The 287,468-nt window shown below is 36.2% G+C and overlaps 25 protein-coding genes, 2 long non-coding RNA genes and 2 pseudogenes across 45 annotated transcripts in view; 13 read left to right on the forward strand and 16 right to left on the reverse strand.

Moving 5' to 3' along the window:
- Nucleotides 1-20, reverse strand: part of LOC121241353 (L-type lectin-domain containing receptor kinase S.4-like) — a 2,582-nt gene extending 2,562 nt beyond the window's left edge. The window contains exon 1 of the mRNA XM_041139089.1: nt 1-20. This exon is cut by the window's left edge and continues 2,562 nt beyond it. The gene's annotated coding sequence lies outside the window, so the exon portion shown is untranslated.
- A 14,524-nt stretch (nt 21-14,544) lies between these two features.
- Nucleotides 14,545-17,110, reverse strand: LOC121248403 (L-type lectin-domain containing receptor kinase S.4-like). The gene is made up of 2 exons (XM_041146858.1): nt 15,032-17,110; nt 14,545-14,914 (listed from the first exon to the last, which is right to left on the reverse strand). The coding sequence occupies exons 1-2, from the start codon at nt 17,108-17,110 to the stop codon at nt 14,846-14,848; spliced, it is 2,148 nt and encodes a 715-aa protein (XP_041002792.1). The 3' UTR covers nt 14,545-14,845.
- Nucleotides 17,111-24,429: 7,319 nt separating this feature from the next.
- On the reverse strand, nt 24,430-28,017 carry LOC121240174 (ribulose bisphosphate carboxylase/oxygenase activase, chloroplastic-like). The gene is made up of 7 exons (XM_041137935.1): nt 27,550-28,017; nt 26,252-26,565; nt 26,038-26,143; nt 25,856-25,941; nt 25,280-25,752; nt 24,886-25,167; nt 24,430-24,667 (listed from the first exon to the last, which is right to left on the reverse strand). Exons 1-7 carry the CDS (start codon nt 27,592-27,594, stop codon nt 24,552-24,554), a joined length of 1,422 nt encoding a protein of 473 aa, XP_040993869.1. The 5' UTR covers nt 27,595-28,017; the 3' UTR covers nt 24,430-24,551.
- A 2,736-nt stretch (nt 28,018-30,753) lies between these two features.
- On the forward strand, nt 30,754-31,661 carry LOC121248775 (LOB domain-containing protein 33-like). The gene is made up of 2 exons (XM_041147376.1): nt 30,754-31,032; nt 31,139-31,661. The coding sequence occupies exons 1-2, from the start codon at nt 30,754-30,756 to the stop codon at nt 31,523-31,525; spliced, it is 666 nt and encodes a 221-aa protein (XP_041003310.1). The 3' UTR covers nt 31,526-31,661.
- A 943-nt stretch (nt 31,662-32,604) lies between these two features.
- On the reverse strand, nt 32,605-37,852 carry LOC121259439 (probable phosphoribosylformylglycinamidine synthase, chloroplastic/mitochondrial). Of its 2 annotated transcripts, none has more exons than XM_041161398.1 (4): nt 37,696-37,852; nt 37,416-37,467; nt 32,948-37,145; nt 32,605-32,827 (listed from the first exon to the last, which is right to left on the reverse strand). In XM_041161398.1, the coding sequence occupies exons 2-3, from the start codon at nt 37,455-37,457 to the stop codon at nt 32,952-32,954; spliced, it is 4,236 nt and encodes a 1,411-aa protein (XP_041017332.1). In that variant the 5' UTR covers nt 37,458-37,467; nt 37,696-37,852; the 3' UTR covers nt 32,605-32,827; nt 32,948-32,951. The 2 variants fall into 2 exon arrangements, with proteins under 2 accessions (XP_041017332.1, XP_041017980.1); XM_041162046.1 differs by having other exon boundaries at nt 37,748-37,790.
- A 4,218-nt stretch (nt 37,853-42,070) lies between these two features.
- On the reverse strand, nt 42,071-44,551 carry LOC121247087 (AT-hook motif nuclear-localized protein 15-like). Its single transcript, XM_041145454.1, is given in 3 exon segments — nt 42,071-42,652; nt 42,655-42,780; nt 42,783-44,551. Coding segments are annotated over 3 exon segments (984 nt in total). The 5' UTR covers nt 43,276-44,551; the 3' UTR covers nt 42,071-42,287.
- Nucleotides 44,552-57,347: 12,796 nt separating this feature from the next.
- On the reverse strand, nt 57,348-63,560 carry LOC121258294 (ARF guanine-nucleotide exchange factor GNOM). 2 transcript variants are annotated; one of them, XR_005939431.1, is made up of 4 exons: nt 63,406-63,560; nt 61,665-62,470; nt 57,828-61,557; nt 57,348-57,718 (listed from the first exon to the last, which is right to left on the reverse strand). XR_005939431.1 is itself a non-coding variant. In XM_041160361.1 (3 exons), exons 2-3 carry the CDS (start codon nt 62,397-62,399, stop codon nt 57,889-57,891), a joined length of 4,404 nt encoding a protein of 1,467 aa, XP_041016295.1. In that variant the 5' UTR covers nt 62,400-62,470; nt 63,406-63,560; the 3' UTR covers nt 57,348-57,888. The 2 variants fall into 2 exon arrangements, 1 of the variants encoding a protein (XP_041016295.1); XM_041160361.1 differs by having other exon boundaries at nt 57,348-61,557.
- A 2,808-nt stretch (nt 63,561-66,368) lies between these two features.
- LOC121238508 lies at nt 66,369-69,839 on the reverse strand. The gene is made up of 3 exons (XM_041135801.1): nt 68,519-69,839; nt 66,835-67,380; nt 66,369-66,611 (listed from the first exon to the last, which is right to left on the reverse strand). Exons 1-3 carry the CDS (start codon nt 69,341-69,343, stop codon nt 66,522-66,524), a joined length of 1,461 nt encoding a protein of 486 aa, XP_040991735.1. The 5' UTR covers nt 69,344-69,839; the 3' UTR covers nt 66,369-66,521.
- A 6,343-nt stretch (nt 69,840-76,182) lies between these two features.
- Nucleotides 76,183-77,061, forward strand: LOC121248417 (zinc finger protein 10-like). Its single transcript, XM_041146870.1, has one exon. The coding sequence runs from the start codon at nt 76,183-76,185 to the stop codon at nt 77,059-77,061; it is 879 nt and encodes a 292-aa protein (XP_041002804.1).
- Nucleotides 77,062-91,172: 14,111 nt separating this feature from the next.
- Nucleotides 91,173-95,534, forward strand: LOC121248409 (tropinone reductase homolog At5g06060). Its single transcript, XM_041146900.1, has 5 exons — nt 91,173-91,344; nt 91,448-91,655; nt 93,841-94,057; nt 94,162-94,268; nt 95,087-95,534. Exons 1-5 carry the CDS (start codon nt 91,253-91,255, stop codon nt 95,279-95,281), a joined length of 819 nt encoding a protein of 272 aa, XP_041002834.1. The 5' UTR covers nt 91,173-91,252; the 3' UTR covers nt 95,282-95,534.
- Nucleotides 95,535-96,971: 1,437 nt separating this feature from the next.
- LOC121245796 (protein HESO1-like) lies at nt 96,972-106,243 on the forward strand. 4 transcript variants are annotated; one of them, XM_041143774.1, is made up of 9 exons: nt 96,975-97,312; nt 97,399-97,546; nt 100,687-100,851; nt 101,623-101,801; nt 101,888-101,983; nt 102,356-102,425; nt 103,611-103,741; nt 105,042-105,152; nt 105,470-106,243. In XM_041143774.1, the coding sequence occupies exons 2-9, from the start codon at nt 97,408-97,410 to the stop codon at nt 105,857-105,859; spliced, it is 1,281 nt and encodes a 426-aa protein (XP_040999708.1). In that variant the 5' UTR covers nt 96,975-97,312; nt 97,399-97,407; the 3' UTR covers nt 105,860-106,243. The 4 variants fall into 4 exon arrangements, with proteins under 4 accessions (XP_040999858.1, XP_040999708.1, XP_040999782.1 ...); XM_041143848.1 differs by having other exon boundaries at nt 96,975-97,136; XM_041143693.1 differs by having other exon boundaries at nt 96,976-97,300.
- A 799-nt stretch (nt 106,244-107,042) lies between these two features.
- LOC121262900 (probable methyltransferase PMT11) lies at nt 107,043-112,832 on the reverse strand. The gene is made up of 9 exons (XM_041165988.1): nt 111,823-112,832; nt 111,179-111,328; nt 110,819-111,089; nt 110,386-110,496; nt 109,705-109,864; nt 108,813-109,070; nt 108,602-108,724; nt 108,135-108,212; nt 107,043-107,701 (listed from the first exon to the last, which is right to left on the reverse strand). The coding sequence occupies exons 1-9, from the start codon at nt 112,462-112,464 to the stop codon at nt 107,494-107,496; spliced, it is 2,001 nt and encodes a 666-aa protein (XP_041021922.1). The 5' UTR covers nt 112,465-112,832; the 3' UTR covers nt 107,043-107,493.
- Nucleotides 112,833-119,762: 6,930 nt separating this feature from the next.
- Nucleotides 119,763-123,649, forward strand: LOC121246103 (BTB/POZ and MATH domain-containing protein 3). Of its 2 annotated transcripts, XR_005937065.1 has the most exons (5): nt 119,769-120,368; nt 121,459-121,807; nt 122,696-122,969; nt 123,082-123,206; nt 123,294-123,461. XR_005937065.1 is itself a non-coding variant. In XM_041144145.1 (4 exons), the coding sequence occupies exons 1-4, from the start codon at nt 119,983-119,985 to the stop codon at nt 123,509-123,511; spliced, it is 1,227 nt and encodes a 408-aa protein (XP_041000079.1). In that variant the 5' UTR covers nt 119,763-119,982; the 3' UTR covers nt 123,512-123,649. The 2 variants fall into 2 exon arrangements, 1 of the variants encoding a protein (XP_041000079.1); XM_041144145.1 differs by lacking the exon at nt 123,082-123,206 and having other exon boundaries at nt 119,763-120,368; nt 123,294-123,649.
- A 6,935-nt stretch (nt 123,650-130,584) lies between these two features.
- On the reverse strand, nt 130,585-131,241 carry LOC121250500. The gene is made up of 2 exons (XR_005937803.1): nt 131,150-131,241; nt 130,585-131,030 (listed from the first exon to the last, which is right to left on the reverse strand). It is a non-coding gene; the product is annotated as an uncharacterized LOC121250500 (long non-coding RNA).
- Nucleotides 131,242-137,382: 6,141 nt separating this feature from the next.
- On the forward strand, nt 137,383-160,706 carry LOC121268573 (ultraviolet-B receptor UVR8-like). 4 transcript variants are annotated; one of them, XM_041129700.1, is made up of 11 exons: nt 137,386-137,765; nt 138,519-138,592; nt 138,682-138,766; nt 139,084-139,215; nt 139,309-139,545; nt 139,709-139,954; nt 157,398-157,441; nt 158,614-158,796; nt 159,295-159,385; nt 160,067-160,110; nt 160,213-160,706. In XM_041129700.1, exons 1-11 carry the CDS (start codon nt 137,546-137,548, stop codon nt 160,333-160,335), a joined length of 1,479 nt encoding a protein of 492 aa, XP_040985634.1. In that variant the 5' UTR covers nt 137,386-137,545; the 3' UTR covers nt 160,336-160,706. The 4 variants fall into 4 exon arrangements, with proteins under 4 accessions (XP_040987093.1, XP_040985634.1, XP_040987744.1 ...); XM_041130419.1 differs by having other exon boundaries at nt 137,387-137,765; nt 139,715-139,954; XM_041131159.1 differs by lacking the exon at nt 159,295-159,385 and having other exon boundaries at nt 137,383-137,765; nt 160,213-160,493.
- A 402-nt stretch (nt 160,707-161,108) lies between these two features.
- Nucleotides 161,109-163,884, reverse strand: LOC121248418 (probable leucine-rich repeat receptor-like protein kinase At1g35710). Its single transcript, XM_041146883.1, has 2 exons — nt 162,132-163,884; nt 161,109-161,494 (listed from the first exon to the last, which is right to left on the reverse strand). Exons 1-2 carry the CDS (start codon nt 163,882-163,884, stop codon nt 161,109-161,111), a joined length of 2,139 nt encoding a protein of 712 aa, XP_041002817.1.
- A 1,664-nt stretch (nt 163,885-165,548) lies between these two features.
- On the forward strand, nt 165,549-171,419 carry LOC121248434 (annotated as a pseudogene).
- Nucleotides 171,420-178,674: 7,255 nt separating this feature from the next.
- LOC121248686 (uncharacterized protein At2g39795, mitochondrial-like) lies at nt 178,675-181,029 on the forward strand. Its single transcript, XM_041147259.1, has 3 exons — nt 178,675-179,041; nt 179,983-180,314; nt 180,436-181,029. Exons 1-3 carry the CDS (start codon nt 178,778-178,780, stop codon nt 180,593-180,595), a joined length of 756 nt encoding a protein of 251 aa, XP_041003193.1. The 5' UTR covers nt 178,675-178,777; the 3' UTR covers nt 180,596-181,029.
- Nucleotides 181,030-181,902: 873 nt separating this feature from the next.
- Nucleotides 181,903-186,257, reverse strand: LOC121248493 (protein YIPF1 homolog). Of its 3 annotated transcripts, none has more exons than XM_041147006.1 (6): nt 185,992-186,257; nt 185,327-185,366; nt 185,141-185,224; nt 184,700-184,865; nt 182,707-182,980; nt 181,903-182,438 (listed from the first exon to the last, which is right to left on the reverse strand). In XM_041147006.1, the coding sequence occupies exons 1-6, from the start codon at nt 186,043-186,045 to the stop codon at nt 182,247-182,249; spliced, it is 810 nt and encodes a 269-aa protein (XP_041002940.1). In that variant the 5' UTR covers nt 186,046-186,257; the 3' UTR covers nt 181,903-182,246. The 3 variants fall into 3 exon arrangements, with proteins under 3 accessions (XP_041002940.1, XP_041003084.1, XP_041003007.1); XM_041147150.1 differs by having other exon boundaries at nt 181,903-182,532; XM_041147073.1 differs by having other exon boundaries at nt 185,327-185,424; nt 185,992-186,256.
- A 4,407-nt stretch (nt 186,258-190,664) lies between these two features.
- LOC121246567 (probable glycosyltransferase At5g11130) lies at nt 190,665-192,224 on the forward strand. Its single transcript, XM_041144774.1, has 2 exons — nt 190,665-191,992; nt 192,179-192,224. Exon 1 carries the CDS (start codon nt 190,826-190,828, stop codon nt 191,873-191,875), a length of 1,050 nt encoding a protein of 349 aa, XP_041000708.1. The 5' UTR covers nt 190,665-190,825; the 3' UTR covers nt 191,876-191,992; nt 192,179-192,224.
- Nucleotides 192,225-192,984: 760 nt separating this feature from the next.
- Nucleotides 192,985-199,980, reverse strand: LOC121260746 (protein NEDD1). Its single transcript, XM_041163140.1, has 10 exons — nt 199,582-199,980; nt 199,300-199,412; nt 197,890-198,150; nt 197,685-197,789; nt 197,159-197,224; nt 196,791-197,012; nt 195,508-196,077; nt 194,248-194,862; nt 193,614-193,790; nt 192,985-193,537 (listed from the first exon to the last, which is right to left on the reverse strand). The coding sequence occupies exons 1-10, from the start codon at nt 199,736-199,738 to the stop codon at nt 193,430-193,432; spliced, it is 2,394 nt and encodes a 797-aa protein (XP_041019074.1). The 5' UTR covers nt 199,739-199,980; the 3' UTR covers nt 192,985-193,429.
- Nucleotides 199,981-201,116: 1,136 nt separating this feature from the next.
- Nucleotides 201,117-207,150, reverse strand: LOC121247511 (serine/threonine-protein phosphatase PP1 isozyme 4-like). 2 transcript variants are annotated; one of them, XM_041145964.1, is made up of 4 exons: nt 206,781-207,150; nt 203,641-203,798; nt 203,292-203,508; nt 201,117-201,460 (listed from the first exon to the last, which is right to left on the reverse strand). In XM_041145964.1, exons 1-3 carry the CDS (start codon nt 206,980-206,982, stop codon nt 203,332-203,334), a joined length of 537 nt encoding a protein of 178 aa, XP_041001898.1. In that variant the 5' UTR covers nt 206,983-207,150; the 3' UTR covers nt 201,117-201,460; nt 203,292-203,331. The 2 variants fall into 2 exon arrangements, with proteins under 2 accessions (XP_041001898.1, XP_041001821.1); XM_041145887.1 differs by having other exon boundaries at nt 203,641-204,200.
- Nucleotides 207,151-219,232: 12,082 nt separating this feature from the next.
- Nucleotides 219,233-224,667, forward strand: LOC121236004 (protein DA1-related 2-like). The gene is made up of 12 exons (XM_041132780.1): nt 219,233-219,762; nt 220,006-220,169; nt 220,818-220,905; nt 220,992-221,106; nt 221,827-221,947; nt 222,095-222,178; nt 222,549-222,668; nt 222,800-223,012; nt 223,092-223,154; nt 223,278-223,393; nt 224,034-224,092; nt 224,175-224,667. Exons 1-12 carry the CDS (start codon nt 219,717-219,719, stop codon nt 224,495-224,497), a joined length of 1,512 nt encoding a protein of 503 aa, XP_040988714.1. The 5' UTR covers nt 219,233-219,716; the 3' UTR covers nt 224,498-224,667.
- Nucleotides 224,668-225,141: 474 nt separating this feature from the next.
- LOC121246638 (mitochondrial substrate carrier family protein B-like) lies at nt 225,142-230,917 on the reverse strand. Of its 7 annotated transcripts, none has more exons than XR_005937197.1 (9): nt 230,760-230,917; nt 230,390-230,655; nt 229,784-229,960; nt 229,507-229,656; nt 228,989-229,090; nt 228,834-228,904; nt 228,648-228,715; nt 227,909-228,010; nt 225,492-225,630 (listed from the first exon to the last, which is right to left on the reverse strand). XR_005937197.1 is itself a non-coding variant. In XM_041145035.1 (9 exons), exons 2-8 carry the CDS (start codon nt 230,615-230,617, stop codon nt 227,917-227,919), a joined length of 897 nt encoding a protein of 298 aa, XP_041000969.1. In that variant the 5' UTR covers nt 230,618-230,655; nt 230,760-230,917; the 3' UTR covers nt 225,492-225,630; nt 227,909-227,916. The 7 variants fall into 7 exon arrangements, 5 of the variants coding, with proteins under 5 accessions (XP_041000822.1, XP_041000969.1, XP_041001149.1 ...); XR_005937178.1 differs by having other exon boundaries at nt 227,909-228,040; XM_041145035.1 differs by having other exon boundaries at nt 227,909-228,017.
- Nucleotides 230,918-231,849: 932 nt separating this feature from the next.
- LOC121267010 (protein NRT1/ PTR FAMILY 5.6-like) lies at nt 231,850-235,522 on the reverse strand. The gene is made up of 4 exons (XM_041171096.1): nt 235,185-235,522; nt 233,618-233,835; nt 232,940-233,484; nt 231,850-232,819 (listed from the first exon to the last, which is right to left on the reverse strand). Exons 1-4 carry the CDS (start codon nt 235,339-235,341, stop codon nt 231,985-231,987), a joined length of 1,755 nt encoding a protein of 584 aa, XP_041027030.1. The 5' UTR covers nt 235,342-235,522; the 3' UTR covers nt 231,850-231,984.
- A 13,415-nt stretch (nt 235,523-248,937) lies between these two features.
- Nucleotides 248,938-249,507, reverse strand: LOC121248444 (annotated as a pseudogene).
- Nucleotides 249,508-259,957: 10,450 nt separating this feature from the next.
- On the forward strand, nt 259,958-264,687 carry LOC121250348 (cucumisin-like). Its single transcript, XM_041149496.1, has 10 exons — nt 259,958-260,264; nt 260,430-260,521; nt 261,533-261,627; nt 261,718-261,961; nt 262,085-262,595; nt 262,748-262,848; nt 263,017-263,235; nt 263,386-263,497; nt 263,765-263,978; nt 264,067-264,687. The coding sequence occupies exons 1-10, from the start codon at nt 260,169-260,171 to the stop codon at nt 264,588-264,590; spliced, it is 2,208 nt and encodes a 735-aa protein (XP_041005430.1). The 5' UTR covers nt 259,958-260,168; the 3' UTR covers nt 264,591-264,687.
- Nucleotides 264,688-277,746: 13,059 nt separating this feature from the next.
- On the forward strand, nt 277,747-278,566 carry LOC121250560. Its single transcript, XR_005937811.1, has 2 exons — nt 277,747-278,085; nt 278,223-278,566. It is a non-coding gene; the product is annotated as an uncharacterized LOC121250560 (long non-coding RNA).
- A 2,912-nt stretch (nt 278,567-281,478) lies between these two features.
- Nucleotides 281,479-285,886, forward strand: LOC121249573. The gene is made up of 7 exons (XM_041148328.1): nt 281,479-281,838; nt 282,010-282,547; nt 283,140-283,197; nt 284,258-284,430; nt 284,709-284,793; nt 284,905-284,962; nt 285,604-285,886. Exons 2-6 carry the CDS (start codon nt 282,422-282,424, stop codon nt 284,919-284,921), a joined length of 459 nt encoding a protein of 152 aa, XP_041004262.1. The 5' UTR covers nt 281,479-281,838; nt 282,010-282,421; the 3' UTR covers nt 284,922-284,962; nt 285,604-285,886.
- Nucleotides 285,887-287,468: the final 1,582 nt, after the last annotated feature.

The following is a 287,468-nucleotide window of genomic DNA, read 5'->3' on the forward strand; positions in this document are numbered from 1 at the left end:
CTCGGTGTTGTGTTGCTATTCAAGCAGTAATTTTTTCCCGGACTCGCACGGGAAATTCAGCTTATGGTTAAAATTTAAGAGCACTTTTATCATAATTCTTACATCAATTACCATATTTATTTTTATTTTTTTTATATATTTTTCCAAATTAAAAGAATTTTTTTACTCATCATTCATACACTATATATTTAATAAGAAAAAAAATAAAAAAAATATGTATGATATATGAAATTAAAATAATAAGTAGAAATTTTTAATTTAAACAGGAAGCCACAACTGCAAAACAAACAAGGAAAACTTGTGTTTTTTACGAAGCTGAGTATATGCATAGCAACTGCTCGCTGGAATGTGCCTGCCCATACTTTTTCTTATCAGCGTGGAAAAACAAAAAAAACACTTGGTTGTTTAATCATGTCCTTTTACTCGCCGGTGTGAAAAAAAAAACCGTATTTGGGGGAAAAAATCGATGAACCACATATTAAAAGGTCCTAATAGACATGTCGTGATTCCATGGCATTATACTCTTTTAACACTTTTAACAAAAATCATATACATAAATCAGATTCAGATGATGGACAACAGCTTGCAGTTACATTCATGATTATGTTCTCCAACAACCGTACTCACCCACTCTTTTAATTTTTTCCTTAGCCAGAACTTACATTACTGTCCTACACGTTTTCCTTTACCGATGAGTAAGGACAGGACCCTTCATAAATAATTGTTTGCATATATTTATATATATATATAGAGAGAGAGAGAGAGTAATTATAGTCTGTATACTATCGATTTGACAGAACACATTTTTTTTCTTTTGCCAAAAAAAAAAAAGAGAGAACATTTTCCAACATAATTGAATAAAAGTTTCCATAAATAGCAGACACGTTTTCACCTTGTGTCCAATACTCCTGCCGCTGGGTAGCCGCTCTCACTGTTATCTTATTATTAAATTTTTATTTTATTTTTTTATTCACATTATTTAATATATTAAAATATTTTTAAAAAATAAAACAATATACTAATATATTTAAAATTATTTCTTTAATCATTAAATAAAAATATAAAATAATTTTTTCGAAACATTCAGATAGGGCAATAAGAATTAATAGACATGGCAGGTTTTTTTTTTTTTAAATGAAAAACCTCTCGTGACCTTAAGAAGTTGAAGCCTCCTTTTTTTAAAAAAATTTTATTTTATTTAATTATTATAATTTTTTAATTTTTAATATAAAATAAAATAAATAATTCAACTGTTTTAAATTTTAAAATAAAAATAATATTAAAATATATATTTTAATAATATTTTATTAAACTTTTTAACTTTAATCTTAATTTATTTTATATTATCTCATCTCTAAAAATAAATAAATCTTGAATGTCTCCTTCCCGAAAACGTGTAAACTCTCTATTCTAATTACTATTTTAATAATAAAGATACAGTACAGGAATCTCACCAAAACTTGGGTTATCCTGGCTAGCAATTAATTTGAGTTTCTAAAGTTTTGCTGCATTATTATTCAAATAAAAAGAAAATATTTAAAAAAAAAAAAACTCGCTCTATATTAGCGTGACAAGCTAGCGATGCTGGTTATAAATAAAACAAACTCAAGTAGTGTTAATCTATAAAAAATAAATAATAAGATCTATACATTTTTATTAGTTTAAATTTTTAGAACAAATGACGATTTTACATAATATTAAAGTAAAGATTTTGAATTTGAATCTTAACTTTACACTCTATTTCATTTAATTAAATAATTTAAGTATTAGACCATCCATTAATAAAGAGTCTAACCCAAACATGAGAATGAATATTTAAGATATAAAAAATAAATAATAAAATCTGTATTTTCTCATCAATTAAAGTTTTTGAGACAACTATCAAGATCATTTGGATCAATTAGCAACATTTTAATTTTTCACTAAGAGAACCAATGATTAAATCTCTCTCTTCATGTATAAAAAAAATAAAAATAAAAAGTTTTTGACAAGTGATAATTTAACAAGTAGATTCATATTATCTATCGAAGCATCTAAAGGTGTAACGAATATTGGGCAAGTTTGTGCTCATAATGATAAAAGATATGATGTTAATGGGCGGCTCATAAGTTGGCTAAGAAAGTTTTGAACTTAGTGGAGGATAAAATCATATAAAAGGACTTGCTTTTTGTATTTGAATTTTGCTTCAACCTGAGTCCTGTAACAGTCTGAATATTAATCGATGTTTATTGTGTTTGATCTCAAAACAAAATGAAATAAAAAGACTCACTCTGATATCTCTATTCTATTTATAAAATAATATTTGTAATTATAAAGGATTTATATAAAAATATTAATTTTTATTTATAATAAATTCATTTTTTTTAAATGTGTCATCGTTTGAACTAGAGGTGTCAAATTATGTTAACGGGTTGTCTTCGTGTCGTATCAAGGTATGTACATTACATTTAATGGGTCAACACGAACATGACCCGTTAAGGATTTCGTATCAAAATTTCAAACCCAAACACGACACGGTAAAATAACGGGTTGATACGACACGATCCGTTAATGAATAAGAAATAAACTGACACGACACAACACGATACGACTCATTCCGTTTCAACTCGTTTACGTTAATGGGTTGAACAAATACAATACGACACGACACAACCCGTTTGACTTGATTGATTTTATATAAATATTTAAATATAAATAATATTTATAAAAAATAAAAAACTAACTACAAGTCTAAAATTACAATCCAAATAAATATGATCCACACAATTTGTAATAATACTCATTATTAAAATTACATCCCAAATATAATAAACAAAACATACAATGTAAATATATTAATATTATAATCTCAAATATAATAAAAAATTAAAGCATAGATCTAAACATTTAGAAGTTGAAGAAGGAAGTTGAGCGTCCTCCTTGTCCTTTAGGTCTAAGGGTATAAAGGTTAATTTAATTTTTCTAACGGGTCATAACGAGTTGACCCATTAGTGACCTATTAAGCAATCATGTCTTAACGGGTCAACCTGTTTTGATCCGAATCCGTTAAGGCTAAATCTTAATTCACTTTTATCGTGTCGTGTTCGTATTGAATTAATGAATTGTATCACATATTGTTATCCCTAATTTAAACCTTGTGCAACTTATGAGATCCTTATCCTTTTATATTAATAAAAAAGGCAAGAAACGATTGACGTTGAGGATCCATGGCGACCAAATTCCATGAAACGAGTGCGATGCGTCCGATGACGTTTCTCACCTCATTTCCATCCATATTATGAAGCAATTTCAAATCGGTTGTTAGAATTTCTATTTCAAAAATATATTATTATAATTTTAAATTTTTTTAAATATATTTGTATAAATTTACATTAACCGTCTCTATTTGAAAACTGTTTATAAACTAACTCGTATAAGTATTCTGAAAATTACAAACTTCCCACTATTTTCATGAAAACTCGAGCATTGGCACAGTACGGCCTGTGAATAATTAATAACTCGAGCGAGCATGCATAATATTGTATCCGTTACGGTGCTTTCCAAACCACTAAAGGCAAAGTGAATACAAGAAAATAGAAATGGACAGTCTCTCGATCATAAGGTCAAATTAATTGGTTGGTACGTCAAAATCCAAACTTATAAATGTTTTCATACTACCATGATCAGTACTACGCGTATATAAAACAGGAGACAACCGAACTTGTTGTCTTCCCTCCCTTCAAGATGTACGTACGTTTGATGATCAATTGAGAAATAAATACGAAAAACATAAACCAAAATAAGAAAGCATGCATTTTGGGAAATATGTTCCTTTTTAAGTACCACTTGGAATTACTTTTAGCCCTCCAAAATTGACTAAGATTCGAAACTTATAATAAAGTAGAAGGATAATTAAGACTTCGACTATTCATGATCTCCTTCCTTATAAAATGGTGCTGGTCACAACTACTATACGGTCGGTGGAATTATATATAAAAGTTTAATTATTACTTAATCTTTAAGTATTTATAATTAGGTAATTTTTCTTCCGATGTCATATTATTAAAGTTGGTTACATAATCATTAATTTTGGGTTAGTTAGAAGCTGTGTCGTGTATCCGTCGATGATCGAAACAATATATATAATATCTATTCGATTGCACTAAATATTTAATGGAGGTACTTTTTTGCTGTCTGGTCCTTTATTAGTATTTTTTTTTTCTTTTTTTAACATTCTGAAGATTAGTTTTTCTTGCAAGGTTGGCCATGGACCTAACACACTATATATTTCCTTTTCATAAAAAAGGAGATACATTCTTGTTAAGGTTGTCTTATTCAGTTCTCGTGTTAAAGATGTCTTATTCATATAGAAACAATATGAAAGCTTGTGAGTTTTTGTTTTTAATACAGGGAATGGGGGATTCGAATCCTTTTTTTTGAAATAAACTTATGTAATCTTTACTAAAATCAACAAGATCACTCAGTACATGTTCTCTCTTTCTCAATGATGTTTCTAATACAATTTTGTACCTCTCCTATAAAAACAAATTATGTGTCTAACTGTAAAGCTTCATTTGCTAAAGTATGTGCTACCTCATTTGCATTTCTGTATACGAACTCAATACTCCAATCTTTCCATAAGGGCAACAATTTCTTGACAGCTTCCACAATGCTCCCATACACAAATCTATCTTCTTCTTGGCTATTAACTGCCTTGACCATCGATTGAGCATCTCCTTCAAAGATCACTCTTTCCATATTCATGTCCCTACATATTTCCATTGCCTTCCACAAGACATAGCTTTCAGCAACTGCTGGACGATCCACATTTCTCTGTTGACCCTCAGCTGCAACCAAAACCTCCCCCTCTTCATCTCTGATGATTACTCCTATCCCTATCTCCCTTCCTTTTAGATCCACAGTTGCATCCCAGTTGACCTTGGCATAATTCTTTCTTGGTCACTTCCATGCCTGGTTCCTTCTCTCTGTACTGCTGTCATGTCTTTCTTTGTTTTTTTGTTGTGCTAATTGAACTCATAGAACTCTTCCTTTGCTATCCTTAGCACTTGACTTGGGCTTTTAAAAGATCTTTTAAAAATGAATTCATTTCTTCTCAGCCATAAACACCTCATTACAGAAGTTATCTCTCCCATCTCAATCCTATACATCTTTCATAATAACTTCTCCCACAGAGATAACAAATCTTCTTCATTCTTACTCCACTTCTGTATTACATTGCTAAAACCTAACTAGGCATCACTTGCAGCAGGGCACTGCCATAAAACGTGCATAACAGTTTCCTCCTCCTCTTTGCAGATAGGGCATTTTGAATCTTCAGTAATTTTTCTGAGCAGCAAGTTCCTTCTAGTAGCTAGGATCTCTGTGGCGCCCCCAATCCCCCTTATATAAATACACAGGGATCGAGACGCGATGGTGACAACACGGTCACACATCCCAACGAAATGCCAGTGTGTGTACATGCAACAGTGTACAAATAAAATAACGCAGCGGATAGTCAACTAAGTACCAGAATTTATTTACAATCAAACATCAGTAAAGATTTAAATAACAGTTATACAGTAATCCATAAAATATATTACAATAGTTTCAGATAAACAAACGAGTGATCCCAGATCATTCCTCAGGCGGAGCCGTCTCCTCAGGCTCGCCGTCCTCCTCCTCATCTGCATCAAAATCTACGTTACCACAAAATGGTATCGCAGGTAAGTATAACCCAAAACAACAACGTAATATAAAATGCATTAAATGCAACTAACATGCATGCACATGAAAAATATGCATTTTTCCACAAAACATCATTTTTCCCGAAAATGATAATTTTCCAACGCACGCCAAAATCTCATTTTGGCCCAAAATATCCGTAAAATATTTTCCCAGAAAATGATTTACCCAAAAACCAACTCGCACTATTTTCCCAGAAAATAGTGCATTAATTCCAAATGCACCATGCATTATTTCCATATGTACCATGGCCTCCCCTATGGACCATCCGCACGTCCTGGCTTCGCAGCGGTGCTCAGTTCCGCGCCCAGCGCGTACATGGCCAAGCACCCGCACTACGCAACGAGCGATGCCCAGTTTCGCGCCCAGCGCGTATGTGGCCAGACATCCTCTAGTCCCTGCCAGCAGAAGGGCCACGGAGTCGGCACGAGACCATCTCGTCCGATCCCATTGTCGCCCGGCGACAATCCAGGGGACGTTACTCAGTATATTCCGTTCCCGAGTAACCAGAGGAGCTCCACCGAGTTAATGCCCCATCTCGGCTTGGGGTCGTGATCCACACGCACCAAAAATCCATTCTCACATGAAAATCCAGTTTTCATAAACACATGAACATGAATGCAATACACGAAAACCCAGTTTTCTTTTACAAACATGATCATGCATGAAATAATGAAATGCACATGTACCAACACAATATCCAAACCAACAATTACCAATCCAATCAAATCCAACCAAACAACTCCAATCACAAATCCATCCGACCCCCGAACTCCTCGGACTCAGTCCGGCATACCAAAAATACAGTGAAATGGGTTAGTGCAAAAATACATTTAAATTACGAAAGTTCTTTGGAGAAATACTTACAGTGCAATATAATAATTTTCCGAGGATCACGAAGTTGAAAAAGGCGACGTTTGAGCAACACCACAGTGTAAAATACACTGTGGCCGTGGGTCACAATACCAACTTTCAAACGGAGGCAAACGAAGACCCAAGATTGATAGGGTAGGGCCTAGGGAGGTCGGTGAAGCTAGTGGTGGTGAAGGTTGGCCGTGGGTGGCGGCATGGGCGGCGGTAGAAGACCAAAAAGCCCAAAACGGAAATGGAGTTGGATGTGCTTCACCAGTGACAGATCGGAGGTGGGGTTGGGTCCAATGGGTTGCCAAGAGGTCGAGGATGAAGTGGTAGGAAGATGGTGGCCGGAGGTGGCGCGACGGCGGCGCAGTGGCGGAAAGAGTGCCGCGGCTTCGTGGGCTTCGTGGGGGCTAACGGCGGCACGAACGGAGGTGATATTGGTGGGGTGAGGTCGCCGGCGGCTGGGGAAGCTAGCGGCTGGGCGGTGTTGACCACCGCCGATGCACGACGGCGCTGGTTGGTGGAGAAGGAACGGACGCGGGGAGAGAGAAAGAGAGAGAGGGTTGGGTCCGCGCGCACGGGGGAGGAGAGAAATAAGGAAGAAGAAAAAAAAAAGAAAAGAAAGAAAAGAAAAGAAAAGGAGAGGAAGAAAAATGGAGGGAAAATAAATGAGGTCCAATCCTCATAACTTGGGTCACAAAAATGATCCAACGGAGATGATTTTAAAACCACAAGTTAAATAAAATAATTTAAACGTAATGGTAAATTCAAATTGAAATAATTAAGTCCCACAGTAATTAATTAAATATGAAAAACAATTTAAATGCACAACAATAAATAAATATTAAGAAAGCACATAAAAATTAATTTTCACCAATTAAAATCATAGAAATAAACTCATTAAAAATCCAACCAATTTTAAAATACGAGAATAAAATTTAAATAAATAAAAATAATCTTTTAGTAAAAATACACTAAAATGCGGGGTGTTACAATCTCATTACCTGCTCTTCACATAAAAAGCTTGACCTTCCTTGATACCTTCAGTTCCCATATGCCTCTCCATCTTCTATCCACTTCTCTTCCTTTAAAGGCTTCACCTAATTTTGCTCTTTTTCTGTCAAACTCCAACATGTAAGCACTCTTCACAGAAAATTGCCATTTTTCATCATAACTCCATATAAGTTTATCTTCAACATTCATTCTGCCTAAAGGAATACTGCAAATTAGCTCACCTTCTTCCTTGTTAAAAATTCTTTCAATTAATTGCTCATTCCACTCTCCACAACTTTTCATAAGATCACAAACTTTTGCCTCTTTATCCAAGAGTGAAATCGGGGATTCGAATCCAGTTCTCTTAAATAAGAGACCAGACATTATGACATCTAGTCAAATGACCCAGACATTGTGAGGTTATAATCACTAAGATATTGGCATATTGCTTTCCTTGTCCCTAAGTGTATGGTTGTCCCTCCTGTAAGAACACGAGAACATGTCCCATGGACCATAGGGTATGTTGGGCCGTTAATGATGGCTAGGGTGTTAGAGTATTAGCTGGCATAACAACCACCAAAAGATTAGGAGAGGATTTCAAAGATTCTGCAGTAACTACCAGCCTGCAGAATCGCTAGTCTAGCTAGTTTGAATTTCAAATAACTTGTAATCTCCATTTTACTCTCCATCAGTCACTCAATTAGTTTTATGTAAATCTATGTAAAATCTCTATATATACTAGTGAATACAAAGTAAACGGCATCAAATCATTCCCTTCAAAAGAGTATCTGTAGAATTCTATTTACTCTGTTTTTATAGTCTGACATGGTATTAGCCACAAATAGGCAAACGCCTGATCCTTTCCAATAGCTTCTGCACACACATCTTCCTCATCCTTTCCATTTCTACTATGGCTTCCTCTGATTCCATAGATTTTTGCTCTCCATCTACTCAATGGATTCAATCCATTTCACAACCTGTCAGTCAAAAACTTGAAGGACACAATTACCTGACATTGAGTGTTCAGTTTCAAATTTTTCTTCGGAGTCTTGATCTGAATGGTATGATTGATGGTTTTGAAGAAGCACTAGCCAAGCTTCTTTCAGATGACTTCCCTAATCCAGCTTATGCAATTTGGTTCAAGAAAAATAATTATGTTTTGAGCTGGTTACTAGCCTTTATTTATGAGAAGCTAGTATCTACTATCTTTAGTCTGAAAACTTCCAAACAAGTTTGGGATTCTCTTCATACTAGATTTCTAGCTACCTCAAGGTCCTGTATTGCTCTTCTTAAGAGACAGCTTCAAACTATCGTTCAAGGCAATCGGTCATGCTCTACATTCCTTAAAGATGCTAAGCAATTGGTTGATCATCTTGCTACTGCAGGCCAACCTATGGATGATCAAGACTTCATCACCTTTTTAATTGGTGGTTTTTGTGCCACCTTTACTCCATTTATTACATCTTACAATTTTGCTTGCAGGGATAAGTAATTATCTCTTGATGATTTTCAATCTGAACTTTTAAGTTTTGAAACATTGGTTGAAGCGCCTACTCCGATGCAAAAACAGAATTTTGCATTTGTTGCAAAGAATTCTAATTATTGGAAAAGGAAGCCTGCAGGTACTGCTCCAAAATTTCAACAAGTTGCTGCATCAGCACAGCCTGTGGCCCTCTAAGATTTCACTCCAACAATGATTGCGCAACTCCACATGAAAGACCACAATGTCAGATTTGTGAAAAGCATGGTCACATTGCTTTGGATTGTTTCCAGCACTTTAATTTTTCTTTCCAAGGCAGGAGGCCACCTTCTAAATTGGTAGCAATGGTTGCTGAAGCTAACAACACCTTTGAACAGCAGACTTGGTATGCGGATAGTGGGGCTAATGCTCACATTACTGCCAATGCAGCAAATTTAACAACTCTTCAGCCCTATGATGGTCTTGAAATTGTCCAAGTAGGCAATGGTTCAAGTTTGGAAATCCAAAACACTGGCTTTTCATCTATAAATACAACTCATACTTCCTTTCGGTTGAATAAAGTTTTTCATTATCCTCAGGCTGCAACCAATCTTTTATCTATTAAACAATTTTAACTCGATAATGACTATTATTTCATTCTTACTGGAATTGATTTTTGTGTTAAGGAGAACAAGATCGTCCGACTGCTACTCCACGGGCTGGTTGAGGATGGACTTTATCCAATCAATAGGAACAAGAGCTACACCAATAAATTCCACTATTTAACTTCCAAGTTATGGACAAAGGCCACCAGGGATCAATGGCATGATCGCCTTGGTCATCTTTCCAAGCCCACTCTAGATTAGTTATCTTCTTTCGTGCAAATAAAAGAGTCAACCAGCAAGTTTAGTGTATGTTGTTCTTGCCAATTAGGAAAAGCTAAAAGATTACCTTTTAGTGACTCCCATAGACAGCCACAAGACCTTTAGCTTTGATCCACACTGATGTCTAGGTATCTCCAATCACTTCGGTTGGAGGTTGTCGCTATTATGTTTTATTTATTGATGATTTCAGTCGTTTTACATGGATGTATCCCATGCATTTCAAAAGTGATGTTCTTTCAATCTTTCAAAAATATAAAGCTCTTGTTGAAAATTTATTTTCTTGTTCAATTCAGCAATTGCAATCTGATAATGACAGAGAATATTTATCTAAAGATTTTCAAAGATTTTTAATAACAATGACATTTTTCATCGATTAACATGCCCTTATACATCTCCACAAAATGGTATAGTTAAATGCAAACATTGACATATCCAAGAGACGAGATTAACTCTTTTAGCAAAAGCTGGTCTTCCTAATTGTTATTGGGTAGATGCTTTCTTGACATCAATATACTTGATCAATCGCTTACCAACCAAGATTCTTAAGAATCTACCACCATACTTTGTCCTCTATAAAACGATGCTTAGTTATTCTGAACTTCGAACCTTTGGCTGCGCCTGTTACCCTTATCTCAGACTATATGAAGATCATAAATTAGCTTTCAGAAGTAAACAGTGTATTTTCATAGGATATTCAAATCAACAATAAGGGTATCGTTGCTTAGATTATAACACGGACAGAGTTTTTATTTCGAGACTTGTGGTTTTTTATGAAGACACGTTCCCTCACTTGGACAGATGTCAATCCTCTAACAACCACACGAGCAATCAGTTTTTCAGTATGTTTTATATACCTCTTCCATTTCCTTTACTTTCAAATGTTCAAAACTTAAGTTCTCTCCCAAGTGTTACACGCTCAGACCACATACATCAAACAATTGTCCTACCCGAGAGTCCGATCTTACCAACACCTGCTACACCAGGCTCCACGTCTCCTGCAACAAAAATTGAGTTACCTGCACCTTCCTCCCTGCCATCAAATACTATTCATACAAATAATCCTCCCAAAACTCATCCTGAGCCATCTCTTATTCCACCTAGAGAAATTGTTACCAGGTCTAAAACAGGTAAACTATAGCCTAAAGAATTCCCTAGTTTTAAAACATTCTTTGCTACATGCCGCCCTCTGTGTATTTTGTCCAGCATTATTATTGAATCTGAACCTACTTGTTTTACAAAGGTAATGACTAAACCAGAATGGCGAGCAGCAATGGGCTGTGAATTTGATGCATTGATGGCTAATGAGAAATTCTAATGCAAATATCAAACTTCTTTGTCCAAAACCATTGAACAAACGTGTCGTTCGAAACAAATGGGTTTATAAGATTAAAAGAAGTTCTGATGGAAATATCGAATGCTACAAAGCAAGGCTTGTAACTAAGGGGTTTGATCAACTTTTTGGTATTGATTACTATGACACTTTTTCTCCTGTAGTGAAGCCTGCTACTATACGATTAGTTTTGGCTCTTGTTGTCTCTTTAAAATTGAATATTAAGCAGTTGAATGTTTCCAATGCCTTTCTCCATGACATTTTGGATGAAGAGATGTATATGAAACAATCGAAGGGTTATGTAGATGACAACTTTCCAGATCATGTCTATCGCCTGCATAAGTCACTCTGTGGTCTTAAACAAGCTCCTAGAGCTTGTTTTCAGCGTCTCTCATAGCAGCTAATTGATTTTGGATTTTCAAAATCCGAGATAGATTATTCTTTATTTACATACATTTATAACACTTTACGCTTTTTTGTTTTAGTATAAGTTGATGATATAATTGTCATAGGTTCCAACAGTCAGGCAATCCATCACTTTATTGATAAACTAAAGAACGAGTTCCAGGTTAAAGATTTGGGTGAGTTGAGCTGTTTTCTTGGTGTTGAAGCACTAAGAAACCAAGATGGTTTACACCTGCGACAGGCTAAATATATTACTGATCTGCGACAACACACATATGCTTGGTGCGAAGCCTTTGAACTGTCCATCATCTTCTGGTTCGAAGCTCTCATCTATTACTGGTGACATGTTTGATGATCCAACTGAATATTGAAGAGTTGTGGGTGTTCTTCAATATTGCATGATCATAAGACTAGATATTGCGTATTCGGTAAACCAATTATGCCAATTTATGTACTTGCCTCGTGATATACACTAGATGGCTGTGAAACTTGTCTTAAGATATATAAAAGGCACTGTAGATTTTGGTCTTCATTATGTTCCAAGGGAAATAAAACTGAATGCCTATTGCGATTTAGATTGGGCAGACAACCCAGATGATAGACGTAGCACTACTAGCTATGGGGTATTTCTTGCCAATAATCTCATTTCCTGGAGTAGTAAAAAGCAAGGGGTTGTCTCTACGTCAAGCACTAAGGCTGAGTATAGAAGCATGGCTCATACAACTGCTAAGTTTTATTGGCTTTGTATGATTTTTCAAGATTTAAAGATCACATTGCCTACTGCCCCGAGTTTATGGTGTGACAAGATAGGTGCCATTGCATTAGCTTCTAATCTCGTTTTTCATGCATGTTTGAAGCACATAGAGATCAATTACCATTTCATTAGGGAGAAGGTGGTTAATCGTGATATCCAAGTTAAGCACATTTCAACACAAGACCAAATTGCAAATATTTTTACAAAAAGTCATACTACCACTCGGTTTACATTTCTTAGAAACAAACTGTGTACATTTCCTCTCCAACAGTTTCAGGGGGGTGTTAGAGTATTAGCTGGCATAACAACCACTGAAAGATCAGGAGAGGATTTCAAACATTCTGTAGCAACTACCAGACTGCAGAATCGCTAGACTAGCTAGTTTGAATTTCAAATAACTTGTAATCTCCATTTTATTCTCCTTCAGTATCTCAATTAGTTTTATGTAAATCTATATAAAATGTCTATATATACGAGTGAATACAAAGTAAACGGCATCAAGCCATTCTCTTCAATCGAGTATCTGTAGAATTCTATTTACTCTGCTTTTATAGTCTTACACAGGGCAGGCATTGGTCCTGAGATGGGCTTTGATTGATCATGTTTAATGAAAGTGTGCGTGTCTTAACTGCGGCCCGCGGGCGTTTATTCGACAAGTACCCGTTAATATCCTAACCATTTGGGTTGTTTGTTTTTCGTATTTTAAATTTACATTTTGGTTCACTAAAGTTGTTCCATCCGAGGTTTTTAAAGTGGGTAAAATTAATTACTTGGAAGGGAAGTGTGATTGATGGTTTCAAGGTACGTAATGGGGATTTGTGTATAAACTGGCAGAGACACGTATAAAAATCGGTTAATTGTAGGTACCATTTATTTACCCTCCTCCAGCTTATTTACTATTTTTTTAAAATTATATTTTATTTTTTCTTAATAATTAAAGAAATAAATATTAATGAATTTATATATTTTTTTAATTTTTTGTTAATGATTAAAAATGTTAAAAAATACTTAAAAATAATAAAAAATAAAAATTTCAAATACACCACTATAAATTAGTAAAAGGGTGATAAGAGGATAGCAAGACTATCATTATTCATTATATCCTTTATTGTTACACATTATTTCTGGGTATTGAAAACCATAGCCAACCTTCTTAGGGTATTGGAGATTAATATGCAATTAATTGCCAGTATTTTCCATCCCAAGTGATGGGTTTTCCAGACCACTTGTCACATGAAATAAGAAAAATTTAAACTTCGGTTGGCTCTCATTCATGTGGCCCTGGGGAATAATAAAATAGCTCTATTAATTCGAAATCCTGGAAGAAAGTTGTGCGCGCAGGTTATATGTGGGTCAACTTGGGTCTAAGATTTGTGTTCTGAGTGATGCATTTGTCATATGGGTGAATGCCTCAATTGGGTTCGAACTGAGGATGCTCTCATTTTACTGTAAATAACTGGAAAGCTGTGCAATGGATTCCAAAAGATGGGAAAGTTGTAATTAAAAAATACAATTAATTAATCATCATCGTTTCATTATCTTGTAACGGGATGACATTAAAAATAATGAAACGACCATGGTTTAAACCGGAAATCTTAAAAACAAAGCTGGATGTAAAGCTCGACAAAGATGATGAGATTGGTGCGCATACTTCCAAACGTTAAATAGCATAGTCCCGGCCAATTTGTTGAATCTCGATGTTGGATGCAATGTAAATAAACTAGATTCAAAAGTGTGGCATAAACCAGACCCTGGGATCTCATCTCGGTTCCATGACATCAGGAACTGTCCCTAAAGTCCACTTCTCCCACATCCACAACAGCAGCACAAGCTCCTTCGATCGCCTATGCGTTGGAATCCGTGGGTCTTCTCAAACAAATCATGAATAGAAGCAAATTAACGTATCCGAGCTGGTTCTAGGCTCGCCTAACCATGTGGCATGTGAGCTCAGGTCCCAAAATAACCCTGGGCGCCCTGGTGGTGCTAGGGTATGAGCTGAGCGTGCTCTTGTGGCGCCTTATAAGCAAGACCAAAATTGCTAAGCCTTTTACCAAACTCAGAACCCCCAACAAAACATTTCGTGGATTTATGTCTCTGTGATGCATATATAAGATACTCTTAAATATATAAGTACTGCATATTGATAATTTAAGATCTGAGTATATTGAATTAGATTAAAAATAGAAAATGATATTAGCCATGTCAGATATCAAAGCTACTTTTGCATTTTAAATGCCTATTTCCACTTACTTGGAGTCGTAATTGATTAGCACAAAAGACATTTACAAAAGACCATATGACATATATAATCGAAGTAAGTATTATTGATGATGTCATATCCCAGAGCAAGCGCTTGTACTTCCACCCATAATTACCTAGAATTAAAAGTCCATGGAACATAGCAGGCAACTCCATCATAATTTCCAGCTAGCTGTTGGGTCTTAGGTTCCTTCTAAATCAGCAAATCCTCCAGAGACAGGATCGAAGATTCTTCTTATATGCTGCTTTGCCTGCACAAAATTGTTAATATTGTAAACATATATGAACAAAAAATAAACAGAGAAAGAAAGTGTGGACAAAAAAAAAAAAAAGGACTAGAAGAGCTTCGAAATCTCATGCCTAACTACCGGTCTCTCCCTGCTCAAAACTGAAAATGGCGGGGTCAAACCAGTTTCAGCAGCACCACTCCCACCGTTACCGACGGAAGTCCACGTGCTGGCCATCTGAGAATACGACGACGTAGTCGGAAGGGATTGCAAGAAATTTTCAAACGAATCGGTAGCAGTAGCACCACGTACTTTTTTCCTATATGGCGCCGCCACCTCCTCCTGCAGCGCCAACTCGCCCTCCAGGTACCTCACCAACTGCCGCATCGTGGGGCGTGCCTCCGGTGCATCATTGGAACATATTAAGCCCAGTTTAAGCACCAAAACGGCCTCAGACTCATCAAATTCGCCCCCCAACTTTGGGTCCATAACACCAAGAATTGCTCCTACTCTCCACTTCTGCCATACCCAGTCCACCAGCATGAACTCCTCAGACGATGCATCGGAATTAATGGGTCTTCTACCACATGCGACTTCGAGCAACAGAGCACCAAAGGCAAAAACATCCGAACTGGTTGTGGCCTTACCTGTGCGCGTGAGCTCAGGTGCCAAATAACCCAGCGTGCCCACCACCCTGGTGGTCCTTGGTTTGGACCCGTGCTCGTACAGCTTGGCAAGGCCAAAATCACTCAGCCTTGGGTTAAACTCAGAATCCAATAAAACATTTCCTGCCTTGATGTCTCTGTGAACTACAGTTTGCTCCCACTCCTCATGTAAGTAGAGAAGCCCTGAAGCCACTCCTTTGATGATCTTGAACCTTTGCTCCCAGCTCAGGGTTGCTTTAGGCTCATCAAAGAGATACCTGTCCAAGCTTCCGTTAGGCATGAAATCATAAACAAGAAGTAGATCAGCTTCCCGACGACACCAACCCAGCAATTGAACCAAGCTTCTATGGCGAAGACGACCAATAATAGCAACCTCTGACACGAACTCTTGCAGACCCTGTTTTGAGTCATGGGAGATTCGCTTAACAGCAACTTGGGTATCTGAATTTGGCAGGACTCCTTTATAAACTCGACCGAATCCACCAGACCCAATTAGCTCTTTGTCTCTGAAACCCCTCGTCGCTTGGTTCAGCTCCCGGTAAGGAAATCTATGAGGACCAATATCGTGCTCCCAGGCTTCAATCACATCAGCCGTCTTGATTCTCCAGATGATATAAAAAGCCGAAGCAGTCACCAAAATCACAGCCAAAACACATGAAACTGAGACGCCAACAATTAGGCCTGTGTGATTCTTTTTGGTGTTTGTAGGAATCTTCGGGAGTTGACCTAGATTGATAGTTCTGGCATCTCCGTTCCTGTTGAAGCTCCAACCGAGTATATAATGCGAGCTTGTGGATGCGCCAGTTGCAGCAGAAAACCCGACGTACATGGATTCTTGAAGATATTGTGAGAGGTTTACTTTATAGGACAAAATTGAAGACCTGGGTTTGGTAGAATCCGTCGCAATCCTCACGTCTAATTGATTTATTGGAGAATTATAGTCGATCCATGCCTGAATTACCAGATTACTTTTCAAATTAAGGTCAACCTTGTTCGTGTCACTACTACCCTGAAATTGCTGGACCGGAACAGATTTGTTCGATACTATGCTGTTGATGTCGATGCCAACATGGTTTCCATTGTCTTCATTGAACTCATTGTTCTTGAAAGTGTCGAATTCGACCGCGATTATGTAGTTCGAGCGATGCCCATCATTGCTGGCGTTGAATAGGCCAAGATAAGAGCCCGGCCCACCCCCAAGAAGCTCTTTTGAGGCAGAGATCGTGAACGCGAGGCCATCCCCGCCTTGTTCCGCAGGCTTGGTGACTATAGCAAAAGCGAAGGAAGTAGAGAAGGACATGGCGTTGCCGCTGGAGTTCTTGAGTTGAATTGGGCGGAAATAAAACGCGTGGCCTTTTTCCATGAGCGTGTCGTTTGTAAGGCGAAGTAGGCCATTGTTCTCAATGGATGCAATGCCGTTTAAGCTCATGTTGTTGCTAGCAGCGCCGAACCCTCCGCTGAACCCGTTCAACAGGGTATCGGCATCGTCCACATCGGGGCTTACTGGGTACAGGAGCAGAAGGAGAACCCAGAGAGAGACAAAGCTTGTTGCCATGTGAGAGATCAGAAAGTTGAAAGTTGATCAGCTCTGTGAAGTTGTTGAGTGTATTATTGTATGAAATGGGAGGGCAAATGCGGAAAAATATTGGATTGTTCTATGCATTTTTTTGTCGTTTGGCTTTCTTTGGCGAACGAGAGAACAGGAAGATTGACGGGAGTGGCGCATTTTATAAATACAACCCGAGTTCCCATGTGTAATGAAGAACCACTCTTCCTAGTTGCAGGCCACTTGCAGCTGTTTCGTTTGAAATAAATAAAGGCCTAAAAGGCTAAAGTAAACAATTCAATCTCGCATAATCGCAACGACCATTCTTATAAGAGAAAATCGTCCAATTATGAATTCAAAAATTCTACTCGCACCCGCAGTTGGGGAATCCGGCGTACACCTCTATCTACGTGTAAAAATGAAACGCATCGTTTCGTTGAAAATGATTTATACATTAAAGCCCATTGGTTTTTTAAGAAGGATAACGATAGATTTATTATTATTATTATTACTTCTTATTTTTTTTTAAATAATTATTAATAAAATTATATATTTTTTTAATTTTTTTAATGATTAAAAATGTTAAAAAAATACTTAAAAAATAAAAATTTTAAATACACTATAAAATAAAAATAAAAAATGATAGAATGACGGTAAATTTATCCTTATCCTTTCTAGAATACCACGAAAAAAATCATGCACAAGACAAATTCAGATTAACACGTGGTACCCACAACTGACTTGCATCAGCATGGCCCGTATACATTGAAATTATATTTTTAACAATTTAATTTTAAAACTTAGAAAACCTGATATTTCAAAATGATAATCGACCTCAAAATGCAAGAATCAAGATATACTATTTAAATAGAGTACATTTCTTAATTATGTAATTTACACAAATGAATGACGATATTAATTTATTTAAAAAAAGTAATATTTCTTTGACAATCATAAATTGAATTCCATAAATTGTAATGTTTGGATAAATAACTACTAATGACTCAAATTTATCTTATTATTATTCATAAACTATCTTAATTCTATTCATAAAATTTTCATATCATCTTATTTTCAAGCATTCCCTAAATTCAAAACCCTAAAATCCTACTATATATCTTTAATCCTCAAAAATCATTTTTTCTGACCAGTATCGTCCATTAATATTTCAATTTTTCCGGCCGTTCTACGGTACAATATTTCACCTAATACTTGGATAGACTTTTGGATCCATTTCTTGAAAAAAAAAAAAAAAGGAGGATGAATTAAAGGTAATTGGTCAACCACATTAAAGTTTAAAAACGAAAAAGGCTGATAAAGTTATGTGGCGTGGGCTCCGATTTACTGGCAGTGACGTTGGCAAAAATAATTTTGCTTGGAGTCTCCAATAAATTTTTTTAATTAGTGATTAAAGAAGTATTTTTTAATAATATTATAAATTTTTTATTTTTTAAAAAAATATTTATAATGATTAAAAAAATACATAAAAATAAAAAAATAAAATATATTATTCTAGAGATATCTTTAGGCCACTTTTTCGGTTACTTTTGCAGCTAATGAAAATGATTTCACTGGTTATTGATATTATTCTTTAATCTGATCAAAATTATAGATATGTCTACGGTCAATTCTCGCAAGTAATACAAATGGGATTTGTGAAATTATTATCAATTGTTTAATCATGACATCGGCCATCAGGTAACAATGATACTGAAAAGTAATTAATATAATATATATAGTTAGACTTAAATTAAATTAAAATTAAGTCATGTATCTAAATCATATATTGCACTTTTAATTTATGAAGACGTCCGTGTGTTTATCTAGCCTGTCATTAATTTGAATAAAGATAAAGAAAAAGGTCACTCGATTTTAAAGGAATGTTACATAACTTACTTTAGATTTTGAGCGGGTCCCAAAGAAATTAAAAGGTAACATGTTTTTTGAGATTTGATAGATAGAATGGTGTTACGAGGTAAGTAATAGGCTATGGTTTTATTCATAATTTAATTATTTTAGTTTATGATTTCTGGTTTTAGTTAATTATACTTGAGTTTTATTTATTTTATAACTCTCAAGTTTTTTTAATTGTTTTCACGGTATTTCTTTATAATAAATGAACGTATCAATAAAATTATAATTCCATCTCCTTAAAATTTGTGGTTGAAATTGGGATCGCATTCTCAATGACTGCATTAGCTAATTTGTGGTTGAAATCTAGTTTTTAGCTCTTCAATTACAAAGCCATCCTTGACCATTATGGTTGCATAGATCCACAAATATATTTGTTTAAATATTTCAAAATATTCCAGAATCATCACGAAACATCCAGCATGACCTTCTCATTTCTAAAGCTAGCAACGACAGCGATAGTTGCAATATTCTATTTCCACACATGCACCCATCTTACTTTCATTCCAGCCAACAAGTATTAATCATAAATATCTTCACAAGAATTGCATAAAAAATATTGTTAATTGTCTCATTCTTTTTCACTTTTCCTAATAAAAGATAAGCATGCATCCGGAAAAATCGATAGGACCGAATACTTTGATTTGGATCGGACCAAACCGAAATGGTCGGTTTCGATTCACAATTTTGTGGGACCGAAGGGGTATGGTCCGGTCCCAGAACCCGTAAGTTTTTTATTAGACCGGACCAAACCGAAACCGACCGATTGAAATATATATATTTTTAATTAGCTTTCAATAATATAATATTTTATTTTTATATAGTAATTATATACGTTAATTATATAATTTACATCTAATCTATTATTATTGACCATATAAAATGTTAAATAATATATATTATCAATTAATAATATATCATATGATATATATGTAGATACGTAATATATTCATACATACTCTACTATTTACACTTAATTAAAATAATCAGGTAAATTGTTTTTAAATACTTAAGTTGCAAGCTAGAATGAATAATTTTTGTACAATGAAATTATTTGATATTCATTAACTATATATAAAATGTAAGATATTATTAATAATTATGAGTAAAGTCTAAGTTAGTAAATAGTAACTATCAACATCATAAAGATAATTATAGTTAAATATTTTTTTTAATGAGATAGTTACTTAATCCATATTAACAATTCATTTAATTTTAATAATTTCTTTATTAATTTATTTGAAAAAAAGGTCCGATCCAGTCCACTAGGGGTGGTCGGTCCAGTTGGGAAAATGATGGACCGAAAGTCCATCATCCCTCGAACTAGACTGGACTGAAAGGGTTTTTCGCTGATTGCTATATTAAAGAGGAGAATATAGAGTTTTGCTTCTCATCATCTTCACACATCACACACCATATTTATTTTTATTTATTTTTTATTTTTTCTATTTTTTAGTCTTATTTTTCATAAACTAATCAAATTCTTTTACTCATCATCCATACACTATACATTTGATAAGAAAAAAAATTAAAAAAATATGTGTAGTGTGAGAATGATGAATAAAATTTTTTAAAAATATAATATCTTTACTACTGTTATTTAATGCTTTGTCGTTGGGGGTGGTTGTGTTATCTAAGAGCACTCACAATGAGTTTTGTAAAACTCATTTTTATCTAAAATTTGAAAAAAATTAGCTTGAAACTACCTCCAACGGATCTTTTATTTTCAAATGTAAAATACATTTTACTAGAGTGCAGCTAAATGTAGAGTGAACTGTTCACAAATGTAAAAATATTTTATTTATTTATTGTCTTTTTATGTACTTTATCTCTCACAATAATTTCTCTCTCTTTGTATTTTTTTCCAACAAACTCTTAAATAATATAATATAAAGAAAAAATAGATAAACTGATGTATAGTATATTGTAAAAATTAGTATGTAAAATAGAAAAAATAAATTTTGATGATATATTTTGAAGAATAAGATACATAAACCATTGGAGTTCTCTAACATTCTTCCGGTTTTGGGGACAAAGGAAGGGCCGTCCTCCCCGAACCTCCCTTGCCTCCGCCACGTGAGTCAACGACAATTGAGGAATGACAATTAATATTGGCAATTTATTAAATATTGGCGTTTTATTTTGTTTTTTTTTTTTATATAATTATAATAGTTCATAATAACATAAACGCTCCCGTCCTCTTCTCCAAACTCATCATTTATAAACTTAATATCAAATCACTCAAACCCAAGTTTTTTGGAACATAAAAATAAACATACGAAAGTTACTTTTAATAATACTATCTATTTTAGACGTGTTTTACCTTCACTACTTCACAGTCACTTGCAACCAAATAGTAGATAGCTTAGGATTTGATAGAACACTTTCAACGCCTAAGTCAGTCACTGAAAGTAATAATGTAACTCTAAAAAATCAAATCATTTTCACGTACCTAGATTTTCTCCTTATATAGAGTTTTTTGAACCGTCTTGATTATTTTAACGGTAATGGTTATCTATTATTCAAATTTAAATATGGATATGAAGGTTCATCCCTTGGTAAATTCAAATAATAATCGTTTTTATCTTCTATTACCGCAGGGTGGTTACCCAATTGGTATTGCGTCTATTGACAGTGGGTTGGACCCTCTCAATATTAATTAGGCTTTTTGGTAATGGGACAAACTCATGCATAAGGCTTAAGCAAAGGCCCAGGCCCATGTGGCCCTGATCGGTTGGGATGTCCTCTATGTTATTTTATATAAAAATATATATATAATTTAAAAAAATTATAATGAAGAGTTAAAATGAATTTAAGAAGCAAACGAAATCAAATAAGAACAAAAAAGTCCTATACATAGGAATCTTTTACGTTAAGCACCCACTCGGAGTTATTATTAATTATTATTTCTCGCAAATCGATTTTAGTTGGGACCTTAGGACGCAAACTTCGACTTTATCTTCTCCGGTAATGCAAAATGGAGGGAGGATGCGGTTCGCCATTCCATAAGTCACAAAGTCCAATCACCATCAATTGCTAGACTTGCAAAAGTCGGTCCAAATGGGCCACCAAATTACCAATCGCCAAGTCTCTGATTATTATTTTAATATATGTATATGGTATAAGTCCTTGCCCTTGCTTGGTGATTTAAATTAGGGTAAGTCATAGATTGATATTTTAATTTAGGATAAGTCTTTGATTGTGATTCTAAATGTGGTTCGACAAAAACCTTTACTAAATAATGAGACATGTTGTTGGGGGAGGATCCCTTTAGTCAGAACGAAAAATGATCTGAATATGATTGATTGTTCATTTAGTTTATAATTAGGATTAATATCGGAACACTACTTTATTGAACATATGGTCCCACGTATGTGAGAATATAAGAAACAGTACTCTCCAGTTTATCGCCTTTTTATATGGACAAATAAAACTACCTTTGAGAAGATTAGCTTTTTTTTTTTTTTTTTTTTTTTTTTTTTTTTTTTAATAATTGTTGATAATACTATAACGCGGTGAGAGTATTTGAGATTAGTTTTTTTAATCGAGTGAGATTTCTTTTTTGTATCTTTTTAGCTTATAAATTTTATAAGTTAATTTATATTATAAAAAAAATTATATTCATTTTTATTTATTTAAGAAAAATTATATTTGCAGTCATAAAATGTGCAGGCACTGCACAATACTCATTTTGAAAAAAATAAATAAATATAAGGTTCACATAAAAAAACTAACTTTTTAATAATAAACTCTATTCTTTTTAAAAAAGACTACGTAATGTTTGTATAACCAATAACTGTATCTAAAATTAATTTTTATTTCATATTTAACATTTCTGTCTTAGCCTATATTTTAATCAAAGATCAGAAGAAAAAAGTGATTATATTGGCTGAAAGTATTAGGCACTTTGCCTACGTACTCCAGTACTTGAACTCGATCGAATGCAAAACGAGCAAATCCATGTATATGCTTTTTAATATTAATGGCTGATCTTCGTTTCCAGAATCATCCATGACATGAATTAATGTTTGCGGCTGATATTCGTTTCCAGAATCATCCTTGACATGAATTAATGTTTGCAACTCTTGTGGGGGAATGCAATATTCCACAAAATCAATCATGCATACTAGTCCACAAAGTATTCCAATATCTTCAGTACTCGAGTCTCGTCAAATTATTCTCCTTGCATCGATTACTCTAATTAGGTTTTTCCCAGATATATATCAACATCCGCCCATGCGAATTTACTACTCACATGGATCGGAATCAAGGCCACAGTACAAAAGGAATGGACGATGCTCTGCTATAAACTAAAAAAATAAAAATAAAAAATCTCATAGTTAGATCAGAAGCTAGGTAGGTCTTGGATTAGGTGGTTCATGGCGGCTGGACAAAGACTCTTTAACTTCTGCCTGCGTCGACAATGGTATCTTAATCAGATCAAATCGATATGAAAGCGTTTTTTAGTTTATGATTAGAATAAAGCTGCCTTACCTAAGACACTCGAGTTTCTCAATCATGCATACGGTCCTGCAGTGACAACACGAGGAAGTGTTCCTCGTTTCCTGCCTTCTCTACGAATGCATGGCCTTCCGTATGCTTCCCGTTACAAAACGGAGTTCTCAAGTTAATTTATTGAAGAAGAAAACACAGATGTCCACTTGGGCTTGAACAGTACGTATCTGTTGTTAACTGAGGTCCTTTTGGTGCTAGTCATAATTCTAAAACGAACTTCAGTCTAGCCCATTGACCCCAAAACTGAGTTGTCGGTTGTAAAAAAGCATGGGCTCAGCTCAAAAACGTTTTGTGTAGTTAAAAAAAGGTTGCTCATCTGCGTCGGCCCTCATGCCTTGAACTTTACGGCAACTTCACAGTTTTTAAAAAAAATACGGTCGTTTTATTTGTAACTTGGCATAGAATACAAAATTTATATTGCTGCATGCACAGAGTTAAGAGTTAGTCTATAAATAATTTTTTCATTTTAATTTTTATTTTTTTGGATCTGGATTTTAAAAAACGTGTATGGCAGCAACTTTTAAGGTTTGTGTGGATGTTGAAGTGAGTTGAGTTGAGTTGTGATGATAAAATATTGTTAGAATATTATTTTTTAATATTATTATTATTTTGAAATTTGAAAAAATTGAATTGTTTATTATATTTTGTATTGAGATTTGAAAAAGTTGTAATGATGAGTTGAGATGAATTTGATAACCAAACGCACCCTTAAGATTGTCCAAACAAAGGTAAAGTTGGTGAAAAAAAGAAAAGATAAAGCTGTGAAACAATACTTAGGCATAAAATTAGTAGGTCGAGTGTGTTGATCGGTGCCGGATATGCAATTGGGATTTGTGAATGTGTATAAAAAAAATACTTGATCATGGAAAAACAAGGAACAAAGAACCTAATAAGATTGGAAAATGTAAACAGTAGAACACAAAATTAGAGGATAACAATCCAATCTAACCGGGTAACAACATTTATTGTTTATCGAACACCGTTCTAAATTGTTTCTCCTTTCCACGCAATACCTACGAATGGCCTAGAATGTGTACAGACAGCTCCCATCATCACTCCTGGCAGTTGGGTCAAAGTTCTCTGCAGTTGGATCGGTACAACCTTCAGGGACAGGAATATTTACCTGTTGTGCTGCTTTACCTGCGCCAGAAAAAATACAAAAGCTTAGGAGAAATGTTGTTCAAACATTATGGTTTTTTTTTTTTTTTTCCATTCTAGAAGTAAGAACTGGGCCTGTGGGAGAGTTAAGGAAAAGTGGAAGATTTTGAGCTAGAAACCACAGCCTCATGCGTAAATATGTCGTGTTAAAAAGAAGGATTCAAACCTCCCATCAAGGCCTCTAGGATCAAGGAGCTAACCGTAGAAAGTTCCTCTATTAATAGAATCTTCATTGGCTTCTCCAAGAGCAGCCTCGCTCAAGTACTTGTCGGCAAGTTGGACCCTCTTCACATTCTCTTGCTCTTGGACAAGCATGTTCCCGTACTCCAGCAGCTTCTCGAGTGTCATCTGGGGCTGCTCGAAAGTTGGGGGTCCTTCCTTTGAGTTCACAAGTCTCTTCCCAATGCCGTCGACCCCAATACCAGAAATCCACTTTCTCACTTCATCATCATAAACTCTAGCCCTTAGGGCACCGAAGAAATCTGCAAAATCAGGCATAGAACAAAATCATATATGAATAACCAATATTGTGCTATTTTCAATCGAATCAGGCTGAAGGGAAAGAAAGAGATATGCTTTCTAGGTTGTAATTACCGATTGATTGGCCTGGGAAGGTGTCAACAAGCTTAACAATGTCATCACTAGCAACTTTGTCCAAACGGAAGATTCCCTTGCAGACACCAACCCGGTCATCCCTGGTAGGAGCCCAGTAGAACTTCTCCATACGACCATCACGGATGAGAGGAGCATACAAAGTCGAGAAGTCATTACCGGTGACGATGATGGGGACACGGGGATTCTCCTCCTTGTTGTACATACCGGGAAGCTGCACATTTGTTGGGTTATCAGCTATGTTCATGAGGGTGGCATTCACCATTTGGTTGTTGACAGTGTATTGAGTGGTTCCACCCATCCGTCCAGCTCCTGCATCCAGATCGTTGATGAAGAGGCAGCACATTTTCCCCTTCCTTATTATATCAGCTGCCTCACGGTATCTTTGCCTGATCAATTTTGCCGGCTCTCCTGCGTTCCCGCTTTCCAGTTCTCCAGCACTCATCATGATGGGGCTGGTCGGAATTTGAAATTTCATTGTTTGTAAATTAAGATCAAATGTGCAAGCAACAGAAGCACTTCCTGTGAAAATTGATTTTAAAAGAAAAATGGACTAACCTGATTCCCATCTTTGCAAAGACAAGCTCACACTGGAAAGATTTCCCCTGACCTTTACCTCCCCAAATACCCAGGATGAGAGGAATCTGTAATAAAGTTTAAAAGTTGGTTGTTCCACTTTTGTGGTAATTTACAGCCTATAAATAACGTAACTTAGAAATCCAACAGTTTTGAATATACACCTTGATGTTAGGCAGGGACATGAAGTTCTTGGTGATGTGAACAACAAGCTTGTCCATGAAGGCAGGTGCAATGTAAAAACCATCCATGTTGTTGTCCAGGTTGTACCTAAGTTAAGCATCATCACAAGTTCATGATAAAATGTTACAGGCAAAATAGACTTATAACCAATCACTCTCTGAATCAAGAGCTTGAATAATGATTAAGTTCTCTTACTGGCGAAGTCCAGTACTGATGTAGTCGTAAGAACTCATGACGGCATAGTGAGTTCCAGCTCCCGTGGGAGCCTGGAAGAGCGAGTCAACCATACCCTTTCCTCTGGTGATGTCTTGCTGGTCATCGGAAGAATCGAAAGCAAGGCCTCTCCATTTGTCCTTGTCGGTCTGCTTATCCTCCTCGATAGCCTCTGCGACGACCTTGAAGCTCCCAGTGGAAACCTTGGTGAATCTTGGGGTCAACTTCTTCAAACTGCTGCCTAAGAAGGCTGAGCTTGGAACTGAAGCTCCAACACCAGAGCTATTTAAGCTCAGCTACATCAACATAAACCATGCACGCAGCACTTCAATGGAAGGTGAAAAACTCAACTCTTTTCATACGTAATCCTTACCCAAACTATATATGTGTCCATTTTTTTATCTTTGAAATACGAAATTAATCCTGAAAATTCTCAAAAATGACAAAATAATGGAGTGTTGTATTATAAGTTTTTAGTAGTTTGAGAAGGTGATACTCAAAATATGATAGTTTGGGGTGATTGCAAATAGTTAGGTTGATGTTAAGATATAAAATAAATAACAAAAATTTATCTTTTTCTATCAGCTTAATTTTTTGGGATAAGTGGTGATTTAACATGATATCAGAGTAGAGGTCCTAAGTTCGAACCTTGACTCTACACTCTATCTCATTTAATTAAATATTCTACGGCCACCCATTGAGGGAGAGTCTGGCTTACACGTGAGGGGAGTGTTAAGATATAAAATAAATAATAAAAATCTACATCTTCCTTTCAGTTTAAACTTTTAGAACAAGTGTGTTTCACAGTTAAGAAGAATTTGTGTAATTTCCATTTCAGATAAGTCGGCTTGAGGGCTTCCAGTTGTGTTTGATTGCCATTGAAACATGCACAAAGATCTTTGCCTCGTTCTTTATCAAATGAAAACTAGGAAGAAAAATAAAGAAAAGCACCCTTCTTTTTCGCTTTTCTTTCCCAAAAGGCAGCATGCATACATGTAAGTACGCATAAACTGATTTGGCCTTACGCATACACAGATGGCCGGCATGTTTATTAGTACATACTCGCACAAATAACAAGACTAGATATCATGACAATGAAGCCAGATGTATGTGTGTATTTTTGAGAAACCATATATATGTATGTATAAATCTCGAAATGAATTCTAGCAATAACTGATCAGAAACCAAAACAAAAGTACCCTGTGCACGTATTGATAGAATTATATATAAATGTGAGTGAAACCTTCAAGGGCGGGAAAAAAAAAAAGACACCACCATACCGGTGCCCGGTTGACAGCTCCAATGGTGGAGACGGCTGCAGCCATGATCGTACGGCTGTGATCTGGTGAGGGGGAGTTGCAGAGAGTGAAGAGAGCCGGGAGTAGGCTGCAAGTTGATGCAGAGAGTTGGTGGTGGAGGAGATGATCAGTTGTGGGTAATGATGAGGACTTATAGCAGTTCCTTTGAGTGTACAGAAATTGATATCTTGAGGATTGGTTTTTGAACTCTTTAACGGCCACACAATCAAGATTGCCCTGGAGTACACGTGGCAAGCGTTAGGGTACTTGGAACATAAGTCTACCCTTCAAGCTTCTTTCTTCTCCACTTAAAATCTGGCTTCCTTCATTACCACAAGGATATAGAAACAGAGTGGTATTTTCGAAAGAAAAAATAAATGAATAAATAAAAGATATAGATTGGGTGAAGAATATGTTTGTGATTTTCACGATTCTGGTTTCAATTATTTAGCAAAATGTGAGGTGAGTTTCATGGTGAGAGGGCTATTTTGGGTCCCATTTAGACGACGACCCCCCGGCTTGGAAGCTACATAGCTTGGAAAATGAAAAGAAAATCTTAGCTCTTCAGGGATGGTGGTATAGATCCTGAATAAAACCATCTCGTGTGTTTTTACGAATGAGATGAGTTGAAATAAATTGAGATTAAAGTTAAAAGTTAAATTAAATATTTTTAAAATATATTTTTTAATATTATTTTTATTTTAAAATTTAAAAAAATTGAATTGTTTATTTTATTTTGTTTAAAAATTTAAAAAAATTATAATTATTAAATGAAATAAATTGAAAGGAATTGTGAAAATAAATAAAGCAGTTTCCATTATCTGTTTTATTAAAAATACATGCTTTGCTGGTAAGAAAATGAAAATAAATTTAGTTTGGAATTTGAAATTCTGGTCAATAACTTCTTTTTTTTCCCCCAAAAAAAAGGGTAGATAGTATGCTATTAAGATATAATAGGTTAATATATATAAATATGAAGGTATCGTTAGACAATCTCTTATATAAATTCGATTAATTATATGCATACATGTTATCCCTAATTCCATGTAGATACAAATTTAGTACAACTCATTCTGGCCCTTAACTCAGAATTTGCACAGCTTTTCTCTCTGAAAGTGAGGCCTTGAATCTCCGGCGGCGGGGCCGGGCCCAGCCCACGCTGAGTGCTTGGCTCTTAATCCTTATGGCTCTTGATGTTTTATCGGCAGGCCAATCAAAACCCACAAATTCGTCGGTGCATGTCTTGAAAAATAGTTCTTTCTTCTGGCTACGCAAACCTCCATATAATTTGGAACAAGTAAGAGGGAAACAACTATGACAGTGCAAGCAAGTCAAAATACACCGAAGAAAATTCTTAAAAAGTAAAAAAAAAAACCCTCTGCGTCTAACAGGAAAATGCACTAATGAAGTGCCGAGAAGATGAAACAAAGGGAGGTACACAATAGTACGTAGAAACTTCTGAAACTGCAATAGGGCAACACCACACAGCATGTTGGTTCAGATATGGCACGTTTATTATCATTGGATAATATTTTATTTGATGATTCTTTATTATCTAATGGTAATATACCACATCTTAGATAATGAAATGGAAGTGTGGTGTACCGTGTATAAGATTAATCGGTTTAAAATAGTAAAAAGAAACTCAAGTCCTAAGAGGATAAGAATCCATCTTGTATGGCTATATGAAATTTTAGTTGATGACAGCAAATTTTGGAAGCACGTAATAGCAAAGGGGTTGTAGTCCAAGCCATCACCTATTGGCCATCGAGTTTTTTCTGCTTAAACTATGGTATTTAGGTTCATGGGAATGCACAAACAAACAACATTAATGTTAGAGTCGGCAAACCTAAAATTCAAGATGGAACAAAGTGATAATTGATCCATGATAAAGAAAGGCACTTTCATCGTTAAACTCAAAAGCCGAAAAGCTCCCCTCCACCATCCCTCGAAAGTCTCTTGCTCATGCATATATTTCGGTCCAAAACAAAACACTTCACAGTTCCGAAATGACAGAAAGCGAAGCTCATATTACTGCAAATGGCATGTTGCCCCAACCATCTCTCTCTCTCTCTCTCAGACACACACAAACAGACACTAGCCCAACTCTGCTTTACATCTAGAGCCATGAAGCATGCAGAAAAATAGAAGTTCGTGCACTTAGAAATTGTTGTTGACAGGTACGTGAGCCTCTCTCTTGGACTCGAGAGCATTACAAGTAATGCTGTTGGAGGCATTTAGTTCTATTAGGAAGACAAGGAGGGGGTCCGTCCTTCACCACCGACCCAATGCATAAATTAAGTGGCCAACAGCCAAACCTGATCTAGTGTTACCATTAAAATATGCCAATAAAGAATAATTAACGCCAGCGAGGATTTAAATAATGCATAATTATGGAGAATTAGTAACATCAAGACAAATAGCCGCCATGCGTCAGTGCACACAATATCCAATCCCCATTCGCACATATAACATTTAGCTCATTGGAGTAGAGACCCTATTTTGAGCCGTGATTTACCAACCCTATCCTTCCTTTTGACTGAAAGCATGAAAATTATGCTACAATTTGTTCCCCCCCCCTCATGATTTCTACACGCAATTACTGCCACGTGGATTTGTGGCTGCTGTGGAGGCACATTGAAAGGACCCAATAATCAGAAACCGAATAAACCTTTCATGGAGTTAACAAGGCTATTGACAACTAAATGTTAGCTTGCTCATTTAAAAGCTTCGGTAAGATGAGTAAAATCCCCTTCATCTTTTCCTAATCATCCTTCTCTCAGCGATGACGAACTTTCATCATAGTTGCCAAAAGGGAGAAATAGCCATTGTATTTGCCTACAAAGAATGATTTCAATCATAACACTCGTTTCAAAAACTATTTTTTTCTTTCATAGCCCAACTTATGGTCATAATGATTAGGTATTCCATCACATAGTCTAGCCTTTAAGGGCACGAATGGTAAAGGTTACCCAATTTAAGAATGACGATGTAGGCCATCAAGGAGACCCAAAAGAAACATACTTTTAACCAAAAGTAAGAATGTCCTTTGGAGGCAACAAAACAAACTTCCAACTCTTGTAAATCATCGCTATAAAGAATAAATCTCGGCTACTCAAACAACCCAGTCCAATAGTTGGTACTACTGAAAATCCAACTGACAGGGGTAAGGAAAAGCTTAGGACAATGACAGGGATTGGCTCTTCATGTGGAGCGTGCAAGTTCCTCAGGAGAAAGTGCACCAGTGAATGTGTGTTTGCTCCTTACTTTTGTTATGACCAAGCTGCATCCCACTTTGCAGCAGTGCACAAGGTGTTTGGTGCAAGTAACGTTTCAAAGCTATTACTACACCTACCAGTACACAACCGAAGTGTCGCGGCAACCACCATTGCTTATGAGGCACTGGCTAGGGTGCGGGATCCCATTTATGGTTGCGTTGCCGATATCTTTGCACTCCAACAACAGGTTTCCTGGCTGCTACTTCAACTTCTCCCCCAAAACCTGCAAAATTCACACTGAAGCTTGAATAATTAACTAACCATAGCATACACTGTTTACCTGGCTTTTGCAGGTTGCCAACTTACAAGAGGAGATAGAGATCCTTGGGAACCAAATGGCTAATGTTGCAGTTCGTGCCAGCAGTTGTGGAAGCTCTCAAGCAAATACCAGCCCATATGATGGGTTACAATTCTCTTCGCAACATGATGACATGTATACACAATATTATCAAAACCAACAAGGTGGTCTACTTTCCTATACTGGAAATTCGACTGCCAACCATGCCTCCTTTGATAGCCAGATGGATATACAGCTCCCTCCTTTATATGGATGGGAAAACCAAAACTTATTTGATGACTCTGTTCCAACTATCTTAGAGAGCCTCATTGAGGAAATTAGCGAAGAGACTCCATGGTTGTACAAGAATATGAATGTCAAAACCTGCGCGGGTCCAATCTAAAAATACCACGAATAGCTTTCGTGTAAACAGAAGGCTTTGTGTTATATAAGGACTCCTTTCGGCTTCCTATGGTAACAGATTTTGTACTAGGCCTGATTTTGCAATTTAAGTATGCGTATGACCTGGTTTTTGAGTTCTAGGCATAGTTGATTCTAGTTTAAGCCATACATAAACATCCTTCTCTTCTCTATGCTCGACCTCATACCTTCACTTCACAATCAATAGTAGTTGTCTGGAAATTATACTACAAATACCTTATGTGGGTCGTGAGAGACATGCAGATCACAGGTACAATAATTTTAGAAAAAGTGCTTGCATTCATCCCCGGCATGAGTAATAAGAAACATTTAGGGCTCGTTTGTTTTCAGAGATGAGATGAAATGAGATTAAAGTTAAAAAGTTGAATAAAATATTATTAGAATATATTTTTTAATATTATTTTTATTTTGGGATTTAAAAAAGTTGAATTGTTTATTTTATTTTGTTTAGAGATTTGGAAAAGTTGTAATGATGAAATGAGATGAGATGAGATGAGATGTTTTCTAAAAACAAACGAGGCCTTAAATGAATAGAAACTGATTCAAGGCAGTGATTTAATCCCAGAAACAAGCCAAAGATCACAATAAACTTAATAAAACCCTACAATATTAACGGGAACCAAAGAGTACACGATTCGTAAGCAACAAAGACCAACAAACAATTAAAAACTGCATAACTAAATGAAACCAGCCACTTCAGGGGCTAAACAGAAAGATAACAGAATGCCAGACTAATAGTGGAAATACGCACACATACACCCATATTAAAGTTAGTACACATGCTTTAATGTATACATGTAAATCCAGAAAATCTTGCAACAAGTTAAATACACTGCCAATCATATTTTCGTCCATTCAAGGTCAGTACTCTGGCTCTTGCCTATTCTAATTATCAATTAAAAAATATATATTTTTTAATCCCTTCCAGATTGTCCGTATGAAATTAAAATAGGAAAAAGCTTGTCAATATATCATAATTAAAATTGACGCCATTGAAATTTCTCCACAGGTCACCTATATTGTATTTTGTTACAGAGAGAGAGAGAGAGAGAGAGAGAGAGAGAGAGAGAGAGAGAAAACTATAATTCAGAGAGACACCATGCAATGACGGTAACTTCAATGCCCATTTCTGCAAGACCTTGTGTAGTCCCAAACAAAAACTAAAAGAAATTTGGCATCTCCAACATTTCTAGAAATCCCAATAAGACAAGAATCTGAATCATCCTGGTGACCTTTAAAACTCCATGCCTGCTGCCATTGAACGCTGTTGTTGATTAACAACAGAGAAGCACACTATTAGTAAGCATTTAAAAAAGGAAGCTATCTTTAAAATTTCCTTTCTTCTGATAAGTGCTATCTTTGAAACTAACAGTAAAAAACTAACCATCTCAAGAGCACCACTCTCTAGCATTCTGGAACATCCGCAACCAAGGACTAGGGCCTTTCTTGTCCACATTCCATTTCTTTGGATACCAGGGAAACTGCCACATCAAGAAGCAACGTTCTGGATGAGGCATCATGGCAAGATGCCTTCCATCTGGAGAGCAAATAGCTGCAACCCCTAAAGGAGAGCCATTCAAATTGAAAGGGTAAGATTCTGTCACATTCCCATCATCATCACAATATCTAAGTGGAGCCAAGTCTGAGTGAAGCACATCATTCAATACGCCCTCATCAGGGAAAAATGCTCTTCCCTCACCATGAGCAGCCCATACACCCAAAGTACTACCTTCCATTCCTTTGAACATCATAGCAGGTGAGTCCTTTATTGACACACTTGTAAAGCGACATTCAAACCTTCCTGATTCGTTGTGAATAAACCTCGGCTGAGATGGATCCCCACCAGCACCAAGCACCCCGCCAACTTGGGGGCCTGGGACCCACCCCAACAAAGCCATGAGCTGACACCCATTGCAAACACCGAGACTGAAAGTATCTGGCCGCTTGTAGAACTCCTGAAATTGATTTAAAAGGGGTTGATTGAATCGTATTGAAGCAGACCAACCTTTTGCAGAATCAAGCACATCAGCATAGCTAAAACCTCCAACAAACACAATCCCACGGAACTCATGCAGTGAAATGGTTCCTTTAAGCAAGTCAGACATTGTAACATCCCAAGGTTCAAAACCAGCAGCATAGAATGCTGCAGACATTTCTCTGTCTCCATTGCTGCCTTCTTCTCGGATCACAGCTACTCTTGGTTTTGAAGTTGCATTCATATATTTCTCGCTTGTGAAGGTAGGAGTAAAGAGCAATTCCCATGAAGGTTCATGCCTAAATTTCAAACCTTCTTTCTCTAAATCTACACAAGTAGGCAATCTTTGGAGCTTTTCCAGATGAAAACTGGTATCCTCCCACATGTCCCTAAGCAGTGAAGTTTTCTCATTCAAATGAGTTACCCCATCAAACTTTAACTCTATCAAGGGATTTGCAGTAACTTGTCCAATGATCTCAGAAGAAACACCTAAACTGCTAAGCTTTCCTATTATAGTGTCCAAGCTGTTCTTGCTTACCTCAAGAATTAGACCAAGTTCTTCTGCGAAAAGTGTCTGCAAGAGGCTCTTCCCATTTGAAGTCAAGTCCAAAACAATGCCACAATTTCCAGCAAATGCCATCTCCAAGGCACAAACCAAAAGCCCCCCATCACTGATGTCATGACCGGCAGAGATTAATTCATCTCCGATAAGGTCCTGAATTCCTTCAAAAACCCTTTTGAAGTATTGAACATCCTCGAGATCAGGACATTCAATCCCAACTTGGTCAAAAACCTGAGCAAGAGCAGATCCACCTAAACGCCGCTTTCCCTTTGCCAAATCAATGTGTAGCAGAACGCCATCATCTCCAAGCTTCAAATCTGGGGTTACTGTCTTTGTTATGTCAGGACAAGTGGCATAGACACTGATTACAAGATTACCAGGAGCCTTCACAACTTCATCTGCAGCATGAGCGGCCATGGAAAGACTGTCCTTTCCTCCATCAATAGCAATACCAAGTTTAATCATAGCTTCTGAAAGGGCCATAGCAGCATCATACATGGCTGCTCCTTCCCCATCAAGCTTTGCAGCATACATCCAATTACCGCTCGCTTTAACATCAGAAAGAGAAGTGACCTTCGCCCAAACAAGATTTGTGAGTGCTTCCCCGACAGCCAACCTTGCCATAGCTTCTGGATCCAGCAGACCTTTAATTGGCTGCTCCCCAATGGCACATGCACCTCCAGTCAAATCAGTGTAAGTCTGAGCAATGACTGCAACATCAGAAAGAGTAATTTGCAAGGGACCGACAGTTTGCTGCTGCGCCACAAGACCAGTTACACATCTATCCACTTTTGTTGTCAAGAAACGTTTTGAACCAACTGATGGAAGTCTCAGTACCCTCTTCAAAGAATCCATTACCGTGACCCCAGGAGCAATATCAAGGGGCTCTCGCACATGAACCATCCGGAAAAACTCGAAGGACTTCTGAGGCATGTCACCAAGTACTTTCTCAAGCTCAAGATCCACAGCAGGAGGAGGGGGAGGGAGTCCACTCGAATGACATTTCTCAATAGCCAAGCTATCAACTAAAACAACACATCCCTTGCCATTTATTGCTCCAATAACAGCCATAGAAACCCTTTCTCTATCACAGATTGATTGTAACAGGTTGTGGCTTTCGGGCTTCACCAAGATCGCATCTTGCTCCTGATATTCTGCACCCCAAATCTCTAATATAGACATCGTGTGGTCACCAACTACAACTTTTCTGATATCAATCTCAGCACCTTTGGGGTATATAATTTCCTTCACTACATTACAGTTCCCACCAGCCCCCTGATCATGAATGCTGATAATTGGGTTATGCTCCCCCATTTCAATGCAGGCACGAACAACGCGATACAACTTCTGTGCCATCTCAGCATCTCCACGCTGCACAGCATTAAAATCAAGCTCTGCATCATTTTGGCCACTAACCATGCTTGATGCTGCTCCTCCACCCATTCCAATACGATACGCAGGCCCCCCAATCTTTACGACCAACATCCCAATGTCAGGCTCTCCTTTAACTATATGGGTGTGATCAATCTGCCCTATACCTCCACTAAACATTATTGGCTTCAACCATTCCCGTCTCTCCCCACTAGGGAGTCTCATTCCAAAAGTTCTAGTGTAGCCCTGAATTAAGGGTTCTCCAAATTTGTTCCCATAGTCTGATGCACCGTTACTAGCATCTATAAGGATTTGCAAAGGTGAAGCCAAGTTTGATGGGTATGTGAAGGACGGATCTTCCCATGGAGCATAAGACCCCTCCATGTTGAGATTCCCAACACAATAACCAGCTGTAGATGCAACCACAAAAGACCCCTTTCCTGTCGCATGAGTATCCCTGATGCGACCTCCTGCACCTGTCTCTGCACCAGGGTATGGTGCCACTGCACATGGAAAATTATGGGTCTCAGCTGTGAATAAAATATCAAGTTCACGTGCAGCTGTCTCTAATGGGCATGTTGAACCAGGATGAATGGGTCGCAATTGCTTCACATAGAACCCTTTGATAGCACTCGAGTTATCCTTAAACCCAATGACAGAATTATTTGGGTTAGCCAGCAAGGTGCTCTTCACGATCTGCATGAGAGTTCTACTCATGACCTGTCCATCAATAATCATCCTACCAGTAAAAAACCAGTGCCTGCTGTGCTCACTATTTGATTGTGCTATGTCAAATAATTCCACATTTGTTGGATTCCGCTTGATTTCCTCCCGAAAGAGCCGGGTGTAATACTTTAAATCTTGCTCATCAAACGCCAAGCCCATTTCCTGATTAATTTCTTCCAATGCTTTCCGGCCCTTCTCCATGATGGGTATATAGCGGACATCCTCTGGAACCACATTGGTCTCAAATGATGCAAGCTTCTGGATATAAACACACTCAGTCATCCGATCATGAACCATTGCAGCAAACTCATTAATCTGATGGTCTTGCAGGGCACCCTGGCTATGCAACAAGTATCTCCTTGACCGTTCCATGCGGGCCACCTCTGTCAATCCACATGCTCGACAAATCGATACAGCATTTGAAGACCAAGCTGTTGTAAAAGACAGCCGAGGCCCAACCTCAACTATAACTGTATTCAACCCCTCCTGCCTCTTCTTCTCAAGAAAGCTCTCTGTCCCCAAATTCTCGGGCTCATAAGTTTCCTGAAGAAGCCACTTGAGAACAGAAAGCTTTTCACTTGAAAGCCCAGAATCAAGCCCTATATTGAAGCACTGTTCAGTTCTCAAACCAACAATCTGATTTGAGACTTTGGATTGAACAGACTTCAAAAGTTCAGCGGTTGCACCTTCCTGAAGCAGCGGGATCCGATAAAAATGGATAACTTCCTTGGTATGCTTCTCGACCAAGCTTGATTGCTCATCTATGTTACTGCTTACAACCCCAGAAACAATAGCCTCGGGCTTTGCTTGAGCACGACACCTCAATGAAACACTTCCTCTGTTAGATATACCAAGTCTTCGACCTTGTCTATGCAGTGTACCCCATAACAAATGGCTTTTCTGGCTACGGAAATTTCTATGTAGAAAAACATTTAGCCTACTGGTACCCTGTAATAAAAACGAAGAAAACGCCAAAAAATCAGATTTGCTAGTTTAGGCCAGAACCCAGAGAAAGAATCGATATTTAAAATTATTAGAAGATACGGGCTTGCTTGATTGACTATAAGCCATGTCAGAAATGCACAAATATGGTATGACAAAATTCAACTTTTAGTACCCCCAACAAACTAGAATTCATTTTCCACTAAGAAATTCCCAATCTTCATTCATCATCCTATGATTCCTCGGCAACTGGACACAGGAATAATGACAACATACCCGCAAAAACTCGGCTGCTGTAATTTCCCGAGCACTGGCCATTACCTCGGACCTGAAAGGAAAACATTACAGGTAGAGGACTGTAAGCAAAATCATTGTGTTACTTTCCAAAGAAGAAATTCCCCGGAAAAAAACAACCGATAAAGCCCCCCGTTGAACCCAAAAAAATTTATAAATCAACCATTGCAGCATTTGATTATCGAGAAGAAGCTAAACTAAATTATCAGAAACGAATAAGAATACAATACAGAGAGAGAAAGAGAGAGACAGAGAGAGCTACCGGCAAGAGAGACGGTCGAACTAGGGTTTTAGTCTGAAATAAACCTTAGTACCTTGCTGCAGGGCGTAGCAGTGAGTCGGCTCTTCTTTTTTTCTTGACCCAGACCAAAAGCCTCGATGATACGAACTATATAAGGCTTTATTTTGACCTTTTTAGCCGTTTGCGTACTGCAAGTCTGCACGTGGACTTAAAAATCTTCTGCCAAGAGTGCCATATGATTCCATTTTTTAAATGAAAATTTTGGATTTCAAACCTCCACTCCTTTTATTCAAAAAAATATATATTACTTCATTGTCTTGGACTAAAAAAACTAAAAAAATAAAAGATTTTGATACTTATGATCACCACACATCACACTTATTTAATTTTTTTTAATTTTTTAATTTTATTCTTTTTAAACTAATTGAATTCTTATAATCATCATTCATACATCACACATTTATTAAAAGAAAAAAATTAAAAATTAAAAAATTATGTGCGGTATGTGAACTAGATGATGAGTAAAATTTTTCAAAAACAAAAACACACATTTGAAGTTTAGATTCATTGATTACGATTTCTTATAATTTTTTAATTTAAAACAGGCCATTAATGCGGAAAATACCAAAAAATCTTTGTCATGAAAGTATAGAGATTCTAGAGTAATTACCAACCATATCCGACCAAAATTTTGCAGGGGTTTGAACAACATTTTTAAGTCGTACTTTAAAATGACAAATGTTATTGGATTGTGTTTATAAGATTTGTATCTTTGTAATAATTTTATGACTTCGGACAACATCAAGCATATATATAATATCTTGCATACAAAGCCTTAAATGGATGTAGAATCGTGCAAGTAAGGTAAGTTGCTCACGTTTTGGGAACTGAATTGAACGGTTCTCTACCACATGATGTTTGTTTCCTTTCTTCTTTCTACCCATAATTCTTTATTTATTGTCCCGTGTTTTGCAAAATTAATCCACACAGAGTCTTTGTTTAAAGGAAGCTGCCACTCGAGATTACAGCGCCTGATTGAAAACTTTGCTTAATCCAATCTAATCTATCTCCGTGCGATTCAAATCCTAACCTTTATTGCAAGCTCACTGCATGCACATTTGAGCCATATTGCCCGCAAATGATTTACAAATTGAATGAGGAAGAAGAGAGAGAGAGAGGGTATAATGGTGGTCTTATAGTAATAATTAAGAACATGAACAAACATCAAATAATATTTACAATCGTGAAATGCACAAGTATGAAAAAGTAAGTAAATATAATATTCACATCATTTTAAAAAAAAAACTTAATATTTTAATAATAAAAATCACTCTTTCTTAAAAAGATTGAGTGCCTAGCTATGTTTTGAAACTACATGCATGAATATGACAGCTTCTTGAGAGTCCATTATGTCCAAAGAGATTTACTACAAATCAGTTACTGTTCACATCACACCTTATAGACGATGTAAATTTTTTTTTTATAGGATGTAGGAGTATTTAAGATATGGGGTGGTAAATAGTAACTGATAAAGAAAAAATTTTTACGTCGAAACAATTATCCCTTCCCAAAACACTATTTTGCTCACCAAAAAGAAAAAGGAGTTGAATAAAAAGTAATGCTGATCTTCAAAGTAAACAAAGCCAAGTAACCTTTTTCTTCGCTCCAAAAAAAGAAAAAGATATTCGGTTTCTTGTTAATTGTGGCTAGAGGGGATGTCCAGACATCTAACATGCCGACTTTCAAAAACCCAGCAAATAATGACCCATGAGATCGATCTCCTTTTGACCCCACAACCTGAAAGGATATATATAGAAGATTACTCGAGAAGGCGTATTTCACAGCCTTCGATTCATCTATTTCAAACTTATCCCTACCTACGTACGTACCTGCCCCTGGAATCACAAGGAACAACACTATCTCGACAAATTAATTATCCAGCATTAATGCAAACCTCCAGTACTTGACATGGATCGTATTTCAGCATGATCACCTGAAATGATGAGGAGGCTCGATCTAGAAGCTTATTGAGAATGCACTTAACTTTTTCTTTCTAGCTAATTAAGCTGAACATATATCCTCAATGTTATCGATCGAAAAAAACCAATCTAACTTGTTTATTAAGCATCAAAGAAAAAAAGAAACATGAATTGGTAGTGTGATGTGAGTGCATGCATACCGAAAAATCATGATTAATTTGCGAATATGATCAAGAGAGTCACAATAATTCTGGAGAAGGAAAATAAGGAGAACTCAGAGAATTAGGAAGCACGCATACACACACACACACACACACACACACACACATATATATATATATACACCACATTTCATCCGATCTAGTTGGCTATACAGGAAGGAGTTCATGCCAATTCCGGCCCATACTCTCAACATATTCATATATCACGTACACACGCAAATCCGTGTGTTAGATTTGTTAGATATAGGACTTTTCCATCCAAACAATACCATGCAGCACACAAGTATTTACTATTTATTATCTAAAACCTATAGATAATAACTACTTTTTGACAGTCGTGCATATTTTTTTCAACAACTTCCACCACCTTGATCATGGAAACTTGCCATTGACCAACTTCATCAACCACCTTTTACCAAATTAAAGAGGAGGTAGATGGGGATTTGTAGAAATTATTACAATAGTTAGCAATTTATACATACATTGAATAATGGGTAATGTAATGATATTGAATTTTAGAGAGTTCTTGAGCACGACTCAGAATCATTGAAAACGGTGGGATGCCATAATCATGTTCTGCATGGGAGGTAAGTCTGAAATATTTCACATAAATTTATCTTCTTTTCACAAAGTTCTTTTATTTTTTTTCCTGATACTTGCTTTGCCATCTAATTTTTATATCTGCATGGTTAGATAGAGAAATGAATATACTACTTAAAATTAAAATAAATAGCTGTCGTAGAAGGATAAATTTTTGTATTAATGACCTATATACATATTGCCATGCATGCCATCTAGCACTAGCTCTTCACCTCTAATTAATCAACATATATAACAATGTATAAGATGCATGTTAGCACACGGCCATGTATACCTTACCAGACCTCTGAGAATCACTGATTTTAATTGCTCTACTTCAAATTTCTATAATTTTTGGGTGTCCCGTATTGAAAGTTACCAAGAGTTTGTGAAAGCAAGAGTTGCCGGAAAAATTCCCCAAACTGCACCAAAAACTACTTGATCTGAGAACAACAATGAACCAAATCAAATATACTGCAATAATTTCGAATTTTGTTTAACAAACGATCTGATGTTCAATGAAAAGGAAAGTTTCCAGAGAAGTGAAATCATATCACCGTTGCGCCAAATCCCTCCTAACATGATCAACTACAAGAATGCTGTATGCATCTGTAATAAATACTTATATATTCAAAACAGAAACAACTTAATAGCCACACTCACAACCACACACTTAAAAAATTGGCATATGAATGTTGTCTAGAATCCTAGATCAATACTATTTATAATGTAGTTAAACATCAAAAGAAACCTTAGGTCAATTCCCTCATAACATGATCAACTACAATATTGCCATATACATCTGCAAAAATGGCTTAATATTTTAACAGAAACAACTTGATATGAGCCATACGCAATCACACGTTTAACAAATTGGCATATGAATGTTGTTTGGCATCCTAGATCAATACCATAATTATGAGGTTAAACATGAAAAGAAACCAAACTTTCAAGACCTTATTCCACCGTATATAGATTTTCCTTATCCACCAGGTTCTTCTATATATTCGCTGCACAAGTCCTTAATTACCTACAACATCAAGCACTAACTTAAGGTAATTGTGACATCTAGCGTAAGCATATATACCGACCGATTGAATCAAAGAAAGACTCCGTCATTGATAAATCTGCACAAAGACAGCTAGCTCTCTATCAAAGAGCCACTTGCTCTTTGCTTTATGTAGACAGACATGACCCTAGCACCCCTAGCAATAAGCCCTAAAAGGATGGCAAGTGTAAAGCGTCCAAAATAACTTGCACTCGGTCATACCGTCATGCGTGAAATCTCTAGAAAGCTCTCGGCCATATACTTTGCAACCCAATGTGATAACTTGATCTCTTTTCTATCTTGATCAGATAGTACTAGGCGCCTTTCGGCAGCATCACTGGTCCTTGAAATTAGATAATCGTGTACCGAAAAACATTGATAACTTGGTTGCATTTCAAATTAAAAATCGAAGACATTATAAATTTCATTTACCGACCTGCCTACCAGAAGAAATTTCATTTGTGAGACCTGCAACTAAGACTTCATTTCTTCATTAACCCTTTTACCTGCATCATAAAAAGTGAATTCTTCCAAAGCAACTTGGTTAGAGAACTAACCAATAAACACAATTTTTAACGTGCAGAAAAAAACCTAGCCAGAGATAGATATTCATTTTCCTTGTCCGAGCCTAAAGAGTGTCAGACTAGTACAAGCAGAACATATAAACAAGAAGTCCTACCTTCATTACTATGCTATGTCAACATATTGCACAAAAACGCAAAACCAAACTAACAAGAACCCTCTCTCTCTCTCTCTCTCTCTCTCTCTCTCTCTTTCTCATGACTCTCAGTAGGGAGGTGGACGCAGAGGACCCCAGAAAACATCCTGGGGGATCTGACCATTTGGCACTAAATTTGGAGGCAGATTGTACACGGGCATTGAAGCTGCTACAGCTGCTTCACCTAAGCCTGGACATACTGAATTTCCAGTAGTACCTGGATTCATCCCTGATTGTTGCTGCACTTGCATTCCCTCCCCAGCAGCCGGATCGTCTTCTAGTGGCAACCTCTCGTACGTTGCATTCGTAAACGTCGCTGCAATCACCATAACGGGTCCCGACGCTACCAGCGCCCCCACTACAGACCCGCCAACAACCTGACCCTGCCCGCCAGCTAAATACACAGTTAACCCCATAGCCCCCAGGGGCGATGGGCAGGCAAGAAGGCACCCGACAGAGACAATATCTCAAATCTTCCATTAAGCGAGATCATTCCGCCCGGTGCAGCGGCTTGCCTGAGAGTAACGTCGGTGACAATGCCACTACCACTGAGAACTGAGACCCTCGATGCCGCCTATTAGCAAACTTCGCAATGCACTCGGCAATATCGCTGCCACTGCTAATTTCCAACACATGGCTTCGGAGGGCATTTGGACTTTCTTTGGTAATCACTATTGGAGGCTTCGGCTTGTTCCTCGACCCTGGAGGTCGGCCTCGGGGTCGGCGGCCACTACTACCGGCCTCGATGTTTTCTTGGGCTCCAGTGTTGGGATCTTCGCCATCGTTCTCATTGTCTCGGCTATCTTCGTCTTCAGGATTTAGCTTCTGTGGACTTGTGTTGCTGGTGCTGCTATTGGTAGGAGTGGTATTTGTATTACTCGTGTAATTGTTGTGGGTGGCGATGTTTCTGTTCATGAATTCTTGCTCTCTTCTGGGTCCGAGCCGGTTCAATCCACCATTGTCATCGTCTGGGTTGCTCAGGTCAAGCGACAAGGCCGAGGACATGGGTCCCACCCCTCTCATCGTTACATTCCCATCCCACCATCGATTCGCCATGTTCTGTTCTTGGAAAAAGAACGGGTTCGCCTTCAGTAAATCAAACTCAGAAGGATGGCAAATCGATGAACCAAATAAACCCTCTTTGTTGCCCTTCTTCCTCTTCCTCTCTCTCTCTCTCTCTCTCTCTCTCTCGTGTCACTTTCTATATTTGCCTCGTTGAATTGAATTATAATAAAGTACGCCCGCCTAGCTTGGATACCCAGCAAACAGAGAGAATGGATAAAGAATACACCGTCTTCTTGCTCCTTTGCTCTTTGTTTGTTTTCTTTTTGTAGCCTTAGATCTTAGTAAAGGGCATCAAATCCAACAGATAAAATCCAAAACCTTATCCCCGTTATTTTCCTCACCAAACCCATCCGACCATCTTGCAGGAATCAGACACTACACGCATGGGTTTCTCTTATTTTGCATGAAAACCCTAACCAGTATAACTCCAAATTGCAAAAAATCAGATCCAGCTAAAAACAGTGAAGATGAATCTATATTGATAGCCCGCTTCACCCAAAGCCATGAACATCAAAGATCTAAACACCAATAATTCACACAAAATGGGAAAAACCTTTTCTGGTACTCCCTACCACCAGAAAGATCGAGGACGACATTTTCATGAAACCTAGATACGTGAAAGGGTAAGACACATAGTGTGGGCCTTTTCTTTTCTGAAACATAAAAAGGAGGGGGACTACGGTACTACCTGTGAGCTAGCAGATTAGTACGGAGCAGCAATGCTTTCAGGTGTCTTCTGGGGGCCTCCAGGTACTTCCAACTGCAGCAGGGCTTTAAGCTGCGTTCTGGTGGAGTAGGTGTACGTACGTTAAAGAACTTAGCTCTTCCTGGCTAACGATAATGATTCGTGTACTACTGCATCTCTATGTAGCGGTTTTGCAGAGTGCTGAGTTTTCCTGTCTCTAAGCGGTGTTGTTACGTTCAAAGTTTCGGCCTCGAAGTTGAGTGAGATATTATACTTCTGGCAGTACCCGCTTGCACTGGTTGATTTTTTACGACAACTTTAGAGTGTCTAGGTTTGATTACTGTGGGGAACGGTGCAGGGGATGAGATAAAAGAACAAAAGCAGCTTGAGGGTTTCCTAAGAGGTGGACTTCGCTGCACTTTGCAGGAAAGAGGAAGGGAGCCAGGGGTGCGCTGGTTTGGGTGTGGGGGTAACGTGCGCGTGGGCCATGCAGTAGTGGGAACAAGTCACTGTCTGGGAGTACCGACAAGGTATCTATTGCGGCCTAGGACCAGGTCTGCAACATTTATCACCGCCAAAAACCGAGCCACCTGCAGCCAGTCCAAGCCTCCCTACAATAACTCAGAGCCTTCGGCTTCACACTCCACACAGAACTGAGCCATCTGCTTCACGCACGCTCCGTCTACCTCGTTCTTCTGAATGACCTTTTCGAAGTTTTTGGTGTTACCAATGCCACTGGAACTGGGTGACCAGCTTGATGTGTCAAGGTCTGGACTTGGAAAATAACTTCTCTCTCCTATCCTAATTTCTTTCTTTCTTTCTTTCTTGCTTAAAGAAAATAAAAACTTTAATTTATTCAATCACTAATTATTTCGGTGGCAGTACATTAACAACAACACGCTACATCTCAAAACAAATAAAACAGCTGCCACCATCAAATAACTCAACATCTCAAAACAAACAAAAACACTCCTTACCATGGAGTGTCCCTTGCACCTAACTTTACTGAACATTCAGCAATTGATTTATTTCTCTATATATAGGTGTGTCTCTACATATTTAATCCTTCATATGGCCAAAAACTAATAGAAAACAATCAAACAAATAAATGACACTGCGTTTGACAGCCAATTAACAACTACCATGCAAAGAAAATCTCAACAGTAGCAACAAAGGAAAATTTGATACCTCCAAGAAACACGGCTTCAAAGCCCAAGGAAATCAACCAAAAAACCCAACATTAAGTGTATTAGTATTGGATTCATCATTTTTATCTTTAAAATTTGATAAAAAATATATGTTTTTCATAAATTCAAAACCTCCATATCTATAACCCCACATTAGATTCATCAAAATAATAATATAATATTATTTTTTTAATAGTAATATTTTTAATTTTTTTTCATATTTTACAATGCCCTAACTATATATTAATTAATAATTTAAGTTGATATTTAAATTATTGTTTTTCAATTTAAATATATTGTGACTCAAAATTGAAAAATAATAATTTAAATAAATAAAATAATGGTTATAAAGTGTGGATTATAGTGAGTCTTCAAATTTATAGATGAATTGGAATGCATTATAACTCAAAATTTCAGACTTTAGTAAATACTAAAATTCAATGCAATGATTTTAAATACAAATTCATCAAATTTTAAAAATTGAACTCATTTGATGAGTCCAATGTCAATGCCTTAGAGCACTAGCATTGAACTCTTCAAAATTTGATGATTTTAACTTTAAAATTCTGGCATTGAATTTACCATATGCTCAAATGTCAAATTTTTAGTTACAATATATTTTTCTTGATTTTTAAATTTAAAGATTCACTATTTATATTATATAACTATTATTTTATTTATTTAAATTATTATTTTATTTTATTATTTTAATAAATTTAATAGCTAATTCAATATGTAATTATAAATAAAGAGATTTCGAATTTATAAAAAAATATGTAAAATTTTTAAGAAGAAAATAATGAATCTAAATACTCTAAACTTGAAAAGGAAATAAACCTACCGAAAACCTCTCCCCGCGGGGCGTTAGATTACGCGCGTACTAAAAACAACTCCCATCTATGTCAAGTTTATTCCAGCTTGCTTTAGGCCTAAAAGAAGTCGACAGCTACAGCCTAGCTAGGAGGATGCTCAATAGTAACTGACAGAAATAACAAGTTGATGCTTGGATGGTGCATATATAATGAGAAAGGAAAATATTATGCTTACCATTATGCTTAACGTTGACAGCTTCCGCTGGAAATTTTTTTTTTACTTTTTTTTAATTTTATGATTAAGTAATTATTTTTTAATAATATTATAAATTTTTTTAAAATATTTTAAAATATTAAATAAATAATATAAAAAATAAATAAATAAAAAACACATAATTACATTAGCAAGAACCCAGCGAGAGCTCCCAAGTGTACGCGTAGACCCACTCAATGAGAAAAGCTTGTATGCACTCATAGTTGATCGCGTACCGCTCTGATTTTTTTTTTTAGTAATTAAGAAAATAATTTTAAGTGTATTAATATATTTGTAATTTTTTTAAAATATTTAAATATATTTAAAAAATAAAAATATAAAATATAAAAAATTACTAACAGTACAAACGAGTAATACTATTTAAATGATAGAGTAACACTCCTCATATATATATATATACTAGCAGTGAGTGACGTGTAATGCACGTTTTCTTAGTGACTAATATTCACAAAATGTAAAAATAATATGTTTTTTTAAATAAAATTAATTAGTCAATAATTTAATGTATAAGAGTAGAAAAATAAATTTTAACAAGCATCATAATGATAACAAAATATTACAATAATATGAGTAATATGAAAATTAAAATATTTTAGATATTCTAGCAATAGTTTTCTTAACAAAATATATGAATTGTAGAATTTAACCACACTACTCAATAACTCAGGGAGTACTAAAAAAATTATTTTATCTAAATGATTTTAGTTAATTAAGAATATTATGAGATTTAAATTATATTAAAAACTATAATTATTTATATGATTTTATTCTCTTAAAAATATTTAACAAAACTCTATTTTTTATTTAATGATAAAAGATTAGTATTTTATAAATTAAAGTTGAATTTATATTTTAATTATCTATTTTAAGTTTGTTTATTTTTAATATTTTAACTTTGGATCAATTTTAGAAATTTAAGATGAAGAGTTGAGATTAAAATTTTAAATCTTAATTTTTCTAATTACGGTTCATTACTGTTGTCTTTTAACGTGAACAGGGATCATGAACAGTAATCATGATTTATTATTGATTTTTAACGTGAACAGTATTAATAACTGTTCATTACTGTTGACTTTTACTGTAAACAATAATCATTGCTCATTATACTTTAACGTGAACAGTAATTACTGTTTATTACTATTCACGTTATAGTACTTTTTAAATATAAGGGGATATATATAATATTCGAAGGAAATGGTCGGTCTATGGCCTCCAGTTTTAAACTCTAGTTATAAAGATACATGAGAATAACATGATTACATTACATGTAGGAAAAAGGGAGATGAAGTGAACGATTTATATATAAAGCTCTAACATGAGGTAGTAACAACTTTCTTTCCTTTTTTTTTTTTTTTTTTTAAGTCCGTTTATTTGAGCAGTGTTGCTTAAACATTCAATACTATTCCAAGAAAAGTTGGATCATATAATTAATATATACTTTTGTCTCTCTCACCCATTTAACACTTTCTCAGTAATGTCTTCCGAGGGACGTCTACCATAATTGGAAACAACGCTATTATCATCCCCATATATCCCCATCGCTTTCAATATAATATATATATATATATATATATACACACACACATATATATTTATAGTCTTGATGTTAGAATCAAAAGATGTGATAATCTCTTCTCATAATCAAAACATATGTTTAATAAAAAATTGAGAGTTTATACCTCTAATAATTTGTGATGGATTTTCCATTGAGCCTTAGGACTCCTGCAAAGTGGGGAAGATTTCCAGCTATGGAGAGAATTACTCTTTAATCTTCTTTTTCTGATTTTTGTTCTTGCACTAAGAGAGAGGAGAGGAAGAGCAAAAGGTCTATATAGAACTCAATGGGCTAGTTTTATTTTTAAAGTGGGGTGAGAGTAGAGGCCTCCATATGTGTCTATTAAAATGACCCATCCCATTATGTGCCCAATGACTAAATGTTAATGTTAGTCTATTATTTATAAAAATAAATACAGTAATCTCTCACTTGGACAACATTACATTTAATCATAATATAAACACAAACAAGCATCTCAAAACCAAAGGTCTTGTTCAAACCTACAAGTACAAGCTAGTGAACAATACACCGACAGGGCATACGACACATGACTAATACTTGCAGTCATGTAATTCAGGTCGATGAGATACAAGTGCAGTATGGAAATAATCAAAAGAATGACAAACACCCGTTTCCATAAGAAGCTCTAGAGACAAATCTAAATGTCTTTAAAGCAATAGGCATTATCCAAAATGCAGTTGCAGCACCTAGTCTAGTGACTATACCGACAGGATATATGACACCAAACTTATACTCACAACCACTTGACTCAAGCATAGACTAAAATAGATTGTCTCTTGTAGGTAATACGCATTGTCCATAATGCGTATGACTCAGGCACGAGACTGATCAATACGTCTCAATACATAAAGTACGTCTTGTCCAAAATACGCATGACTCAGTCATGAGACTAAACATAATGTCTCGTTACATAAACAATCGCCTTATCCAAAATGTGTGTGACCTAAGCACGTGACTAGTCAATATGTCTCAATACATAAAGTATGTCCTGTCCAAAATGCGCGTGACTCAGGCATGAGACCAAACATAATGTCTCATTACATAAACAATCGCCTTGTTCAAAATGCGTGTGACTCAGGCACGAGACTACTCAATATGTCTCAATACATAAAGTACGTCATGTCCATAATGCGCGTGACTCAGTCATTCATTGACATTGTTATATTTAAAACAGAATATGAGCATAAACAATATAGTCAAACAGTCAATAATCACAAAACTCTCACTAAGTAAATACAACAAAAAACTTTAACAATCTCATATGAGTCACATGCTCTTAAAACAGCTTTGGAGCTAAACCTTTAGTTAGTGGGTCAGCTAACATATGCTCTGTGGAAATATGCTTAACACAAATATAAGACTCGACTATTTTCTCTCTAACAAACAAATACTTAATATCAATATGTTTGGAGCGAGAAGAGCTCCTAGTGTTTCGAGAGAAAGTAACTGCTACAGAATTGTCACAAAATATCTTCAGCAGACTCGTAATGGTGTTCACAACACCTAACCCCAATATAAAGTTTCGCAACCATATAGCCTGACATGTATCCTCATAACAAGTTACATACTATGCCTCCATTGTAGAGGAAGTTGTAAGTGTCTGTTCGACACTTTTTCTAAAAAACAACTCCTCCTGTCATCATAAAAATATAACCAGAAGTGGATCTCCTATCAACTAAACAACCGACAAAATTGACATCAGAATATCCAGCTACATCAAGAATGTCAAAAATCACCGTTATGTAAGTACTAGATCTTTGGTGCCTTGCAAATACCTAAGTACTTTATTTGCAGCTTTCTAGTGAGCCAAACTAGGATCACTCAAGTATCTCCCAAGTACACCAACATCATAAGTAATATCAAGTCATGTACATACTTGAGCATACATCAAACTACCCACAACAGATGAATAGGGAACTGTTTGCATTTGAGTCCTCTCACTATCATACTGGAGGCATTGAGACTTATAAAATTTATCACATTTTACAATAGTTGCCTTTCCAGGAGAATAATAATGCATATTAAACCTACTTAAAACTCGATCGACGTAGATTTTCTGAGACAATCCAAGAATGCCTCTAAATCTCTCACGAAAAATCTGGATGCCCAAAACAAAACATGCCTCACCAAGATCCTTCATATCAAAATGAGATGACAACATGCATTTTGTCTCAAGCATAAGCTCAATGTCATTTGCAGTGTGTAATATATCATCAACATAAAGAACAAGAAAGATATACTTACTCCTACTGACCCTCAAATATATGCATTGATCAATAAGATTCTTCTTGAAACCGCAAGAGGTAACAATCTCATCAAACTTTAAATGTCATTGTCTCAATACCTGCTTAAGCCCATAAATGGACTTGTTAACTTTACACACCATGTGTTTCTTTCCTTCCACTCGGAAACCATCAATTGCATAATGTACATATCCTCAAATAGATATCCATTAAGGAAAGTTGTCTTGACATCCATTTAATGTAACTCGAGATCAAAATGAGTCACCAATGCCATAATAATTCGAAAATAATCCTAGGTTGAAACAGGCGAGAAAGTCTCCTTATAATCAATGTCTTCTCTTTGGTTAAAACCCTTAGCAACAAGTCTAGCTTTATACATTTCTACTTGACCTTCAGAATTATACTTGGTCTTAAAAATTCATTTGCAACCAATTGGCCTATAGCCACATAGTAGTTTAACCAAGTCTCATACACCGTTTTGACACATTAATGCCATCTCATCATGTATGGCATCCATCCAATATGAAAATTGAGGACTATCAATGACCTCCTTAAAAGAGACTGGATCAAGAGACATACCAGTATTAAACTCATGCTTCTGCAAACAAACAATATAATCATCTGAAATTGCTGGTCTACGAACTCTCAAAACAATACCATCAGTCCCCACATCAACATCAACTATAGTGTCAACAGTAGGGTCTTGGACAACAATATTGGTTCCCTCTGTCAATGGTGGTGCAGCCACTGATGGAGGAGTAACTTGAACATGTATAACAACGCGCTCCTCCCTAAATACAACTTCATGTCGCATGGACTCCCATTATCACTAACATCCTCAAAGAAAATGGCTCGATCAGATTCAATAACTCTAGTAACATTAGAAGGGTAATAGAATCTATAGCCTCTTAATCCCACACAATAGCCAACAAAATAACCAGTAATGGTCTTAGGATCAAGTTTCTTTTGTTGAGGATTATAAAGCCTTATTTCTGTTTACAGTCTCAAGTACGAAAATAATGTAAACTAGGCCTCTTATCTGACCATAACTTATAAGGAGTTTTAGGAATCGACTTACTTGGTACTTGATTCAAAATATATGCAGTAGTTTTTAAAGTCTCGCCCCACAAAAAATAAGCAAAATTGAATGACTAAGCATACACCGCACCATATCCATAAGAGTATGATTTCTTCTTTCTGCAATATCATTCTGTTCAGGAGTTCCAGGCATTGTGTATTGAGCCTCGATACCACATGCCTTGAGAAATCTAGCAAAATGTCAAGGATTTCTACCAGTTTCATCATATCTCCCTTAAAACTCACCTCCTCTATCTGATCTTATCGCTTTGATTTTCTTATTTTTCTATAGTTCTAAAACAGCTTTAAAAGCTTCCAATGAGTCTGATTTTTATCGAATGAGCTCAATACAACCATAGCGAGAATAATTATTGATAAATGTAATGAAATATCTATAATTTTTCAAAGCGGCAAATGAAATGAGACCACAAATATCAGTATGGATTAAATCTAGAATATCCATACTTCTGCTAATCTTTTGCTTTTTAGTTTTTGCTGGAAGCTTTCATTTGATACAAGCAACACAAGTTTCAAAATCAGAAAAATCCAAGTAAACAAGAATGCTATCTTTAATCAACATCTCCATTCTTTCTCAAGAAATATGAGCTAACCTTTTGTGCCACAACATTGAAGAGTTTTCATTGGATCTAATACGTTTCAAATCAACTACAACATTCACAACAGAGACACTAGAAGAAGCATGATTTAAAGCAGGAAGCAAGTCAACTTTATAGAAACCATCATATAAAATAACAGTACCAATCACAACAAAGTCATAAAAGATTGTAGCATATCCATTTCCAAAATGAAAAACATAACGACATTAATCCAAAATAGAAACAAAGATAAGATTTCTTCTGATGGAAGGTATAAAAGAAGTATCAGACAAGTTCAAAATATGCTTAGAAGCCAAAATAAGTTTGACTACACCAATATGTTCAACTTTAACCTTCACAAATATGTTCAACCTTAACATTCACACTATTGTCCATATTTACTATCAACTCTGTATCAAGTAGTCTTATACAGTTCCTTAATTCCTGCAAAGAATTTGTAGTGTGAATGGTTGCACCAGTATCTAGCCACCAAGTATCAGAAGACACATCGACTAGATTAGACTCAAAACACACTAGTAGCAAATGTGTACCTTTCTTGTCTAACCAATCTTTAAATCTCCTACAATCAACCTTTTTGTGCCCAAACAAATGACAGAAATTGCACATTTCCTTAAAACCTTCATTCTTAGGCCCATTTAGAACACTCACACTAACTTGCTGAGGAGGCCTCCCATATTTCATCTTACAGGAGTTGCTACTATTATCCTTGAAGAACTTATTATTCCCTTTATCAACAGTTACCATGAAAGCAACATGAGATTTGGCCTTTTTCATCATCTCCTCTTCTTGAGTTATAATAACAGTCATTTCACTCAGGCTCCATTCATCTTTCTGAGCATTATAAGTGATATTGAGTGCATCAAACTAAGGTGGCAAAGATTCAAGCACTTGCCATACAAGAAAGTTATGTACTAACTCAACTTTCATTCCTTTGAGCTTGTTAAAGAAATAAGTATGTTTCATGATGTGCTCTCAAACTCCACTAACCCCATCATAGATGTGGTAGTAAGGAGTTTCATTAAAATTCTATTTTCTGCCTTATCAAATTTAGTAAATTTCTTCCCAACGGCATCAAGATATTCTTTAGCACTATCTATATCAGTTATGCTCTGTCTGATAGACTTGTTAATAGTATACTTCATAATCATGAGACAAGTCCTATTAGAATGCACCCACTGCTCATAACGAGTATTTTCAGCTACATAACTTTCACTTGTGGGTTCAACAGGCGCATCGACCCTCAAAGCCAAATCCAAATTCATGATAGCCAAATTAATAGTGAGATGCTCATTCCAATCCTTATAATTGGTTCCTGTTAGACTCTTGATGGCAGCAAAAAGAGAGATAGAGCCACATTGCCATAATATGAGGAGAATATAACAAAATTTATTATGCATGTGGAAAAAGAAACATGTACTCATAAATGTCTCCATTAGGCAATCTTATATCCATACTAGAGTCTTATTTAGAATAGACTCTTACGTATGATAAAATAAAATAATTAAATACAAAGACTTGAAATGACCCGCTACCGAGAGGATAGGACTAGGCCACCAGGTGCCAATCATTTAACTATTATCTTTATCGTCTTAAGCATCCTTCCAAATAATGGTTTGCCGATGGGGCAAATTTACTATCCGTATGGATCTTAGTATAATGTTATTAAGAGGAAGTATGATCAATATAACAATTTCGATAATTTATCATGACTAGTCCAAAAAATGACATAACATTTCAAAAGAGTATCTCCACATAAGATTCTTTATTGCCACAATAAAATTATAAAATAGCACAACAGATAGTTTTGAGGCACACAGAGAAATGTAAGCATGCTATTTTATAATTCGGCAATAAAATTATAAATATTTGTGAGGGTTGCTAGACCTGGACCCTGCTACATTTCTATTGTCACGGCAATAAAATAGCACAACAGATATATAACAAAAATATCCTCCCTCTCTCTCTCTCTCTCTCTCTCTCATGTCAACAATTTGTGGAAATCGAAAATCTTGCTCCAATAGAAGGGAAAAAAAAAAGTCAATAGATTTGACTAGCGCCACATGAAGTTTTTTATTATACAATTTTCGAAAACCAGAAGAGATAAAACCCACCGAAAATCTTGCTACAGTGAACAAAAAAATAAAAGAACACAACCATAAAAAATAAGAAGAAGGCTCTGATACCAACTCTTAGAATCACAAGATGTGATAATCTCTTCTCATAATCAAGGCATGTGTTTAATAAAAAATTGAGAGTTCATACCTCCAATAGCTTGTGATGGATTTTTTATGAGAATTTAGGGTTCCTGCAAATGGGGGAAGATTTCCAGCTATAGAGAGAACTACTCTCTCCTCTTATTTTTCTGATTTTTATTCTTGCCCTAAGAGAGAGGAGAAATAAAAAAAGGCCTATATAGAACTCAATGGATTAATTCTATTTTTAAAGTGAGGTGAGAGTAGGGGTCTCCATATGTGTCTATTAAAATGATTCATTCCATTATAGACCTAATGACTAAATATTAATGCTAGTCTATTACAAAAATAAATACAACACTTGATGCAATTAACCTCACAAGTCACTAACCAGTACCAGTGAAAAGCCTCTTCCAGACTGGGCCAAACCGACTGACCATGACCCATCTCGTGGGCCGTAATCAAAGCTAACTTTTAAAAATCCCATAACACCGACACGTCCCTCTGCAGCTTGCTATTCATATTAGTTTGACAGTAGCTGCACGACACAGCACGATACACAAGAGCCGAAGAAATAGCTGGAAGCTCCTCGAAATGCATTTGTCTTTGGGTGAATCAATTTCCAATTGCAAAGCCCGCTTCCCACACTCGCATTTTCAATGCAAGTTGACAATTACCGTCTATTAGGGACAACATCTGATTGGGAAGGACTGTCTATTTTTTATTCTTTTAATTATTTTATTAATTTATATAATGCGCATTGTGAAACTTATTCAATGTTTTTTTCTCTAGTATTCGTTGAGGCAAGCAAATTGTAAAGGATGAAAGTTATTTAGAGCATTGGTATTGGTGTAGTTAAATATAAAAAATAAACTAAAATCGCTTTAAAACGGTCGGTTTGTTGTTTAGGCTTTAACAACATCCAATGAAAATTTGTCACGACAACAATTTTACACAAATATCATAGACCCATCACATCCGATAATTCCAAGAGTTCTGAAGGGTCAAATGTTTGTCTCTTTTCCTTGTTCAGGCTTCAATCCTATTATTTGTGAAGTTTGGAGACTGTCGAAGACTAGCTCCATCGCCACTACAACCACACAAGGGCGTCGCCACGGCCCACACCAAGTTTCGTCGCCCACCAAGGTCCATCGCCCCAAGAGTCCACAATAGTCATTTAGCCACCAAGTTGTGTCATTTTGGAGTTGATTATCCATAAAAAAAATCTGAAATCCAATAAATTAGCCTGCAACTTCCTTATTTTTGCTTTTTTCTCTAATTTTAATAAAACTCGAGGAAAAACCGTCAATACTCTCACTCTCTCCTGCATTAATGAACTGAACTGAACAATTGAGATCAAAATAAAAAAAAGAAGTAGAAGAGATCCAAAAGTACGATAATCGGGAGCAATAAATGACACTAGTGAAAACGATCGAAGGAGCGTTAAAGATGGCATTGGTGATTTCAAACGTTCAAGATAACACCCTCTTCGCCATTGGTATTTTTTAATATTGTACAACAAATACAACTATTTTGCATCTGCTTCATCGATCTTATCTTATTATATCTAATAATGAATAAATTTCACCCTATTTTCCTTTCCCATAGCATAACAAAACCCTTTTTTTAAACTTGGCTGTCATCTTTTTACTTTCTATCCCCTCTCATATTCCCTATAAATCAAAACTCGTACGAGTGCATATTTGGTGATAATGGTGAAGGCTCTTTCAATTTTAGTGCATTTTTCTATGTCTTCTGTTGTTGGCGGGTGATGTGGTTGCCAAGAACCATGATACTGTAATCACCCATTCTATTGTTTTGAATGGCCTTGAAAATTTTGATATCGAAGCTTCTAATTGCTTCTAAAATTATTATTTTGATTTTTGTTCCCTTTTTGGCAAGTTTAATTAGGGCGCTTGACAATTTTGCCTAAAATGATGGACATTTAAGTAGGGATTTTTAGTTTTGGGTTTTGAGAGAGGGGAGGCTTTTTTGTTGTCGTGAGTGGTAGGAGTTGTGCTACACAGAAGTCCCACACTCTTACACACTATTTAAAAATATGTGATTTTATTTTTTTTATCTTTATATTTCATACTTCAATTCAATATGAAATATGAAGGTAAAAAAGTAAGATCATATATTTTTAAGTGGTGTGTAAGATGTAAGGCTTATATCTAAAATTTTTCTTTGAAAAAAATTAGATAGGCCAGCTAAAAGGTTATCTCAAAGCAAAATCACTTAGGGTGTGTGTGGATGTTGAAGTGAGTTGAGTTGAGTTGAGTTGTGATGATAAAATATTGTTAGAATATTATTTTTTAATATTATTATTATTTTGAAATTTGAAAAAGTTGAATTGTTTATTATATTTTGTATTGAGATTTGAAAAAGTTGTAATGATGAGTTGAGATAAGTTGAGGTGAATTTAGTAACCAAACGAACCCTTATTTTCTCGTCTTTGCTATTCAAGAAAGACTTCCACATTCGATTCTCTATATATTAGTTAAAATAATAATAATTTTTTATTATTTTATTATTATTAATTTGTTTTCTCTAAAATTAATTTTTATATATTTTGTAATTAAAACCTACCAACATAATAACTTGTGATATCTTAAAATTGAAATCATAAAATAAATTTATAGGCAATATAATGAAAGTCCAGAATAAATGTAGAAACACTGGTAGAGAGAGAGGGTGAAGAAAAAAAATAAAGCCGTTGGTAGAGAGAGTAAGTGAGAGGAGAGAAGCCGAAAAAAAAAAAAAAAAAAAGTGCGGGAGGAGAGAAAAATAATAATAAAATAAAATATGAAGGGTGAACAGTAGTTACATTACAGTACCTCTGAAAAAAATGTAGAAACACTGTTCGTAATAAGCAAAAAATTTGCATACAACTAATCCAATACAGTAGAAAAAGTAGAATTGTTAGCTCAATATGTATTTACATTTACATTTGAGTACACAAATGCCAATGCTCGTGCAAGCAGATTTTAGCGGATACCCTTGTAAACGGAAAAGGGAGACGATTCTCTCTTATCCCTTTTTTTTTTTTTTTTTAATAATCCTAAATAGTTTTTAATCAGTGCAGTGATAATACGTGGATTCACCGTAACTAATGCTGAAATTTGAATATACAACATTTAATGCAGACAAGTTGTAAAGAATTTTAATCCAACGGCTAAATATAAAATTTGTTGTGCATACGGCTTTTAAAATATGCCTCATTTTTAAGTAATTAACCACATTTTAGTTATCAGGGTAAATCCAACAACTGAATCACGTGAGACGCTGCATTGCAAATTAACGCGAGTATGGCATGATGGCATGGCTCGACCCAATAATCATCAGGCAATCACTTTTCTAGGCAAAGAAGTATCGTAATATAAGTTTCAAACCAAAGATATCAACTTTAAGTTCTGTACATTAATGAGCTATGTGATACAACAATTAAAGAAGGATTCGGTAACAATGTAACATTACTGGCCTTTCCCTCCAGATTTTCGAAATTACCAAAGAAAAGAGGAAAAGAAAAAAAGTTAATTCTCAGCCTAATTAGCATCCTACTGGGGAAGCCTAGAAATCTCTAACACCATACTTGGAGATATGTAGAAAATACACTCGTCTCTAACAAGGTTTTCTGGAGGCAATGATGAGAAGAAAGGAACACCAATTGGAAAGAAATGAAGATGAGCATAATAAACAAAGTGGCCAACCTGCCGGATCATTTAACCAAGGGCTCACGAAATCAGCTCCCTCCTTCCAAGCAATTCGCATCTAGCAGCTCCAGACAAAAGTAAGATATGGTCTATCAGTTTCTGTAAATTCAAATTTCTTAACAGAGAATTTCTATAGTAACGGCTCAGCTCAGCATTCATGATCATACCTGCTTATTAACGTTCATTAACAAGACCAGTAACAGCTGCCAAACCAGTGTACAATATATGCTAACCTCCAGTGCCGGCACTTTCGGAGGCCACTGTTTCATTGGGTGGAACAGACCCTGTTTCATGAGATACAGGAACGCCCCCTGTTTGACTCTGTTTATGCTGTGGTGGCTCTGAATCTTGATCTGGGAAAACCTCAGACTGCAACGAAAGAGAGATGTTATTTACATGTAGCCATGTCAGTTCCCACAAGCTATCTCCACCTAATGCACTCCTCTGCACAAGCACTCCTCTTGTTTTCATAACAAGCAAAGTGTTTTTTAGGAGCTCCGGTACTAGCTCCTGAAGCTTCTCACTCCTCTTCCCTCTAACTTTCACCTTCATATACTTTTCCATTCGGCTGAGAACACCCAACCATAGTTTGCAGAATGTAGTTAATTGTGAGAGATCATTGAGTAACTGTAAAAACACTTTTGACAAGAGCTTCATCACAAGGATAAGGGTGCCTTCCATGTTTCGATAGTCCTTTTGAGAGTGCCCCTGTGCAATTTCAAGCAAGTCATCAAGCATTGTGAAGATCACTGTATCAAAACACTGTGACCATAAACCATGCGGAAGGTGGAGCTCATCCACTCCTGTCAAGCACTTCTGCAACGATAATAGGGCATGATTTCTAACTTCTTCTCTCTGGTCCAAACAAACTTTCCTCAGTCCCTGCACAAGCCTGAACCACATCTCCCCAATGTCCTGAGACGTTCTCAAAGCTTCCTCCTCCCCCATTGCTTCTTTGGCCTCACTCATCCACCTTGCTAAACAATTAACAGAGCCCGCCATAAGATCGAGTGCACGAACAGACCTTTCTGCCTGTCCAACACGAGACTCAGCAAACTGCCTTGATGAATCTACACAAAGCACATAATTCGCTGGCGACAAGTGAGCTCCATCAGACATTATGAACAACAGTGCATCAAAGCCTGCTTCAGAAGCTTCAGGTTGCCGAGCTGTGTTGGAAAGTAGGGATGTAATTGTGCGCCACCCCAATTGGGATCTGATGTGAGAGGCATTTGCTTTCACAAGGCGATTGACTTCCTGTGTAATTTGTTCACTAAATGCATCAGCCACCCGGGGATCAAGCTTCAAAACAAGTTGCAGTGACCTTAAAAGTTCATCAGCAAGGTTCTCTTTATACGGAAGTAGCCGTTGGCAAATCCGGAGGAGCCCAAAAACAGCTTTTTCCACCAGGGCACCAGGCAGTACAGTGGACTGGACAATATTAGATATGTGCTCATAAACACCCTGCCAAAGAAGCACAATCCTATCCCTATTGTTCAGGGTAATAGCAATTAGCAACTCCAGGCAGAAAACTGCTGTATCTTCATCCTCAGGAGAGCTGTTCCCTTTCTGAGGTCGCCCAGCAGCCCAAATTAGTGCTCGTGCAAGCTGCAATAGCGACTCAGCTTTCAGAAACTTACTTTCAGTAAATATGCTGTCAATGTGGCACTTTTGAATTGTCTGAAGGGTGCGTTGATGAGCAGCAAGTTGTTGTTCAGTAGGTTGGGATCTTGGCTCCTCTGTATCAAGAGATAAAAGCTGGCTAAACCGACCCATTAATCCAGAGGATCTCCTAGGAGTACCCATGGATGGCATATGAGCCGAGGATAAAGAACTCGTGAGAGGCTTCCCATGCCCGGTGTCAGCAGAAACCTCCAATTCATCAGCAGCATCACTGGCCACACGAGCTGGAAGAAGACCAAGCTTGTGCAGTCTTAAGATACAATCCAAAATATTTCTCCAACCTGTGCGGATATAATCACCATACCTATTTGCAATAGTGAAAACAGTCACAGTTGCCATTCTTGCTTTCATGTCATCACCAAAGGCTAGCACCGGTTCCTCAACAGATGATGGACTCAAGAGAGTGGTGAACTTACAGAGGGATACGACTAGATCATCCAATACATCTTCAAGATGATGGCATGCCGAAATCTTTGCAACTGCCAAGAATCCATCAATACATGTTTGGTAAACTTCTTCATGTTCCGCATGATCAAATACCACAGAGATAGCAGCAATTGTTGGGCCTGACATTATGGCAAACATATCGTGGTCAAGGTAGGCTCTGGAATCAGATACAATGAATGGAGCAGTTTTTTTGGATTTGTGCATTAGATCAATCCACCGGCTTGGGGTCATTTCCGGAAAGCCAGCACCTTGCTCTGGGGTTGTGCGGATCTCATTCTTGCAAATTGAGTGGTACAGTTCTGACAGGAATTCTCGAGGCAGATCACTGCCTCCGTTGATGTGCCTATTATTCCGGATGAAATCATCTTCGGTCATCTTTTTCTTCACTTGTACATTGTGTTGATCTGTATTAAGCATTATGAGTGAATACGATAATAGCAAAGCAGCATCCTTGTTAGCTAGAATCTGTGGTGATTGCTCATAGTATCTCTCTGAGAATGCCTCAAGCACCCTTTGTATCTTTTGTGATTCTCCAGGCAGTCGGAAAGTTTCTAAAAACAGCCGCAGTGCAGTGTCCAAATTCATGTCTTGGAAATCAAAAGTCCAAGCAAATTCATGAAGGACCTGAACACAAAATTCATCATGGTTCCCCAGGAAATCACCAACAAGATTCTTATCCAAGCCAGCAGTGTACCTGAAAAAGCAGGCCACGCTTTGGGGGTCAAGTTTGTCAGGTAGGAGATGTGTTCCTTGGAGAAACTCCAGCCCTTTTTTGGGATCACGATTAAAGTGATCAGCTCCAATCATCAACCGTCTCTTGATGTACTTCCTTCGACGGACAAAAGGAACCCAATGATTAGGATCACTGTAGTTGTCACACTTCACCATCCAAAATGGAGTGTACTCTTCAAGACTCACTGGAGCATGTTCTGAACCAGCTGATGTGTTGCCTATCCTCTCTGCCATTCCCTGAATAACAGCAATAAGACCATCCAAAGCAAGGATGTGCATTGATGACAGAGGACAGTTCACAGGAAATGCACTCTTTGACAACAGATTAGCTAGTTCTTCAAAGATGTTAGTGCAAGTTATATCGCAATCTAAGTTGGCATACATCTCGACCATAAATGTTTTCTGCCTGCAGAAGTCAACAAGAGCCTCCATGGCAACCTCCTGCTGCTGGTATGAAGCCCCATATCTGCTTTGTGCAAGCCTCAAAATCACACAGGAAAAGAAAGCCTCAAGCTGTAATTTGAGTTCTGTTCGAAGATGATGATACAGATTGAGAACGATGCTGCACACCATTGAAAGAATAAGTGGACTCGTTGACAAGCCGAATTGCATCAGATTTCGGAATAATTCATCCTGAATCAAACTCAACAGCCTGGGATGATGGCGAATGGAAGGTCCACCCAATTCTATAGCCGAGTTTATCAAACCCAGTGCAAAAAGAGGCACGTCCTCTTCATATGCTATTGATCTGGGGTCATTTCCCACATGCTCAACAACATTTAACAAAGAGCATAGGAAATGAAATATTTCCACCATGCAGGGGACCCCATCAGTCATCAGATGCAAGTCATATGAAACAGTTTCCTTTCCATTGACAGACCGAATTGTTTTTTCATTAGTCCCGGTTGCTAGTGAACCTGTGGAAACATTGGTAGTAAAATTCGTGGATAATGGTTGACCATCATAATCAGAACCCATGTTGCCGTTCTCCAATTGAGAACTTCCCAAAGAATACTCATTATTGAGACCACCAATCTGCACAAAAAGCAATGAATTTGTATATTCAGAAAGTAGTAAGCTCTATTTCAGAGAAAAATGAGATATTGCCAACAAGAAATTAGGAATGAAAAACACACTTATACCTCCTTTTTTACAGTATTGCTGCCATTAACCAATGAACGTTCTGTGTTGTCAACATCTGGAAGGTGCGAGAATATACTTCTAACAATTTCATGCATTGTGTGGCGAGCTATACGCTGCAACAACTCACCTTTTGATCCTGCTTGGTGAACTATACGGAAACAAGTATTCACTATCGTGCAAACGTGCTGATTACTCAACATAACAGAAGCTTGACTTTTCATACAAGACAGAAGAACCTGTAGTATCTTCATCAGTACCACTTCTTCTGATGCAGGATCAGTCACCTCAAATCGACAGCTAGTGACAGAATCAACTACCAAGTGCATAGCATTTTCAACATTCACAGTATTTTGGTCAATCACATCAAGAGATAAAATCTTGTGTACGGATGACAGAGCAACACTAGTGATTGGGGCACCAGTTTCGTCCGAGCGAATCACATCCAGAAATGGCTGGAGATAAACGGCAGGGTTGATAGTATGCCACTGATGTGGCCATGAAAAGATTTGCTTCCGTAGTGCTTTCAATGACTGAATTAGGGAATGCTCCAGCTGATCATCACCTGACATATAACGACCCCCCCATCTTACATTTCTCCTCATGACTGCCAATACAGCACCAATCTCTGAATTAATCATGCATGATAGAGTAGCTTTATTAGAATAGGCAGTATCACAGTCCTCAGGTTCCTCCTCAATTGAGTTGATTCCAGTTTGCAGCTTTAGACGGCCCATCTTTGCACAATATTTGTTGTATTGAACCTATATCTAGCAGTATATGCTGACTGATATAAATGCAGAGGAACCTAGGCAAAGCATGCAACATAGATAAAAGCAAGGCATAGTTATAAGGTATTTTAACATATCAATTAAATTGAAAAAAGTGGGGAGCCAAATAAAACGAAAAACAATTACCATAGAGAAGCAAACTGCAAAAAAATCACAAGCATATCAAATTTAGTGAGACAAACAAGCTAGTATGCGTAAACTAATAAAGCAAAAGTGGATGTAGCTAGCTCAAGCTTCTGTATGTAGCTCGCTTATAGTTATTTCCATCAAAGAAATAGAGGTAAGTGTTCAGTCTCTGTGCAGCACACACTCTCCAAAGGTAAATGCCTATACGCATTTTCATTATGTTATGCACTTCTAGGACATTCCGAGGACTAGGATGCAGCGACACAGCAGTTCTGTACTGTGAAACCGAACAATAACATCTTAGGACAAACTTCCATTCCATGGAACCGAGGTAGTATTCTCAAAAGTGCCACACAAACGCATCCAGATAGAAAATCTAGGTCAAATCCTCAATTTGATAATCTAAGTCAAACCCTCCTAATCAAACACCCCAAAAACACGATTAAAAAAATAACGAAATTGAGATCCAATTCAAAAAATAAGCCGATATAGTAGTTGAGGCGTTATTTGGACCGGATCCTAGTAAATGAGCTGAAGAAAACTAAGTAAACGGCAGATCTTCCATAGTTTGGCGGGCTGGAAAGTGCACGAAAAGAAATTAAACACATGCAAGTCTTTAGCATAGTTCAGAGGGTAATTTTCAACTGCAAAATAATTAAACAAAAATAAAGCGTAAAATTAAGATTCGAAATTACATTTTCCTTTGGGGGTTTAACAGGATGTATGAACAGAGAATGAAATAACTAAAACGAAGGCACAAAGCAAAAACTGTAGAGAATGGAACTGCGCAAAGGATTTTGGAGATCCATAGAGAAGAATGGCGTACCTTTGTGGATCCAAAAGACTCAGAGTCTGAGACTCGTCCGGGAAGTTGGGGGAAGGGGGAGGCGGGGCCGGACGAGGAAAAGCAAGCACGACTTTGACAGAGGACAAATAAAATGAAAATTACGAGGGAAATTTTGTGAAACTACCTGCGGGAAATTATTTTCACATAGGAAAATCGAAAATCGCATGGTAAAAGAAATTATAAAAAAGTTATTTTATAAATTATAGGTTTGGATTGGGAGATTATCTTATTTTATTTATTATTATTCATAAATTTTAATTTATAAATTTTATTATTATTTATAAATTATATCAATTCATCTCATCTCATTTCATCTTTTATTCTAAACGAAACATTAAGATATTAGTTTTCAAATTACTATTCAGTTTTTTTTATATGTTTTGATATACAAATATAATTTATGGAGAGTAAAATAAAATAAAATAAATTATTGGTGTTACCATCCATCGGTTTTGGAAGGAGGAAAATAAAAATAACTGAGGCCTCGTTCGTTTTCAAGAAATATCTCATCTCATCTCACTTCATCATTACAACTTTCTCAAATCTCCACACAAAATAAAATAAACAATTTAACTTTTTCAAATCTCAAAACAAAAATAATATTAAAAAATATATTCTAACAATATTTTATTAAACTTTTTAACTTTAATCCCATCTCATCTTATCTCATCTCTGAAAACAAACGAGCCCTGAGTTTCAACTTTCTACTAATTTTCAAGTTACTATTTAGTTTTTTTTATATGTTTTGATATACAAATATAATTTAAGGAGAGTAAAATAAAATAAAATAAATCATTGATGTTACCATTGATTGGTTTTGGAAGGAGGAAAAAAGAAGGATTGAGATTCAACTTTTTTCATAGGTACATTTGGTTAGGAAATTCATCTCAACTTATCGTTACAAAATTTTCAAATTTCAATACAAAATATAATAAATAATTTAATTTTTTTAAATTTCAAAATAACAATAATATTAAAAAATAATATTCTAACAATATTTTATCATCTCAACTCAACTGAATTTAACATTCAAACACAACAAGCTCAATTTGGTTGTTAAATTCATCTGAATTTAATTCAGTTTAGTCTAATTTTAAATTAAGTCTAATATTCAAACACCCAACTCTCAAATTACTAAACTCATCTCAACTCAAAACCTATTTACACGTGAGACCTATAACTTTTATTAATTTAACACTTATTTACACGTGAAATCCATAACTCTTTTCAACTTTCTATAAATATATCTAAATTTATTTTAATATCTAAATATATTTAAATTCATCTTAAATAGATCTTATAAAATTTATTTTATTATTTTAACTCACTATTATTTAAAAAAAATTCAATTCAATTCAATTCAACTTAACGTCTAAATGCAGCCAAATTCACGCACCGGTAGTTTTAACTTTGAAAGAAAGAAAAAGATAAATGGAATAAAGTTAATTTAAGATAGACAATGTCCAAACTTTCTCAAGAATTATTTCCAAATAAATGGACTCTGTCCAACCTCACGTCGCTGGTCTATCCCTCTCTCTTTTTCCAAACAAAAAGTAATAAAGGGACCTAGATTCCAAGAATAGCAATTTTTTTTTAAAGAAAAATAATAAATACACAACATTTTATATAATAATTTTTATAATAATATTTTAAAAGAATGGATATTTTTATAAAATATTTTATAAAACTAATATTATTTTATAAAAATATTCTTATTTTATAACATGTATTATAAAAAATATTATATAAAGTATTATCTGTTTATCATTACTCTTTTTTAAAAACCAAAGAAGACCGGTTAAAGAGTATGATATGGTCGGGTCTGGTATTCAAACTTCAAAGTGATGTTTGGGCCCAATAACTGGGTCCGCATTTAACTTGTATGAGTCTGGGTCATTATCAATTCGTCTTTTAGGCCCACTGACTGATCCAAACTAGCCTATTTTTCTTGAATGACGTTTCAAGTACTTAATTTCAGTATTAAAGCTACCTTTTTTTGTGTACAACACGAGTTTATACGATTGTATTAGATTCTTACAAAAGCTCTCCAAAAAGCACCAACTAATATTTAAGCTTAGAAAATTATTTATGCGTGTAGAGCCGCATTTTTGCCTTTTGGTGTGGAAGATTTCTAATCGACAGCTCCGGAGGCCACAATCTTAATAGATGCAAAATCTTCCACATAACTATGTATTAATTCTGCTAATTTAGCTCTCTATGCTCACAACTGCTCTTTCTTCTGATCAGTCCCATCTCGTTTTCACCCACCTTTTGGCTTATTAATTTCTACTAAAAAATTGATGTAAAAATAGAATTATTTGTCATTTAGATTTTCAACAACAACACGCGATACGACCCGTGTAATATGAACACGATGTAAAATTAACAGGTTTAGATTTGATATTAACATGTTCGGGTCAAAATGGGGTTGATCCATTAATTAAAACATGATTTATAAATGGATCAATCGGTGTTGACTCCTTTTAGATTTTATTTTAAAATTACAATTTTATTATTATTGGGCTCTAATAGTACTGTTGTTCAATATGCTCGTGTTTTTATTGTTGGGATTGTAATTTTAAAACTATGCCCATATTTGTTACTGTAGAATTTGTAATATTGATTTTATTATATTTTAAAATTTTAAAAAGATTGATTTTTTTGGTTAGTAGGTAGCCTTATTTTTTTAAAAGCTAGTGGCTACTAATAAATTTAAATTTGAATTTTTTATGTAAAATTATATTAATCAGGTCAAACGAGTTATGCGTATTAATATTTCAACTCATTTATATGAAACAAATTTAAATAAGTTATATCATGTTAACATATTTTTAATTAATTATTAAATGAATTAGAACGAGTGATACAACACGACCCGTTATCTAAATGAGTCAAGTTATAATTTGAAATTAAGTTTGACACGTTTAGTTAAAGGGCATATACTATAACTCGGCCGCCGCTGTGCCTAATTTTTTTCTCTGTCTGCATATCTTCATTACATAAGTAGTAAACTGCGAATTTACAAAAGTGAAGCTCGGGCTGACCTAATTATATATATAAAAAGCTCCTACATCTAGCTATATGGTTATAGTTTCCTAGGGCCTGCACTTCCTAATCCTAATCCTCAGGCTGCTATCCTTCACCGTTCCCCGATCCATAATCTCACAACATTGTCTGCGCGGTGCCTGCTCATACGGTAAAATTACAAAGGGTTAGTCCACTATTAATTATTTCACTCTTAAGAACAACAGGTGATCAGGTGAAACCTAGCTAATATTATTTCAATTCTACACATGTACAGCACATGCAGATAATGCGTTTGAAGGAGGAAATTAAAACATTCCTTTTCTTCTGTATTTCTTATAAAGAGTTCTCAGTATAGTTAATATTTAAGTTTTAGGTTGTCACCTTCCTCCAATGCTCTGGGTCCATCTTCAATGAGGCGACTTTAATGCTCTGCACTGCCATGGCCCGGGCATAGTCTGATGTACCACAACTATTCCCGATCTTAGCCACAAACCTCTTATAAGTAGTCAGAGTCCCACTCCTCCCCACCTCCTGAACCTTGTCCAGAAAATAAGTAATAGGCTGTCCACACGGGTCAGAACTCATGGGTCGGGTATTGAAGGTAAAAGGTCCATCACTCCAACTCCGCCATGTCTTGAAGGTCAACAGTGGCGTCTGCAAATCCTTAGCCGTCAACAATGACGCGTAGATCTGAACAGTGTATCCCCATGCAATGGTTACTGACCATTTACGCCTGTGGTTGTAGCAAAAACTTTGCTGTAGGATTCGTCTAGGGTCGATCCGGTATGCGCGCATGAGGGATTCCACCGACTCTATTTGAGTCTGGTTGGGAAACATAGGTTTCAAGTTGTCAAGGTGGTGGAGCGACAGAAGTGGTGCTAATGGGTGTGCTGATAGAATACCAAACGGATCCCCTCTGATATCAAACTGAGAAAAATAGAATATCCAAACATATAACATCCAGACAAACAAACGGATTAATTAATTAGTGACATCGTCCACAACATAATTGTTCAACATGCATAATCACCGGTGATAATGAGCCCGCGGCATATTGACAATTAATGCTGAGAAGAAATCCAAAAAAACCTATGTATGACAAACCAAACAAGTGCTTTTTTTCCCATTGAGTTCAAAAGAGTCTTAAGACACATGCTGCATGCTGTTACCTATCCGAGGAATACACCTCCCCCCGTTTATCTCAGTCTTGTTAATAAACCTTCCCCCCGTAAAAAATTTTATATTCTGTTTCATGTTCAGAGTTAGATCTAAAATCCTTTACAAATTTATTTGTTCAGCAGACAGAAATGCTGATTCATATATTTTTTGTAGGCTTTGTTTCTCGGGCCTTGAGACTTGACTCTTTTGGCATCCGAAGATCCCAATGCCATACTGTGCCGTTGCTCACCCGTATATATCACGTACAGGTAGTCAAGTCTTTGTTAGACCAAATCATCTCTATCTTTTGAAGTTGTTACACGAATTTGATTTCCAAATAAACATATTAAACAAATTTGCAATTAAAAATTAAAAATTAAAAATCAAATTAATAAACTTGATGAGTCACATAATAAATTTATTTATAATATAAACATTTTTCTTAATAAACATAGTAAGATCAACTGGTACTTCTCCTTCCTCACGGCCTCCAGTTCGTAATTAGAAGATTTTTTTCCAGAACCAAAACCAATTGTCGGTATCCAAGGCGATGGCATCAAATAACAACAAAAACATTGGAATATTTAACACGTGACAGCAATTCACAGGATATATATCAAGCCTTAAATAAGTACGATGATACAACAAACTTCTCTCTAATTTATTTATAATTTTATATTAACATTTTTTCACTTTAAATCGAAAATATTATTTTAATAATAATTCAAAATATATAAAAATAATAATTTTTAATACTTAATTATAAATAAATTATGATGTAATTGTTATTATATCATTTTCTTGTTAAAGTAAAGAAAAATAATGACTAATAATGACTCCGTCCTTAAAAACGCTTGCATCCCGCCACGTGTTTAAAGACAAAACAAGAGAAAAACAAAAAGCGTACCTGGTGGAACCCACGCTGCTTTGTGAGAGGCACACCGAGCTCGCTCACACATGCCCACACCCTCTGATCAGAGCCGTAGAAAGTGTAGTACCGATCAAGACAACCGTCGAAAACATTGACCAGCTGAGCCGCAAGTGGGTAACTAATGGCGAATCCACCGCCACCGAAAGCCATATCGTACGAGTGCAGCGTGTCTTGTTCCACGCTCTCCGAACTCCCTCCAATGTAGTACATCTGATTGTGATCATAACTAGCCAACACCGAAACTAAGTTATCAGTGAAAAACACCGTATCATCGTCTCCCATCACGAACCACCTCACGTTCGGTAACCCGAGCTTGTAACTTTCTAAAACAATCCGGGCGATCCGAACGGCCGATTGAGAGCTCAAGTATTTGAACCTGCTCCAATCCTCCGATACTCTGTACGGGACGGAAACTACGCCTTGCCTGGATACGTTTTCTTCGAGTTTCTCGTCAAGCCAGACGAAACCGCGGGTGATGTTGGTGTCCCACCAGAGCTCGCCATACCGACTGCGGTTGCGCCAGGTGTGCACCGTGCCGGCGAGACCAAAAAGGAGGTGCGAGATGTTGGTGGGCCCGAATTTCCTGTCAGATACGTTTCGGGATAAATGGTCAGGGAAGGAGAACCACCGAGTCCTGGTCAAGAAGGCAGAGTGGAGAGCGAGGGAAATCGACGCGACGAGGCAGACTATGAGGCCTAATCGCATTAAGAGCACGAAGAAATCGGAGAGCTTTTCTGGAAAAACGAACAACTTTGAAGCTTTTAGCGGGTCGTGACACGGTTCTGAGCGAGTCCGACTCATCTTCGCCTTTGTAATTTTTTCTCGAGCGTTTAAGAAAAAAAATTCAAGCGCCCTTAGACCAGATGAATGATGATTAGTGGAACTTTCCCCTCCAGGTTACGCCTTAAGTTGCGATTTCATCAAGATTCTCTTTGTTCTGTGCTGATCATCCCATAAAGTTTAATGAAACCCCCAGAGAAATCTCAATTGCTGACACCATGCAGCATCGCCGGAAAAGTTTCTCAATTATGCCCAGAGCCCGAGATCCTGATTCTCTGCGTTTGATTTCCGCTACGGATACCTCGGTTGTCTCCTGCGTTAGGGAAAGATGTCATCCTCCAGGCTTTTAGTTCCAACACGATAAGATGGATAGCAGAAGGATCTATAACGAAAACTGAATGAAAATAGCAAGTAGTTATTGTACTGTTTTTTTTTTTTGGTCCTTTTTGAAAAAAGAAGATAACTTTACGTATTGAAAGGTTGGAGCAAAACCAGATTTTAGCCAAGTGATAATATTCTGATAATAGTTTGGGTATTTTCAAAAATAACTTCGTTAATTAGGTCGTCGTATTAATGGTAAGGGGATCAAAGAAATCGATTTCATTGTTATTTTCCTGCGCGATACAAATATAAGGCTTTTTTCAAACTAATTAATGGATTTTCATGCACTATGAATTTACATCGTACCTTGCACGATACGGGCATATTGTATAGTGTCCAGCACTGTGATGCGTGTTGTCGACTCCCTTCTATTCTATTTCTATGAGTATCTAATGCCTAACCAAAATACAAAATTCGAGCTTTAAAAAAAATATAAATATTCGAGGTAATAGAGAATTCCGTTTGATGACTAATCAAAATTAAACGGATTATATTTTCTGGAAAAAAAAAAAATTAACGGATTATTTTGCCTGATTCCACGTAGTGATGGATTTATTAGGTTAGGACCCATATGTATTGACCGACCTAAAATTTAGAGTCAAGATTGAATTGGTGCTACTCTGATTTTTTTTTTTTTTTTTTTTTTTAAAGATGACAGTATGAAGTAGAAGTAATATAAGAATTAAAGATCGATTATTTTTTATTTTTTGCTATGGCCATGCATATAATTAATATGCTTGAGAGTTGCCTTAAATGTCTATAAGTCTTTCAACTTTAGACGATCAGCTAATTAATATACGTCTTTCAACTTTAATAATTAAAATTTAAATGTCTATTAAACTTATAATTTGTAGTTCCATTCATTAAGTGCCATGTTAATATAATATATAAAAATTTTAATCATCATCTGATCTACACACACATCACATGCACAAAAAAAAAAAATTTTTTTCTATAGCAAGTATGTGGTCATATATATAGGGATGATGAATAGAATAATTCAATTAATTTAATATAAATAAAACTAAAAAAATAAAATAAAAACAAACCATATAGTGTGTAAAATGATAACCAACACTCTCTCTATATATATAGAGAAATTCTATTTGCAGTCTCTATTTGAAGATTATATGTGCAAGTTCTTCATTAAATAAAAAAATACCATTTTGATAAGGATATTATTATAATTTTAAAACAAATTAAAGATAAAATAAATTAAAGTTATAATACAATCTTTATTTAAAGACTATATCTAGTATTGCTCATATATATATATATATATATATTTATTTATCAAACCCCACTCGGTTTGTCAGTCAGCAAAAATGTACAATTAATTGTTTCTTACACTCCATTATGAAGCGATAACAAATTACCCAAATAAAAAGCGGTTTTCTAAGTCATCTCTTTTGTTGTTTTGCAATTAAGTCATAAACATTAAATGATCAGAAGACATTGTGTTTTTTTTTTTTCAACTTTCCTTCTTCCACAAGTTGAGAAAGAAGACATTGTGGACATGGACGTTTGGATATAAAAATTATCTTATTTTATTTAATTTTAATTAATAATTTTATTATTATTTACAAATCATTTCAATTCATCTCATTTGTTACAGATAAATTTGTAAATATATTTAATGAAGTGAGGCCAATATAAGCTTCAAAGGTAGGTTAATCATTTGATAACAAAATTATTATACATAAGTCTATTATTTGTTTTAACGTCGTGTTTCGTATACTTTTGGGCCAAATTTTAACAACTTAGGTTTTTAAAACTTAAGCTTGCAAATGATGAGAAATGAGGCAACTAGGAAATGGCGGCCTTGGGGCTAAGGAAGTCTCCAATGCTAAATTTTTTTTGAAAATTTGTATATAAGTAAAAAAGACAGACACGATCATAAAGAGTTTCTCGTACCTAGAGCTTGTTATTTATACCATGAGTCTGGAGGGAGACAGATCGTGTTTGTCTCTACAGAGACTGTGCCCTTCATATTGTTCCTCCTGTCAGAATCATTTAATGTGGCGTGACTTTACGATGGCACCATCAATGTGGCGTGTAGCTCGGTAGTGGCATCATTAATGCAGTATGATTCTCTGGTTTTACTTTTATCCTTTGTGAGCTGTCGATGTCCCCATGTCAGTGGATCAAGGGTTCTCTTTATTTTTCGCAATGTTTCGTACAAGTTCTCAGGTCCGGAGCGTGGCCGAGCGATGTCAAGCTGGTCTGTCCTATCAGTCACTTGATCCCTTTTCCTGGCAGACACTTTGCTTCATGGGTAGCCTTGGAATCTTGTGGCCAGGTATTAGGCCGAAGCCCAGTAGACTTTGTGAATTGAGGAAAATCTCCTTACATCGGCACTGGGTAGAGAATATTGTCGGTGGCACTGGGAGGGTCACGATCATCGCCTGGCAGTGAGGAGAGTGGCGGAGGAGGGTTCCACGCACTATCGGCGGAGGAGAGTCACGATCGTACATGCTTCACAAATAATTCTATGATCTTGTTTGATGCACTGCTTAATTTCACTATGATTTTTTGTTCAATTACACTGTATAAAACTGAATTAAACTGAAAGGATCTTCTAATTAATCATATAATATATATCATATAATATAAACACACATACATATAGACACGCATATTACATTACAACAAAACTGTTTATTTCGTACTATTAGTTATTTTTTGTCAAGATAAATCTATTTTCATTATAAATAGTCATTTTTGTCACAAATAACTTGTCACAATTGTTCGTTTTTCTTAATGTGTATATACATATCATTACAAGAAATCTGTTTATCTATGGCTAGTTATTTTTTGTCAAAATTAGTCTATTCTTATCGCAAATAATCATTCTTATTGCAAACAATTTGTTATAAATGCTCATTTTTATTGTAGTATATATATATATATATATATATATATATATATATATATATATAGAGAGAGAGAGAGAGAGAAGCTTCAAACCGGTGATAGTGTAGTTTCTACTTTACATCATCCAAGGTACACGTAAGAAGTTCATTTTTTGATAGTGTGTGCAACTTTAGATTGCTACCCCTGTTTTTGTTTCATTCTCCTGAAGGAAGGGTTTCCTTCCTTCAATTTTCTTCATTTCTCTAGGTTTTCCTCTTTCTTGAAGTGCGGCTTGGATAGTGAGATGAGATAAGATGCTTTTAGATGAAAGTTGAAAGTTAAATAAAATATAAAATATTATTTTTTTAATATTATTATTGTTTTGTGATTTGAAAAAGTTGACTTGTTTATTATATTTTGTGTAGAAATTTGGAGAAGCTATAATGATGAAATGAAATGAGAATCAAACTCTTAACCCATCTCATCTTATTATTACAATTTTTTTAAATTTACATACAAAATATATTAAACAATTCAACTTTTTCAAATCATAAAACAATAATAATATTAAAAATAATATTCTAACGATATCTTATTCAACTTATCTAAAATCATCTCATTTCATCTTATCTCACTATCCAAAAGAACCCCAAGAATAGAAGGAGATGGGGGGCTTGGGAGAGGGTGGAGAAAGTCCCTGTAAAATCAATTGAACCAATTCTATTTCACATTTGGAGAATCTCATACGTGGTATCCCGTGATTGGGGGTGTAAAATGTTTAAACACACCAGGTCTTGCTCCCAGGCGCTCCTATATATATATATATATATATATATATATATATATATATATATTCTAATGTGTGCAATAAAAACTTGGGTGTAAAAAATATAAAAAAACAGGTTGAATCAGACCAACCGGTTTGTAAGTGGTCCAGTGCGGTACGGGTTTTCATATTTTGAAAATCGGATTAAACTGAACCAGATTGATATATGTTTATAATTTTTTATATTATATTATATATATTATATACTAAATTGCTAATTAGTATAATATGAAATTCTAATCTTATTATTCAAGCCTATTAATCTGATAACATAAAATTAATTTTATAATTTATAATATAATATTAATATAACATAAAATTTTAATCTTAAACATAAACATTAATACTAAGTTATTAATATAAACTTACTTTTGATAAATATATATAAAGGATAAATATATTTTTGGCATAATAAATTATAATATATTATTTCTGTAAATATATTTTTACACGTTTGATCATATATATCTATATAAAAATTATAGAACTTATATAGACTATAGTTAAATTCGATATTATACTAATATGTGTTAATTATTATAAAATAATATACTTATATTACAATATAAATAGACTAATAATTTAGTATTTGTAAATATCATATTATTGCTAACATAGATAATTTGTAAAATCAGAAAAACTAGACCAGACCGGATCAAAATTGAAAAAATTGAAAATTTTAATTTCGTTAATGAATTAGTCTAGTATTAGTTTTTACATTTTAAAAATCGATGTATACCGATTCAATTTAAAAAAAAATACAAAATCAGACCGAGTCGATCGGACATTTTACGCCCCTACTTAAATGCTTATTAATTGTTTAAATTGTGCGCGCCTTATGCTTTGACTTTTAATTTGACATGATATGGAAGGAAAATCCTCAAGATTCTGATCAACAGGTTTACTACACGTACAAGAGGAAATATCAAAAGTCTCAAAAGTGACCAAATCAAGGTTAATTTACCCTTGTTTAAAAAAAAAAAAGGTTAATTTACCCTAGCTATCATATTCCAGAAAAATTTGTTACTGGCATCTTTCAAGTGATTAGCGCTGCTAGTGCACTGAGAAAATTAAAGATATGGAAACTATTGACAATCATGCACCTAAATGAATGAAGTAAATTATTGTTCAAATTAATTAGTAAACTATATTTATTGTTAACTACATCAATTAATATATATTATATATAACATAATATTTTAATTAGAGTCTTTCAAAGTGAAGAGTGCATGGTTGACATAAAAAGCTCTTTAAATTTTTTAATAATTGTGTTTTTATTATCAATTTTCGTTTTTTAAAAAATATAGTTTTCAAGGGTACCTAATTTCTTTCTCACAGCTTATAAAAAATGCCTCTTCTAAAGTTTAAAAAAAGAAAGTATATATCTTTCCGCCGCATGACTTCACTACATTATAGAGAATTCGTTTAATAAGTTTCATATATTCACATAATTTGATCCTTCTTCATGATGTTATTGTTATGATTTTTTTAACCGGAAAGTGGTATTGTATTGATCAGGAGATCGAGTCAAAGGTTTTTGAAAAATAATTTGAACACACTTTTTAAAAAAATTGAAATCTATTTAAAAAAGAATTACGTTTTTATAATGGATTGATAGATCTGATCACTATTTTATCAAATAGATTTCATAGAACTTGGCAGTACGTATGGTCACTATTTTATCAAAATTGAAACTTTCAGCCAGACCTGTAGATCAAATTAATGATAATTATAGTGCAGGTCATTAAACAACATTATATGTTTTCTGACTTTTCTCGCATATATAAATGACCATACGTACGTTAGTTGTTTTCACGCATGACATTAGGAGTGGTAATATGTAACACGATCTGTTAACTCAACACGAACACGACACGATAAAAGCGGATTAGAGTTTAGCCTTAACAGGTTCGAATCAAAACGGGTTGACCCGTTAAGACATGATTGCTTAATTGGTTGATAACGTGTCAACTCGTTTTGACCCTTTATAACTCATTATGACCCGTTAAGAAAGTTAAAGTTACAATTATATCCTTATATCTAAAAATAAAGTTGTTGAGATTTTAATTTCGATATTTTTATTATTTAGATTGTAATTTTTGACTTATAGTTCGTTTTATATTTTTTTATATAGATATTATGATTTTAACATTTATATAAAATTATATTAAATTTAACTAAGTTAAACAGGTTAATTTTGAGTCTGTTTAACCGATTTACATAAACGGATCAAAATGGATTGACATGACACGACCCGTTACATTAACGGATCGTATTAGGATTTAAAATTTTGACACGATAAATTTAACAGATTAGATTAAAATTTATCTATATAATATAATATATATATCTTAATACGATACGAATACCATACGTTACACGATTTGACACCTTTACATGACATGCGGACCAACTCAAATCAAATGCGTGACAGTCGCTGAAGTAGGACCCCGGCCTCTGGCATTGCAAAAGTAATACCCCGGTCCCCGTATATAACAACGACTGTGTATGAAATCAGCTAAAAGTCAAGAGAATAGTTTCATAGTTTCCACGGAATAGCCAAATGAAAGCTGAAAACCCAAAAGGCAAAGCAAGTTATTACACGACCTTTTCGGCTGATCAGATTTTTCTTTTGCTCATAGATTCTCAAGTTGTTCTCTTGAATTCATTATGAATACGGATCAGATGTATTCCTGAACCTTATATCTCTCTGATCACTCTTCAAGAGAAGCTTCCATGAACACCCCATTCCTTTCTTTTTGCCCTAGTTTACCAGTAGTTTTAAGGTACTTAAATAATCATGGAAGAAGCTTCGTATTGGATGTGGATGAAGAGGAAAAAAATGTTACAGTCGTATTCTCAACCATCAATGAATTATTTTAACAATACATGGGAAGAAAAGGCTTTTGCAGAAGATGCAGCCGGGCCTTTTGGGGGATGCGTATGGCCTCCGAGATCTTATTCTTGTAGTTTTTGCAGTAGAGAATTCAGGTCTGCCCAAGCCCTAGGTGGTCACATGAATGTCCATAGAAGGGATAGGGCAAGGCTGAAACAATCTCCTTGGCCCCTCAATGATGAAGCCTGCCATTATCAAAATCAAGATCCGAATCATTCTAAGTCACTCGGTGTTAAGTTTTCAACCGAGCTCTGCAAGTTTCGTCTCTATCGAGACCCTAAATCTAGCCCCACTATTGTTGCATCAGGTGCTCTATCGCCTTCAAGGGTTTCAGCCTTAAATACTCCAGAAAATTTTAGGGAACAAATTAGTACTGTTGCATCTGCTGATCAGTCGACGTCTTATATTTCTCAATCTTGGTCTGAATCCGCGGGGGTTCGACTTCTCAGTATCTCGTCAGAATCAAAACCAGGAGTGGAAAATAATCTAAGAGAAGAAGATCACTCTATATATCTGGGAAATGCTGATTATGTTGAAACTGACTTTTCTGTCGGCAGGAATTCGTTTGTTAGCCAAAACCGACCAACGTCTGGGTCTTGTGGGGTTGAGGCAGTCAGTTGCAAGCGACCAAAGAGTGCTGTTTCTTCACTGTCATTCTTTCTGAAGTCATGTTCAGATGATAGATGCCACCTTCAGTCAAAGGCAACTGGAGTACTCAAGCCTAACAGCATAGAGGACTTGGATCTTGAGCTCAGGCTTGGTGATCCACCTAAACTGAAGTAGGGTCAGGTGCAATTTTATGTACCTGCTCAAGTTACATTATTTTGTTTAATGAATGGAGAATCGTTAATGTTTGTTTAATTCTCTTTCCTTAATTCCTAGGTCGCTATTTCTTGATGTCGATCTTATGGCTAAAAGGCGGATCGCTACGTATTCGATCTGCATATTTTGGAATTTTGAATGAAATGAAAAGCTTAATTTTCAACGACCTGATCACTTATTATTCTTAATTAATTAATAATATTGTCAATAATATTGCATCTGATTTCTTTTCTATTTGTTCTGGAGCTAGCTGTCTGGTGTAATAATCAGTTAGGTAATTTGCACTATCTTCCACTTTCTTCTTGTGATCATAAAATCATGACAAGGTGGAGACTAGTGGCATGATTGATAGAGTAGCTGAGACAGATTAAGGAGGAGAGATCATGAATATAGCAAGCTCCTAGCTGTACCTCATTCAAAATATGCAAAGTTTCAACTTCGAACATGTGGTGCAATGATATTCTCCTTGCCAACTATATATATATATATATGATCAAGCTGTTGCTAATTGTGTTCTGTAGAGCTATATATTCCCTTCTTATTTATAATTCGATTCATGAAAAACTGACATAATTTCTGAATTATCTCAATGATCGCTCATGTGCTATTTATGATATTTTAACAAACGGGTTAATGAGGCGAGAAGCGTGATCACGCTCTTAGATACATTAAATGCAAATTACGTAATGCAATTTTACTGCGTGTTCAGACATGAATCACAGAGAGAGAGAGAGAGAGAGAGAGAGAGAGTTGACGGTGCGTTTTTGAGGCCAGGCCCAGGGGTAAAAAAACTGGGAGAAGCAAGTCCTGTCATTTAAAAGTCACTTCAGCTACATCCAAAAGATTAAGCACCGGTTATTTTCGCAATTCATTTTAATTTAATTTAATTTAATTTATTTTATTATTATAATTTTTTTTAAATTTAAAATAAAAATAATATTAAAAAATATATTTTAATAATATTTTATTTAATTTTTAATTTTAATCTTAATTCATCGAATCTACACAGAAAACGAGACTAAAAGATAAGAAACGTACATCTGATCACACAACGTGAATTCCCTTTTAACCTGTATGATTACAATCGGCGAATTAATCTATTGCCCCCGCAATCACACCAACATTCCTCCCAAAGTCCAAACCCTTCGGTTTTGCTCCAAAACTTTCCTCGAGTCCAAAGAGTCCAGTGTCCACCAATCCTATGGAATCAAATATAATAATATATATAATAAATAATTACAGAACGAAAATTATTATTATTATTTTTTAGACAGAGAGAAAACGTATGATAACACTTTACACGATAATGTTTTAAAAAGAAGGACATTTTTATCAAATATTTTATAAGATTAACATTATTTTATAAAAATATTATTTTTTTATAACATACTGTGAAATATATAAGCGGATATCATTAATCTTTGCCACTTGCTATTGCTTTTGTTACTGTATACTAGCTGCTCTATATTACGATCTCAACAGCCGAAGAGTACCAACACTACTTGCTAGAGGCCTAAAAACGTCCGATATTTTCAGTGTTTCATGAATGAAAACCCTAGATCCTGTCCGGTTGTACTGATGTAGCTAGCGCATGAGTGTATAGCCATCTGTGAGACACTGATTGATCTGTATATTGACACCGACGGGTCCTCCTGAATACACGGTGAGTACTTGGAACTGCTTGTTTTTCCACGTTTCCAGAGAAAGGAAATTGATGAAACATCGGTTTTGACATAAAATGAGTTACTGGTGTGAAAGCAATGGATACATTGTTAAGTACAAAAGGAATTTATGTTGCCCAATATATTTTTGCCGTTAAAAGGATGCTTTGGACAAGATAATAGAGGCGAATTCTCCGTGTTCTTCTCGGGTACTTCAGAAAGGGTGTGCACACTGCACAGTGGAGACCAGGGAAAGTGAGGTTGTCTTCGGTTGCTGTGAACTGCCTGTTTTTGTGCAACAGAGTCGTAATATATTTTTGTCTGTCCTGCCGTCGGTTAAAGGGCTGGTTTTTTTTTTTTGGAAAATACTATTTTCACAGAAAATTGTTACCGGAATTTTATACCAAAATGCATTTTATTTTTTTTTATTTAATGATTAAGAAAGTGTTTTTAAATGAATTTGTGATTTTTTTGTATTTTTTAAAAATATTTAAAATGTTTAAAAAAATGATTGAAAAAAAAAATAAAAAAATAAAACATTTGCCTTTCAACAGAAAGTAGAAATCTTATGTGGGTGTAGCAGTTTTCTTTTCTTTTTCGTTACAGTTAGAGCATTGGTAGTGACTTATTTATCTTCATTTTCATCTTTAAATTTAAAAAATGTCTTGAAATTCATCTACATTAGCTTATGCATCTCTAAATTTTTGCATAGCTATGAATAGTACTTCTTCAAATTTGAAGAAGCACTATTCATTCTTCAAATATTATTTTACTATTTTTTTCTCTCTCCTACCCATTAAAATCAACTTTGTAGAATTTATATTAAGATAATTTTGATACATAAAATTTGTATTAAGTTGATAATATAAAGTGGATATTAATTGTAAAAAATATATATATATATAAATAATTTTAGAAAACAAATAAAAATAAAAAAAATAATAATATTTTATTATTATTTGGTTCAAAGATGCATAAACCAATGTGAGAGTTTTTTTTCATATGCAAAATCATTCTTCAAAAATGATGATTTTACATATGAAGATGCATAAACCATTACCAAAGCTCTTAGCGAGGTCCGAGTGTGGCTATGGCTGATCCATGCACATGCATGGGTATATATGACGTGTCTCCATCTGTTTATTTCAAAATTTTCATTTAAATTTTATTGTAACTGTGAGGGAGGGTACCGTCCTATAAGGGCTCAGGCCTGAAGAAGTCAAGTCACGGAACTCTAGACCCAAAGACAAAACCCTCCCGTAAACTAAGAGTTTGGACTGGAGGATCGCGTGCTAAGCCCATAACAGCAAACCTATCCTGGAAGGCCTTTTAGCACCTAGCTCAGATATATCAATGAGATCGTCTCGGGGCCCAATAGCCTACCGAGCTCTACCTTAAGGCGCCAGGCAAAACGCCCAAGTACACACGGACGACTGAACGTGGTTGGTCACAAACTTGTCAGACTCAAGGCACGCCGCATTCAATGCATGTGTAAGGAGATCCCACACGCAACAGCGCACCCTACGTACGAAGGATGGTTCGCCCACAACCTGACACCCAACTTTGGCAGAAAGCAGCAGGACAGACCTAGTACAGCTGACACGCCACGATCTCCTGAGCCGCAGATTGACACACTGTGACAGCAAGAAATGAGTAGTAGCAGGTCTGATACCTGACACGCCATGATCTCACTCAGTGGCGAAACCCATATCATGTATAAATAACAACCATCCCTTCTACGGGAGGTCTTGATCTGAATTTTGATTGTTCTTATTATTTTTCAGAGTTGTTCTTATCACTAGATAATTGTTCACTGACTTTGGCATTGGAGTGATCCCGAATATCACCAGAGCTCTTTCTTTTTAGTTGCAGGTGGCGTAAGGTAGGTTATCAAGGAAGTGTTTGGAAAGTGAAATACGACATCAACAATAATCCTAACGGAAATAAGGAACTAGGTTATGAAACTTTCATTAAAGGAAAAATATATTAATTACTCTGCAATAGATTCTAACAAACAGTACCAGTCTAAGATAAAAGCGCCTGGTCAAATCGATTAATGGTTGTTAGATTAATCCATTGGTATATTCTTATCCACCTTACGCTCAGGTTTTTTTAATTAAAAGACTGGGTATTAACTATTCCTTTTTATTTTTATTTCTTGCTTAATTTAAGAATTTTCCTTGGTTTGCTTTGTTGTTAACTTCGAGCATGCAATTAGAAATTTAATTCTTCGGTCTAATTTTTAATATTTATTTTTTAAAATTAAATTATATCACGTGAACGATGATGTAAAGAATTTTACATAGAATTATTGTTTAAAGAATAATAACTTGCATAGGGATACAATTTATCATTCGTGCTGCTCAATCTTCGTATCCATGAAACACTATCACGGCCATAATCACCAAAAATAATTGAGAATCCAAATAATTATCGCGTGCGTTATTTAATTGTTGAGGATAGCTTTTTGGGATTTAAATTAAAATCCAGCCTCTTATCCTTTTGACCAGCCTTGAACGTGTACATCGAACTATCAGCGGCGGACGAACGTGTAGAAATAATATAGGCTTTTGTAGGCCCAGCCCCAACTCGGCCCCTCACAGAATGATTTGTCATCACGTTTTGGCGCCGAATTAGATGTGAGATATTAGATGGATGGGAAAGGTGGAAAAATGAACAGGCGGTAGAGGCTTCGTTTCGTTTCTGAGTTCAGTTTAATTTTAAATTAAATTTAATATTTAAATAATTAATTTTTAAATTATTAAATTTATTTTAATTCAAAATCTTTTTACACGTGAGATTTATAATTTTTTTTAATTTAAAACATCTTTATACGTGAGACTTATAACTTTTTTCAATTTCTCATAAAAAGTATTAAATTTATCTTAATATCTAAACACACTTTAAACTCAGTTTAGATGAGTTTCATATAATTCTCTTTACTACTTAATTCACTACTATCATAAAGATTTCAACTCAGCTTAACATCTAGACGCAAACTTAATCTTAAAATCCTTACTTTTCCTTTATTTTCATAATAAAATCCATAAGTAACACGTATAATTTGTAAAAGCTCAAAATAAATAAACTTCATACAAGTTATTATAAAAAAGTAGACGTCACTTTAAAAAATATGAAAACAACAAAAATTTATTAGTAAAACTTACTTTTTTACAAATGGTTTATATGAAGTTTCTTTATTTAAGACTTGTATCTAGTATTACTCTTAACTATATATTATATGTAAACATAGAAATCGTCAAACTAAAGATAGAAATTTCAAGATTGAGTGGTGGTACACCCACCGGTGGATTCCACCGATGGGTGCTACCGATAAGGCCAAATGGCATTTTTCTCGAGAATTTAGGGGCAAAATATGTTCGTCACCTTCTAAGCAAAATGAGGGTAGGAAACAGAGTTAGGGGAAATTGGGTGCGCACTTTGTGTGCACAGGTAGATGCAACCCTCATAAATATTGACCCAATAAATAAGATATTGAACTACTTCTTGATCCCTAGAGAATGCAAAAATGATACGAGAACGTGAAAGCATCCCAATGGTCTGATGCACACATCCAACTCTGTATATATTTGTACTTATCACCATAAATACTATCCTCCTTGAAATGTGATTTGTTCTACCTCGAACACTCGTGACGATATAAAGAGAATGTTCTAATAAATTACTCCAAGTTGTTCTCCATGCACAAAATCCTATATTGCAAAGAATGATGTGAAAGGATATAGAAATCAAAATGTTTGCTAAGTTTATGTGGTTGTAATGTCTTATTTCTTTTCCTTAGCATTGTAATTAGAGACCTTTTTTATACTTTAAAAACAATGTAACTTGAGACTTTTTCTAAAGGATATAGAAATTAAAATGTTTGCTAAGCTTATGTCTTATTATCCTTAATTATATAATTATATGATTATATACATTTTGGTATGACTCATGAGAATGTTATGTCAACGAGAATGACTCTTGGGACCTGTTTGGAAACCGTTTGGCCTATTTTAATTGCCAATATGACTATGATTATATTCTTGATATTGTTGAAGGATGAACATTTTGTCATTCGATATAATGGTATTGTTTAATGTACTTTTTTAGTAACATTTTGTTCTTTAATATTTTATAAGGGTGGGCAGTGGGACCCCGCCCCTTGCTACCGCTCCCCCGCCCGCCCTACATGGAACAGCCCATGCGGGGGTGGGGGGCAAATTGACCCCAACGAGGTCCCGCCCCCCACTCTGCACTCCTCCATTTTTTAATATAAAAAATTATAATTTTTAATATGTATATAAATATATTGTATATAGATATATACAATTTGTTAAAAACTTGACTTCAATTTCAAGTTAATGGATTGTCTTGGCCTCCTAGACCAACCATTATATAGGAGACCAATGTAATACAATAGTGATAGTTAAGTAATGTGAGACTTAACAGATCAAAAATATAACTCTAATGAGTTTATATTTTTTTTAATGTATAAATTTCAATTTATACTTAATTATATTATAATTTGGGTCTAAAAAATATTTTTCGACTAAAAACTTTTTTTGACAATGAGTTGAGAGGGGGGGCGAGGGGCGGGGTATGAAACCCCCCACCCGCATGGTGTGGGGCGGGGGCGGGGGCAGGGAGGGGGTGCTCCCGCCCCGCACCATGCAGGTAGCATCCCTAATATTTTGTTGAAAGATGAACATTTTAATTGATGAGGATTCATTCTTCACCACACTGTTGGAAAGTAGTGAGGATAGTATTAACAACCCCCATATGGATAGTGCAAATATTGATGTTCAAGCAACACAACCCCAATGGAAAAAATGACACCTAAACAAAAATCTGGAAGGATGTGTCATTTACTGCAGGGGAAAATACTCTCGTCATTTCAGCTTGGCTTAATACTAGTATAAATTCCATACGGGGGACTGACCAAATATTCACACAATTGTAGAGTAGAATTTATGATTATTACTGTAACGCCCGTCCTTGTGGTGAATCTTTTTATAAAATATTTTGATAAAAGACGATGAGAATTACTGTCCGATTTAAAACTTTTTGCTTCTTCCCAGGGTGCAAGACTCTACGTTTATAAAGTAAAATTTGATTTTACAATAAAAGAGGTTTATAGCGAAAAACATCATTTTTAATAATAAGAGGCCTATCTTACATTTGAATCTCGTGCCTAGACTTTCGTGCTCTTCCCCATGGGCCGTGTCTGTCCCGACGCGTGCTTCATTTCCTTTCCTGTGGGGGGGGGGAGGGACATGCATAAAAATTAAAATATGTCGAAGACTCGTAAGCATTACTTCATGCAGTTAAAATATAACAACGTAGGTTTTCATTCATGCATTCATCATTCGTACATACTATACATACATGTGCGTGCATACGTGCGTTCATTTGAAAACGTCATTGGACGGGGTTTTCCTTTCTTTTCTTAAAACGTTTCACCCGTCAGTGCCTTCATTTCTTAAAGTGCGTTCGTGCATGCGTACATACGTATATACATACATTCTTTCTTTTCACTTTCACAGGCCGGTACACACTGTTACGCCCCGTGTGTTAGGATTAGCGGCCCTTTGACCTGGATTCTGCCCGTGGCCACAGGTTGGGAATCCCTTTTCATAGGGGGCAGCACTAAGTGTACTACCAGTACTACTTACCCGGCATTGCGATCTGACCATTCATTGGTACCCTTTCATTCATTCATGTGGCCGTTACGTATCTTCATACATTTCATACTTTCATTCATTCTTTCATTCATTCATGCCAGCTCTGAGGAGCTGGAGCTTTCATTCAGTTCTTTCTTTCATTTAACATGAGAAAACATTTATTTTCATGAGAAAATATAATTTCATGAGCATGGGCTCGAACGCCTCTTTCATGACGTCCACGAGCATCACCTCGCGGCATTCACAAAAGTATCAGTTCGTACCGTCCATAAAACATAAAGCACGGGCTCAAACTTCGCCTTTCGTGGCATCCATAAGCATCACCTTGAACGTCGGCCTTCGCGGCGTCCACGAGCATCACCTTACGGCGCTCACGACGGCGTCAGTCCGTAGGATCCACGAAGGCGTCGGCTCAAGCTCGTCTTTCGTGCATTTTCATCAGTTCGTTTCTTTGAAAATACATACAATAGATACATCTTATAGTCATCCATTCGCATGCGTACAATTAATAACTTTGGGTGCGTAAAAAGGGGCTTTCATTGAGGGGTCGTACGTACATATACGTTTGAAAGCATAACATCTTCTTTCGTAAGCATTTTCTTAAAGATAAAAGCTTTTCCTTTTCGTTTCGTAATTTCTAGAAAACTCTAGAAGGGCATGAACGTAATACTTACCTGGACTCCATGCTACTTTCATACCATGCAGTCCATTCATGTGCGTGTCAGCTGACAGCCTACATGCATACATAACCTTAACATCATTCTCTATCTAGTGCATAAGCAACTTAACTATAAATAGGACTACACTATACTTAAAACACTTTCATTCTATCCCGTGCACTTATGTGCCTTTTATTACGTTAAATTCTTCGGGGACCGCTTACGGTCACCACATCTTCCAACTCAACGTCTTGCCTCGAGTGCTCATTCACTAAAGTGAACCCATGATTCACCTTAGGATTAAGACACTAAGACATTCGTCTTACTATTCTCGTTCACCATATTCCGACGCATGATTCTGACTAACGGAATCACGCATCCCAATTCCTAGACAATACACTCGTCACTATCTTCATGCATCTTAGCCCATACTAATTCTCATTCCCATCCATACAAGCCACACGGCTCTAAGCCAACTCTGAGGCTTAAGTATTGTGTAACTATACTGTGGACAGATTACCCATTACATATGATGAATCCGTTCGGCACATGTGTCTAACCAGATTACACATGTACCTTACTCCTTTAATACCTAAGATCAACATATAACATGTTAATCACCTGCCCGTAGGGATGAGGGCCATATTCCGATACCAACATTCTCTTAACCTGGCCAACATGACTCTTCATGCTAGCCTTCCCTTCTTACAGTTCATCCCAACACTTAACATGATAAGGCTCCATTCACCATTATGCCTTATGTCACATCATATAGCTCAAGACTACTCTCAAGCTACACCGTAACCTTATCACGTCACCTGACATCCTGTTACGCCATTTCTACGTCAACTCCTTACTCATCACGAGTACGGTTCTTCACGTACTCCCGTCACATCTGACATCTCGTCACTTTCTTGCTACGTCATTTCTATAATAACTCTTCACCCATCGTAAGCATGACTGACAAGAACCACGTCACTTCGTGACGTTGCCCAATCATGCTTCCGTTGTGCACTCTTACACTTATTCTGCTACTACACCCATACTTTCAGTCATAAGTCAATTACAGTGACATTTGTCACCTCAGACTACAGGCCGCGTCACAACTACTTCGGGACACTGTTCCACAGTTCCCGACACAACTCGTTATGCCCTTCAATCATTCAACCGTCCTTATCTCTATGACACACCATACAGTGTATCGCTGCCTCGTGGAGTACACTCCACGTATACTCCCTATCATCAATATGGCATATCCGCCATACAATGCATCACTCCACCATATAGAGTACATTCCACGTGTACTCCATACACGTTACGCCACATTACCATTACGACATACCTGCCGTATGGTTCATCACTCCATCCTCCCGTTACACACATTACGCCATACAGAGTATACTTTACGTATACTCCATACACGTTATGCCACATCACCACTATGGCATACCCACCGTATAGTGCGTCACTCCATTACACAAAGTACATTCCACATGTACTCCCTTCATACCCGTTACAACCCATCATCAATATGGCATACCCGCCATACGATGCAACACTCCACCACATTGAGTACATTCTATAAGTACTCCCTTCATATCCATCACGCCACATCACCATTATGGCATATCCGCCACATGGTGCATTACTTCACCACATGGAGTACACTCCACATGTACTCATCTCGTTCCACAATACGCCAGGAGGGTATATTTTACATATACTCTCCTTATCTCACACTACACCACACACAAAGTATACTCAACGTGTACTATTCCCATTCCACAATATGCCAGGAGGGTATATTTTACATATACTCTCCTTATCTCACACTACACTACGCACAAAGTACACTCAACGTGTACTATTCCCATTCCACAATATGCCAGGAGGGTATATTTTACATATACTCTCCTTATCTCACAATACGCCACACACAGAGTACACTCAGCGTGTACTCTTCTCATTCCACACAACGCCGCACCATCCATACAGCACATGCCCTACAACAACACTGCACAGCACAACCACGCCATCATTACAACACAAACTCCACAACTGCATTACACAGCACAATCCACAACACTTTACAAATACGCCCAACACTTCACAGCACAACGCATCACAAAATGCCCAACACTTCACAACACAACACATCATAAAATGCCCATCACTTCGCTACACAGCACATCTCCATACTACACAGTCAATCCCCTAATACTAACAACACAGTCCACAATCTAGTTCACTAATCAATATCTAATATAAATAAAAGGGATAGAGAGTTATACCATCAACGGGATAACTCGTGCGTTGCCCGTTGACCGTCACAGCCAATGACGTTGGAGAGGTCGTACGTGGCGTCTAACCCGCATACGTTAATTGTTTTGGCGTTTGGATAGCTAAGTGTGGTCTTGGAAGGGTGAAGGCTCTGTGATGGTGGTGAGGGGCATAACATGGCGGCTCTAGCCGTGTACAGTGCCGGTCAGTCACATGCAATGACTGTCCATCACGTGCAATGATTACCCACCACGTAAAGTGGTGGTTTGGACCAAGGGCTTGGCTAAGGGAAATGCAGTGGATCTCGTGGTGGCATCGAGGTGGCGCCACGGTGGCTCACGACAGTGGATCTGGCCACACAATGGATGAGAAGCCGTGGGAGAGTGAGAGAGAGTGTGCGTGCATGGGTGACAGATCAGGACCGTGGATGGTTGATATAGCTTGATGGTGGCCTAAGGGTGCCGGAGAGGGTGGTTACCCACCGTGGGTGGCGGTGCACGGCGGTGGAGGAGTGCAAAGCCGTGTGTGCGTGAGGAGTATTCGTGTATGGAGGAGAGGCTATAGGCCTCGGGTCCAAGGGAGGAGGAAGGGGGAGGTAAGGGGAGGTCCATGGTGGTGCCTGGTGGCCGTGGGTGCGGCGCACGGTGAGGAAATGGGTTAGAGACCCATTTTGGGTTCTTGCCATGGAAGGAAAGGGAGGGCTGCACAACAGGGGCTGGCTTCGGTGGAGGATAATGGCCGGCAGGAGGAGAAGCTGCCGTGGGAGTGGTGGCGTCGTTGGGCGGCGCACGGCGGCGATACGTGCATCAAGCCCATTCGGGCTTTGCACTTCTAGCGGAGAGGAGGAGAGAGCGTGAGAGGGAGAGGTTGCTACGGGGAGGCTCGTCGGAGGAAGGGAAGCTGATGGTGCCGGCGGTGAGGGCTGCCGACGCACGACGGCGCCGGGTTGAGGCATGGAGCAGTTGGGCGTGCGAGAAAGGAGTGCTGCGTGCTGTGCAAGCCGAGAGGGAGGAGAGAGAAAGGGGAGGGAAAAGTGAGGGAAAGGAGAGAGGGTCTGGGTTTATAATCCAGTCCCTTCGTCTTGGGGTCCTCAAAACGATCTAACGTTGAGATATTAAAATACTGATTGGAAAATGCGTAAACATTAACTTAATTAAAAGCACTCAGAGGAATTAAGGTAAATATTATTTTAAACTAACTTTAGTTTATAAAATAATATTTCTTCATCATTAATAAAATGATAAAATCTTATTTAATATATTTAAAAGGATGAACCATTTAATTTAATTAAAGCTTTCAACATAATTTAAATCTCTTAATATTTTAAATAATTGGAATCATTTTAATAATTAATATTAAAATGATTTCCGACAATTATAATATTTTGGAGCTTTTCAAAATATTATAATTGTCTCATTTAAAAACAAGTTTAACTCAACGATACTGAAAATACCTCATATAAATATTTCCAGTACATTTAAAACACTGGGCGTACCTTAGAAGTTACTTAATATCTCGAGAGGCACGTCGTCATGGTTCGGTACACATGACGATGCTCGCAGTCGCCAGAAAGAATGACAGACTGTTGCATAATTCCGTCATCGAAATTTGCTTACGTCAGAAAGGAGGAGTCTTATGTAAGAAAGAAAGTAGCTTACGTAAGAATAAAGGAACGGGGGTTACAACTACACCTATAAAAAACCTAAGAGTCAATAATTGTTTGTACCCTCTTTGACTAATTGGTGGTCAACCATTCAAAAATGCGTCAATAAATTTTGTGGTTTCATAGCCCAAGTTGAAGGAATACGTCCAAGCGGTGCGACCTAATTAGACAAGGTATAATGATTTTTTCAATGTTTTATTGTTCTAATTATTAAGTATTTGTAATGACAGAGCGTACTGATTATTCTATTATTTTGTAGATTGATAAGATAGAGATTTTGTACTGGGAGACCAAAAAAACCAACTTCAACACGGATCATTATTTGTAATTTTTTGAGGCACCAACCAAAATGGTAAGCACACATGAAACTCATAAGAAGAAAAGACAACGTGTCACTTTCAGGTATTTCTCCAAAGTCAATACCTTTAAGGGAAGGCATGAAAAATGTGCTCGTGGATTGTGAGAAAGACCTCCAGGCAAGAAGGTTGAAAAAGAAAAAAAAAATTAAATATAAAGAAATATAAGATAATGAGTTTAATAAAGCCTTAAGGCAAATGAAAGATGATAGGAGGACTTTTATGATAAAGAGAAAATAAACATTGATGAAGTTTGACAATAAAAGATCCGAGTTACTACTTCTTAAGAAGATAAAACTTGATATGAAAATTAAGGTTAAAGAAGATATATATGAATTAGTAGCTCTTAAGAAGAGAAAAACTGATATGGAAATTATGAAATTGAATATTGATTCTATGAATTTTGTGCAATAAGAGTATTTCTATAATTTTCAAATGAAAATCATTGAGGAACAAACGAATAAGGTCATATCTCATACATAGTTGTATGCTTGGTTTTGGGTATTTTATAAATATTTTGTCTATGTGGTAATATGTTTTGGGTATTGTTGTACTGCTGGTTGCTATTAAATGTAAATAATTTGTTGTATTACTGGTTGCTATCAAATGGTTATTACTTGCCGGGAGCTGTTACTTCCATTTTCATTGCGGGTTGTTGTTTGCTTTTTAGAAATTTATAGATCTAATTTGTATCAGTTTTGGTGGTGGAATGGCTATGATTTTGGTGTTGTAAATTTGTACTCTAATGAGTTGTGAATAGTAGTGAGATGGGTTGTGAATAGTAGTGAGATTTGTGAGTTAAAGTTGCTGAATAGTAGTAAATAATAGTGAGATGAGTTGAGATGAATTGAGATGGGTTGTGAATACAAACCGGGCAGAAGAATTTGTATTAAAGAAAAATCAATTTTGTAGAATTTGTATTAAGTTGATGATACAAAGTGTTTTTTAACACATGTTAATATCTGTTGATGAAATTGGTGTATATATAAAATTAATCATTTTGATATATGAAATTGGTAATATTTAGATACATGAAATTGATGTTTTTTAGCACAGATTAAATGATAGAATTTATAGTGAGTGCTAATTGCAAAATATATAAAAATTATTGATTTTTTTAAAAAATTAATAATAATATTTTTATTATTATTTTGACTAAAAAATGCATAATTATAAGAATTTTTCTTAAATGGTAAAATCAACTTCTAAGAGCATCCTCATTAGATTGGCCAAAGTTCAATGATAGCTAAACTTTAGTCAATATGTGCCAAAAAACCACCACATTGGATTGAGCATCTCTATAAAATTTTAGACTTCTGCTATAGTGATTTTTTAAATTTGTAGGTGAATAGTAGGTTAGCTAAATATTAAAATATTAAATTTTCACTCCTCTCACAAAATATGTAGGTATTTTTTGTAATTAAGAAATTTAGTTCGATTTATTAATATTAAATATAAAATGTGATAAAAATAAATTAATTAGTTAATATTAATTAGAATATTAATTATTAAGTTAATTATAATATAATTATTATAATAAATATTAATTTAATTTAATTAGAATATAATTATTATTAATATTAAATTAATAGAATTATAAAATGTGATACAAATTAATTTAATAAAAAATTATTAAATTAATAATATTTTATTATTATATAAAAAATAAATGAATTTAAATAGAATAGGTAAATATAAAAAAATATGATATTAGTTAAATTTTGAAGATAAATTTATGCAAGCGAGTATGCTCTAAAAAGTGATAAAATAGAATTTCTCTTTCTGTGGATGCTCATATAAAGAAACCAATGTTCTAAAGGCGGCTAAAGTGCCAAAGCACTATCGAGCATCAATGGCGGAGACAGGGTCCGGTGTTAAAGGCTCAGCGAGATGGTCACTCAAGGGAAAGACCGCTCTGGTCACCGGCGGCACCCGTGGCATAGGGTCTCTTCCCCTCTCTTTCTTTCGGAGGAAATATCTGTTTTTCTTTTTGTCCTCCCCAAGTTAACGGTTTTATCTGATATGATATATCTTGGCATGGTGGCAGGCATGCGGTGGTGGAGGAACTAGCTGGTTTTGGTGCGTCCGTATATACTTGTTCCAGGAACGAAGTGGAGCTCGGTAAGTGCTTAAAGGAATGGGAGGGTAAGGGTTTCGTGGTCTCTGGCTCGGTGTGCGACGCGTCGTCACGTGCCCACAGAGAGAGGCTCCTGGAGCAAGTCGCTTCTGTTTTCAATGGCAAGCTCAACATACTTGTAAGTCCCCAAAAACGTTTCCCTTCGATTCAATATTCCTTTCCCCCCAATTCCTAGTGGATTTAGGCTGCGTTTGGATGTTGAACTGAGTTGAGTTGAGATGATAAAAAATTGTTAGAATATTATTTTTTAATATTATTATTATTTTAGAATTTGAAAAAGTTGAATTGTTTATTATATTTTGTGTTGGAATTTGAAAAAATTGTAATGATGAGTTAAGATGAATTAAGAGGAGTTTAAATTCCAAACATACCCTTAGGGTCCGTGTACAATTTTGATTTGGTTCATTTTTTTTTTTTTTAAATTCCATCGTATAATGAATCATGTTCGAGGTACTTGAGTTTGAGCTTAAAAAAAAAAAAGAAACGGTCGGAGAAACTAAATTCTAATTGTACTGGGTCTGAATTGTCCTATATTATTTGTTAATGCTCTTGTATGCAGCTTCCAAAGGTTCTTAATTGGTTGAAGAGATAAATGGTGTGGCTTTATGATTTTCCCTTCTTTTAAAATAATATAATAATAGTAGTAGTAGCAACACTCCATAACGCAAAGGAGTGAGGCTTGTGGTTTGAACTGCCAGTACATGTGTGACGTACCATTGGCCACAATTCACTAGAAGAGCGGTGCTACTCCCACCGCTGGGAGCCGGGGGCTCTCGTTGGTTGTTTTGAGATGAGTTTTGTTTTTAGTATTTTTTACATTTAAATATATTTTAAAAAATAAAAAAATTCATAATATTATTAAAAAATACTTACTTAATCATTAAGTAAAAAAAATAATAATAAAAAATTCACAGTGGTAAAAACTAGCGGTAGAAACTAGCGGTAAGAGTAGTATTTTCCTTTACTAGAATATTCTGACCTGGTTTGGATGTTGAGAGGAGATAATAAATATGTGAATAGTGGTGAAATGATTTGTGAACAATAATGAATTGTTTGAGTTAAGATGTTTTATTGAGTTTTGGAAAAGAAAAGAGAAAAAGTTGAATAAAAATGTTATAAAGTTAAAATATTGTTATAATATAATTTTTTATTATAATTTTTGTTTTATGATTTGAAAAAGTTGAATTGTTTTTTGTGTTTTGTTTGGAAATTTAGAAAAGTTGTAATAATTAGGTAATAATTAAATGAAAAGGTTAAAGCTTTGAAATTGAAAATTGTTTGTGTTTGAGTGATGCTTAGAAAGGAAATGAGATCATCTCAACATCCAAATGGGGCGAGAGGAGAAAGGTTCAAGGATTTACCCACGTGACATATCACATTGTTCGAAGAACCCTAGATGCAATCAGAGTAAAGGGTTTACCCAGAAAATGTCACACCCAAATTTCAGATAACCTCTAGAGACACTTGATCAGAAAACCGAGGTAGAAATAAAAAACTTGGTTAGAGACATGATCAAGGATGTTATGGAAAGTTTTACTTGATTAAGTTAATGCTGGGTTTTTTTTTCTTACCAATTGAGGGCTTAATCTGTCTGAGAAAGTATTTAAGCACTCCCGACTTCATACTTTCAGCTGTTAAATGGTTCCAAGAAGAGGGCGAGTCATTGACCATCTCTTACTACATTGTGAGATTGCCAGGATCTTGTGGGACGAAGTTTTTGCTAGATTGGGTTTAGCTTGGGTGATGCCGGAAAGGGTATGTGACTTTCTAGCCTCATGGAGAGGTATTCGGGACAACCGTCAAATTGCATCCATATGGAAAATGATACCTATATGTCTATGGTGGTGCATTTGGAGGGAGAGGAACGCAAGAAGCTTTGAAGATCAAGAGCGATCGATGGAAGAGCTTAGAAATTTGTTTTTCAATACCTTGCTTCATTGGTCGATTGTAATTGATTTCCATGGCATGTCTTTTAATGAATTCCTTGTATCTCTAAATTAGCACGCACAAGCATTGCTCTTATGTCCCATATACTTGGGCTTTTTGCCTCCTTTTGATCAATAAAATTTTGTTTACCGATAAAAAAAAAAAAAAATGGTTCCAAATTTTTTTACTTCAATGTTAATAACAGATAATTACGTTGTAGCTTTATTTTCTCACGTTATTGAACTGGAGTGCAAATAGTACCAATTTTATTGAGGTAATGGATGTTTATATTCACCAACTATAAAAGCATGGATTTCAAAAACTTATCTATGAACACCGATTTTTGAGACTTACTCTTTATGATCTTCCGGGTCTAGATAAACAATGTTGGGACAAACATCAGGAAGCCAACCATTGAGTACACAGCTGAAGAATATTCTACACTCATGACTACCAACTTTGAATCTGCATACCACCTGTGTCAACTTGCACATCCTCTTCTAAAAGCATCCGGAATGGGAAGCATTGTGTTCATTTCATCTGTTGCAGGTCTGGTCAGTATTGGTAGCGGATCCATCTATGCAGCGAGTAAAGGTGAGTCACTCTCTTGGTATGATTTAATTTTGCCTAATCATTATAGTTAGACTTGGCGGTGTGAAAAAGGTGAAAGAATTTGGTCTTTGGCATGTTATCCACAGCGGCAATTAACCAGCTTACAAAAAATCTGGCTTGTGAATGGGCAAAAGACAATATCAGGACCAATTGTGTTGCACCCTGGTATACCAGAACCTCACTGGTGGAACACGTAAGATTCCGCATTCCCACTTAGAATATTATACATACTTTAACTTTTATATTATGATTACATTTGTCAGGGAATCTTCTTCCATATATTACTTCAGAAAAGTACATCGATGCTTTTTATTTTTAATTTTATAGAAAACATGCCATACATGTTGGGCAGAGAAGTGATACATTGTGAACTACTAACCTGTTGGAAATAGGTTGACTGATACATAAATCAATGTCACATAATTAATACTTCAAAGAAATTATCATGATTGTCATTTTACTTATAAGAAATATGACAATTGCCATTTTTCCAATCCAAACCATAAAATATCAGTCCTTGTCCAACGGCATTAATGGACATCTTCCTGATGGTATTTTATTAAGCCATTTTGGTTGGCCACTTGTAGAATGACGGACATTTTCCTTGTATCTATTTCTAGCTCTTAATTAGGTTTTTTCTCACATATATGTACTGTGTACTTGGGCTTCACCTATTTTTCTGATGGGCAGGAATAAAATCTCTTTTCGCTTATTAAAAAAAAAAAGAATGAGTAATATGAATTGCCTGGTAAAATTTACCAGAAATCAGGCTCTGGATTTTGTCATGGGAAAAGAGAAACAAAAAAAGCCCTATGACATGAAACTTGTATGTTTTTTTCATTACAACGTGAGTTTGTGCTGTCCAAAGTCCACTAAATCATAAAGATAATTGCCGATGTTTGGAAAAAAAATAAAATTCTCAAACTTTCAAAACTCCATTTAATGACACTACTGGGTAGACTTCTAAATAGCAGAAACTTCTCACTGCTTAACTGTATTCATTTCTTACAGTTGCTTGAAAACAAAAAGTTTTTGGAAGAGATTGTCTCAAAAACTCCTCTTCAGCGTGTTGCGGAAGCAGAGGAACTCTCATCCTTGGTGGCATTCCTTTGCCTACCAGCTGCTTCTTACATCACCGGACAAACCATCTCTGTTGATGGAGGAATGACCGCAAATGGTTTTCAAGCCAGCATGCGACTTGACTGAGGAAATTTGCCTTTTTTCCCTGCCAAAACTTCTTGAATTGCTTGTCATACGTAAAGTATGTTCAATGCAGTTATAGACTCTAGTTGCATCTGATGTGTTATTTGTTGTGGGTTACTTCAACGATCATGGCCATTAGTGGTTGTTTGGCATATTTTTATTTCATTGATGTCTTGCACACAAGTACTTAATGGTTGGTTTCTGAGTTGCAATGATTCTTATAGCTCAATATATGTTGCATACCACCATTATTTGCATATATTGGATCATAATTTCTGGTACATATCTTTCCATAGACATAGCAGAAGAATTGATAAATAAAAATTATGGCATTCAACTTGTCTGTTACATTGAAAATTTAGCTTCTCATCATGCTGCAGTAGTCTGTAGATGCTGCGATTAGTCTTTTGTGTCTCTGTCTTTCTATAATTAAAGCTTTAACTGTTTGAGCATGGACTGAGTACCGGGTTTTCTTAGGTTTTTGAGTTGTTATGCTAATGATATGCTTATTTTTATGGAAGTTTCTGTTCCATTCTGGAAAAGTTCACTGAAAAAAATCACAAAACTATCATAGGGAAAGAATAACCAAGAAAGTGCTTTAAAAATACTTGCATTTTGCATATATGGTATCGTCATCAGGGAAGTAGCAAAATATTTGCATTGCAGCTTGTGACAAATTCAACCGAGTCTCTCCTTCCCCTAACTGGAAAAGGGAAAAAGTTAACTCTGTGTGTTAGTATAGAGAATATAATTGTTGTTTCTGCAATCTTTTGATTATAAAACATTTCCAGCTTAAGTTTTAGGAATAAAGTTCCTCTCTCTTTTTTTTTTTTTTTTAATGATAGCGTGGGCTTCATACGGTCGTTTTATGTTCACACAAATAAATAAAATCGTGGGTAGTTGGCCAATTTATGTGAAGTGATATACCTTATATCACTTATAACAATCCTTCTTCTCTTACAAATAACTAAAGGCTTGGCTACATAAATTTGTTGTAACAAGCTGTTCACCTGTCCTTCAAAGAGAGAGAATCCCGTTGCACTGCGATAAAGATAAGAGGAGTGTTATAGAAATAAATGAATTATATAAAAATAATTTTATAAATTAATGTGATTTTATGTAATCTATTAAATTTATTTTATAATAAAAAAAATTTTACAATTCGATAAATTATATTAATTTTTAAAATTATTTTTACGTAATCATTTTATAGTTAAAATATTTTTATAAAGCAAACCTTTTCGCACTGACTTTGATTGACTCACCAATTACAATAAGAGAACGTGGCGGCCCATGACACGTACAGCCATAAAGAAACATAGTCCACATCATCGTACGAAACTTATGCTATGCAATGGGATAAATGCTTTACTTCCAAGTTCCAAGTTCAGTTCTTATAAAGCTGAGGGCCAAAAAAAAAAAAAAAAACAAGTTTAAAGGGTTTTTTTTTTCTTCTTTACATCGTGCTTGATTTCCCCACAATAGGGAAAGGGGGAAATGAAATAAGTTACAACAAAGTTAATGCTATAATGAAAAATTATATTTAATTAAAGTCCAATCCTTATAAAGATGAAATGACTGCGACTCCCTCCGCCAACCTCTAATATTACAATCCTTACCCTTCTCCTTCCAGCTGAGAAAAAAAAACCTCGATAAAAAGGCGCTCCTGTGTTGTACTACAGAGTCCAGGAGCGGAATAGATTCAAGCTTGTGACCCAACTTTGAGCCCACTTTTCCTTTTCCTTCTCCTTCTCATTTTGCTTTTGTTGCCTTCCGACCGCACATTGCGTACATCGTCAAAGGGTCTGAAAAAAGCGAGAGGAAACCCACTGGCTAAGTAATGCCCCAGTACTGTTCAGTATTCACTACAATATATAGTCTGATCAACTTCTTTGCTGTAGTGACAATATGATATATGATTTACATCTTAAATTTGTGAAGAATGCTCAAAATGCAAGTTAGGTTCGTTGAACCAAGGGCTTTTGAGGTTTGATTTAAAGAATTTTTTTATATTGGAGTAAGGTATTAGCTTAGGTGGGACTCTTGATTGCTTCTACTTATTGAATGCCATTGTTATGCATGAGTTTGACACATGCGACTGCGTCTCTAATGTTATCCAGAAATAAGATATGGGTGCCAATAGTGCATTGGAGCACGTTCTCAAGGAAATACTTCAAGTGGTCCAGCCCCTGCACGAGGATCAGGAGAAACGGTATCGAGTTATTGATGAACTGCGAAGAGTCATCGAATCTGTGGAAAGCCTGAGAGGTATTTATGTTGAATTTTCATGGTTTGATTAGGGAAAAAAAGTCTTACTCACGCTGTTTAAAGTTGATAATTTATAGTTGATAAATACTTAAAAATCAGAAATTTTTTCATGATTTGCACTTAAATATGAATGTTCTCACGCATCGATCATTTTGAATGGATCGTGTTAAAGAAGGAAAACAATTCCATCTCAGGAGATCTTAAAGCCGGTCTATCTTCATACTCTGGAATTACACAGTTGACTAGTAAAAAAATGATTCCAAGTCCATAGGCTGTTGGTGGCATGAAAGTTGTATTACTTGTTTCTTTCAGTTGATCTTTTAGATTGTAAACTGTTATTAGTAAGAAAGCCAGATGTTGTTCACCGTTTTTCGGTCCAGGACCCCGTGGCAAGGCTGGGGTATCATTGGATAGAATTGAACCTAAGGTATTTTCTCCATGATGGCCACGTTTCTCTTCTGGGCCAAGACAATATGGTGGCTATGATTTTTTTTTTTTTTTCATAGGCAATCAAAATTTTTATTCATAGAAATAGGCAAAGCTCAAGTACACAAGGAGTATACATGAGAAGGACCTAGTTAGAGGTTACAATCGAAATGAGAAAATCATGGTCATTTAGTCCGTTACAAACTATGGCCCCCGTCCATAGATTAGTCCGGTGTGCAGATCTACACAGGCTTCAATGGTACTGACAATGGTTGGCTGGCGTCAGTGCTACCGAAAACTGAGACAGGAGTTACCGGCGCAAACTGTATCGGCTCCTTTGGCTGGTGTATCGGAAACGGGTTGATTGGCCCACGTGCAGCAGGCCTCCCATAGATCTGTGTTACAGGACCAGACGTTGTGCCCTTTCAAAAGAGCGCCTGACTGTTTTAGCCTCCATACAAAACCAAGTAATCAATTTGGGCCTATCTGGCCCAACCCAATCTTGACCTTTCCTTTGTCGGGCCTGAGTAGCTTCTGCCCATTAAGCATCTTATTTTTTCCTTTTTTTTAGAATCCACTGGCCTTGGCGCAAGCGCAAGCCCAAGCCCAAGTCCAATCCCAATCCCTTGTCTACTTTAGAGATCAACGCTTCTATCTCCTTCCAAAAATTGGATTATGCATCTGCATAATATGACCTTAAATTGGGCTGCATTGGATTATGCATATCTAAAAATTTGCATAGCTATGAATATTGTTTTTACAAATTTGAAGATGCACAGTTCACTCTCCAAATCTTATTTTATTACATTTTTCTCTCTCCTCCCCCTTCTCTCTCCACCAATGGATAGAATTTTAGGAAAAAAAATTCTAGTGGATGCTAAATGATAGAATTTGTAGTGGTTTTAATTGCAAAATATAAAAAAAAAGGAAATAAAATAAATAATAATAAAATAATTGGCTCAAAAATACATAATCCAATGTAAGAGTTTTTCTTGATATGCAAAATCAATCTCCAAAAGATGTGATTTTGCATATGCATATAGAGAAACCAATGCTAGTGCTCTTAGTAATTCCATTTCCTCCTTCACACTGAAAACTTCCTCTTTCAAACCAGACAGAGCCTTCTACACCTCACTTTCCACTGGACAGACATAGGAGAATGTCCTACTCCCCATTTCGGGTACATCACGTCGTCCGTATTTCTCTGCAGTATTGCCTGTACGTTCCTTTGCAATGTACCCCTTTTTGTTTTCTTCACCTTGTTGTAATGCCAAGGAGTGGCTCGTACCTCGAGGCATTGCCACCCTTTTCCCTACACCACCCAATGCCGCCTCTGCACACGACTTGGTCTGCCTCCCCGTCTCCTTCCCCTTGTCCACCTCTCTTTCCCGTCGTGGAGCCAAAACAGGAGCCTTGTTAACCGAAGTATGCATTGACAAAACATACTTTAGCTCCATAGACAAGGTTTTCCAGCCCTTTCCTTCCATCCCTTCCAAGATCGCTAAAAGACCTCGACCCTCGCTACCACCACCATAGTCTGTTACTTCCAAGAAACTCCCGTAAGCATTAGAACGCCTATGAGCAAATAGAACTTTGGTGCCGTCCCGATATGTCTTGTAAAAATCTTTCCTTCCCCCCGATAATAAACATTCTTCTACTGTGTTCACCAGCCAGCAAGTACTGGCATGGTTGAGCACCACCTCCTTGGTTACCTTCCTACCCCTCTCTGTGATACAACAATAGTTCCCGCCCTCCATTGATAAAACGAACACCTTTGTTTCTATTAAAAGATGTTTAAGAAGGCCCATGCTTGTCACAAAACAGTAAAATAATCGTAATAGCTAAAGAAAGTTGATTCCGGCTAGGAGTCACCGGAGCAGTCTTCCCATCGTAGATATGTATGGAGGGAAAACTTCAACGTGTACGGGGAGGATGTGTACAGAGAGAAAACTTCCCATCCTATGATTTTCTTTAAGATGTTGAAATGTTGTTTTGAGTCCAATAATGTTGATATGAACACATACCTTTAGGCTTCATATTTGTTGGATCCTTAGTTGGATCTTAGAAGCATGAAGAGGGAGCTGGCATGAAAGTTTTATTTTAATATTTATTGTTTTTTTACTATCACAGTGATTAGTTTTTGTGCCCAAAGTAATAATGACTTTGTTCTTTTATTTGGAAAATTGAACAACTTCTTCTGTTGATTAGAACTTTATACACCAAATTGCATACGCTGAATTCCCTTTGCATCAGGAACCTATACTTTTACTCTGCTGTGAATGAATCTGTTTCTTATTGAATGTAACTTGTCTCCAGCCATTTTGTGATTCAGTCTTGATGACATGATTTTTTCTTAAAGGAATTACAGTAGCTATAAATGTTGTTCTTGGTAAGGAAGCTTCACCCCAATGAGCATAGAGATTAGAATGTCTTAAGCCAGCTGGCACACTAATTTGAGGCTCAGTCATCCATTAGGGAGATCCCTTTTCTGGCTTGATAAAGTTGGCCAGGATGGGGTTATTCTAGTTTGGTCCCCCAGTAAAAAACAAAACAGAGAATATTCCTTTAGATACATCAATAAGTGAATTTTCATTCTCATTTCTTATTTCCCAACATTTCATTTGTTGAGTCAGCATGGTATCACGAGGAATAAGGTTGCCCCATGGTAAGAGTTTTTTAGAGTAACAATAGAATTCATGATTTGGCTCAAACAGGTGCAACAGTGGAGCCATTTGGTTCATTTGTTTCCAGTCTGTTCACAAGATGGGGTGACTTGGATATTTCTATTGATTTGCCCAACGGTTCTTATATTTCATCTGCTGGGAAAAAGCGCAGAAAGAAATTGCTGGGAGATGTACAGATAGCTTTGAGACAGAGAGGTAATTACTTTGAGTTTAAGTATCGATAATTCTGCCCCTTCCTCTCTCTGCGCCCCTCCCCATCAGTGCATCTATAGAAAGTAAACTACCTGCATCTGTAGGATATATGTTGGGATTTGGGACTTAAAAGAATGATGTTTCTTCTTTATTCATCATTTTGGTGTGTGCTCCTCATGTCAAATCCATCATGTCATTTATTGTGCTTTTGGGACCTGTGATGGCAAGCTGGATTCATAAATTCTGTGAATCGTATCACAATGGCCACTATATGATCTCTGATAATTCAGAACCTAGGGTTTCATTTGTAATTATTATTCAAAACGGCCTTTTGATCATCTTTTTGTAGTTGGGTCCTTCGGTTCCATTCTTATTGCTCATCCAAAGCCCCCAGTTATTTTTCTATATTTTTTTTATTGGCACCGGGTGTCTGAGAATAAAGTCTCGACTAATCCTGGGGTGCACATGTCCTCGGTAAGGAGTTTCCTGCAAGTGCACCTTGAATAATTCAAGGGGAAGTTCCCCCTAGTCTGATAACCTCTAGACATTGTTTGCAACATACTACCAAGACCAAGGCCTTTACCACTTGAGCCAACCCCTAGGGGTAAATTCAGTAATACTTAATTGATATGGGAAAGCAATAAGGAATATAGGTGATTGATACAATGCAAGTTCGCTTATCCTTTAAAGGGTTTGACTATGCTCTTCTTAATTGGTTTGATATTTTTTTTCACAATGCTTCTATCTTCTTTTTATAACATGGTTGATCTGCAGGTGGATGGCGAAAGTTGCAATTGATCCCTAATGCAAGAGTTCCAATTCTAAAATTCGAGAGTAGCCGCCAAAGCATCTCTTGTGATATGTCGATTGATAACATACAGGGCCAAATGAAGTCCAAACTCTTGTTTTGGGTCAGTGCGATAGATGGGCGCTTTCACAATATGGTTTTACTGGTACATACCTGTTCAAACGATACTTGATGTTGCGAGAATAAGTGGAAGTGTTTGATGTGTTTGATACATTATTCTAGCTTGTGTAGGTCAAGGAATGGGCAAAAGCACATGGCATAAATAATCCAAAAGCTGGGACCTTCAATTCATACTCTCTCTGTCTGCTTGTGATCTTCCATTTTCAGGTAATCTTTGGTCATTATTTCTGGTAAAATTTAAAAAGAAATGGTTAAAATCAGCCGGAGGTTTCCTTGCTGCTCCACGAAGTATATCCTGACAGTTCTTTTGGACCTTGTTTGTGAATGTTAAAAAAATAAAATAAAAACTTATTCTTGGTCTTTTATACTGTTGCATCAGTCTTGTTTTGTCTATTTCATTTAAATATCTTGTCATGTTTCAAGACACCAGGATATAATCTTCTTCTGACTCACATATTTTGATTTATTTAAATCTTCTTGAGTTGGTCTGGTTCCCTGTCTCTTCCTTGCATGTTGAAATTTACTGTTTCAGTTCTGATAATTAATGGAAGATTTATTTTTTTTACTTTTTTGTTTCAGACTTGTGTCCCTGCAATATTACCACCTCTCAAGGATATTTACCCGGGAAATCTTGTCGATGATCTTCAAGGTACTTCAATATTCAATCTTATGCACAAAGCATCAATATCTTTCTAGTTTTCTTCCTTAGAATGGTGGAGACAGAAGCTGAACTGTACATTTTGCGTGAAACTTATAATTCATTTCCTATTTTTATACTGTTCAAAAGTAATTTATTTTGGTGCTTTAAAGGGCCAAAGGCCCAAGGGCATAAAATTGATACAAGACATTATTTATTGGTCTCACACTCACAATGGCAGTGCCCTAACAGTTTATCTGGTTGTAAGAAACATATTGCTTTGTTCAAGGTTCAAATGATTTGTGTTCTTTCTCTGTGTACTTTGGGTTGGTTTTCTAAATTTTATACTGCCACAGTTATACCTTGTCGTTTCATCAGAAATGTGATGGAACTGGGGTTTGGTTTCCCCTTCTGTTATCAAAGCCATATGATTGGATTGGTGGAGTGTTAGGGCAAGGGAGGCGTAGATGTAAAAGTTAGTTTTCTGAAGGAGAGGAATAATGGTAATTTAATGGTGCAGTTTACTTAGAAGAGAAGCCATTAAACACCAGAAGAGTCTTGTCATAGTATAATAACGGCATTAACTTAATAAATGTTCGGGTGTGTGAAAGTAGAAATCCTGTCTTAAGGTAATTTGAATTTAGTTAAATTTAATGTTCCTTGAGAGAAGTTGTAGTCCTAAGGGTTGTGTTAAGCATATGGATCTATATGACAGTTGTTGGGAGTACCTAATGGCACCACCTCGTGAGGAATTAGGAAGAATAGAGTAGAACAAATACTTATAAGAAAAACAATGTCTTCAGAAACTTAGCTGTATCTATACATCATATTTTTTGGGCATCAATAGAATTTTTGGGCGAGGACTTAAACTGATAATAGCATTCTAGTTATGCAGTGAGATGTTCTTTACTTCAATATACTGAAAGAGAATCAAAAGAGGTTTAACATTCATATTGAAATGACCAATTGAAAAGTACTAAAATTACTGTAGGTGTTTTTTATGAGCCTCGGTGTTTCTACTATTACTGAAAATATTTTTTCTATAAGCAATCTAAAAGTTCATTGAAGAACCCAAAAGGCATAGCTCATGAGAATATTCAGAAGTACCTTCACAAGATCTGTGAATCTAAATACCAATTGACTACTTCAGAAGACAACTAGAGTCATGAGACCCGTCTTTCGACATGCTTTATGCAGGTGTGAGGACTAATGCAGAGATACGCATTAAAGAAATATGTGCCGCTAACATAAGAAGGTTCAGACAAGACAGGTTCAGGCGAGTGAATCGAAGTTCGTTGTCTGAACTTTTCACTTCATTCCTTGAAAAGGTAATCATTTCAAACATGGTTTTCTACCTTAATAGTTAATGAAAACCATAGTAATAGCGATTTTTGTGATGAGCTCAATACAGTTCAAAATAAATTCATTACACCCCTAACCCATCAAAGTTGAATTATAAGTTTGTGGTAAAAAATTTCAGTCAACTGTAGTTGTCATGAGTATGTACAGGAGGTTTATATAATTTGGTAAAACTCCCTTTTCTATTATAGTTTGATTAAGTTTTCTAGTATCTTTCTCATATCTAGGAATAGCATACCCACTAGGGGATTATATTAACTCTCTCATTGTGTCAATAAAGCTCCTGTGTTAGTGTAAAAAAAAAGTGTAATGGCATACATTTTTAATGTCAAAACTTAGTTGTAATTGATTTGGATTTAGTTCGGTTCAAAATTGTATAAAAACTGAAGAACCACTGATTTTGCTGGACTCTCGTAAGACACACGATCGACCAATGCTTGTACAGAGATCTTGTCAGACAGCTCATGAGTCGTTTGGTCAAACGAGACCTACATTTTGCTTTTTGCTAGACACACATATGACATGCAGTCAAGCAAATTAGTTCCATGTTGTAGTTCGCTAGAGGCACATGAGACCTCTTTGTCGAGGGAACAAAGTTGCTAGACGCACGTGAGACGTCCGGATCAAGCAACTCACCCACACGTCTTTGAATCCTGTCTTAAGCCTGATTTGAGCCTTACTATAAAGCTACTGGTGCACGATTTTTAAAGAGGCTGGAGCATTATTTTTAGGAATCCAGATGTTTCCTATTAGAAAAAATACTGAGTGGTATTGAGTCTTAAAGTTAAACAATTTTCACTCCCTATACTCAGGTTACCACCTGCTGATCTATTGATCATTTTATTCTTGGAGAACTGTTGTGCTTGGCGATGTGTTGGTGAGTCCATCAGGGGTGCTGATGGAGTTCCAGTAGATCGGGCAGGGTTTCTTCATTGGAATCACAGCCTGGTGTTTGAGTCTTGTAAAGGTTTTGTGAGAATTTAAACTGATTGTAGTATCTTTATTCTGTAGTGGATTTATAGGTTGTGGCTGAACAACCGAAGCGATTTTTCATATGAATAGTTCTTGAAAAGTTTTCTTTTTGTCAGCAAAATCATGTGTTATTTGTTACTTTTTATGCTTTATGTTTTGTTGATTCTAGGTTGCTTAGATATTCATCTGTTAGATATTTAAATTGGTTATTCTTCAGTTGTTTCATTAAACACCTATTTACCCCATTAGGTGTGCTCGAGATCTGTTCATTGCATTTTCACCTTGTATATTCTGCAGTTTTTTGACATAGGATTGAAGGCCTCAGAGCTAGGAATTTATCCCTATACAGGCCAGTGGGAGCGCATAGATAGCAATATGAGATGGTACCCCAAGACTTACACAATACTTGTAACTCTCTCTCTCTCTCTCTCTCTCTCTCTCTATATATATATATATATATATATGTATATATATATATATATGCGTGTGCGTATACACATATATGTGTAAATATACACGTCTGTGTATATTTTTAGGTACCCCAAAGACATATACACGTCTGAGGGTGGATAGATGTGTAAATATTTTTATGTATGTATGTGTATAAATGGATGGAAAAAAAAATTATTGGTTTTTCATATGGGGGCGCGAAGTTTTCTTCTATGATAACAATTTTTACTGCTGCCACTGCTGCTGATTTTGTTGTTTGTGGTACTGGTGGTTAGATTGAGGATCCATTTGAGCAGCCAGAAAATTCCGCAAGGGCAGTTAACATGAGTAAATTGACACTGATATCTGAAGCATTCCAGACGACTTACCGGAGGCTTATTTCTGCCAATCAGAATAAGGGTTCTCTCGTAGCAGCATTAGTTCGACCAGAAGTATCTCAAAGTATTATTCCAAGACCACGTGTTTGGAACCCAACTCACAATGGCGGGCACCATCAGTCCCACCCAACTCGTCCACAGGTGCACAGGAGCTTGCACTCAATCTCACAAGCTCAACATCAATTTCAGAACTTGAGGTTAGGAAGCCGGTCCAACATTATAACCCTGCAGAATCACAATCAAGGCCAGCAAATGCGGAGACCAAGATTTGATGGATACATTGGATAGTTTGGTTGTTACGCTTGAAAGTTGTAATTAGCACCAACTTGTTTTGATGTTTTCCAGTATACAATTGTTGGAGATTATTACGATGGAATCCTAGTGAACTCTGGAGAAGATAAGTGAGAAGAGAAGTCTGAAGTGTTGTCGTGAGGACTAGGGTTACATGACTTCGGGAATGGGCTGGCAAGGCCCAGTCCAGTATGAAGTCTATTGATGTTTTAGAATTCGTCCAGTACCGGTTGTTGTATTTCTTTGTTTTATTCCGTGAAGTTGTTAGAGTACTGTCAGAGAATATTCCCTATGATTTGGCAGAGTTTGTTACGTGCTCTATTCATATACATGGTTGTTTCCTTCTGTAAGGATATCAATGAATGCATAAGTTTTCGAGTATTTCCCCTTCTCGAGAGAATACTCATTCTCTGAGTGAGCTTGTTCATCCTTCTACCCCAGGGAGTGTTACAGAGTTTATATGCTGGGCCCCAGCCAAATCCATTGTGAAGCAAATCTGTAATTGACTTGTTTGAATTTTTTTATGGTCTCTTATTCAAAAGTCGACGTTACATCCAAAGCTGTTATAGTCCTACGACTCGTGCCAAAAATTTCAAAATTTCGTGTCCGTGTTGCGTCTCCCTATGGGCACAAAAATAGGCAGATACATATTGACGAGCAAATCACCAGCAGGCAAATGTACACCCAGAAATTCTCATTCTCTGTTTATCTGGAGGGGTCGGATATATAAGATGAGTGGAAGTAGACTTTAGATAAATGTCAATGGTAGAGCCTAGGGGGTCGAAGGAGATTAAAAGCAAAGAATGCTGGGCAATGAGGGTGCGTAACGAAAGATTATGCATTGCCATTCTTCCTCAAATAAGATCTAAAAGATAAAGAAGAAATAAACCTTTTCCACTCGAGTTATAGGAAAATCACAGCATTGAGCATCAAACCATGATTACAACCAATCGAGTCGAATGGAAAAACGAGTGTGTCAGATATGGTCGGATTAGTAGCTAAAGAATCAAATTAGGCTTAGCTTTATACTACAGTAACAAAATGACATACTATTGTATTCCAACCACATAACAACAGTTCATGAATTATTCATGCTTTCAAATGATCAGGAAAGATTACAATTAGGAGTAATAATAGAAGAGAGAGAGAGAGAGAGAGAGAGAGAGAATCAAATCAGAAATTAAAAGTAGATAATTCTGAATAGTGATGCACAATAAACAATATAAAGAATATGCACGAACGAACGAACGAACGAATAAGGGCGACGTATATCTCATAGATCTGGGTAAACAATTTAACAAATGTACTAGGATAGAAAAACTTGGATAAAACGTGACATGGAGTTTTACAGGGGCATTACGCCTTTGCACTGCTATTTGGGCCAATAGTTGCCTAGATATTGCTCCCCGCATCGTGATCTCAGCATACCAAATGTCAATTATCAATACACTACCCAATAAAAGAAATTCTCTCTATCTCCCCTCTCTCTACGTAACTGTCATTCATTCAGTGATCGTCTAAATTTCCAATGCTTCAAAGACCTTCTCGTTAGAGAAACAATAGCGTGGTTTGCCCCATCTTCTCTCAGACGGATCAGCAGGGAATAAACATGCTTCACAATTTCCACCACTTCAGCCACGCAGTAAGTGTTTTTCAGCAGTCAAGACCCTATAACTCGCATAAGGACCTTCAGCCGTATCTCGCATTAAGACATGCCAACCCATGGCCTTTGCATTCTCTTGAAGTTCATCCATGACAGCAAGAGTGTCACGGATGTATACACGTCCACCAGGTCTCAGTATCCGATCCATCTCAAGCATGATTGAAGAGACATTGCATCTGATACAAAGAAAAATCGTATCAATAATGATGATAAGAAAAGCAACTCCTAACCCCAGGGGATCCCAGCCCATATCATAAGCAAAATCCATCATATACCCAAAGATCCACTCAAGGTTTATAAACCCACGTCATTTCATATCATTCTATATTTCCTGTTTTATCAAGTAAATTTAAATATTGTTTACATAAAATCATTTTCTAAAGCAATAATATAATCCTCCAGACTAGATCTCAGTTAAGTTGAGTTGTTGATTGTAAGCAAGATCTGAGATTCTTAGCATGGCATAAACTTACTTAATTCTACATGCCACTATACTTGTCAATCAGTTGGCTTTATGGAACAAAAGAAAAGACAGGAAAAGCCGAATGAATATACCAGCTGAAGTATGGAAATCATCTACCAGGAAAAATTACAAGAGTTTGGGTGTACCTTTTTCTCTCAATAGAGAAGAGACCAGTTGCATGCAAAAAATCATAGGTTCTTGGGTATGTATCAAATGGCTCACACCTGGATAATATTATGCAAGAAGACTTCAGCCACAGAAACTTAGTTCAAGGATCATCGATAACTGTAATTAATTTTGATGCCATATAACTAGTATTTTGCAGATACTATCCAAAAAAGTTAAATGTAATAAAATATTGGATAAAGGGAGGTACATATATGAGGTAGGTATCATTGTATCATGTCAGATATCCAGTAATCTGAACCATTAATTAAATTACTCGAAGAGAAATCTGATCAATTAAAGACTCCAAAATGTTCATTTTGAGGTGTATATGACCAGTATGATTATGCAATCTGATCAGCTACAGTATCCACCATATATGTAAAAGCAAAATTATCAATATACATACATATTTGAAATAGATGCAAGAAACAGTTTTCGGAAGTACCAATCATGCAAAACTCCAATAAGTCCTCGATCATATATAACAGGCAAGGTGTTGGGCCCGCTAACAGGAACAACATTCATAACCCAAGAATCAAGATTTTGTTCCATTAATGCTGCCGCAAATCTGCCAAAGCCAGTTTCTATAAGATTGATCATAAGAAATGTAAAATTAATTTGTAATGGAAGAGAAGAGCATGAGATAATTATGATACCCTCCAAAGCCAGCTCTCATGTCCATTACATTTCTTAATCTAATCTTCTTCCAGTGCAAATTACGAACATAGTTAGCTATTATATCATCCCAGTATTTTGATTCTGCCTTGAAGAGCTCCTTTCTTGATATATAGGCATCAATCTGTATGCTCTGAAGCCTACTGGGTGGAGTTTGTAAACGTGCAGGCCACGTGGTAACATTTGCTCCAACCCCATTCTCTGGAAGTCGAGAGATGCATGACTTCAGATCAGCATACCTAACATGATTATGCAAAAAAGACAATTACAAACAACTAAATGACCTCAAAAGCCATAGAAACAAGAGGCTAGTTCACTGAGGATGCCTAAGAAGCTTTCCAAAACCACTATACCAAATTGTTCGAGTCATCAGCACATAAATCTTAACTGTCTGGACAAAAAGCCATTAGAAGATCATCAACATCTTTCAAGCATCTTTCAAGCATATGTCCTCGAGATTTAGGCCAGAATAGAAAACCCAAGAAATACCTGCACAGTTATTGTGCAGGGGCATGTGGAAAGATCTAAGTAATAAATCGCCATTGAAAATTCTAGCAACATGGTGAGGGGGAAATCCCTAGGATAATAGAAAACCGAAGAAGGCCATATTAATTGGTCAGCAAGAAGAATCAAGGTGAGGCTGATAGAGGATGAGTGAAAGATATGACTGATACATTGTTCTTAATGCAAAAACCCTTATAAACTAACCATACAAAGAATTGTTTTAAAATAGCAGGGAACCAATCTATCCACTTTTATTTAGTGAAAATTTGCATCAAAATACTTGCCTCAAATATTGAATAATGTTATATTAGGTTTGACCAAATTATCAAATCACAGGCAATAATTAGAAAGGTAGAATTGTGAGCGTACCAAACGTTGTCTGGATCATCATCTTGATCACACAATGGAGGTTTAGTTCCTTCCTCACGGCTTAAATAACAACTATTGTTATGTGGCTTCTGCCATATTGCAATATATCCATCCTTTTTCACAAAATCCCAGCAGAGACGAGTTGTAAGGTTAAGCATCTCTGAAAGATAAATATGCAAGGTGGTAAGTGATAATTAACACAGACAAACGTCAACTTAATTAAGTTCAGGTCAGAATTACACAAAAAGACCAGCAGGTCACAAAATAAGGGCATGTTTGGACAGGCAAAGAATTCTCAAAATTCTCAAAACTTCTCGTAATTTCATTCACAAACATCACTCAAAACACAAAACATTTTTCAATTGTAAATTTTCAACTTTTTCATCTAATCATTACCTAATCATTATCCAAGCACAAAAACCAATACAACTTTTACAAACTTCAAAACAACAATAATATTAAAAAAAATAATATTCAAACAATTTTTTAACTTTATAATATTTTTATTAAACTTTATCTCTATATTTTCCCAAAATCCAATAAAACATCTTCACTCAAACACTTTTTACTACTATCCACAAAATTTTGAGATACTCCAAGTGTCCAAACATGCCCATGTTAAAACTGAACACAACCGCTTTCAACAAGATTAGCAGAAATTAAAATTGTTGGTAGCGATACCTTTCCATTGTTCTTCCAGGATTTCTTCATGCTTATAAACAGGTTGTGCTGCCCAAACAAAGTATCCACCTCCACGGAGCATCCTATTTACCTCAAGCAGTAATATTCCATCTTCATCACAAAGTAATAGAAGGATAAAGTTAATAAAAAAACAAAAATAAAAGATACTACGTGAGTTAGGAGGGATACAACATCAGCCTTGAAAAAAAAGGGGACTCAGTCACATATTTCATAAGAATAGGTGCCTGATGCAAAATTGCATCATAAGTTCACCAGTAGGAGTTCTATAAACATAAAAACTTGGCATTAACTAGTTTTTAACCAACAAGTAAGAAAAGGTAAAAAGTATCTGTAAATACTCAAATGCTTGATCAGGTTTCCTTTTTGTAGCTACCAAGAATTAAACCAAATATATAGACACAAGAGTACATACCATCACGAGTCCAATTGATTCTACACCGTGAACAATGAATCAAGTCAAAAGCTTGGCTCGGATACAATAAACGATGAGTTGCAAATGCAGCCACCATTGCTGGCACACCACGCTCAAGAGCAAATTGAATCTGGTTCTCATGAACATCTTTGGGAGCAATTGACATGGTGATGACATTCCGTGATAACAAATAGGCACCGAAACTAGCTACACCACACCCAACATCTAAGACGACTCGGGTATGATGACCAAAAGCTATTTCAGGGATCATCTACATGTACAGATAAAAAAAATTGAAGATCAGAATACGATGATACACTGACCAAGTTTATTCCCAACTAACTTTTAACAAATAACAACCTTAGATATATGATCCAAATATTCATTTGCCCCATGAATAAACTGTGTACCACCTCCAGGAAACTTAAACTTATCCTTCACTCTGGCAATCCAATTTTGACCCCCTTTATCTTCAACCAAACGAGTATGAGGAACGTTGTAGAACCACACCTACAAGGGGCCAGCATATTTATTAGCAAACTCCAATATAAACATGCTAAGTCGCTAAGGAATCAGCTACTCAGCAACAAAATATTTGGCAGCAACAATACCTTTCAAAATAAATTTCCAGTGTTTGTTTATTAAGTTGGATTAGCATTATAAATCAGTCGACTCGGCTATGTTTGAATACAAAAAGCATTTCATTTCATCTCATTTAATCTAATCATTACAATTTTTTCAAATTCTCACACCAAATATAATAAACAACTCAACTTTTTCAAATATTAAAATAATACTAATATTAAAAAATAATATTCTACCAATATTTTATTCACCTTTCAACTTTCATTTCATCTCAACTCAATATTCAAACCTTTCCTAAAATGCAAAAAGGGTGACGAGAAAGCAAATCCACCAAAAGATTTTCAATATAGAATTACAATTGAACCTAGCAGCGACTAGACAACCAATCAAAAAGGGGGTAACCGGAAAGAAACCGATACCTCGTCCCGGCTTTTCGGCCATGGAATCGGGGTGCGGTACTGGCTCGGTGCTGGAACGAGGCAATTCAATCCCCGACCTTCCTCTGGACAATGCCTCTCGAACCGCTCCCCTTTCTCACTCGATTTCAGCTTCTTAATAGCCTCCTCGTTATCCAAGCAGGGAATATACTCGCTCATAGCCCTCGGACACAGCTGAAACTTGGTAACCGTAACCCTAGACGAATCTCCATCACCATCAACCGCCTCCGTCTCGTTCCTCCAATCCTCCACCAAACCCTCATCGAACTCCCCTACCTCAAACTCATCAGACATCGTTCCGTTCTCATTCACGATCCCGAACCGCTGTAATGGCGGAGGCGGCGAACTGGGAGGGACCGAGAATGGGGCTGTGTTTAGGGTTTTGTCGGGGACGGTTTGGGTTTGGTTATCATGAATGAGGGCGGAGACATTAAACGGCTTGTCAAGGTTGGGTGAGATCGAGACCGAAGGGGCTCGGCGCGCGGTGGTGAAGAAGATGAGCTGCTGGTACCCATCGGACCAGTGCTCACCCAAGTAAAAAGAAGTGACCGCGAGGACAAAGAAGGCGGAGATCTTGATAATCAGCGGGGTTTTGAAGACTTCCCCACCTCCGAATGGCTTCATTTTAAGAATTCTAGAAATATGAATCGGAAGAAGTTAAGACGAGCATGTAGATCTCGGATCTCTTTCAATCACCGCACCGAAATTGAAGAGTGGCATCGAAGAATGTGAGCTTTCGGGAATAGAGTTAGAGTTAGAGTGAGAGTGAGAGCGGTTGATTTTTTCGCTGAGTTTATAGGATTTGGATGATCAGCGAAATATACGATCGGAGATTTATGGGTGTAACCGTAGGGTGAACGCTGTGCGAGTGAGTTTATGCTCCGAGGAGACACGGAAGCAAATGATGTTGCCGCTTTTGTACGTCGGAGGATACCGTTAGGCATTTGTCGGTGATGAAGATATTGGTTTTCTTTTTCTTTTTTGTGAGCAGCAATTTTATGCACGTGGCATCGTGGCTGGAGTCCGTCCGGGTTGGGCAACATGAAGATTTTGGCTGACGTGTCGCGGACACCTAAGTAAATAATCGATTAGAGCATTCACATTAATTTCCATAAAATTCTTTATAATTTAATTAAAAATCACATTCTTTAAAATTTTCTTTAAATTTTATTCATCTTTTAAAAATTTTCTACATCTCATTATCATCCTTATCTTTATTCTATTAAATAATATTTATATATTCTTTTTTATTTTTTTTTCTCTCACTTCTATTTACAATCTTAACTACTAACTCTTTTATTTTATTATCTTATTTTCAAATATCACATTTTACTAAATATTTCTACTATTTTGACTACCGGATCGAGTATTATTTTTCAAACCAAAATTCATATTATAAAAATAGTAATTTTTTTTAGTATGTCATAAAAATTTTTGCCTAATCTGTAATGGTAATATTTTTTCTCCTTTCTCTAACGGTAAAATTTTGAAAACTTTCTTAAACGGTAACATTTTAAACTCCTACCTCCAACGGTAACTGAATTTGTCTTTTCTCAAACGGTAACTTTTTTTCTCCAGTCTTAAGCGGTAACATTTTTTTTCCTATATGTAACGCTGATTTTTTCTTCTATAAATACGCATTTTGCCTTCATTCACATTCTCACTATCTTAAATCTCATTTAATCTAAAGAACCGAAATTCAACAATCTCTCATGAGAACTCACTCCCTTCATCAAATGGCTCGTACTTTCTTTCACAAATTACTCACATACTTATCATCTGAAGATGAGTTAGATGTTGTTCTTAATGACGACGTTGATGGACAGTCATCGAGACATCGTGCCAATCGCCAACGCCGTAAGTTTATTTGGCGTGATTATATTCAAGAGCACGAGCGCCTATTTCGCGATTATTTTGCAGAAAATCCAGTATATCCTCGAATCTATTTCGAAGGAAATTCGGATGAGTTGTCCCCTATTTCTATGTATTCTAAATGATATAGAGTCTTACGAGCCGTACTCCGTCTAGAGAATAGATAATGCTGGAAGACTCTGTTTATCTTCTATGCAAAAGATAACTGCAGCACTTAGAATGCTGGCGTATGGGGTTACTGGAGATTTTATGGATGCATACATACGTATTGGTGAAAGCACCGCAATTGAGAGCCTTAAAAAATTCTCTGAGACAATAGTAAGTGTTTTTTCATATGAATATTTGCGGTCTCCAAATGTCAATGAAATTGCTGGATTGCTTGAGGTTGGTGAATAACAGGGATTCCCAGGAATGCTAGGAAGCATTGACTGCATGCATTGAAAGTATAAAAATTGTCCTGCAGCTTGGAAATGTATGTACACCGGCCACATTCGTAAACCAACTATTATTTTATAAGTAGTTGTTTCATATAATTTCTGGATATGGTATGCATTTTTTGTTACGCCCGGTTCATATAATGACATTAATGTGCTAGAAAGATCTTCTATTTTCACGAAACTTGCCCAAGAGCGTGCTCCTCCAGTCAATTACACAATCAATGGCAACCACTACCAGATAGGGTATTACCTTGCGGATGATATTTATCCCAAGTGGTGAACTTTTGTGAAGACGATTTCATTACCACAGAGGAATAAGAATTTTTTTTTTTTTTTTTGTGAAAGCACAAGAATATGCGAGAAAAGATGTCGAGCATGCATTTAGAGTATTTCAACAACGATTTGCAAGCATTCATGGACCTTCCTGAATGTTCAAAGTCAATGAACTAACAAATATAATGAAAGCATGTGTTATTCTACATAATATGATCATCGAGGACGAGCGTGATGATAGTAAGGGTCCGAACATTGAGTATGATCAACTTGATGATGAAGTCCCCGAACTGTCGCGCAATCATACAACTGAGCTTACGGACTTCATCCAATGTCATCATCATATTAGAGACACCTCGGCACATCATCAATTCCAAGCAGATCTAATTGAACATCAATGGCTATTATATTCTCAACAGTAGACATGTCGCATAATTTATTGGTATTTACTTCATGTTATAGTGACTATATTTGACTTAATCAAATTTCAATTCGCATTTCCTTCATGTTCGTAGTGATTATATTTGAGGTAATCTGTAATAATTTCTAAAATTGTAATAGCTAATTTATTTGTTTCAAAATATCAATTTACACAATCCAAAATAAAAATTAAACTATCTTGGTATCAATAATATTGCATCTATCAATGTCTAAACAAAAAATAAATAAAGAAATAAACTTTTTACAAAAAAAGTTTATCAATCCAAATGTCCTGCATCTTTGTGTCTCGCCATGATTTTCCTCTGTAGTTGCTCGAAATATAACTGCTGCAGTCCTGGCATGGCACTCACGTCCATCATCATAATGCACTGATTCGCTTCCTTCTTGGCAAGCTCTAGTTTCTCTGCCTCCAACCTCAGTCTTTCGTCATTTTGACGGATTTTTTTTAACTATTTTTCATTCTCATTTTCCATCTTCTCAACGTCCAACATCAGCCTTTCATCCTTGAGACGGATGAAATTTAGTTATTTTTCCCTGTCATGCTCTATCTTTTCGGCCTTAAGGCGAAAATACTCTTTTTCTTGAGCACGTGACTCCTCTAAAAGCGTATACTTCAGCTTGCTAAGCCCAACAATCTCCTGTGCTGACGTGACTTGGGCCTTTTGTTTTCCTTTCTTAGCTTTCTTTCCCATTGATCAGTCCAATTCGATCACGTCATTATCTATCACATTATCCGCCTCAAGATCTCGAGATTAAAAACTGAATCCATCGTGGTGCTCGAACATTGAGTTGGGGTTGGGGACATCGTCTTCCTTCGTTTTGGATCCTCCTCTGTCAAACGTCAAATCCATTTAGGTTGGTCTTTTAACAGGTGCCAACAATGTTCGAACTGGAATGAGCATTTCTCTAGTGATGCGTACATAACATTCACACTATAATACCATCATCACAACCTAATAACAGCCCCCTCCCCCGTGAGATACGAAACACTGTAAATGACCCAACAAAATAACAAATTAATAAATGGATAACCACAAACAATGATAAATCACATTCCATAACCACAAATTTCACTAAATTCTGCTCAAAACCAATAACCCCACAAATTTCATAACCACAAACTCTACCAAATTTTGCTCAAAACCAATAACCCCACAAATTCCATAAGCACAAATTCTACCAAATTCTCCTCAAAATAAAAAATCTCACATATTCCATAACCACAAACTCCACCGAATTATCCTCAAAACCTAAAACCCCACAAAACGGTTGGAAAACAATAAGAGAAACATATTAAAATAAAATAAATCTGTGTGATAGCATCATCAAGTTCTCAGAATTTTAATAGTCAACACAGCCAATCACATTCACAGACAGAAATCTACCGCAGAGTATACTCAATAAGCCACAATCGCAAACCACAAACAATCCATCAACAAAATTGGTTGGATAGCAATGAGAGAAACATATTTAAAAAAAAAAAATCCGTGTGAATGTTTAGATGAAGCCAAATGGTTGGTTTTGCAATGAGAGAAACAAAGTAATTATAAAAAAAAAAAAAAAAAAGATAATTTCCCATAAGTTTTTCGGTAGCCAAACGCTCAAGAGAGCCAAAATAATACAAAAAAATCAATGGCAACGTAAGAATAAAAATGAGAAGCGGTTTTCTCAAACAAAACCCAAAATCATAAATCTAAACGAGAGTAGAAACAAAAATTGTAAATCATTGTCTATATTCCCATAAGTTTCTCGGCAGCCAAACAACGAAGAGAGCCAAAATAATACAGATAAATCAATGGCAACGCAATAATAAAAATGAGAAGCGGTTTCCTAAAACAAAGTCAAAAATCATAAATCTAAACGAGAGTGAGAAAAATAAAAATAAAATGCAAATCAGTGAAAGTGGGCCATAACTTTCTCGGCAGCCAAATAGCGAAGACATCGCCAATGCAGAGACAGAGTTAAAGACCTTATATTGAAGCTTACATTGATCATGACGTCAGAAGGAAGAAAAATGGGAAGATAGAAACAGAAAATGGGAGAGATATTCCAAGAAAATGAGGGAAAAGAGAAACGGTTTTGATTTTGAAGAAACCAAAATCAAACTTACAAAATTGTCGATGGAGAAGAGCTGCGTTCGTTGGTGTTGCGAGGGAGAGGCCAACCGAGAGAGAAGGTTTTCGCAGGACGAAAAAGAAGCCAAATGACGATGGGGATGTACAGTAGTTCCCCATATATGGGGAACGACTGCAGATACCGTAAACACAAACTGCAAAATAAGAATTGGGATGGAGAGAGTTTTTCTCCAAAACCCTAAAATTATCCATAAATTATGGGGATGAGAAAGAGATGGAGAACCGAATAGGAATGCTCTTAGGGCCAACACCATTTCCACCGTCCGGAAAGATTGGTTTAGAGAGAGATGATACTCAACCATTATTCCACAACTCCATCATTAAAATAATAGAGTAATATTATATACAGTAATAAAGTGTATAGTATTGTGAAATTATTTTTAAAAAATAGGGTCTGTTATTCAAAAATTAATTTTTTCATGTGAATCTTATATTTACTCACTTTTTTAAAATGATTATGTGGCACTTACACACTCCACGACTATAAATATAATTTCTCAAAATAATATTATTTTTAAATTTAAAGGCATAAAACTGAATATTAAAAAGGCAATGAAAGAGTAAAAAGTATACTTGATTATTAGGTGAGATTTGGATAGTGAGATAAGGTGTGATAATTTTAGATTAAAGTTAAAAATTAAATAAAATATTATCAGAATATTATTTTTTAATATTATTATTGTTTTTGAATTTAAAAAAATTGAATTATTTATTATATTTTGTATAAATATTTGAAAAAATTATAATGATAAAATGAGGTGAAATACTTTCATTATCTAAAAGAGGTCTTAACTGTTTTTTTATTTTTTTATTTTTTTAGAACTTGGATAACTGGTTTCGGGAGTGTTATTGCCTCAGATAAAATTTGGGTTGATAATCAGATTGTCCATATGCTCGTATCTGAGAGTGGGTACGGGTGGATACGTAAGACGGATATCGAGTTTATAAAATTCGATATTTGCTACTTGAACTATGCCTATTTGGGTTTCGGATTTAAAAAACTCAGATTATTCTATGTATCAATCTAGGTCATGACTTGGATTAATTTAGACGGGTACCTAAACCCCATTTCACACTTATATATGAAAATAATCAGGTACGCGGATTCGTGTCTGGATGAACAGTATTAAATAAAAGAAAACTATTTTAACCATAAATAAATCTCATAAATTAAAGTGTCTTTATTTATTTATATATATATATATATATATATATTTTTGTTGGCCCATGAAGTGTCTTTATATAATACTTTATAATGTAAAATTATTTTAATCATAAAGTAAATCTAACGTATTTTATAAAGTTATTTTAGTTATGAATTTATTTTTATAAAAAAATTGTTATTTGAGCACTTTTCTAAATAAAATAGTTAAAAATATATTTTCACAGTTAATCAGAATTCACAATGAATATATAAATTGATTGATTATGAAAATCTCATGGTTATTATTTTGATAGTTGAAGATTATGCATAAGAAAATGAGATAAATATAAGAGAAATCTTTTATATATCAGTTACTATTTATTTTTATATCTTATATCTATATATATATTTTTTTGTGAAGTATCATTAGTAAATAATAATTAATGAAAATATTTTTTGAAAATACAAATCCATTTAAACGAAAGATCTTTGGATAAGTTTGGAAATTAAAAAGAGATAATGTTAGATTTTAAATCACAACGTCACATCACTTAAAATGCCATGGATTATAAGAATTTAGTAAGAATTATGTTTTTGAATTTTTTTAAAAAAATAATAGTATTATGTATACTTATATTTTTATTTATAATTTTATTAGTTTTTTTTTAAATTTAAATTTTTAAATTTAAAATGTTAATGTTATGATTTTAAGCATATTAATAATTGATACGTAGGTAAATAAATTTTTTATAAAATCTTTTTAAGTTAATTTAGTATTAAAAAAAAAACTAGTTTATAGTCAAAAAGGTCGAAAATTCTCTTTATTGGCTAACAAGAGTATTGAGATATTTTTAAATATTTTCACTATTATTATTTATTATTTATTTTTATTATTATTTATTAATTTTACATATTTTCATATTTTTATTATTATTTAATATTTTATTATTTTTTAATTATTATTTATAAATATTTTCAATACTTCTTAAATACTCTCATCATTTTTACAGTGAAAATTGTTTAGGAAAAGAATCTGAAAAATTATAAGGACACAAGTCCAATCATTTAACACGTATACGTCACTCTACCCAGCCGCCCACAAGCACCAAGGCCACTAACTAGTCCAATGAATAGACAGGCACACCCGTACCAGAATATCCCAAAAAAAAGCAAATGCTTATAACACTTTTATTAAATTAGTTAAAATTAAAAGATATTTTTTATGAATATAAAAAAAATTTAATTTTTAATTATTTTATTTATATAAATCTTTATATTAGAATAATTATTTTTTATTTATTAATTTTAAAAATATTTAACTTTTTTAATTATTAATTTATTTTATTTTATTATTTTACTTATTATATATTAATTAATAATTATATTCTTATTAAATTAATATATTATTAACTCAAATTAATATATATAAAATATATAATAAAAAGAAAGAAAAAAAAAATAATTAATAAAATATATATTTAATATATGTATAGTAATTTTTAAATTTAAAAAAATTTTAAAAATTATTATAGCTAAATTTCAGCTAATCCAATATAAGTATAATTTATTTTTTAATAACTAAATATTCATTAGATTTAATTTTAGCTACTCTAAGTGCTCTTATATACCGTCTACAACCCCATTTTCCTTTCCCTTTCATTTCCCAGTTCCCACACCCTTTGTTCACGTCACATTTACTTTCTGCTCCTCTCCAGCAAAACCCTAATTCCCGATAGCTGGTCCAATTGTCCGTCCCCAGGCTTTGATTTTGCTGCATACAATTCTTTCCATTCAGGTAATTCCGGAATTTTCCTCCATATATGTTGCAAATCACGCGTTGATGGCCTCGACGGCGAATTCCAAGGCCGGCGACGACACGTGCTCGATTTTTGTAAGCGAGACGGTGAACGGGTCACACCGGTTTACCGTACAGGGATACTCGTTGGCCAAAGGGATGGGCGTGGGGAAGTACATAATGAGCGACACCTTCACGGTGGGCGGCTACGACTGGGCGATTTACTTTTACCCCGACGGTAAAAACCCCGAGGACAACTCGATATACGTTTCGGTATTCATTGCGCTCGCGAGCGATGGCGCGGACGTGAGGGCGTTGTTCGAGCTGTCCATGTTGGACCAGAGCGGGAACGGGAACAACAAGGTGCACAGCCACTTTCAACGAGCGCTGGAAAGCGGGCCATACACGCTCAAGTACAGAGGCAGCATGTGGTAATGGATTACTTTGATTTGCATAATTGATTGTTATTATTGCCGTTGTTTTTATTTTTCCGTGCATTGCGGTTTGGGAATTGGTCTTTAGAGGGGGCGATCTGGTACTTGTAAATGGCTCGGGTTCAGTTCAGCGACTAAATGGTTTTTATGAGAGGGTTTTATGTTAGTGAGAGAGAGAGAGAGAGAGAGTTTTTTTTGGGGGGGGGGGGGGGGTGAGTGATACGGTGGCTCATCGAGGGTGTTGGTATAGTTGGGAAAATGATAACATTTTGCTTTCGAATCTACGTTAGCGGCTACAATTGTTATTAGTTTTGTGTTAAATTGTGTTTGTACGTTATATTCCAAAGACGGTTGTTTTACGATGGAATAAACACTCATTCAAGCTCATATTGAGATTATATCAATTTGAGAGACTCACCACCTCCTCCAAACTTATCACTAGAGATAATAAAAATATTATTAGTTAGGTTATAGTCTATTTTATAAAAATATACCTTTGGTTAATAATTCTACGTGTTTTAGTGGTTAGTAGATTTACGTTTGTATAAAGACAGAAAGGCTGAAAGTCTAAGAAAGCCGATCAAATATTAGAGCATTGAAGATGGGGAAGAGGCACAGACATAGATTGATGGAAATGCTAAAGTTGAAAAGCCTTGAACAAAAATGGAAATGAGTTGTAACAGGATTGCAGGAAGATTGGGATTTGGAGATAATTTTGAATTTTATCACTTATAGACCTTGGCACAATATAGATTTGGTTTAAAGTTTACAGGTGGCCAGAGGTGGAATTGAGAATTTAAGCATTCAGTGGAGGAATTTATAAAAGATTTAGAGTGAAATTTTTGTTACAATGGGAACTATTATTTTTTTAATGCCATACTCAACATTAGTCCAATATTTTGACCTTTTCTATGTTATTTGGGATGCATTTGGTTACTTAATTTAAGTTTCGAAGTTCATGCGTGTTTGCATTTTGTTTCTATTTATTGACCATCTCCTCAATGTTTCAATTGTTTTATTTATTTATTTGGTGGGGTGTGGGAGATTTTTGTTCTTTTACCTCATGGCTGCTGTACGTGCATTTCAGGGGATACAAACGATTTTTTAGAAGAAATCTTTTAGAAGCTTCAGATTATTTAAAGGATGATTGCCTTGTCATGTACTGCAAGGTTGGAGTTGTCAGAAATCATCTTGAGTGCCCAAAACTACGTGCTATTTCTGTACCACCCTCAGACATGGGTCAAGGTTTTAAGACCTTGATAGAATCTGAAGTTGGTTGTGACGTAGTTTTTCAGGTTGGCAATGAAATGTTTAAAGCTCATAAGTTGATACTTGCTGCCCGTTCTCCTGTATTTAGAGCTCAGTTTTTTGGACTTGTTGGAAATCCGAACATAGATAAAGTTGTTGTAAAAGACATTGATCCCTTCATCTTCAAGGTAATGCTTTTTTTTTTTTGATTATTATTTTACCATATTGATTCTTTTTATTACAATGCTAAGGAAGAAAACTGATTTGATCATTGACACATAAATTAGGAGAAACTATCTCCACGTCTTTTTTGGTATGAGTGAGTTACACTTTTGCCGCTTGGGCAGACCGGTTTTACTGAGCATCCCTATAACTTGGTGACTATAAATGATATGGCCACCTGCAAGAAGTCATATTTTTTAGCTTAAAAGTTACTACTAGTCTGAGGTTAAAAAGTATTACTAGTCTAGGCTGTTTTATTGGTGTGCTAGAGGTGAGCATCACACAACTTTCGAAGATCATCCCCTTGTACATTATGTGGTGCATATGATGCTAGAGGAACTCTCAAACTTTTGAAGGCCACGAATTATCAGTATTGAAGCTTAAGCAGTTAAGCTATTTTCCTAAGATCTCCTATTGTTGGATTGCTGCTGCTAATTGTTTTTCATTTTCAAATTTGTGAAGAGATCGATTGCAACTCTTTAAGTTTTGGGAGTTTGTTCTTTTTCCTTTCTCCCTGAATATTTTAAATGGATTTTGAGTCAAGAAGAACAATTGAAAGGGAGAAAAAGATAGGGAATGAATCCGTATGTTTTGTGGCGCTTTGACATTGGCTAGTTTTACTTCTTTGGTAGATAGAAAATGGCAAAATAACCATTTAGAATTAAGCTTTGATGATGTTACTTCATTTTGTGGCTCAGTTGAACTTTGGACTAAATTTCTTGAAATGGGTGATCATCTAGTGTATGCTTTCCTGAAAGTATTGAGCCTTATATGTTATCTATGTATGAAATGCTTCTGTTTTGTGCAGGTATATCGAGTCAGTTGAGCCTTTTTCTGTTTTTTCTTTTTTCCAGGCTATGCTTCTGTTTATCTACACAGACAAGCTTCCTGACGTAGAAGAAATTGAGAGCACAGCTATTTGCTCATCCAGTGTCATGGTTCAGCATCTGTTGGCTGCCGCCGACCTATACAATCTGGATCGACTGAAAGTATTATGTGAATCAGAATTGTGTAAAGTAATTAATATAGACACGGTGGCGACAATTCTTGCCCTAGCTGAGCAGCACCATTGTCCACAGCTTAAGGCTATCTGTTTAAAGTTCACTGCAAATGCAGAAAACTTGGGAGGTGCGTATTATGATAGGAATACTGTATGGTGCAGCTTAATCTAGAGTATCCTTGAGCCTTATTCATGCATGCCTAACTAGTCAAAATAGGTTTGCCTTAAAATTTGGTACAGAAGAAGTTTGGATGACACTTGATGAATTTTTTGTACAAAGGGTGTTCCTCATTTAATTACACGATGTTATGTTGCCTTGAAGACATGGTCTCCGAGGGCATTTTTTGGACTTTCTTTTGTGAAGGGAAACTCCTTAGTTTCGTGCATAAATGTTATTTTCCTTGTGGTGTATGTTGAAGTCTTGAACTACTAATGTCCTTTCATGTTTGCAGCGGTAATGAAATCCGAAGCGTTCAGGCATTTGGAGGGGAGCTGCCCCTCGTTGTTGTCAGAGCTGCTGGCAACATTTGCATCAATGGACGAGAACTCCAATTCTCTGTCAGGTAGGAAGAGGAGTGGCAGCAGTACATTCGGGCAAGATCTTGCGGCAGATGGGGCTGAAGCAGAATCAGCTAATCCTAACGGCAGGCGCATGAGAAGGCGATTGTAGCGAGGTGCCTTGCAATCAAGTATACCTGAAAGTTGTCTCATATACATATATATGTTCTTTCTGAGAGTTGAAATCTGTCTCCCGCTACCAAATTATCTAGTAAAATTATTTTAGGCACCTTTGAAGGTTTCATGTAAATCGAATGGCTTCGTGGTATTATTTTCTGTAAAGCGAATCTACCCACCTCCATGCATGTTGTTCTCAAATAACAACACCGCCGTGGTTGCCCCCGCTAGTTCATTTGCTTAGGTTCTCCCGTGTTCAGCCATTGTTATCACGCCGACGCTTTTCTCATTGGTAACCCTATGCTTGGCAACTAAGAGGTTTAAGACCCACTAACTCACCCAAGTTTTGGGCTCATGTAATCAAGTCTGGATAACGTTTTGAGTATGGTCTATTGTGATTTAGTCCAGTGTGGTGTGGCCCGAGCAAGTTGCAAATTGAATATCTGAAAAAAAAATTCCTATTCTCAAGTCGTAGAGCATATTTAGGCTGCGTTTGGATGTTGAAGTGAGTTGATTTGAGATGAGATAAAAGTTGAAAGTTGAATAAAATATAGTTAGAATATGATTTTTTAATATTATTATTATTTTGGGATTTGAAAAAATTGAATTGTTTATTATATTTTGTATTGAAATTTGGAAAAGTTGTAATGATGAGTTGAGATGAGTTTTGAGATTTAATCAAATGCTTATATAAAATAATTTGATTTAAAATATAAATTTGAAAATTTGAATCTTACACATTAAGTGATGTGGATGTCGTGTTCTATATACTGATTTGAGAATTGAATAAAAAGAAAAAAGAAAAAGATATCTTGCGCCCGTTTTCTCCCGAAGCAAAAACCTCATGTCCAAACATCTCAATGCTCCTTTTTTGGCCGGAGAGAATGGGGAGATTTGGCTTCCTCCTTCTCCTATTTCCCTATATATCTATTATGTCTATAGAACTATTTCTAGTTTTGTAGTTGTTTTTGTTGTCACTTTTCCTCCAAGGTCAAAACAGAATGATTTGCAGCTTTATGACAACCTCCTAGATACACGCACTGAAAGAGAAGGCTCATAGCTTGCCTATCCTTCGGATAGAAGTGACAGCGTACCAAAAAGATCACTCGTGCATGTCTCTCATGCGCAAATGAAAATGGCGCATGAGGCACATGCATCTCCCCTTCCCGTAGCTCATTCTATCATATGCGTTGGACTAGAAAATCTCCCACCCTTTGATCTTCCATATTTGACCATTATGGCCACGCTGAGGCAAGCGTGTGCGCTGGCATAGGTTTCGGCATCTCCCGAAGTTAGCTCAAAATACAATATGTCCATAATCTTCACCTCTATCTTATTGTTTTTTCTTGATGTAGTTGTTGAGATACTTTTATATCTAAAAAGTAAAGTAAACATTGTAAATCATTGGCGTTTGATGATCACCAACCCTTCCCTTTGCAGTCTCAATATGCCACTACTCTTGAGCTCCACCTTTTTTTACTCATGCCCTGGCATGAGAACCATGCATATTCATTTAAAAGAGTGTAGGGTTTTGCAATGACACACATGGCGTTATGATTTTTTATTTGTGGTTTTATTATAAGAGTTGTCATACTTTGTTGCAGGATCATGAAGACGAGGAATGGATCTCCCCAACAGTCATTTCAAAACAAAATGCAACCACATCAACCACCCTAGCCTACGGTGATAGGGATACAATCATTTTGTCAGATTGTACAAAATCTGCAACTTTATTTTTATTTGTTTTCCGTGCTCGCTTCTTTTTCTTTTTCTTAGTGATGTACTAGTTGTGAAATGTTGCTTGTCGTGGTCCCCTATCTCTTATTCATATATTCCATTATTTGTTAATTATTATATTTCAAACTTGATTAGAAAAAAATTAGAAGAAGATAGAAAAGGAAACAAATATCATGCATTCATTATAGAAAAATGGAGTAACTACTTAATATGAACGCACTAAGGTCCCTGCTCCATATTCTTCAAACAGGAGGACGAGAGACATCAAGATGACAATGAGGAAGCTGAAAGATATATATGGTGATATTTGTATAATCGATGCATAAACTAGGATTATTTAAATGATAAATAATATCTGCAGTCGTAAAGTACGTAAGTGTCGCACAATCATTTAAAAAAAAATAAAAGTGAGTAAATACGAGATTCACATAAAAAAAATTAATTTTTTAATAACTTCACTCTTTTTCAAAACAATTGCGCGATACTTATGCACTCTACAAATATACGTATCATTACTCTATTTAAATTTCTTGGCCGAAAGTGGAGAAGTACTATTTTTGAAGTTAAGGTCGTAAGGAGAAGATTTCGAATGGTATTGTTTCCAATCAGGCCACAGAAAGGCGCCCATTGCAAACTCCCTCTTGTAAGCCAAGTCACCATGCGCAGACAGCCCATATTCAGCAAGAAGCCGGTCGAGCTTCCACTCGGGCATCTCCAAGTACTCCTTCCTACTGTACCTTGGATAGTGAAGGGGCATCTGAAAAAAGCTAGCGCCATTCTTTTTCCGGTTTTCCATTTTTATTCTTATTTTTTCTCTCACTAAGGTACGCATGCATGCAGAAGGTTTCTGTTTTTGGGGATGGAGCTTTGTGCAGTATTGTTAACTTGGAGGACATTTTTATATACAGTGCTACTGGACGAGGCTGGCCGGGGTTAATTCCTCCTCAGGAGGAAGGCTCTAAAGGCATGCATGGGGTCACAAGTATGTGTTGTTTTACCTTCTCATGGAATAAGTTATCGCCATATGTGCGTGTGCCATTGGGAGAGAAGCCAACTCCAAATGTATGATCCTAGGCCCAAGCCTTCGTTCTGTTGGCCAACACCGGAATTCTGCACGTGGTACCTCCAACTTGCAGTAACCCTGAAATTCCATACGAATTTCCGGATGATACATATTTTTGAGTAAATTTATAATGTGTTTATTTACTATTTCTGTTGTATTTGTACAGAAAAAAAACGTACCAAATAGATCCTCTGGATATAAATAAAACAACATGTGGATTTTATTATAGAATAATTTTATTTGAAGACTTTTACATTACACTATTTTCTATTATAAGCACGTAGCACTTGGTTTCTTCGTTGCTGAAAAACCACTCGAATTTAATTATGCCAGACAATCCTTTCCTATTAATTATATATATCTTGTAACACCTGCTTACAATATTAGTAAAGTTTTGTTAATTGTAAGTCTTTTTGAAAGTAAATCATCTCTTAAAAGACTCATTACAATTGAAAAAATATTTAAGAGTTAAATACTTTAGGCCCCGTTTGGATAGTGAGAAGATGAGATGATTATAGATAAATGTTGAAAGTTGAATAAAATATTGTTAGAATATTAATTTTTTATTATTATTTTGAGATTTAAAAAAGTTTAATTATTTATTATATTTTGTATAAGAATTTGAAAAAACTGTAATGATGAGATGAGATGAAATCGTTTCTATATACAAACGGTGCCTAATCCTTCTTTATACTAGCAAGTTTATACATTAATAATATCGATATGTTTACTAATACTTATTATCAATAATATTACCATCTATAAGTAAGACAGCGGCCGGCCTTGATCATATGAATATTGTATGCTCCCGGCCGCCACTCCTCCGATCGAGTCCACAATCCACACTCGGCCTGAACTTGCATAGTATTATTACTCTAATAGGACATGTAGGCATGTATCAGTCCCAAAAACAAAGGAAATGTATCGGTCCAAATATTTTATTTTATTTTAAAAAAAACTTGTAATGAAATGAGCATACATGACTTGGAATGCCCTCTCGAGGCGAATAAATCTTATTTTCACACTACAAGAAATTAAGATTTTTTTAACGCTTAAAATCGTCGCAAAAGCTCCATATAATCGCTGCATTTGTACATTTGCAACGATTTTTAGTTCGCTACATTTCGACAAAATTAATTCTTCACTTCTAAGTTAACCAAGCGATATGCAAAAATTGTCGGAAAAAACTTTCTCTTCCCGGCGATTTCAGTCCGTTGCAAATAGTGGTTAAAATTGCCATAATTGGCCTTTCGAATTCCATAAAAAATCATTGCAAATACTCTTTTGCAGTGGCATTGTATCATCGCAAATGCTATCAAGTTCGCTACAAATTTTGATCTACTTGAAGTCATATGAACTTATTGTGGCCACAACAATTCACAGCAACTGTACAAATCCAACGAAATATAATTCGCTGCAAATAGTTTATTGTGCAAATAGTTCATTACCGGCGAGGAAAAATCACCGAAAGAGAGTTTTAGCGGCGAATATTGATTGCCAAAAAAATTCATTACAAAAAGCTCATAAATCGCTACAAATAACAAATTTAGATGTCTTCTCGCAAATAGATGGTAAAAGGCCACAACTACTTTTAAATCGTTGCAAAAAGTCACTTCTTGTGGTGATTTTATTTGCAACAAAACATAAAACGCCACAATATGGGCTTTTTCTTGTAGTGTCATGGCGGATTGGTAAATATAGAAATAATATTAAAGTTCACAAACCATCCACAAGTTGAAGATCATGAGGATCACATTTGATTTGCTAAAACCAAGCGGCTGGGTGCCTCTATTCGACACCATAGAACACGATCGATCAAGGTGTACCATCATATGATTTCTATCCGCGGTACCAAATATCGGGCAAAATTTTCATCTACACAAGACACAAAAACCAGGGACCCCATCACTCCATCATCATATATATGATTGTGTTACAAAATTAAACAAATTAGGGGGCTACCTGAAATCCGTACGTACTCGTGAACGATCAGTAATATGTTACGGCCCCCCTCCCCCCACTTACAGAAGATCAACAACTCAATTATACATATGTAGGGTCAATACCGTACAAGTATGAGACCCTGATTGTCTGCAAATGGATATAGATGTTCAATTCGTTTGTGAGATCAGAAAATGAGATTGCACAATAATAGGATGTTAAACTGAGTCTAATTACCGGGAACAATATATATAATGCAAAGAAGTCTTGTCTCAAGGAATTTGAAATAAAAACATTAAGATATACGATTAATGGATACCCTACCGACAGGCCTATTGCCTATAATTATATTGGACAATATAAAAGATGAAGGAACATACAAACGATCGATAGTACTAGAATTTGGTTGGAATTGAGCTTCTTTGCAGGAACACATCGTATTATTAGAGGACCCCGTTTTTTTAACGATAAGAATTTATATATATATTCATTTATAGGGTAGGGAAGGCTTAGGTCGTGCTTGGTTGAGGGCTTTGATGGCTGAGGTTCGGGAGGGCTTTGAGGGTTTGGGATCCAGGAGGAAATGACTGAATGAGGGGAATGAGGGCTGAGAGATGGAATGGAGCAAACCGATTCAGTGGTGTTAGTGAACCCAGTCTAAACGTCATGTGTGCAACAGATGCAGCCAAATAGTTGCAGCTGCAAAGATTTTCTATATATATATATATATCAGGTCAAAACCGAAATAACAAGAACAACTATCATGCATATGGGACTGTTTACAGACAATCATTGAGCGTGTCTTCATAACCACGCGATGGTGTATATAAAATAAGTGACCCCATCATGAACATGATTGATGGGAGAGACACATTTGATTGATGGGGGGTTCTGTTCTTGATAAATTGGGCCACCATGTTGTTTGGTGCACAAGGCCCAAACGTAATGGCTTTGTACAGAACATTGGGGGAATGAGTGGCTTCACAGATCCGTACTTGATACACCACTTAAAAATGAAAAACGCTTGTTGTAAGTGCCTGGTGTAAATGGTGTGCAAACGAGACTGACGTGGAGACACTTGATGAGAGAGAGATCGAGTTGAGGAGAGAGAGAGAGAATGAGCTGATGGAGCTGATGAGAGAGGAAGACCGAGCTGATGAGAGAGAGACGACCCGATGAGCTAGAGATAGAGAGAGTTGATGAGAGAGAGAGAGAGCCTTGATGAGAGAGCTGATGAGAGAGAACATGTACGTTTAGAGAAAGAGTAAACAATTCATTTTAAATTTTACGTGATATGGACGACTGCACGCCGGTTGTATCTAACGACTGTATATAGAAGAACTCCTTAAAAATTAGTGGCTTTCAATTTTATGAGTTTTAACCCTTTTTTTTAAGTCGTGAAGCTTCCAAAATTAGCGTTCTTCTTGGGCTAGGCTTGTGGGGGCAGCTGAGTCTCAATGAACCAGTAAAAGTCCAATCGAAGTGTGAACTTGTGGCCTTCAGATGGTTGGATGAATCAGGCTGGGATTTCATGCTATATATATATATATTGTGGGAGTCCTCCTGTTTGTAAGTTGATTAATTTTTTCTTACGAATTAAATCTTTTCATATATGAACGACATAAAAAAATATATCATTTACATTAATTTACAATTTTTTTAATTTCTGATCTACTCACTACAAGGGAAATCACCTTTCCCGGCGATCCATTTTCGCTGGGAACACCAATAAAATCGTTGCTATAACCTTTACCAACGATTTATAAATCGCTGGACGTTCGCCGGTATTAAAGCCTCACTTTTGATCTACTCCAACGGAAGCAAAAAATCGCCGGGAGATCTATTTTCTTTACCGGCGATTTTTATTCGCCGTAAATAATACCTTTTATCGCCGCAATTGCAAGATACGATTAAGTTGTTAATCGTTAGAAAAGATTAATTCCAGCGATTTAATACTGTCGCTAAAAGAGGGAAAATCGCCGAAAATATTCTTTCCCAGCGATTTTTTTAAATCGCCGCAATTGACTAAACAATTTTGAAATAATAATTGCGGCGATAAAAGTGCGCCGGTATAGATCAATACCAGCGATTTAAAAATCGCTACAATTGAGTTATTGGTCTTGTGAACTCAGTTGCAGCGATTATAATATCGCTAGTAATTATAGTCGTTGCGAAAAATAAAATAAATCGCCGCTAATGCTGCAATCTATTCCAACGGCTTAATTAAATCCCTGGGAATACTTGTCTCAATGCAAATTATCTTGCAGCAAGCAGTACGAATATTTGCTCAATTTTCATAAATATTTATCAAAATCTTATAGCCTGTATTAGACCAAGAAGCCTGTCTTTATAATTACGATACAGGACAAGGAGACAATAGCTTCGGTGCTACTAAACAGAAAATAGCCTGAATTGGGCCAAGAAGCCTTGTCTTTATAATTATGGCACAGGGAAAGGAGACAACAGCTTCGGTGCTACTAAAGAGAACACACCAAATACAACAATAAACCCAAAGTGGCATTTTCAACTTTTCCTTCCCAACTCAAACTCACCAGTTACAAAATAAACAGAAAAAAGGTGGTGAACTAAACTAATCAATACAATCGGTAGAAAAAATAAAAGTGCCACTCATTGCGCGATAGCCGCTGGTTCTGGTAACCATTGCCACACTTTCACTTGACCGGCTCCATCACCAGTAAAAAACACGCCAACAGGACCCATCTGAATTGCACGAACCTCTTGTTTAGCATAAATTTTACCCCTCTTCGAAAATCTAACCAGCACAGACCAAAAGAAAACAAATAGATAAAAGTGGATTCTTGAAAACAGGAATAGACTCCCAAAAGAAATTCAAATTAAAAACTAAAAGAAGTCAACCAAGAAAATACTAACGACGGCAAATCATAGAGGTGGACAGAGTTATCGTTGGAAGAGCATAGCAAGATGGGCTTGGCTTCTGAATCATGCATCCCACATAGGGTAAGTAGGCCCTGCAGGAGCCGAAGTAACAACATCATTAAATAAACTAGATCAATCAAATATTAATATTTCTATGCAAATGATTTGATCTCAGGAATTTGTATGCATGAATAAACCATACTTGGAACGAACTTGATAGATTTATGCAACTTCAAATTACTATCAAAATCATATGTGAAAGGGAACAGTGATTTCATATAATGTAAATAATAGCATCCCAATCCACTAATTTCCTAACAAGAATCCAATACCAATAATAGTTTAAAGTAGTACGGATTTAACTACCCCAACCTTCAAATTACCCCAACCTCCACACCAATAAGGTTTGAACTCTTGGGGTGCAAACAATTTCTAGAGATCACGTTCCATTGGTGAAAAACTTATGATTTACCCAATCCTCATGATTGTGTGATGGAGACGCATTACACAGGTCTATTACACAGTCCATTGAACCAGAATAGAGCCTATTAGAGCCAACTACTAATGAAACAACTCCAAGGGTATGACCTTTAAGTGATGCAGCTGGTTCAAAACAGTTGGTAGCTGCATTAAATGTCCATGCCAATATAGACCCATCCTGCACCAAAGAAAACCTTCCATCAATACCTGTTAAGAAATGTTTTTTTTATAAGAAATACAAGTCAAACGTGTTAATAACTTAATTCTGCAAACAAACACGCACGCAGGCGCAAGGAGAGAAACATATATCCCTAAAGATGCAATGGTTTTTTCCCTTAGTGAGATTCAGGTAACATTATCAAATCTGACTTCCAGGGAAATTAAGATGCCTTATGTCCTACATTTTTATGTATAATAGATATCATATACTAATAAAAAATGATATGGACCACTATTTTACAATTTTTTTTACAAATCTTCAGTTAAATAATATAATTTTATCAATTTCTTTGACTTTGATGGTCTTGAAATTTTTTTAAAAAAAAAACAATATTTTATATAACTCTTTCATACCTTATATATATAGAGCCCCCATAACAAATTCAAAACAATCTGATGGTTTTAAACCAAACCTTTGAGCTGATGGTGTGGATGAAGTTGAAAACTTCCTGCTACACAGTGGTAAAATTACATAAGAAGAGACAAATTAAAAAAAAAAAATCGCTCATAACATCGATAGGCTGGGAGATCTATGCACCATTTACTTCAGAATGACCATTTATCATCAAAGCTTTATGGTTTTTTGAGATAAGATGAATGAGAAAAAGGATCAATGGCATTAATAGTTTCAACCATAAAGTACTAAGGAAGAAAGAAAGATTGCTTATAGCTACTAAACCATCCAAACCTTCCATCAATGGAGGTTTATTGTTCTCGATATGTTCTGTAATAATTGAAGGAAATGTGTCAACCTCACTTGAACAACTAGAATACAAGATAAAAATGATTATATCCCAAAAGTAAGAGCAATAAAAAATAACAATTATAACATTATCTTAACATTATCTCCATTATGACAGTGACTTGTAGATAAAATAAACATGCAGAAACTCTCAATCACATAAATAGACGTGTGAATGTGGTAAGTTATATAGGTATCCATGCAAGTTTATCAAGTTTGACCACATCACATAGGTGAGGCCTCGTGAAACAATTTCACAGATAAAACAAAATTTTGGAAGACTCGAATTCACTTGAACTCAAAATAAGGTCCAATTAAATTCCACACAGATCAAATAACACAAATCTCATATTTCACAGTCTTTATACTTCACCTCCAACTCCATTACAATCCCAACCACACATCACTTCTTCTAAGTCTACCATAATCAACGCAGTGAATATATACAAATATGTCCAATTATGCAAACATAATGCCATTCAATCACATAAACATAATTTTCCTTGAAATAAGGAGACGGGTTTATACCATAAATTGAAGGCTGAGTTTGGCAGTGCTAGGGCAGTGCTAGATGTGGAGGAGAGGCTCCCAGTGGTCTGAGGTGGGCTGAGCAGTGGTGGGCAGTGGGCCTTGTGTGGAGGAACCTGTGGTGGTGCCATGAGGGTTGCTGCTATGAGGGTTCGGCTTAGGGCTGTGAAAACAGAGGGGTTGAGGGAGGTCTTGGGCTGGGATCCAGAGTGGGGCCTATTTTGTGGACGGTGAAGGGTGGTGGTTGGTCGGGGATGATGGCTGGCGGCCGTGAGATGAACGGAACAGAGAGATGAGGGAGAGACCGAGGGGTATCACGACTGTTGGTGGACGCTTGGTGATTGCTGATTGCGAACAGAGCAAGGGAGCGAGGGAGGGCCTCGTGCTGCTGGGTTAGGCATGGAGGAGAAGGGGGCTCCGAAAGAGTAGTGGCGATGGACGTCGAGGTGTGAGTGGTGGCGAATGACACCCCTAGCTGCGGCGATGTAGAGAAATCCGAGAGAGAGAGAGAGAGAGAGAGAGGCGAGGCCAGATTCGGAGAAAAAGGAAAGAGATCGGCGTGGGGGCTAGGGGAGAAGGAGGGTGTGGTCGTCGAGGTGACGTGGCGGTGGCGACGGTCTGTGCGCGGTAGCGTGGGTTGAGCGAGAAGAGGAATTGGGGAGACGGGGGTGGGGGCGCAGGTGGGGGGGGGGGGGGGGGGGGGGGGGGGGAGGGTAGAGGAAGGGGGATGGGTTGTGTGGAGGGAAAAAAAAATGAATGCGGGATTTTAATTTTAACATAATGTGCGGCGATATTAACTCGCCGCAAAACGAATCACTCATTTTCAACGAATTTAAAATTGTTGAGACTGCTCATTCCTGACGATTAAAAATTTGCCGGAAATAGTATCTTGGTGAATTTTCTAATATGCTTTTCTCCGCGCTTTATATTCGCAGCTAATAAGATTCACTCGCCGCAAAATATCTATTGTGGCGATTTTCCTATTCGTTGCAACTAAAATTCCACTATAGTCATCTGCGACGACAAAAAAATCGCCGCAAATAAATAAATAATAATTTCAGCATAAATTTTCGTCATATATTCTGTTGAATTTTAGCGGCGATCCAAAAATCGCCATAAATAAGAGTCTATTGCGGCGATTTTTTTGCAACAATTTTAAAATTGCTGAAAAATACTTGATTTCTTGTAGTGACTTACGGATGTTTTGATGCATGGCTCATGTGTTATGCCTAGGCTTGAAACTCTGACTAAGGGATCGTCAATCACCCAAGAAGCTAGCTAGCGGTTGTAAAGATATAACCTTTCTATGGGGTTAAACTCTTCATCTTGCGTGTAACTCTTCGTGTCTTGTAACGTACTCTCACGATATTGTATAGATATGTAAGGACGTATCATTAATCCTCTCTCATATATGCATGGGTTTGGATAGCAACTACCATAGAGAATATGTATCACTTGGTGGCGAGGGAGAATTGGAATTAGGTAATATTCACTTTCAGTAATTAATTAACCTTTGATTTTGCGTTTGCATGCATCGGTCTCGTTTAGATTCGAAGATGAGTTATGAATAGTAGTGAGATTTATGAATTAAAATTAATGAATAATAATAAATAGTAATAAAATGAGTTGAGATAAATTGAAATGGATTGAAAATCCAAACCGCACGTAATTGTGACAAGAATTAAGCAAAATATATAAGTTTGGATTAGGATTCTCGAAGTTTTTAATTTAAAATGGGAGAAATATATATATATATATATATATATATATATATATATATATATATGCAGACAAAGTGAAATATCTTACATAATTTATTATATTCGTAATCATGAGTTTTTTGTGCGGCTTGTTTGGAAAAGTTATCTTTATCTCATTTTAAAAGTAATGTTTTAAATATCGTACCGGATGTCGTATCGATTAAGGTATTGGAACGAAATATTTCAATACCGATATCGTTTCGTGTACCATTTCGAAATAGTCGATATATGAATAAATTATATATATAAATATATATATAAATTATATTTCAAAATAATAGTCTATATATGAATAAATTATATATAAATTCATATATATATATAAATTATAAATAGTCTAGTCTGAATTAAGGGTTAAAAAATGAACTTGTAGTGTGAAAAAAAAAATTAAGACCGAAATATCGGTTGGTACAGACCGGTATACAGGCCGGTACAGGCCGAAATATTGACCGGTACGAAATATATATAGTACCTGTACCGGCCTAGTGGCCGGTACGGCAAATACCAGCTGTACCGGCCGATACGGTACAATATTAATAACAGTGCTTAAAAGCACTACTTCTCATAACCTAATTTATTCCCAAACATCACTTAAACACAATCATTTTTCAATTTCAATTTTTTTTTTCATTTAATTATTATAATTTTTCCAAATTTTTAAACAAAATACAAAAAAAATTACAACTCTTTCAAATTTCAACACAAAGAATATTAAAAAAAATTATATTTTAATAATATTTTAATTTAACAATATTTTTATTCAATGTTTTATGATCTCTCACTTCTCAAAATTTAATAAAATATTTTAACTCAAATAATTTTACTACTATTCACAAGCTATTTTATTAATATTTACAAACTTCTTATCTCACCTCATTTTCCAAACATCTCAGTCATTTAAAATAGTACTATAGCTTGTTGTACATATCAATATCCTTATCGCTTTGAACCTTAGAGTTTGGCTCGAAAAAATTGTAAAAGATATTGACGCGATGTATGCGTGTATCTAATTAGAACACTTTTAATGACTTTTGTATTATATAAAAAATATAAATTATTTAAAAATTACTCTAAAAAAATTTTCATCCAATTATATAAAAGAAATTATAAAATACAATTAGTTATAGTAACTTGCTACATGGGTACGTTCATCTTGTAAAATTTTTATTATTATTGATATTTCATTTACTCCCTCATTTTCTTTTATTTTGATTTTTATCATGTAAGCAAATTCTTTTTATTGTTCATCATTTTAAAATACATTTCATTTTCTTCTAAAAAATATCTTGGAAATATTTTTAAACCAATTTTTTTTTCATATTTTGATTTTATTTTTAATTTTATTTGACTAATATATTTTTGTTTTACGTGCATGGGATTGAATTATTTTACATTGTATATAAAAGTAAATTGCAAATATAAAAAATATATGGATATTGTAAATTTATTAGTAGAAATAAAATATTTAAAAAGAATAAAAAAAGAATATTTAAATGATATAAAAAAATAGATAAGTTAATAGATGACATATTGTAAAAGTTAATATATAAAATAAAAAAAATGAATTTTAATAATATATTTTAAATGATAGGATAAAAAATCTATAATGCCATGCATATTAATTACCATTTATCTTTTCTCTACAAATTACTTGGTAACTAAAAACCGAATTATTTGAGAAAGAGACTAAACGTATTATCGTGCCTAAAATATTGTCTTGGTCATAGTTCAAAGAAGTTGAGACGACTTGGAAGAGATAGACCATTTATTCCCTTTTGATGTGTTAGATAATACCATGGGTTTAAATGATAATTATGGCATCTAATATAAAGGAGAATAAACGATGCTGATTTATTTATTTATTATAATTAATTTTATTCAAAATCATTTTTATATTTTCACATAAAATTAATATTAATGTTCTTGTATATAAAACAGACACGATTATCATAATGTCTCGTTTATTTTTATAAAATTTTTTATTTAATCTCATTTAATTATTAAAATTTTTTTAAATTATAATATAAAATAAAATAAATTTTTTAAATTTTAAAATAAAAATAATATTAAAAATATATTGTAATAATTTTTATTTAATTTTTAATTTTTATTAAATACGAGACACGTTCCAACTGCACAATCATACAAAACTGTCAATTTTTTAATTTATAAATATCACGTCTCAAGAAAATTTAGTGAATCGGAGGGCCCCACGAGTGACGTACGACGGCTTACACTTGTCTACGGCAATGATTAGGTTCTCGTCCGAGGCGTACACGTGTCATGAAATGAAAGCTAACACGCCAGCTCCACGCGCGTGGCCTCTGGAGTTCTGGGAGCCGGAGGGAATGAGACCTTCCAGAAACTTCTGGCCAACTACTGGCTAGCAATGACCGATGCATCTACGGTTATAATCCTGACACGTGTTCAGGTTACCACGTGAGCATCCTACGTGGCATCCCCGTGTCCCTGAAAATGATACGCCTCCATTTTAATGCACCAAGCGAGGACAGGTTAGGGCACCATGTAAAAGAGTCCTCCGATGACCAACCTCAAAACCCTCTTTCTCTCCAAACAGAAACCTCAAAAAAATCCTGTCAGGGACCAACCATTACTGCCACACAGCCTTGTTTCCGTATTTTCTTTTCCTGCGTAAAAGCAATGAATGGCGGTGGAAAGGGGGACGCCGAGGCCGTGAACATGGAGGAGGAGATTAAAGGGAAATTAGTGTATATGTGGGGCTACCTTCCGGGAGCTTTACCACAGAGGTCTCCGCTGACATCTCCGGTTGCAGTCAGGGTTCCTCCGACCATTGGCTCCTTCGGGGACTCCTGGAAGGATGTTTGCGGAGGGGGTTGTGGGTTCGCCATGGCCATTTCCGGTGCTCTCACTCTGTCACTATTTGATTTTCGTTTTTTCCCTTGTAATGTGGATTCATTAGCTGTTTTTTTTTTTTTTTTTTTTTTTTTTTTTTTTTTTTTCTAGTTTTTTTTTTTTTTTTTTTACACAAGATTTGGCGTTTTCTTTGATTTGGATTTGGCAGCAGAGTTGGTTTATTAGTGCATTCGATTCTGTTTGGTTGTCGAGAAAATGTGTTAAAAAGAATGAAAAGGGAATGCTCGGCACATAACGTTTTGGTTTTGGGATATGGGAATATTATTATTTTTTTTTTCTGCTCCTTCACCACCTCTCTCTTTCATATATAAAGTTTCCACTCTTTAAAATGCTTTTTGTCTTCTATTTGCTTACGAGAAGAGTGTTTTGTTTTTTAATTTTCTGTTTTGAGTTTTTTATGAAAAAAAATTTCTTTTGAATATTAAAATTGGAAAACGTACGTCTTGTGGGATACAATCTTTTCCTCCAAATTAGCTTTGGAGCACCATTTTTGGGCACCTTGTAATTCTTCCTGCTATAATCGCCCTCGGAAATGAATTTTCAATATCTGTGCATTTCAATACGTTATTATATTTAAAATCAATTTCAAATATAGAAGGACCGGTTTATCCTTCTCGTTAGTCGTAATTAATGCTTCAGTCGTGGTTCACCTAAATTTCTTGCATTTATAGACCCAAGTTTTACGGGTAACAATTTGCTAAAGTTAGCTGCACTCTACCGATTCTTCTTTTATGACCAGAGTCCGGAAAGCTCATAACATGGGGCTCAACAGATGATCTGGGGCAAAGCTATGTGACATCCGGGAAGCACGGGGTACTGCTTCATTTCACACTCTAATTCACTGAGTTTCAACTTATTATAATTTCTTAGCTTGTTTGTGAACCAACTTTATAATTGAGAAGGAAACTCCGGAGTCTTTCCCTCTTCCAACTGAAGCTTCTATAGTGAAAGCTGCATCAGGTTGGGCCCATTGTGTTGCAGTTACAGGTAATTTTGATTCTTTACGGCATTTCAGTGTAGAAAAAAAGAAAAGAAAAAAGAGACTCTGTTCGGGTAAATGAATCAAGGGTGTAGAAATATACCTAGAAATAATTATTTTCTGCTAGTCATCTCCAAGCTGGCAAAAGCATCCAATCAGTTGTTAACTATTTTTTTTTTTTTTTTAAAATAAGAAGCCAAGGTGTGCAATCCAAGTTCACGAGAAGTATAAAAGAGAGAATCAACATAAACATATATCTTGTAGTTCCCTGCGTAACGTACGCTGTGTAATCATTTAGAGAATGAGTTTCTTGTGTTGAGTACAGAAAGTGGAGAAGTTTATACGTGGGGATGGAAGGAGTGTGTTCCCTCTGGAAGGGTCTTTGTAGATCCAACACTGGGGGGTTGCTACGAAAGGGATGCACTTGAGAGGCAGAGTTCTTTTTTGACAGAGCAAGGTAATTTCAGCTTTCCATCTTTACCATGAATTATGAAAATGGAGAAAGTCGTGTATTCTTCTTTTCTGACTTGTAGAGGTGGTTCTCTGACAGTAAGTCCACCCTCTCAAGGGTCACGATCAACTGGAGAAACTGTATCTGGTATTGATGCTAGAGGAGGTGGAGAAGAAAATACAAAACGAAGAAGAGTATCTTCAGCAAAGCAGGCAGCTGAAAGTTCATCATCAGGTGATGAAACTCTCTCGGCCTTCCCATGCCTCGTAACGCTGAACCCTGGAGTAAGGATAGCTGCTGTTGCTGCTGGGGGGCGCCATACTTTAGCATTATCAGGTAATTCAACTCTGTTCTCACTAACTGTTGCCTCGTAGTCACAATTTTGATTGTAGTTTTTTTCATCTTTTGTGGCCACTGGACCTGGGTTGATATACAGTATGAAATTTGTAGTGTAAGGTCAATCATTTAAATCAAGACATATGATACTGATCATCCATAGTTTCAGATTTAGGACAAGTGTGGGGCTGGGGCTATGGAGGCGAAGGGCAGCTTGGTTTGGGTTCCCGGATACGTATGGTGTCCTCTCCTCATCCTGTACCTTGTATAGAGTCCTCTCCTTATGGAAAAGATAGATCCATATCACTCTCAAGAGGAAGCATGAGTTCTGAGGGACAGGGTTTTAGAGTTCCGGGAAGTTATGTGATGGGGATTGCCTGTGGAGGGAGACATAGTGCTGTAATCACAGGTATGCATATGAAGTAGTTTTACCACCAAGTATCATGTCATGAGCATTTTATGTTTGATCCTCTCTGATATTGTCAGTTTGAAATTTTAACACATCTGATTACGAGATCATGCATGCATATTCCCTAGCTGATGTTAGAGGTTGCTGTATTCCGTAACTCTAGAAAAGAGACTAGTTTTTCCATAGTGAATTCAGGTTCTTACTAGGAGTTGTAAGATTTATTGAAACATTATGAATCTATGATAGCACACGAATCTGAAACAATTCATAACTTGTGGAGATGGTGTTTTGTGTGTGTGCGTGTATATATAATGGTTGAGTGAAGAGCACTAAGCATAATTACATATGCAAATTCCAGTTGAGAATGTGAGGCTCATAAAATGTTATTTCAGAGTAATAGAGAAATGATCTTTATCAAGCTTACTAAAATGGTGGGCATCGATCTTGGTGAAGAAACTTTTTTAACCTAACTGTTCAAAATGTTAGAGGTTGCTGTATTCCGTAACTCTAGAAAAGAGAGACTAGTTTTTCCATAGTGAATTCAGGTTCTTACTAGGAGTTGTAAGATTTATTGAAACATTATGAATCTATGATAGCACACGAATCTGAAACAATTCATAACTTGTGGAGATGGTGTTTTGTGTGTGTGTGTGTGTGTGCATATATATATAATGATTGAGTGAAGAGCGCTAAGCATAATTACATATGCAAATTCCAGTTGAGAATGTGAGGCTCATAAAATGTTATTTCAGAGTAATAGAGAAATGATCTTTATCAAGCTTACTAAAATGGTGGGCATCGATCTTGGTGAAGAAACTTTTTTAACCTAACTGTTCACCATGAATTTTTTTTGTCCTGATATTAACTAGAGTTATGATGTTGAGGTGATCTCAGATGATCAGTGAATAATAGTGAAAAAGTAAAGAAAAAAATAATGAATAGTAATAAAAAATAGTGAATAGTTTGTGAATAGTAGTAAATAGTCGTTAGGTTGGCAAATCATGTTTCGGGTCGTGTTCGTGTCGTGTCAATTCATGAACATTCGACTATATAGGTCAACTATAACCCGACTCGTTAAGCTAAACTTATCAAACTTTCAAACCCTATCTTAACCCATTTAGATAATGGCTTGTGTCGTGTCACCCGTATTAACCCGTTTAATAATTAATTAGAAAGAAATTAACACAATCCAACCCATTTAAACCCGTTTCATGTAAATAGGTTGAGCTAACATGCATAATTCATTTGACCTGATTAACATAATTTCACATAAAAGTTAAAATCTATATTTATTAGTAGCAAAAATATTCTAAAAAATATATATCAATATTCTTCAAATTTTAACATATAATAAAACCAATATTACAAACCATACAATAACAAATATGAGTGTTAGTGTCGTATTTTGCACGCTTTTGAGCCAGACTCTGGTCTTCAGAAATGGGCCTGCAAAAGATATGGGAGAAGACAACTAGGAGAGGGTGGCCTTGGGGCTGGGGAGTCTCCGATGCCAAAGTTAGTAAATTCTTTTTGAAGTTTGTAAATAAGTGAAAGATTCTAGGGATCAGAGAGTTTTTCTCATACCTGGGGCTTGCTACTTATACCATGGGTCTGGGGAGGTGCAGATCTTGTTTGTCTCCACGGAGTTCGTGCCCTCCTACTATTCTTGCTGTCAGAGTCCTTTAATGTGGCGTGGTTCTGCAATGGCACCATCAATGTGGCCTGTAGCTCGATAGTGGTGTCATTAATGCAGCGTGATTTTTAGGTCTTGCTTTTATCTCTTGTGAGTCGTAAATATTCCCATGTCAGCGGATCGAGAGTTCTCTGCATTCCCCACTGCATTCCATACAAGTCCCCAGGTTTAGAATGTGGTCGAGTGCTGTTAGGCTGATCTTGTCTTGTCAGTCACGTGCCCCTTTTTTTGGTTGACACTTTGTTTTAAGCATGGTCTCGGCGACGCTGAGGTTGGGTATTGGGCCGAGGTCTAATGGGCTTTGTGAAGTAGAGAAAACCTTCTTACAGTTACACCGCCAATTCTCCTTGGACAGGTCCGAGGGAAATTCTTTCTTCATTCCTCTAGTCCTTGCACTGCAAGCCTATTCGGCCTCTTTTGTTCTGAGTCGGGCAACGGTTGGTCTCCCACTTTTATGGTTGTATTGTGACGGTTGCGTTTCGCATTGAATGACGTCTCTTCGATTCTCTCATCATGACCTCGTATCAGGCAGGCATTTATTTCTCACGTCGTTTAAGTAGATACACTTTGTTGAAGCTGCGACAATCGAGGGATTCCGATGCTTTGGGAGACACGTGGAGTTATGTTGCCTCAGGAGGTCAACCACCAATCTCGCCTATATAAGGCCCTTTCCCCCGTGATAGTCATGTCACTTATTCTCTTTTTTACTTTGTTCTCTGCATTCGTTTCTTGCTGTTAGACTCCTTTATTCCTTTGTTTTCTACCAGTTTCCCTCCGAAACTCCTTTACTTTTCTTCTAATCACTCATGGCCTCGAAGAAATCTTCACACCCTTCCAGGTTGGTACGATCCTCTGGCAACGCTCGCGCTACCGTCGGCCATGGTGGCACCACTTGAAAGAATTCACCGGATTTACATGGCGATCTATGGCAACTCCTGCCAAACTGGAGTCGTTGAAGGAGACCTACAAGGTCCTTTCAAAAGTGGAGTTTGTGGTGCCCTGCCCTCTCCCATCGAAGGGGCGGTGGATTTCGAGGGCTTCGGCACCAGGGTCGCGATGTACCCCGCCATGTTCTCCCGCGGCCTTAGGTTGCCCTTCTGTCGGCCAGTGCAAGAAGTATTGGCCTTCTTTAAGCTGGCGCCTGCCCAGCTTCCTTCTAGCTCGTGGAGGATTCTTGTTTCGTGCTGCGTCATTTGGCACAGTGCGTTAGAGGAGGTCAGGTCAAACTACCCGGACCTCACAGTGCGCGAGTTCTTTCTCACCCACAACATTTTAAGGAATGGTTGACACCTCTACAGCTTCCAGCCAGTCCAAGAGTTGGTTCGGTTAGAGGCATGACGTACCATTGTGAAGGGGCATAATCGTCGGTTCTTCTTCTTGTCGGGCGATGGATGGGAGTTCCTGGTCAGGCAAACCATAAAGCGTTGGTTCCCCGTGTATGCTAAATGGGGCACTATGGGCGAGGATAGAAGCCATCGCCCTAAGCCGACCCTGGAGGTGGCACTCAGGCTCAAGGTCATTCAGGCTTGAGTGGAGGCACATTAGGGCGATGTTTCTTTGGAGGCTCTGTTGACCGTGGACAACCTTCGCTGATATTGGGCCCCCTCGACCAACTTGCGCTCCAACTTAGGCTTCCCATAAATCTGGTCATGTTGTGTGCCTGCAGTTGCTCCCCTAGTCCGCCGGTGGAAGGGAAAGGAAAGAAGCCCCGGAGGATCTCCCTCGTCAGTTCTGATTCTGACAATGTTCTCATTCCTCCCAGGGGTCCGTCTGTAATGGAGCTTGTTATTAGGCCCTAGCCGTCGGTACCCAAGAAGATGGCGACGATAGCCAACCTCCTTGGCATCATGCCGTTGGTTCAAGGCGTTGATGCTGAAGTTGCCCCTATGGTCAAGGTCATCTCCTCTGACGATGTCAAAGTGGCGGGGGCTGCTGTTTTGGCCGGGGAGGTGACGACACCTGGGGTTCCTGACGAGGGGGAAGGTGAGGAGGTCGTCGACGAGATTCTTGCGGGCCTTCGGGCAACGGCTTCGGTGTGCCACGCCAATCGCATCCGCCAGATGGAGAGTAGGCTCAAGAGGCTATTTGCAGGGGTAAATTTTTATTTACAAACTTCTCAAACTCTTTGTTTGTTTCCTTTCTTGATCTGGATTCGAACTTGTGTGGCAAGTGTTGGAGCGTCTGGCTGCCTTCATAGTGGATGACCAAGAGGAGGTGATGAGCAAGAACAGGGCACTTCACTTACTTGCGTAGTTGGCCTTAGACTGTGCGGTGAAGGAGCGGAAGTAGAAGGAAGAGGCCGAGGAGGCCCTTGCCCACTTGTCGAGATCCCAGGGCGAAGTTGGCACTCTCTTGCTTCCAAGGCGACGAAGGTGTTGCAGCAATCTCTCGACAACTGCCAGCTGGAGCTTGAGTGGGTGCAGACCGAGAACCAAGAGTGGTTCTAGAAGCTTGAGAAGCTACCATCCGTAGTTTGTAGAAGGAGTTGTCATTTGTCTGTGGTGTTCGCGATGACGCGTGGCACTTTAGTTATAACGATGGCTTAATGAAGACTCATTCTTCAAACCCCTTAGTGCGACCTCAGGGTCCTGTGCGTGGGAGATTTTCCTCTGCATAAAGAGTCTCTGGACCAAAGTGTTCTTCTCGGGTAGGGTCTGGTTCCGAGTGCCCTTGGTGGTGGCCTTACGGGGAACGATCCTGCCTGTTGAGGGTGGACTTTCCTCGGCCGCAAGCTGCATGGCTCTTTCCGGGCAGATCTTCTTGCTCTTCTTTGCTAGTGTTGTCCCAAGCCTCATTTGCCGCTTCTTATTCTTGCCATTTTGCTTATTGTGCTCGCCTTCGAGGCCATTCCTGTCCGCCATCTTCACCTCCTCCAAAAGTTTCTTATATCTCTCCTCAACTGCAGGTGGTTTCTAGCGGCTCCTGGGCGATTGCTATCACCGTACGACTCAATTAGTTGCCTCATTACATCCCTGTTGATTTTTTTTTAAAGGTAACCTCGGGCGTTATTGACACGTTGTAGTGATGGAGATCTATGTCTGCCACTTCCACAGAATATGATTTGATCGGGCTCGATTGTGATGAGTCGCCTTGCGTTATATCCGGCTCCAGGCTACTCTACAGCTTCTTGTTGTAACTTGTTCTTTGTAACTCTGCAGCTTTATGTTGTAACTTGCTCCTTGTAATTCTGCGGCTTTATATCGTAACTTATTATGATTAATGATATTGCATTATGTGTTGTTGCGCCTGGCCATTTGCCTTTGCACATTCTTCTTTTCTGTTTCTTTTCCTCTCTCTCTCTCTCTCTCGCCGACCTAGGGGGATTCCCCGCAGGGAATTACAAGATTCCTAAATACCCCGCTAGTTGTCGGGTAGTCGTCCCCTCGGGACCTCTATGTGATTTACAAGACGATTCCTTCCCAATTTTTTGTCGTACCTGCTGGCTTTAGTCGCGCGCCGTTGCATTAGTTGTTTTATGTTGTACTGGGCTCTTTGTAATTCTGTGGCCACATGTTGTGGTTGTCAATGATTAATGATATTACCATTTGTTGACCGTATCCGACTATGTCTCTTCATGCATTCTTTTTCTGCTGTTTTGTTCTTTTTTCATTTGTGGCTGGCCTGGGGGGTTTGGCCTTGAGGATTCGCCACATAGGGCTTTGCAGTCCACCCCTGCCAGTGCCCGGCCCATGCCTGACGGTCCCGCTAGTAGGCGGCCTTCCTGTTCGCGCCCCTTTCATTGGCCTTTATCATGTAGCCGTTCTCCTGGGGCCTTAACAACTTTGTTTAATGAGGCCGGCGTTCTCCGCATCCTCCTTTATTTTACCCCGCCTGGTTCTTTCATTCTTCTACTTTTCTTCGCCTTTATCGTATAGTCTTCTAGTTAGGCTATTCCCGTTCTCCGCTGTGGGGAGACAAGATGGCCTTGGCTCGGCTTGCCTTCTTGGTCCACGGGGGGGTTAAGTTGTCCGGACAGTTTGGAACTATACCCGTCTTCCTCTATCAGCATTTTGTATCTCTATGCTGATCGGGAAATAAGAATGTCATCATTATTTTGCTTTTGAGGACATGAGCTAATGTTGCAAACTTGGGCTCCCTAGCCTTTGTCGTATTGTGTTTGTCATTTTCTACCATGCCACTACTGCCTGCGTTGTTGACGTTTGTGCCTTGCGCTCCGTATTCGGGCGGTCCATAGACTTGGCCCGCTCTCCTTCGGGGAGAGGTTGGAATGCCTCATGCCAAACCGTCTCTTTATCTCCCAGAGAGATAATTTGGATAGCGATGTGGCTAGTCTGCTCCTTCATTGCGATGGAGGTCAGGGTAAGCATTCGGGTAGCCTCAGGGCTGAATCTACTCTCATTCGCGGGAGGGATAAGAAGACCTTTGGCTCATCCCGTCCCTTTGTTCCCCGCATGAGGTAGGTTGTTTAGGTAGTCTGTATCTGGACCCGCTCTCACCCATTGACACCGCAAGAAAGGGTAAGTTAGGGTCAGGTTGGCGCTGATCCCATACTTCGTCGCAGCGGGGGTCGGGGTAAGTTATTCGGGTAGCCGCGAGTTTGATTCCGCTCTCCACTGTGGGAGGGATAAGGTAATCTTTACGTCTACTTTTCCCGATTGTATCCTGCAGGGAGGTAAGTCGTTCGGGCAGTCTGTTGTTGAACCCGCTCCCGCCAGTTGACACTTACGAGGAAGGTAAAGCTTTTCTTCGAGTAGCTGAGGACTGACGCGCACTTCGTCGCGGGAGGAATAAGGCAACCTTTACCTTTCCCTCTGGTGCCCGCGGGGAGGTAATTCGGACAAGGATGTGGCTGGTCCGCTCATTTGCCGAGATGGAGGTCGGGGTAAGTTATTAGGGCTATCGGGGGGCTGGTCCCACTCTTTCGGACGCGGAGGTTGAACCACCTGTCAAGATAAGTCAAAATAGTGTGAATAGTCGAATAATGGCCTTTGAGTGATCTGTATATTATATAGGAACTTTACAAGAGAACTATACATGGGAAGAAACTAATTGCTGAGTGATTCTAGCATTCTAGCCTTATATGTGAAAACTATATATTCTGTCAATATGCTAACTGTACAAGTCTAAGCAAAGAATATAATGAAAAAAGATTGATTATGGAAGCTGTCCATTGATAGCCCCCTCAAATTGATGCTGGTTGATCAACAAGCATCAATTTACTACTTAAGAAGCAATGTCAATGGCAAGTGAGAGCTTTGGTGAAGATATCAGCAATTTGTAGTTCAGTGGAAACATGTGGAAGAGTGATAACACGAGCTTCAAATGCTTCACGGATAGAGTGACAGTCGACTTCAATATGCTTGCACTCATAATAGATAGGATTGGTCGTGATCTGAATAACACTTGTATTATCAACATGTAGAGGTGTAGGATTAGTCTCAGAAAAATCTAGCTCAACAAGCAAACCTCAAAACCAAATAATTTCAGAACAAGCAAGCGACATTGCTTGATACTCAGATTCTGTAGATGACTTAGAGACTTTGTCTTACTTCTTACTCTTCCAAGAGATCAATGCATCACCTAAGAACACATCCCAACCAGTGATGGATTGACATGTATCAGCACAATCGGCCTAATCAGCGTCGCTATAAGCAGTAAGGTGAGGAGAATTGCTTGCAGGAGAGAATAAGCCACGGACAGAAGTGTCTTGAACATAGCGTATGATCCTACGAACATCAGCCAAATGAAGATGATGAGGGTTCTGAAGAAACTAATTGAGTTGCTATATTGCAAAAGAAATGTTCGGTTTAGTAATGGTGAGGTAGACAAGACTACCCACCAACTTTCGGTATAAACTGGGATCAGCAAGTAAATCACCCTCCTCTTTACGAAGCTTAACATTCAATTCCATGTAAGTATCAACAGAGGCGGCCTACTGTAGGCCACCTCTGTTGATTGAGTGAAATACCAGATGGACTACGATGCACCTCAAGACCGAGAAAATATGTGAGAGACCCAAGATCTTTCATATAAAAGGACTCAGAGAAATGAGTCTTAAGTTGGCCAAGTAAAACATAATCGGAACCAGTAATCACAATATCATGAACACAAACCAAAAGAACAAAAATTCCCATGTCTAATTTTAGAAGAAACAAGGAAGTGTCATACTTGCTTTGCTTGAATGAGAATTGTAATAAATTGGTTTGAAATTTATCAAACCAAGCCTTCAGAGCTTGTTTGAGACCATAAAGGGAGCAGAGAAGCTTACACACATGCGAAGTCGAATAAGAAAACAATCCTTGGGTTGGCTTCATATAAATACACTCTTTAAGATCCTCGTGAAGAAAATCATTCTTGACATCCATCTGATGTAATGGCTAATCATTGGAAGCAGCATGAGCTAGAATCGTACGAACAATAGTCATCCTAGCCACGGGAGCAAAGGTCTCTTCATAATTGACACTATATTCCTGATTATTCCCAAGTGCAACAAGCCGAGTTTTGTAACGATCCAAATTTCCATCAGATCGAACCTTAACTGACTAAACCCATTTGCAACCCAGAGGAACAATTGTTGGAGAACATGGCTCAATGTCCCAGGTGTGATTGGCCTCTAAAGCGACAATTTCTTCCTGCATATCTTGTGGCCAACAGTCATGCTTGGCAGCTTGTGAGTAGGATGTGGGAATATCAAAATTGGACAATGCAGCAGTAAGAGCTGAAATAGAATTGCCAGAACTGGAAGAACTAAACCCATACCTATCCGGAGGTACCGATACTCGAGGAGAGTGACGTACTAAAGGCGTTGGAGGTACTATAACTGACTGGTTCTGGAGCATGGTAGGATCAGATATCGGGTGAGCCACCGGGAGAGACTGTGGGCGGGAGCGTCTCGTATACACAATACCTGGTTTAAAGCGAGAGCTGATTGGATGAAAATCAGAGAACTGCTGCTCAAAGGAGGGGAGTACCACAGTAGAAGGAGAGGGCACAGAAGACACAGGAAAGAAATGTTGATTTTCAAAGAAAATAACATTCCTAGAAATGCGTGTGCGATGTAATGTAGGATCATAGCAAACAAATCCTTTTTGACACATTATATCCCAAGAATGCACATCTAACAATTGAGTAGATAATTTATGTCGCTCATGAGGAGGTAAATGAATAAAACATACACAACCAAAAATACGGAGATTATCATAACTAGGTTGCTTAGCAAATAAGCAGAATTAGGGAGACTCCATGTGTAAGACTTGGAAAGGTAAACGACTAATCAAGTGAGTAGCAGTTTTTAGAGCCTCGACCCAGAACATGGATGGAACAGAGATTTCTAACAAGAGTACGTACCACATCAAGAAGACGATTTTTGCGTTCCGCTACTCCATTCTGTTGAAGAGTAGCAGGACATGGACGTTGATGAATAATACCTTTAAAAGCCAAGAATGCTTGAAACTCCGTAGACAAATATTCACCACCAGAATCTGTGCGTAATGTCTTAATAGTTGCAGAAAATTCATTTGCAACATACGCTAAAAACTCAGTGAAAGTACGAAAAACCTAAGATTTAGAGCGAAGAAAATAGACTCTAGTAAATCTGCTATGATCATCAATGAAAGTCGCATAATATTTAAATTTGTCATGTGAACTAACTGAGGAAGGTCCCCAAACATCATTATGGATAAGATCAAAGCAGTGAGAAGCTCTACTAGCATGCAAAGGAAAGGGAAGAACTCTGCTTTTACTAAGTTTGCAAGAATCACATTCAAGAGATAAAGAAGAACGTTCTTTATTACCAAGAAAACCAGAGTGTAATACATGAGATAAGATTTGAGTATTGAAATGGCCTAAACGATGATGCTACATTATACTCAAATCAGGAACATTATTGCAAGCAAAAGACTTAGGAGTGGTTTGGATTCAGAGATGGGTTGAGATGGTTTGTGAATAGTAGAATAAAAATTGAATTATTTATTATATTTTGTGTGGTAATTTGGGAAAGTTGTTTTGGAATTTGAAAAAGTTAAATTGTTCATTATATTTTGTGTGGGAATTTGAAAAAGTTGTAATGATGAGATGAGTTGAGGTGAGTTGAGGTGAGGTGGGTTTTGAATGCAAACGAGGCCTTAATAGAAGAAATTGAAAAAAGTGCTGGAACAGGTAAAAATAGTGAAAACAAGCGCCCCATTTTAGGTCCCTTTGCGATAGGCTCTCTCGTTACTTGGTCCTGCATAGCACAATCATCACCAGAAAAATTAACAGCATAATTTTTATCAACTAATTGATCAACAGAAATAAGATTCGTGGAAAGCTGAATAGCAAGAAACACATCAATAAATTTAGAAGAGGCATCTCCGATAGCAGCTATGGGCAAAGAACTGCCATTGGCAGTCTGAATGGCAGATTGACCAGCATAGGGCCAAACATGACACAAAGCGGTGGGAGTATTTGTCATGTGATTAGAAGCCCCCGAGTCTACGTACCAGAGTTTAGTAGAAATTTTACCTGGAAACCCCATTTCAGATAATGCCGAAATTAGCATCTGTTGCACCATTTCTGGTGTGCAGTAATTTGCAGCAGGAGGTGCAAGATCAGAGGAAGCACCTGAGGAAGAGCCATGTGCTACAAAAGTTGTTGTGGGAGGAAGAATAACAGAAGTCTGAAGTGTTTGGGCCTGACGATTCTGGGGGCGAATACATTCTTTGATAATGTGACCCTTCTTCTTGCAATAAGAACAATATTTCTTAGGACAATTGGCAGCAATATGTCCATATTCCTTACAGTAGAAACATTGCAAATTTTTAGAATTCATAGGTGATCCTCGTCCTTGGGCAGCATAAACCACAATTGTCGTCCCGAAACTGCCATGAGATTGCTCCAGAAGAGCTCGAGTACTGAGACGTTCTTCGCGAAGTAACTCACCCAAACAAATATCAAGAGAAGGAACAGGAGATCTGGTCAGTAGAGAGGTGCCAGCACATATTCTGGGCGTAGTTTCATTAGAAACTGATCACGCCAGCTAGTCTCGTGAAAAGTCTTAATAGTCGAAAGAGTGGCAACATGAACATCTGTTGTAACCAAATCAGTATATTCATGCCAAAGAGTCAAAAATGCTGAGTAGTAGTCTTAGATGGAAAGATTACCATGTTGAAACATGGCAATCACATGTTCTAACTGAAAGCGACGGACATCATTATCTTGATGATAAACCTTCTTCAAGTAATTCCACATGGATTGAGTGGAGCGATGAGCCTGCAAGTTGGTGACAATATGCGGCTCCACTGAACCAAGAAGCCAAGACATGATCCGAGCATCAAATACAGCCCATGAAGGAAAAGCCCCAAAATCCTTGGATTTGTCAGTATTGGATGTTTGTGCGACATCCGTGCCAGCAATATGACCCCAAAGATATTTTCCCTTGAGAAAAAGTTCAAACTGATATGCCCAAGTAGAGTAATTTGTGCCTGTAAACTTGACACAGGTGCAGAGTCCATCACAAATAAATGAATCCAAGACAAAGCAAAACATAAACAACAACGGAAATCAACCGAGACCAAAAACTAAACTGGAAGTTTTGGAAGTCACGATAAAATCAACAAAGAAGCCGAAAGCCACAAAATATACTGACCAAGCCGAGAAAAAAATTCCACGTGAGGGTTGCTGCACCCAGACCAAGTCGAGAAGCCCACGGGAAGCTGTTGCGACAACTACAAGAAAACCAAACATGCCGAAACTCACCAGAGTTGCGACGACAACTACGAACACATAGAGACGCTGGAAGCACCACTAGAGTGCTGCTCCGACAGTCACCCAACCACCGAAATTGCCGAAAGACCTAGAGAAGGCTGTGTCGACAGCCACCCAACGACAAAAGTTGCCGAAACCACCAGACCCGAAATGGGATTGCCGAAAGTCTAAAAAAAAATTGAAGACAACAAAACTAGGAGATGACTCTTGATACCAAGTCAAGATAAGTCAAAATATTGTGTGAATATCTGAATAATGGCCTTTGAGTGATCTGTATATTATATAGGAACTTTGCAAGAGAAATATACATGGGAAGAAACTAATTGCCGAGTGATTCTAGCATTCTAGCCTTATATGGAAACTATATATTCTGTCAATATGCTAACTATACAAGCCTAAGTAAAGAATATAAGGAAAGAAGAATATAAGGAAAGAAGATTGATTATGGACAGCAAAGCTGTCCATTGACACCACCTATTCACCTATCATCCTTCGTGGGGAGGTAAGTTGTTCGGGCAGTTTGGGACTAGACCTGCTGCCGCCAGTTGACATCACAGGAAAGGGTAGGTTTGGGTCAGACTGGTGTTGATCCCACACTTCATTGCAATGGAGGTCGAGATAATTCAGTCGAGGAGTTGTGGGGCTTATCCCACTCTCTGCTGCGGGAAGGACAATGCAACCTTTAGGCCTACCTTTCCCTATGGTATACCGCAGGGAGGTAAGTCGTTCGGGTAGTTTGTTATTGGACCCGCTTCCGCCTGTTGACTCTTAAGGAGAAAGGTAAGTCTTTATTTTCGAGTGGCAGACTGGTGCTGATCCCACACTTCATTGCAATGGAGGTCGAGATAATTCAGTCGAGGAGTTGTGGGGCTTATCCCACTCTCTGCTGCGGGAAGGACAATGCAACCTTTAGGCCTACCTTTCCCTATGGTATACCGCAGGGAGGTAAGTCGTTCGGGTAGTTTGTTATTGGACCCGCTTCCGCCTGTTGACTCTTAAGGAGAAAGGTAAGTCTTTATTTTCGAGTGGCCAAAGGCCGACCATCACTCCTGCAAGAGGGGTAGAGTAGTCTTAGGCATTATATTCGCCCTTTTCGCCTCGTGGGGAGGTAAGTTGTTGATGGAGACTTTGTTAATTTGCAGTTGTAGATCACGTTGATGGAGTTGACTTTGGCGATTGAGACTAAGTTGATTTTGTTGGTGGACAATTCGTTGGGGTTACGTTATGTTCCTAAAATTTGCCCTTAATTTGCCATTGAAATACAACAATTCTTTTATTAGGGCCTGTAACATGTGCATGGAAATATATTAATTTACGATAATGAATTAGCTTAGCAAAAGCATTTTCGTAGATGTTCGATGTTCCAGGGATGTGGCAGCTCGTTTCCTCGAGAGTCTCGAAGACGATACGAGCCCGAGCGGTTTGTGGCTATGACTACATAGGGGGCCTCCCATCGGGGCCTAGCTTTCCTTCGTTCTTTGTTATGTTCCTATCTCTTTGAGTACGAAATCCCCGACCTTGAATGTTCTCGGACGCACGTGCCTGTTGAAGCATCTCTCAGCCCTTCTTTTGTTGGTCGCGGTTCTTATTTTGGCTTCTAGTTTGACTTCTTCCAATAAATCCAGTTGTTCCTCTAGCCTCCTATCATTGGATTCATGCTTGAAGTGCTGAACTTTGTAGGTAGGGATTCTGATCTTTATTGGCGGTATTGCCTTGTGGCCATATGTGAGGGTAAAAGGAGTTTCCCCAGTCTGCGTTTTCACTATGACATGGTAGGCCCACAAGACGGTTGGGAGTTCTTCTGCCCACGCCCCCTTTCTGTTGTCAAGCCACTTTTTGAGCATTCCTGTCAGTGTTTTGTTAGTCGCCTTAACTTGCCTGTTAGACCAGGGGTGTCCTGGAGATGAGTAACGGAACTCGATCCCCAGTTCCTGGCACCAATTGCAGTAGTAATCGGAATCGAATTGCTTCTTGTTATCCGATATGATAGTACGAGAGATGCCAAACCTACAAACTACCGCCCTCCATAGCAACCGCGTGATGTTGTTCGCCGTGATGGTTGTTAAGGCCTCGGCCTTGACCCACTTGGTGAAGTAGTCTGCAGCTACCACCACAAACTTTACTCCTCCTTTGTTAGGGGGAAGTGGGTCTACCAAGTCAATTCTCCACTAGGCGAAAGGTCAAGCCAATGTGAATGACGTCAATTCTTTTGGTGCGCAATGGGGCACCCTGGCGAATTCTTGGAACTTCCGACATTTTCGTGCATATTCCTTGGTGTCACGCAGGGCCTCAGGCAAGTAATACCCCACCCTCATTACCTTCTCGGCCAGCATCTTTCTCCCTGAGTGATTCCCACAAATCTCCTCGTGTATTTCTACCAACACATATTGCGCTTCTTTCGAGGAGATGCACCTCAAGAGAGGTGCCGAATGGCCCCTTCGATACAGAATTCCCTCGATTAAAGTGTAGCGCATTGGTCTATTTCTAATCTTCCTAGCATCTTATCTGTCCTCTAGCAACTCATTGGTTTCCAAATGCCTGAGTATGTCCTCGGCCCATGCTAGGGCTCCGGGCAGTACTTCCATTACCTCAATCCCTACAACGGGTACTTCCACGGTTCGGATCACTGTCTGCTCTGACAGGTGGGAGTTTTCCTGTCTGGACGCTACGCGTGGCAGATTATCCGCTTTCTGATTTTATACCCTCGGCACTTGCTAGATATGAAAATACTTAAAATGGGGACGCTTAACCTCTACTAGTGCCAAGTATTTTTTCTACTTTTCGCTTCTTACAGCAAACTCTCCACGCACTTGATTGACCACTACCTGAGAATCAGCCCGTATTTCGATTTCGATGGCACCTAGAGACCTAGTTACCATTAGCCTTGAAAGCAGCACTTTATACTCTGCCTCATTGTTCATCGTTTTGAACATCAGTTTGATGGCGTAATTGTACTCATTTCCATCGGATGTAATGATATGCACTCCCACTCCCCCTTCAGCCCCGCAAGATGAGCCATCAACAAATACTTGCCAGGGCTTCACGGGAGGTGCATCATCGTTCTCTGCTGGGAAACCAGTAAACTCAGCAACGAAGTCTGCTAGTACTTGTCCTTTGATGGTGTTCCGTGGTGCATAATCGATGTCGAATTTGCTCAACTCCACTACCCAGTTCATGAGCTGGCCTGAGGCGTCTGGTTGTTGTAGCACATTTTTTAGGGGGGTTTCTGTGAGGACCCTTATTGGGTGAGCTTGAAATTATGAGCACAGCTTGCGTGTAGTTACTACCAGCGCAAAAGTCAGTTGTTCTATGCGGGGGTACCTAGCTTCAGCCCCCCGATATGCCCGGCTGGTGTAGTAGACTGACCGCTGGACCCCATTCTCCTCTCGCACTAACGCTAAGGAGGCGACCTGAGTGGAGACCGCCAGGTACAGGGTCAGTGTTTCCCCACATCGGGGTTGGCTGAGGAGCGATGGGCTCATGAGGTACTTCTTGAGGGTTTCGAACGCCAGGTCGCACTCGCCATGCCTGTGCTTTCCGCAGGACTTTGAAGAAAGGTAGGCATTTGTCAGTGGATCTGAACACGAACCTGTTGAGAGCGGCCACTTGTCCAGCTAGCCTTTGTACCTCGTTTATGTTTCGGGGTAGGGCCATGTTGAGAATGGCCTCCACCTTCTCGGGGTTGGCTTTGATTCCACGTTCGAACACCATGAATCTTAAGAACTTTTATGATCCAACACCAAAAGCACATTTTGCATACGATTGACCAGCCACTGGTAGGTGGCACCCGTGTTCTTAAGCCCACAAGGCATCGTCGTGTAACAATATAAGCATCGGTTAGTGATGAACGAAGTTCTCTCTTCGCCTTCGGGGTTCATACGGATTTGGTTATTCTCGGAGTAGACATCCATAAAGCGTAGCATACGGTGATCCATAGTGGAGTCGACAATCAGCTTTCGGACAAGCTTTGTTGAGGTCGGTGAAGTCTACGCACATTCTCCATTTGCCGTTTGGTTTCTTTACGAGCACCACGTTGGACGACCATTCCGGGTAGTGGGCTTCTCGAATGAATCCATCACTCAGCAGGCGGTCCACCTCCTCGGCTATGGCGACGTTCTTTTCTGCATTGACGCTTCTGCCTCACTTTTTTTGGCCTTTAGGTCTACACTAAGGTTGTGTTGTATGACTTCGGGCGCTATTCTGGGCATATCCTCGTGCTACAGACAAATACGTCCTAGGGCTTGACTAGAAGTTGCTGCAGGCTTCAGACGTCATTTCGCTGCTAATCCTTACAGGATGACTTCCAATGGCTCGATTGGTTTCACTTTCCTGAGTATTTGCTCATCTTGGACCTCGCTTTCGACTTCCGTGCAGTCAGGCGGTGGCTGCAAGGTGCAGTCACCCATCGCAAGACACACCTCACTTACCACGCCATTCTTGGGCATCTCTACACAGTTGTGTGCCCATCTTTCTTCCTTTGCGCCCTCTTCAATCCTAAGAACTTGGTTCTTTTACTGGTCAACTTCATTGTCACCGGTAACATTGGTGAGCTTCCGAAGTGTCTGGAATGGGTTGCCTCAGGCATATGAAGTACACGTTAAATCTAAAAAAGGATCCCACAGACGGTGCCATGGTTAACGTCATGTTTTGCACGCCTTTGGGCCAGGTTCTGACAACTCAGGTCTTCAGAAATGGCCTTGCAAAATATATGGGGGAAGACAACTAGGAGAGGGCGGTCTTGGAGCCGGGAAGTCTCCGATGTCAAAGTTAGTAAATTTTCTTGGAAGTTTGTAAATAAGTGAAAGAGTCTAGGGATCAAAGAACTTTTTTGGTACCTGGGGCTTACTACTTATACTATGGGTTTGGGGAGGTGCAGATCGTGTTTGTCTACATGGAGTTCTTGCCCTCCTACTATTCCTACTATCAGAGTTTTTTAATGCGGCGTGGTTCTGCGACGGCACCATCAATGTTGCGTGTAGCTCGGTAGTGGTGTTATTAATGCAGTGTGGTTTTTAGGCCTTGCTTTTATCTCTTCTGAGTCGTAGATGTTTCCATGTCAGCGGATCGAGGGTTCTCCGCATTCCCTGCTGCGTTCCATACAAGTCCCCAGGTAGCGGCCGAGTGATGTCAGGTTGATCTTGTCCTGTCAGTCACTTGCCCCTTTTTCTGGTTGACACTTTGTTTTAAGCATGGTCCCAACAACCTTGAGGCCGGGTATTGGGCTAAGGCCCAATGGGCTTTGTGAAGTGGGGAAAATCCCCTTACAATGAGCATAGGTCTAAAATTACAATTCCAACAATAAAAATATAAGCATATTGAGAAATATCAATATTACAACTTAACAATAATAAAATTTTAATTTTGAAATAAAATCTACACGGGTCAAAACGGGTTGATTATGTGTTAAGCGGGTTGACCCGTTATTGACCCATTAATAAATAGTGTCTTAATGGGTCAACCCGTTTTGATCCGAACCCGTTAACATCAAACTCAAACCCGCTAATTTCGTATTGTGTTCGTGTTGGGTTCACGGGTCGTGTCACATATTGCCACCCCTAAATAGAAGTTAGGTAGTTTGAGGTGATCTCAGATCACTTCACTAACCAAACATAATTTTAAATTAAAAGGTTGTGCTTTGTATGCATTACATTATAAATTGATCAGCTAAACTTTAATTTTTCAAAAACTAACAATGAATCAAGGGTCAGCATGGTAAAAGATAATGATATGTCATTAAGTTAAACTACCACCTCTACATTATTCATATTAATGTACTACGTTTTGAAAGGGGGTGAATCATTGGAATTGGAGGCTCAGCTCTGCAAATCCGTTGTTAGCCTGTTATGTCTGACATGAGTTCGAAAGGGGGTTGGACTGAAATGTTGGTTGGAAATTGAGTTTCATATAGTGATATGCTTCATAGAATTTGCGGTACTACCTATATATTCTGCTCACTGCAGTATCTGATTTGTTTCTCCTTCCCATTTAAATGAGGCTAACATGACATGGACTGACATTTTCCATAAATCATTTCTTGCATTACAGATGCTGGAGCACTACTTACTTTTGGTTGGGGACTGTATGGACAGGTAAGTTCTCCTGGACAAGTGAATTCCTTTTGTTGAATGATTTTTTGCCTCTTGCCTTATTGATCTTTTCCAGAAAAATTTGCTGATTTCTAGTTCAACCTGGTCAACCAACAAAGGTCCTCTAGTTATGTGGTACACCGACTCCGATCTGCCTGCTAATCTTTGTTTGATCTATGACCTTTAAAACTGATATTTGCGGAAGAGTCATTATTCAGAAATTCTCTCTCTCTCTCTCTCTCTTGAATGTAAGAGGTGATTGATTAAAAACCAACAGAACTTATCAGTATGTATCCTAATAAAAAAATATAAACAAGTACTTATCTTTATTTTTATAAGCAAGGCTTCTTTATTTAAAAGCACAAAAGCGTTATCCAAATACACAGGTATTTATCAGTATCTCTCGGTTACATTTTCTCCAGTAGGTTTGTCTAAATGTCTTTAGGTTTGTTACCACTAAGTATCATGTCATGAGCATTTGTGTCTGATCCTCTCTGATATAGTCAGTTTGAAATTTTATCTATTTCTTCAGTTTTGTGACCCACGCATGGTATACTTCCCACTTTGTATACTGTCAATGTACCTAACTGCAGCAAGTTCATTTGAAGCATTCTGTTTGCATCACTTCAGCCATGGAATGTTCTCTTCCAGCTGCCAATATTAGATTTTATATTTTTGGCAACCTTAGTTCCTTTGTTGTCAGTTGATATGAAGAACTATGAACTCGATTAAATCCTGTCAACTGCTTTGACTGATATATGGTATCATTCATTTAATGTTTCTGCACAATTGATTTCTTGACCACGAAACATGGTGGATTTTGTCTTCAAAATCATGCAATCAAATACCCTAAGTATATGCTCTTCTACTTCAGCTGGCATGTTTAACATGTAATTATCCTGGAAACTAGTGGAGTCCCAACTTTCTGATGTTTCTCTAGATCAACATGTAGGTAAAGTGGAATTTGGAGAAAAAGCACTATATTTTTTCAAGATGAGGTTCACTTAGAAGGGGATAATCTACAATATTCCTTTTCAATATTGTTCTCTTTTTAACTCTCATTGTTGCTGCATCTCTTTTCTTTTTTTTTTTCTTTATTATTATTATTATTATTATTATTATTAACTTTGTTAAAGGAGTAAAGCTGTTTGCTTTGTCATGTGTTCTTGTCAAAGTGTGGTCAAGGTGGTACAGATGATGAGTTAAGCCCAGCTTGTGTGTCTTCCTTACTTGGTATCCGGATAGAGGGTGTTGCTGCGGGATTGTGGCACACTGTCTGCATATCTGCCGATGGTGATGTATATTCATTTGGTGGGAATCAGTTTGGGCAGTTGGGAACGGGTGCTGATCAAGCCGAGGTATATACATCTATTCTTTGGTCTTTGTTAGAATGGAAATACAATGATAATCTCATCATATCACACAGTTTAGCTACCGGTACCATGTGATATGTTGGTACTGTGATGGCATAGATTCTAGCTTGGTAATCTATTCAATGGTCCAACCAGGTGGTACTGATTCATGCTCACGCCTTTTATCCATTGAAAATATATATATATATAGGCTTACTAATACCTTCATCAGATAAATCTGTGTTTTTTATATTACCTTTGTTACTGTTAGGAAATTAATTAAATAATTAAATTTACCACTTCACAAGAAGTTTATCTTCTAGAATAATCAATGATTTAACATGATATCACAGCATTTGTTCTGAATTCAAATATTCGCTTAACTCTTTAGTCTCCATTTCCATTAAATATTTCACATGTCAAATCCACTTATAGAAAGGGAGTCTGGCCCAAATATGAATGGAATTTTTGCAATTAACTATATTATTTGAGTTTTCAAACCAGACTCTGCCAAGGCTACTGGATGCTCCAAGCTTGGAAAATATGCATGCAAAATTTGTATCATGTGGGGCTCGTCACAGTGCCATAATCACAGGTACACCACCATGGACTTCTGGAGCCCTCCATTATTCCTTTTTGCTAAGTGCTAACTGAGAACCACGCCCTTCAGCCCATGAGATGTTATGAATCCAATTTTGAAAGCAGAAAAAAAAGGATAACTGAAAAAAGGGGAAGGAGCTTTTGGTGTGCTCGTTCGACACATCAGTACCAAATCAACGTGTGGAAGTTCAATGAAACTTGCACGAACATTTCTGTTATGCTTTTCATTTGTTTGCTGATGAACTGATGTCTCTATTTTATCTGGATATTTGTTAAAGACTATTCAACATTTTGGTCAGCCACGAAATTAAGCATATATGTTTAATTGGTCTGAACTAGAAGTTTGAATGGGCTTGTCAAGTGCAAGTTCAAAGTGATTAATAGTCTTTGGTAAAATTCAGATACTTAGAATGTCTTAGTAAAGGGATACCGAGTCAACAGAACGCCAAATGAATACAAGTCAATATGCATAGACTTTGAAAAACTATTCTGAAAAAGGCTTTTGGGGGAGAGGGGCTGGGGGGTTTGTCGGAGCTATCAAAAAATAACTTGTGCTCCTTGGTCTTGTGTGACAGAATTTATCATGTGTGAGAGATTATCAAATTTGTATGAATTGATGGTAAAAATTTCTTCGTTACTGATATACCTGTTGACTTGCTGTATTTGTTTCTTGAAGAGGATAGGAAAGTTTTCTGCTGGGGATGGAACAAATATGGCCAGGTAATAACGTTCGACCAATTGATCAAGACACCATTACCAGGGCACTTTACTACATTGACATAAGGTTTTACTAATTTAGAGTCAAATGTTTGCATGTGACAGCTTGGTTTGGGAGATGTGATCGACCGCAACATTCCTTCTCAAGTCATAATTGATGGCTGTATACCTGAAAATGTTTATTGTGGCTGGTGGCATACCCTTCTTCTCGCTGAATCTCCCACTTGAATTCCTCCCTTGCTAGAGGTCTTGGGCACAATTTTGTAGGTAGCATTTATTTAGATTGTTAACTTACTGAGTACTATGTATATGTACATACAATAGCTTGTATACTTATACATCTATGCATGTACTCATTCTTTCATGACTAACATGTTCGTCATTGCTGGCCCCTATCTTAAACGCCATTGCAAGAAGGAAGCTTCGATTCCCAGATGTATAGCTTTGTCAGCACAATTGTGTATATCTCTTTGCATTCAATTTGAACTCTGATGTAATTGTGGGTGTAGAGGAAAAAACACAAAACTTTTTTTTATATAAAATAAGATCCCTGCCTTTGTAATTGAAATGTAACTAGGTGTGTTTTCGGGTTTCTTCAATTATATCTTTCTCTTATCTTTTTGGGTGTAGAGGGCAAATTTCTTAACTGCGACCTTAATTCCTAGTAGTTAACTATGCTATGACAGAGTCAAGAGAGCGCAAAGCTGTGGCTTTGTGGGCAGTAGGCATTGTTTTGAATATGAGAGAGGGTCTATATATAAACCTTGTATTTGTAGTCGTGTTTTTGTTAATTTAGTGAGGAGGAAGGCTCTCTCGATTGCTGCCCTGAGAAGTGAGAACATAGATAAAAGTTAGTCGAATCACGTTGACTACATGTCTATTGCTTTTCACTCGTCACTTTATTTTCAAACCATTCAATGCTTGCGTGAAACATTTAAACCCAACATATTTTATCATACAAGTTTATCAAATGATAAGATGCTGAACCCACCAATAACATTTCATGACTGAGTTTCACTCTCTCCAACAAGATATGTTTCCTGATTCCTGAGCTGCCAGATTGAAATTGTATGCAAGGGCTTGGCTATTGGCTTCTTGCGAGAAAGAAGTTCTCGGAACACACATTTCATTGTTGGGCGAGACTTTGGTTTGGTGCGTAGGCATGCAAACGCTATCATAGCAACAAGGAAAATATCATGTGCAACCAGATGATTGAAAGGTGGTGGACGATGATCTAATAGTTCATTTAGCATGACGTCTTGAGAATGTGATGATGATAATGAATTCAGAAATTCTCCTGGATGTTTTCCCATTAATATTTCTAGAACAACCATTCCAAAGCTATAAACATCGCATTTTTCAGTAACTATCATGGTATAGGCCAACTCTGCAATAAAAGAAAAAAAAAAAACTATACAAATGGTTAAAATGTAAATTTTTTTCTTTCATTTCTTCTTGTACATTTTTCTTTATGAAGAGTTAAAAAGGTTGGTCAAAATAATAAACATAGTAATCCAACTAGCATTAGCATTTGATTAATGAGAAATGATAGTTGTAGTAGTGAGCGTGTAAGCGTTGTGCAATTACTTGAAAATAAATAAATAAATGCGGGACTCGTATGAACAAAAATTAATATTTTAATAATGGACTTTATTTTTTTTTCAAAACGACTGCATGGCACTTGCACACTCTACGACTGTACGTAGTATTACTCTTGATTAAAAAAGAGAAATTCTATTTACAGTCCTCACTTGGAGACTGTATATGCAGGCCCTTTATTAAATGAGAAAAAGCATCATTTTAAGAGGGATATTTTTGTAATTTAAAAAATTAAAAAAAAAATTTGGCTTGCATTGTAGTCCCCAAAATTTGGGGATTGTATGTAGCATTGCTCATTAAAAAAACTAGCATTAGTATTTGTCAAACCATTTGTCTCCCATGGCTCGTTCCATCCTCTTAAAAGAACAATCAGAAGCAAGAAAAAAAAAACAAAGATAAATAAAGTCAAGAAAAGAACAAATCACCTGGGGCAACATAGCCATAAGTGCCAATGATTAATGTTTCATTGGAAGAATCAGAATCGAGGAGTTTAGCAGTGCCGAAGTCAGAGACAAAAGCCTCCAATTTAGAACTCAACAGGATATTATTGCTCGATATATCTTGATGAACAATTACCGGAATGCATTCATGATGCATATAAAATAAAGCATCTGCTATGCCTTTGATGATGTTTATCCTCTTGCGCCAATCCAGTTGCACAGCTTCAACATGGGTGTTTAGGACCCAAAAAAGGCTTCCCTTTTCCATGTACTCATAAATCAAAAACATGCAGCGTTTATGCAAGCAGAATCCGTGAAGCTTTATAATGTTTCGATGTCGAATCTTTGTTAACACCTTTACCTCATTCCTGAAACTCGTATCAAAATTGGGATTCTCTGCCTCTAGACGATGAAGCTTCTTCAAGGCAACCACTTTGCCATTAGGTAGTTCTGCTCTGTAAACACTACCATAACCACCGGTTCCGATACAATGTTTAATGTCAAAGTCCTCGGTTGCTCTAATGACGTCTTCATATGCAATATGGCCGTCGTAATTCCATATTGAGAACAAATCTCCATTCTTTGCTTTTGTTGACTCGGGTAGAGTTTTCTTAACTACACATTGTAACAAGAGAAAGCACCAAAGAACAAAGAATCCAATAAACATGGCGATGGGAACCACAATTTTTACTGTGCGTCCGACCGAATTGTTCCTAGCTGGAGGGCAAGGAGGGAAACCCATTGATTGGCCGCATAAATCCTCATTGCCAATTAATGTGTCTGGTGTATGATACCGATCATAATACCAACCATAGTCAACTGGAATTTGACCCTTCAAAGAATTGTATGACAAGTTGACTTCTTTTATAAAACTGAAATGAGGAGGAATGCTACCGGTAAGTTTATTGAAGCTGAAATCCAAGATTGATAAGTAGCTTGCACGCCCAAGTTCAACAGATATCTCGCCACTGAGAAAATTATGACTAAGGTCAATGCTATGTAGCCAATAAAGGTCAATGATATGATGGGGAATGCTTCCATCTAAATAGTTGCGGCTCAATGACAACTCTGTCAAGGCATAGCAATCACCTAGACTGGTGGGGATTGGACCAGTAAGATTGTTAGAGGCGAGATGCAGACTTTTCAAAGACTTCAAGTTTCCTATTTCCATGGGGATGGAACCATTAATTTGGTTCCAACTGAGTGACAAATAACTCAAATTAGTTAAACAGCCTATAGACGAAGGGATTTGACCAGTAAAGAGATTATTCTCGAGGGACAAGGAAACCAAGTTCTTTAGATTGCCAATAGATGAAGGAGGTATTTCACCTATAAGATTATTGAAGCCCAGATGGAGGTGGGTGAGTTTTGATAGGGTACCTATTTCAAATGGGATGCTCCCCTGAAGTTTGTTTCCAACAAGATCAAGACGGACTAGATTTGGGAAGGAAGAGAAGTTGAGTTTCAACTTACCTCCTAAAGAGGCGTAAGTTCTGTGAATCGCTATGACACTTCCACGTGCATTGCAGTCAATACCGTCCCACTGGCAATGATCTGAGTTATTGCCAGTTTGATTACTCAACCACCACCCAGTATGAAGCAGAGCATTCATTTCAAGTAGTAGAGCAGCAGATGATTCAGATGTTGCCACTAACTCAACTGCATGATATTTTTCAAAGAACAAGGTACAGGTAGCCCATGCTACTACCGCAATGAAAGTGGAAATTGAGGGTGCCATGAATACAGGCGTATGATTGACAAGGGCTAATTGTTATGTGTACAACTCCGGGCACTTAAATAAGAAGAGATGCAGATAGAGGGCTAATTGTTTAGACTTTTTTTTTTTTTTTTTAACGTGACTCGTACCCTTCAATAAGAGGAACCTTTAATTTACAAATTTTCTTCCATTCTTTTGTGACGTTGAATGAAGACCAACGTGACTCGTGCAGTCATCGTCTTCTCGAGTCTAACTGCAAAATTTCCTTGCAAATTACCTTTTGACAATGAGCAATATCCCCCGTCAATTAAAAAAAAACAGAGAATTAATGAGCAGAGTGTCCAGTCATCGTTTTCTAACCAATAAATTATGGCTCCAATGACATTAGCTCGTTTGTTTTTACAAGTGAGATGAAGTAAATTAAAATTAAAATTAAAAATTAAATAAATTATTATTAAAATAAATTATTTTAATATTATTTTTATTTTTAAATTTAAAAAATTTAAATTATTTATTTTATTTTATATGAAAATTTAAAAAATTGTAATAATTAGATAAGATGAGATGAATTGAAAAGAATTGTGAAAACAAACAGCATTGATATTAGCCATAATTGTTTGCTAATTATTTATTTTTTGTTTATTATTTTAAAATCACGTGTTAAATTACGCTTCGATTCATTATTATTATAAATACATGAAGTAAAGACGATTCATTCACTTGAAAATCTTTCCTATTGTATAAATAAAAAAACATACTATTTACATTGATTGATTATATAATATATCGTAAAAATGTTTGTATATAGATATATGATTATTCAAATTATTTTAGACCGATTGACGTACGTGCGTGGCCTTCAATCGAAAATCTCGTGTTATTTTTTCTGGAAAAAAAAAAACGGAGAAACAGCAAAACAACCATGGCAATCATCATTAATAACATTGATTGGCGCCTAGGTTAATTAAAGTAGGAGGGAAAATACGAGATAATTTCATTTTTGAATAGAAATTAATTAAGGGTGAGAACCAAAGATCATCCATATATACATATATATACATATATATATATATATATATATCATCGACCACATGAGTTGGTCCAACTAGGAACATATATACCTAACATGGAAAAACTAGAATATTAATTTAAGATGGACAAACTAGAATATCCGATAATATTCTTTCTCTTGGTAAGAATATTCTATATTCCATAATTGTTTGCTAGGTAGGTTACAATCTCGTCAAAAAAGGCACATTCAAAAAAGATTTTAAAAATATATATATAAATATATATATATATATATCCGCTGTTTAAATTTTGAGACTACGATTCAAAAAAAAAAAAAACTAATATTGCTTCTAGCACGTGCTGACTGCATTGATCATGTTCTAATTTATTCCTAGACCACGTTCAATTGTTGACAGCGTCTAAAGTACTGATTCTTTTTCATTTTCTTTTCAGCCAATTTAGCAACATATAATTAATATATATATATATATATAGATTAAAAGGTACTGATTCATGATTTTTCTAGCAAATTAAAAATAGAAGTCAATTGAAGAGTAGGTAAAAAATCATGGGTGAACATGATTATCTAGAAGTCATTTGTTACAATTATGTACCAGACTTTTTGCTAAGACTTTGACCGTGTAATCAACAAGCAAAACAAGGGACATATCACAATGAAGGCACTTATTCTTGTTGGAGGGCTTGGGATAAGGCTGAGGTCATTGACACTAAGTGTCCTTAAGCCGCTCGTTGATTTTGCTAACAAACCAATGATCCTTCATCAGATATAACTTTGAGAGAGTTCTCTTTCCTCTTAAAGTAATTTATATTCACCTATATCCATAACTTCAAAAAAAGCTTGTCTCCAAATTGCTCTCTTTAGTATAATTTGTCAATTGCAAGAATTCTCTGTGAACTGTTTTGTTAGACAAACATTTCTTCTGATTTTCATTTTTGAGATTTATGATTGAGGAGCATCTCATTTGTGAGGTTTTGGTTAATTTTACAGTGTATTTGAAATTTGATTTCCTGTTGAGTTGTGAATTACTTGCATTGATTGTTTTCGCCTCGCATCTTAGTTGTATTTTGATGAATTGTGTGCATATTTTGAGTTCATTGTCAATTTGATAAAAAATTACGTTAGTAAATTTTGCATACTATGTCAGATCTGGTAATGATTGTTGTTGCAGTCAATATTTTGTTTGTTTAATTATGACTTTTGTAAAGTTAACATTTAAATTATGCTCGGATTAGCCACTATGTCTTTTCCCATTCTTCATATAAATTTCAAGTGAAAATAAATATTTATGTCAAAGTTCTTGTCTCTTACATCAGTATATGAAGGTGTGTTTTGATTTCTGTTTATTAACACATGATTGTAGTTAGTTATTACATTTCATGTCATACTCTAAACAAGGCCATAATTGAAAATTGTGATTCTTGAAGCCAATCTTGTCCCTTTCTTGAGAACTTCAAGTTGTTGTTTATTAGTTCAACTAATATTTTTAGAAGCAAGTAGAATGACGAAATACAAATGTTTGCAATGCCGAAATGTTTGCAAGTTTTTTTGGGCTTTGATGCAAATAGCAAAGGAAGTTTTATGAGACATATCAATGGTTCAACCCTCTATTCAATGAGTGATAATTCAGACCTGTTAAACTGCTTGTCATTTACATGATAGCTATTTTTGCAATTACATCCTTATTACATTTCATGTCTTGTATCTAGTAATTGATCACAAAGTGTCCTCATGTAAACTCCAACCTGTGTCCTACCTGGAACTTGTCTTGGTTTTCACATTACCTGCTAAATCTTTTGGATGGATTTTCACACACTTTTTTCACCAATAGGATTTATCGTATGACACATGTTTTGCAATATACTTGTGTTCCTTTCTCTTTTATACCTTTTTTTCATTTGTCAAGCTTGATTCAACACATGTCAGCTCAGGTTCAACAACTTTGTCCTATGAGATAACTACGATTTCTTTCATTGTCATTTTAGACTTATAGTTGCCAATGGAGAATTTTATATAAGTGCATTTATTGTTTGCATGGATATATGAGACTAGAGGAATTTATCAACCATTCATATGGAGATTTGCATTTGTTACTATTCTGTGCTAGACTTTTTGCTAAGACTTTGACCTTGTAATCAACAGGAAAAGCAAGGGACATATATTAATGAAGGCACTTATTCTTATTGAAAGGCTTGGGACAAGGCTGAGGCCATTGTCACTAAGTGTCCCTAAGCCGCTTGTTGATTTTGCTAACAAACCAATGATCTTTCATCAGGTATAACTTTAAGAGAGTTCTCCTTCTTCTGAAAGTGTTTGTCTATATCCATAACTTCGAAAAATTCTTGTCTCCAAATTGCTCTCTTTAGTATAATTTGTCAATTGCAAGCATTCTCTGTGAACTGTTTTGTTAGACAAACATTTATTTTGATTTTCATGTTTGAGATTTATGATTTAGAAGCATCTCATTTGTGAGGTTTTGGTTAATTTTACAGTGTGTTTGATATTTTATTTCCTGTTGAGTTGTGAATTACTTGCATTGATTGTTTTCACTTCGCATCTTAATTGTATTTTGATGAACTGTGTGCATATTTTGTGCTCATTGTCATTTTGATAAAAAGCTGCGTTAGTAAATTTTGCATATTATGTTAGATCTGGTAATGATTGTTGCTGCAATAAATATTTTGTTTGTCTAATTATGGTTTTTTTTTTTAAGTTAGCATTTCAATTCTACTCGGATTAGCCACTATGTTTTTTTTTACTATTCTTCAGATAAATTTCCAATGAAAATAAATAGTTATGTCAAAGTTCTTGTCTGTTACATCGGTATATGGAGTTGTGTTTTGATTTCTGATTATTTGACACATGATTGTAGTTAGACACGAGTTTAGTTTGTTCTTACATTTCATGCCATACTCTAAACAATGTCATAATTTAGAATTGCGATTCTTGAAACCAATCTTGTCCCTTTCTTGAGAAATTCAAGTTGTTCTTTATTGGTTCAACTAATATTTTCAGAAGGAAGCAGCATGACGAAACACAAATGTTTGCAACGCTGAAATGTTTGCAAGTTTTTTGGGCTTTAAGGTAAATAGCGACATATAAAACGATTCAACCCTCTGTTGAATGAGTGATAATTCAGAATTGTTAAATTGCTTGTCATTTAAATTATAACATTTTTTGCAATTATATGCTTATTACATTCCATGTCTTGTGTCGAGTAATTGATCACAAAGTGTCCGCATATAAGCTCCAGCCTGTGTCGTAGCTGGAACTTGTCTCAGGTTTCACAATACCTGTTAAATCATTTCAATGGATTTTCACAAACTTTTTTTAGCAATAGGATTTATCATATGACACGTGCTTTGTAATATATTGGTGTTCCTTCCTCTTTCCTACCTCTTATTCATTTGTCAAGCTCGATTCAACACCTATCAGCTCAGGTTCAATAGCTTTGTCCTATGAGATAACTATGATTTCTTTCATTGTCATTTTAGATTTACAGTTGCCAATGGAGAATTCTGTATAAGTGCATTTATTGTTTGCATACATATAGGAGTCTGGAGGAATTTATCAACCATTCATATGAAGATTTGCATTTGTTATTATTATGTACCAGACTTTTTGCTAAGACTCTGACCGTGTAATCAACAGTAAAAGTATAAAGAAAGGACATATCACAATGAAAGTGCTTATTCTTGTTGGAGAGCTTGGTACAAGGCCGAGGCCATTGACACTGAGTGTCCTTAAGCCGCTTGTTGATTTTGCAAACAAACCAATGATCCTTCATCAAGTATAACTTTGATAGAGTTCTCTTTCTTCTTAAACTAATTTATGTTTGTCTATATCCATAACTTCGAAAAAAGCTTGTCTCCAAATTGCTCTCTTTAGTGTAATTTGTCAGTTGCAAGCATTCTCTGTGAACTATTCTGTTAGCCAAACATTTCTCCTGATTTTCGCTTTTGAGATTTATGATTGAGGAGCATCTCATTTGTGAGGTTTTGGTTAATTTTACAGTGTGTTTGGAATTTGATTTCCTGTTGAGTTGTGAATTACTTGCATTGATTGTTTTCACTTCGCATTTTAGTTGTATTTTGATGAATTGTGTGCATATTTTGTGCTCATTGTCATTTTGATAAAAAGATGTGTTAGTAAATTTTGCATATTATGTCAAATCTGGTAATGATTATTACTGTAATAAATATTTTGTTTGTGTAATTACGATTTTTTTTAAGTTAGTATTTCAATTCTGCTCAGATTAGCCATTATGTTTTTTTTATCATTCTTCAGATAAATTTCCGATGAAAATAAATAGTTATGTCAAAGTTCTTGTCTGTTACATCAGTATATGAAGTTGTGTTTTGATTTCTGTTTGTTTGACACACGATTGTAGTTAGTTCTTACATTTCGTGTCATACTCTAAATAAGGCCATAGTTGAGAATTGCGATTCTTGAAACCAATCTTGTCCCTATCTCGAGAAATTCAAGTTGTTGTTTATTGGTTCAACTAATATTTTCAGAAGGAAGTAGCATGACGAAACACAAATGCTTACAACGCTGAAATGTTTGCAAGTTTTTTGGACTTTAAGGTAAATAGCAAATGAAGTTTTATGGGACGTATCAAACGGTTCAACCCTCTTTTCAATGAATGATAATTCAGACCTATTAAATTGCTTGCCATTTAGATGATAGTTGTTTAGATTTACAATTGCTAATGGAGAATTCTGTATGAGTGCATTTATTGTTTGCATGAATATAGGAGATTGGAGGAATTTATCAACCATTCATATAAAGATTTGGATTTGTTATTATTATGTACCATACTTTTTGCTAAGACTCTAACCGTGTAATCAACAGGAAAAGCAAAATGCAAGGGACATATCACATTGAAGGCATTTATTCTTGTTGGAGGGCTTGAGACAAGGCTGAGGTCATTGACACTAAATATCCCTAAGCCGCTCGTTGATTTTGCAAACAAATCAATGATCCTTCATCAAGTATAACTTTGTGAGAGTTCTCTTTCTTTTGAAAGTAATTTATGTTCGTCTATATCCATAACTTCGAAAAAAGCTTGTCTCAAAATTGCTCTCTTTAGTATAATTTGTCAATTGCAATCTTTCTCTGTGAACTATTTTGTTTGACAAACATTTTTTCTGATTTTCATTTTTTAGATTTATGATTGAGGAGCATCTCATTTGTGAGAGTTTGGTTAATTTTACAGTGTGTTTGGAATTTAATTTCTGTTGAGTTGTGAATTACTTGCATTGATTGTTTTCACTTCGTATCTTAGTTGTATTTTGATGAATTGTGTGCATATTTTGAGCTCATTGTCATTTTGATAAAAAGCTGCGTCAATAAATTTTGCATATTATGTTAGATCCGGTAATGATTGTTGCTGCAGTGGTGAAGAAATGAATTATGATTGTCACTACAATCGTAGAATGGATATTCGATGCTCAAGAGATTAATTATGCTAAAGTTTGGAGGACTACTAATGGGCTTACTCCTTATTTCTGCAGGTGATGTTGAACTTCTTGAATGACTTTGAAACAAAGCTTGGGATCAAGATCACATGCTTACAAGAGACTGAGCCACTTGGCACTGTTGGTGCTCTTGCTCTTGCTATTGCTAGGGACAAGCTAATAGATGATTCTGGTGAGCCATTTTTTGTCCTTAACAGTGACATTATATGTGAATACCCACTTAAAGAAATGATTGCCTTCCACAAATACCATGGAGGGGGAGCTTCGATAATGGTCACCAAAGTAAAACTTAAATACTGTATTGATATTTTCTTAAAGACATCGTGAAACACAGAGACAAAGACATCTGAAAATCATTTCTTCTTATTTTGTAGGTGGATGAACCATCAAAATATGATGTGGTAGTTGTGGAAGAATCTATTGGTGAAGTTGAGAAATTTGTAGAAAAACCAAAACTATTTGTTGGCAATAAAATCAATTCTGGAATTTACTTGTTGAACCCCTCAGTTTTGGATAGAATTGAACTAAGGCCTACTTCAATTGAGAAAGAGGTCTTTCCAAAGATTGCAGCATAGAAAAAGTTGTATGCTATGGTGCTACCAGGATTTTGGATGGATGCTGGACAGTCAAGGGATTACATTACAGGGCTCAGACTCTACCTAGACTCATTGAAAAAGAAATCTCCATCAAAGTTGGCTTCTGGCTCCCACATCGTGGGGAATGTTATAGTAGACGAGACCTCCAAAATTGGCTAGGGGTGTCTGATTGGGCCTGATGTTGCAATTGGGCCCTGGTTGTGTTGTTGAGTCAGGAGTTAGGCTCTCTCATTGCACGGTAATGCGAGGAGTCCGCATCAAGAAGCATGCTTGCATTTTCAGTAGTATCATTGGATGGCACTCCACAGTTGGGCACTAGGCCCGCTTAGAGAACATGACCATTCTTGGAGAAGATGTACACGTTTGTGATGAAATTTACAGTAATGGTGTTGTGGTTTTGCCCACAAAGAGATCAAATCAAGCATTTGGAAGCCAGAGATAGTCATGTGAGGGAATGTTTTACAGCATGAAGAATTAAAACGTGTTGTTGTACAGAGATGATTCTAGAATAAGATTATTGGTAGTATTTGTTTTTTCTGTCCTTTTAGGTTGAAGTGTAAATAGCTAAGATCAAAGGGTGTTTTCGTTATTTTCTTAGAAGCTTTTGTTAGGCCTTTAGCTGATATACTCTATTTTTCATTTCTTTATAATTAATTGGGGTTTTTCTTCTTCAATAAGAATTAGGGCATTCTCTCAGAATATTCCTCTTTTTTTTCTCTGATGCTGCTGCAGCACCTGCTTTTCTCCTTTTTCCCACATAATATTTATGAAATTCTTGTATCTTGTCAATAAGTTGTAAGTTATTTCATCTAAAATGTGCTTGTTTTGTTTTTTCTCTTATATTCTCTACTGAGTGCAAGAGTCAGTTTATGCAATTTTGGGTGATGTGAGGTAAAATGTTGGAGGGTCAGTGAGTTTTATGAAGAGAAGGGCATTCTCTCAGAATATTCCTCTTTCTTTTCTTTGCTATTGTTGCACCTGCTTTTCTCCTTTTTCCCACATGGTATCAGAGCAAGATTCAGACACCAACAATCCCTCTTCATGCTTCTTAAATTTTAACGACCTTACCAACCCTTACCATTTGGATAATGGAGATAACTCAGCAGTCATTTTAGTGACTGATCTCTTGACCACTGTAAATTGCATTCCTTGGTCCAGAGCTATACGTAGAGCTCTTAGGGCCAAGAACAAGATTGGTTTTATCAATGGAGATTTCAAGAGACTCAAAGCCAGACCCTCTACTGGATGCTTGGGAACAATGCAATGATCTGGTTGTCTAATGGATCCAAAACTCAGTTAGCAGCCAGCTGAAATCAACTCTCATTTTCGGTAATGATGCACGGGAGTTATGGGTGGAGCTACAAGACAGGTATTCTCAACAAAATGGTCTAGAATTTTTCAATTAAAAAATACTTTGGCTAGTTTGATGCAAGAACAAGATTCAATCAGTGTTTATTACGGTAGAATTAGGACTTTGTGGGATGAACTCCATGTGTATGATTCTATTCCTAGGTGTGATTGTTGAAAATTGAAGGTTTTCTTGGACCGATATCAGAGAGATTGTGTGATTCAGCTCTTAATGGGATTAAATGATGTGTATAGTAATGTTAGAGATCAGATTATGCTACTTGATCATCTGCCTCCTGTCAACAAGGTGTTTTCCTTAGTCCAATAGCAAGAGAGGCAACATCAGATGGTTTCTCAAGCCCCCACATCTGACTCTATGGCTCTTTTCACTAAGAGGAATTATGTAAATACCAAATTTTGTGCAAAACCTGCTACTAATTGTAAACAAAACAGGCCTTATTGTACTTATTGTAAGGTTTCGGGACATTAATTTAAAAATTATTTTAAGACAGAGAATGTTGAAGCACCGATATGCACTCACTACAATATGACTGGACATATAATTGAGAAGTGTTATAAGCTTCATAGATATTCTCCTGGGCACAAGCTTCGTGCCAAGTCAAAGAACACTGCAGTTTTTGCCAATTTAGTGAGTGTTGATCAAAAGGAAAATGATAAAGCCAAAGTGGCTTTAACCAAGGGGCAATAGCAGTAGTTGTTGGCTCTTCTTCACCAAAAGGATCCTTCACAAACTCCACACTCCGTCAACAATGTACAGGCTATTTTCAAACTAGGATTAGGTCCTTCGAATTATTCCAAACTCTCTGCTATTCCAACTTGTTTATCAATTTATACCCATCAACCTTCCAATGTTGCTAACACTCCATGGATTATTGACACAGGTGCAACATATCACATGGTCTGCTGCACCTCCTTCTTGACCACATTGACTGCACAGGTCCGATACATTTTTAAGTTTCCAAATGGAAATTATGTTCCAGTAACACACATTGGTGTTGTTCAAATTTCAAACACTTTGGTCTTGACAAATGTTCTTTGTGTACCTTCTTTCACTTTCAATTTGTTATCAGCAAAGAAACTTATAGAGTCACTCACATGTTGTGTTGTTTGTTTCATTCAAGACCTCACATCTTAGACAACAATTGGGATGGGTGAAGTTAAGCATGAACTTTATCACCTCTTGCAGACTGATGTTGGTCCTTCTACCCTTTCCAACAAGTTTTCAAAGTTTTTTTACAAGAGTATTTTTGCTTCTGTTGCTGTCATAGATAGCTTACTCTGGTCTTTGGCATTTTCGTCTAGGCCATCTTTCTAATCCTAGATTGAAGTTAATTGATGATCCTATTGTTAGACATAGTGTTGATCATGACAATGAAAGGCCTTGTTCTGTTTGTCTTCTTGCAAAACAAAGTCGTCTTTCTTTTCCTTTTAGTGATCATAAATCATCATATTTGTTTGAATTGGTACACTGTGACATATGGGGGCCTTATTCCACTATTGCTTATGATGGTTCAAAGTCTTTCCTTACCATTGTTAATGACTTCTTTAGAAGTACATGGGTGTATCTTCTCAAGACCAAATCTGAAACTAGGTAGTGTATAGAGTCTTTTTATAATCTTGTTGAAACTCAGTTTGGGGCTAGAATTAAAATCCTTAGAAGTCACAATGGAGGGGAGTTCCAAATGACAGATTTTTTTGCTAGTAAAGGTATTATTCACCAAAGAAGCTGTGTAGAGACCCCACAATAGAATGAGATTGTAGAGAGAAAACATAGACACCTTTTGAATGTTGCCCGGGCTTTGAAGTTTCAGTCAAATGTTCCTCTCAAGTAATGGAATACTTGTATTTTAACTGCAGCTTATTTGACAATAGAACTTCTACACCTTTTCTAGACAACAAAAGTCCCTACCAAATTCTTTTTGACACTAAACCTTCCTACAACCATTTAAGAGTGTTTGGGTGCCTTTGTTTTGCCACTACTTTGTTTCAAAGCCGGAGGAAGTTTGATCCTAGAGGAAATAAATGTGTTTTTCTTGGATATCATTTGGAGTTAAAGGATATAAGTTGTTGGACCTTGATAATCACAGAATCTTCATATCTCGTGATGTTGTGTTTCACGAATCAATTTTTATTTTCAAAACATTTCTCAATCTCATTATTCCCCTGAAAATGATATTTCTCCTTCTTGGCTTTTATCCCACCATATTGATCAACCCATATCTACCCAACATAATTTTTCCTCACCTGAAACTGACCCTTCAGCTGATGAATCTATTTTCAAACCTATTGCTGCAGACAACTTTTTTTTAGACACTCCTGCAACATCTTCCAATCTCCATAATGACCCTTCTCCATCTTCTCCTGTTCTTTTTTACTTCTCACTTAGCTAGTAATCCTTCTACTCCTACTCCACCTACACTTAATTCTGCTTCACTTCGCAGATCCCTTAAAACTAGAAAGGCACCTCAGTATCTACAAGAGTTTCATTGTGAGCAGGTCCAACTTAAGTCTCCAACTCAATTTTTGCCTAAGGTGCCAACACACACACACCAGGTATTTCTTTTCCTCTCTCTGATTACCTTTCATACCAAAGACTTTCTCCACTTTTTTGAGTTTTTTCTTCCTCAATTTCCACCCATTTTGAACCAACTACCTATGCTCAAGTTGTGAAAAATCCTAAATGGTGCCAAGCTATGGAAATTGAGTTGCTAGCTTTGGAGGCAAACAATACCTAGGAATTAACTAATCTGCCCCTGGTAAAACTGCTATAGATTGCCGATATGTCTATAAAGTGAAATTTAATTCTAAAGGCACAGTAGAAAGGAACAAAGCCAGGTTAATAGCTAAAGGGTATACACAGCTAGAAGGAATTGACTATACTGAAACTTTCTCCATTGTTGCTAAAATGGTAACTGTGCGATGTTTGCTCTCTATTGTTGCTATTCAAGGCTGGTTTTTGCATCAATTTGATGTGAACAATGATTTTCTTCATGAGGACTTACAAAAAGAGATTTACATGCACAAGCCACCTAGTTACAACAAAGGAGGTCCTAATCAAGTGTGCAAATTGCTTAAAAGCTTGTATGAACTTAAACAAACTTCAAGCTTGTATAAACTTAAACAAGCTTGTATGAATACTACTAAGTCTTTTACAGCCCTTCTTATTTATGTTGATAACATTGTTGTTGTCAGCACTTCCATGATCTCTATTGTTGTTCTTAAAGATTTCTTACATTATAAATTCAAGATCAAAGATCTTGGTTCACTGCGATATTTTCTTGGGATTGAAGTGTCCAGGTCTTCTAGGGGCATTTACGTTTTCTAACGCAAGTATGCTTTAGACATCCTAGTAGATTCAGGAACTCTTGGTTCTCGTCCTTCTCAGATTCCTATGGACCAGAATGTTTAGTTCAACAAGGAAACCTGAAATTTTTTGGATGACCCTACTATTTTCATATGGCTTATTGGAAGGTTGTTATATTTAACAATTACTTGCCCAGATCTTAGTTATAGTGTCCAGACTTTAAGCCAATTCATAGATAAGTCAATTGATGTCCACTTGGCTACTACACACAAGCCTTTGACATATGTCAAGTCCTCTCCAGGTCAAGGGATTTTCTTCTCAACTCGTTCTTCCTTGGAATTGTGAGCTTATTGTGACTCAGATTGGGCTTCTTGCCCTGACACTCGTAGATCTATGACTGGTTATGCATTTTACTAGGCAATTCCCTTGTTTCTTGGAAATCAAATAAACAAACCATAGTCTCTCATTCTTCGGCGGAAGCCAAATATCGTGCAATGGCCACCACTTGTTCTGAACTTACCTGGCTAAGATACATCTTAGCTGACCTCCAAATTTCTCATCCACAAGCTGCTACTCTTTATTGTGAAATCAGGCCGCTCTTCATTTCGCAACTAATCCAGTGTTTCATGAGCTTACTAAACACATTAAGCTTGATTGTCATTTGATACGAGACAAGATTCAAGAAGGCTCCATTCAGACAGCTCATATTGCCACTTCTTCTCAGTTGGCTGACATTTTTACTAAAGCTCTGTCATCTCATGTTCTATTACTTCATCTCTCCAAGCTGGGAATAGACAACATCTATTCTCCACCTTACGAGAGGGTTTTACAGCATGAAGAATTAAAACGTGCTGTTGTACAAAGATTATTCTAGAATAAGTTTATTGGCAGTATTTTTTTTTTTTTTTTGTCCTTTTAGGCTGAAGTGTAAATAGCTGAGGTAAAAAGGTGTTTTCGTTATTTTCTTAAAAGCTTTTGTTAGGCCTTTAGCTTATATACTCTATTTTCCCTTTTTTTGTAATTAATTGGGTCTTTTCCTCTTCAATACGAATTAGGGCATTCTCTCAAAATATTCCTCTTTCTTTTCTCTTCTGCTGCTGCTGCTACACCTGCTTTTCTCCTTTTTCTCACAGAATGTTTGTGAAATTTGATCGTGTATCTTGTCAATAAGTTGAAAGTTATTTCGTCTTAAATTTGTTTGTTTTGTATTTTCTCTTTTATTCTCTACAAAGTGCAAGAGTCAGTTTCTGCAATTCTAGGTGATGAGAGGTAAAATGTTGGAGGGTCAGTGAGTTTTATGAAGGGAAGGGGCGGAACTACTCCCCCCCCCCCCCCCCCCCAAAAAAAAAAAATCAAAATTTGATGAAAATTTAGTTTTGAAATGTGTTTTTATAAAGTAGACTATATAAAAATTAGTATTTGGCCTCTCCAAAATTATTATTTTTTAACTTGGCCCTCCAAACCAAATTTTTTTGGTTCTGCCCTTGAAAGGGCATATTTATGCACATTGGTGGGAAGTGTAAAATAAAACGAAAAAAAATGTAGGATTTGGGCGTACAAAGAAATAAATTATTTGTTGGTCTGTCGAGCCTTGTGTAGGTGTAACTTATCAAGAATCCAAGATGAATGGTGCAAAGAGTTTGTTATTCGATGAGATGTTCTTGGAGACACCTGAGCTGGCAGCATAGATTCGCCCGGTGGTACTCTTCTTTTCCAGCTTTACTTATTTGCTTGTAGAGTAAGACTCGAGTTATGTAAAAGAGAATAGGCTTCTCGCCTTGTCGTGAATGTTGATGCTTCTTTAACATATGTTACAATATAGGGAAGAATAACTAGTATGCCTTTCGAGTATGTCACTTTTTTCTTTTTTTACTAAACATTTGACTTTTTGCAATTTATCAAGTATGCACTCGTACAATGGTGCATCCCATGCGCAACCTCATTTACATGTAGAGAGGCAGGTTTTTGAACCTCGGATTGTAAGCAACTCAACAACAGTTTGTGCTCTCTTTTTTTTTTTTTTTCCCCAACAAAGAACATAAGAAGGGAGAGACAGATTGAGATCGTAGTAGCTTCCTATATTTGTTTGAGATCCTATCAACAGAGGCCTACACTTAAGATACCCTAATACGCTTGAGGGACAGAGAATCGACATGGGAAGAATGATATTTACTTTAACCTGGTACTAATGAGACGAATTAGAGTCCCGAAGTGTCATCTTCCATCCACGCCATCATAATTGATGGATTTGAGCTATTGGCTTGAAATTCTTTTTCGAACCTAAATACTCTTCTTCTTTTTTCTCTAAAATTTTAAGTAAAATAAAATATAAAGGAATGGGACATGACCTTTGGATTATTATCCTGCATCCATACATGACATGTGGCACCAACAGTCTCATGTGAAATTGTATTAGGTATATTTATTAATGGCATAGGAAAAATGTGGAGCTTGCCCTTGTTACCAAATTCTTCATATTTACAGGGCCCTGTAGAACTTTTAATTGGCTACTTTTTAGGAGATTAACTAACTGAAATTTGTTCTGACTTAAAAAAAAAAGAACTCGTTGAAATTTGATCCTCAACACATCAACATAATATTAATTTCCACTTCAATGCACCTTCTTGAACGACATACACTAATTGATGTTTCCAATCCATCTTATGGAACATGAAAGAACTGTGCGCGAGAATTGTTATTATGTCTTTTTAAATTTTATTATTTATAATCTTGATGTGATATATTTAAAGTAGTTTTATAAATTAAAATGTGATATACAGTTTAAATTCTCTTAAAATGTTTTATAAGAATTCAAGAATATATTGGAATTAAAATTTGTGATTCAAAAAAGAAAGAAAGAAAAATTGCCCAAGGTTGTGAAGTTTGAACAAACAGGCTGAAGCCTTTGAGAACCACAGAGTCTCCGTGGGCCTGTTAGCTTGTTCTGTTTTGCGAACCAATGGACTGGGCCTGTTCAGACAAAACAGAGAGAAAACGATGATATTATTTTATACTAGGTAGCAGATAACAAGCTGGATCCAACTCCTTTAGACCCTAATCAACCTCATGTCCTTCACGTTGTCGCTGAAACCTTAAACCCTTTCTCCTTCTCCCTTTCTCCTGCAACTCAGGAAAAATGGCCTTCACCTCCATTTTTCGCAAATCGGTTTCTTCTTTTGCTCCAGTCGTGAGTCGACTTGTTCGGGGACAAAGAAGTTGCCATACGGCCCTTTTCACGGCCATAAACCACGCCAATCTCTCTCGGAGCCCCTCTCTGAGCTTTTTGGTTCCTACCCTTAACTACTCTTCTACTACGAAGCGTCCGAGTGCTGATGAAAGCCTCATCCGGGTAATTGAGTCAGAGATCAAATGTTTGGAGGATACCGATGATTACGATCGGGTGAGTAGTATTTGCTGTTTTTTTGGTTCTTTATGAGCTGTTTGGTTGGTGAGAGAGTGTGGGAAATGAATATATATATTAAGCCTTTTTTTTCTTTTTTAGAGAATATGAAAAATCCTCCTTAATATTATCATATGGTCGTGTTTGATATCTCAAATTTTAATCGCTTGTATGTTTACTCACTAGGTGACAGAGAGGGTTAATGTTAGTCTGTCTTTGGAGTAAAGGTTGTCGTAAAGAAAAATGAAAATAAATTTGGCTGCTCCAAGAGGGAAGGAATGGAAAGAAAATGAAGCTTTAAATGCTATGATTTGATATTATCAGGTTTGAAGACAGCAATCGTCTAGACCTTTTTTTTTAACAAAAAAAAAAAAACTATTTATGCAGGGTTGAGTGATTGATTACTTACGTTTTCTTTTTTTTTTTTTTTTTTTTTTTTGGTAAGAGTGAGTTTGGTCTAATGGCAGTGGAAGGTGGAGATCCAAACTGTGACCTCCGCGGCCCGCATCATTAATTGTGGTATCCATTCGATTCTGCTATTGCTTTGGGTCGTGGTTGCTTCTGTTTTCAGTTCCGTAATTTTGAACATCTTTTGTAAGACTAGGAATTTCGTTCTCTGTTTTGCTGCCGAGAATAAAGGCTAGGAAAAGAAAAGAAGGTTATAGTTTTGTGCATCAAGTTATGAAAGATGTTTTAATGCGAGAATAAATGAACAAAGCAAAAGAAGTCTAAAATTCCCAACTATCATTATAATTAGATGTGGAAGTCGTGATTGTGGAAATTTCCTCTGGTGCGAAGTTTTTTAAATATTGATGCTCTTGTAAGATACTGTTTTAGGATCTTTCAAATATTGATGCTCTTGTAAAATTTTTTGGATCTTATCATACGTATTTATGTTCTTCTTTTACTGAATTTTCTGATACAATTCTACATTTTGATAGGTCGAAGAGATTCCAACCAGTTTTCCTTTCCAAATTGAAGATAATCCAGGGTTTCAAACTCTAACACTGAAAAGAACGTATCAAGGTGAAAGCATAGAAGTTGAAGTTCACATGCCTGATCTAGTTACTGGTGAAGCTGCTGCTGATGATGATGATGGTGAAAAGGCCAATCAATCTAGCTTGCCACTCGCTGTCGTTGTCTCCAAGGAGGGTGGACCTAGTTTAGAGTTCAGTTGCGCTGCTTACCCAGATGAAATTGTGATTGATTGCTTGTCAGTTAAACATCCAGAAATTTCTGAGGATGAGATTGCCTATAGGGGGCCTGACTTCCAGTAAGCATTAATGTTCTTTCTTGTATATGACTAGTACAATGTTTTTTTTGTTAAGAGATAAATATGACTAGTACAATGTTATGGTTTATATATTCTCTAAATCTCTTCTCTGTCTTTTCAGTGATTTGGATGAGAACCTGCAAAAGGCTTTCCATAAGTATTTAGAGATGAGAGGAATCAAGCCCAGCACAATTGATTTCTTACACGAGTATATGATCAACAAGAACAGTAGAGAAGAATTGATTTGGATGAAGAAACTTAAGAAGTTCATTGAAGCCTGAATTTTTGCACAATACTGCAACTTTGGTAGACGAGAAATCAGGGACTACATACATTTTGATTTGTTTTATCTTCTGCTTTAGAGATCTACAAGTTGGGTGAAAACCCTTGGTTCGATTGAGGGATTGCAGCATCAATGGCAGGCATTTATTGAGAAGTAGATTAACCTGCTTTTGATACGAAAAAGTACTGCTTGATTTAAAAACTCACTGTACACGGGTGAGGCATGAAATTGAATAACTCCTGAAGTGCCCCTGTTCTTTTTCAATGGTCTCAGTAACACAACGTTTTGGGCGAGGATGGTCAAATTAGCTTGGTAGAGGTTGGTTTAAACCAATATTGGTGATGTTGCTTTGTTGTTGTAGCGCGCCCAGAGCATCTTTCTTTTTTGGTTGGAATGCTTGCAGGCCCCACTTATGAATGCTTTTACGTTTATCAACCTGCTTCTCCCTTCCATTTCTCTGAAGAAAATACATTGGCTCTAGGGTGCAATAGCTTCTTTTGTGTCAAATTATGTCTCATTATTGTTTAAACTAACCTCATTGAACTTTTTGCTTTAGGGCTTCAACTGTTTTATAGGCTACTACAAATTTAGTATAGGCTGCCACTTGTTGCGATGTATTTGGATTGACAAATAATAACTGGATACAATGTCTGATCAAATAAGAGATGTCGACAGAATATATCAACTTTTAACTTTTATTTAAAATTATCTTATCTCATCTCACCATTCAAACAGAGCCGTAATCTATATGGAAAATGTTAGGGAATCCATTTTTGGTTCCCGTTTAGTGTTCCAGCTTGATGTGTAAAGGCAGCTTGGAATTTGAATTTTTGTTTCTCTCTCTCTCTCTCTCTATCACTTGCCCCGCGTGACTATCCCTCTCCTCCACTCACCCACTTCGTCTCCCCTGCCCCGCTTGACTATCCCTCCCCTCCCCTCACCTAGTTCAGAGGATGGGTCGTTCTCACAGGGCAGAGGAGACGAACTGGGTGAGTGGAGGAGAGGGATAGTCACGCGGGGCAAGTGAAAAAAAATATAATAATAAAATGAAATAAAATAAAATAAAAACAAACAAACTTCAAATGCTAAGTGGCCTTGAACACTAAACGGTTTCCTAGCATTTTCCATTCTATATTGTGTTTATAGAAGTCGTGATTACTAGAGATAGTTGCGCTGCCACTGTTTGCTGGACTTGCCATTTGATTTCTGGCTACTCTCGTAGTCAATGACTTAAATCTAGATCATTTACATGCGGACAAGCTTCACATAAGCTCCGAGCACAAGCTTTGTTGATAATTTTATTTCCCTTGAATGCTTGCTGCTCGACAGTATTAAAGATAATGAGTATATCTATACAAGGTCAAAACGAGGTAAATTTCAATGATTTCGTTCTCTCCTCTCGCTAGTGTTGGTGTTTCTGAAACCGATGCCAAAAATCACTTCCACTCATCAAAGGTACTAAACTCCTCAGAATTCTCTCCCTTTCTTTGGCTCAAGAGTCAAGACTCTTTACTAAATTACAAATGCAACCAAGTGAGAAGGAGTAATCGCAACACACAGTAACTCTCCTACCAGACGAATCCCCATCTCTCGACCAAAGGAAACACTGGTTTCAGATCTGGTCACCGCACAGGCCCCACTGCATGAGCTCATGGGAAGAACGAGACCTTGATGAAGATTGCCAAAGCCAATTGCAAGAAAAATGCAGCAACCACCATCAACGAAAGATCACTTCCCGCTATATAAGACCTGAGATTCAAGGCTACAAAGCATGCTGACGCAGAACCAGCAAGAATTATAATGATCCACCGAAGAAACTCAACCGGAATGAGCAACAGAAACTGGAAAATATTCCAAAGCATGAGTATTAGATTCCCTAGATGATCATCAATCTTTTCAAGGTGACTTCTTGGTGTCCATTGTCCACCAATCACCCTGAAGAAGGCAGTTAAATTTAGCTTAACAGAAGTCATTCCGGTTCAATGCAGAAAAAATATTCCAGGGGGAAAACATGTCAATCAAAGGCATCTAGCCTCTCATTTGTCTATTGGAGAAAGGGAAAGGGGAGGGGGAAAACCAGTAGCGAAGCAAAGAAGACTGTCAACTTACCGAGGCCAGAACAAAAACAAAGAGAGAATATCCCCACAAGCACCAAAATCGAACAAGGCTGGCATTTGAACCTAGATACTGGAGCAAGAAGTAAAATGCCACTGGCACCACAATTGCATAGCCATAGACTGAACCTGCTGCCAAATTTACGTAGCTGACATCAAAGCTCCATGAAGTAGTGCTGTCGCTGTGTTTCTCCATGAGGTAGGTGGCACAATTTCCAAAAGCAGCAAGCAAAAATACCAATGTAGTGGATATCCAGATAAGCCCATATCTACAACATCAAGAGGGAAAAAAAAAGGCTCAAATACAAGGTGCTCTCACGTGAGATCAGTACCATGTTTGTCATCTAACCATCAGAACACCAAAAGGAATTATAATCATATTTTCAAAAGATTCGGATGTTCAGTAGATAACCCGTCTTTATAAGCTAGGAAGTCGTGGTTTAATTTATCAAAAAAAAAAATGTTGCGGTTCAAAAGATTTGGATGTTCAGTGGATATCCAGATAAGCCAATATCTACCACATCAAGAGGGAAAAAAAAAAGGCTCAAATACAAGGTGCTCTCACGTGAGATCGGTACCATGTTTGTCATCTAACCATCAGAACACCAAAAGGAATTATAATCATATTTTCAAAAGATTCGGATGTTCAGTAGATAACCCGTCTTTATAAGTTAGAAAGTCGTGGTTTAATTCATCAAAAAAAAAAAAAATGTTGTGGTTTAACTTCTGTAAGGATAACTATATCACTCATTGACAGAAGTCACAGAACTACACGAACCTTAAAATCTTAAAATACATATAACTTGAACAATCAAAGATCCAGGAAATTCTTTTATCATAAAAATATAAACTAAAAGAACTCGTAGAAATCCATTGTGAGAATTTAGATTCATGCATAGATTAAAATGAAAATTGAAAAGGCAACATTGCAGGTGTTGTTAAATTTGCATATAACAGACCAACAGTAGAAGAAAGGGTCATGGGACGCATGCCTCAGAATGCAGCAATCTTCAACCAACACCGCGCATGAGACACCACTCTTGAGAAAATAACTTGTTCCACATCAAGCAATCTACCTTTCAAGCAATCACCGCAACCCTTACTATGTAAAAGAAATAGAAATATATTTAATGATATATTTAACTATTAATCTTGGTTCATTTCTCCGTAGATAGATGGATATGATTCTTCAAGTATTGGCGTGACTCACAAAAGAAAGGAATATGTGAGGGAGGTGGGGAGGGTAGAAAAAGAAAGATGAAATGACAGACCACCCTACTTCCTAATGTTAGACTATCTCAAAACACGCCGAAATATTGTTATGGATTGGTCTTGTATGTGCAAAAAGATTAGGGAATCCGTCGACCATCTATTTACTTTATTTGTGAAGTTGCCATGACTCTATGGAAAGATAGCTTTGCTAGGGTCGGGTTAGCTTGGGTGATGCCGAGAAGGCTGGTTGAGTTTCTAGCAAATTAGAGAGCCTTTCATGATAACTCACAAATCACAACAATTTGGAAGAGGGTCCCGATTCATCTATGGTGGTGCATTTGGAGGGAGAGCTGAAAATATGAAGATTGCGAGCGGTCAATGGACGAGCTTAAAATATTTTTCTTTAATACTTAATTCCATTGGTCGATTGTAACATATTTTAACAATATGAATATTTATGACTTTCTTGTATCCCTAAATAATGATGCATGGTGTTGTTCTTTTGGGCCATGCCTACTTTCTATCATCAATAAAATTCTTACTTACCAGAAATTAGAAAAAAAAAATGAAAAGAAAAGAAAAGGCAGGCCACACCAATCTTTTCAAAACAAAGAAGCATTCTCATTGACTTGGTAACTTTGTTAACCCAAGTAATTCTATTCAGACAATTTTCACACATATAATAACTGTCCGTTACTTTAAAAAAAATTCCAGAAAAGTTTGTTAGTTTCAACTATTTAATGGATTAACAAAAGAGAAAAAGATGCAGCACTCACAGGTCAGGGTTAGCATCAATCTTGCTAAAAAAGTCTCCGCCAATGGGATACAAAGAACTCATCAGTCTGTTTAGGACAATGTCTGTATCGACATTGAAATATTGTGTGTATGATGAGATACTAAACACCCCTTTCCAGCCATTTTCCGGTTGTTGCTCAAATCCTTCTGCAAGGATAGGAAGAGTGAGAGATCATTAAACATGTAGCGAATGTTGTAGGAACATTGGAATTTGGAAATGGCTGCAGTTCCATAAATGACAACTAGGTCAATGGTGCATTACAAAATGATTGGGCATTTAGAATTGAGAATCAACTTGGTCTTATAAGTACAATGCATTCATTAGGTAGATAAGACGTAAGGAAGATCCAAACATGTCCCAAAGAACTCACAATCATATATATGCAGCTGCCCGACAAATCACTGAAAATTAATAACCATACCAGGTGGACTTCCAAGAGTTTGATAACCCTTCCCTCTTTCTCCTCCGTTATTGGGAGGGAATATTTGCATATTTGCTCCAGGGACTGCAAGCGAGTTTAGAAATAAGTTTTTAAGAGTAGGAAAAGAGAATGACTTGGATTCAATGGAAAATGTTGATAAGAAAACACTTGCATATAACCCCATACCCTCATAGTTTGAAGCAATCTTTTCTTCGTTGATCGCAGCCTACGCACCAAAAAATAGAACTTTTACGATGATAACAGTCGCAGCAGCCCAAAGGACCCTGCCTTGGTGGCATCCATCTCAATAAAAGTATCTATATATAATTAATATAGGTAATAATTTACAGCAAAACTACAGATTTGGTAACTTTGGCTAAGAACTTTGCCATTAATTAACGAATCGCCGAATATAGTCATATGATAATAGTTTGAACAGTTGGGCAAGGGGTGAATGCACAAATTGCGACAAACAAATGGGGGAAATTATGAAATGTCTACATAAAAATTCTTCATCCAAATGTTCAGGCTACTTGCCAGAAAAGTCTAAATTCTTCATTTGTATCGTAGAACCATTTCATTGACTTCGATATAGTCTTTTTGTTCTCATAAAAGCACAGCACTTAAATCTTTCTTTCCTTTTCCGCAGTTTTCTCATAAAATAAACAGAGCGGAAGTAATTAAAAAGAAAAAAAAAGGTGGTCGATCTCGCTTTGTACATGCACTAGATCAATTATCTACAAATTGAAGACAGGAAGCGGAAAATTGAAACAACAAAGAATTACCCGCATAGAGGGGCAGTCTGTGACTGAAATATTAGAGAAGTTAAATAGAAACGGAACGGAACTTACAGGAACCGAGCCAAGCAGATGACTGGTGGGGAGGCTTGTATAGGACTCGTCCATTGTAGAGAGAGCGAAAGTAAGATCTGCTGCCTATGAAGTCAATGCGTCTTGAAGAATTGGATTCAGAATCTGAGGTTGATGAGAGCGGACACGAGGCTCGAGCCCTAGACGTTGCTTCTCGTGGTTTGGAAGGAACGCCGCGGACCAGAGGCTGACCGGTACGCCGTATGAATATCGAGTTTTGTTGATACAGAATAAAGATTTTTATTACAAACTTGTTAGTAATTCTCGTTATCCTCTCCTTAAATATTTGATATATTTTAATTGTATAATAATTATTTGATATTATATAAATAATTAGATAAATGATTGGGGGAAAATAATTTCGAGACATGAAAAGCAAGAGTTAGGACATATTGTCGACTTGGCTCGTGCCACCTTAATAACAAAAATCACTTCAAAATTTTTTTCCAACCATTTCAAAATTTTAGGTTTTAGTCGTGCAGTTTAGATGAGATGAGATTAGATGTTTTTGTTAAAAATTAAAGAAAATATTATTATAATATAATTTTTATTTTGATATTTAAAAAAATTAAACTATTTATTATATTTTATGTGAGAGTTTAAAAAAGTTTAATGCTTATATAAGATAAGATAGTTTGATTTTGTGTAACCAAACCAGCTGACTACGTTTGGTTGCAAGACTCAGTTGACCTTAATCTAATTTTAAGTTGAGTCTAACATCCAAACACTCAATTCTTAAATTACTAAATTCATTTCAACTCAAAACTTTTTTATATATGGGATCTATAATATTTTCAACTTAATACATTTTTATAAGTAAGATCTATAACCTTTTTCAACTTATCATAAAAAGTATTAAACTTATCTTAACATTTAAACACACTTTAAATTCAGTTTAGATAGATCCTATATAACTCTTTTCATTACTTAATTCATTACTATTTATAAAGAACTGAATTCAGCTGAGCTCAAATCAATATCCAAACACAGCTTAATATCCACACTTTAATTGAGTTCTACCTTCGATTGAGGTGAATTCACCATCCAACGCTGCTAGAGACTACAAACCAACCCCTCATCAAGTTAGATTTCATCAACGCTGTAGCCACCATTTCAAGTTCCTTTTTTAGGAAGAGAAGAAAATAAAGTCGAAAATAATAAAAAGGATGAAGCTTTATTGTTTCATAATTTCATTTTTAGAATTTTCTTTTTTACTCTGGATGACTTTAATGGATGTAGGTGTGGTGTAGGCTTGCATTACAATGTGAAATATATATATATCTATTAAAGCATATCACATCAATAATTATGATTGTTGATAAAAGAAAAATATTGAATAAAAAAACTTATCAGATGTTTAGAATATTTTTATATTATTTTTTAAAAAAGACCTTAAAGATTCTCTTAAACCAAATATATAGGGTTACACTTAGAATATTTTTTAATATTTATAAATAATAATGAAATTATTTGATTTAATAATTTTAGGAAATAAAATCCAATACGTTTTATTTGAATAAAAAATTATAAAATTATGAAATTGTTTGAATATAATTCTTTAGTGTTCTTTTTATTTTGAAATTTGAAAATGTTATATTTGTGTTTTGTTTGAAAGTTTAAAAATTTTGTAATCATTAGGTAATGATTATATGAAAAATTTAAAAATTTAAATTTAAAAAATATTTTGTATTTTACTGATATTTAGAAAAGAAATATATGAAAGTATCTAAAAATGTTGAGAATAGTTGTTTCCCCATACAAGGCCACAATAACTAGAGTGTGTAACATGCACATAAAGTCTAGTTTGCTTCCATAAAATATCTCATTTCATCTTATATAATCATTATAATTTTTTTCAAATTCCTAAACAAAATATACAAAAAAAATTCAAATTTTCTAGTTTGGCCAATCTGGCGAACCCCCACCCTTTCATTATGTTTTGTTATAGCATTAAAGTCATCAAACACTAACTAGGGGCTGCCTATAAAAGCTTAAGCACAAGAAAGCAAATCCGCCCATAAGCTCTCTCTCCTACCAAGATAATTGTCACCATATATAACATAAACAAAACAGCTAAAAAAATTTCCAATCTCTTGAACTCTACAGTGAGCAGCCTAGTCATTCTCCTCAATTATAGAGATTGAAACAAAACCTGAATTCCAATAGATATACTAAGGTATCGTTTGGATTCGAAGATGAGTTGAGATGAGTGGAGATAGGTTGTGAATAGTAGTGAGATTTGTGAGTTGAAGTTGCTGAATAGTAGTGAATAGTAGTGAGATGAGTTGAAATGAATTGAGATGGATTGTAAATATAAACCGGGCCTAAATCTTAAAATAAAAATTATATTAAAAAATTATATTTTAATAATATTTTATTTAATTTTTAACTCGATTTGTGTCATCTGTATAACCAAAGCCGCATCAACCATACGAGGGTATGACTGCAGGCCGATACTTTTCAAAAAGACTATGGCCGATCTTCATAGGATTCTACACTTGTTGGGTTGGACCAAAACTTTGTCCAATCCAATAATAACCGCTAAGTCCATAACCCAAAGATCACAAAGCAAGTTGATTTTTCACAGCCGTTCCAAAATTTAGAGCAATCATAATGGTTTATATAAAATATATTTTTTTATAAAATATAAAAAAAAATTGATCAAAAGATCTTTCTAATAGATTTTGTATTTTGATATTTATTTTACATTTTGTTACCGTAATTCTTTAGATGTAGAGAATGTTGTTTACAACCCTAAAATATTTTTAATTATTTTCTCTCTCCTTTTCAAATTTATTTGATAGTTAGAATAAATATTTGAAATAAATAAAAAATATTAAAAGAAATTATGTAAATGATATAAAAAAAATAGATAAATTGATATATGACCTATTGTAAAAATCAATATGTAAAATAGAAAAAATAGATTTTGATAATATAATTTTAAAGATATGATAAAAAATCGAATGCTCGAATAGACACTCATACCCGGTTCTATTACAACAAACACACACAAACAAACCATTCATCGAGTAATAGATTCCAAAAACATTCAGGTAATAAAAGGGTTTTGACACAACCATTAGACCCAAGAAAAAATGAGTATTGTTATACTGACCTCAAATTAATTATAAATTTATTTATTATTCGATTAATATCACATCCAAATATATGAAAGAAAGATAAACAGTGTTTTTTAAGGCTTTTTAATTTTAACTAAAACGGCACCGTATCCCAAACTTATTTCACTCTTCCATATGAGAACAATTCTCTCTCTCTTTCCTTTGTCTTTGTGTTTCCATTCATTCTCTTCTATTGTTTCATAGTTCTACGTCTGTCACAAAGGCCTTTCAATCTCTCCAGCGCAGGAGCCATGTCCAACGAGGAGCACCACTTCGAGTCCAGGGCCGACGCCGAAGCTTTCAAGACCTATCCTCAGCAGGCCGGTACCATCCATTTTATTCTCTCTCTCATGGGGGCTCGAACTCCAGTCGAGTTTAATAAAAACAGCGCTAATCGAGCATCGTCTTATATTGTAATATTAAATATATTAAGTATATCTATTGGAATCGGGGTCAGTAGTCCAGAATCTTGTCAAATTCTAAACTTTGATTCTGACTCCGATTATTTTTATCCTCTAAGTTCGACTCTAACTTTGAATTTTAATTTTTTCGACTCCAATCGAAATGGGCATCGGCTGGAATGTAGGAGGCGCTGGAGTTTTTGCCCACCCCCTAAAGCATATTCAATAAAAATACATCTTAAATTCTATTATCGACGGAAAATGATAGGTACACAATCATATTTTACAATTTTTTATATAACTATATTTCAAATGAAAAATATTTTTCTAAAATAATTTATAAAAATAACTTCACTTTATATAAATATACCCACGAAGGAAAAAATGATAATAAAAAGAATTGTGACTAAATTAGTGCTATTATCAAATTACGAAAAGTCTGCATGTTTACTGTCACTTAACTAAGATTGCCTAACTAGGGTGAAGTTAACAAATGTTAATCGGAAGTATGCTGCCCACAAGTCAAGGTAAATTGTTGTGCGACTCTTCATGATTAGCCGTTAGGGCTGGATTAATTATATAAAATTAAATTATTTAATTTATCTCATCTCATATAATTATTATAATTTTATTAAATTATTACACAAAATATAATAAATAATTTAACAGTTTCAAATCTTAAAATAAAAATTATATTATGATAATATTTTATTCAATTTTTAACAAAACATGTCATTTTATCTCATTTGAATTATATAACTAAATGAGGCTTTGTCACGATTAAAAAAAATCAAAAAATTAATTTTTTTTATTAGCTCAAGTGAAAGATTTACGTGTTAGGTGAGTATTAATTCTTGTAAGTTAGTGTAAAGAATGCACATTTCAACATCTATATGGTAAGATTTAATATGTAATATAGTTTAATTTTAAAATTTTGTAATATATAAAATCTTAATAAGTAGACAAAATGAGTTATAAAAATAATTGTATTTATATAGGGATGTCCGAACCCGGTTTTAACCGGGGGACCTCAAGCGTGTGGGACTAACGTCATAACCGATAACCAACTCGCTAACCGGACAAGTTTCGCGACGCCTACGTAGAAGTCAATTGTGTTGTGTTTGAGACCTTGCTTCCGGTCCTGTTTTCTACCTACGCCCTTTTGGCAATTGGAATTTGGGAGGGTAAAGGGTCGATCTGCAAAGCCATTTTATGTTCGTCCTCGACCTAAGCTTAAAGCTCTTTCTGATCTAGTCAATCCAGTACGAGGGTTTGTTTGCTTGTTTGTCCGAAATGTCCACCGCCTCCTTTTCTCTCCTCTTATGCCTCTCTTTATTCACCTACACAACTGTCCACTCCAAACTCCTCTCTCAGTTAACTTCACCTTACCTCTCACCCACCACGATCTTCCCCCATTACCAGAATATGCTCGAAGCTTTCAAAATCTTCATCTACACCCCAGACGAGGCCTTCACTTTCAACTCCTCAGCTGAATCACTCTTCTACGCGTCTCTTCAAAACAGCACATTTGTCACCCATGACGCCGAAGAGGCTCACCTCTTCTTCGTCCCTTTCTCCTCCAATCTCTCGACACGCTCCGTCGCGCGCGTCATTAGACGCTTCAGGGAAAATATACCTTACTGGAACCGTACGCTCGGTGCCGACCATTTTTACCTCTCTTGTGCCGGTTTGGGATACGAATCGGACCGAAATCTCGTCGAGTTGAAGAAAAACTCGGTCCAGATCTCGTGCTTCCCTGCACCCGATGGTAACTTTATCCCTCACAAGGACATATCCCTTCCTCCACTTGCGAGTTCTCAGGCCCCGTACACTCCGGCGAACAAAACCGCCAGTTTTCTGGGTTATTTCAGGCACGGCGGGATAAAAGAGTCGATTTTGGTGAAGGAGTTGGTCAACGATCCCGACTTTCTGATCGAATCCCAGCCGACAGATCTGCTTACTTATAAGGAGAGACTAGCGTCCAGTAAATTTTGTTTGTTCGAATACGGAGGAGATGTTTCGGGAATAGGAGAGGCATTGCACTTCGGGTGCGTGCCGGCAGTGATTACCGACCGTCCGATAAAGGACCTGCCGTTCATGGATGTGCTGAGGTGGCAGGAGATCGCGGTGTTTGTGCCCCTTGGAGGGGTTAAGGAAATGAAGCGTGTTTTGGTTCGCACGTGCGGAGATCGGCACGAGCAAATGAGGAAGTTGGGCGTGAAGGCGAGTCAGCACTTTGTGTGGAATGAGTCACCACAGCCGTTCGATTCATTTCATACGGTGATGTATCAGCTGTGGCGGAGACGGCATACCATCAGATACCCTCGGAGGTTTACGGTTTAAGGTGGACCCACTTGGATAATGTTGTATACAAAATGCTAGCTCGATTTGTCAAAAGAGGACATCAGATTGTACTAATTTCCTGGTGAGCCAGCAAATATTTCACGCAATTTTCTGAAAGAGAAACATTACTATACCGCTCATTTTTACTCAGTGATACTTAGTGGTTAAGGAAGTAATTTTAAATGTATTGATATATTTTTTTTTTATTTTTTAAAAATATTTAAATATATTAAAAAAATATAAAAAAATAAAATAAAAATTGTTAGGCGGGTACGCCAACAGTAAGAGTGGGGCTACTTGAAGTACGTAATTACGTATATGAACTCAAATTCGAAATAATTGTTTCTGCCAAAGATTGGCTTTGAAGTTAAAGAGTGGATTTCCCTTGTTTTGGAAAGGAAGTGGAAGCAAGGTTTTTTATTTAGTGATGAGTGATATTAGCTCTTTTAGTAGCTCCTCTGATGATAGCAGTAGCTCTTTTGAGATAGCCTCTTTATGGCAATTTGTCTTTAGTAAAATGTCGGAAAATCTATTTTGTTAAAAAGAGTAGATAGGCGGAAAATACAATAGGTCAATTAACTTGATTCTGTAAATGTCGTCGCTTTTCAATTGTTCAAGTTTAGGAATGTTAGTTCGTTCAAGGGCACGCACTGTCATATTCTGCAGACATGTAACAATGGGAAAAGACGAGATTGTCTTTAAAAAGAAAAAAAGGAATTTTGACATTCGAGTTTCTTTTCCTGAAATCACCCTTTCACAAGTAGACCATATTCTTGTTCAGTGAGCAAAATTAAACAGTAAATATTTTCACAAAAAGTGTTATATCCATCAAAATATTTATATAAAAATAAACTTATAAACTGATGTGACTTCATATAATTCGTTAAATTTATTTTACAGTAAAAATAAATTTACAATATAACGTACCGCATTAAATCATTCAATTTATAAATTTATTTTTATATAATTCATCCGTTTTTCTCTTCCTTCACTACTAACTCAACTGCCTAGACAGTCTATTTTCAATTTTGTCCGAACACCAATCCCAATCTAGGGATTTAATCACGAGGATCAATGTACTAACATTTTGACTGAACTCAACTATCACGTTTCACAGAACCAAAGTAGAGCTGATTATGCATAAATTCAGAGCTTCATATCCTCCACCAAAAACAGAATAAAAACCTTGACACAAACCGCTTAGATACCAATATGAACACCTTTTTTTTGTCATAAAAGCAACCCAATTCAAAGCTTCCATTCCTTAGCTGAACTATTCACCTCTGTACATACATGCTCGAAAGATCCTCGCCTCCCACGAGTACCTTTCTCCCTTTGATTTTCTCTCTCTAAACTTCCCTTTTTTTTTATGTCGATGTCAGGCTCCACTCCACTGCTATTGCTGAGAAATACAATCCTAGCGCAAATCAATCAAGAGGCCACCGCTTAAGTGTGAATTATGGATGGAAGCAACATGTAGGCCCCAAATTCTCCCAAAAAATAAAAATCAAGGGTAAACAAAAAACCACAATAATAACACAATCTTTCCCATGCTCACAGCAATTGCCGGAGCTGTTGGTTCTCTTTCCGGAGTGACTTGACTTCTTTCATTAATTCAGCTTGGTTTTCCATAATCGAGCTCATAACACTCGACATTTCCATCTGCTCAATAATTCCAGAAGTCAATTCAGGGACAGTACGCAAGCAATGGAAATGCTGAAACTGATGCCAGTTTTACCTCTTGCATGTGGAATTGTCTAAGAATTTCTATATGAAGGTTCCTCATATCTTCGTGTATGGATTTCTGAAAGGAATCGAGAGTTTCTTCAAGAGTGCGTTGAAAAAGCTGGAGAGTAAAGGAAGATCCCTGCTGTGCATCTGGCTGTGGGGCCTTTTGGGGTTGTGAGATTCCTCCCTGTAAACATAAAATGCAACCCTATGAACAGCCATGATATAAAAAAAGCAGAACAAAACTCGCCCCAATAGATGTGATGTTTGTCATCATGTATTCCAACACCATTTTGCATCTTGAATGACACAGCACTGATCCTAGTTTGGATACTTAGAATACTTTACTACTATTCATTATTTTATTATTATTTTTCACCTACTTTTTTCACTACTATTCAATATTTTGTCATTACTTTTTCACTACCATTCACAGAATACCTCACTACCCAAACGCAAAACTACACATATCGACTAAGACCCAGAGGTCACTTCTGCTTTACCCAAAGCACAATGTTGCAGGTATCCAAGACAATAAAGCATAAAGATTATCAGCCAATGCTTGCACTCTTCTATAAAGGCAAGCACCTGGCCATTCACATTCAAGAACACAAAAATTTATCAAATGCATGTGGCATTCATACATTCATTGATGGAAGAATTCCTGCCTCTGTAGCAACCACTGTATCAGATTTTGCCAACAAGCTATTCAAAAGTTCTTCCCTGGTTTCAGCTCCTGTTTTCTTCATTTTTGGTGAACCCACCGAAAGGGATGTCCCATCACTGAAGGAAGATGCAGTGCTAATTCTCTCTGCATAAGTAGAAAATCTTCGAGGCAGGGCCAAAGATGGTGAATCAAGGTTGACCTGTCCAGAAATGCCTTTTGTAGCAAGAGACAGAGACACAGAACTAGATGATAGGTTATCTGGAAATCCCAATGAGGTCTCCTGATTTGAAGAAACATCTTTGGGGCGCAAATTCACATAAGTTAAGTTCGAATTTGTCAAGGAGCTTATACTCATCTGACTTGTTGACGAGGATAGGTCTTGTAATCCACTAAACATTGACCCTGATGACTGACCGCCAGAAGTCAGCATCCCAAACCGAGATGGCAAAGTGATTGGCTGACGCATGTGAGCATATTTTTCAGACGGTCTCTCACCACCCCAAGCTTCAGGAGGAGTGATAGAGGAGTCTTCGTTTTTTGAAGATGGGGTAGGTGTTGAACCCAACAGTGTGAAGGAAGATTGGTTGTCATCCTACATGAAGTGATAAAACATAATCACCATTAACAATATTCAATTTACAGAAAGGCATAGAGGTTTTACCCAGACCTTTGCTGGGCAGTCAAACTAAGCAAAACAATATAAGTAAAATCCAGGGAAAACATAAAATAAACAGCATACTGCACAGGTATAACCACACTCCATACCCAGTCTATATATTTAGGTATCAATTTGCAGTTGCGTGGTTCAACAATAATGGAATGAGATTACTCATACTTGCAGGAATTTCAGCTGTTCACTCAAAAGAATAGAGAAGAAACAAAACAGTTAACAAGAAGGTTTAATCAAGATGCAGATTATCCTCTACAACACTAAACCTTACAATTTCCATTCGAATGGCTTTTAGGCCAATGCAGATTGAGAGACACCTGAACAAATAATCTTTTACTGCAGCTATCTCATCAATGGTCTAACTATAAAGTATTTTCCAACTCAAAAAAATATTGTTTATTTCCCAATAGTTTGTAATGATAATAACTGATGACTAAAACGGCACAAAATTAAGGATATGAGCATCTAGGTCAGGATACTTCAAGCTCTATATTGAATTTCAAAAGCTCAATATTTCACGTAGTGCACAGTCATCCATAGAACTAAAGCTATAAGGGAGTACCAGACCTGTTTGGAAGTCAAGCTGGGTTTCCAATCGAATATTGGATGATCGCTACCACCCTCTTCTGCAATAGGGAATCTCCTACTGGATTGAGGAAACAACAGAGATGAAGGCTTCTTATCAAGAAGAAGATGATCCTTCTTGGTTCCTTCACGGTCATCCCACAGCTTGTCAAGTGAAGGTGTAATTGGCTGAACATCCACCAGAGGGGAAAACACCTCCATTTCATCCTTGAAGTTAAAACTAGAGCGAGGAGCATGTAATCTAGCCAAAGATCCACCTGGCCACAAATGGCTTCTTTGCGGTGTTTCCTCTGCAATATTGAGCGTGCTTGATGCAAACCCCGAGCCAGCTGCAGTTAGTGAAGATGCTTCAACGGAAGCACCAAATCGACCAGAATTCCGAGAACTAGATACTGATGTAGAAAGAACATTCGACGAAGTCACAGAAGGAAGTGGGTCAGGCATAAGTACCGAATCTTCAACAGAATCTCCAACAAGAGCAGTCTCAGCAGTGCAATTACTTTCATTGACAATAACAGGTTTTGACCTCTGCCAGCATAAACTTGTAACAGCCTGACAAATACTTTAAATGATAAGTAAAAACAAAAATGCCTTTCTTTCTTGGTTTTTAGAGCCAAAACTCTTCAATGGCCAACAGCCAAGCAAATATGATCCAGTCGCCTTAAATACAGTATTCCTATCATAAACTCTCATAGTTTTACCTAATTTAAGCATCGAAATTAAAGCATTAGAAGCCACTTATTCAATTCAGTATCTGGGGTGAGATTTTTCCAATAACTGGCCCATAAACAAATCATTCCATGCAAATGGTTGGGCAGATTTACAGCAGTAGAGTTTGGAATCATCTGTATTTGAAAAGGCCTAAAAAACAGACCTCATAAACTTGCATAAACAAGAGAAGATTATTGCACGTTTATGAAGCACCACCGTTAGGGACTGAAGCTATTGGTTCAATTGGATTTAAAATAGAAAACAGCAACCTGGATGTCTATTTCTGCCATTGATGACTTTCAAACAAAATTTTTAATGAACATATTATGAAAAGACAAAAATATCAACCCTCTAAAGACAACTTCTTTAAGCTCAGAGTTGGGGAAAAAAATCGTACACTAAGTTAATGCTGGACAAAAGTTACATCAAACAGAATAGCAACTTCTGAGCATATAGCAACAAACATGCTTATATGGGAAAAACTGCAAGAAAAGGACAATTTATGAGTAACCAGACAGATGGCGAAGGTAAATAGATGAGCGTCCAAAATCTACCTCTGAACTACTGTAAGCATGAAGAACAACAAAAGGTTGTGGCTTTCCACGAACATCATAGAATACCACCCGGCCACTACTTGTTCCAGCTGCAAGAGTCCAACCATCATCTCTAAATGCCAATGACGAGAAAGGTGCCTCGTAAGGAATGCAAGATGAGGGTCTTCTAGACCCTGAGTCATAAGTGTATAACTTTTTATCCAGACCAACACTAGCAATTATCTGTCACGAGGAAAAGATTTGGAAGAGAAAATGCTTAGCTATACATTTAAGATATCCTGACCCCTAATGAATATTCATGATTTCATAGCGTATAATAAAACTGCATTCTTACTATTTAAAACATAACAGGGCCATAAAAATAAGACCTTGTCATTGGATGGTGAGAAGCTAATGCCAGCAGTTGGTGCTGAGTGCTGCTTCAACCAAGAAACCTGCAAAAGTTTTGTTCTCCTTAAACCATCAGTGGCAAACCTAAAAAGAATATCACAAAACAAATGGAATGAACAAAAAAGCTATGTTTTTTAAATGTGGATAACATGAGGTTGGTAATACCAATTTACAACTTAATTAACATGCCTAGATTTTATAAGGCTCCAGTTGGTAAATGAGAAAATCAGTCCAAGAATACTGGTCCAAAATTCCACTAGTATTGTGTATGGAGAAGATCGCTGCTCTGCTGGAAGAAAAGCAATAGGCCATAATGAAGAATGACGGAATGTAACTTTGTGTGGTAGCAAATCATTATCGCCATTCATCTGAAAAGTGTACAGAACTGGCAATGCAAATACACTTGTAACACATACTTTCAAGCATACAACTTATACAGCACTCATGTGTGATATTGTTTTAAATTGACTAACAATTCATTTTATGAGAGAACACACTGCAAACCTTTGGGTTGCGACCTGTTGTATCCCATAAATGTACGGTCCCATCGTCACCAGCAGTCACTAGAAGGTGTCGGCTAATTCGAGAATAATCGAGCACTCTCAATACCTAATCTTCCAATCCCAAAGATAGACAATCAGCTTGAAAACCCAAACTCAAGACCATAAACACCTGAACAAAAGCACCAACATACAACAAACTGAATAACCTGTTGATTGGGGTCCTTGAGTTCAGTAGCCCTGGCACCAGATGCAAGGTTGTGAAGTATGAGATCCCCGCTAAGACTGATGGAAGCCAAGTGTTCATCCTTGCAGTTGTACATTGCACCTGTTATTGTATTGGTATGGCCTCTCAACCATTTAATACATCTCTTCCTCTGCAAATCCCATATTCTTACAACTTGACCGCTTCCACCAGAACATATGTACCGGGATACCTTATTGCTGAAGCTGATAGCCATTATAGACTCCTGTAAAATAAAAATAGAAATTTAAAAGATCAACTGCAGCTACACAAATAGTACGGAATTAAGTCCCAAATGAAGAGTACCATGGACTAATCACTACAATGACCCTCATATGGTCACAAAATCTATGATTTAAGGGTTTCACTACAAACAAGAAAATACAAAAACAAACACACACCACAGACACATCAGAATGACCAGATCATCTTTTGGTGATGCAAGAATTTGGCACCTTATATGCCCTCCATCGGGTGTTCTGTTATTCAATTCATAACTCATACTGTCCTGTAGTGCTTCGAAGATTGGATCCACAATGTAAGAAAGTATACACAACAGTCATATATGGACAACGGCTCTCCATTTATGCCCTAGAAAGCTAGAAACAACACGATCTTTGACAGGTGGAGGCCCCTCCTCTAAAGCATACTGTAGCTTACATCTTTCATAACAGAATACGAGGTTGGTGGAGTTTTGGTAAAATTCTCTATTTCATTTCCTTGATTAAATGTATAGAAGCTGGGCTCAGGACCTATTCAGGTTATGGACCTTGTATAAAAATATAGGAGACATAAACATTCTTAATCACTACTTGAGGAGATCATACTGCTAAAGCGAACCTTGGTTCCTCCATAACACCAATGCAGAGTTTGGTATTGAAAAAAAAATTAGCATATTACACCCTCATCCCACTCACAACCCACTAGTTTGACGTAGCACCATGCATCAACCCTCAAATCTATTATTTTAAAAAAATAAGAGTTGATCTAAGGGTTGATGAATAGGGCCATATCAACACAATGAGATGAGAATATATGGTATATAGCCTTTTCCCTGAAAAAATATCCATCAACTTTTAGGCTGGGTGTTGGAACTTAGTTCTCTATCTCACTCCATGGATTTTAGCCTGTGATGGACAGCCATTATAAATTACTTCAAGGACACCGCAATTTATTAAGAGATATGATAATCTGCACACACGTATCCATTCACATAAGCACATGATATAGCTGCCCTAAACCCTAAAAATAAATCTAAAAGAACAGCCCGCAACTCCTAAACTAAAAGAGCTCCGAAATTCTTAAACCTAAAATAACTCCGAATATCTACAGCATTGTAAATGTAAGGGCCTACTTCACTGAACAACCGAATTACCTCGATATTGTCTCCACTGTCAGTTCCAGCAACGGGAATAGTCCCCATGCTCTGCCCAATCTTACGCCACAAGGAAATCTTCTTATCATCTCCCGCACTGGCCACAACCAAATCTGCAACAATCACAAACCCAGTTGGATTAACTGAAAAATCGTTTAGTTGCTCCGAAGTTGCAAATAGTTATATAACACACTATTAAATTAGATCTCGAAATTATCAATATAAGGGAATTCAAGGGCAGCTAGCCTATAAACTCAAAAACAAGAGTGGGGAGAGAGTAACTGGTGTGGTTCCACTTGAGTGAATTGACAAGGCAACCAGGAGAGGGAGTGTAGCTCAAAATGCAGGGATCGCCGGCCTTGACCGACACATCGAAGAGCTTCACGGTATCTCCTCCGCTCGACGCCAGTAACGCCATTGATGGATCCGATAAATTCATCGTCGCTTTTTGTTCTTTCTTCCTCTCTTCCCCTTTGTGCAGACTTTACCGATGAAAACGATTGCGGGCACGATCAAATCGGGCTTTACCGAAAATTAAACTAGGCAATGGAATCGAGACATTTTATTTTGTTGATAATTCAAGGGAAAGCTAGATCGCTTTCATCAACATTCTCGGATTTGGAAACCCTACACTGGAGAGATGGGGGATTGGGCCGTTGGGAAGGAGAATTTAAAATGAAAGGGGGGCAATAACTGGGCGCCTTTATTATCAAGGAGCCCATCTCTTTCTTCCTTTTATTCCATTTTTCAAGAAGACGGAAATATATACAGACGGTGGTATGCAAATGTAAAAATTAGGGTTTGACAATTTTAAAATTAACATCTGAGAATCCAATAATAAATATTTAGAATTGATCATTTTTGACATATTTTATGGATATTTATAAACTTGACTCAAAATTAGTAAATTAAGATTGAGTGATTTGATTTATTTAACTCAATTAAATGAGTTAAGTTAAAATTAACCCTAACAGAATCTACAAGGTTCCGAACCTGACTCGACAGAACAAAATTATAACACAGAATTTTGAATTGACAACCTTATATCCACCTTATTAGTTTTTGTATTTATTCGTACAGATACACATGTTAATTACAACCTTATGAACTAAATTACAAGAATAATGTTACGTACAATTATGAAATATGTAAGCAACATACAATCGTTTTGAAAAAAAGTTTAGTCTACTGTAAAAAATTAATATTTTGTATATAAGTTATATATTTACTAACTTTTTTTAAAAGGATTGCGCAGCACTTGTGCATTCCACGACTGCAAATATTATTTCTTAAATTACAAAGATACCTTTTTGGTGAATTTTGAAACTACAATACATTTTTCATGAATTTTAAAATTACAAAGATGAGCCTATTGAAAACATATGAGTAAATGAGGATGTTTTGCCTATCCTTGTAGGGAGGGTTATTTAAGTAAAAACACCGTCTTCTAGTTGTCGAAAAATTATACAAGCACACAATTTGAAATATTATTTTACAAAATTATAATATATGAAGCATGTGAGGAACAAGTGAACAACGTTTAAACAATTTTGATCTATTTTATTATTTTTTAAAATTGGCAACGTTATAATAGTCATATATTGTTGTATACGACTTACCCAGCAACATGCCACTATCATAGCAACGGCATACATACTATACAATATATAACCTTCTTTTTAGAAGGCTCCAAAGCAATCGATTACAATGTATCTTAAACTAAATATGAAGAACAATAACAAACACCAATCAATCACGTACTTACTACCTCTCAGCATCAAAATCAGCCTAAATTCCTTCAGATAAAAAGAGATAAATAGCTCTCAAACATTTCAATGAACAAAAGTTAATAACCATAGTTACGGAAGAATTCAGGAGTAAATAAGGTCATTTCTGTTGCCCACAATGGAAAGCACAACCGTGAATTGCCTAACCGAATATATGTACACATCGTGTCACAGATGAATTGCTACAGAGAAAGCTAAACGTGCACATAATACTTTTATGCCTCTTCCTAAGACCTGATTTCCTCCTCTCTGACTCACAAGATTCATCATGGTATAAATCATAGCACTTGCATCTCCTAAACTGAGGGAAGTTATGAAACCGGCAATCTTCATTTGAGCAATGCCCCAGGCAAAAAGGGAAAATATCTGCATGAGAAAAAAACAAATAATCTAAAAAAGGAGAATGGACATGGCAATAATTGAGTACAAGTGACATCATGATTGAATGTTAAAACTTTATGTTAGTACAGGTCAAGAGATTTTTTTTTTTTTTTTTTTATAACTGTGGGTGTCTGGACCAGATTGCGCGCACCTCGACTAATCCCATGGGATCCTGAAGTTAATGACCAGATAAACCTCTAGTGGCCTTAAGGGGACTCGAACTAGTGACCATTGGGGAGCAAACCCAAGGCCGGACCAGCTGAGCTACCCCTCATGGTTACAGGTCAAGAGATGCCAAGCAATAAGAAACAAGTCCTATATTTAGAATGCCCATCAACATATCTCAGGCTATAATAAGTATCAACAAAAAATATAAGAGATCCTTTCTAAGACTGTTGCAATGATCACACAATTTTTTTTTTTTTATCGATTAACAAAATTTTATTGAGAATAAGAATAGACAAAAGCCCAAGCACACAGGACATATAAAAGAGCATCGCCTATGCAATATTTGATGTTACCATAGTACACAATGTTGATAAGTCAACATTAGGCTACATGGGAACTTCAACTTATGAAAGGCCATGCATTCAAATAAGCCCAGGCTCACAAGTTCAAGAGTAGGAACTTCAGCCGTGACAGGTAAGCATTCAAGTCTGTCTTAGGTTTGCAAGTCAATAGAATTCGGCCTTTAGGCCTCGTTTAGACACTCAACATTCTCATATATTCTCAAAACATCTCATAATTTCATTCTCAAACATCATTCAAACACAAAACACTTTTCAATTTAAAATTTTCGACTTTTTCATCTAATCATTACTTAATCATTATCCAAATACAAAATCTAATACAACTTTCTCAAACTTCCAAATAAAACACAAAAATCAATACAACTTTTTCGAATTTTAAAATAAAAATTATATTCAAACAATTTTTAATTTTATAATATTTTTATTCAACTTTTTCTCTTTCATTTCCCAAAACCCAACAAAGCATCTTAAATCAAACAATTTCACTTCCATTCACAGAATTTTGAGATATTCTAAGGGGTTGTTCAAGAATAAGTTTTATATGATCCCATCTCATCTCATTTCCTTCCCAAATATCACTCAAACAAAAATACTTTTCAATTTCAAATTTTCAACTTTTTCATCTAATCATTACCTAACCATTACAACTTTCCCAAACCTTCATACCTTCAAACAAAACACAAAAAATAATTCAACTTTTTCAAATCTCAAAACAAAATAATATTAAAAAATTATATTCTAACAATATTTTAATTTTATAATATTTTTATTCAAATTTTTATCTCTTTTCCCAAAACCCAATAAAACATCATAACACAAACCATTTTACTACTATTTACAAACTATTTCATTACTATTCACAGATTTCTCATCTCATCTTCCAAGCATCCCCTAAGTGTCCGAACGAGCCCTAAATGCTTGAACAACAAAGAAAGCTTCACATACACACGCTCGTGTGCCTATGGGTGTGTATGCAGCAACCACGAAGACCAAAATTAGTTCTAAAAGAAGATAAAGACGCACAAAACCAGCTGACCTATTTGTATTATGTAGTGTATATGGCTGGAGCGTAATGAGAGGACATTTGAAGATAAGGAGCGGACAATAGAGGATCTTAGAATTTTATTTTTCCATACCTTACTTCTTTGGGCTATTGCTATAGATTTTAATGGCCTAAATGTACATGATTTTCTTTCTTTTTTAGCAACTAGATAGGTTTTATCTTTTGTATACCACCTTGTATACCTAGGCTTTGCCTATTCTTATTTATACTACCGTTTACTTATCAAAAAAAAGACAAGAGAGCAATGATATAGCTACCATCAAATTTTGTTTCATATCATGAACTTGGCTTTTTTCTCTGCTGGCTTAAGAATCTGGAAGGAGCACGTCAAGTTTTCATCTACACTCATCATTGCACCAGCATTATCAAATTCACCACAGTAATTGGGGGCTGAAAATATTGTAACAAGTTTCCTGTCGGCAAAGAACTCATACCCATCCTCCACAACCTATACCAAAGTAGTTATTTAAGAATCCATAATGAGTCGCATTAGTGATCAGAACAATATAGGTAAATTATTCGTTTGATAAGTACAAGAGGTAAACTACTTATAGAAAAGAAAGAAAGAACAAGTGATGACCTGATGGGCACGACAGACAAGGTCCAAATCATGCTTCTCTAAGAATTCTGCCACCTTATCAGGGCCAAAGGTGTATGAGACTCCTCTGTCATTCATTCCCCATCCTTTAACATCTCTACTGGGATCTGACCAGAGCAAATCGCATAGCAATCCAGCGTCTGGAACAGCAGTCGGACGAGTTAAATTTCTAATTTGATCTAAGTTGTTAAGATCGGGGGAAAGACCACCATGCATACACAATATTCTGTCATCTATAAGAGCTGCGACAGGAAGGCAGTTAAAACTGTCTGTAAAGGCCTTCCAAAGCCTTACATTGAATCGGCGCTTACATTCATCATAAAATCCATATATCCGGTTAATAGAATCACATTCATGATTTCCTCTTAGAAGAAAGAAGTTCTCTGGATATTTAATCTTATAGGCAAGCAAAAGGCATATTGTTTCTAAACTCTGCTTTCCACGATCCACATAATCCCCTAAAAATAAATAATTTGCATGAGGAGGAAATCCCCCATATTCAAACAACCTTAATAAGTCACTGTATTGCCCATGTATGTCACCTGAAAATAGAAAGGAAAATTGTCGAGGTCAGACAAATGAAATCCAGAAAATTAGGGTAATTACGACACTTCGAATAATTATGAATGGCCCGAGCATGAGCCAGACAGGTCAAATTAACTCTCATTCCTCCAGGAAATTGTTTGTTTGACACATATAGATCCAAGGCTGCTTGACCCGATAAAAAATAAATGAGTTTGATTATGATCATGTTGCCCCAATTTTTCCAATGCTGTTAACTGAGACATAACAAAAATATCTCTCAGAAAGTGCTTACTCCAAAACCACCTGTCACTGATTACAATCATAAACTCATTAATCATAACCCAGGATATCTCTTGTCCCAATCTTTCCAATGTTGTTAACTGAGACATAAAAAGGATCTCAGAAATTGCTTACCACCAATGTCACTGGTTACAATCATCAATCCACACGCTAAGCAGTCAATACACTATGGTCTCAAAAATCAGGCTCTTGCATCCCCTATCCCCCAAAATGTAGCAAAAACAACATTTTGTCCACTTTCATCCAAGTGACGATGTAGTTCTTAAAAATTTGGATTATCAAAGCCTCCAGTGTGGGACTATCAAAGTTTCAGGTTATGGAAATAACTATAATATTCTATAAGAAAGTCGATACCACCATTGTATACAAAGAACACAACTTAGGACTGTTCTCGACAAGCATGTTGGTGAATTGACAAGGGTATTTGAAAGGACACACACGAAACATGCATCGGGAATTCCTTTTAGAAAAACATTTCTTATTTCTTAAAAAAAAAACACTTCTATTCCCACATTTATCAGCCATCAAACAGTGCATGGAGCAGAGAGGAAACAACAGGTAGAGTAAATTCATGCTACTTCAGATCATTTTGGCAGCACCCATAAGATGTATCCATTCAAAGCCTGGTAGTTTGGCGAAGAGAAAATAAAAAAATAAAAAACCACAAACTACTACTTCGCCATAGCTTGCACTCAAATTTCCTTGTCTAATTTACATTGATTAAAAGCACCTTGTCTAATTCACCCACTTATTACCTCTCTCTTTTCCCTATTCCAGTGGGGGTGGTAAAAAAAAAAAATTGAGAGGATTTTTAGAAATTTCTTATGGGATGGTATTGGGGAGGAACGTAAATCTCACTTGGTGAGTTGGAATAAGGTTTGTACTCCGATGTCTTGTGGGGTTTAGGTGTGCAGAATTTAAAGCTTTTTAATAAAACTCTCCTTGGGAAGTGGCTTTGGAGGTACAACAATGAGAGAAATGCATTGTAGAGACAGATTGTAGATGCTAAATATGGAAGGATGTGGGGGAATTGGTGTTCTAATGAAATAAAGGGGTATTTGGGGTGGGATTATGGAAGTCCATTCAGTTGGGAGGGGGGAATTTTGTCAAAACATTAATTTCAAAGTGGCGATTGGGACTAATATTTTCTTTTGACATGATGTTTGATGTGGTGATTTACCTCTTAAATTAGCATTTCCTAGTCTTTTCAGGATTGCTAAAAACAAAGGGGCTCCTGTGGCTGATTCATATTTGTTTTCTAACAACATGCTGAATTGGAATGTGGAATTTACTAGAGATTTACAGGACTGGGAAGTGAGTGAAGCCGCTGATTTCTATGTAAAACTTTATGATTCGAAGATTGATCTGATCAGGGAGGATAGGATGCAGTGGATTCTTGATAATAAGTCCAGATTCTCTGTGAATTCCTATTACAAGGTGTTAAATAGTCATGGTAATAAAACATACCCCTGGAAATGCATTTGGAAAGCTAGAGTGCCCAGTAAAGTTGCATTTTTTTTGCTGGTTGGTGTCGCTGGAGAAAGTTTTAACTACTGATAATTTGAGGAAAAGGGGTTTATATGTGATAGATTGGTGCTTCATGTGTAAAAAAGATGGTGAATCTGTTAACCACCTGTTTCTTCATCGTGAAATGGTGACTGCCTTATGGAATGAGTTATTTGCAAGGGTAGGCATTGCTTGGGTGATGCCTTTTCATGTGGTGGATTTCTTGGCTAGTTGGCAAGGTGCTGCGGGATGTGGAGGCGATAAAGCTGAGTGGAGGATGATTCCTTCGTGTTTGTTCTGGTGTCAATGGCTTGAGAGAAATGGGAGGTGCTTCAAAGATTTTGAACGCACGATGGGGGGGAATTTAGGGATTTTTTCTTTAGCACTTTAAACTTTTGGGTGAACAATCTAGTGAGGGATATGAATATTTGTAGTGCTTTATTTTAATTCTATTTTGCTTTAGTTTGTATTTAGGTGTATTCTCTTGTATACTTCCTATATACTTGGGTTATGCCTATTTACTTGGAATTAAATCTCTTATTACCTATAAAAAAAAAAATTCCTTGAATCCTAAAATGGAATGACTAGTCCAAAATATACACTATATACATTCGAGTGTTCTCCATATCCTATACTCGAACAATATTACTAACGATCAATTATTCACTCAACTGTGAACAAATAGAACACACCAGAGCAAAGAATAATCTCATAGACACCATCCAATCTAGAAGCTTACACATAAAATCGCCAAATAAAAAATAAAAATAGGGGAAGAAAGTAACGCGCACCGCAAATCTTGATGGGGGCTTCGAGCTCGAGCAGATTTTGCTGTCGAATGAAGATGTCTCTGGAAGCAACACAGAGTTGCTTGATCTCAGTCTCTGAGAGCTGGACCTGCTTCCCGGGCCTCGCCGATCTCATCTCTGTCAGCCGTCTGATTATGTCGTCGACTAGGACAGGGTCCATTGATCCCTGGCCTTGCGCCGCCATTGGATTTAGATCCTCCCCTTCAACGGCTACGACTTGAGACCTAGGGATGGGAAGGGGAAGGTTTCACAAGCATTGAAGATGGAGACGGCTGCAACTCCTATGTGGCGGAGTTGCCGTGCCAATAGCAACTGGAAAGAATTCTTAAACGGCGCCGTCTGGTATAAAATTTTCACTCGCGTACTACGACACCGTCCCATCAAATTTTTATTTCGGATGTGAGTTAGGTTATTACTGGACTTAATCGTAATTTCAAATGCTGTCGTTTCAGGAATTTTGTGAGCGCTGCCTCGGACCATTCCAAAAAACAGAAGAAAATGCTTGTGTGACCGAGACATTCTGCCTGAGACATTTTATAAATGTTTTTTAATAATGTTAATATGTCTAAAGATATAAAAATATATATATAATAAAAAATAAAAAAAAAGAGTTTTCTGTCCTTCCAAAAAAGGCCCAGGCCTAAAAATTGTGCTTTTTTGGTGATTTTAAAGGACGTTATTGCGATTTAAAAAAAAAAAAAAGGAAAGAAAAAAGAAAAGAAAGAGAAGGACGATGTTGCCTAATCGAATAACTAAAAAAAATTAAAAAAATACATCCATTTTAAATATCATAAGTGACCCATTCTCCTTTCAAGAGTAGGCAACAATATCAACCTCTCGATTCGAACTATTTACGGAAAAGGAAAATGCTAAAAATGACATATTCATATCTATGTCGATTGAATTTTGTATATATAGCCTCTGCATATATATTTAAAACATGAAAATAGTTTGAGATGGTTTTTAATAAATTACCCATAAAACTCGATTAATCTATTGAATGAGATCATATTATGAAATATATCAAGTACTGGAATAATTTACTTCAACGTACGTTATAAATATTTTATAAGCTGCCAACGGACCTCTCTTTCTGACGAGAAAAGCTATACCATAGTTTGAAAACAGCATAAATAGAGGAAGGTATCTGCATGGTGCTCTCTTACGTGTGGCTTGCTTTTAAAAACATGGCATCTACGGTCTACCCCAACAGCTTGATCGCCGTCTTCCCTTTGACAAAGTTGGAATCCTAAAGCCGAGAATAAACCAAATTGTCCCTCGTACTTTCTTTGCCAGCAGAGTTTCAAGGTCAGCGACTTTCAACGGGTATGATTTAGATAATTCCCTGCGCTGTCCTCTTGTCTGTTGGTTTGCTTCAGACTGGAGATTATACCTTCTCCATTGATGGGTCATTGCATTTGTTAAGAATCATCATGGAATAACACGCGAGGATTATCATTGATGCTGACCGGTTTGATGTGTGCGACAGTGGATCAAAGAATGCGTTGTATACGTAAAAACTAAAAGAGGCCGGGGGACATGTAAAACCCAACATCTAAAAAGGAAAAGGTTTAAAAATAAACTTCAACACCGACGGATATAGATTAGTCGTTTATGTCTCAATGCAGAGGCCCACTTCCTCGCGTGTGACAAAAGAGGCAGCAATTTAGGAAGAGATCACGTCACTTTGTATAATTGATAAGGAACCTGGCCTTTTGCCAGCAATATCAATTATGTACGATATTATATAAGAGAAATGATATTAATAGTTACTATACTATATTTTATTTGAAAAAAATAGTAAATATAAGATTTATATAAAAATAATAATTTTTTAATAATAAATTATATTATTTTTTAAAAAAATACACGGCATTTATACAACTATAATTATATATATAGGCTACTCATAATTTAATTATTGAGTAGAAAATTTAAGACTCCATTTAGATTTAGAAAGTGTTTCATCTCATCTTATCTCATTTCATTATTATAATTTTTATATATTCTTACACAAAATATAAGAAATAATTTAATTTTTCTAAATCTTAAAATAATAATAATAATAATAATATTATTATTATTATTAAAAAAAATTTTTAATAATATATTTTTTATTTTTTATTTAAAATTATCTCATTTTCTGTATAACTAATTTGTTGTAAGCACAACACTGCGACTGCCTAAAAAAGGTAGTTTTTAGATATGATTATAGACAGTACTGCCTTAAAAAGGACTTGACATAGTTGTAAAGCTAGCTAGCACTTTATTCTTTCCTATAAAGTATCATATGATAATCAACGTACGTACATATCGTGACTCAATTGGCATTGTGTCTCCCGCTGGCAGATAGCCAATATATATTTTGTTCAATTAATTCTTTTAAAAAAAATTGTTCAATTAATAATTTGTTCTATTATGTAATGAGTCCACTTTAGTAATGACATGTAGTTATCCTCCAAGAACCCAAGAATAGAAGAAGAAAGAAAATGAAGAAGATGATAATCAGAAGAAGAAGATGAGAAGAAAGATAGAAAAATGATTAATCCAGAGTTAGCCTCAATCCCAATTCACGGAGCTCTTTATACCTCCTCTATCAAAATACAATATTTTGATCATTACAATATACGCTATTAGACTTGTAAAACAACATTGTTTCTTCTGCCACTACTAATTCAAACAACTAAGTTTTATCTACTCAATATATAAACATTTACACATGAGTAGTTATACTCATCTACCTCTTAAATCTCCAACACCACACACCAATGATGTGGCATTATTATTTTTTTTCTTTCAGTAAAACGCACGATTTTATCAAGGAAGAATGAAATGTCATCATCTGTCAGCTCACATGTAACGAAAGATTTAAACTAATGACAACTGATATGCCAAGATTGCTACCACGATTGCTGCAAGCTAGAATCAATGATCAATTTTACTTTACATTGTATTAATATTTTTCTTTGTATACTTTCCATACATAGTTACTCTGTCTGTGTATATAAACAAGCTTTGACATATGAAGGAAATAATACAAAATTCAAATCAAAGCAATGTTTATTATCTTTTATGGTATCAAGAGAGCCAATCTCTAACGAGCCTTTCTTCCTCCTCGGCAATGTCTTTTTCTGCATCCTCTGATAACCCGATCATAACCATTAATACTGCTATTACCATCAACGAGAAGCTTACGCCATCTGCCTTTCCACAATGGAGAGCACAGTTTGAAGCATTGCTTATTGGCTATGATCTCATGGATTTTGTCATCGGCGACCGTCAATGCCCTGCCATTGATGTCGAAAATGCCGCCGCTTCCAAAGTAGCGAATTCCCATTGGATTCGCCAAGATAAATTGATTATTCGTGCCTTGCTAGCCTCCACATCCACTACAATCACACCGTTTCTTGCTTCATGTAAAACATTTCATGAAACTTAGAACAAACTAACACGTCTTTATGTAGGAAAATCTCGCACTTGTGCGATGCAATTGAATGAGGATCTCACTCTCAACAATCGTGGAAATTGGACTATCACAAAATTTCTCCAGGCGATCAAACTTATAGTTGATGAACTTGCCAGGATTGATCATCCTGTCTCCGATGACGATTTGACCCTTTATATTCTAAACGGTTTGGGTTCGGAGTATAGGGAAATTGTTGCCCCATACGAGCTCGTGAAAACCCTATAAGGCTTGAGGAGCTTCATGATCTGTTAATCGGCCACGAAAGCTATCTCTGACGCCTGGAACAACAAGCTGCGTAATCGTTGGTTGCAACAACCAACTACACTTAGCGAAAGCAACCTTCATCCGGAACGAATGGACAACTTTCCTTCTCCAAAGGTTGCGACAGCAACAAACGCACCACTGGATCGGGCTTTCGAAAATATAAGCCCAAGTGCCAGTTGTGCGATCAGTTGGACCACACGACTAAAACTTGTCCGAAGCATACCCAAAATGATTTCTCAGCAAATTGTGTTGTCTCCTCCAAAACAAAGATCAGAAATGGTTAGTGGACTCGGTTGTTGCACACAACATGACAACTGATCTTTCGAATCTTTCAATTCATTCTAAATATGACGGTATATATGAAGTGATGATTGGTGACGGATCAGGTTTGCCAATATATCATATTGGGTCATTATTGTTTACCTCTCCCAATCATATTTTTCATTTGAGAGATACCCTGTGTTCCCACCATTAAAGAAAACTTGATTTTCGTTCATCATTTTACCAAACAAAATAATGTCTACTTTGAATTTCATCCGTCTCATTTTCTTGTGAAGGATCGGATCACGAGGGCGATACTACTCAAAGGTGAATGTGAGGATGGCGTGTACACTTTGCCAGAGACATTGGCTAAGGTTTCAAAACCCAAGATTGCTTATGTTCATGAACGTACTATGGATGGCACAAACGTCTTAGCCATCCTTTTCAAAAAATTGTTTAACACCTTATCCGCACTTTTTCTTTGCCTATTAATAAAAAAGAAAGTTCATCTCTTTGTGTCTCATGTTCTCAAAATAAAGCCTACGGGCAAATGTTCTAATCTCATGGCTTAAATAGCATGGCAGCATTGGAATTAATTTATATAAATGTTTGGGGTCCCTTTCATGACATTGGTATTGATGGTCCAAAATATTACATTATTTTTGTTGACAACTATACAAATATATATAGCTCTATCCTATATCTCATAAATCAAGTGTTCAAACTAGGTTTCCTCAATTTCGAAACCTTGTGGAAAATAGATTCAACATTAAAATCAAGAGTCTATATTCTGACAATGGAGGCGAATACATTGCTCAAAAAAATTACTTATATGTTCATGGTATTAATCACTACACTACTGCTCCCCACACCCCACAACAAAATGGCATGTTTGAAAGAAGACATCACCATCTTGTTGAAACAGGCCTTACTCTTCTTTCTGATGCACATATGCCTCCTTCCTATTGGCCATATGCATTTCAAGCCGCAACATACTTGATAAACCGAATGTCAACTTCAACCTTGAACAATAAAACTCCTTTTGAGATGCTATTCAATCAGACCCCCAACTACAAGAAACTAAAACAGTTTGGGTGTCTTCGCTACCCCTTGACCAGGCCCTACAATACACATAAGCTCCAGCCCAAAGCCGTGTCTTGTGTCTTCGTGGGTTACTCTCTGACCCAAAATGCTTATCTGTGTCTTGAGCCCACTAGCCGAAAGATCTATAACTCCCGACATGTGATTTTCGATGAGAGAACATTTTCCATGGCTCAACCTCAATCTCCTTCTTTAGAAAATCCCCAAATCGACAACAGTACTCTGGGCAAAGGGCAAACCGTGGCCTTTTATCTGTTGACACTACATCATGAACCACCGCCGGCGCCAAATGTCTCTGCAACAGGTACAACTGCTCATTCGTTGCCTTTGGTGGCTTCGCCTCCCATGACGGCTAGTTCACATGTAAGACAACCTTCTCCACTTCCTTTAGACCCACCAGAAAATTGCTCTCAAAATATGAATGTGAGTCATGAATCTGCAATACCCAACAATACTGAACCTCGCACACACAATATGGTCATCAGATCTATGAACAACATTTACAAACCTAAAAAATTGTTCATGGTTACCAAACACCCTATACCTCTATCTTTGGAACCCACTTATGTGACTCAAGCCCTAACTGACCCCAAGAGGCGCAATGCAATGTCATCTGAGCTCACAGCTCTTATGCATTATGATACTTGGCGTCTGGTACCACCTTCAAAGGGATGCAATATTATTGGGTGCAAGTGAGTGTTTCAGGTAAAACAACTAGTTGATGGATCAATTGATAGATTTACAGCCATATTAGTGGCAAAAGGCTTTAATCAAATACCTGGATTAGACTATACTCAGACTTTCGGTCTTGTAGTCAAACCAGTGACAATTTGAACAGTCTTATCTGTTGCTGTGATGCAAGGCTGACCACTAAGACAACTAGACGTAAATAATGTTTTTCTTCATGGTCATCTTACGGAAGAGGTATACATGACACAGCCTCCAGGTTTTTAGGATCAATCAAAACCTGATTATGTTTGCTACCTTTAAAAAGCAATATGTGGTCTTAAACAAGCACCATGCGCTTGGTACTTTGCCCTTAAACAAGCCCTACTGGAATTTGGTTTTGTTAATACCAAGTCAGATTCTTCATTATTTATGTATGTTGTTGAGTCAACTATTGCCTATTTTCTGGTGTATGTCGATGACTTAATTATCACTGCCAATGACTCCCATTTTGTTGCAAGCATCATACAAAAACTTGGGGCAAAATTCTCTCTCAAAGACTTGGGACCCATACATTTCTTCTTTGGAATTGAGGTGATTCCTACAAACAATGGACTGTTTCTCACTCAACATAAATACATCAGAGACCTCCTGGCTAGAACATGCATGGATGGAGCCAAGGATGTCACTACTTCACTGTCAATTTTGGTCCATTTGAAGTTAGATGATGGATCAGCAGCTGTCGACTCCACAGAATATCGCCAGGTAATTGGTGCATTGCAATATCTCTCACTCACTTGGCCTGACATCAGCTTCACAGTAAACAAGCTATCATAGTTCATGCACTATCTAACTACAAATCACTGGACTACCACAAAACAGTTGTTGCGTTATCTCTAGAACATAATTTTTCATGGCATCTCAATCCAAAAAATATTAGTCCATCTCTTATATGTTATTCAGATGCAGATTGGGCAGGAAATTTGGACAACTGAAGCTCAACATCAACATATCTAATTATGCTCGGTTCAAATTCCATCTCATGGAGTTCGAAAAGCAACGTGCCATTGCAAAATCGTCCACCGAAGCTGAATACCGAGCGCTTGCAACTGCTGCATCAGAATCTATGTGGATACTATCACTCTTTACTGAAATGAAGTTCTCTCTTCCAAAGCCACCAATACTTTTGTATGATAATCTTAGTGCAACACATCTTAATTTTAATCATGTCCAGCATTCCAGAATGAAGCACATACAAATTGATTTGCAGTTTGTTCGGGACCTGGTTTAAAAAAATGCTCTCAATGTTCGACATGTCCATACACACGATTAGCTTGTAGATTTACTCACAAAACCTATTTCAAGGCAACGCACAGATTATCTACGGAACAAGATCAACCTCACCGATGGTAGCTAGTTCTTGCGGGGGCGTATCAAGGAAGAATGAAATGTCATCATCTGCTAACTCACATGTAACGAAAGATTTAAACTAATGACAACTGATATGCCAAGATTGCTGCAAGTTAGAATCGAGGATCGGTTTTACTTTACATTGTATTAATATTTTTCTTATATATACTTTCCATACATAGTTACTCTGTTTGTGTATATAAACAAGTTTTGACATATGAATGAAATAATACAAAATTCAAATCAAAGCAGTGCTTATTATCTTTTAGGTTTTACCCCTATGTCAATCATCGTTTTACCCCCCCCCCCAATTCATTTCATTCGATTTTTTCCCCTCGCCCATGTTCTCCCTCCACAGCTTCATCCCTCCGCTCGCCTTGCCACAGTCTGCCACAGTTGAAGACTCCGATCGACCAAAGAAAGCACACCTAGGTTCTCTCTCTATGGAAATCTCTCTCTCTCTCTAAAAAATTTCAATAAAATGCACAATATTAGTGGTTGCGTTTGGGTTCACACCCACATAAACTAACATCCGCTCTGAGTTTGTGTTTCTTTGTACATGGTTGAGTTTTTATTGAACATGGCAGATTTTATATGGCCCAACTCTATTCTATTTGTTTGGGTTTTCCTCAAATAGTCTCAAGTAATGTAATTTATTTGTTTGTACATAGTTGAGTCGTAGCTCTATATAGAAGGGTTGAGTTTTTTTTCCTCTAAAATCTAGAAGCTGGACAAGTTTGTTTTTCCTCAAATACAAAGTAATGTAATTTATTTATTTGTTTGTACATGACTGAGTTGTAGGATGTAGAAGGATTGTATTTTTATTTTCCTGAAACTGGACATGTTTGGGTTTTCCTACCTAGAACCAAGCCGAAGCATCTAAAATGTTTTTATGAAAGCCATGATAGCATATTTACAGGGAAACCAGACAACTATTGAGAGCCAACATGTTGCCCATGACTGACTGACTCATGACTCATTACCAAGTTGCGGTTGGTGATTAATTTCTCATCACCAACCAATAAAACCATAAAAGGAATAACCATTAAAGTGGTATATAAAACAATAACTACATATTTTGGGTTTCTCGATGACGCTTCAAACAGAATTTGCACAGCATAATGGAGTCTGATTCTTAGAACTTGAGGGCAAGTCATTTCTATCCATTTGAAGCAATACTGCTTGATGGTAAAATTCAGTTATGTCAAATTCATTTTCCTAGAAAAAAAGGATATAAGAGTTACAATGCCACAACATTAAAAGTTAACTCACTAGTGCTGGCATTTGGAGCCTTTTTACCCTACAAAAATATATATGCAGACAGTAATGATGATGTACATCACAGCCAAAAAAGCAGAAAACAAAGTTTCCCTTTGTGTGAAAGGCAGCTACCATTTGGTAGAAGATAATCTAAATGCATCTGATCATACCTTAGTATTAGTATTATTTCAACCAAGGTAAAAGAGAACATGGTCGCGGATAAGGGTAAGAAAATATTAAGTTCCCATTGTATTTGAGGGAAATGGAGGCCCCCGATGAAAATAAGGTTTTGATTGTGGAAAAGGCTACAACCAAGAGAAATAAGAAACATGTAGTAAATTTTTTCTATTAATTCTATATATATTAGATTGCATGCATATTTATTTCTAATAGATGTGTATTTTTGGTTTAAAATTAATATTTACAGAAAAATTTTTGATGATGAATCACAACATGGTGAGATCTTGGAAGCTCAACTTGGTGCTAACATTGACGATTGTGTTGGAACATAGTGTAGCACTGTCATACAACCAATGCCATCGGACAATGAAGAGGCTCATGTTGTGGTTGTAACTTAGTAATTTGTTGTGGTTATAAGGCTTTGTGATGAAATATGTTGCGGGTATGAGACTCTTTAATGTAAAGCTTAGAATTTATTGTAAAGAATGTAATTTGTAAATTGTAGCTTATTGTGATTTGTAATATGTAGTTTAAAGAGCTAAGAAGTTCATTGAGGATTTCATTAACTTTTGTTGTGTTTTGTAATATGCAGGGGTTTTTTTAAAATCATGTTGACAATGACACCGTGTTTTGCCACTTCAGTTCTGTTCCCAATAGATAATTATACTATGCTTTTGGCAAATAACTCATGTATTTTTAGCAAACTAGTTTATTGAATTTATTTTGCTTTTGGGTGCAATATGATATTCTTGGTGTAGCAGTTGGGTGTGTATATTATGTAGGGTTAGTTTATTTTATTTTTGTTTGCACTTGTAGGTAGATAGTTTTGTGGTGCACCTTAATATTCTATTACTGGTATGAATACAACAGAAAACAAGGATCATAAATTATGATGTTTTTGTTGGCCACAACATCACAGAGAATACCACAAATAAAGTTATGTACATTAAAAGGAGATCGATCGATATAAAATAGTTAATATGGTCTGGTGAAAGTTCTACATTAATTAATAGATTGCAGCATCAGCTAGAACTGAGCTACAAGCAGCAGGTGACAACTAGAGGTGGATATTACAGTGTAATTAGACAGCATATTGCCTGATGATCTTATGAGTTATTTTCAAATTTTTTTTTTTTTTTTTTTACTTCTAATCGGGATAGTTGTGTAACACATTGTGGCATTTCAATCTGATATAACCACTACGAACTTAAAAAATTGTAATCATACAAGATGGAGCAACTGGTTATGGACACCTTCTTGTCCCGCTAAAATCCTATATAAAAGTATTACTAGAAAATGAAGAATATTAATGAACAATAACCATATAATCAAATTAGCAATATCTATTAGAAACATAGTCGCACCATCCATTTACAATTAACAATAAAACGATACATCTATAGTTTGAACTAACCAAAAACTATCACAATAGATAACACCCAATACATACACAATAATATACATGTACATTTATTATCGACGATCCGCTTTCGAACTTTGTCCTCTTGTTTGTGAATAGCATTCTCTCTCTCAATTAGTTTATCTTTTTTTTTTTATGAACTTCATACTCACGCAACAATAAATCATCCTCCCTATTCCGAACTGCATTCTCTCTTGTCAGATTTTTCTTCTCTAACTGTTGAAGTATATATGCTCATATGAAAAATTGACATATTGCTTATTCCTGAATACAGTGCAATAATTTCAAACATTAAATATGACAAATTGAAAAGCAATACAAAAACATGACAAAAAAAAAAAATGCATACAATTCTACTCATATTATCACATCTTCGATGCTAGTTCTTCCTTAGAAACCCATATATGAGTAGATTTTGGCCACGTCATGGTGTGTAGGAGATGAAGATAAATTCACAATTTTAAATGAGGAGCCCCCTTAATTTCAACCCAAATAAAGCAAATAAAAAGGTTTATTCACTTTTTAAAGAAATGGTAAGGAGAGTTATTAGAATTGTATTTATTGACTCTTCTAAGTGGATACTATTTTGGGATATCCCAGAACAATAGACAATATGAGATGAAGATAGCAATGTACATACACATGGTTTATCTAGCTAATTATGTCGTATCAAATATATATATAAGAATGCCTACAAAAAATATATGTGAAAATATATATTATATTTATCAACTATATCCAAGCTCAGGTGGAAAAGCACAAGTTTGATAAATATGATTTTGGAACAAGAAAAACAATTACAAGAAACAGAGAGTTGAAATCTTGAAACATTCAGAATTGAGTTCAATAAGAAGTTCATGGCAAAAAAAGGGGATTGTTTGGTATGAATGGGGTTGTGCCCCCGACTAAAGTATGTATATTCTAAAAGAACTGCAATGGTTTAGAAAAGAAGTCAAGTTCAAGCACAACAATAAGTAGTTAGTTGTTGTAAATTGATGGGAAGCAATAGATGAAAAATGGGAAGCAAAGAATACAGAAAGAAGCATAAATTCATAATAACCCACTCCACCTCCTTGCCAAAAACCAAAGCAAAAACAATAAAGAAAGAGGAAGAAAAGCCGGTCTTCACGCTAGAGAACGAAAGAAGATGAGTTTTCCTTCCAAAATAATCTCTTCTTTCCATTATCTTCGATTTCTTCTTTTCTCCTAGGGTTTTCAAACCAGAACACTGACCATGATTGGCACAACCATGGACACACATATTGTCAATTTTGCTAAGTAATTCCATCAAACAATTGATGGTCAGAACCAAAAAAATCCAAACATTCAACCAACAATTAAAAGCAAAAAACTTCCATACGAAAAATTAAACAAAACAGCAAACCCAACTCAATGTCTTTCTTCTACCTAGTGTATATCAGAAAACTTAAACAATGTCACTGTACTGGGGAACCAAAAAGAAGAGTTTGGCCTAAAACTTATCGTGATGTAGGGAATGAGCTGAGTTGGACACGCAGGCACGTATGTCTTTGAGTCACAGATCTGGACGTAGTAGTTTCCTCCAATATGGCATCGAGTCATAGATCGGGGTTAGAGAGAGAGAGAGAGGGCTATGGGACGGAAGTTCTTATCGTGAGGGAGAGAGGACTACTGAAGTGAGAGAGGGAGATAGGTACTCAGATGAGAGGAGGAGACATACTCGAGAGGCCTTTCTGCGTGTGGGAGAAGTGATGGAGGGATCTGAGGGGAAGTGAGAGGGATCTGGCGGTGAGTGTAAAACTGTGACGTAGCGATCAAATCGGATTCGCCACTTTATGGTGTGTGGTGTTGGAGTAAAAGATCGGCCTAAGAGTAGATTTTCTCATTCAAACCTTATTATTCGCGCCAACGGCACTTCACAACCGTATGCAACTCTCTCGAGATATATGACATATTAATTGGTATCATTAACACCCATTGGGATAGTAAAAATATTTTATTTAATATCATCTCTTTTTATTATTACAATTTTTTAAAATTATCATATAAAATATAATAGATAATTCAATTTTTTCAAATTTTAAAATAATAATAATATTAAAAAATAATATCTTAATAATATCTTATTCAACTTTCATCTCAACTAATTATCCAAACGGTATCTAAAACTGCTTTCGTGTGTGAAACTTTATATATTAAATATTTTGGGAGACAATTATAACCTCGGAATAGTTTGTTAATTTGAAGCCAAAATACTGCACTGCTGGTATGCCTGGTACATACGATATTTAAATATTATTTTGTGAATTTTAATTTTGTAAATTAAATTTATTTCACCGGGTAGACCATGGCAATTGTGCAATTTCAAGGTAACATCACGGGCACTTGTTTCAAAGTCTTTCTTTTTCCCGGCAAAAATACTCCAAAATTTAGATCAGAAAGTAAGAGAGAGAAAATGATCGATATGACCGCATCGATCGATCCCTCTTTTCCATCTCCCTCTGAGAAAATCATCTTGAAACCGAGGGATTCTCTCGGGCCTCTGCCGTTACTTTATTGTTATCCGCCTCAGCAGATTCCTTCCCGAACACCAACTTTCAGCGATCCGATCTCTCTCTCTCTCTCTCTCTCTACTTTCCCTTCATTTTCTTTCCAAGCGAGGCATCTTTTTCTTTTCCTCTTGAACTCCTTCCTTTCCCTCTCCCAGATTCCTTCTCTCTCTCCCTGTCTATCTCTCTCTTTCAACCAGCCACTATTAACTATGTCGATTGCCTTGTTCCTCGTCCTCTCTCATATCCTACCAAGAAGTCACTTCCTCTCTCTCTCTCTATTTGTCCTTTTTCACATTTTTTGCCCTTCCTTTTGCCCCCGTTGATCTTCCGGGGAAACTTACACATAGCTCTCGGTCCTTATGGCTCCCTCTGGTGTCAACCACATACCTCAGCCTTGTATTTACGGTACTTGTCCCTAACCCAATTAATTTATGTATACCTTCTTTCACTTGCTACCAATACGGCGAACGGATCGTTTTGAATGCATTCCCACATGTATTCGATGTAAACGTATATGGATTATATAAGTTGAATCGTATTGAGTTTTAATCATTTTAGCATTTTGTATGTGGTGATTTTCCCCCCTTTTACCATACTGAATTTTTGTTTTTGGTTGTGGGGTGGGGTTGGAATAATTTGTGGCGGCAGGGGACTTGATTTCTTCAAACGGGGAGAGAAAGTCTAGCATTATGAAATGGCTGATTAAGTTTCTCAAGAATGTTTCCAATCGAGGGGAGGGCGGAGGTGGTGCCAATCATCCTGAGCCCCTTGACGAGGAAAACCTGACTTGGCGTGCACCCCCTAGATCCTCGGTAAACAGTTCCCTACTATGCTGATATTTCTTATTGCAAAGTCATAGATTATGCAACAAAATTCTGTGAAGCTCCTCCTGCATATTTGCTTACTTGGAGAAGTCCACCCGTGCTTGAGTTTCCAAACCGCCTTACACAATTTTCTGAATTCTTTTAAAATAAATCGTTGTTATTAACGAGATAAATGTTTCATCTTAACCGCGGTTTCCTAGTAGTGTCTTTGTTATTGTAGTGTAGATTTTTTGGAGTGACAATCATGCTTATGTTACATGGATTAAAAGTTCACAGCATTGTATGGATCGTCGCGCAGAAATTAGTCTTTGGGATTCTAGACCACACAGCAAGTTATTACCAATTGTTTTGGTGTTATATATGTCTACACATAATCGGTGTATAGCTGGTGGACAGGATAAAAATACGTACCATAGCCTGTAAAATATGATTATTTCTGCTTTTGAGAAATTGTGCTTGATGAATAATGCAATGGGTTTGTATACATGTCTCAATCTTTTCAATGGCAATGCTAATTTTTAACCCATAAAAGGAACTCGACTTCATTCACATCACATTATGGTGCTCAAATTTTTACATGTCACTGCTTGTTTTATATAAGAAAAATTTTGTTACTAGTTCTAGTAGTGTAATCAGGATGATCGCTCTGGGGCTCAGAAGGAAAAAGAAGAACAAGACCATGCAAATGCACTTTCCCTGGCTGAAGATTTGAAGAGACGTAATGGTGGTTAACAATATTTAATACCTGAAATAAATGTTGCTTCTCTGTTACATTTGCACCAAATTGAGTCCCCCCCCCTTTCTCCCCAGGATATGGTCGGCAGACTAACATTGACGAAGAGCTTGCCAGGGCACTTCAGGGTAGCCTAAATTCATCTTCATATCCTCCTTATTCTCCTGTACCATACCATCCGAGGAAATTTAGGTAAGATTTCTCAGTCATAGTTTATATTATTTGCGTCATGAACATTTTTATCAGTAATCAAGAAGTTTTATTCATAATAATAGGCAAAACCCAAGTACACAGGGAGTATACATGTCAAGTGCTAGTGGTGAGATGAGGTTTATGACTGGTTTCTGTTTCCCAAGGAGGCAGTTTTCATGCCACTTGATTTTGGAAATTAACGGATCTTCTGGCAGTAAAAGTTCTTTGGTTCTTCCCAGTCTATAAAATTTTTTATGAACATATAGCTCAGTTTGGAACTGAAAATTTTATTTATTTATTCATGAATATCAGTAATGAGAATCAACACACACAAACACACACACATATATACATATCTGTAAGACCATATCACATTACTTGTCACACACATTCTGGCAAATGTTCAAATTTGTTGGATTACCACTTTTTTGTTTCCCTTGGGCTCTCCTAGAAGGTAACTTACTTTTGCCACTTGGGTGATGAATTCATTGCAGTTTGCCAAACATTTTGGTTGTTAATTGACAGTTGCGACGAGTATTATCTAGTCATAAATGGTGTTCTTGAATCCATATTGGTGTTTATTTCGGTGTAGTTGCTACAGGATTTGTCAAATATCAGCATAACCATTTTAACAACAATATAAAATTCAATTGATTGTCCTAGATTCATAACTTTTTACAATCTTGAATTTGATTTGTCATGTCTTTTTGTGTATTGCAGAGAATGTGGTGGTTGCAAACGTAACATAGGCTATGGCAATTATTTGGGCTGCATGGGAACATTTTTCCATCCAGAGTGCTTCTGCTGTCGTGCTTGTAGTTACCCAATTACTGAGCATGAGGTAATCGGTTGTTCTGTGTCTCTAAATTTTCCCATCATATCAGTCTATTTTTCAGGTTTTTAAAGTTAGAGGTTGAATAACCATTCCAGTAATGATGATAAAACTTCTCCTTCATCTAGCTCTTACGGTTTTTTCTGTTGATCCAAGTTTTCTTTGTCAGGGAGGGAACCTTATCACAAGTCTTGTTTTAAAGAGCTGACCCATCCCAAATGTGAAGTTTGCCACCAATTTGTAAGAGAAGTTACCATACTTGATTCAATCTATATTGCTTGCTTTTCTTTTTCTTGTTTTTTTCTTTTTCCTTCTGGCCATACTGTTGGTTCTCAGTCAATCAAAAAGTTGTGTCCTACTCGTATAATTATGTAATTAAAATACCATTTCAGGCCTATCCTTTTAAGTCTGGGTTGCCACCGGACCAGTGCATGCCGACAGTGGTATGTAATGTCGAGCATCAGGAGTGCTAGTTAACCTCTCCTATAGGGAGAGCTAGATTGAAAAATATCGATCATGTTCCCATCTAGCTGAGATTATTTATATTGGATCTTTGATAACCATCATGAATTTTATCTACATACTTACATTTAAATATTAAAAAATTCAGATCCCAACAAATGCTGCTGGTTTGATCGAGTATAGGTGCCATCCATTTTGGTCTCAAAAATATTGTCCATCACATGAGCATGATAACACAGCTCGTTGCTGTAGTTGTGAACGTCTGGAGGTAATCATCCAAGATGTGGAACATGTTTTCTTCTATTACCTTATCTCCAAAATGTTTTCTTAATTGGAAGAGATGAATATTAATTCAAATTGATCTGCATATCTTTCCTCCCTATTTTTGTCTCCTTGAAGTCTTGGAACTCAAGATACTACTCTCTGGAAGATGGGCGGCGTTTATGCTTAGAGTGCATGGAATCTGCTATCATGGATACTGGTGATTGTCAACCCCTTTACCATGCCATAAGAGATTATTATGAAGGACTGAACATGAAATTAGATCAGCAAATTCCAATGCTTCTGGTTGAAAGACAAGCACTTAATGAAGCCATTGTTGGGGAGAAGAATGTAATAAATGATCTCTTGGTGTTTGTATTTTATTTACTTTTTCATGGAAATTCTCAGATTCTGACGTTGCTCTTTCCAGGGCTTTCATCACATGCCTGAGACAAGGGGTTTATGTCTTTCTGAAGAGCAGACAGTCACAAGTGTATGTATTCAGAATCTTATACCACTTGGTTTTGCTTTTCTTAAATTTGAAAGAAGATAACGAGTAATGGTGCCGATTGTTTATTAGCTGCTCTACCTGTGATTATTATTTTTTGTTATTCAGATACACAAAGGGCTGAGATTTGGCGTCCACCGACAGGTAGGAATGAGAACCCAACACCAAAAACTGACTCGAAAATGTGAAGTTACAGCCATTCTTGTTCTCTATGGTCTTCCAAGGTGATGGTCAATGACAATTTCGCCATTTTTTTTTTTCATGAGAAGGGGTTTGTAAATTTTCTAAACCCAATGCATTTTGTGTGTGTGGTTTTTTTTAAAAAAAAAACTCAGTCTTCATGCTTAAAAATACTTGTGACATAAGAGTAGAGTAGCACCGAGTATAAAATCTCTGCATTATGCTTTTGTGTATAATCCATCTACAATGATCGAAATCTTTGTTAGAACAATAAGAAAAGGTCCACTTGATACCCTTGTTTGGAGATTTCGTTCATTAAGTATGCTTTTAGCCATGCTCGAAGAGACATTGGATTGTAATTTGAATCTTTTCTTTGTTCTCTGTATTGAACGACTGTCCAAAAAGCTCAAACACCAATACTCCACATGCAAACGGACTCAGAAATAGTGAACAACGACAGGCCTTACGCTGCAAAATCCACGAAATTTACAGAATAGGGTCGCCAACATTTTAACCTAGGACTTTTGGCCAATACCATGTTAGGATCCAAATCAAACCAATTATGCATATTGAGCTGACAAACATATTAACACTAACAAGATCTACCTCTGCAAAAAAGGAAAAGAAGAAGAAGAAGAAGCGTTTTCATATCTTACCATTTTGATATCTTTTTGCTGGACTCAGATTACTCACAGGTGCTATTCTTGCCCATGAGTTGATGCATGGCTGGTTACGCCTCAGAGGTAGAATGCCCTTCCCAATCTCCTCCTTGGATCATCATCTGGATGTACATCACTTCATCTTCATTAACTTTGAATTGTGCAGGCTACCGGAATCTTGACCCTGAGGTAGAGGAAGGTATCTGTCAGTTGCTGTCATACATGTGGCTTGAGTCAGAAGTGATGCCAAGATCTAATGCCATGCCATCTACATCAGCAGCTTCGTCCTCTTCCTCATCTTCATCGTCAAAGAAAGGTGGAAAGTCCATTGTCGAAAATAAGCTGGGTGACTTTTTCATGCACCAAATCGCCAACGATACTTCCCCGGCATATGGAGGAGGATATAGGGCTGCTAATGCAGCTGTCGATAAGTATGGTTTACGTTCTACACTGGAACACATTCGACTCACTGGGAATTTTCCATTGTAATAGGAAGAGATGTTCTCAGTGGCTGTATCTCCCCTCCGTTGTATGCCCATTAAAGGTAGCAACATGCTCTAAAGAACGCTCATAACAGAAGTTTGAACAGCATGCCCCTTCAATTTTTAAGGTGGAACTGTGTCCAAAATGTCTCTAGCCTAATAATATGCACCTTTTACAAAGTAAATTAGTAACTATATTTATAAACTCTTTAGCTACTGGGTGCATCATAAATGCCTACGAGGTTGAGCAACTTTGCTCTAGAAACTCTGGAAAACTTCATTTCTGAACGCTTACAAAATTAGCATAGGAGACGACCTTAGATGCACATGAAACAATCCAAAGCCGAACGACGAGTCGTATTCATGCCACAAAAAAGCAAATAATCGTTACCAACTAAAGACCAGCAGAACTTCCGGGCTGGGTGTCACAATTAATACAAAAAAAAAAAAAAAAAGAAGGGAAATGACAGTGGGACAGGGACCTTTTCAAGGTATATACATAAAAACACGGCAAATAATGCGCACACATTTGTAATGCATAAACGAGGTTTGAATCTGCCAAAGGAACCCAATGTCAACTCAATTTGTTTAAGCTAAGATCACTCAGCAGTTTCATGTGTAAAGGATTAATAGATAATAGCAAAAAGTTGCACTAAAAATGGTGATTTTGAAAAAGGGTCACCAGTTAATCTTCCGTATTCTGTGGACAACAATTTCCTCCGTACAGATAGCAATCTGAGTTTACTGTTCTGTATCTTTACATGCAAAAAATGCAATTCTCACAGCAGCATACAATAAACCACCATGAGAAAACCCAAGAAAAGAAATTGGCTTTCATAACAATTTAACCACCCTTCCTTTTGAATACAGACCATACTCCCGGAGACATAGGTGACAACTATAAACGGTCCGTGATATCAGCAAGAAGCTTCTTCAGTGTCTCATAAGTCATAAAACATATACCTAGACCAGGAACCACCTTGTAGTATTCGGGCAGAATCCCTCTATACAACCCACGCAAGCCTTCAGTCCGGGTTATGTGCCTAAAGGTACCAAAAAGGCCTGTTGTATAGACATGAGGTCGGCCTCCTGCCCCTTCCAATTGCTTTCGGCGCCTCACAAGATCCAGAGGAAATGTTGCTGCATATTGTAGTGGAGAACAAATGAAATGACATGATACTACTTGTGGAACTCATAAACCTGAAACTGGTACACTAGACTTATCAATGTCATAAAAACTATCCAAGTTCCACAGCAAACAATCCCATTAACCGAACAGAAACAAATATTGAAGCCAATCAAATATGGAAAGCTCACAAATGAGAAGCACTTTATAATACAACAGAACAATATTATGAAATTAAAACCACTGATCGAAATCTCACATCAGTATTATCCTGTTTAGGATGTGTAACATTCATTCAAATAATTATTTAACTGCAATAATACACAAATTACCATAAAGAGAATAACTTCTCACCGGAGTATCCTATTAGTGTAGAACAACGGAAACCAATAGATGCAAGCCACGTAAGGGCTACATCTTCAAACCTGATGCACCGCGCTGCAGGGAACCCACTCTGTCGAGACCCCCCTCCCCCTCTCTCTCTCTACGAAAACCCCCTAACCTTTCTCTCTCTCCGAACTCTCTCTCTCTCTCCTTCCCTCTCCTTCACGAACCCTGACTTGACCAGCAAAATCCTCTCCAAGGTCATAGAGTACTGCAAGAAACAACCATTGTTCTGGACCAGCTTCCCAGTATGCAGCTCCAGGAGAATCACACCAAAAGCAAAAACATCACTCTTGAAGGTTCTATATGGAAGGTCTGCACTCGGATTGTTGTCAACAACCATTAGACCATATTCACTGATGCACATATGTTTATTTCTGTCAAACAAAATGTTTGTGGATTTTAGGTTCCCATGAGCAATGCTAGCTGCAACACTTAGCCTGCTTCCCCAGTCAAATGGTTGTTTCTGTGACCTTGAAAATGAAAGAAAAAAAAATGACTCAGAAAAAATATTTTTGCATTTTTGATCGTGAAGGAGAGGGAAGGATAGAGAGGGGGATTCGTAACGGGGAGCTGGGCTAGGGTTTGATTCGAGAGGGGGGGGGGGTTTGTGAAGGAGAGGAATGAGAGAGAAGGAAGGAGAGAGAGAGAGAGGTTAGGGTTCATCGGTTCAGTTCGAGAGAGAGAAAGAGAGAGAGGTGCTGGTGGGAAGGGAGGGGGTTGGGTCTCAAACCTGGACCCCTAATATTTAAAGTTTCTCTGCAGCACACCCCACTACCCAGAACATGTATCCCCTACATGGCACTACTCCATTAGTCTCCGTTGTTCTACACTTACAGGAGGCACCGGTTAGAAGCGCACCCCTACCATAAAACAGCATGCAAATAGAAAATATAGCACACTGTTATCTTTATCACATATAACTAGTATGTATGAACAAAAAATGTTGAACTCATGAGCAACTTCACTGATGAATAAATAATTTTTCAATAGATTCAGTGCTCATGCCTGGGGAAGGTTATTGCGGCTGTGCGGTTAAACCAAAAAATGGCATTATATGAGAAATATTCAGAGCTCTACCCAGACTATTACCGTACCTATCTCCAAATGATTTCCAAACTTGCACACACTGTATTAGGCTACTTTCTTGATGATGGTGTCATTAATGATAGACACCACTTTATAGGAGTTGCAGAGAATACCAGTGTTTGGAGAATAACCCTATTTAGAATGGCTTAAACGGGAATGCACATTCTACCAGTGAGTAGGGTTCAAGTGAAGGCAGAACGACAGACTGGTACAAAAATTCAATTCCACCAGGCAAACCTAGAAAGATGAATCTTTCGACATGATTTATGGACAGGCCAAAATAAATTATATCTACATTAAGAATGTGAATGCATTATTTGAGTTTGTCGTAGTAAAAGGTTTTGACACATGCAACAGATCTACTCAATCAGAAGCAACTAATTTTGCTTCCAAGAAAATAGACAAGGAGTTTGTTTGACTTTACTTCTAGATTTGCATCACCGCCGCTTTTTCAAATCTTGCAGTAAGTCAGTGCTTTTCAATAACAAAAAAAAAAAAAATAGTTTGCCTGTTTCATTTTCTGGAACAGAAAAATGAATGGAGTCCTTAAAAATATCGGCAAGGCTTGAAGGATACCAACGCCCATTAATCAATTGGCAATGGAAGCCTAACTGAGAAGCATACCTCAAGGAGGACCTGATAGAAAATATAGGTTCACCTGAGAGTAGTGCAACCCCATAATGGAACCCACTGCAAAGCTTGGGAGACAAGTTATTGAGGAAGTGTTGAAAACAGGTATTTAATCCAAGAAAGATCTTTACATAAAGGATAATGTTAGATGAATGACATAAGAAGGTAATTTTCTGTTGACTTCCTTACTAAAATTCTCAAATGCCAGATAAAAAAACAACTCCAGTCTGTTCTCTGGCTCTAGGGTCAGTCAGTCTGGTTAGGTACTTGGTGCAGAACCTGCACCACACCCTGTTCTCTGCATCAAAAGCATAGTCACAGCTGCATGTATCAATTACTTTTACTACATATTGACAATCTTAATTAAGCACTGGAAATAGGCTAACCAAAACCTCATTAACTGTAATAGCTGCCAATTAGCACTTGATATCAAAGACGAGTAAAAAGTACTCCAAATAAGAATCATAACATGTAATGCATACTCACAGAAATACAAAAGACAACATATGCACCAGATACTCTCCTGTCTCTATTTCATAATAGGATGTAACAAAGAATGCTTATTCTTTTTTTATTTTTTTTATTGGTAAATAAGATTTTATTGATCATAAGGATAGGCAAGAGCCCAAGTACACGGGACAGATACAAGCCCTTTATCTAAAGGGCAAGAATTTTTCATATTGAAAAAAACAATGCAACTTTAATTCTTTCGTAACACAATAGGTACATTGGTCTTTGCAGCTTTAATTCTTTTTTTTTTTCCTGGTTGGTTCCTAGAATACTGTTTATCAGACTAAATGCCAACAAAAACAATGTGTTTAATTTCCATGAAAACAAAAGACCAACCCCCATAAAATTAACAAGAAACATAGAAGCAGTCTCATAACTCATGAAAAGCTTCGGATGTAGCACGTCTAAGATCACTCACCTGTTGATGATGCAATTCCTGAAAGACTTCCACAAGCCAGACTTACAAGGACAGTAGAATCATCAGGTCTGATATAAAGACAGCAAATTAATGTTTTAGAACCAAAAAAAGGACTTTAGCAATAGGAATTGTAAGAAGTCACGTCAGAAAAATAAAATTACAGAAACAACTTATGATGTGATTTACCTATGCAATTTCCAGAAAGATCTCAAGGTCTCATATACTGAAAAACTGATTGCTATACTTGGCCCAACACCCTGCGTTAGTAACCAAACAGCAATCAATCATACACTGAAAAGGACTTAGCATGTACAAACTTGGAATTGACTACAGAAGCATACCAAGAGTGTTGCTCCAAGCCCCTTATATAGACCCAAAATACCCTCCTCCTTGCTAATAGTTTGTAAAGCATGCCAAATACCTCTGTAGTATATCACATTTGTCTGCAAAGCTCAAACTAGCCGAGTCAATGTAGAAGAAAATTGCACATGCAAAACCACAAACAAAATATCAAAGAAAAGCAAGACTCCAGTGAATGCATCTTACGATTAAAACACATGGTAAGCAACTTAAAAATAATATTTTTTTTATAACTTAAAAATCATATTAAAATGCCAAAAAAGTAAAGAGCCAATGACGTCAACAACTACAACAAGAATAAGAAACAGCAGTAGTTCCTATAGAAAAAGAAAAAACCAAAGAGCAGTAGTAATGTTCCCAAAGCATGCCTATCAATGCAGCAATGCTTTAAAAACTTTTTTTTTTTTTATAAGTAGCAATGCTTTAAAAACTTAACAAATGAGACTGGTACAAACTGGAAAAGAAAACACGACTTTTCCTTCCAGCCAAATGACATTACCTGAGCTGCAAGGCGTGTCCTTACAAGATCCAATGGATAAGTAACTGAAGCAGCTGTTATTCCAGCCAAACCACCAGCTACAAAATGTACACAAATGTCCGCACTCATATTTTCTCTTCGGCTCTCCAGTCCTGGAATCATCTTTAGTAGCTGTATCACATTAAATACAGTTTAGTCATTGACCAAGGCATAAAGGCATGATTAGAAGCACTTTCCTGATAACTATGGATCACAAACACAGACTGAGACAGGCATATATATGCTTGTCTCTACCAACCTTTTTATAGTGCTCATATGCATAAAAACTGACAGAAGAATAAGGTAGACGATGAGCAATTGTAACCAGATTCCCCTTCCAAAAAGCTCTGAATCCTTCTTCACCAACAATCCGCGAAGCCTCATGCCATATGCTCGTCTTTCGCAAAGTCGCAACATCAGAGTGCATACCTTGCACCTAAAAGGATGGAGAGAAAAAGATATCAGGGAGGCAGCTAATTAATCTTGAGGACACTAAAACGTAATGGTTGATCAACCCATAGTTCGTCCAAAATACACAAAACCGTATAGACATTACATTAAACTAACTTCCCGTGCCACTCCAATGAGCATACCAGATGATTATCCTTTGAGCAAAGTATTAAAACAGAACATTTACCCCGGCTATAATTTAAAAATTCATTCTTTATCCAACCCTTACCTAAAACAAAACAAATAAGATCCTAACTTTAGATTAACTTTATCGCATAAAAACCTAACGCACTCAAGTAAACAATGAAACCCACTCGTAACATCACACATCAACACAAAGTAAAAAAGAGTGCAAACGCAGCCCAAAGAATACATCAAATTCTGTTAAAAGAAAATGAAAGGACGAAATTCGAACCTGGAAGAGAATAGTGAGCCGAGCAAGCGGCGCCGTACAGGTCTTACTGAGAGCGCCGGCAACGCCTCCAGCAAGAAGCTGCGATACCGTTCCGATCTGAGATTTCTGGTGCAATGGCTGTTGCTGCTGCTGTGAGAACTTCCTTGCACCGCCATCGGCGTGGCCCGAATTAAGAGCTCTCTGCCCCCCTCCCTCTACCACCACTCCAACTCTTGCCTCTGTTTGCATAATGCAATCTCTCTCTTTCTGCAGTCTTCTCTTTCCCTCTATAAGTAGTTTTGGAAAGCTTTACAATTTGTCTTGTGCAGAACGGACTTCTCTGAATCAAATAGATTAAGAAATCTATTCAAATGAGGAAAGGATTACAAACCGTAATCGTATCCGAAATCACTGCCAATCGAATTCGTAGCGCAGCGCTGAAGATTAGCTCCAACCCCAACTTTCCTCTTCTTTTTGCTTGTGCTTTTAGTTTTAGGTCTCTTCCCACTGCTTAATTTGAACGCAGTGGGTCCGACGTCGTTTAGTGGCTCTATATCATCATATGAAATCACCCAAATGGTTAGGTTAGTATTTATTTAATTGGGTTTAGTCCAGTGTTAGGATTTGAACCGAATAAGTCCGTTTGAATAGTGGATGAGATAGTTTGATCTGTTTGGATTCAGATATGAGTTGAAATAGTTTTAGATAAATTAAATAAAATATTATTTTTTAATATTATTATTGTTTTGAGATTTGAAAAGGTTGAATTGTTTATTATATTTTGTGTGAGAATTTAGAAAAGTTGTAATAATGAGATGAGATGAGATGAAATGAGATGAGATAAGTTTTCAATCCAAACTGGGATTAGATGAAAGTTGGTAGTTAAAATTTGAATAAAATATTATTGAAATCTTATTTTTTAATATTATTATTGTTTTGAGATTTGAAAAAGTTAAATTGTTTATTATATTTTATGTGAAAATTTAAAAAATTATAATAATGAGATAAAATAAGATAAAACTATTTCTATATCCAAACAGTAACTAAGTCCGTCCCAAATGGTTACGTTAGTATTTATTTAATTGGGTTTAGAGCAGTGTTAGGGTTTGAACAGAATAACTGATCTATTCTGATATTTACTCTGTTTATGAAGGTCTAAAATTTTAATCACTGATCTAAAATGACATCCGGAGTTGTCAAAAGGTAACAAAAGAAGCAGCTTAATTACAACAAATCAAGTTATCATTTTTCTTGAATTGAAAAATAAAGGGTGTAACACCATATATAATCATAGGTTATGCAAATATCGTATACTCATTTTAAAAAAAAATAAGATCTATTATTAAAAATTTAATTTTTGTTATGTAGATTTTATATTTAGTCCTTTTTTTTAAAAAAATTACACAATACTTACCCATTTTATGAGTACAAATATTATTTCTCAACACAAATTATATCATTGTCTTACACACAAGAAGCAATTTTAATAAACAAGCAAAGTAAGCGATCGACATTTATATAAGTTACTTTTTTTTTGGTTTTTCTAGCAGGTTTTCAGTACCACATAGATAGATAGAAGATATATGTGAAGCTAGCTATCAAGTACTGTACTAGATCTACCCAATTATCCTTCGCTGCACATTTTTGTAAGTGTACTTGATAGCCAACATCACAAAAACACACAAATTCAACCCACTCATGGCCGCCAACAACCAATAGAAGTTGTCTAAACGGCACAAATTCACATTCTGTGCAAACCAACTTCTCCCACCCTTCTCCGTGACATGATCCACAACAATAATCAGAAAGCTGCTCAAGAAACTCCCAGCCCCAAGCACACTCAGATAGAAAGCAATTCCTAAGCTTCTCATCGAGTCTGGAACCTGGTCATAGAAATACTCTTGCAACCCAACCACTGCAAAACCGTCTCCCACGCCAATAATTATTATTTGTGGAGCTAGCCAGAAAGCGCTCAGAGATAGTGGCCCGGTTTTCCCTCCTTGAATGATTTCCTTCTCGACAGCTCTTAGCCTCTTCATTTCCACCAAGGCCGCCACAGACATTGCCACAACTGAGAATAACATGCCAATGCCAATCCTCTGAAGAATGTTGATACCTCTTTCGTTGCCCGTAGCTTTCCTTAACATTGGGACTAGAATCTTGTCGTAGACGGTGACCGAGATTATCATTGCAATTGCCCCAAGAGCATTAATGGAGGCCGGTGGGATCTTGAAGTTTTCAGTAATATTTAGGTTCATTGTGGCGGCTTGTTTGATGAAGAATGTTGTAGTTTGTGCTATGCATATTCCGAATGTTAACGAAGTTAGCCATACGGGAATCATGTTCAATATAAGCTTTGTCTCCTCGACCGTTGTCACTGTTGCCAATCTCCAAGGATTCTGCTCTATCGATATCCTGTCCTCTTCAATTGTTGCAGCCTTGTCGAGAAACCTGTACGTGGGTCAAAATTGATAATTAGTACCAATTGCATGGGGATTTTGTATACAAACTGCCTGATATAATTAAAGTGCCATATATCGATTACATGTATATGTGTATTCTTTTAAGTACCTAAGCCGATTGGTATGACCTAAAAGCCTTCGTTGGGGCTTTTGCGACTTGGGAACTTCATATAATAATGCAGGATTTGTGGGAACAGGTAAATTTCTCTTTCTAATGGCCGCAACTAAGACCTGAAACATGGGTGTTAAAGGGCTCCCTTCAGGTATCCTGTATCGGTAGTAAGGCTTTCCCAGGTAGAAGGTTACTACTGCAATCGCCATACTGAGTGTAAGAATGAGATCAGCAACACCCCAGCTCACGTAGTCTTGAACATAAGCAATTACTGTCACACCAAGCAAGAGCCCACAAGACAGTGCGAAATTCCACCAGTTGAAGTAAGACATCTTCTTCTTCCTTTCTTCCGAGTGATCATCATCGAATTGATCGGCTCCAAAGCTTTCTAAGCAGGGCTTGTGTCCTCCAGTTCCGACAGAGATAAAATACAAGCCAAGGAAAAATACCACCTCATGAATCTTTCTAGGCCGCTGAGACGTCCCTTCGCTGTATGGCTTTAGACTTGGGATGAATTGAGACATTGTAAACAGGCATAGGCCCTGATTTTGGTAGTAATTAACACAAAAATAAGTACCATTCTCAAGCTAGGGACCTAGCCATTATATATGGCTATATATCTACAATTACTTTTATCATAATTAATTAGAAGTAATTGATGACAATATATAGTACCATTAGATATATGAGGGAGGAAAACAGGACCATTGTGAATCGGCCAGTGTAGGCATCTGCAAGGAGCCCTCCAAGTAGAGGCATCAATGTTGTTACTCCAGCCCAGTAGTTTACGTTCTTGACTGCTGTTTTGAGGTCTTGATGGATCACTCTTGTGAGGTATGAGATGAGATTTGTTGCTATGCCAAAGTAGCTCAACCTCTCACTAAACTCGATCACTGCCCGGACCAGATTTAGAACACATGGCATAACCATTGACATAATCAATAATATTAATAAAGCAAGAAACAAAAATTCTAGAAACATATATCATCCACTTTGTCATGGATGGACCCAGGACAACAGCATAGACGTACACAGGGCAGAGATATCATCCAGATACAATTTATAATTTCATTAGGAGGTAAGGACCCACCTTCGCAGTTTGCCCGCGTCTTGCCTACGGTTTCATTGGACAAGCTAGGAGAAATGAAAAGAAAATTAAAAAAAAAAAGGTGGCTCAATTATTTATCCTTTAGCTTTGTTAATCATGATTATTCCACACACCAAACGCTATATATTGTTTTATTTATTTATTTATTTATTTTGATTTTATTTTTATTAAACTAATTGGCTTCTTTCACTTATCATCCATATAACACATATTTTTTAATAAAAAAAATAAAATTATATGCCGTACTCAGTAGCTTTGAAATAATGAGTAGAATTTTTCTTTTTCCCTCAAGTTCTTGCCTTTAAAGAAAAGCATTGGTGTAGAATACAAGTTGACTCTCCTCTCTACGCTATCGTGATTAATTGATATGAAACTTGCCCTACGGTACCAGTAAAAGGAGCTGCAGTTCAAACATGACAAACTACCAATGATTGAAAGGCAACCTCGTTTAGTAGTACTGTATGTTAGTTTGACTCGTGACACCTCGTTTTCTTTGTTTAAAAAGCAATGTTACCAGGTAGCAGACAGAGAAATAAAATCTAGACCAGAGTCGACATGATCTGCCGGATCGGAAGATTTAGGGGGGTGGGGGCCGGGAGGACTAGAACCGGAAAAGATTAAGGTACCTGGACCAGAGTTGACATGCATGATCTGAATCCACCACAATCCATCAGTATCTAAAAAAAAATGAAGAGGGCGTGGGGGGTAGGTAGGGAATCGGGATTTGTTTGTTGAGCCAATTAAAAGACATAAAAGCTTAGAAAAAAAATTAAAAGCCAAAAAAAAAAAAAAAACCCATAATCTCGTACGCCTAGACTGACAGCAACTGAAACACCACCAGAGGATTAGGTTGCCGTCCCGTTGCAATATTTATGATGAAATTAATAATGCTGCCATATGTTGACAAAAAATAGAAAATAAGGAAGGTGGAAAGAAAGAATGATAGTAAAATCTGTAAAACCAGAGAAAAACTTTTTGGTTTCTTCTTCTGAAGTTTCATGAGAGATCGGTTAATATGTAAAGGGGATGAGATATATTTGGAATTAAATAGCAGAGCAAAGAGTACTAGAGAATCACGGAAAGCTTAACTGATTAACAATGTTATGTATAAAATACAAACACGCGCGTACTTACTGATGATAAAGGAGGAGGCCTTCCAGATACCGGTTGAAGCACGGAGAGGAACTCTTCCTTTATGATCCACAGATGAATCATGCACCCATTTCTCTCCATCGCAGCTTTCTTCTTGTACTACTACACCTCTTCTGTTCTTCTCCATCTCCAGCTCCATCTTTGCCAACGAAAAGATATGGCTGCTTTAGCTAACTAAAAGATTGCTACTGCAAATAGATATAGAAGATGATCAGCTAGCCCACGAGAAGGAGAGTGAGAGTGAGTAGTGCGCTTCCTTTATACTGTTATGGATGGGGCCGGGGATTCTTCACGTCTTTTGGTTAATGGGGGTAGGTTCCTCATTATCTCAAATGCAAAAGATGTTGCGAATTAAATAAGAGCAATGACTTCTGATCATGCAGCATTTATTACAGATACCCATAGAAAGGTAAGTCGTAAACGGTTACGTTCTCATGTATATGATCAAAATTCAAAGCGGTCATGAGAGTAATATCACGAAACTGAGAATTTACCGCTTGTCTTCCGTGTTACATCGGAATATAAATTAAAAGAATTAGATTCTTTTAATGTGCTAATTTTATACTAAGGAAAATGTTGGGGACCAATGAATTTGGACCCTCCAAATTGACTGATATTTGTTTTTATAAAAAAACTTGATTAAGGAAGTGTTTATTAATAAATTTGTATTTTTAAAAAAAAATATGTTTAAAAATGCTTAAAATATATGTAAAGAGAAAAAAATATGTATTTTACCCTTATGGGTCCAACTATCAGTACCTAGTAGCTGGACTTATATTAATAGGTTTGTATCGCATTCGTCATGAATTGTAACAAAAATTATTGAATCTCAATTTATATGTCAAGTTGAATTTAAATTATATACGAGTCAATTTTAATTCGATTCATTTAATTAAATGAGTCGAATCTTTGATTTTGACATAATAATGTCATATTAAATTCATATCAAATTTACTATTAAGGTGATAGTTCAGTTGTTACGAATTGATATTCTATAGTCTCAAAGTCAGGAGTTCGAGTGAAACATAAGTCAAAACCACTTACAAAAGTAATACTTAACCAAGAATCTATGGGATGGACTTTGGACCAACTGACAACTTGGTGGTACTGTAGTGATGGACTTGCTCATTGAGCTGTAACTATGGCTCAAACTAAACATTTCACAATAAGGAAGGATTCCTATAGTCACGTCCAATGAGAATAGTTACGCTGGTCTCTCTCACCTCCTTTTTTGTTGAGGGAAAAAAACAACATATCAAATTCACGAGTCACATAAAATTTTTTGAAAAATACTAGTTTGACACATAAATTTGATATTTTCTTATTTTTATTTTATTTTTATTTGATGATTATAGAAGTAATTATTAATATATTAATATCTTTTTATATTTTTTAAAAAGTATTTAAAATGATAAAAGAATATAAATAAAAAAATAAATTTCAACTAGCGGTGAAATTAATGATCACAGAGTAGGACCGCTCAAATTTTTTTAGGCCTAATTATAAGTAACGCGCGCCCTGTTAAAAAGGATCGCATCCTCTCCTGGATAAATTCATGAGCTTGACTCAAATGTACGTTTTCTCCTGCTTTTCACACTGACAAGAATCACCTACCCCTTACTTCATAATTACTCTAGTAGCCATGTAACCTACTTAATTCTCTATTCCGAATGAGTGATCATATACGCACAATATATTTTTATAATACATTTTATAATAATATTTTATATTATAAAATAAGATATTTTTATAAAATAATATTATTTTTATAAAATATTTTTTATTTAATTGTAAAGTATTATGAAAAATATTATTTAAATCATTTTCTTGAAGAATTGGGATGACTCTACAATCGCTTTCAGTTCTGCTACCGTTACTTATATTATCAATTTTTTTTCATGTATTTTTTATTATTTTTAAATATATTTTTTTAAAATAATCACAATATTTTTTAATCACTAAGTAAAAAGAATTAAAAAAGAATTAAAAAAGAATTAAAAAATCACATAGCAACAATTTTAATTTTAGGGATGATTTTTTTTTTTATGACAATTTTTTTTTTTTTTCATTTCTTAGGCCAAATCTAAATTTCATCTCAAAATAGTTCGAATTGTAATTATCGTTTGGATATTATTTTATCGTTTGAACACTGATATTTAGGGATGGAATTGCCCCTAAAATTGATTGTCCGTTCAAACAGACTAGCATATCTGTTCTAACTGTATGAATTTCGTTCAAATAGTACCAGCCCGTTTGAACACTAACAATTTATTTGAACTAGAATAATTTCCGTTTGAACAAAATTAAAGTCCGTTTGAACGTAAATATTTTTAATTTGAACGGTTAAATTTTAGTAACATTTTGTTGAGATTTGGAACGCGCTAATTTTTTGATATTTTACTGTTTAAACAGTTTGTTATATACGTTTAAATTGTGTTAGTTCCGTTCGAATAGTACCAAACTTTTTCGGATAATAATAATTTGTTCAAATTAGAATAAGTCTATTCTAACGAGAATTGTGTCCATTCAAAAGGAAATAGTATTCATTCAAAGGAGAAATAGTGGCTGGGATTTGGAATGCGTTAATTTTTTGAAATTTTATCATTTGAACGTTTTTTAACTTGTTTGAATAGTCAACAATATTCTAAAAAATACAAAGCACTCCACTTTTAAAAGTCTAGGATATTTTATTAATGTTGTTTTTCTTTTTTGTAGATCTTATAGGGAATGCTTGGTGTTCAAAAATTATTATTTTTTGGTTTGTATTTGAGGTATACTCACATGGATTTTATTATTATTTTCAATTTTCTTGAAATATATAAAAGCTTGTTGTTTGCTATGAATGTTGTTTTTATTTTTTTGGTACCTTACGTTGTTCTTTATTGTTATAATATTATTTATTTCAAATTCTGGATCCTTAGTATAGGCTTGATGTTTATATTTTGTAGGTTTTGTTTTAGAAAATTTTAGGGATATTTGTTCTTGACTACAAGGGAAGATAAAAAGTTCAAAGCTTGAATATTCTTGAGTTGAACAAATATAGAAAGAACAAAAGAACTAGAGTTTCAAACTTGGTCCGTTTCATTATTTTGTATTTTTTGCATGTTCAAGGCTATATAATGAGTTGTGTAAACATTGCCAATTAATTTGTTATGGTTAAAAATTTGAGGGAATTTTGTAATGGAGAATTTTTTGCAGCTTTTATATTAATTTTCTTGATTTTCTATAACTATTTGTTGTTAGGTGAAGGCAACAAATGCTTATTTTTACATAAAAAAAATTTGCTAGGAGATTAGTTCGCTATAATTGACACTTTTGGTCACAAAAATCATTTTGAGAGATAATCTTGCCGAGGCTTTGCGGCCAATATTTTTGACACAAATAGTTATTTGCAATGTTTTTTAATAATAGAAAATGACTATTTGCGATTAGTTCTCCAAAACAAAATCCGTTCTGTTATAAGTATTATGGACAAAATTTTCTTTTCATCCCAAATAAAATCTATTCGAACGATATTTTTTTGCTTTCGAACGACTATTAGGGATGGAATTTTTGTCATCTAAAAAAAAAAATCTATTCGAATGCTTTCGAATGAAAATGACAAATTTCGTCTCAAAAAATATTTTTTGGGACCAAATTGGAATTTAATACTAAAAAACCTTTTGAGACAAATTAGTGACAAAAAAATTTCTTTTGTGATGAAATTGAAACCTGTTGAAACAAAAATTTTCGTAGTAAATTTGTTGCAGTGCAGGTATCTTTGTTCAGCATAAATTATAATCAAGTTACTCGGTCACTATGAAAGAAAAAGCGCGCTTCATGGGTTCAATATATAAAAGCACTATATATGCTATATGGCTCAGGTTATTTTGAATCTAGGAAATCATGTATATAGGGGTTACTTAAGCTGCTTTTATATTGCACCGTACCAAGATAAGATCCCCAAACGTTAGGCCGAATATTAGTGGGTCAAAATACGCCCATATCGCGTTACGCGTACGAGAATATTTACAAATACTAGTGCGGCTGGTTTAACCATGGATTATCGAGTTAAGAAGAAGGCAGAAATCTCCAATATTACTGAATAAAGAGGCCTTGCACTTGGCCCGAACTGTTTACTTTACTGATTCGTTTTCTGCAATCATTCTCAACGACTAATTAATCTTGATTATATGATAATTTTGTTTGGTAAGCTGCTCTTATGTCATGGCCCCCATATCAGATTCGCAAACGTTAGGATTGGTGTTTCAAACAAGATATATTGCTGCCCATATCGCCTAGCTTCCACTATAATCTTTGCGAAGTAGTGCCTGCCTTCCTGTTTAAGCACGGAGTCCTTAAAAGATAGCTAGCACAAATCTCCAATGCGTATGGTTTGGAGTTGACTAGCTTTGTGCGTAAGACAATATTGCCGCCAATCACGTGGAAAGAGGCCTTGCAACTTGGCCCCCACTGTTCACGGATCCGTTTCCGGCATTAATCATTGTCAACGACTAATGTTTCTTCAATATTGCATGCGGATCTTAGGATTATTTGGATTCTGGTTGGCAACTGTGACAACCACCAGCTCTAGCGCAAAGTTACAGTGACGTGTGTGTATATGTATATACATATATAAATATATATATATATATATGTTACATGAATTGTAATAGATTTAGTTGTTGATGATGAATGGTCCACATGGTCACAGAGACCAGAAGCTATGCTCTTTTATCAGGTCACTTTCCTAATAACTATGCTAGATGGCAACTCAAAATGCTCCCCAAAATGCTCCCATTTGGCCATTTCCTCCAATTCTTGTTTAGATAAACGACATGTTTGCACTGCATTATCACCAGCTCACCGTTTACTTTCTTTATTTACATCAATATTTTATTTAAGAGAATATTTACTATATTTTCTCAAGTTATGATCTTTATTCATCCAGAAGTGATGAGAACCTCTCTACTCAATATTTCAATATATTTGGCAGTCACGTTTAGCAGTTTAAGAACATAATCTTTAAAATGAAAAATTTAACTTTTATAAAAATGAATTTAGTAAAAACTTATTATTATGATTATCAGACTTGACTATATTAACTATCATTTTCACAACTCTTTATATCACTACAACAAATTTTAGTTTTAGGGACGAACTAAATTTCATCCCTAAAAGTAATTATTGGAGATGAAATTTCTCAAAACATGGATGACTTTATAAACTCATTCAAACGTCAAAATATCCGTTCGAACTGGATCTTCTGTGACGAGTTAAATTGTCTCAAAAAGTCAAAACCGTTTGAACAGCAAAAAATCTGTTCGAACAGGGAATTAATGTCTGTTCAAATTGTGTATAATTTGTTCGAATAATAATCTTGGCGGTGAAGTAATTTATTTTGTTGGGAAAAGTTCAAAATTGTTCTAACTGCAATTTGTTTGTTTGTACGGGAGAGATTTGGTGGAAAAATCTGGCGGGAAGATTGCATGACCATTTGAACGACACATATTTCGTTCGAACACCACACTTATGCATTCGAACGGATAGTTTGGTGGGAAATTAAATTAAGATCAGGGTGGATTTTTTTAAACCTGTTCGAATGGAACATAAATGTGAGAATGGTGAGTAAATTAATTTTAAAATATTTACGAATTCATAAATTAATTTTATGTAATTAATTCTAAAATATTTTAGTAATTTCTTTTATGTTAAATAGGATTTTTAATTAAATAAATATTATCGTTCATACACCGAATAATATAAATTAATAATCAATCCATAAAAGATAAAAAAAGATTTAATTCATAATTAAATCAAATTTACAAAACACCAGATACTGTCCATACCAAAAACAAAAAAAAAAAAAATTATAAATAAAAGATAGAAACTACTATAATCCAAGCTCTCTGCACACATCCTCGACTGTAGCTAATTGTATTTCTACTTGTCTCAGTTGAAAACTGAGCGTGGCCTAAGTCACCTTAATGACATGAATCTCTGTACTTAATTCAAGATGCTAGCATTAAACTCTGTACGTAACTCAGAGATGATCTCCATACGCAACTCAGACATGGCAATATGGACCTCCGTACGCACTACATCGATCACCAATGATGTGTGTCCATCGATCTCTGCACACAATATGTCAGCCATCTCCTCGAGAATAGATATGCGTTATGCCTCGGCCTGTGTAGATGCCTCACAAGCTAATACTCTAGAATCTCTCGGCTGTGCATCTCTCTGAATATCAACCAGGTCCGGAATAGGTTCACGAAAACGAAGTCTCGAGTGTCCCGTGCTCCGTGATAGGTGGAGTTGTTGATCGATTTCATCGGCTCCCATGCATGCTCGACAACATCTGGCACGACCCTAAAATATTTCAAAAATCGGGTGATCAGGATCCCGAATGACAGTATATCTATCGTAATGTACTGAGTCTCTAATTGAATCCTCTAGAATATATACCCCATGAAGTTGATAGGAATGCCACGAGTGACCTGTATTATAAATTTCGCTCGATCCATGCCAGCCTCGGTCTTGTGTTGCCAATGGTCAATATTGTTGGTCATTATCAGATTCATGATCTTGAAAAAAGAAAATAGATCTGTTTGTCTAATGCTCTTCGTCCTATCGTACACAGGAGCATCTGGACCAACAATCAAGTCTCTCACCACATGATCAATGAGGGTATCGAGTTCATCTGTGTAAACTGTTACTCTCTATGCAGCACGTTCAGATAGATATCACGCAGTCTAGGAATATTGAGATATTCAGCCTGTCTGTCCGCTAAAACTATAACTGGAGCTCATCGGACAGAGATCATGTATGCCCTTCCGCCGTCTAGGATGGTATCACCAACCTCTTTATAAAACTAAGCGACAACGTCAATATAGGAAATTGCTGCGGATCCATATGATATCGAATGTTGGAGCTCTTTATTGAAAGGACGAGTTTGAACTTAAATTTGGTCGACGAGACGATCAACTAACAGTTGAGGAACTGATGTCGAATGATTCCGAAGTTACAAAGGTTGATGTCATGCACATTTTCAGAAGTTCAGTACTACAACAGAGGCGCACCAAAATCCATTCCAAGCAATGTCACCAAACGAATGAGAGAATATTTGTGATATATTTGAAGATCTTGTTTATCAGGTAATTTTGCTGCTATATTTTTTTAATAGTATATGATAGATGTATTAAACATATAGACATAATATTTTTTTTAGCAACAGAGTACTGTGAACAAAGCAAATAGATCAAATTTAACGATACATCATCATCATGCAGGTTCTCGATCTTTTCATCGTTTATCTAAAAAAATGATAAGTTATTCTAGTCATCGTTAAATATTAACAAATACATTTTTCTAATTTAAGTTCTAATATATATTTTTCTTTTAAGAAGAAAGTCCTGCTGACTATGATCTGATCCAATTGTATGCTAAAGCACATAAAAATTATGATGGTGTTTGGACCAGTCCCGAAGCAGAGACAAATTATGTAAGTTTAAGTTTCTTTAATTCCATTGTCTAATAATACTTTTGTTACTTATACTAACTTTAATATTTTTTTTATAGGACAAGATGATATCTGTTAAGGAAATTGTTGCGGATTCATATGATAAATCATCTGTCAACGATGTTAAGATCTTTTCTCAAGTTCTTGGATCATGTTCTGGATATTTGAGGGGCTCAAAACAATACGTGAAGTCATCCTCAACATCATCATCCTCTTATCAAGCCAGATCGAATGACAAAATTAAGGAATTAGAGGAAGTAAGACTTGAGATAGAACAATTAAGGATAACGAAAAAGAGTTACTGACCTGAATAGATCAAGCAGCTGATTTAGAGGCGAGATTAGAAGAGAACATATAGAAAATGCTAGAGATGAATAACCAAAAATTGTTTGAACAGTAGCAGTTAATGACGTCACAAAACTCTATGCCACCACCACATTCTTAAAACTTTTTTTTTAATTATCTTTTTATTATTTTGTTCAAAACATTGACATTTGAACAATTTTGATGTTTAAATTCTATTTGTTCCATATTTGTAATATTATTATGGAATTTTTATTAATTCAGTTATGTATGATAAGTACCGTTCGAACGAAAAATATCTAGTTTGAAAGGTAAATTACAATTTATAAATCCATTTGCACAGAAAATAACTCATGCAACACCCCGTATTTTAGTGTATTTTCACTGAAAGATTATTTTTATTAATTCAAAAATTTATTCTCTTGTTTTAAATAAATCGGTTATTTTTAGATGTTTTATTTTATGATCTTTAAATTGTGAAAAAATTAATTTGCGATGTTTCCTTAATATTCATTATTGTTATGCATTTAAATTGTTCTTCTTTTAAATTAATTGAGTGTTGGATTTAATTATTTTATTTGCATTGTATCATTACGTTTAAATTATTTTAATTGACTTGCGGTTTTAAAATCTTTTCCGTTGGATCATTTTTGTGACCCAAGATGTGAGGATTGGACCTCATTTCTTTCCCTCCATTTTTCTCTTTCCTCTTTCTTCTTTTCTTTTCCTTTCTTTATTTTTTTTCTTCCTCTTCCTTTTCTCTCCCCGCGCGCGCAGCCCCTCCCTCTCTCCCGTCCGATTTCTCCTCCACCCAGCCCGCCGCCGTGAGCCGCCCGTGACGGACACTGCCCCTCCCGTTCACCTCCCCATTGGCCGGCGACCTCACCTCCCAAATCCCAGCCCATGTCTCGCCGCCGATAGCCTCCACACGCAACACCCAGCCGCGGCTTTCTCTTCCTTCGCGCGCCGCCGTCGCGCCACCACCGGCCACCATTTCTTCACCACTTCATCCTCGACCTCCGAGCAACCCAATGGACCCAACCCAGGCTCCGATCCGTCACCGGTGAAGCACAACCAAGCCCATCTTCGATTTCGACTTTTTGGCCTTAAAACCACTCTTTGCGCCGCCACCCACAACAAACCACCACCACCACAATTGGTTTCACCGACCTCTCTAGGCCATACCCTATCAATTTTGGGTCTTGGTTTGTCTTCGTTGAAAAGTGAGTTTTTGAAACCCACGGTCACAGTGTATTTTATACTGTTATGTTGCTGAGCCGCCACTTCTTGCAGCTTCGTGATCCTTTGGAAATTATAGTATAGCGCTGTAAGTATTTTTCCAAAGAACTTTCGTGATTTAAATGTATTTTTACACTAACACATATTATTGTAATCTGGTTGGACATGCCGGACTGAGTCCGAGGAGTTCGGGGGTCGGATGGATTATGGTCGGAGTTGTGTGTTTGGTTGGTATTGTGAATTGTTGGTTGTGGTGTTGTTTCATGTATATGACATATTTGCACGCATGTTCATGTTTGAAAATGAAAACTGGGTTTTCACACGATTGCATACATGTTCATGTGTTTATCTGAAAATTGAATTTTCATGTGAAATGATTTGAGTGTGTTTGAAACGAGTAGATTGACTAGTTTGAGAAAAAAGAAAGAGATTGTAGGGATGGTGGTAAGCAGGGACGGTGGTAGAGTCCCGCCTACGGTGCACGTGATAGAGATGGTGGTAAGCAAAGATGGTGGTTGTATCCCGCCTGTGATTCCCGCCTATGGTGCACGCGGTAGAGATGGTGGTAAGCAGGGATGGTGGTATAATCCCGCTTGTGATTCCCGCCTACAGTGCTCTGATAAGTATTCATTGTGTGTGATAAGTATTCATTGTGTGGAAAGGAACTGTAGGGATGATGGTAAGCAAGGATGGTGGTAGAGTCCCGCCTGTAATTTCCGCCTACGGTGCACGCGGTAGGGACGGTGGTAGAGTCCCGCTTGCGATTCCCTCCTACAGTGTCAGATAAATGATTTGTTTTGTGTGAATCATTTTCTGAGAAAATGACAGACTATGTTTTTGGGCCAAAATGAGATTTTTGGCGTGTATTGGAAATAATCATTTTTCTGGAAAAAATGGTATTTTATGGCTAAGTGTATTTTGTCATATGAATGCATGTTGGTTGCATTAATATGTTTTTATCCCGAGAGTTGTTCGGTTTATACTTACCTGCGGTACTATTTTTTGGTAATGCAGATTTTAATGCAGAGGAGGTTGAGGGTGAGCCTGAGGAGTCGGCTCCGCCCGAGGAGTGATTGGATCACTCACATTTTGGTTTGGGACTTTTAAAATATTTATTTCGGATGACTGTATAATATTTAAACTTTTTTACTGATTGTTTAAAATGTATTAACAATTCTGGTACTTAGTTGTATTAATTATCCGCTGCGTTGTTTTTATACACTGTTACATTTACACACACACTTGGCACTAACGTTGGGATGTGTGACCCTGTTGTCATCATCCCGGGATCTCCATTCCCGTGTCTCCTTACATGGGAGTTGTGGGCGCCATAACTCATTTGAACGATAACTGAGAAATACAGTCCATTTGACCGGACATAATTTTCCTACATATAATGATTGTTAGTAATATGACAAATCCCGTTTGAATAGACAAAATTTCTGAACATATGATGTCTGTTTGAACAATAAAATTTCTGTTCGAACAAAAGTAATATGAAAACTTAGGTGTTCGAACAAATATAATATGTTCGAATGGATTGTCCGTTCGAACATGGTCAAATTATTCGATCGTTCGAATTAAATTATCTTGCTATTCGAACAATACTTGTTTATTCGAACGGATTTTTGAGACGAAAATGGTTTGTCTAAAAAAAAAAAACCTGTTTGAACGCTTTTGAATGGTTCTACCCAATTTTATCCCTAAATATAATTTTTTGAGACGAAAATTCGTCTCTAAAAACCTTTTGAGACAAGTTTTTCAAGATAAAATATAGATGAAATATTTTCATCTCCAAAAAATTTTTAGGACGAAATTTGAATTTTTTAAGACAAAATGATTCATCCCAAAAAATCCAATCTCTTGTATTGTACAATCACGTATTAAATGATGGATATTTTAATAAAAATAAATTATAAAAATAACATCATTATGTCACTACACTATTAATAAAGATTTATTAAAACTAATTTAATCAGCGAAATATGATTTTAAGAATATAATAATAATAATAATAATAATAATAATAATAATAATAATAATAATAAAATGTTAAGGAAAATAACATGTACGAACTCAAGATGTGCAAATATCTCTGTGTAGGCTATTTGAAATAAAATGGGACTCATTGAAAAAATTTACTATTTTATAGTGGGTATTATTTTTTTTAAAGGTCTTGCACACTTTAAATTTGTATTTGCAGTATTCAAATGTTGAATTTTATATTCAATAAATTAAGGCGTGTAGAAAAAACTAAAATGATAATTAAAACAATTATTTCTTTACGGGTAGTTAATGAAGGGGTGAATTCATGTTATTTGTAATTAAATAAAAGGGATATATCCTAATGAGCTATTTTGTTTGCAAAATTTCTCATTTCATTTAATCATTATAATTTTTTTAAATTTTTAAATAAAATATAATAAACAATTAGATATTTTTAAATCTTAAAATAAAAATTATATTAAAAAATTATATTCCAATAATATTTAATTTAATTTTTATTTTTCATCTCGTTTCTCCATCCGAACCTGTTTAACACCTCTCTCTTATGCGTCGATAGAAGGCCAAAGGCTATAAAATGGAAAATGTTTTCTAGTGGGCAAATTGAAGGAAAAGAATTTGTTTCAATATTCTCTTTTTCCATTCCACATGTTGCGCTAAGAAATGGTTCTAATAATTTTTTGAAAAATAATTTTTTTAGAAATGATAGTTAGAGTCATGAGTGTGTAAGTATTATGTAATTATTTAAAAAATAAATAAATACAAGACATATATAAAATAATAATAATATTTTATTATAAATTTTTTTTTTTTTCAAAACGATTATAACACACATATATATTCCATAATTATATATAAATTGCTCTAATTTTTTATAGCAATCATTCTCTATTTAAATAAGAAAAAAAGAGGCAATCATTCTCTGTGCGCACGTTTGTCCAAAGTGTTTGAATTTTTTTTTTCTTGCTTCAATGACTCCCTGGGTCTACGACTCTACACATTGGTCTGAACTGTTTGGAAGATTATTTCATTCTCTCTCTGCATGCGTCTAACGTTGGACCAGAAAGGATAGTGGAATTTATTTTTTCCTTTCTTATCGATCGGCACCCAATCCTGGCCTCTAGGCTCTAGCTACTAACTCCACCACCTATCAACAATATATCCTCCATTTATATTGGTGGGAGCTAATTAGGGCGTAACTCAAATTTTTTATACGACATGTTTAGATAGTCGTCATTTTAATTTTTTTTAAATTTTCACATAAAATATAATAAATAATTTAATTTTTTAAATTTTAAAATAATAATAATATTAAAAAAAATATTTTAACAATATTTTATTTAATTTTTAACTTTCATTTCAATTCAATATCTCAATTCATTAAAAAAAAAAAAATGGGTACCATAATAATAATTCTTCGGTTCAGATCAGGAGGTTTAGAGGGCTCTCGCTTTATAGAAAGCTGGGTGTTTGTGCATTCATAGTGGGCATTGTATTGTGTTGATGGAGGTTATTATACATATGATATTAAAAATTTTATATTTATATCTAAATCTAAAAATATTTTTTGAATTTATTTGAATTTTGAATTAGAACTCCTAATTATTTTATGAATTTAAGTGCTAGCTTATCCAATGAAGTCGGATTTTAATAACTGAATTGAATTTTGAAGTCTTGTAATTGTATGAGGAATGATTCTGATCAGATAGCTTGTTTGGAAAAAATTTTAATACCAAAATTCTTATCTCATCTCATTTCATTTTTTTTTTCAAATATCACTCAAACACAAAATCTTTCAAACTAATTATTACAATTTTTTCAAACTTTCAAATAAAAAATTAAAAACAATATAATTTTTTCAAATCTCCAAACAAAAATTATATTAAAAAATTATATTTTAACAATATTTTAACTTTATAATATTTTTTATTTAACTAATTCTCTTTTTTTTTTTCAAAATCCCATAAAATATTAATTATCTAGCTACTATTCACAAATTATCATACTACAATTTATAATCATTTCAACATCAAGAACAAAAACAAAAAAAAAAGGTTGTACTTTTTCTTTCCAAGACATTATTATTTTTCCCTTCCATATTGATTTTGTCATGCACGTTTTGGAGAGTGATGAGAGAGTGAGTGCTCTAGATAATTGATCAGTTTTGTGAAATAGATTTCAGCGTTATAGCTATTCTCATTGCAATTTGTGGGTGTGGATTTGATTTGGATAACTGATACGAGAGAGAGAGTCTGGGTTGTAATTAAGGGAAAGGAGAAAAATGGGAAAATGGCTGTACATGAAACATATATATTAAGGAAAATGTTACTTAGATCTATAAAATTGACTGATTGTGATTTTTATTTATTTTTACTTAATGATTAAGAAAATGATTATTAGTGAATTGATATTTTTTATATTTTATAAAATATATAAAAAATGGTTGAAATAGAAACAAAAAACAAAAATAAAAAAATACATTTACACTTGTAGCTTTCTCTATTAGAAATATCGGTCATAGTTAGCATTATCCAAATATTAATATTATTCTATTAGATTTTGGAAAGAATAGGAAACGAATAAAGGTGCAAAAGTCTTACCAACAAAATAGAAAAAGGAAAAAGCTACATACAACCGCCTAGTGCACACGCTGGGTAACCCCCACCTAATTTAATAAAACACACTGTTTTACTTAGAAGTTAGGTGTATTGGACTTCTCCTTAGACTTCCTTCCTTGGCAAAAATATCTCCAGCATTACTCTGAAGGGTAAAATGCTGTGTCAAAGTAGTTTTAGTTGCTCCACTGGCAACACCAGAACGATTGTGATAGGCTCCCCAAGCAAACTACAAACACGAAAGCTGAAGGAAACAAGGGGGAAACCAGGTCCATCAACGTTCCAAAATCATTCATAAGATCTGCGATTAAACGCCACATTTGGGCATTGCTATCCAGGTTTGAGCCCTGGTAGAATGTGAATAAAATGCCTCCAAGCATTCCAGTTAAGTCCCTAAAAAATCATTGAAATGTGGCACCAATTACAGTCGCAGATTTCTCTCCAACTCTAATAGCACTAAGAAGAGCTTGTGTCAAGAGCATGATCCGAATGTATGTTGAAAGGCCCTGTAGTGAATCTCAAACCTTTGGATGGAGAGAGAAGGGGAAGCGGTAATGGTGACAGTTTCGAAGAGCTTGGTAGAAGAAGAACCATTCTATTCCTCTAAGATGACCTCCGTAGAGGATGATTTTGATGCTTCCATGAGAGAACTGAGTCAAAGTCCCTCTGTCTCCATCTGATCCAACGAAAAGGAGAGGACCTCATCAATTCTAGTGTTGCCAAAAATGTTAAAATGTTTTGGACTTCTCTTTTTCTTTTTTACTTTCTGACAGACAATCACGTGCCACATCAAGCGGTTACACGCCGGTTGCAAATCTCGGTTGTACGTAGCAATTCTTATAGAAAAATAGTTGGTGGAAGATGATCGAGCAAGAAACGAGAAGAACAGTGGTTTTTTTATTTATTTTGGCAGTACATATGCTTAGGAAATAATATTAATTTTTTGGTGAAAGGTTAAACAGATTTTTCAAGCTTATTATTTCAAATAAGAGGACAAGAATCCAGATTTATTAATCACTTTATCGTGAATTAAGACCAGATTAAAAAAAGTAGAGCCTTATAAAATTTACTATACTATGAAACTTAAAAACCATACAAAAACAAGCCCAACGAGAAACAAATTAGAAAATACAGACTACACGGTTCACCACTCCAGTTGGGCTCTCTTTGTTCTCGTCCCCCGTTACCCTTACACAGTTTTTCAGTGAAAGGCCCAACCACGTGTATGGTTTAAGAGCTATGAAAAAAACTAAAAATTAAAAGAAATTATGCTCTTCATTTAGGAATAAATGGATGTGTGGCTGTGGAGGTAGTTAATATTCTCCGCCTTCACTCCTTTATTTGGCCATTTAACATTCGACACTTTATTCTTCTTAAACGACAGCTTTAGCTGTCGGTCATCTGATAATTGGGATGCTTTACGTTTCTTTTTCTTTTGATCTCTTTAATTTATTCCTTATCTTTTTGATCCAATCGTTCTATTATTGGATTAAGTATTAACAAAGCATCTTTTTTTCTAAAAAGAGAAAAACAAATATCTTCATGGATCCATTTGATTCTCAAACATTTTCTTGTCAAAGAGATGTATGATCTGGTCAGGACTCGGGAGGAATTTGGGTTGCTAAAGTTGAAAGGAGATCGTGTCCAACCTTTACTCAATTGAAATCTCAAGTGGCATGGCATTATATATTTGCACTTCTTAATAGTAATTTATACCATATAATCAACGGGACGATATATTATTAATTGAGAATAAAAAGTAAATGAAATATATGAAAAAGGAAAAGCAAATGTTAAGCAAAAGCTTCCTTTCAAGAAGCAAATATTATATAGTCTGATTCCATGCATTCTAACAAGTAGAGGAAACCCTAGAAGTTTCCCTATGAAAAGACGATACATTACAATTTGCCAAAAAGTCCCTCCGTTAATGAGGTACAGAGTATTTATACTAGAAGCAAAATAATTAAATGTAAAAATACAAGTAAACATAAAATACATGAGACTATGTACAACTGACATGTGTGAAAACATAATACATTATGCTTGATATCTCCTTCAAGATGGAGAGTAAATGAAATGAACTCCCATCTTGGTGACTAAGCATTGAAATTGCTAACATCCAAGAGTTTTGGTAAGAACATCAGCAATTTAATGTTGGGAAGTAAGGTGAAAAGTCTTGATTACTCCAGCTTGAATGTTGTCACATATGAAATGGCAATCTTGCTCAATATGTTTAGTCCGTTCGTGAAAACTTGGGTTGGCAGCGATCATATATAAAGCAGCCTGACTATCACAAAATAACTGAGCACTATGAGTATGAGAAATGTGAAAATCAGACAAAAGGGTAAGAAGCCAAACAACTTCACAAGTAGCAGAAGTCATGGATCGATATGAAGTTTCAGCTGAAAAACGAGGAACAATTGGCTTCATTTTTGTTTTCCATGAAACCAAAGAATCACCAAGGATAATACAAAATTCAGTTGTAGATCTACAACTGTCAAGACAAGATGCCCAATCTGAATATGCAAAAGCTTTAATAGTTAGCAAATTGCCAACTGAAAATAAAAGACCATGACCAGGAGTACTCTTAATATATTGTAAAATCCGATAGGTTGCAGCTAAATGAAGATGCCTAGGCTGGTGCATATATTGACCAAGTTTTTGAACTGAGTAGGACATATTTGGCCTTGTAATAATAAGGTATAAAAGCCTACCAATAAGCTTGCAAAATACTGTTGGATCTGGTAACAAGTCTCCATCATCTTTGCTGAGTTTTAGATTTTGCTCCATGGGAAAAGAAATTGGTTTGGAAGCCAGAAAACCAGCATCTTGCAAATCTCAAGTTCATACTTCCTTTGACATAATGAAATGCCTTGTGAGGATCTAGCTACTTTCAAGCCAAGGAAGCACTTAAGCTGACCAAGATCTTTAAGCTTGAATTTAGCATCAAGCAAGGATTTCAAAGAGTCCACAAATTGTAAATCATTACTAGCAATGAGAATGTAATTAACATAAACCCTAACTTGTTTTTTGCCGAAAGTGCCATGGTCATAGGTTGGGACCATATGTGGTAGTCATCGTCGATGAGAATTTGTGTAACAAGAACAACACCAGGATTATCACTTGGATGAAGGAAAAACGGGCTGGTAGCATCATCAGGAAGATTCTGTTGAGGCAACTCCATGCAAAATAAAGAACATATGATACCATAACAAGTAGAGAAACCCTGAAGTTTCCTGTGAAAAGACGTTATATTGCAATTTGCCAAAAAGTTCCTCTATTAATGAGGTACATAGTATTTATACTAAAAGCAATATAATTAAATGTAAAATACAAGTAAACATAAAATACATGAGACCATGTACAACTGACACTTGTGAAAATATAATACAATTTGCTTGATACATTTAGATTTACAATCTAAAAACTCCGTCTACGCATGGCCATATATAATGAACTTATATGTGTGTGTGTGTGTATATATATATATATATATATATGTACGTATAGTGATGGGGCTGAAATTGTGATTATCCATACTTCATCATACCCATTATTGTTCCCTTGAAGAACAACCAATCGCTTGATGATGATTGTCTCTTATAGAAATGATTGTTCATATATAAGATATTAGTGGCAAACATCACTGTTGCCATATATATGTGTGTGGATTCCATATGTAGTGGAGCCTTTTTACAACAGAAACAATGAACAAATTAGCATGTATATACATGACATCTTCTAGGAAAACAGAGAAAATTAAGGATGTGATTGGGATTTAATGAATTGTTTGATTGTAATATTTGGGTCCACCTTTAACATGCATCACTCATTTCAAACGGGACACATATCCTCATTCAAAGGTACCCAATCCAATTCTATTTTTTTCTGATCTAATGCGAGGATATGCAATAGAAAAAAAGAAACGCAATCTGAATCCAATGGTGTAAATTCCATATTCTCTCTTCTTTTTGGGTAAGGCATGCTTTATATATTTGAAAGTTGGGGGGACATTTTGCAATTCTGCTACTAGCCCAAATATGACATATTCAACCATATATATGTAGTCCATTAGCTTGAAAAAAAAATGAGCCCAATTCCAAACCGTTTGAATCGTGCAGGCTCCATGTACTGAAAACATCTCATTTTCATCTCATTATATAAGACATGACACATTTATCATTATTGAATCATTGCCACCTATTACATAATAGGATCATGAAAGTAAGATAAGAGTGTGGTGTATAGGATTACTCATAATTATAGGACATGTAACTTGTGAACTAAAAGGTTAACGAGCGGTGTATCCAACAAATTATTGAATTTATGGGGTAGGGCCGTAGGCGTTGGGGGAGTTGGAAACTTGTTGCTCTCACCATTAAATGATTAATTTTTAAGTGTATAGTAGATGACTTTCAAAACCCCAAACGTTGCTCTTTAATCTCAATTCATGTCATTTGGAGATAGAGCTCGGGAGTGGTCACCATTTTTTTCTCAAAAAAAATAAAATAAAATGTTTTGTTTTTTGGTTTTGATGATAGAAAAACTTAGGAATAGTGGTATTTTTCAATATTCAATTGAGGAACCCCTGTTGATGTGTCTTCTACATGATGACATTCTATGGTGCAATTATCTATTAAGTAAACAATTAAAGAATGTATAAATGGGTCGTCTGGTGCGTTATGTACCGTCCAATTTAGTGGCAACACATTTTTTTTCACTTGTATCTTAAAAAAAAAGGTAATTTTGAACCCAGGATATAATACCAAGTTGGGCCATAACCACTTCATAACCTCCAAGAGAAAGGAAATGGGTGCCCACTATAGGTATCCCTTTCTTACAATTTACAACAGAAACAATGAACAAATTAGCGCGTATATAGATGACATCTTCTAGGAAAAAGAGAGAAAATTAAGGATGTGATTGAGACGTAATAAATAGTTTGTTTGTAATATTTGGGTTAAACTTCAACATGTAACTCATTTCAAACCAATTAAACAAAAGGGACACATATTCTCATTCAAAGGTACCCAATCCAATTCTATTTTTTTTTCCGATCTAATGCGAGGATATACAATAGAAAAAAGGATCAAGCCATAGATCAGAAGGGAACATTAATTAATGAAGTGCGATGCAGTTTGGAGTTTTGTTTTGTCTAAACGTTGGTGAACATTATTGGTTTTTATTACTTCCCATGACACTCGGCATATTAAACTTATTACAAGGGGTATCAACATTTCATCGAACACTTTTTACACAGGCAGATACTCTTGTTTTGAACTACTCAGGATCTCTTAATGCTTCTTCGCGCACGCTTTCAAAACTAGTTTTCGGCTAATTTGGAGTCCCATGCCATTGAATAATGTTTTGCTTTTCCATTTTTCTATTATAATGTAACTTCATGTGTCCCAAATTTGGTTGACCTTAGGCCTATTTTTCTTGTACTCCAGCGTTTGTACGTACTCAATCGCTTGCTTATAATTAAAAAATGAAAAATGCTACTTCTCAAGAATTGAATACAAAAGCACAAAGGAGGCACACGGATTCCCCTGCTGTAGAGGTAAGAATTGATTATGCACATGCTCTTTAGCCACAAAGAATCAGGACTGACATTCTAGGAGCTGAGTGGCAGAGTTTGTTATTGTACAACAATAATTTTGTAACAACCTTCTTTGTATTTTTCCTATTCTTTCTTGATATAGAAGCTGCACTGAGTTGTATATATATACATTGTACAAAGCCATACTGGTGTAATATGAAATGAGAATTACATTTTCTCCCACCATCTTTTCTTTGTTCAATCTTTAACATAGCATCAGTGCTAAGTTAAACTCATCAATACCATTGCAAAAGTTTTTTTTTTCCATCTTCCCTGTAGTTCTTTCATTTAAATCTTCACAATGACAGATGATGATTCACATGAATCTATTCATATCAGCAATATTCCCTCACCTTCAAAAAAATCCAAATAGCCCATTCTACATACACCATAGTGACAACTCTTACACTGTGGTCATTTTCCCACCATTTTCAGGATCCAACTATTTGTCATGGAAAAGATCCTTCACCTTGGCAATCTCCATCAAAAATAAACTTGGCTTCCTTGATAGAAGCATCTCAACCCCAGCACATGATGATCCTCTTTACATTCCATGGATGCGCTGCAATAACATCATACTCTCATGGATCCTTAATTCAATCACAAAGGAAATTGCTTCCAATATTTTCTACATCAGTTCGGCCAAAATTGTATGGAATAAGCTTCACACCTGTTTTTCTCAACTAGACTATGTATGTATTTATCAACTGCAATAGCAGATTAGAACCCTTGTGCAAAATACACAATTTGTGAGCGAATACTTCACTCAACTCAACGGGATTTGGGAGGAGCTAAATAACTATCGACCTGTTCCATGTTGTTCATGTGGTCTTTGTACCTGCAGAGCTCTTACTACAGTTGGAGAAACTCAGCAAGCTGATTATGTCTTCAAATTCCTTATGGGCCTCAATGATACTTATGACAACATTAGGGGGCAAATCATATTGATGAGCCCAATTCCTTCACTTGATAAGACTTTCTCCCTAATTTTAAAAGAAGAACGACAAAGGAAAACGCAAACAAGAGTTTCTTTGCTTCCCTCTACTAAATCTTCAACTTTAGTAGTATTTCATAACACCCCTTCAAGAAGAAAGAAAAACAAGAAATCACATGCAGTCGCTGTGGCTAATTTGGACATGTTCGAGAGAAGTGTTATAGGTTAATTGGGTTCTCTCCTAACTTTAAGTTCCCCAAGATCAAGTAGAGACAGTTTACTAGCACCTTTTTAGCCCCTCATTCAGCAAATCAAGTGCTATCTCCAAGTTAAGGGAAGGAGAAGGAGACTACCACAATACCTCAACTATCACTCACTCAGTCCCAAGTTCAAAAGCTGATGGCATTAGTGAATGGTCAAGCACGACAGCCACTTCCTATTGAATCCAACTCATCCAATTCCTTGCTTAACACACCCCAATCAAACGTGGCAGGTATATGCTTCTCTACCATCTCCAATACTTCTATTTTCTCACAGCTGCATAAGCATAATTTATCATCTCTATTGCATCCTACTTCACACAATTTAGAAAACACACAATGATTATTGACACTGGGGCAACAGACCACATAGTCTGTTCCCCAACCCTCCTCACCTCCATCACTTCCACAACTCATGCCTTTGTGCAACTGCCAAATGTATCATGGGTTGAGGTCACCCATATTGGGACTGTCAAACTTTATGAGTCCATTCTCCTCAAAAGGGTTTTATGTGTCCCTTCTTTCACATTCAATCTTTTGTCAGTAAGTAAGCTCATCCTTAATCCATTTCTTTGTCTCATTTTCATGGATAAATTCTATTTTATACAGGACCTTACTTCATGGAAGATGACTGGTCTAGCTAAAACCCATTGAGGCCTCTACTACTTGCTCACAAGCTCACTAAGTTCCAACCACTTCAAACAGCTTCCTAGAAAATTTTATTTTTCCTCCAACAATCATATCTGTAATGCCTTGAATATGCAAGACTTTGATGTATGACACTATAGGCTTGGTCATTTGTCTAGTTAAAGAATGAATTTAATTCATTCATATTGTCCAGATGTAATAAGTCTTAACCATGCTCATTGTACTGTCTGAAGAGATTGAAATTTCCTTCAAGTATAACTTCAACAAATGCTATGCTTGATCTTATTCATAGTGACATTTGGGTCCATATCCTCAAGCCTCATTGCATGGACACTAATATTTTTTAACCATAGTAGATTATTATAGCCGTACCACATGTGTGTATCTCATGAAATTCAAATCTGAAACCAAATCTATTTTACAATCTTTCATTCTCATAATCAATACTCAATTTAACTCTAAAGTCAAACAAATTCAAACTGACAATGGTCTCGAATTTCACATGCCCAAATTCTACAACTCTCATAAAATTCTACACTAAAAATCTTGTGTTTACGCACCCCATCAAAATGGGGTAGTAGAAAGAAAACAACAAATCTTTTTAATGTAGTAAGAGCACTTCTCCTTCAAGCCAATCTCTCAACAAAATTCTAGGCTGATGTTATTTTGACAGCAGCACATTTGATCAATCGCATTCCTTCACCACTTCTTGACAACCAATCTCCTTATGAAAATCTTTTCTCCTCTAAACTATGTTATCTACATTTAAGAGTTTTTGGTTATCTTTGTTTTATATCCACAACCAAACGTGACAGAACAAAACTTGATCCTAGGTCCAAGAGCCGTATTTTCATCGGGTATCCTGTAGGGATCAAAGCATACAAGTTGTATGATCTAACCAATCATAGAACCTTTGTATCTCGAGATATAATTTTCATTGAATCTGAATTTCCCTTTGCAAAATCAGCTCTTGAACCTTTACCTCAAATCAATCTCGATCTCACTTTAGCCCCACATTTTCCTGACATAATACCTTACCCATCATCCTCTCATTTAACCAGCACAAAATCTCACTCTAACGTAACTCCTTCATTTCCTTTACCATCTTCTCCTCTATCTTCCACCATTCCTACATCTCCATCTCTTCCCACCTCTTCCCTCTCTCTCTTTATATCAAACAACAATGAGTCTTATACACCACTGTCACCCGATCTTCTTCAACCCTCTCAACTCATACAACTTAAGAGGTCAGATAGAGTCAAACATACACCTTCATACTTGAATGACTATCACTGCCAACTTGTTTCCTCTCTTCATCCTCCTTATTTTTCTACATTTTCCACTGCTCATCCTTTACTACAAACACTCTCTTACCCATGGCTTTCTCCTGCTCATCAAGCATATGCTTTATCTCTCACTCTCACATCTGAACCAAAACATTATGAGGAGACTGTTATGCATGATCATTGGCGTGATGCAATCATTCAAGAACTTAAGGCTAATGAGAATAATGGTACTTGGTCAATCACTACTCTACCTGCTGGAAAGAAAACAGTAGGCTGCAAATATATGTTCAAAGTGAAACTAAAATCAGATGAAACTGTGGATAAACACAAGGCACGACTAGTAGCAAAGGAATATACTCAGCGTAAGGGCTTTGATTAAAGAAACTTTCAGCCCTGTAGCAAAAATGACCACTGTCAAATTATTCCTTGCACTTGCTGCTATTCATAATTGGCATTTAGAACAATTAGATGTTCATAATATTTTTCTCCATGGTGATCTCGATGAGGAGATTTACATGAAGCTGCCACTTGGATTTCAACTTAAGGGGGAGGCCCAATCCGAAGGGAAGAAGTTGGTATCCAAGCTTCACAAATCTTTGTATGGCTTGAAACAAGCATCAAGGCAATTGAATGAAAAATTCACTGCCTCTCTTGTTGCTACTGGTTTTTCTCAATCAAACTCAGATTACTCATTGTTTACTTGAAGTGACAAAGATGGTTTTATTACCCTTCTAGTATATGTTGATGATATTATCTTGAGAAGTAGCAGCTTGGCTGCCATTAATTCTGTCAAAACCTACTTGCATGATCATTTTAAAATTCAAGATTTGGGGGTGCTGAAATATTTTCTGGGATTAGAGGTTACAAGATCAAATGATGGTATTCATGTTTGCCAAAGAAAATATGCTTTGGAGATCATTGAAAGTGCAGGATTACTTGGCAGTAAAGTTGTGACCACTCCAATGGAACCAAGTTGACACACTCCTCTAGTGAATTTCTCTTGGATATTACTGGTTATCGCAGATTAATAGGCAAACTCATTTACTGAAGCACCACAAGACCTGACATCACATACTCTATTGGTTTCCTTAGTCAATTCATGGACAAACCCACTCACACTCATCTTTTCATAGCTCATAGAATACTAAATGTGTTAAGGGTTTAGTAAGCCAAAGAATTTTTTTTTCTTCAAAGTCTTCTTTGCATCTTAAGGGATATAATGATTCGGATTGGGCCTCATGTCCTGAAACTTGGAGATCTATAACTGATTTTTGTGTGTTCATTGGTGATTCTTTAATTAGTTGGAAATCAAAGAAGCAAGTTGTGGTATCAAGGTCATCGGCTGAAGCAGAATACAGGGCCTTGGCATATACAAGCTGTGAGATCATTTGGTTGATAGCCCTTCTAGAAGACTTTAACGTTAAGCATTTGCAACATGCTTTGTTATACTATGATAGTCAATCTGCAATACACCTCGCTAAAAATCCCATATTTCATGAAAGAACAAAACATATAGAATTGGATTGTCATTTTGTTAGAGAAAAAGTACTAGTAGGTGTCATTAAACCAATGCATATACTTTCAAAATTCCGGCTAACAGAAATACTGACTAAGGCTTTAACAACACCTCCTTTCCATTTGTTATTGTCCAATATGGACATTCTAAACATATATGCCCATCTTGAAGGGGAGTCTCAATAATTGCACACAAAAGCACAAAGGAGGTACATAGATTCCCTTGCTGCAAAGGCAAGAATTGATCATGCACATGCTCCTTAGCCACAAAGAATCAGGACTGACATTCTAGGAGTTGAAATGGGATATTAAGTTTGTGGTCTCGTACATATGCATGTGGCAAAGTTTGTTGTTGTATAACTATAATTTTGTAACAACCTTTGTATTTTTGCTATTCTTTCTTGATATAGAAGCTACACTGAGTTGTATATATATACATTGTACAAAGCTATACTGGCGTAATATGAAATGAGAATTACATTTTCTCCCACCATCTTTTATTTGTTCAATCTTTAACACTACTCTTACCGCTTATTTTTACCGTTGGAGTTACCGTTGTATTTTTTACTTTATTTTTTTATTTAATGATTAAATAAGTATTTTTTAATAATATTATAATTTTTTTTTATTTTTTTAAGAATATTTAAAAATGTTAAAAAATACATGTAAAAAAAATGAGAATATACTAACAGTACCTCCCGTCGGGAGCTGGCGCCACCCCATCAGGTATGATCTATCCCATACGACAAGCTGTCATTTTTATTTTGTGTCTGGGCCACGAGCCAGGCTGTCTTGGATAATGATCGCCTTTTGTCTTCAATTTTAAGAGTTGGAAAAATCAACCACTCGACTTTGGTTCTTCACTAGTAGTACTGATGATCATGTTCTTGTAGACCTTTCTGGCCACTAGTCTGATCACTGCCCTAAAACTTAAACTTATCTGGATCAACGTACCAGCTTTCGTGTTTTGTTTTTGTTTCCAACAGTTGGATGAGTTTATATATAGGATAAAACGTACATGCTATCTAGCCAAGTTCATATATAGCTGAGTCTGAACCTCCAATGGCACGCAAAACTTCTAGACTTTCATGGCTTCTCCTCCTCAGCCTCGCGACCATTCTCGTTGTTGGTCACTCAGCTTCACAGAATGACCGAAAGGTAAACATGATTAATTATCTACATACACACACATTTGGCTGATCGATCTCAGCATATATATGTTTTCTACGGAAGCGAGCTCAGTTATATATTACCGTTAAAACTTTAAATTCCGGCCAAATATCGATAAAAGATAGTCATCATGTGCATGCATGGATTCTGCAGTCTTATATTGTCTATATGGGAGAAAGGCGGCAGGACGAGGTTTCCACATTATCCGGCCTTCACGCGAGCATGCTACAAGAAGTCATTGACAGGTGATAAAAAGCAGTACAATTATGTGTAATGCTTGAAATTCTTGTGATTACGATAATGGAATTATATATATTTCTTTTTTTATAAGCCAACACTTAAACAACCTTTATTTATGGGAGAGAAACGATATGTAGCAAACATATTAAAAAAATTTCGAAATTATCTATTAAAATATTAATTTATACTAATAGTTAAATTTTATTTAATTAATTTTAATGGATTTTAACTTGAAAAATAATAAAATTTTAATAGAGGTAACTTACATTGGTATGTATCTCAAATTCTTTAATTCATTTTATTGGGTAAAACTATACTTTGAAAAAGTTTGGTTTATATCCAGTAGTGAAAAAAAAAATCAAATTAGACGTAAAGAAGTACGAAATCTACTTATTATTTGTTACAATTAATCATATCCATTTATTTTCTTAACACGATACATCCAGCGATCGAAACTCTTCTTAGAAACACTATATATTTGTTGGATTAGCATCTTGCCCCTATTTTAGATATTTATAAATGATCTTATATATAGTGGGTGGTTGTCCGTGCCATATAAAAATTAATGTTTAATGACGCATCTTAATTCAAAATAATTCAACTTTGAATTTTTATGATACAAAATTAGTCGCATTAATCATATACACGTGCTCTGTCCAATCATGTACAAGGCCTCTCTTTAACAACTAAAATTTAAATGCAGAAACAAAAAAGTCAGTTCTTCTGGTTCATTTTTCCACAGGTAAATTAATGATATTTACGTAATTAAATGTGAAGTGTTGTGCATTTTTTTTTTTTTTGAAGTGAATTAATATGATATTTATTTTTAAAAATTTATTTTTTAATTATAGATTTTACTTTTTTAAATAAAAGTACGCTATCCATATATCTAGTATTATTCTTTTCAATTTTATGACCAAAGGGAGATGAAATTAATCCCATCAAAGCTTTTCGATCGATCGGAACGGAAATGCGTCTAGGCCTTTAACTTGTCAAATTTATATAATTGGATTCAGCAATACTGGACCGGAATCTTTACTTTATAGCTACGAGAGGAGTTTCAATGGATTTGCAGCGAAGCTAACCGAGGAAGAAGCTCAAAAAATGGCTGGTCTGCGAGCCTCATCTCTCTCTCTCTCCATGTCTCATATCATGCATGCTTAAATACAGTAAAACGCGCGTTGTGACAATGAACATGTAGGAATGGAAGGCGTTGTGTCCGTCTTCCCCAACGAACAGAAAAGGCTCCATACAACAAGGTCATGGGACTTCCTTGGCTTCCCGCAGCAAGTTGAAAGAACAACTGTTGAAAGCGACATCATTATTGGAGTTCTTGACAGTGGAATCTGGCCCGAGTCTGATAGCTTTAGCGACAAAGGATTTGGTCCACCGCCTAGCAAATGGAGGGGCACCTGCCGAGCCTCAACCAACTTTACTTGCAACAAGTATATCTTTTTACTACCACTTTTTTGTTTTTTTGCCTATATGCACGTACACATGACGCATATATATAGGAAGAGTCCGTCAAAGAGCACCATTTACAATTAATGGCGTTGTCGCTTGGGCAGTAAAATCATAGGAGCACAATATTACCGTAGCAATGGAGATGTTTCCGGAAATGACATTAGATCTCCTCGAGATTCAGACGGCCACGGGACACATACCGCATCCATAGCAGCTGGGAACGTTGTTAACATGGCAAGCGTACAGGGGCTTGGCTCGGGAACAGCACGAGGAGGGGTTCCATCAGCACGCATTGCTGTGTACAAAATATGTTGGCTTGATGGCTGTGGTGATGCTGACATTCTTGCAGCTTTTGATGATGCTATTGCTGATGGCGTCGACCTAATAACTATTTCAGTCGGTGGAACTGCTGATAGCTATTTTAAAAATTCAATTGCCATCGGTGCCTTTCATGCTATGAGAAATGGAATATTGACATCAAACTCAGCTGGTAACAGGGGTCCAGGTCTAGCAACCCTCACAAACATTTCGCCCTGGTCTCTTTCCGTGGCTGCAAGCGCCATAGATCGAAAATTCTTCACTGAGGTCCAATTGGGTAACGACAAGATCTATGAGGTATATAATTATAAAGTGATCAAGCCCCATCTTAGTCCTCTGCTACCCATAGCTATAGTTTCGAGTATGTATGAATATATCCAGCTGTTTTCTTAATCCCATTGAATGCCCGTTAATGAATTAATTATTAATATACTTTGCTCCATGTGTAGGGAATTTCAATTAATACATTTGACCTCAAGAATGAAATGTTTCCGATAATTTATGGCGGAGATGCACCTAACACCACAGCGGGTTTGCAGGGGTCGTCCAGGTAAGTAGGCCGTAACCATGCACATGAGAATCGAAAAAAGAATACATATCCCAGTAACTTTTTGCTTGTGTTCCAATAACTCTAGTAAAGAAGAAGGTGATTGTAACGTTCTTTTCGTCGACCTCACAATATATAGCAGTCAGTGGAACTAATGCTACAGTACTGCAGGTATTGCGATCCAGGTACATTGGATCAGAATTTAGTGAAAGGGAAAATTGTACTTTGTGATTTCCTGGGTGACGGGGAAGGAACATTTCTAGCAAGCGCGGTTGGAACTGTGATTAAAGGCTCAGAAGGCAGGGATATTGCCTTCTCTTTTCCCTTGCCCGCATCTTACCTTGACATTGAGGATGGTAGCAACGTCTACTTCTACATAAATTCAACAAGGTATATATAGACGCAAAATATCTCATATCAGGGGCTATGCATTTCTTATATATTGTCGAACCAATGGGCATCGATCGACTGTCGAAAATCACTTCAAACCCCACTAATAATCCTGTCATCCTGATGCGCATATCCTATATATATGTATAGGAGCCCGACTGCGACCATTCTCAAGACTAAGGAGCGTAAGGATGCATTTGCACCTTACATACCCTCCTTCTCATCAAGGGGTCCAAATGTAGCTACGTCCAACATTCTCAAGGTTATAATTACTTTCCTCATAATAATCATGGTTTAATTTGCCTTGTGCTCTTGTAATATTTCTTCATTATATATCATTAAGATTTAAGACTCTTAAGTAGTGTTATATGTATTTATTTATTTTGTTTAGTTTTTATTTTTTAAATTCAAATTTTAAATTTTAAATTTTATAATTTTTAGCATATTAATATTTGACACATGGAAAAGTAATTTATTTTTTTAATAATTTAAATATTGATAGCATTTTTCTTTTTTAATTCTGTTGTAGCCGGATTTAGCAGCTCCCGGACTCAACATTCTAGCAGCATGGTCACCAATTGCCCCAATTTCCGAGGTTGAAGGTGATAATAGAAAACTGTCATTCAATATTCTGTCGGGCACCTCCACGGCTTGCCCACATGCTACAGGAGTTGCTGCTTACGTCAAATCCTTGCACCCCAAATGGTCACCTGCCGCTATCAAGTCGGCTCTCATGACTACCGGTAATATATATACAATACAACCCATCAATCTTAATTTGTCATGTAGTACCACCTCTCACTCCCTCCCCAATTGGCGAATTACCGACAGCTGACCCCATGAGTGCTGGAAAGCATCCAGAGGCTGAACTTGCATACGGTGCAGGCAATATAAATCCTTCAAAGGCTCCAAATCCTGGTTTAATCTATGACATTGATGCAGCTGACTACATAAAATTTCTGTGCGGACAAGGATATAATACCAAATCATTACAACTTCTGACTGGGGACAATAGTAGCTGTTCTGATGATGCCACTAATGAAACGGTCAACGATCTAAACTATCCTGCTTTTGCTATTTCCACGCCGCCCTTGAGATCCATCAATCGTGTTTTCAATCGGATTGTCACCAATGTTGGATCCCCGACGTCTACGTATAAAGCTATTTTGAACTCCCCACCTGGACTCACAATCAAAGTAACTCCTAGCATTCTATCTTTCACATCCCTTGGACAAAAGCTGCCGTATACGCTCACAATCGAAGGAACTATAGATAAGTTTATAGTCTCTGCTTCCTTAACGTGGGATGACTGTACGTTCCAAGTGAGGAGCCCCATTGCTGTGTTTGCACCCTGACGAAGCGCCGGAAAAATCGCTTCTAGCTAAGACTTTGCTCCAGTTATACAGGGCATTGATCAGGTGTACGAAATAAAGATTCTGTCTTGCAATTTAATGTTCGACTGTACTTCATTATTTAGACATGGAAAAAAAAAAAAAAAAAAGTAAATCATCCTGTGTATGGTTGTTTGGAAAAAGTTTTTATCTTAAAAATCTCATCTCATTCATAAATATCATCCAAACATAAATACTTTCAAACTAATCATTATAATTTTTTCAAACAAAAAATAAGATACAATTCAAAATTTTCAAATTTTTAAATAAAAATAATATTAAAAACTATATTATAGTAATATTTTAACTTGATAATACTTTTTATTCAGTTTTTTTTTTCAAAATTCAAAAAATATTTAAGTCAAACTATTTAACTAATATTAATAAACCATCTTATTACTATTTATAAAATTTTTATCTTATCTCATTTTTTAAACATGTTCTTTTGTTAGTTGTACCAAGTATTTTTTTAGTTTTATATTGGAGGTAAAGTGTGTGCTTTATATGTATATGGGAAAGAGTAAATTAGCGCGTATAGACATGACATGTTGTAAGAAAAAGAGAAAATTAAGGATAATTGAGACGTAATGAATTGTTTGATTGTAATATTTGGGTCAAACTTCAACATATATCACTCATTTCAAACCAATTAAACAAAAGGGACATATATCTCCATTCAAAGGTATCCAATCTAATTCTATTTTTTTTTTCCGATCTAATGTGAGGATATACAATAAGAAAAAGGATCAGACCATAAATTAGAAGAGAACATTTAATGAAGTGCGATGCAGTTTAGAGTTTTGTTCTGTCTAAACGTTGGAGAACATTATTGGTTTTTATTACTTCCCATGACACTCGGCATATTAAACTTATTACAAATTAGGGTATCAACATTTCATCAAACACTTCTTACACAGGCATATCTTCTTCGCGTGCTTTCAAAACTAGTTTTCGGCTATTTTGGAGTTCCATGCATGCCATTGAATAATGTTTTGCATTTCCATTTTTTCCATTATAATGTAACTTCACGCGTCCCGAACTTGGTTGATCTTAGGCTTATTTTTCTTGTACTCCAGCATTTGTACGTACTCAGTCGCTTTCTTATAATTAAAAAATTAGATCAGATAATAGGCTGCTAGCTTGCTAGCTAGATCGTCAATATTCCAAGCTGACGACTTGACGATCATGAGTACTTTAGTAGACCGACCGAGACTTCCAATCTTATTTAATATGCAGAAATCAGGAAAAAAAATCTTATATAGAGATATATAAACATCAGGTACGATTTATCTCATATATACGAGAAGCTGTCATTTTTATTTTGAGTCTGGGTCACGAGACAGGCTGTCTTGGATAATGATCACCTTTTGTCTTCAATTTTTTCGGAGTTGGAAAAATCAACCACTCGACTTTAGTTCTTCACTAGTACTAGTACTGATCATGTTCATGTTCATGTTCGTGTAGACCTTTCCACTACTCTGATCACTGCCCAACAAATTAAACTTATCTAGATCAACGTACCAGCTTTCGTGTTTTGTTTTTGTTTCCATCGGTTGGATGAGTTTATATCTAGGATAAAATTAACGTACACGCTATCCAGCCAAGTTCATAGCTGAGTCTGAACCTCCAATGGCAAGCAAAACTTCTAGACTTTCATGGCTTCGCCTACTCTGAAGAAAGTTACAAAGCAGAAGAAAACAGAGAAGGAAATATTTGATAGATGGAATTCATTCTCTTGTATATATCCGTATACTGACAACTTATATATATATATACAAAGAAATAAAATATAAAAGAAGGAAATATAATTTACAGCTCATTACAATAACAAACTAACAGAAGAATATTCACGTTTATTCATCTTTGCAAATGTCTGTGCAGTACGCGTCTTGTTGTGGAGAATCCGTGTCAAGAGGTAGTAGGGAATCCTTTTCTGGTAGTCTCAACATCCCCCCGCAAGATGGAGAGTATATGTTAATTACTCCCATCTTGGATAAATGTCGTGTGAAGGCAGATGAGTATAGGGGTTTAGTGAACAAGTCAGCCAACTAAGAATGAGAGAAAACATGAGCTGTGACTACTTTTCCTTCTGTGATCTTATCACGAATTAGATGACAATCTAATTCAATGTGCTTTGTTCACTCGTGAAAAACGGGATTTGCAGCAATGTGAATTGCTGCCAAGTTATCACAGTACAAAGTTGCAGGTTTTAAGATTAGTACTTTCATATCAGTAAGAAAATATCTAATCCATGTGAGTTCACAAACTACTGAAGCCATGGCCCTATACTCGGATTCTGCTGATGATCTAGATATAGTAGTCTGTTTTTTTATTTCCATGACACGAGTGATCTGCCAATGAAGACACAAAATCCAGTTGTAGAACGCCTCGTATCAGGACAATTTGCCCAGCTTGCATCTGAGGCTACAAGTTCCATCTTCGAATTCGCAGGGAAGAAAAGTCCTTGTCCTGGGGTTCCTTTTACATATCTAATAACTTTGAGGACTGCATTAAAATGAGGATCACGGGGAGCCTCCATGAACTGGCTTAATAGGTGTACACTTTGGCTTAAATCTGGTCGTGTGTTGGTGAGATAGAGTAGCTTCCAGATCAATCTTCGATATAGTGCTGGATCCTTGAACAATTCCCCTTCATCTTTACTAAGCTTAACATTTTGCTCCATAGGCAAATTAGATGGTTTTGCTGCCAACAATCCAGTTTCAGAAAGTATGTCCAAAGCATACTTTCTTTGGGAAAGTTGGATACCTCATTTCGTACACCCCACTTCAATACCAAGAAAATATTTAAGACTTCCAAGATCTTTGATCTTAAATTTTGTTTCCAAGAATCCTTTGACAACAGAAGTGGACTTAGGATCAGAACTCATTAGGATTATATCATCTACGTAAACAAGAAGTGCTATGAATGATGTGATTGTGGCCTTGGTGTATAGGGTGTAATCTGCCTTGGATTGGACAAATTCGAATTCAATTAAGGAAGATGAAAGCTTGGCATTCCACTGCCTTGAAGCTTGTTTTAAATCATAAATGCTTTTTTGTAACCGGCACACTTTGTTCAAGCTTGAGGATGGATGACCAGGAGGTAAACGCGTGTATATTTCTTCATCAAGGTCTCCGTAGAGGAAAGCGTTGTTCACATCCAGCTGTTGAAGATCCCATCCTTTAATTGATGCTACTGCAATGAGACAACGTATAGATACCAACTTAGCAACAGGTAAGAAGGTGTCATGAAAATCAATCCCCTCTTGTTGCGTAAATCCTTTTGCAACCAAGTGAGCCTTAGCTCTCTCAATGGTCCCATCCACCTTAAATTTGTATTTGTAGACCCATTTGCAATCAATTGTTTTCTTGTCAGAAGGCAAGTCAACAACAGTCCAAGTTCCATTATTTTCAAGAGCATCAAGTTCTTGTTTCATTGCCTTACACCAAACAGGTTCTTGAATGGCTTGGGTGTAAGAAATTGGTTCAGTATGTAAAGAGATAGAAGTAGTAAAAGCTTTGAAAGCATGTGAAAGAGATTTATAAGAAAGTGAATCAGATAAAGGAAAAGATACTTTTGAACCTTTAGCATTGGAGGGGCATGAACCTTGAGTCTCGAATCCTGACTGAGAAGGGTCAAGTGTAGCAACCTGTTGGCAATGGAAATCCTGCAGGTATGCAGGTGCTCTTCTAGTTCTATTGGACCTGCGTAGATTAGTTTGAGGAGGGATAAAATCAGAAGATGGAGAAGGGATATAATCAGGGACATGATTTTGCTCTTCAAGATTGAGAGGAGGAGTGAAGGTTTTGGTGGAGGGAGCAGAATTTTCAGGAGTTATTTCTGGATTCTCAACATGGCTTGCAGGTTGTGTTTGAAAGGATACAAAATCTGTATTGGTATGATGTGGTTGTTTTAAGGGAAAAATATCTTCGTGGAATACCACATCACGTGAAATGAAAATCTGGTTGGTGGTTAAGTCGAGCAACTTGTATCCTTTTACACCGTATGGGTAGTCTAAGAACACGCATTTTCGGGCCCTGGGTTCAAACTTAGTTCTAGCATGACTAAGTGTAGAAGCAAAACACAAGCTGCCAAATATTCGAAGATGAGAATATGTAGGTTTGACTTGATATAATATCTCAATGGGAGATTTATAATCAAGGTTGGGAGTGGGTGTTCGATTGATTAAATATACTGCTGTTATGACAAATTCATTCCAATATGGGTAAACCGGATTGAAACTTTAAAGCCCTTGCCACATTTAAAATGTGTTAATGTTTACGTTCGGCTAATGCATTTTGCTGAGGGGTAGCAACACAAGTAAGTTGATGATGGATCCCTTTTGTTTGATAAAATATTGGCATTTGAAATTTGCCCCCATTATCGGTGCGGACAGTTTTTATTTTAGTTTCAAATTGATTTTCAATAAGAGAGCAAAAGTTTTGAAGAGCAATCCGTGCTTCTGATTTGGCTTTTAACATATAAATCCATGTACACCTTGTAAATTGATCTACAATAGTGAGAAAGTATTTTGATCCATCATGAGCTTGAGTATTATTGGGACCCCAGATGTCTACAGAAATCAAGTCAAAAGGCTTTGTGGTGTTGCTCACAGTGTTTGGAAAAGGCAATTTATGTTGTTTTGCAATTGGACAAATATCACAAGGGAATCTGTTGTGAGCTTTAGGTCTATCACAAATATTATAAACTTCTTTCAAAACATGTTCAGTCAAGGAGCTATGTCCTAGCCGATAATGCCATAAAGTAAATTCATCAAAATTTGTAGTAGCAGCAGTAGTATTAGCAGAAGTAAAATGATGCAAGGTTTGAAGGTGAGAAGTTAAAGCATTAAGAGGACTTTTCTGATGTTGAAAATGGTAGAGGCCATCCTTCACTCTACCCTACCCAGTCGTCATCCAAGAGAAAAAAAAATTAGACAACAATTGGAAGTTTGGGCCAAAGACTTGGCAGAGATAAGGTTAAAGGAAAATGTGGGAACACAAAGCACATTTTTTAGAGTTAGAGTGTCTGATAGTCGAACATCTCCAACATGGGTAGCTAAGGCAGAATTACCATTTGGTAATTTGACTGCATTAGAAACTGTAGCAGTGATGTGAGTAAAAAACCGTGGGCTACAAATCATATGATTTGTAGCTCCGGTGTCAATAATCCATGGTGCAGTATCATGCTGTGCAGAAAAACATAGGTTTATACCAGACATGGGAGGGACATCTAGAGAAGTGGAGGTCATTTGAACTTGATTTGCAGCGGGAACGTGTGCTTCATGTGGTTGTGTTTGGAGCAAGGCAATTAAGCGACTATATTGTTCTTGAGTAATGACTGGAGTATTGGTGACCTGCTCCTATTCAAGAGAAACATGATTAGCAGACTGTCTATTTTTGTAGGAATTTTTGTGTCCAGGAGGGAAGCCATGAAGTTTGTAGCACTTGTCTTTGTTGTGTCCAGGAATGTGACAATGTGAGCAAACCGGAAGACCAGGATTGACTTTGAAGCAACGTTCCAAAGAGTGTCCAGAAATGTTGCAATGTGAACAAAAAAGTTTGTCCCTGCATGTGTTTGGACTCATTCTCTGATCTGGTCCTTTAGTAATCATTGCAGCGGGTGTGGAAAGTGGGAGGGAATGCAGCTGCCGACGCCTCTCTTCCTATTGTACTAAGGAAAGAACACGATTGAGTGGTGGAAGAGGATCATAAAGAAGAATTGGAGCTCGAATATTGTCATATGAATCATGAATCCCCATTAAAAATTGCATAACCTTACTCCGGTAGTGGTAATCTGCCAAGATTTTGACAGAACCGCATGTATATAGAGGCATTGGTTCATATATTTCTAGTTCATCCCAATATCCTTTGAGTTTATTGTAGTAAATACTCACAGAATCATCATCTTGCACCAAGGCAGAGACTGCTTTCCGAAGCTGAAAAATAGGTGGTGCATTTTGAATGGAAAAACGTTCACAAAGGTCATGCCATACAGTGGCAGCATTGTCAGCATGTGCAATGGTTGGTCTATGCTCGATACTTACAGAGTGTTGAATTCAAGCAATTATCATATCATTACATCTTTCCCATGGAGTGAAAATAGGGTCTGATGTATTAGTGGGTTTAGTAATTTTACCGTCAATGAAACCAAGTTTGTTTTTGATATTAAGAGCTCGGCGCATGGTCCTTGCCCAGGTGACATAGTTTTTTGTCGTCAAAAGCTCAGGAACCAGCAGAGAAGAAGCTCTTTCACCAGGTTGGATGAAATAAGGACTTGCAGGATGATGAGGATTGGTTTCAGGATTTGAGGGGGTTCGGTTTTGCATGTTTTGCTCTGGGGAAGGATTGGAAGATGAGGATGAATTAGTCCTCATGGCTCTCTGATACCATGAAGAAAGTTACGCAGCAGAAGAAAACAGAGAAAGAAATATTTGATAGATGGAATTCATTCTCTTGTATATATCCGTATACTGACAATTGATATATATATATATATATATACAAAGAAATAAAATATAAAAGAAGGAAACACAATTTACAGCTCATTACAATAACAAACTAACAGAAGAATATTCACGTTTATTCATCTCTGCAAATGTCTGTGCAGTACGCGTCTTGTTGTGGAGAATCCGTGTTAAGAGGTAGTGGAGAATCCTTTTCTGGTAGTCTTAACATGCTCAGCCTCGCGACCATTCTCGTTGTTGGTCACTCAGCTTCACAGAATGACCGAAAGGTAAACATGATTAGTTATCTATATACACACGCATATGGCTGATCTTAGCTTAATTATATATGTTTGGAAAAATCTAAATGCAGTCATTTTGGCGCACACTTGCGCATCCCGAAATGAGCTGGTGGGCCACGGTGAAAGATAAAAACTTTTTCTCTCTTATCTTTTCCCCTTTCTCTCCCTCTCTCTCTTCTGTCTCTTTCCCCTCACCTCTCTCCAGTACACAACTCGCCTCCACTTGGCTAGATCTATGATCATCACACTGGTGTTAAAGTAGCATGGTTTCCTTTCATCGAAAACACCCTTAAATCTCCGTTCCGACCATAACCCTGCTGTGAAATACTTGTTGAAATTCACGTGGCAGTACTCCAGAGCTCTGATTGTTTTGAAACCCAAACTCGTAGTCCATAGCTTGGATATCTCATCGACAATGGTTTTCCCATAGCTTGGAGATGTCATGGACAACTCGTAGTCCATAGGTCCCGAACAATCTTCGAATCGAAGAAATACCCGTTGAACTTCAAGTGAAGGAAAGTGGATCTCACCAAGGTTTTGAGGTTCGTCTCCGAGACCAAGAAGTGGAAGAAGATACTCTCCAGGCACAACGAATGCTCCATAATCAAATGGACAACGACGATTGAGCCGCATGTACCAAATTGGGATTGCAGACATTGGTTTTGCCAGAGCTTTCCGAAATAACAGAGCTACATTCATCGGCATTGCGAAATGCCGAAGGCTTTTCAGAACGAAAACCAGATAAGGTTATCGGATGGCGACACTTGACCCGGTAAACGGAGGCAGTTGTCAAGGTGGGAAGACCGAATGGCTTTTGCGGGAGGGAAGAAGGACTGCAGAATTCTCATCTAAATATTTTGCTCTCTCATTTCTCAAAATTTTAAAAATAGTTAATCCAAACTATCTAAATATTATTCACAAAATTCTCATCTAATCTCATTTTGTAAACATGTCCTTCTTTCACTAGTACCACGTATTTTTTTAGATTTATATTGGAGGTAAAATGTGTGCTTTATATGTATATTGGAAAGAGTAAATTAGCGCGTATAGACATTACATCTTCTAAAAATAGAAAGAAAATTAAGGATGTGATTGAGACGTAATAAATTGCTTTATTGTAATATTTGGGTCCAACTTCGACACATATCACTCATTTCAAACCAAACAAAAGGGACACATCCTCATTCAAAAGTACCAATCCAATTCTATTTTTTTTCCGATCTAATATAAGGATGTACAATGGAAAAAAGAAACACAATCTGAATCCAATGGTTTAAATTCCATCTCCTCTCTTTCTTTTGGGCAAAGCATGTTCTATATATATGAAAGTTGGGGACATTTTGCAATTCCGTTGCTAGATCAAATATGACATATTCAATCATATATATATATATATGTAGTCCATTGGCGGGAAAAAAATGAGCCCAATTCCAAACCGTACGAATCATGCGGGGCTCATGAGTTGAAACTATCTTATTTTCATCTTATTATATAAGATATAACATATTTATCACTATTGAATCATTGCCACATATTATATAATGAAATTATTAAAGTGAAATGAAAGTATAGTATATTGCATTACTCATAATTATAGCACCTGTAATTTGTGAACTAAAAGGTTAACGAGCGGTTTATCCAACTAATTATTGAATTTGTGGGGATAGGGCCGTAGGCGTCGGGGGAGTTGGAAACTTGTTGCTAACTTGCTCTCACCATTAAATAACTAATTTTTAAGCATATGGTAGATGACTTTCAAAACCCCAAACATCACTCTTTAATCTCTATTCATGTCATTTGGAGACAGGCTGGGCAGCGGGTCGCCCTTTTTTTTCTCAAAAACAAAAAATAAAATAAAATGTTTTGTTTTTTGATAGAAAACTTAGGAATAAATAGTGTAAATTGTAAAAAAGGGTAATGGTGGACAACGGCTGCCCGTTTTCGCTGACGATGGAAAGAAGAAGGGATATTTCGTTCATAGTCTCTGCTTCTTTTTACAAGGAATGGTGGTAGTTTTCAAAATTCAAGTGAGGAGCCCCTGTTGACGTGTCTTCTATGTCATGATATTCTATGGTGTAATTATCTATTAAGTAAATTATTAAAGCATGTATAAATGGGCCTGCTGCGTTTTGTACCATCTAATTTAGCGGCAACACATTTTTTTTCGTTTATATCTTTTAAAAAAAATAAAAAATTTGAACCGAGCAGGATATAATACCAAGTTGGCCGATAACCACTCCGGTGAGCAACCCAGATTGGTCGGATGAGCAATGGGATACATATAACTGTGCCTTTACTTTAGCCAACTTTGTCAAGGCTGGGATTCCTAAAGCCGACCCCATTGGGTCAGGTTTTTCCTAGCCCATTGTTGCTCCATGTATCTTCAGCGTCATCGTCATTGAAGCCGAGTCATGGATTTGGCTTGCCTCCAGTTACATTTTTAACATGATATCTCATGTTAAAAATTTAATGGCAAGTGATCAATGTAACTTTAATCTTTGTGTAATAATAATAGTAGTAAAAGAAAGAATCTTAACCTTTCTTTTTACATAGCAATAACAGATTTCTTTTTCTCCCAAATTTACAACTCTCTTGTCTATCTCTACCAAATTTCTTTTTCTTCACTTCTCTTTCTCGCGTTACAGCCATGTAAGTGCTAAGTGTCTCAAGAATAAGCTGTGCAGCTATGGGTTCCCAATAATTGGTTCTTCTTCTTGATCTTTTTCTACGTGCAAGTGGGTTACAGCAAAAAAGAACCGATTTTTATGAGTATACGTCAAACCAGAGTATTGCAAATGAGTTTAGTGGCTAGCGTATAAGATAAACATGAGGTTAATTTCCTTGTCAGGACTTTTTGCAGTATATAGAGTTTAGTCGCTAGCATTCAATGACCATCGTATATGACTTTTTGCATTCTTGCGCCAAAAGCATTACAATCCATTGGTTTGATTAAAAAGATTGTTATCACTTGGCCATTGAATTTTAACAAGAGATATCTTGTTACTTTTGTAACAGGAGACAAGTCGGACCGGCTGAGTCATTGTTTTAATCAGGGCGTATTACAATGCTTTGGCCTCATTAATCAAAGGAAAATATTCTAATTATAAAAGAATTATATAAAAGTAATCTTATAAATTAATGTGATTTGATGTAATTTATCATATTATAAAATTATTTTTATTATAAATTAGATTTAACGGATAAAATAAAATTATATTAATTTATAAAATTATTTTTATATTTTTTTTTTATGAATGTAGCAGTACTCTTTATCTATATTTTATATTAATTTTTTTTGCTTTAGGGTCTAATATAATTAAAGCAAAAATATTAATATAAAACACAGATAAATTGACTGTATCACACTTGTCTCATACTTGTCTCATCCTTTCTATCACAGTGGAGAGAGAGGATAAAATTAGGCGGGTGCAGGTGGGGTCCAACTAACAATTTCTTCGCCTTTGCTTTTCCTTTAGTCGTCTTTAACTTACCAAACAAAAAAGAAAATATCAATGAGACTTAGGGGTAAACGATTCCATTCGGTTCAACTTTAGATAAATTTTAAAATCAAATTGTTATATATTAATTTTGAGTTTTGAAAAAATGATACTATATCAATTACATATCTAAACCGATACTTCTAATTTTATCAATTCTAATCTACTTAATCGGTTCGGCTCAGTTCAATTTTACGATTTTAATCATCTACCATACAAAAACAAAAAAACTGTCACAAAGAAAACTGTTGTCATGTAAAAAATCTGCTGCCATAAAAAATCTGATATAAAAATATCTATTATAAAAATATAAAATTTGCTATAACAAAAATCTGCTACAAATACTATATTATAATACTATACTAATACTAATACTAATACTATAATATAGTTATCTCCATTTATATAGTTATTTATATATAGTGGATTACTAATAGTGATATACTAATACTATTAGCTATTTAACTACTAATACATTAGTGCCTAACTTATTTATAATTTATGTATGTTAGTGATAATATGCTAATGATAATATGTTAGTGTCTAACTTATTTATATATTTGATTATATATATTTGTGATAATAATTAATATGCTAGTGGATACATATATGTTAGTCATAATATATTATATGATGGTTACAAACATTTTTTATATGAGTGTATATGATCAAATGTATAAAAATGTATTTATGAAAAGGAATATATATTATAATTTATTATGCCAATAAATCTATTTATCCTTTATATATATATAGTTTATATTAATAACATATGATCAAATAAATGTTCATGTTTAAGTTTAAAATTTTATGTTATAACATTAAAATTTTAATGTTAATATCAAATGTTATATTAAGGTTTATAACATTAATTTTATGTTATATCAAATGTTATATTAATTTTATATTATTTGATTATTATGAGTAATAGGATTTTAAAATTTAGTCTTATATTAATTAACAATTTAGCATATAATATAAAAAATAAATATAGAACCGGTCTAGTCTAGTGCTAAAAAGAAGAAAAATCAGAACTAAACCGATTTCACCTAATTTTTCAAAAAATAAAATCAGTACCAGACCGATTCAGAATCAGATCGAATCAACCGATTCAGTCTGATTCGGACCGTTCACCGGTTTACTGGTTTTTATTTTTACCCCCAATCAACGGAGATGTTTCCTCCGGTCCCAATCAAAGAACTGTTTTTATTTTCACTCCTAATCAACGGAGATGTTTCCTCCGGTCCCAATCAAAGCAGGTCTTCGTTTCCTTGACTTAGAAGCAAGACTCCATTTGCTTGACTTATTGACTTAGAGCATTCACCTTAGAGAAACCAAATATTATATTAAGAGAAATTATATCCTTACTATTCTTCTATAATTTTTTTTATAATTTTATAATAAAATAATAATTTTGAAATATTTATTTTAATTTTGATTTTGATTTGATGCGTTTAAAATTTGAAAAAATATTATTTAATTAAAAAATTGTAGAAAAAATGTAAATGATTAGTTTGGCTATCATTGCTCAACTAAACATTTTCACGCGTTCCAAGAGTTGATCGGGTCCGCTAATATGTCCCCACTCCTAGTAGTTGCCAGTGTGTTACCTTGCATGTACAAATTAAAGCCACTCTCGACATCATGGTGAAGATAAAGAGGAATATATATACACACACTAGGAAACGTCCTAGGAAAAAATATATATATTTATCATTATGATTTAAAAAAAATGAAATAAAAAAATCAGTAACTTATTTATCTGAGAGAAAAAAATATAAGATTAAAAAAAGATAAAAAAATCAAGATTAAAAAAAATTGAACTTCAGAAAAGTATGAGTATTGATCTACATCTATATTAGATTATCTATTTACTCTCTATATAATAATAAAATATTATTAATTTAAAATTAAAAACCTTTTGATAAAATAAGATATTTCATTAAATTTTACAAGAGAGTTATACGTTAAATAATTAAAGATTTTAAAGGCATTTTAGTAAAATAAGACTTAACGAACATAATGAAAAAATAATAAAAATTAACAGAAAAATAATAATAATTATTATTCACAATTAGATAGCCACTTATTATAATAGAGGTATTCTTGCAATCAGGCGGCAGGATTCAGACGTCGAAACTTTGTGAAAATGTTTACCCTTAAACCCAGAAACAAGGTATTCGTACTTGGGACATAGATAGCGGAAACTTTATTATATATACAATTCACCGAAATGGAACTTGAAAGAAATTTCCAAGGGTCGTGAAAGAAACGTTTTGTCGTGACAACAATATATTTTGATTATCAAACGATCGTATATATAGCTGAAGTTTCCAGTGCAGCCAATAAGTCCATATAAATAAATTGGTTGTGTTTTCTCCTAGTACTTAAAAGTATTGATCCGGATCGATCGATGAACTAAATTAAATTAATATTCTTGAATCATCTGTTAAGTCTAAGAGCACTCATATGAATTGAACTGGGAGAAAGAATGTTAATTTTAATCGTATTTAATAAATATGAGTATGAAAAATTAATCTTGAAGAGCTTCAAATATTACAAGAATCAGAAACAAGGTGTCATTGTCAGATATGATGATATATGTAATTAAATATGAATTAAAGGAGAGAAATTAGATAAATGATATTTATAGTCGTGAAATGAGTAAGTGATGTGTAATTTTTTTGAAAAAAGTGATTAAATATAAAGTTCACATAAAAAAATATTTTTTTAATAGTAAATTTTATTCTATTTCAAAATTAATATGTGATATTTATGTATTTTACGATTCTGCATAGAATTATTAAAAATTAAAAAATTAAAAATAAAACACGTGAAAGTCCATGTGCATGTTCCTTTCCTGATCTGTCCCCTTATCAGCCGAACAAAACTTGAGTGAAAGCTCTTTCGCTGGCCCACCCTTTAGAAACTTAGCAGAGATGTAAACGCGTGCCTTTGGCACCCTTTATTCTAGAAGCCCCCCTAGCATTCAAATAAAAGGAGCCACAACACCCTGTATTTTAAAACCGAAAATTAACCCATGTCTTTATAGCTCTTTCAGAACTTTGCGTGTAGTTTCTGGTTCAAATCTGTACTGAAAATGGGCATGCAGATGCGTTTTCAGCTCTTTTTCTGGCTCGTGATGATCCTTGCTCTGTATCAAGAACCGAGAGCGTTAGAAGCCATAACACTGACACTCAACGACCATCACCGAGGTAAGCAGACCAAGAACAATCCCTGTACATCAAAAACTTTCTAGTTACATATATTCCCATTATATATAGTTACAGAATTGGTTGGCCATTTAAATTCGAAACAAGGTAATGATACTACTGTTGAGATAAATTTGTAGGGTATAACTCGAAGACGTTTGCGGCATCTCTTGGAATTGTGTGCAAATGCTGTGATGGTTTAAAAGGTGAATGCAGAAGCACGTGGGACGCTTCCTGCCCCAAGCTCCAATGCCTTCCATGGAAACTTAAGTAATACATGACTAATATTATGAAGAATATCTATAATCATGCTATAGCTAGCTTATCTTGCGTCTCATATATATATGCTTGTCATATGTATATACACAATGGCGTGGTAATAACGTACACGAGAGTACGTTGGTAATTTGTAATACTCAACTGGGTTTCTGGTTTTATGTCTAGCACTGTGATTGGCTTGGAAATAAAAAAACGGCTTGAATTAGAATTTTCCATGACAGGCATGCAAGCTTTTGGGTAACCAAGGGCAGAAACGTTAAGCCGCGTTTAAATGGATTAGATCAATAATGGCTATTCCATGCCGTTTTATTCTTGAATTCAAATTCGCAAATTCGATGGCTATGTATATATGCTTGTTGTGCCGTTGAGATCTGTAACAAAATAAATCACACTGACAAGAAAGATATAAATTAATTAAGATAGCATGGTACATTGGTACGGCGCATGGTTCCATGCATTCCACGTACGAACGTCGTCAACTCATATGATATGATCATCACCATTAATCTGGCTATATATATATATATATATATATATGTTTCCCGAAGTTTCTTGGCAATAACATTTTATATAATTTGGTACGCAAGTTTGTAAAATTTCTCCTGATCAGGATGACAATTTCCTATGATATACATTGTCTCTTTCATGAGTAAGAACATTCTCTCAATGCTAAATGCTCGTCGTTGTCATGAATATTCAGATGTTGCAAACAATTAATTATACACCAGAAATAAATGAAGTACTTAACAACATTAATTTTAAATATGCTTGTGTGCTATATATAGCAGCTTATAATTACTTCTGTTTTCCTCACTAGTTTTTTGACAAACAAATCAAAAGCTGTGTCACTGGCACACAGTGAGCCACTCAAGAAACAGTACTGGCCGGGCTTATTGTCAAAAAATTTTCTATTCTTCTTGATTTTTTATTTTTTTTTCTTGGGCAAATGGTCGGATTTTCAGCCGAATAGATTAGAAACCTCTAGATCGATGTTAATTAATTAAGGATATAGGTAAGTGCTATCCCAAGGAAAACAAATTCCATCGAATCAATTCATGGATCCTAGCTAGCTTATACCAGTACTGTAAAATATTTGGCAACAACATGGAAAACTGTCATCAGTACTCAAGTCCAAAGATTAGAGGCTCAAGTAAGATTTCTCAAGATCTAAGATCGGTTCCCTTCGTTTTAGAATTTCGAATCATATTCCTCTATATGCAGGATTTTAGAATCATTCCTAACAAGTTAATAATCGCATGTACTCTTAATCCATTAGTGGAGAATGCACCAAATTAATCAAATCCTTATCTGCATTTGCCATGTACAGGTGAAAATGACATGGTAAATTGGCTTTAGAATATTCCATGTCTAATAGAAGGAATATATGATTTCATCTATCTCACAAATCGCTTTTGACTAGTGGCTATCTAATCGACACAGCACCATTGAGATCAGAACCCTTCAGTAGTCTCCTCTCACCGTAACCCTCGAATATGTAGCAGCAGTACTCAGTCCCAATTAAAGTCTCCAAGCATTATTAAATGGACAATACTAGCGTCACCGGAAAGGTGACTTTGCATATTGCAAAATATCTTCTCTTTTTTTAAAACATTTTTTAAACACTGTAAATATTTTGAAAAAATAAATTCACTCTCATTAAAAAAAATACTTTGTTAATCATTTAGTAAAAAAATAAAAAATAAAATAAAAAGACAAAATCGATCACTTTAGGAGGTCACCTTTCTCGATCGCCCAAGCATTACCCTTATTAAATATTTGGGTCATGAACTAATTGGGAACATCTAGATATTTTGACTATTTTATCAAACTGATCAATTATTTTTAAGAGTAATGGCACTATTATGCCGGATGCCTCCTAATTTATTCCACTCACTTTATCACTTAAGTGGCACCATAATTGTTACTTATTAAAAAAAAAATTAAAATTAAGGGGCAAAGTAGCAAAAGTAAAATGGTTTTCTTGCTCTATTTCTTAGTGGATATAATACCATTACTCTCTTTTTTAATCCTTGAAAAACTCTTTAGCCATAAAATGATTTTTGTAAAAGTAATTTTATAAACTGACGTAACTTGATATAATACGTCAAATTGTCAAGTTATTTTATTGTAAAGTAAATCTAACGAATAAGTCATGTCGGTTTATAAATTAACTAATTTATAAAATCTTATAAAACAAAAAAACTAATTTGTAAAATCTTTTGGTGGCTGCAGGATTTCTCTCAATCCTTTATATTTGAAATTAAGATTATAAGTTCTCTAGAATACTGATTTCAGTATTTATGCTTTCACAACATGCATTTCCGGCCCCCATCCGCAAATTCCGCGGCGTGCTCTAGAAAATATTGTCACATTCGATATTGAATGATTCAACTGCATGCATGCGTTTATCCCAAAGTTATCCAAAAGGAACCTCACGACCGGAATATTGACATGAAAGAAAATTCTTAAGCAATCGCATCGATCGTTATCGCAATATAATCTTTAATCGGTATGCCCTTCCCCACGGGGCTTCTAAGTAGGATTAGTTTTTTGTTCCACTTCTGACTTCTCAGACATGACCTGCTAACGAATGAATTAAGGAGATTTCGCCAGAACCCTCTGAAAGACATCGAAACTCACATATATGCTAGCTATATATTAATAACAGTTTAATTGTTTTGTCTACAAAGTAACAAAACGCTTCGGGCGTTCCATTTCGTTTTTCACTACAATAAAAAGGAGAATTTATGATGGATTGTTTGCAACGAAAATAAGTACTATTTGTTATAAAAATAAACTCATTTTAACGAAAAATAATTATTTTCATAAAAAATAATTATTTTTTTACAGAAAATAACTAACCACAAATAAATAATGTTCTTGTAGCGTTCGTCCATAATTCTAGTTTAATTGGTCTCGTTGGTCAGGACATGGACTCGAACATCATGTTTGTCTATTTAATGCTTTCCTTTCTAGCTGATAACCTTATCATGATCAGTTAGTGTTTCATAAAGTATTCCATGGTAATCACGCTCTTGTCAACATTGAAAACGTCACCACGGTATGAAACTGATTAGGATAGCACAAATAATTACGACAGCACTTATCCTGATCAAGAGGCCCCCCGATAATCAGAGATATTCATTCATATGCTTTCTGCTACTTGCCAGAAGAGCAGACTCTAGGTTATTATGTTACCATAATATCTGATTTTCCCCCCTAGCTTCTTTTCTCTATTCTATTCCACCGGCCATCCTTTTTTTCTTTGTTCTTTTTTCCATGTAGTATTGCCTCGACTCAGTTTATTTGATGGAATCAGGTCATATTCAATTTGGTTTTCGAAGAAAATTCCGTTAAATCTTGAATCTTTCTCCCTTGAACAATTGAATATCTTTTCTTTTCAAAGATTGTGGGGAAGAAAAGCTACCATATCTTCATTTTATGGAATCTCGTTTGAGTCAAAGCTGTTTGGCAAAAGTAGGCATAAAAACTCAAGTTGAGCCAGCCACCTTATCCATTTATCTTCTTGTGGGACTATAGGACCATAACACCTTTAAGCCTTCCCCAAAACTTTATATATAATTGCTGTTTATACAAATTCTCTCTCTCTCTCTCTCTCTCTCTCTCTCTCTCTCAAATCACTTACAGAACGGATCATTGAACATGGATCGAGAATTTAGGACGATAACACGTGGCGGTAGGGGTTTGGAGCTGGGAACGTGTCCACTTGGAAGCGAAAGATGCACCCATGTGTCAAAGAGAGGGAGATAGAGAGGACTGAATGAAGGCACATGGGGGCAGCATCCAGACACCGTATTTTGGGGTTTATAAATAGCTGCAACCGTTCACAAGACCTCCCACATCTGCAATCTTCACGTGCTCTGCTCTGCCTTCCTCTGCTTTCTAATTAGTAGTTATCCCTTTGTTTGTATCTCTGCAAATCTTATCCAATTGCCCTTTTTGGGTCATTGGTCGTTAAAAGGTGTTGGTTATTCATCAGAGTAGTTTTGTTCGTTGGTTGACAAAACAAGCCTTCCTAGTGATCATACAGTGCTCTATAATGGAGAACAAGAAGCAAGCAGGTGCCTCGTCGTCATCCATGACTTTAGATCACCTTTTCGGTCCGAAGAACCCTTCTTCAGCCTCGTCTGGATTATTTGGATCCATTTTTCCACCCCCATCAACGGTATTTCTTTTCCAGAACTTATTGCCAACAATTTATTTTTAGGTTTTTTGTGCGCCTTGTTATTCTTAAGCTAAACTTAACTGACATGATAATTGAATGTGGTATTGACGACCTATATTAGAGGTGTGTGTGTGTGTGTGTATGGCTATTGACATACAATACCATTGTGCAGACTCCCAAGGAAAACTTTGTTATTATCGCTATCTTAAAGATTGTCTGCACTGCATCAGTGGTCTGCAGGATGTCCTACAACTGTTCCTGATCTTTGTTAAAACTCAAATCACAGAATTGAATCACATCATGCATTTTCAGTAATGGCTATGGCTTGTAAGAAATTTAGAAGATGAAAAACTTAAAACAGATCCAGATCAAAGACTGGAGAGAATTTATAGACTTCTTCATTTTGATTGATACTAAGAAACAACGTACGGCGACATAGATAGAAGCATCTAGACTAGTGTTTTTAGCAAGATTCATCAAGATAATACGTTCTACGTTTTAGATTTGCTGGAACTATGTATAAGGGATATGAAATAGGTTTCAAAGATAATAAGTGGCAATTGTTCTAATATTTTTCCTTCTTTAACTTTAGGTGCTAGGGAGGGACTCCTCTCGCAACCAAGGTGGCAGTGGCAAATATGGAACTCCAGGTACCGTCTCTGTGGTTCAAAATTATAGATGGATATATCCTCTAAAAATTTTTCCTTTAACTGATCTCATGTTGTTCTACCACCTGAGCTTTGATCTATGTAAGGATGTAATTAAAGTGGTTTAGAAAACAAAAAAGGTGTGAAACTGGACCGGCCTCCACGGGCCTGCAGTACTACTACAAGTCTACATACTACTGTTTGATTGATTTATGCGCAACCATAAGAAACTGGGTTGAAGTTAAATGCTCGAATTTAGTATCTGTTTAACTAAGAGCATTCTTATTGACTTAGTCAAATTCATCTTTAAAATTTTGTCAATATCATACTTTTTTTCATTTTCTTATTCCGTTTAAATTCAATCTCCATATTGGATTAGCTATTTACTCTCTATATAATAATAAAATATTATTAATTTAATAATTTTTTTATTTAATTTATTTGTATCACATTTTATAATTCTACCAATTTAATATTAATGATAATTATATTCTAATTAAATTAATTTAATATTTATTACATTTATTAAATATTAAATTAACATTAAATATTAATATTAATAATAATTATATTCTAATTAAATTAATATTAATATTAATCACATTTATTAAATATTAAATATTAATATTAATAATTATTATATTATAATTAACTTATCATTATAATTAGCTTAATAATTAATTAATATTCTAATTAATATTAACTAATTAATTTATTTTTATCACATTTTATATTTACTAATAATAAATTGAACCAAATTTCTTAATTACAAAAAAATACCTACATATTTTGTGAGATGAATGAGAATTGAATATTTTAATATTCGGCTAACCTAGTGTTCACCCACAAATTTGGAGAGTCAGTGTAGTTGAAGTCTAAAATTTTATAGCAATGCCTAATTCAATGTGGTGGTTTTTTGGCACATATTGACTAAAGTTTAGCTATCATTAGACTTTGACCAAGCCAATGAGGATGCTCTAACTAAGACTATTAAAGGAAAAGTTTTGCACCTGGAAAATATACGACGTATGGGACATTATCTGGATTCTCTGGGTTCTTTCAGATATTATTACTCAGAACAGCAAGGCCGGTGAAAGCGTTGGTTCAAGTTCTAGAGAAAAGGGATCCAATTATCAGAATGAAACAGTGGAACCTTGCTATTTTAGCTCATCGATCTACTATGGCGGTCAAGAAAACTATTCTCCAAGAACCCGCTCCACCGAATCCCCCCATATGGTGAGTGTAGAATTTTTTATCCATGAATAAATACATATGTGCCAATTATTTCGTCATCTAGACTTCCAGTGTATACGTGGGTCATGCAGCATGCATGCATCGATCGTCAGTAGCCGAGCCAGTAAATAATTAATAATAACACTTTACGCATGTGCAAGCGTTGAAACTATTAATTAGTATCTTAACTCTAGTCACTTGAAAGATTTGTTATTTCTGTAATTTCTTATCGATCCCTATGGTAATCTCTGATGTGGGTAAACATATCTTCAAATTTTCAGTTCAAAGACAAGAAGGATGCAGGGGATGATGATGACTCCAATGGAAGCAATCCAAACAGCGCTTCTAGAGGGAACTGGTGGCAGGGTATGATCATATGGCTCTGGATTAATTTAGAGATCATAAATGGGTATTAATCTAATTATTAGTTCCCTAGCTGTGGTTTTAGAACTTTAACCCTACTTTTTGTTTCTGCAGGTTCCCTCTATTACTAACACCCTGCCCCTGCATCTAATCGACCCATCCCCTAGCAAAGGTATTCAAATTTCTCTTCGAAAATGATTGATGGATCTCATTAATTATGTGTTCCTCTTAGAACACTTTATTATCGTTTTTGTACAATTGTACATATCAAACACATCATTTAGGCCTGGTTTGAATAGTGATTTGAGATAAGATGAAAGCTGAATAAAATATTGTTAGAATATAATTTTTTAATATAATTTTTGTTTTAAGATTTGAAAAAGTTAAATTGTTTATTATATTTTGTTTGAAAGTTTGATAAAATTGTAATGATGATATGAGATAAGATGGTTTCACTAAACAAACGAGACCTTATTATATGGCCCATTATAATTTTAAAAAAATCAAACAACTAATCATTTTTCAACATAATTCTGTAAAAATCTTCCATATCAACAGTGCCTTAGGTGTGTTAAAAATGAGACTGTCAAGTAGATTTTTCTCATCAACTTATAATTATACATGAAGCATTGCCTAAAAAACCCTACATGAAGGTTTGAAAGCACTGTTTGGGTTTTCATAGACCATTGCATACATTCATTGCTTCTTCTGTTTTTGATGTCCTTATTGTTAGGGTGTGTTTTAGTGTTCTTTGCTTTTGCCTATCGCCCTTGACACAGCTGACTGAAATGATGTTCTTTTACCATGTTGCAGGGGGGTGGTGATAGTATGATCGAGCTTAATATTTTGGAAATAAGATGGTAATGATATGAGTTGCTTAACACTGTCAGGACTTGTAAAAACGTGTTGGGTTGTTTTTGTCCTAACTGGTCAATTTTGGCAAGTCTTCCGCGAGCTGTCGATATGGTTTTAAGAGCTTGATGCAGTCCTTCTAGGCACATGAAGTCTTGTATGAGTAACCTAGCTAGCAGTGTTCCACGTACTTAAATTTTATCTCTGGATTTAGTAATTAATGTATCACTCGATCTTGTTGTAACACAATATAGACCTACGGTACTCTTGCTCTCTCTCTAGTGGGCTAAAATTTTATTATCAGTACAAGTTAGATAATTGTTCCTACTACATTAGGTCCCGTTTGGATTGGAAAACCATCTTAATTTATCTCAAATCATCTTATCATTACAATTTTTTTAAATTCTCACACAAAATATAATAAACAATTTAATTTTTTTCAAAACTCAATTCAACTTTTTCAAATCTCAAAATAATAATAATATTAAAAAAATAATATTTTATTCAACTTTTAACTCTTATCTAAAACCATATCATCTTATATCACTATCCAAATGGGGCTAAAGCAACATTCCATACCATCTTCCTACTTTGTTTTGTTTAATCCAAACTTGAGTTGGTCATGACTCATTACAGTTTAACTATCAATTCAAAATACAAGAATGTGAAACGGGTATTTGAGGAGTACAGATGATTTAAGCAAATTTTCCCTCCTCCATAGTTCTCCACATTTTTGGCTAATCACCGCCCCTGTTGTCGGGTAGATAGACCATATGCGACGTTGAGCTCTGTAATCGTTGTATTGGGGTGATTGTTGAGCTCTCAATTCCCCACCATTTATACCTGTTCAAGCTAATTAACGTATACCCCAGCTTGCCTAAAAATACACATTTGGTGGTTATAAAAAATCATCAACGAGTCCAAAAACGTACCAAAAAGTGTTAAAAACCAACAAGTGGGATTGACCTATATTATGACTCTATCATGCATGCTTGAATAGACATCATAATGTAACGTCTCAATAGAAGGCCCAAACCACATGGCCTATACTCCAAAATGACTAGTCAATGATACAATTGGAGTCTCATTGAAACCTTATAAAGAGCAAAAACTTCTCATTCCCAAACAATGTAGGATCTCATACATTACCTACTATTATTCTTATCATATGGGGTTTCACAATCTCTCCCCCTTAAATTCTCAACATCCTTGTCGAGCTAGTCCATTGTAGGTGGCACGGCTCAAGTCCCACATTTCTGATTGGGATAGACTCTAATACTATTTATAACGCCCCAATAGAAGACCCAAACCACATGGTCTATACTCTAAAAAGACTAGTCAATGATACAATTGGAACCTAATTGAAACCTTATAAAGATTAAGAATTTCTCATTTCCAAGCAATATGGAATCTCATACACTACCTACCATTATCCTTATCATATGAGATGTCACAATGAAGATCATGAGATATTGTAAAATATCAAAGCGCTCTCAAGGAAACACTACCAATCGCTAAAAGCTGGTGTCCATGCATGGCCCCTAGTCATTTATCCACACTCATGCAATGCCATTCAAAACCATGCATGGCCGCGTAATGTGAGTGTGCTTGGTATCAGCTTTTCAGCTTTCTTAAGTTTATATTTAAGAAATACGTGGTACGCCATTAAAATTCATGTTATCAATACATTGAACTCGATCCAGGCCCCTGCAATGCGACAGGTTAGAGCCTGTGCCCATTGAACCATTTCAAAAGTTAATAAATATTTGGGTCCCTCGACTCCTTTTATCTTGAAGTCAATATTTCAAAGAGAGAGTCTTCATGGG

The sequence above is a fragment of the Juglans microcarpa x Juglans regia genome, chromosome 1D (genome assembly GCF_004785595.1).
Source record: "Juglans microcarpa x Juglans regia isolate MS1-56 chromosome 1D, Jm3101_v1.0, whole genome shotgun sequence".
Lineage (NCBI taxonomy): Eukaryota > Viridiplantae > Streptophyta > Magnoliopsida > Fagales > Juglandaceae > Juglans > Juglans microcarpa x Juglans regia.

Excerpts from the sequence above, each read along its gene's own strand:
- LOC121248403 (XM_041146858.1), bottom strand. The coding sequence starts at position 17,110 with ATGGCAACAAGCTTTGTCTCTCTCTGGGTTCTCCTTCTGCTCCTGTAC. Across the intron at positions 14,915-15,031 it reads TTTTGAGCAGGGAGAGACCG|GCAAAGCAGCATATAAGAAG; the intron begins GTAGTTAGGCAT and ends AATTTTGTGCAG.
- LOC121240174 (XM_041137935.1), bottom strand. The coding sequence starts at position 27,594 with ATGGCTGCAGCCGTCTCCACCATTGGAGCTGTCAACCGGGCACCG. Across the intron at positions 26,566-27,549 it reads GAGCTGTCAACCGGGCACCG|CTGAGCTTAAATAGCTCTGG; the intron begins GTATGGTGGTGT and ends ATGTTGATGTAG. Across the intron at positions 25,168-25,279 it reads CTTCCCAGGCCAATCAATCG|ATTTCTTCGGTGCCCTAAGG; the intron begins GTAATTACAACC and ends CTGATTTTGCAG.
- LOC121248775 (XM_041147376.1), top strand. The coding sequence starts at position 30,754 with ATGACAGGGATTGGCTCTTCATGTGGAGCGTGCAAGTTCCTCAGGAGA. Across the intron at positions 31,033-31,138 it reads TCTTTGCACTCCAACAACAG|GTTGCCAACTTACAAGAGGA; the intron begins GTTTCCTGGCTG and ends TGGCTTTTGCAG.
- LOC121259439 (XM_041161398.1), bottom strand. The coding sequence starts at position 37,457 with ATGGCCAGTGCTCGGGAAATTACAGCAGCCGAGTTTTTGCGG. Across the intron at positions 37,146-37,415 it reads CAGCAGCCGAGTTTTTGCGG|GGTACCAGTAGGCTAAATGT; the intron begins GTATGTTGTCAT and ends TTTTTATTACAG.
- LOC121258294 (XM_041160361.1), bottom strand. The coding sequence starts at position 62,399 with ATGGGCCGTCTAAAGCTGCAAACTGGAATCAACTCAATTGAGGAGGAA. Across the intron at positions 61,558-61,664 it reads GCAATACTGTAAAAAAGGAG|ATTGGTGGTCTCAATAATGA; the intron begins GTATAAGTGTGT and ends CTTTTTGTGCAG.
- LOC121238508 (XM_041135801.1), bottom strand. The coding sequence starts at position 69,343 with ATGAGTCGGACTCGCTCAGAACCGTGTCACGACCCGCTAAAAGCTTCA. Across the intron at positions 67,381-68,518 it reads AGCAGCGTGGGTTCCACCAG|TTTGATATCAGAGGGGATCC; the intron begins GTACGCTTTTTG and ends TATTTTTCTCAG. Across the intron at positions 66,612-66,834 it reads ACCCAGAGCATTGGAGGAAG|GCACCGCGCAGACAATGTTG; the intron begins GTGACAACCTAA and ends CCGTATGAGCAG.
- LOC121248417 (XM_041146870.1), top strand. The coding sequence starts at position 76,183 with ATGGAAGAAGCTTCGTATTGGATGTGGATGAAGAGGAAAAAAATGTTA.
- LOC121248409 (XM_041146900.1), top strand. The coding sequence starts at position 91,253 with ATGGCGGAGACAGGGTCCGGTGTTAAAGGCTCAGCGAGATGGTCACTC. Across the intron at positions 91,656-93,840 it reads ATGGCAAGCTCAACATACTT|ATAAACAATGTTGGGACAAA; the intron begins GTAAGTCCCCAA and ends TTCCGGGTCTAG. Across the intron at positions 94,269-95,086 it reads GAACCTCACTGGTGGAACAC|TTGCTTGAAAACAAAAAGTT; the intron begins GTAAGATTCCGC and ends CATTTCTTACAG.
- LOC121245796 (XM_041143774.1), top strand. The coding sequence starts at position 97,408 with ATGGGTGCCAATAGTGCATTGGAGCACGTTCTCAAGGAAATACTTCAA. Across the intron at positions 100,852-101,622 it reads GATAGCTTTGAGACAGAGAG|GTGGATGGCGAAAGTTGCAA; the intron begins GTAATTACTTTG and ends GTTGATCTGCAG. Across the intron at positions 103,742-105,041 it reads TCACTTCATTCCTTGAAAAG|TTTTTTGACATAGGATTGAA; the intron begins GTAATCATTTCA and ends TATATTCTGCAG.
- LOC121262900 (XM_041165988.1), bottom strand. The coding sequence starts at position 112,464 with ATGAAGCCATTCGGAGGTGGGGAAGTCTTCAAAACCCCGCTGATTATC. Across the intron at positions 111,329-111,822 it reads GGCCGAAAAGCCGGGACGAG|GTGTGGTTCTACAACGTTCC; the intron begins GTATCGGTTTCT and ends GGCCCCTTGTAG. Across the intron at positions 108,725-108,812 it reads ATGAGAGCTGGCTTTGGAGG|ATTTGCGGCAGCATTAATGG; the intron begins GTATCATAATTA and ends TGGCTTTGGCAG.
- LOC121246103 (XM_041144145.1), top strand. The coding sequence starts at position 119,983 with ATGGCCTCGACGGCGAATTCCAAGGCCGGCGACGACACGTGCTCGATT. Across the intron at positions 120,369-121,458 it reads AAGTACAGAGGCAGCATGTG|GGGATACAAACGATTTTTTA; the intron begins GTAATGGATTAC and ends CGTGCATTTCAG. Across the intron at positions 122,970-123,293 it reads AAATGCAGAAAACTTGGGAG|CGGTAATGAAATCCGAAGCG; the intron begins GTGCGTATTATG and ends TCATGTTTGCAG.
- LOC121268573 (XM_041129700.1), top strand. The coding sequence starts at position 137,546 with ATGAATGGCGGTGGAAAGGGGGACGCCGAGGCCGTGAACATGGAGGAG. Across the intron at positions 138,767-139,083 it reads CCATTGTGTTGCAGTTACAG|AAAGTGGAGAAGTTTATACG; the intron begins GTAATTTTGATT and ends TGTTGAGTACAG. Across the intron at positions 159,386-160,066 it reads TCACAGTGCCATAATCACAG|AGGATAGGAAAGTTTTCTGC; the intron begins GTACACCACCAT and ends TGTTTCTTGAAG.
- LOC121248418 (XM_041146883.1), bottom strand. The coding sequence starts at position 163,884 with ATGGCACCCTCAATTTCCACTTTCATTGCGGTAGTAGCATGGGCTACC. Across the intron at positions 161,495-162,131 it reads TTATGGCTATGTTGCCCCAG|AGTTGGCCTATACCATGATA; the intron begins GTGATTTGTTCT and ends CTTTTATTGCAG.
- LOC121248686 (XM_041147259.1), top strand. The coding sequence starts at position 178,778 with ATGGCCTTCACCTCCATTTTTCGCAAATCGGTTTCTTCTTTTGCTCCA. Across the intron at positions 179,042-179,982 it reads ATACCGATGATTACGATCGG|GTCGAAGAGATTCCAACCAG; the intron begins GTGAGTAGTATT and ends ACATTTTGATAG. Across the intron at positions 180,315-180,435 it reads TATAGGGGGCCTGACTTCCA|TGATTTGGATGAGAACCTGC; the intron begins GTAAGCATTAAT and ends CTGTCTTTTCAG.
- LOC121248493 (XM_041147006.1), bottom strand. The coding sequence starts at position 186,045 with ATGGACGAGTCCTATACAAGCCTCCCCACCAGTCATCTGCTTGGCTCG. Across the intron at positions 184,866-185,140 it reads AACTCTTGGAAGTCCACCTG|AAGGATTTGAGCAACAACCG; the intron begins GTATGGTTATTA and ends CTATCCTTGCAG. Across the intron at positions 182,439-182,706 it reads TTGTTTTTGTTCTGGCCTCG|TTTCTGTTGCTCATTCCGGT; the intron begins GTAAGTTGACAG and ends AATATTTTCCAG.
- LOC121246567 (XM_041144774.1), top strand. The coding sequence starts at position 190,826 with ATGTCCACCGCCTCCTTTTCTCTCCTCTTATGCCTCTCTTTATTCACC.
- LOC121260746 (XM_041163140.1), bottom strand. The coding sequence starts at position 199,738 with ATGAATTTATCGGATCCATCAATGGCGTTACTGGCGTCGAGCGGAGGA. Across the intron at positions 194,863-195,507 it reads CCAGCTTGACTTCCAAACAG|GATGACAACCAATCTTCCTT; the intron begins GTCTGGTACTCC and ends CACTTCATGTAG. Across the intron at positions 193,538-193,613 it reads GACAATTCCACATGCAAGAG|ATGGAAATGTCGAGTGTTAT; the intron begins GTAAAACTGGCA and ends ATTATTGAGCAG.
- LOC121247511 (XM_041145887.1), bottom strand. The coding sequence starts at position 206,982 with ATGGCGGCGCAAGGCCAGGGATCAATGGACCCTGTCCTAGTCGACGAC. Across the intron at positions 204,201-206,780 it reads AGCCCCCATCAAGATTTGCG|GTGACATACATGGGCAATAC; the intron begins GTGCGCGTTACT and ends TTCTATTTTCAG. Across the intron at positions 203,509-203,640 it reads TTGTCTGTCGTGCCCATCAG|GTTGTGGAGGATGGGTATGA; the intron begins GTCATCACTTGT and ends ACTTTGGTATAG.
- LOC121236004 (XM_041132780.1), top strand. The coding sequence starts at position 219,717 with ATGGCTCCCTCTGGTGTCAACCACATACCTCAGCCTTGTATTTACG. Across the intron at positions 220,170-220,817 it reads GTGCACCCCCTAGATCCTCG|GATGATCGCTCTGGGGCTCA; the intron begins GTAAACAGTTCC and ends TAGTGTAATCAG. Across the intron at positions 224,093-224,174 it reads TGGCTGGTTACGCCTCAGAG|GCTACCGGAATCTTGACCCT; the intron begins GTAGAATGCCCT and ends TGAATTGTGCAG.
- LOC121246638 (XM_041144888.1), bottom strand. The coding sequence starts at position 230,617 with ATGCAAACAGAGGCAAGAGTTGGAGTGGTGGTAGAGGGAGGGGGGCAG. Across the intron at positions 229,961-230,389 it reads GGCTCACTATTCTCTTCCAG|GTGCAAGGTATGCACTCTGA; the intron begins GTTCGAATTTCG and ends CCATCCTTTTAG. Across the intron at positions 225,631-228,647 it reads AGGAATTGCATCATCAACAG|CAACATTTCCTCTGGATCTT; the intron begins GTGAGTGATCTT and ends TACAATATGCAG.
- LOC121267010 (XM_041171096.1), bottom strand. The coding sequence starts at position 235,341 with ATGGAGCTGGAGATGGAGAAGAACAGAAGAGGTGTAGTAGTACAAGAA. Across the intron at positions 233,836-235,184 it reads GGCCTCCTCCTTTATCATCA|TGATCGAGTTTAGTGAGAGG; the intron begins GTAAGTACGCGC and ends TGGTCCGGGCAG. Across the intron at positions 232,820-232,939 it reads GGTCATACCAATCGGCTTAG|GTTTCTCGACAAGGCTGCAA; the intron begins GTACTTAAAAGA and ends ACCCACGTACAG.
- LOC121250348 (XM_041149496.1), top strand. The coding sequence starts at position 260,169 with ATGGCACGCAAAACTTCTAGACTTTCATGGCTTCTCCTCCTCAGCCTC. Across the intron at positions 260,265-260,429 it reads CTTCACAGAATGACCGAAAG|TCTTATATTGTCTATATGGG; the intron begins GTAAACATGATT and ends TGGATTCTGCAG. Across the intron at positions 261,962-262,084 it reads ACCAACTTTACTTGCAACAA|TAAAATCATAGGAGCACAAT; the intron begins GTATATCTTTTT and ends TCGCTTGGGCAG.
- LOC121249573 (XM_041148328.1), top strand. The coding sequence starts at position 282,422 with ATGGAGAACAAGAAGCAAGCAGGTGCCTCGTCGTCATCCATGACTTTA. Across the intron at positions 282,548-283,139 it reads TTTTTCCACCCCCATCAACG|GTGCTAGGGAGGGACTCCTC; the intron begins GTATTTCTTTTC and ends CTTTAACTTTAG. Across the intron at positions 283,198-284,257 it reads TGGCAAATATGGAACTCCAG|ATATTATTACTCAGAACAGC; the intron begins GTACCGTCTCTG and ends GGGTTCTTTCAG.